The 288,358-nt window shown below is 32.0% G+C and overlaps 10 protein-coding genes and 1 long non-coding RNA gene across 13 annotated transcripts; 5 read left to right on the forward strand and 6 right to left on the reverse strand.

Moving 5' to 3' along the window:
• The first annotated feature begins 4,687 nt into the window (after window positions 1-4,687).
• Window positions 4,688-24,499, forward strand: LOC131843960 (transcription factor Atoh8). The gene is made up of 2 exons (XM_059192745.1): window positions 4,688-4,963; window positions 23,583-24,499. Exons 1-2 carry the CDS (start codon window positions 4,918-4,920, stop codon window positions 24,311-24,313), a joined length of 777 nt encoding a protein of 258 aa, XP_059048728.1. The 5' UTR covers window positions 4,688-4,917; the 3' UTR covers window positions 24,314-24,499.
• Window positions 24,500-29,699: 5,200 nt separating this feature from the next.
• On the reverse strand, window positions 29,700-30,553 carry LOC131843897 (zinc finger HIT domain-containing protein 1). The gene is made up of 2 exons (XM_059192678.1): window positions 30,228-30,553; window positions 29,700-29,869 (listed from the first exon to the last, which is right to left on the reverse strand). Exons 1-2 carry the CDS (start codon window positions 30,551-30,553, stop codon window positions 29,734-29,736), a joined length of 462 nt encoding a protein of 153 aa, XP_059048661.1. The 3' UTR covers window positions 29,700-29,733.
• Window positions 30,554-30,611: 58 nt separating this feature from the next.
• LOC131843898 (general transcription factor IIH subunit 5) lies at window positions 30,612-34,327 on the reverse strand. The gene is made up of 2 exons (XM_059192679.1): window positions 33,978-34,327; window positions 30,612-30,798 (listed from the first exon to the last, which is right to left on the reverse strand). Exons 1-2 carry the CDS (start codon window positions 34,010-34,012, stop codon window positions 30,612-30,614), a joined length of 222 nt encoding a protein of 73 aa, XP_059048662.1. The 5' UTR covers window positions 34,013-34,327.
• On the forward strand, window positions 30,805-33,971 carry LOC131843896 (meiotic nuclear division protein 1 homolog). Its single transcript, XM_059192677.1, has 5 exons — window positions 30,805-30,908; window positions 31,229-31,365; window positions 31,609-31,714; window positions 32,652-32,798; window positions 33,588-33,971. Exons 1-5 carry the CDS (start codon window positions 30,819-30,821, stop codon window positions 33,720-33,722), a joined length of 615 nt encoding a protein of 204 aa, XP_059048660.1. The 5' UTR covers window positions 30,805-30,818; the 3' UTR covers window positions 33,723-33,971.
• A 1,309-nt stretch (window positions 34,328-35,636) lies between the features above and the next one.
• On the reverse strand, window positions 35,637-39,364 carry LOC131843899 (uncharacterized). Of its 2 annotated transcripts, none has more exons than XR_009357565.1 (5): window positions 38,839-39,139; window positions 38,263-38,334; window positions 37,244-37,439; window positions 36,764-36,835; window positions 35,637-36,382 (listed from the first exon to the last, which is right to left on the reverse strand). It is a non-coding gene; the product is annotated as an uncharacterized LOC131843899 (long non-coding RNA). The 2 variants fall into 2 exon arrangements; XR_009357564.1 differs by lacking the exon at window positions 38,839-39,139 and adding an exon at window positions 39,147-39,364 and having other exon boundaries at window positions 35,638-36,382.
• Window positions 39,365-39,466: 102 nt separating this feature from the next.
• On the reverse strand, window positions 39,467-42,858 carry LOC131843895 (uncharacterized). The gene is made up of 3 exons (XM_059192676.1): window positions 42,413-42,858; window positions 39,708-41,773; window positions 39,467-39,567 (listed from the first exon to the last, which is right to left on the reverse strand). Exon 2 carries the CDS (start codon window positions 41,608-41,610, stop codon window positions 40,048-40,050), a length of 1,563 nt encoding a protein of 520 aa, XP_059048659.1. The 5' UTR covers window positions 41,611-41,773; window positions 42,413-42,858; the 3' UTR covers window positions 39,467-39,567; window positions 39,708-40,047.
• A 4,385-nt stretch (window positions 42,859-47,243) lies between these two features.
• LOC131843910 (neuropeptide CCHamide-1 receptor-like) lies at window positions 47,244-191,299 on the reverse strand. Its single transcript, XM_059192694.1, has 9 exons — window positions 191,099-191,299; window positions 81,212-81,405; window positions 74,815-75,041; window positions 53,851-53,981; window positions 52,659-52,847; window positions 50,970-51,073; window positions 49,327-49,464; window positions 48,140-48,253; window positions 47,244-47,601 (listed from the first exon to the last, which is right to left on the reverse strand). Exons 2-9 carry the CDS (start codon window positions 81,394-81,396, stop codon window positions 47,544-47,546), a joined length of 1,146 nt encoding a protein of 381 aa, XP_059048677.1. The 5' UTR covers window positions 81,397-81,405; window positions 191,099-191,299; the 3' UTR covers window positions 47,244-47,543.
• LOC131843909 (uncharacterized) lies at window positions 114,011-115,580 on the forward strand. Its single transcript, XM_059192693.1, has 2 exons — window positions 114,011-114,774; window positions 115,158-115,580. The coding sequence occupies exons 1-2, from the start codon at window positions 114,223-114,225 to the stop codon at window positions 115,161-115,163; spliced, it is 558 nt and encodes a 185-aa protein (XP_059048676.1). The 5' UTR covers window positions 114,011-114,222; the 3' UTR covers window positions 115,164-115,580.
• LOC131843933 (uncharacterized protein K02A2.6-like) lies at window positions 115,879-117,963 on the forward strand. The gene has a single exon (XM_059192719.1). The coding sequence runs from the start codon at window positions 115,879-115,881 to the stop codon at window positions 117,961-117,963; it is 2,085 nt and encodes a 694-aa protein (XP_059048702.1).
• Window positions 191,300-239,549: 48,250 nt separating the features above from the next.
• LOC131843934 (uncharacterized) lies at window positions 239,550-240,923 on the reverse strand. The gene has a single exon (XM_059192720.1). It carries the CDS (start codon window positions 240,921-240,923, stop codon window positions 239,550-239,552), a length of 1,374 nt encoding a protein of 457 aa, XP_059048703.1.
• Window positions 240,924-273,205: 32,282 nt separating this feature from the next.
• On the forward strand, window positions 273,206-286,180 carry LOC131843969 (uncharacterized). 2 transcript variants are annotated; one of them, XM_059192756.1, is made up of 4 exons: window positions 273,206-273,247; window positions 284,213-284,311; window positions 285,350-285,492; window positions 285,886-286,180. In XM_059192756.1, exons 1-4 carry the CDS (start codon window positions 273,217-273,219, stop codon window positions 286,090-286,092), a joined length of 480 nt encoding a protein of 159 aa, XP_059048739.1. In that variant the 5' UTR covers window positions 273,206-273,216; the 3' UTR covers window positions 286,093-286,180. The 2 variants fall into 2 exon arrangements, with proteins under 2 accessions (XP_059048739.1, XP_059048740.1); XM_059192757.1 differs by having other exon boundaries at window positions 285,356-285,492.
• The last annotated feature ends 2,178 nt before the right edge of the window (window positions 286,181-288,358 follow it).

Here is a 288,358-nt window from a genome sequence, read left to right on the forward strand (position 1 = left end):
CTTTAATCCGTATAATAGATGTTAAATGTGCCTATTTGTCACTTGTTTAAACACGTGAATGCGATTTGGTTAAAGAGAACGCGTTTATATTTGGAAGCACTCACACTCCGGCCAGGTGGTCAGCTCATGCTTGAAATTTTATGAGCCAGTAAATCTAAATAGTCTGCGACATAAGTATCCTCGCTTCTAAGTGCGTCGCAAAAAACTGCTACATTCACACATTCTTTAGTAGTATCGGTAATATAAAAAAAATTTACAATTAAATTATTATTTGAGTATCTCCTAACATTAATTATTATTAATGTTAGGAGATACTCAAATAATAACATTATTAATGTTATTACATTGTAATAGTTGTTTATACTTAAAATATATGTTACCTATAAATAACATCATACTATTGCAACTGTTAGTGTTACTTATTAAAGTACATAGAATATTATCTGTGTTGCAAATTTTATTGAAATTCATCAAACGTTCTCAAATAACATTTTTGTAAAGATGAACCATATAAAAGTTAGTATTGAAACATGTTCAGGTTTTTATATCATAGTTTGCGTTCAGTAACACATAAAGCAAATTAAAATAATAACCAATATTTAAAAAAAGTGGCTTGTCAAAACATAATGTAAAGCTACATAAAAAGTTGGCTTCAGCAACAAAACTTAATTTTAATAAGATTATATGTAATAGTGAGCGTAATTATTACAAAGACACGTCTCTCGATATTATTCATGGAACAAATAAATACAATATTTTTACATTTCATTCAGTATCATTCTCTGTAAACACGAGTTGGTCGAAAGCCTCGTCAAATAGTCAAAAAAACTATGGACGTTAAACAAAAAGCGGCGATATTCACGCTATTTCTTCGCGGTCATGGTTAGGTGTCAAAAGCTTTACCTGACCGCTTGACACCTACACATGGCAAGGTTATCCATCCATTTATTTACAATCTTACAGTCATTTTGTTTATTCAGGAATTATCCTTTCACACCTCAATCCTGAGGCCGCTACTCAAATTATTGTTCAAATACCCAATTCCACGTTTTGGAACTCACAGGTTAACGTCGTCTCTTGGAAAAACCTGATGCAATTTTATAGATGTTATTAATAATAATTAAAAAACGTAATGAAAATTAATTTGAACCTCACAAATTTGACCGTCGAGGATGCCACTAAACCGTTTATATGATTATCAATTCAGTTATGACTTGAATTAATGCAGTAACCGCAGTTTGCGAGCATAAAAATCATGACAAAACCAGTATAAATGGCTGGAGGCAAAAATTGGTTGTTTTGCGACTGGTTCCCCGAAACTGAGGAAATGTCCGCACAAAAAGTCGACTGAACAGGATTTTGTATCGGCATTGCCAAATCTGGACGCGTTAAGAAATGATAAAGAGGATGCCGCGCCATCGACACCAGAGAACTCAGAATAAAAACAGAAATGTAGAAAAATTTAAACACACTTCCTAAAACAGCATTCAATAATAAATATGGAATTCCTATTCCTTCAAACTTATCTACTATAACATACTAATTGGTTTGCAACATAGAAAAAGTAAATAATACTTTGTCTATAATTTGCTAGAATTATTGCTGATTGATTGTATAAAATTGTTAATGTGATATTATTATATTAATTATAACTTGATATATCAACGTTATCAAGTCAACTTAAAAAGTAAATAAAATGTTCAACGAATTTACGTTTTTTGTTCAATGTCCTGAGAATTTAATAATTTCAAATATTATTTAGTTGGAAATTGGTCTAAATACGTATCATATCAGATAATTACTTTATATACATGTTAAGAATATTTAATAGCGCTTTTATTGCTTATAGATTTTTATCATGCAGACGTTGTAATTCAGCTATTATCAATCAAAGTAATCTAATTATCAACCAATTAAAAATAATTTAGATATCTTGAAGTACGGAATCGACTATGATAGTAGTTTATTATATTACAGATTTGATACTGAGAAATTAGAGATTACAGAATGCTTCCTAGCATAACTATTGTATGTCAATGGGCGGAAATATAACTTCAAGTACTAAATACTTATAATCTGTCTGTACATCATCATCACCATTAAAACAATTTTTAAGGCTGAATTTAATACAAAATTGATATTTTTTTACATTTTGTTGTTATTAACACTGCAATTGTTTATTTTTTGCACGCTGTTAGACGCAGTGCATTTTTTAACTATTTATAAAAAATAAATTTCGATCTCTATTCTTTCCATAGATAGTTTGTAAGCAGTTTCTACATCTCTAATCTCTCCATACAAGTGCTATAAACACAACATTCTTATTCTTGTAATACCACAAGTCTTTTCCATCAAATCACATTGAGAACATTTTACTCAAATTTAATACTTTGTCGCTAGTTTTGACTCTACATTGTAAGCTTAGGAAGTTCTTTTTCTCCAAAATACATTAAATTACTGAAATTATGCTGAAAAAACCTCTCTTTTATGAAGAGATGCATTGGTGTGGTTTGCAGCATTGTTCTATACATCTATTATAGTAAGGAGTATGATTCAAAATTTTACTTGAAATATTACAAAGTAACATAAATATTGAGTATTTGTATACCAACCATTGTGGAAGGAAATAACATCTGTAACACGCCGTTTCTCGAGCACAGATGTAACGGCCTATAAAGTCATGTAATTGTACGAAAACAAATATTCTTATTATTATAATATATGTATTTTATACGTATCGTGTTCTAAAGCCGTGTAAAAGTATATATTCGATTTTTTTTCTATTTGGGATGCAATAGGCGACTATTAAATAGCATATAAGAGAGTGCATTTATATCAATTATTCAACTCTAATTTAGACGTCTCTATAAATGCAGTTGTGTTGCTCGATGCGAATAAAGTGTTCGTAAATTAACGTATAATGCGTATGCGTGCGTGAGTCACGGATGCGCACATGTGCATTTGGAAATAGCCTGTAAGTTGGAACAAATGTCGAGATACAGTGGCGTATAGTGCGCCGTTGTGACCATCCTCACGACAAGTCGCCGCCGACGGCCAGAGAATGCGACCGGCTGGCGCGCTAGTGCTGCGACGTATCGATAATCGATTGTTTTTTAAGTATTTTAAATAGTATTAGAGATTTCAAGCTATGATGATGATGGAATGATGTACCCGCTTGCGCTAATGGTTTACGCTGATAGAGCACCAGTGAAAAATAATTATATGAGTATAAAGTCAGGTCAGTTAGCCCAAGTTCATTCCAGGGCGAACCGCGTGTAGGTCAAACTGACGTGATACATTACAAGCAAACGGTATTAGTCCACATTACTAACAATCCCCATCCTGGAGGATGTATCAGATCATATTAAACTAGGTAATACATAGCTACTTTATATATTACGAATAAAGAACTCCCTTACAATAATGGCGGGATATATGGCAGTAAAATTATAGGTTAAGAGGCAGGACATCTTAGGTCTCAGGAATGACAATACATGTGTAGTATAGAGTCATGATAACGTTATTTTGTTTGTCATTTCAATTACGAAAAAGCATAATTACCTAGTCGAGTCTGCGACTTTGTGCCCATAGAACATTTTAGGTTTGTAAACCAATTGGAATAACACACAATATTTTAGGTGAAGTTTACCACAAAACAGTAGAGAATACCGCACTCAAATCAATTAAGCCGTTCTCACGTATAGACCATATATACATTAAAAGTTTTAGGATCTACGAGTATAGAAATAATATATATATATATGAATTAATGATATAGCCCCGTACCTAATATCAGTATTTCTCATATATCTTTCAGATATAGACAGCATTTACGTTTTTGTTTAACATGTACAGATGGGATATGATAAAATTTGATAACGCAAAATATATACATGCACAACATTAATGATGTCACAGTTTATATTACCTATATCGTCTATTGTCTAGCATATTTTATTGCCTGAGGATAGCATCTCTCTTATCACTAGCAGGTACGCTTGCAACTAACAAAAAAATAAAATCACAACTGAATGCACAAAATGTCTCGAAATGTCTTAGACTTCTATATTACTTTTTTCACGTGAATTATAAGATTGTTAAACATAGTAATTGGAATTTATTACATTTAGATAATAGTTAGAATTTTTAGAACTGGCACTGACTTTGTTAGATCTCTATTCTGTGATATATTCACCATTTAAAGTATATTAAAATTGTATTTATACATTATAATAAAATACAAATATAATAATATATATGTATATATTATATATAAATATATTTGTATAATAATATTTTAAATAGTAATATGCGAGAATATATAGGTATAGGCACAAATTTCATTCTCTAAATACTTTTAAACAGTACACCAAATGTCAGTACACGATTTGATCAAAAAAATCCCAAACATAACATATCCTAGGACGAATGTACTATTTAAAAACTTCTGTAAATACCAATAGAATGGTATAAATATAATATTTATAGACATCGGTCACTACTTAGGTAAATATTGCAAAGATATGTTTCATGAGACAAAAAATGAAAACAATATCCACGATAAAATTCCAATCATATCACATGAGTCGCATCTCTAAGGGCGAGACTGGGCTGGCGCCGTGCTTTTTTACCCTGGCTGAACTACAAGCCAAACCTAACCTCATAATACTGCTCGTCGTCAGTTGAACGGAACGTTCCGTAGTGAAATCATGTGCGTGTGGATGCGCGCGCGATGCAGTCGATACTCCGATCGTAACTCTATACAATGACAATTGAGTTTTTAATAAAAATTATACAAGTTTCATAACAAAAACTGTGTCTTATATCGTGCTAATAATCGCCTCTAGTGTTCATAAATTGGTTCCCATAACATTATTGTTCGAATTTTGGATTTTGAAGTGACGAAGGATTGCGAAGATGTCATCTTTCATTTCCGCTTCCGATACTCAACCTGAAGTTAAAGGTAGGTAATTGTTTTAAATTAATTTTTTTCTACCTATTTAATTCCAAAATGTGTCTAATTCATGGAACTTTATTTTAAATATTTATAAATAAATCCGTTTATACATTTTTTTATGTATCTAAAAACAAGCTTCGCTTTCTGGGGTTACAATCTCATTAAATGAAAATGTACTTTCATATTCATCGATAATGGAATCGAATATTCTAAAATTGAAAATCTGTAAACCTTTTATTGCAGTCAAATGCACTGTCGTTTTAGCAATAATTTCATTTGAGTATTGTGAATAAATAAGGTAGGTAAATAATAACGTCATTTATTAAAATATGTATATATCATTGTGATTTACGTATTTTCATTACAATATCAGATTATTACATTTACAGATTACTATCTGACCCTACGGCTTCATCTACGCGAAATTTATATCCTGTCTTATACTGATGTATAAGCTATATTATTATAAAGTTGCATTAAAATCCGTTCAGTAGTTTTTGCGTGAAATAGTAACAAACATCCATCCATCCACACTCACAAACTTCCGCGTTTATAATATTATTAAGAGAGATTAGTTAAATGATTATCGATAATCAATAATCGATTTACATCCATACCTACGCATGTACATCAACAATATCATTTGTCTCGTCCTTAGAGATGCGACTCATGTGATATGATTGGAAATTTATCCACGATATTGTTTTCTTTTTTTGTCTCTTGAGACATATTTTTGCGATATTTACGTAAGTAGTTGCCGATTTTTATAAATATTATATTTATTCCATTCTATTAGCATTTACAAAACATTTTAAATAATAAATTAGTCCAAAGACATGTTATATTGTACATATACATAAAAAACGCCTATCATATTTTTCACTTGTAAATTAATGTCTTGTATTACGTTATTGTTATCTAAGTCCTGTTAAAGTCCTAAGTTCGTCTAACTATAGCCCAAACAACCCAATAAAAAAAAATCTAAGTCCACTAATAATATGAGTACCTTTATTCGTAAATTAAACACGCTGACAAACTAACTACTGCGAATTGAGAATCGCGCAGAACTTAGACAGGAAGCGAGTAAATACGTAACAAATGTATTTAAATGTATTGTGCCGTTCTATAAGCGTCAGTAGTTTTAATTTTTGCGGACTTAGTTATCTGTTATATAACCGTTTCAATAACCATAGATAAAGGAGGAAGGGGTTTTTTAAATAGATGATTAAGGTATGGTGCACCCGCCTAGGCTAACAGTGTACGCTGTCAAAGTACCAGTGGAATATGATAAGATGAGAAAATTCACCAGGAATACCGGCATATACGGCAAAAATCTGCACATTTCCATTATCATTCAAATATAACTAGAATATATCAAATCATTTTACTCCTTCTATTACTATGAAAGTTATTCTGCACTAACTTGTATTTTAATAAGTACATATCTACTTACATTTCAAAACAAGGGGAATACCTAGCTAACTATATTAGTTCAGACATCAACATGCTATTTAGATTCTTATGTTTGTGCGGAAACTCTAATATCCTACATACTTACTTATGAAATTGAAAGATACAGTAAACCATTCGGTTAAATTTATAATCTTATTGTTTATAGTATGTTAACCTCTAATTACATTCCAAATAAATTAGACAGTATAGTGTGATTCCTTCGCATGCAAAAATTTTAAGAAGATTTTGATTCTAGATTTGAATTTTGAATTTCTCAAAAATAGAAGATTTTTATTCTAGATTCTAGTGTTTTTAAAATAATTTTGAATTTCAAAAAAATATATCAATCAACTAGTATTATATAGCATTTGAATATGCATATGACTTTAAAAATTAAATAAAAATTAAATAAAATGTAACTTAACTATTAATAAAATTTATACTTTAATTATAGATTATATCGTAATAATAAATTAATCGTCTAAATAAAATTGGCAGATTATTTAATAGTTAAAATAACAAATATTTTAATGAACTAAATTATGATTCCCAAAATAACGGAATTCCATCTATATCTAATAATTACAATAGTCGTCCACCAAAACAAAAGGGGTCACAAAAAAACAACTGTAACCCCGCACATGTTGCAAGGGGAGACCCTTGCGAACAAGTGAATAACTTAACAATATCAATACTACTATTTGACAATTCAAAAATGACTTTTATCTGCTAAGAATTAAAGTTTAGTATGTGTTGTATTATTTTAGGAGATTTGTTTGTTTGTTCACATGTCACAGTATGGGTCGCCAGATTTGAATGGGCTGGGTGGTGTATGTGAACTTTTTGTTGCAATGCGTGACTGGTATTAATCTCCGTATCTCATTTTGTTATTGAACCCAATTAGTTAAACGGTTTCAGATTATTTATTGGCGGTTTAGGTGAATCCTAATTATTATAAATGCGAAAGTTTGTTTGTTTTTTTTCTTTTTAACGCTTTAACTGCACAATCAATTGTGTTGGATTAGCAATTGCATTTATTGATATATATCATTAAAAATAATAATTATATATATAACCAATACTAGCAAACGTTGTGTTGCCATATAAATTGATATTGTCATTAGAAAATAGGGGTTGCTGGTATAAGTGTAATAATGTACGGTTATATTATTACAGAATCATAAAAATAAAAAAAACTGTTTAAACAATAAAAGAAATGAAGAACGCAACATTTGACGTGTTGTATAGGTATTGTACGTTAGGTATTATAATTAATAATAGGTTTGTTATTGGTACTTTCATCATTAGAAAATTTATAAAAAATTTAAATTTAGAATAATAAAGAAAACGCACAAAAAAAAGGATATTCTTTTTGGGAGGGCCACCACTATTATTTAGGGGTATAAAAAATAGATAACAACTTATTTTCATAACCGACTCTACTTACAAAATTTCACCAAAATCGCTTCAGTAGTTTAGGATTTCACCGTGTACGAACAGAGTGACACGAATTTTTTATATATTAAGATTACAATGAGCACTAAACTCACTGAATGAAAAAACAAACAATCGCCAAAAGAGCTATCCGCTGCAGCCACATGCAAAATAGCTTCAGTAGTAAAACTCTAAAGGATTTCATCGCTTACGAATGAATTTTTTATATATTAAGATTACAATGAGCACTAAACTCACTGAATGAAAAAACAAACAATCGCCAAAAGAGCTATCCGCTGCAGCCACATGTCAAGCCCGTGACGTCACACCCCCGTTTGGATACCAGATGGTGGCCACCAGATGTGTGTATCTGTACGTCGAATGTTTGACATCTGTATTGAGATAATAATACAAATGACTGACTTCTGTACTCATCTGGTGAGCCCTCAATACTTTTTTTTTAACTTTTTTACAGAGTCAAAAAGTTTTAGTTTTGTCTATATTTTTACGTGTTCTATGTATTTGTTAATTATATCAAATCAAATCTACAATCAAAATATCTTTAGTCGTGTAGGTGTATTACAGATTATTATGTCTATATATATATATATGTCAAATCTACTGTCCATTCGTATTGCTTTTGGCTGAGAAGAACTGAGAATAACGATATAACATATATAAGTCATTAAAATATGTAGTCATTTTCGTTATGATTTTGGCGAAGTTCTTTACTGGAAAGTAACATTCTGAATTGCGTCAGAAACGGATGTAACACCAGGTTGCAGTCCATTATCAGTTAGTTAAATCTGGATTAAGATAATACATAGTATTGAAACTCTCGTGATTGAAACGTGATTTTTAAGTACTAACGCGTCTGGCCATAAAAACAAATTTCCACTAAAATATGGCATGTTTATCATAGGTAGATAATGAAAGTAAATGCGTTATATATATAACATGTATATACACTAATGTTACAGGGATTTAACAGTTTGTTTGTTCCATTTGAAAAATTGCTTTAACATTAAAATCTTACATTATCCATGATGCTGATAAGGAATAAGGGAAATAAGGGGTTCGTATGAGAACTTCGATATCGTTACCCAAGTTGTTGAAAAATTCCTTAGCTTAGTCCTTAAGCTATATATAATATGAACTAATATTTTATATAAATAATATTAAGTGACCTGACGCAATAAATTCAAAAAAATTCTTATATCATCGCGCAGATTTCTAACAATAGACTAAAGTGATGTACTACAGTTTTACAGAGAACATCAATATTGAAGGCTGTATATGTATTAAAATATACTATTTTTTTTATATACCCCTATGATGCCGGGGCGTGCCGCTAGTTAATACTATGATAATTATCCAGTTTTATATACAACACTGCAGACGGTCGTATTTATTGTATCTCTAAATATATAAATCATTTAGATACGATGTAATCTTCAATAAACTCATTCAAAGTCTAAGACCGTAGACTAGACAATTTTTTTTATCTACAAGGTACTGAGATTATTAAACAAGTTTGATAGTGATAATTGTCGTATATAGATACAATTAGTATATTAGACTGCGCTAAATATACTGTGTCACCCGGGAGGATTAATTGAGGTATTTATGGTTTTGATATGGAAATTACAGTAATTACAGACGCTGGTACTGAGTAAGCAAACCACGGACTGTGTAGATGATGTGACTTTGCTGTCATTTATTTAGGACTCTAACCAAATATTATTTAGGAATATGTACAACGACAATCTATCTGAGTCGAAGTTAGAACCCCTAGCAGTGTCCTAAGACTAAAGTTACGTAAGAAAGAACTCCTTACGGTTACCTTCAGCCCCTCCATAAGTCCTTCCGCGGATTTCTGCCTTCTGCAATTACTCTCATTTTCGTCCAGTTAAGCCGCAAAGGCTAGCTACGTTTAATAGCATTAGAATAATAAAAAAAAAACACTTCCTACAGGATTATGAAGTTGTAAAGTTTTTAGTAGCCTATGTGTGTTTCTTAAAACATAACAGAACATTTATTTTCATTATCTCCATTAGTCAAATATATAATATTGTTAAATATTAAATAACTGAGGAGTAATTAAGACGAGTAGAGTAACAAGTAACTGAGTGATAATAACGAGCAACGTAAACGAGCGTTTATTATAGTATTTGCTAAATCAAATTTAGTTAGAAAGGATGTTTTGGGCACGATCATTTAATGTTTAATAATAAAATGAATATTTATACTAATAATTAGCTAAATATAATTAACGCTCTTCAAATTATTAAACTAGTATATTTTTCGGTCAAGAATTCAGGATATAAACGGAACAGTCGCTACCTTGATAAAAAATGGCGTCTTCTTTAAGTACGACATATAAAATTAATGGCGGGGTTTTCCAACGAGTTGTCAACGTTCTATGAATAGACAAAAAGTCCATACGACTTGTCTATTCAATAGCTATTATAGAAAAATGGATGTGTGGATTCTGTGGATCTTTTTAGTTATTGTCACAGATTAATAAATATTATAGACGTGGCAGTTTAATAACTGGATACAGAAAAATAGCATCTTAAACTAAGATTTCAAACAAAATATATTCTGTATAAGAAACTGTAATATTGCTTTTTTAAAAGGGTGTATTCGCAAGCAATTGTTTTAGTATACATTTTGAAAGTTCTGCATCTGCAACACAGTTATATAACAGTTTTTACGTGAAACTATGTATGTTCTTCTTTTAAGAACTATTCCATTAATTCAAATTTAGTTAGGTTCTCACTAGGGCTGTACCAATTAAACAATGTTAATTGCTCTGTACATTAATTTATGAAGTATCCTACATTTGTCAAAAAAAAAAATTGCTGTTATTTTTGTATGCAAAATATTTAGTATACTTTACATATGATAGAGTCAACTGTCGCGTAAAGTGGGATAATGTTTTAAAAACAAATCCTGACATTTTTGCCACAATAATACCAAAAATTGAACGGTAAACCATTTGGAATAATACGTTCAAGTATTTCTTATCGTGACTAGTGAAATAAAGGCAAATAGGAGCAAACGTTGTGAACACGTGTTACATTGCACGTGAATAGTACAAAATAATAATATTGCCACATTTACCACTCGTAAAATGACTGGCAAGCAGACCAAATGGTGTTGTAGAAAAGCTATTATATATTGTACTATCTACCCGCCCCGGCTTTACACGGGTATACATGTATTATATATATAAACCTTCCTCTTGAATCACATTATCTATTGCTAAAACTGCATTAAAATCCGTTGTGTAGTTTAAAAGATCTATGCGGAAGCGACTCATATAGATAGATAAAACTTTTATGTGCGTTACGACCTACAGTAGATATGGTGGACAATTATTGCCATTATTTTTAGATTAAAAATATCAATAAAAATAACGACATTTGTAAATAAATATATCTTAATTAATATATGTGAATACAGAACCATGGATTCGTGAATAACTAAAAAATATACCTATATTGTTACATAAATAATAAAGATCTGTTTTTAAGTAAGGTAATTAATAACTAGCTCTGATAATAGTCACCAGCACCGCAGCCTATATGTTTTTTTATTGTAATGCTTTTTTTATTGTAAAGTTTCACTAAAATCCCTTCAGTAGTTTCTGAGTGAAAAGTAACAAACATCCATCAATCCATACTCATAAACTTTCGCGTTTATAATATTATATAGTGAGAAGACATATATTTTGACTATGGACATCTAAGCGGACATCTAAATAAATTAGTAAATCTATGTAACAGTATACGAAAAGAACTCTACGGTCATAAAAAAAGAAATAAAAAAGTGTCAAATATGTGTGATGCAATATAACACCGAAAACATATTATCATGTATTAAATTGTGTATTTTAGTCAACGGCGTTTTTTATATTAGTCATTAGCTATATCTACATAGAGGCGAGTTAAAAAGTTCTTTATTAAAAAAAAATAGAAAAATAATTATTTCTATTCATTCCTAAATAATTATTATTATTAAAGCAGAGAGATAATGCCACTAATAATAATAATATCTCAAGATTATTCACACAGCGCCATCTAGTCCCAAGCTAAGCAGAGTTATGAGTACTAGACAACTGATATGAATACATAGATACATATTTTCGTAAATACATACATTATATACATAGAAAACATCCAGACCGATACAAATAATCATACTCATGAATATAAAGGTCTGACCGTGCGAGGAATCGATCCCGCAACCATACGAAGTACGCGGTGTACTAAACCATTAGACTACTTAAGTTAAATGAAAGTTTAGTGTTAATGTGTGAATAACGTTCGTAACATTAAAATCGATTAGTAGTATCATTACTAACAGATGTGGACCCTTTGTGAGCATTGTAACGAGGCTGAAACATTTGACTGGGTATGACATACGGTTGACAGATGGGGTATATGTGTAGCCAGCAATAGTATTGAATATTTTATCATTGTAACATGTAATTATGTCCAGCTTGATGCAGAAATGTTGACTGCAGTAATGACAGAGTAAATGATGGACTACGTGTATCTCGTGACGTTCCTCGTTGTGATAATACATAGCTTATGTTATTCACTGATAATGTATCTTTCCATAAACAAAAATAAAATAAACTCGGTCAGATATTTTTATGACTATCCATGCAATGTTTTAGTTTGTAATTAGTCTTTCCGTTAACGGAGAGTCAGTTATAAATATAAATTGGCACAAAATTTTTCAGACTCGAACTCATGACCTTTGTAGAAAGAGAACCACTAAGCCACTACGTTCTCACGATTAACAGTTTTTAAAAAGCTAATTTCTACTTTTTTGTCTCGTATTTTGCATAAGGGAAAAGGTAGAGGTAGGGAAGCCAATTTCTTTGAAAAAGACAAAGGGAGGAAGCGTTTGGGTGGTCAGACAAAAAAGGCTCGTTGCTTCCCTTTGGTTGCGGATACAGAAAAAAATGTATATACTAACACTGTCTCCTTAATGATGACATATAAGTGGAGACATGCTTAATAAAGTCTGTATAAAATTAAATCACTATTATAAGTACGTACAATAATACTAGCTGACCACGCAAACTTTGTTTTGCCATAAATTAAGATCGCTTTTAAAAGTAGGGGTTGGTGATGAGAAGGGTGACCATTTAGAGTTGTATGTATTTTAATGCCACATTAAATAAAAAATAGTGCCACATTAAAAAATAAAAAAATATTAAAAAATAAGTGTTGATGGTAATTAGGATGAAAAATTGGGGTTGTATGTATGTATTTCAAAAGCTACATTATAAAGAATTATAAAGAAATAAAAAAAATGTTCAATCAATAAATGTTAGAGGTGGATAACCCTTATCATTTAGGGGTACGAAAAAAATTGTAGCCGATTCTAATACCTACTGTCTAATACGTATATAAAATTTTTTAAAAATAGGTCAAGACGTTTCGAAGGAGTAATGGTAACTAACATTGTGATGCGAGTAATTTATATAAGAGATAATTTTTTATATACGTAGTATAAAACAAGGTCGTCGTTGCCATCTTCGTTTATATCTTTTAAACTATGCAACGGATTTTAATGTAATTTTCAGCAATAAATAGGATGAGGAAAGTTTATATGTATATTACATGTATGGGGCTGGGTAGCTTGTACAATATATAGTATATATTTACTCAAATTCCTGTTAGTTCAACATCAACTACAATGAAATTAGTCCTTACTACTCCTTACCTAACTCTCGCTGCACTCGTAAAACGAACGTAAACTATGCGTCAGCAGCTAAAGTACCCACCACGTGCTAAAAAACCACTTAGTATTTCAATAATTACGAATCACAGTTTCCGCAGGAAACTGCTTTTTTATCGTAGGCAGCGATAAGCTTATTTACTCTAATACTTACATAGCGTCTAAGACTTCTTTTGTTTTGATCTCTCTGTAATTACATATAATTTAAGTATATATTGGTATTCTTTATTACATTCCTATTTTAATAGATTATAATATATTATAGTAATTATAATATATTGATTCCATCCTTGTTATTAACATTTTGTTCGAAAGCTTTAGAATTCGTATTGCAATTTATATAAATTAAGTAAGATTTACAAGACATTTTTATTCGATTCAGCTACCAAGTAGTGTTGTTGCAACTTCAAAATATGAGTGATATGTTTAATATTTTGTAAATTAACCAGCATTACCTAAAATGAAATATAACACTACGTCACGACTATTTTATTTATTTCTACGAATCAATAATTAACAAGGTACTATGCAATGTCGTTGTTGTATTCACTAGAAACTGTTTATAATAACGTGGTCAATGTTTTTGTTTATGATATATGTTTACTCGACAACCACACGTCACTACATTCCGTGCGCGCCACAAAACACATTTGCATTAATTTGCTAACGAGAAGCGACTGAATTCAAGTTTACTTCGAGCTGACTTGTCATAATAACGAACAGCGATTAGTAATCAGTTGTATGGGAAAAAACATCCGGGAAAAGTAGAGGAGGATATCTAGAAGGGATATGGGAATGCAATCAAAATATTTCTTTGCAGTCATTTTAATTTTGATTTCATGCATTAAATTTTTTTATCAAAATTTCAGAATTATAAGCAAATTATAGATATGTAGAGATTGTTTATGTCAAATATTGAATATTCTGATATTTTTTAGAACATTTAGGTTCTTAATCAAATACAGTATATTTGTTATGTAGGAGATATGTAACTGAAACATGAATTGTAATGCCATATGGCCATTCAAGTTTTCCCATCTGGGAGTTTTTTGACTTGGCTGCATGCGAAATTAACTATTTATGTGTGATTTATAACATCGACAACGGGGCGCCGGTGCGAGGTCACTTCGTGCGCCCGATGGCGCCAACTGACTATTTGGATGCTGTTCATGTTGTTTGCCATTTTTAAGGCTTGAATCGTATATTTTTACTAAAAATAGTGATTTTAAATCCGCGTCCGTAGGATGTACTGCTACATGTCACGATATTGTTTTATTTTAACCATCAATTTGTCTGTAATTATAAAGTCTATTTTATGAATGGCAAACAAGATGTCGTCCCACCTGATGGTAAATCGTAACCGTCGCCTATTTATATGGTTATCACGTTATCATGTGACGACTGTGATACCACAGTCATCCGTTGTCAGAGGACTAAGATATCATGCTCTTTGTATTATCATTTTCGATTCTCACCCTTAAATCTAAAATGCGATATCATGGTTTTTGTCCTATAATTTGACAGCCTATTCTCACCTTTCAACCGAAATGCTGCTTATAAAGCAAGTTGCTTGGTCGCTCAAATAGTTTTTCTATTTTAAATACATATTTTGTAATATATAGACAGAAGGACTAATGGAAACTAGCACATTTATTAAGGCAAATATTCGTATGTATTTATTGTAAGGGTATCGAACCCGCGACCATATAATGTGAGACAGTGAGTTAAAACACTGCTTATATATAAGTATTTCGGTTGAATTAATAGAAAGAATAGTAGCTCACGAGGGAATTTTAAATTGGTGATAATGGAATGTGCTAACGGTATACGCTGGCTCTAATGGAGGATGATGGGATGAACATGAGATAAGTTAGGCCATCGTGATAAATTTCTGGTGAATTTGTCACGATGGACTAATGAGTTGCCTGGGTCACCAGGGGGAATCACGTGGCGGTCAACCTAACATGGTACATTGCTGGGAATCAGTCCACATTACTAACAATCCCCTTTCCTCATATCATGACGTAATATCCTTGTTTCTGTTCATGTATACATATATATAAATATATACAAGCAACGGTTGCCACCTACCATCAGGTGGCCAATTTACCATTCCTGTTACATAAAAAAAATGTGCCTACATAATTATATTCTATCTTATAGTGTATAATTTGGATGGTTTCAGACAAAAATCTATTCTGTGTCTAGGTTTTATTTAAATTTAGGCCATCGGTGATGTGTAACTAATAGCATGCGACAAGGTGTCAGTCCAGTCCAATATATCAGTCTAGCCAGGTGGTTACATACATTATACATTGTATTCGAGATTTGTCAGTAAAAAAATATGTTGATTATTTGAAATACATATGTTTGAAATTCTCATTGAAGCTACGCATACCAACAATACCAACCTGCAGTGAAAAAATTATTCTATTTTAGAAAAATATTATTGACTATTATAAATGTATAAATAAATACCTTCTTTGTTATATTATAAGAAATTCATTTGAGTTTCTTGCCAGTTCTTCGCAATTGAACTGTAGACTGAACTAGACGGTAGGGAAAAATTGTAATATATAAAAATTTGACGTTCATAAACGGGTAAAAAGTACTATAAATATTTTATGAATTTTGAATTTTAAAAAAAAACCTTTTTTGTTATTTTATGTAATGTAAAATGTAAAAAGTGTAAGTATAAATGTTTAATGCAGTTTTCAGTAATAGATAGAGTGATTCAAGAGGAAGGTTTATATGTAATACACGTACACCGGTGCGAAGCCAGTGCGGGTAGCTAGTATTGAATAAATACCACTTTTTTGGTGTTTTATCTACTAAATTACCCTTAATTACCCTTTCTTTTTTCTTAAGTTTCGCCAAGTTTCTTCTTCTGGTAAGGTGTATTGCTTATATTAATTGATCTGATTATTTTTAAGTTGCTTCAAGGGTCTTTAAATTAAATTCTTCTCTTTTTTATTATTCTACCTGTTAATAACTATGCGTTAGTATATCACCATTAGCACGTGGCTCTGGGCCTAGGTGGATTTGTTGAGTCTAAGTTCGAGACAATAGCCTGTTTTGACTCCCGGAGACATTCAACTGTATTTGAACAGTTGGTTATAATGCTTTGTACAAGTCGGCTAAATTGTTACACTATACTGTAGAATTATACTTACATCAACTTTTAAACCATGCAGTACCAGTATTGACTTTAATCCATTCCATTTATATTGAATAAAAGTTGTATGTCTCTAATTATATTTGACGGCCTTGGTGGTCTAGCTGTTTAGCAAGCTTTACTTCTGATGGTCGCGGGTTCGATTCCTCGCACGGTACAAACATTTGTATTCGTGTGTATGATTATTTGTATCGGTCCGGGTGTTTTCTATTTTGTATATTACGCATGTATTTACAAAAAAATGTATTGAAGTATAATATACTCTAATCAGACAACTGATATTGTCTGGTAACTATAACACAATGTCTGCTTAGATTGGGACTAGATGGCGCTGTGTTTATTGTCCAAGGATATTAACATTATTTGTTTGAATGAAAAATGAACCAGAAATTCTATAGAATGTGGTTCAATTTCCATTGAAATAAATATAACAATCCACACAACGACATCCAATGTTTACCACTCAAAATACCTAACTAGGAAAAATTTTATTTAAAAGAGATTTTTCAAATGTGAGCTAGCTACTGGATTACATAATTAAGCCCCTTTACATAATCATAGTAACACCATTGTAATAGGTACATTATATATTATTTCCGATGTAATTACATACTGTAAACAACATTATTTACATTGTACTGTGCCAGTAGGTGCGATTCGATCGTTGGACAGTTCCTGGAAAGACAAGCTCAGTCAGAATATGCCATGAATAATATAGCGGGCTTACGTATAATCTACATATTATATTGACTGCACTATATCCACTTACATTTCTTAGGAAACGTGGAAGAAATCAAATATTCATATATCTTAAGAATATTATAAGCGCGAAAGTTTGTAAGGAACTGATCTGAACTGAACGGATTATGATGAAACTTTACAGTAATATATGGCTTATACATCTGAATAACACGTAGGCTATAAATTTCACGCGACTGAAACCGCGGCCACAACTAGTAAAGATATAATAGCAAAATATAATAAAAATCTACAAGTACATTTTGACTATCAAAGTATTTTGTAACTTTATTACACACTAGCGACTCGTCCTGGCTTCCCATGGATGAATTACAAATCTTTGAATTTCTCGGTTTGTTCTATACACGCAGGTATTATACATATAAATCATCCTCTTGAATCAATCTATCTGTTGCTGAAAACTGTATTACAATTCATTGCGTAATTTAAAAGATATACCTAAGCGAAAAGATAGGGGCGGCGACTTTGTTTTAAAATGTTTAACTGAAATACAGTTGTAAAGTTCTGAGTTCATAAAAAAAAAATGTTTTTGTTTAATTCAACGATAGACCACCACATTATATATATATTTAAATAACTGTTATTTCTAAATTTAAAATATTAACGGCAAATTTGAATTTGGAATTTCCAATGCTATTTCAAGTTCCTATTTGGAAAATATCAATTCACACGGGTCAAGTTTCTAAGCATGAATATGAGACGGAAGCTTTTAACGCCGCGACAGTGTCAAGTAAGTTAAATTAATGTGATTGAAATAAATCGTTATTAATTAAAACTAGTATGCTTATAAAACTGTTCGCTTAGAAACTTGTAGGTGGAACTGGAGGCGACAGCACGGCGCCAGCTCGCGCCGCCGCGGTGGCGGGCGGCCTGCGTGACCGATCGAACGATCGCGGGATCCCGCCGATCCTGGGATTTATTACAATCGGGATTGAATTTTATCGGACTTTTTGTAATCAATTTAGTAACATATTGTTAACACCTTTTTCTTGGAGTTTTGTAGTGTTAAAGTTTGTAAGTAAAACTCACTTGTATTTGATGCGTAATTAAATGGATTTAAGTGCATCAATATTACATGATAATTACACCAATATCGAAGAAAATGTGTACTGAAATATTTTTTTCTAACCTCAGGTATGAAATAATAAATAGGTTAAATAAATTTTACGGTAGAGACAATTAAGGTAAAGTTTATTCATATAAAAAGTGATCTATCTTGGAAATTAATTAATATAATCATAAAATGAACCACCGACAGGGTTTATCTACTCCAACTAAAGAAGGTACAAGAAACAGATAAATTGAAAAGTATAGCGTAGTCGTAACTCTCACAACATTCATAATTATATATTGTAAATGCCGGATATTTACTAATAAAACACGATGGCAAAGAAATGCAATAGATTACAGGCGATGTGGCGAAGCAATAGTGTACCCACCGCGCCGGCGCCATCGGTAATGTTTGTTCGGTGAAAGTCGTAACAAAATCACGACTTCTCATACATTAAGCTTAAGCGACCGTGCGAATGTGTAACCGCGGACACGACATTACTAGTCTGATTATTTTTTTCTGGCACATAACTGACCGCTCATCATTTTCTCATTTCGTTCTTTACCATCACGTAAGCTAATTTCCCGTAATTATTCGCCCTCGTAATCAAGGTACATCACTAGTAACGTACAACTTCCATGATACACGAAAAATACGTTCAAATTATAAAAACAAAACCGATTCCATTTTCAAAATTCAAATATTATTTTTAAATCAAAACGAATTCGATTAAGCCAACGCACTTTGTTTCTCTATGGACGCGTTCGGTTTCTGTGAAATTTGGCGCCAGATCTTTATCTAGAGATCCGGAGAGCTTTATCTGGTGGTGAGATCGACACCCATTCAACGATGGGAGCCCACGGAGCGGGCCCTTTGAGTTTCAACTCTTTGTTTTAACACGTCGCTGTGAAACGGCGCCGTAATGAGCAACCTCGACTGCTCTACAGATGAATCCTTATTTTATTGTAACTGTGATATATTGCTTTCGTCTTCGACAGTATAGGCGAGTTATTAATCATTTTTTTATTGGACGCGTTCAAATTAATATAAAATTTATACACACGAGTATCACAACTTTTTTTAATTGTAAAAGAATGTTTCGCTGGTCAAAGCAATTAAAACCTCAATCAAACGTAGGCGGAGTCATCTAAACTGCACTCAATCGTTTTGTTCATATAAAAACACCTGTAGTGTGAGAAGCTTGCTTCATAAACGCGTACCTTTCTGAGTTCGTTTATGTTAAAACCGCTTTAGAATACTGTCAGTTTATTTCTTTTAGAACTGTACCGGAACTGAATAGAGTTCAAAATGGCTTGAGAGTACTGTCTTCGGCCAGAAAATAGATGGTGTTAAATAGGAACGCCTTCGCGGCGCCGCGGCCACTCGATTATGAGCCATAAACTAATTCCGGTAGCTAACCCATTAAGAATATACTATTATCTGTATTAGATGATTATTTGGCATCACTTGCGTTTCGAAAGTGTTTACAGAAATATTTGTTTACGGATGTTGTTATAATTATATTGTTAGCGAGATTCTTTTACGTATATATACTCGCTTTGACCCAGTTGGTATATCTTTGCGTTTCTCTCTCCCTCTCATCTGGACTCTGTTGTCTTTTATGGTTAAAACTAGCTGTTCCCCCGGCTTCGTCCGCTCGATATTTTGAGCATGTGCTATTCTGATGTATAAGCTAACGGATTTTGCTGAAACTTTACAGTAATATAATGTAAAGTTTCTGCAAAATCCGTTCAATCCTTTTGGCGCAAAAGAGTAACAAACATCCATCCATACTAACAAACTTTTGCATTTATAATATTAATAAAATAACTAAACATGATGGTAGACTTACAAATAAGTTAGATTAAGAACTACTTAGTCAACATATTTTCTCTATTCGGTGATGAATCCACTGATTTCGCTCCATTATCTAATATGTCATCATTTAAAATATTTAGAAAACCGTTATGTTATAAAGAAGTAAAATATTATAGTTAGCACTCACTAAAAGTTTTATGACCAAATTCCGGTTGCGAGCGTGAGCACTTGCTTAGGTACTCTTATTATTGTTTCCGTTTTTCAACAATTCCCAGTAAAAATAGATAAATGATAATAATATTAAATAGTAATTTCTATAATTAACTTTAATTATGTAATTATATACATACCTGCTCTGTTGAATTAAAAAAATATTTAGAAAATTTAATGGTTTTTTATTATATTTATATGTATGTATTTATTTATGTGCGTGACAATGTTGATGATAGTGTTAAAATAATATTGACACAGGACAATTCACGTAGCGCCATCTAGTCCCAAACTAAGAACAGCTTGTATTATGAGTATTTGACAACTGATATACATACTTAAATACAGTTTTTTGTAAATACATACAGAATATATAGGAAACACCCAGACCAATACAAACAATCATACTCATGATTACAAATATTTGTACCATTCGAGGAATCGAACCCGCGACCATTGGAAGTAAGATGTGCTAAACCGCTAGACCACCAAGGAAATATGCTATATTTTTCATCACGAATACCCTCTGATTAGCAATGTGAATACTTTAAAATTAATTATATATAAGTTATTTATTAAATAGATAGTAAATATTCAATAGTTTTGTATTTAATATTTTTGTTCATTTAAATATAAGTGTTTTCCTGTTTCATACCATTTAGTGCGTAGATTTTCAGTAATAAGGTACTTTATTGTAAGTTATTAGTTACTAGCTGACGCACGCAAATTCGTTTGCATCACACTCAATTTACACTATATCTTTTGAAATTATATTCTAAGTGTTATTTTGATGTATGTATAGCTTATACACTGTAAAGTTTCATCAAAATCCGTTCAGTAGTTTTTGCGCGAAAGAGTAACAAACTTCCATCCATACTCACAAACTTTCGCATTTATAATAATAAAATAAAATAATTATTAAGATATATTATAATCAAAGCATAATACAAGAATGTGGGCTGCCAGTTCAGTAAAATAATAAAAATAATGACAATCGCTCCTCACCATATGGGCAGAAACCTGTTTGGTATCATACATACCAACAACATGTAGGCACGGCGCACACGATGTTATGTTTATATTGACGCTTATATCTTGAGAAACGATAAACAATAACAATTGACATCTAAAAAGTGCGTTGACGTTGATGAGAATTGCAAATGTAAATGTGTATCTTTTTGATATTAAAATTTAAAGAAAAAAAGAGGTGAATATTTACCTACACTCCGTAATAAATGTACAGATTGTTATGATTAATGTAAAAATACCTATAATCTGTTTGTTAATAGTTTTGATGCTACAAAGCTACAAAAATTATGTTCCATTTATTTGTAGTACATATGTAACAATAATTTTGTATGTGCCCAAGCATATTTATTGGCGATAAGTGTAAAATAATTTGACTGTAGTGGGTTTTGTATTTGAATATCATACATGTACATTATCATAAATGTATTATAATTGAAGTTTGAAAATAGAATTTAATAATACATAGCTATTCTACTCTGTTAAATTAAAAAAATGTCACATATTTATATATTTTAAACACGATAAAAGAAGTATTAGTTACCTAATTGGTCTTGTCATAAAAAAAAACAAAACAGCTACAAAAATTTTAAAATTCCACAATTATTACATAAAAGTATTATTTAAACTTTAAAGATTTATAACATCTCATAATACAAAACAAGTTATATTAAATATCGCCGGATTGTTATTATTCCAAACGATCTATTCACCGGTCATCTCGTGTATATCGCTCTGATGTCATACACACAGGCGCCGGCGCCAAGACCCGTGTAACTTGCTCTAAGCCTGTCCTACTCTTACGATATAAATAAAAAAAAAACTTCTAATTAAACCTCTATTATCAAACATGCTGAATTCACGTTTTTTTTTAAAAGAGATTTCTTATTTATAATATATAGGTACCTACCTATGTGTTCTGCTTGATGGAGGAATGTTAATGGTGACGCCGTGGAATGTTCTAGAAGTGAAAAAATGTATAAAAAGAAAACAAAACAATATCAAATGTTCCATGCGTGACGTTCCAAATTTAAATTTTATAATATTATTTTTAAATGCATTATTTGGCTATTTGCGATCGCAAATATGTGTTATTTATTAAATGCTTTGTTGAGCGTAGAATCACTTTTATTATACCTAAGCATAGCATTGCTGGCAGTAAATTACTGTATAAGGCTTAGGGTCAAATTGCATTAAATTTGCTCCAGCTTTCATTAATTCATGGATTAATATTATTTCTTTAAATTTCCAGGTTCCGGGGTAGACAAATTAAGCTAAATTATATTTTTTTTATAAATATATTTGTCTGGATAATTTATCGATTACGGTACTAGTTATCGATTACACATGTACGGGACAGATCCGTAGAAGTCAGTTCTGTGCTATATAGGTTTTTACTGCACTTGCTCTGTTCAATACGTATTCATGTGTTGGTCTATAACGATGTCGGCATCGTTTGTAGGTCTGTCTGTTGACTTTTTGTTGAGTTTCAGCTTCCGACATGTTCTTTCTCATTACACACATACCTGAATGTAGTTGTAGAAATAACACGTTGTTTGTCTAAAGAATCTCTAAAGTCAAAATTGATTACTGAAACTTGCCCATTTAACTAAGTTTGTATTCAGTATCAATGTATCATATATAATTAATCAGTAATATCGCATATGTATCATACTTGTGCAATTGCTAGGCTACATAGTGAATGTGTGATATTCTTAAATCTTTCTTTTATTTCATAATTAGGAGTTGAATTATTTATGCACGAATTAGAATAAAAAATTGCAGGTTCTTGTGTTATTTCTGTAAATTATTTGGCATATTTGGAAGTTTAATTATTTTGTACTAATTCAGAACAAAAATGGAATTACATTTTATTATGTATTGTACTTACAACTGTCTCTTACAATGAAGATTAACGTATTTTTTATTTATTGTTGCAGATCGAATCTTAGAACGCGATGCTGGATTTGTATCCGGTGGTGAAGACGACGACTCGTGTTCCGGTCCTGCACACTCTGACGACTCAGGAGTCAGACTCGTCGAGAGCGACACTCGGGTCAAAAGAGAAAGAACCCCCACCCGCATTCAACCCCCTAAGAAACGGATTCGTCTGAGTTCGCGGGAAGATCTGCAAAGTCCTGAAAGCGACTCACCAGTCAGCCCTTTCAGGCCGTGGTCATTTATCGAAGAACCCCAACAAGAACCTTTGTCGTTAGTGAAGAAGACAAGCGAGACCAGTTTGTTGAGACAAAGGAGGAGGCCTGTAGAACCTGCGGTAGTCCCACCACCTCCTGTACCCGAGACTAGGCCAGGACCACCGCGAGTACCCCCACACCCTGGGGTAGTAGAATCTTACCCTGAAAAACCTAAACCTAGAGAACAAAGGAATTACAAGAACATGACAAGAGAAAGGCGGATAGAAGCTAATGCCAGAGAAAGGACCAGGGTTCACACAATAAGTGCAGCGTTCGACACATTGAGAAGATCCGTTCCAGCTTACAGCCATAACCAGAAACTATCGAAGTTGTCTGTTCTTCGGATAGCATGCGCGTACATCGCAGCATTATCAGCAGCGATAGATCCCGAAGCGGATTTATCGACAGCAGTGGAAAGCGTTACACAAACAATACACACAGAAGGGAAATTAAGAAAAAAGAAAGACGATCCGTGAATAGGGTCGAAATTGGACGTTGTGATGTTCCATAATTATTTGCTCGGTGCATTTGACTTCGTTTCGATCTGACAGCAGAAGGAGAGAAGTTCATTAGACACGTGTTATTCTCACCATGAAAGGCAATACCGTATATTTACGTACGTATTAAGATATTGGTATCATACCAATATCTTAATGGACAGATATCTTCAGGTATCCAAGTAGGCATATCTATTATTCTATGTGGGGAATTTTTTTCTATAGTCGATACTCCCACTGCTTAAAAAGCCTACAGATTATTTCATTCTCTTTGGTACTAGGTACCGTGGGAATTTAGTATTTTACCGCAGCCACGGCGATGCGGGTTCACCAGAAAATCATTTTATAAGCAGTCATAGTGCCATTTCATACAACTTTGGATCATGAGAACTATCAGTTTTTAGGTTATCTATGCTTATATCCTGTCTAATTGCAATATAATTTTCAAAGCAATGCCCAGTCTATGATTCAGATAAAAACCTCAAATGATATTGCGAAACTGAATATATGATACTGTTAATTAGGTATTATATCGCTAGCGTTGAGCTCAATGTTTAATAATGTCCATTGTATAAATATATAGATTCTAAATTTGCCTGTCATGGTAGGTACCATGTTGTTGATATTATACCGTCCCATGACGTCATTGACTGTGTTAGTACAAAAATGACAATAACTATTGGAATAATCTCGAAATTTTTACTATTTACAAAGGTTTAAGATATCCTACTGTAATTTACTAATTGTAACCTACATATAAAGTGATCTCGTTATTTTGTCTGTGTAGCAACCTTTATTCATACGTTATTTTGTATGGTCAATACAGAATACATCTATAGCGATATAGAGCAGGAGAACATGACATAGCGGTATCATTGGTTCACAGATTGGAAGCCAGTTCCTTTATGTTTCTCTGACTGATAATAACAGCACAAAATAGTGTTCCTTGGATCATGAGTTGCGATCACTAAAAGACAAATAGTAGATATTTAATAATATTAGTAATATACATATTTTATATGTGTATTAGACAATATCGATATAGTAACTTGAATACACTTTCTGATATGTTGTAGACTCTAATATCTAAATTTGTCCCTGAACATGTACATTCAACACAAGTTTTTATAGTATTGCAATTGATTCTGGGTTTTTTATTCATTGGCCGATTCCCATCAGACAAATACGTGAAGATGATACTTTTTGAACCCGAAAGAAAGAAAATCTACGTAAAGTCTATACTAAAAGTAATGAAACTACCTTTGAGTCCAAAACTACCTAATCTAGTGAACGGTTGTTTTTATATAATATGCTTTTGCTAGTTAGTTGCTAACAATTATAATTTGAAATAGATAAAAAATAAACTTGCCGTTTATGCATTCATAATGTAGCCAATAAAATTTGTAATTACGACTCTACTCCTTTTTCTTCTTTACCAATATGGCTTCCAAAGTAAATGACGGTGATTTTTTGCCAATTTGAAGAAATAAAGCTCCAACTGTCACATCTCGTTATCTCTCAGGTGTTAGGTATTGAAATTAGAAATCGAACGAAATTGTCAAACTTTACTGAGCAAATTTAAATAACCACAGTTACAAAATTCCACTGTGTCTTTCAAACCATGACGTTGGCAAAAATCACCGATCAAAATCGGTGGCATCCATTTATAATAATCAAGAAGAAAAGTATACGCATATTTTTACAATGCCTATATATTTTAATATCGTAAACATTGTAATAATGATTAAATTTGTATTATTATCATATAGCAATTTTAATCTGTTTCAAATGAGCATTGTTAGCAAGTATCTTATATAATTGAGCCCTTGGTTACTTTAGAAACAAACTCGCAACGTTTACTTTTGACTAAAACATCCACAATATTATCTAAAATTCAATTCAATCAAACCGATTCAAAGATGCAGAAATACGAAATTGTGTAGCGTTCAATTTATAGGTCAGCCGGAAATTGATTTGCATTTCAAACTTGGTTGTTGTTGTATGAGAAAATTTTACAAATTATCATGTATTTTTGTTTGACAACACAATATTTTAAATATATATCTAGCCGTTTAAAATAAAGCTGCTCTTTCATCTGTTTCTCCGCTGTATTCTTAACTTTTTAATATGATTTTAATTATAATTTAGAGAATTCCATCGGAAAAAACTTATATATATAAAAACTGCATATAGTTGTACAACCTCAAATACCCTTTCAGATTAGAATGATAGCCGTGAGTTTCGACTTTAAAAAAATCGAAAATTCGCGTAATCCGTTTTATACACGAAATATATGTATATGACATCATAGTGAACTCCCAAAAGGGTCATAAAGAAATCGTTCTAGCGATTAGATACCGCAGTAATATCGCATACATACGAGATGGCTTCAACAACAAAACGAGAATATAATTAATCTAAATGAACAAAAGACTCAGTTCTTAAGAAATCGTTTTAGTGATTATGTGCAGCAGTAGTCCCGAGTATATGCGAGATGGTTTCAACAACAAAACGAGAATATATATAATCTAAATGGACAACAATAAAAGACCCACTGTACACCAGTGAGATGCCGAGTTCGGTCGCTAGTTACTATATAAATAATAGCATAGTATCTATTCAATGTTAACCATTCCTCAGTCCAGTATTAATAGGAGAAGAAAAATCGGAAATAACAAATCTAAAATGTATTTTGGCTTTAATGTTAATATTTATTACAATCGAGTCAGTAATTTTAAGTGAGAATTGTATATAATTATGTGCCCACACTAGGGGAGGCATTTTTGTAAATATGTAATTAGTGCCCTGTATATAAGATTGTTTTATTCCGAAAAATGTTCATTTGTTTATAATGTTGAACATAATATTTCTGATTACACAATAAACATGTAAAATGTTCACTTAATAATAATAAAATGATATTTTTTATGCAGAAAAAATACATCTAATTATGTTCAATAAATATCTGCATATTTTATTCGCCCAAATTCATGTAAAATAAATGGTCAAGACTTATTGTTAAGTTTGCCTTAAACATGCATTGTGATAATTATTGTAAATATATACAGTGTAATTAGCATTTAAACACATGATAAAAGAGTGATTATGTATTATAAATTGTTGGAAAAGTACCTATATTAGGGCCCGCGCAGACGGAGGACTTTCTGTCCGCGGAGGACAACATTCCTGCCTCGCTCACATGTGCGTTGTAACAATTTTGTAATGTAATACCCAAACTATTACAGATAAAAACTTGAGACAATGCCTTTGTCTGCGTAGACCTTTAAAAAGCAACCATTGTTAGACTGTTTTGTTCAATTTCTTTCGTAATTTTACGTACACACAGTGAAATAATTTATTTTTAATTACATTATTAAATAACATGTGTATCGATATATAGATATCGAAAATATATCCGGCAATTTTATCTAATTAGATTAATATAAATGAATATTAAATATGAAAGAACAGTATGTCATTTCCAAGTGAATATACAATGAAAAGAAGACTATAAAAGAGAAAATAAACGATGAGATATTAAACAATTACGTTTCTTTGTTTTATTTCATATTTAAACAGAAAACAAGTATGACAATTTGCCTTTTGTTACCAACTCAATCTCAGCCCGTAAAAATATGTTTAATACCTTGTATATTCTTAATGATGGTATGGGCGGTCCCGAGATAGTACATATACATTTACTAAATAAAATTGCAAAGAAAATGCTATATCTAACCTGGTTTAAATGAACACAACGAGGAATAAATATAGAATGTTGCACTCAGTTGAAGCAGTATGAAGTCAGATCAGTTAGCCCAGTAATTAAAATGGCAAATAAGCTGACTGCCGACTTAGTAGTAAATGGTAACCGTATATGTAAGCATGAACTGCATCACGACATCACGTTATCATGTGACGCTCGTCATACCACTCACGTGTTGCCATTTCGGAGAATTAACATATTATGCCCCTTATGCTGTAATTTCACTGCTTTATGTTCTAATACAAGTATACCACGCTTTTCCAAAGGCTAACACAATGGAAGATCATACTGAAATACTTAGGGAAGGAGATTATTAGTAATGTGAACCAATGAACTCATTGCTAGCATGTAGACTTCCACGCGGTTCCCCCTGAAAACCATGGTGATAATTCCTGGTGAAATTGTCACAATGGGCTTACTGACCTGACTTCATATTCATTCTATCATTCTCCAGTGGTGCCCCGCCTGCAAACACCGCTAGTGCAGGCGGGTGCAGCATTCCATTATGATAATGGAAGAAAAAATTAAATACTTAGTAAATTACTAGCAATTAATCTAATTAGCTTGAAAATAAGATTAAATTTCGTATGCAAGTACAGTATACCCTTAACATATGGGTAATTTTCTCCTAATTTATACGGACAGCACCGGGGAATAAAGTTAGTAATATTGACATCATTATAAAATTAAACATCAAATAACAGACGTGTCTGTACAATTCGGCGGAAACCCCACCGGATCAACGTAAGTACACGCCCCAATAGGAAGTGTTCCGAATTCGCCAGTTGTAGGTACAATAGCTGTTATCACCAGCTGCTGGTCTGATAACGCGACACGTGCCCGTGTGTTTACATCCCACTGTTGTTCCGTGTCCCCTATTGTATCAACACCCGGTGATTTCGAAATGGGGAGCTCATTGGGTTTCAACAAAGAATCTCTATCAACGTCTTCAAGGTGCGAAGATAATGTAAGCCTTAATATCTATGCAATTAACGTAACTTTGTGAGCAGATTGCGTATATTATTATTGCCGCCGTTTTAAATGTTTTGTAGTGGTGTAACGGTTTACATACTGCCACGTCATAGTCGCGAGCTTGATACCCGCATAATAGAAATGTGCAAATTATGGCCAGATTCATCTTTGGTTAAACCGTAAAGATAAAAGATAATAAACACTAACAAACAAAATTATTTTTACATTCATAATACTACTATTATTATATTAAGTAAAATTATAATATAATTTTGTGAATGTTAAAAAAAATCAACCCATTAATGAATGAATAGAAATAAAATTGCATAATTACTTAGACAACAGTGCCATCTTGTAGCATTTACCAAGATTAATATTAAAAACTTGCTAGTATAGCTATTCGATAATAGATGGCGCTGATATTACATATTGAACATATAATCTGTGGTGTTATAGATGGCTATCTATTATGGTGTTAAGTCTATTTTTAGCGGGAATGTTAAATTAAGCAGAGTTTGAATAAATCCTATAAATTAAAGTTAGTTGTTACGGTGATAGTCATTAATTAAAAAGAGAAGAAATTAAAAACTTAGTGATATATAATACAAAACATTATATTGGTAAGTAATAAGTATCTTTGTTTAATTATCCTTATTGTAATTATTTACGCTGTCCATTTCATACACCGGGTATCTAGATGGGTGCCTAGGCACCGAACGCTGCAGTATCTTGCTCCGCATGGTATGCACGTGTAATTTGAAGGAAATCCACAGACCGCACAGAAATGTCGATCAGGAAAACTGGAACAATATATTTATTTACAATTAAAATCTGAGACATTGTAAAGCTTATAGTTTTTAGCAGGCTTTTTCTCCATATAACTAGAGTAGTAATAATATATATTATTGTAAATTAAGTGTAACACTTGGGAATAAATGCAGTTATTAGAAAGTAAAAGTATATAATATTTAAAAAATGGGACCTTATTTAAACTTGACAAATAACACTGTTTCTTTTAATGTATTTTTAATAAATGTGTTAAGTCTTTATTTGTTTCAAATATGTCATAATTAGATTACTTTATAATGTAATAATGTTTCTTATACTGAGTAATAAGGAATTTATTTACTTCAAATTAATGCATGGATGGATAATTACTTTGAGGGAGGTACTTGTGCTGACAAATAGTTAGGTGGGTCTGGTCTGAAACTAGCATCTTCCTCCACAAGCTGAGCAAATGTCTTTCTGAATCTCATTTTATAATATTCTGCACTTTTTGTTTTCTTCTTTCTAATTGGTTTCTCATTGGAATCTGCAAACTTGGGTATCTTTTTCGACATAACTAGGTCTGCATGAGGGTCATCATGAAAATTGTCTTGTTCTAGAGCTTCTACAGCTTTTCGAGCTCGGCGTTTTCTCGCTGCATCATCTAATGTTCTTCTCTTTTCAGCTTCCTTTACTCTTCCTGATTCTCGTGCCGCCATGTTTACTTATTTTGCTATTTTAGTTTTAGATATTGATTTTTTTAGTAATATATTTTAATTATAGTCCCTTGTCATGAACAGGAATGCTAAGTTGATCCATCAAATCATCAACACGAGCTTGCAATGTCTCTACAATATCAGCAGATATAAATAAATGTGTCTCATCCAGGTCCTGCAGTATAAACTTTCTGCCGAGGGCAAGTGTTTCATCCAAGTGGAGCAGGAATTGTTTCATTGCCGGGTCACTGCAATTGAAGTGAGAGAAATGTCAAAAAAACGTGGTCTTAGCGCCGATGAGAAAAAAACAAGGATGCTTGAAATATTTCATCAGAGCAAGGACTTCTTTCAGTTGAAGGTATATTATACTTTGTAACAATGTAATTTATTTTTTCATCGATTTTGTACAAAGTCATCTGCATATGTAGGAAGCAGTCTTACCTATTTTAGCAACCAAGAAGTTTGCTTTGTAAACTGTTTCGGTTGTTGGATGAGTTTCATATTCCAATCTATAATTTTTCTTATATAATATACATAGTATAACACCCAGACCAACACAAACAGATATACTCATGACTATATTTGTTTGTATTGTGTGGGGATTGAATCCCTTACCATTGGATAGCAGTGTGCAGTGACAAGTCTATACAATTATGATATACAAATATATTGTCTTAGGAGTTAGAGAAGATAGCACCAAAAGAGAAGGGCATTACAATGCAGTCAGTAAAAGAAGTAGTACAAAGCCTGGTTGATGATCATCTCGTTGATTCTGAGAAGATTGGAACATCTGTGTATTTTTGGTCTTTTCCAAGGTATGTGCAGGTTTTCTATATATAAAAATAATAGACACATTATATCTCATATTAATTTAACATTAATTCACTAGCCTCTATTTTATGAACATGCTGAGTATAAATATTTCATTAATAATTGTACAAATTACCGATACTACAGATATAAATTACACTGATTAATATAAATAATCTTAATATTAGCATAGTGCAAAGAATAGTAAGTTTTTAGAAATATATTGATATTTAACTTTATTGGTTTAGTAAAGCAAGAACTGCCAAGAAACGGAAATTGAATGAGTTACAAGGTCAATTTGATGAAAGTGTTAAAAAACTGAAGAGGACTGAAGACGCCATTGTTGTTGAATCAGTAAGATCTTTAAATCAAAGTAGAAAGAAACTCAATAATTATTTATTAAATAATACACTTCCCTCTACTTATGCACCTCATACATTTTTATCAGTATCCCTATTGTCTGATACACAAATAAAATAAAAATGACTGTTTCATAGATCATAATATTAAGCTCCACATCACAATTTACAACTCTCTTGGTAGGGCTGATATGTAGGGTCGATCTGAAGAACACAACTAGCATCACTAATAAATTTTAGATTAATAGTTAGAATTAAACAGATTAGACAGTTGTAGAAACTATTTATTTACTACATACAGATGTATGTAGTAAATAAATAGTTTTTTTGTTCAATTCAATTTTGTTTAAAAGTTGCCAAAATTGAAACCTCTAATTCAGATTGATTTTATATTTTTAACTAATTTAAGAGATAGAGATTTAATTCAACTGTACTTATTTGCTTAACTATATATCTTAGTAAAATACTTTATTTGGGTAAGCATATTGACTAAACTATAAATATAAAGTGAAATAAATATAGTTGTTTTGCTTCTAACAGATAATTTTCATTTATACATAGTTATATAAAAAAGTTGTAGGTTTCTAAATTTGTATATTTAGGCTGATAGTTAGTTAGCTAACTTCTTAGAATAATATAAAAAAATAGAGATGAATAAGAAAATTAGAGCCATACAAAGTTGGGGTTTACTCTACTTATAATTATATGATATACTAGCAGACCTGGCCATGCATTGCTGTGGCTAAGATTCTTGAATAAAATAATATTGCAACTATAAATTGAGATGTAAGCTATCCTATCTTTCAAATTGGATCAAATTGCACATAATGTGCAAATCAAATTGCAATTGGTTCAGTAGTTTAGGGAGTCCATTGCAGACAAAAAATGTGACACATAATTTTTATATATAAAGATTTGTGTTTGGTTGCAAGGTTGGACGTGAGTGTACAGATCAGAGAAAGGAAACACTGGAACATTTGGAAAATATGAAAAAAGAAGAGGAGAAACTTAAGAAAGAGCTGCAGAAGTATAGAGATTCAGATCCGGATTATATAGCTCAGTTGAAAACCGATAGTGAGGTATGGCTATTTAACTTTATTCTTATCAGTCTGGCCAGGGGTGAGTTGATTGTTAGTAAAGGTATTTTTTTCTATGTAATTAGAATCGCAAATAAGGTGGTCAACCTGGTAAGTGGTAAATAATATGAACATCACTATAGTCGTCACATTATTAGGTGATACCAAGGTTACCACTTAATGTCTTTCTATTAGAGGGTCAGGTGATTGTTATTAATGTGGACTGACAACTGCATTGGTAGAAATGTATTTATCAGACCACATTGCTAGTAATGGGGTCATCAGTCAGTCAGGTTGACCTACATTTATATATCAACTATGATTAAATTTAAATTTATTATTATTATTAAAAAAGAATTTGCTAAATGTCTTACTAATCAAATTTTTTTCTAATGGTTGCCAATGGAATGATGACCTGTGCTAACATGGTCATGGTAAATTCACTATAAATTTATCATGGTGGTTTTTACAGGGAACCACATGGAGGTCAACCTGATATGGAACATTGCTAGCAATGGGGTTGTTAGTCCACATTACTAAAAATCCCCTTCCCTGTAACTGATCTGATTACATACAACAGTAGAGGATAACAATCCTCCATTGGTACTGGCTCTGACAGTATATACCGTTAGTGCATTTGAGTGCAGTACTCCATATTTATCTATTAAAAAAATATGATTCAGATCTTTATGGTCGGTTGCTGATGGGTAATAATGTAGATGTTTAATAGAAATAACAGTATTATATGTTTGTAATATTATTATTACTAACAGATTTTAAAATTTATTTCAGAATCTTAAAACGGCAATCAATAGATGGACAGAAAATATATACATACTAAAATCATACATAAAGAACACTTTTCATATGGAAAGTGAAGTGATTGACCAGAGTTTTGGAATACCACCTGATTTTGATTATATATAATTGAAATACAATAAAACTACTTATAGAGATTTAGAGATAAATAAAAAAAGAAGAGAACAAATGATAGATGCTTTTCGTTTGTTTACTTATGTTGTTAAAGTACTGACATAACCTAGTCATGCATTTATTTCTGTACTCAAAATAATTAATTTCTACACGTTACTTATTACTTAATTATTAGATACTTCATTTAGTTAATAAAGGAATAAGAAAATTACTGTAATTTGTTTGTATGAATAACATATATGTACATACCATTCGACCAGGACACCTTTCATAACATTCACCATGTTTCATTATTAGATTGTTTTTATGTGCAATAAAATATGTATATTACTTGTTTAAAAATATTTAGTCACAATATTTTCAACATAGAGATATTTTTTAATTTGTTTAAGAGGAAATATGAAAACAAACAATAATGTTAGTTTTTTTTTAATCTAGTGTTGCCAGATGTCTTCTTGCTTACTTCCCAATAATTTCCTAAGTCCTCATAATTATTTAATGTATGATATATAAAAGTTTACATTATTACATCTAACTCAAATACCCTATCGCCACAAAATCTAACAAGTATGGGTAGAATTTCCCAATCTGGCATCATTATCTGCTTGTGAATTTTTAAGGATTGGCGGGCTTTTCGAAGAAATAGGCGCGAATTGAATAGTTCTCAAAAAATATTTATATTTATTGCTAGTTTCACTGCAAATAGTTTATTTTTCCTTATATAGATAATAATTACGTCGTATATAGTTGTTAAATACCTATCTTAGAATCATGCCTGAGGGGGACGGCGACGTCCCGCCTCCGGGCCGAAAAACTGCAAGGAGACAAGATACCTCCTCAGATGATTACTATAAACCTTACATAAAACCTGGTTATAAGAGAATCTTTCCAGAAAACACAATGGTGAGTGGCGAATACACCGTATTTATCACAAGCTCCATTGGAGAAAAAATTGGAAACCAAAATCCACTGGTGATGGCCAATCTATTTAAGAATGATGTCAAGGGCGTGCTTAATATTAAGCGCATTAATGCAACTAAAGTCGGTGTAACATTTAAACAAGTAAATAATGCGAATAATTTTTTGAACAATGAGGACTTTCTCAATAAGCACAACTATCATGCACACATTCCAGCAGCAGCTGTGGAAACAATTGGAGTGCTCAGGTTTGTACCCACAAGTATAAGCAATGAAGAGCTGTTTAAAAAGCTTACCTGTCCGTATGAGATCATAAGTGTAAATAGGTTTACAAAAAAAGTAGACGGAGAAGTTAAACCGTTTGGTTCAGTTAGATTGACTTTTTTGTCTGGAAGTCTTCCAGTCTATGTGTATTTAGATATCTTTAGATATAGAGTATATGAATATATGGCTCCTCTTTTACAATGCTATAAATGTTTCAAATTTAACCATGGCGCAAAGTTTTGTAAATCTGCTCAAAAGTGTTCAATATGTGCAGGTGATCATCACTATTCTGAATGTAAAGCAGAAACGATTAAACAATGTATTAACTGTGGAGCACACCTTGCTATCTCTCGAGATTGTCCTGTTAAAAAGTATAAAATGGAGGAAAAAAACAATAAAATTAAATATGCTCAAGCTGTGAATTTTAAAAATGTTGACCCAAACAATATTACAAAAAACTATGACACTAACTTCCCCACATTACGTTCTAGTTCTAGAAACAATAATAATACTCAAGTCAAAATAAATAATAAATCGTCTACGGAAAAATCCCCATTACCAAGTACACAAGATGAAAATAAAGAACTAATTGAAAAAATTCTTAAAAGTGATCATGTACTAAACGGTCTTATTGGAGCATTAGTCTCCTTAGGAAATGATAGCAGGGCACTGACATCCTCAGTTATTAAGGACATATTAATAAAAAGTCTTAAAAGTGATTAAGTCATTTATTAGAATATCTCAATTCAATATACAAAGTATGTATAATAAAAAACCTTTACTTATTAATTATATTCATGAGAATTATATAGATATTTGCTTACTAAATGAAACATGGTTAAGAGAGAATTGCCACTTTAACATGCCTGGTTATAACTATGTAAGTCAAAATGGTATAGGTGGATATGGAGGTGTAGGTATATTAATAAAAAACGATTTTAAATATACAATTGTTCCCACACCTTTTTATGACTTTATGCAATCTGTAGCTATAATATTAAAAACACAATTAGGTAACCTATCTATATTATGTACATATTGTCCCCCACCAAAAAGTGGTAGAGGCCGTTTTATAGTTAATAAACTTAAACAAATACTACAAAGGCTTCCTAAACCAGTAATGCTGGCAGGTGATCTAAATGCTCATCATGTAGCCTTTGGCTGTAACAATACTAACAGTAGAGGCACTGAAATTTATAATATGTGTGATGAATTTGATCTATGCATATTAAACACAGGTTCTCCAACTACAGTTGGTACTTCTACTCATCAACCGTCTGCAATAGATATTTCTGTTATTAGTCCATCTGTAGCACCATTATGTGTATGGAGAGTCCATGACGATCCAATGGGCAGTTACCATTATCCTACTATTATTGATATCCAAACATCTATAGAAAAATATGATACAGGACTTCCCACAGAACAGTATATTTATTCTAAAGCAGATTGGTCCAAGTTTCATTCTGAATCTGAAAAGGCATTTAATAGTATTAATTTAGATCAAGATAATCCATTAGCCAGTTACAACCTATTTATTGACACTATAGAAAAAATTAAATACAACTGTATTCCGAAAATAAAGAAAACATCTCATTATATATATAAAAAACCAGTACCATGGTGGGATGATGAGTGTAAAGACATGGTCAAAAATAGTAAACAAGCATTAAATTATTATAGAACTAACCCCACAATAGAAAATTACATTAATTATAAAAAAGTAGATGCTTTAAAGAAAAAAATGTTAAGTATAAAAAAGAAAGAAAGTTGGAAAAAACTGTGTGAGTCTTTTAATAGATATACGCCTGTTAGTATTATTTGGAATTATATTAAAAAATTTAAATACATACCTGTACATAAATCCCCAAAAAATGATGAATGGATACCATCATTTATTGAAAAATATGCTCCATTGTCCCCTCCTGAAAAGCAGATTGACAATATATCACTTAACAGTATATTTAAAAAAATTGGAAATGTAAACTGTCAGTTTCTTTCTCAACCATTTTCATTCCTTGAATTTGAAACAGCACTACAGTCCCGAAAGGACACTGCACCTGGATTGGATGATTTACCATATAAAGTGGTTAGATATTTACATATAAATGCAAAAAAATTACTCCTTGATATTTTCAATTTGCTATGGCATTGTCAACATATACCACAAACATGGAAAACACAATGTGTAATACCAATACTAAAACAGGACAAGCCACCAGACGATTACAATTCCTATAGACCTATTTCCTTATCATCATGTATTGGCAAACTATTCGAGCACATGCTCAAAACAAGATTAGATTTTTATGTAGAAAAGAATAACATTTTACCTTCTCAACAATTTGGTTTCCGGAAAGGCAGGAGCGCTGCTGAAAGTTTTACTGCTTTAATTGCAGATATAAAAAATTCTTTCCATAGCCATTCCTTTACAGTATGTGCTTTCTTAGATATCCAGGGTGCATTTGATAATGTTGACCCTTCAATCATGATTCACATTCTTGATGATATTGGCATACCAGGCAAAGTCTGTAAATGGGTATTTAATTTTCTTTATGAGAGAACTATGTATGTAAAATACAACAACATAATTCATGGACCTAGATATGTTTATAAGGGCACTATGCAAGGTGCTACTATTTCTCCTTTGTTGTATAACTTGTACACTTGTCAAATCAATAATTATTTGACACAAAATAATAATAATATAAATTTTTTACAGTTTGCTGATGATTTGTATATAGTGTTAATAATAATGTAACTATTGCTGTAAATAATTTAAATATTGCATTAAAACAAATTTGTGATTACTATCATAATAAATTAAAATTAATTATAAGTCCCAGTAAAAGTGGAGCATTAATATTTTCAAAAAAGAGTCACAATTGTTCACAACCTATTTTATATAATAACATTTTGCTGCCATGGATTCAGGAATTCAGGATTCTTGGAATACATTTAGATCAAAAATTATCTTTCAACAATCACATAAATAATATTATAAAATCTGTAATATGTAAAGGTCTTAATATACTGAAAGCCCTGGCTGGAGTTCACTGGGGTTCTGATCCTCGCACATTGTCTATGTTATATAAGAGTATAGTTAGAAGCCATTTTGACTACAGCTCCCTAGCATATATGAATACAAACCCAACTTTACTACGAAAACTTGACATTATACAAAATAAAGCATTAAGAATAATTACAGGAGCGATGTGTTCAACACCCATACATATTATGGAGTGTGAAGCGAATATCCCCCCTTTAATATTAAGACGCTTACAAATAGCAGAGAAATTTTGTTTAAAGCTTATTTCTTCTAATAATAATAATGTCTTGGATAGAATCATACCTCCCAAAGTTGTTGAATCAGTTACACCAGGCCCTTATGTAGACTTTAACCAACTTTTATCTGGTTATTTACCTGAAATATTAAGAATTGTTTTGCATATTCATTCTCAAACTGTAAATATATATAAAAGTAAAATTTGGCCTTTGTATCATATAAATTATGATGCACTTATAAATAATAACATATCAATATATATAGATAATATTATCTGTATTGCTGATATATATAAGATAAATGAAAATATGGCTTCTTATAGAATATACATAGATGGTTCAAAAACTTCTGATAATGTTAAATCAGCATATTATGACCCACAACTTAAATTAACAAAATGTTTTAAAATAGATAACAATTGTAGTATATTTACTGCTGAATGTTATGCTATATATGCAGCATTACAGCATATAAATAATATAAATGATGTAAATTTTATGATAATAACGGATTCGCAAAGTGCTTTAAAAGCTCTACAAAATATATCTCTTAGATATAATTTAAACTATTTATTGTATAATATCAGACAAAATATTTATGATCTGAAAAACAACGGTAAGCAGGTAACATTCTTGTGGGTACCTGGTCATAAAGGAATTGCTGGAAATGAAATAGCGGATCAAGCTGCTCGGAATGTTCATAATGAAGACCACTCGAATATGTTTAAAGTTTCATTCACCGACTATTATAGCTCACTTAAAAATGCTCTAAAATTATTATGGAATAACTATTACATAAATATTGCTAACGATAAGGGAAAATGGTATGCCAAGATCCAAGGAAGCCTGCCCGCCAAACCTTGGTACCACAACAATAAAGACGTCGACAGCAGACAATTTATCACGACTATTAATCGTATGAGATTTGGTCATAATCAAACTCGCACTCACCTATACAGAATGAAAATGGTTCACAACCCAAAATGTCCTCACTGCAATGAAGATGAAGATTTGAATCATATTATATTCAAATGTAGAAAATACGGACTCGACAGATTATTACTCATTCACGAGATTCAAGAGCATGTTAATGAAGTACCGAAGTCTTTAGAAGAGATCTTATCAAGGCCTGCACTATTCAAGATTTTATATAAATTTATTTCTAACACTGGGAAGAAATTATAATTTTTTTTTAGGTTTTGTATTTTATGTTGGGCTAAAAAGAACTTGTATCCAGAGCCGTAAAATATTAAATAAAAAAAAAAGTGAATTTTTAATTTATAATGCTTTGCATACATGGGATAATATTTCCTGTATTTTTACATATATAAAGTTTTGCCAAGTCGTAGTCACTCGTTCAGTTCAAGTTAGGCTGAAATACAAAAGAGTCAGATTAGTATAAAAAGGTGATTTTAGGTTTTAAACGTTAAATCAAATCAAAATTATTGTTGTCGATTTCTGTACTATCAGAAACAAACAGTTCAGAATAACAGAGTAATAAAAAACAGTCACCTCATACCAGACGGTTAGTATCTGTCATTTCACTTTTTGTAAATTATTTATCTTGTAATTAAGCAAACTTGATTATAAATGTCAGTATTTTTTTTTATTTTAGTGTTAGTAGGTACAATGTTGGTCAGTGTGCGTCATATCGTATCATTCTCAGTAATCGATATTTATTGTTGAAATCTTTCAGATAGCACTTCTTGTGTAACGCCTACTACTTAATTTTTACATAGTTAGTAATATTCATACTGCACTAGGTTTATACTTATAAATTATATTATCTATACAAGTCTAGAGATGTTAAATCCATACATTTAATAAGTGCATCAAAATAGTTTTATCACTCTTAATTAGTTATATTGATTGCCACCGTATATTGGCATACTGTTGATTTATCTGATACGTTTTCGTATATAGCACAGTCTTTTGTTAAATAATTCGAATCTTTGGGTTCCATCCACCATTTTTGTATATAGTTATGAAGATTTAAATAAATAGCATAAGGATTACGTTTGACAGTCATTTCTAATTTTGTTATTTTCTCTACTTCATTTTCTTTAGCTTGATCTGTGTAGAATAGGAGATTATTTAAAAAGTCCCTGGCTAATATTTTATCATTCTTGTTCATCAATAATAATGCAGGAAAGTCCGTAACGTTAATTTCAAATCTAAATTTATGTAAGTTATTTAGTCCTTCTTTTTGTAATGCCAAAATTAACTTATTATATATTCGTTTAGAATTTTCTTTTAATAAGTCAGGAGTATCCGTGAATTTAAACATTTCTGTATCTTTATCTATAATTAGTAAATTACCAATCAATCCCCCGATTCCTTCATTATCTTTCAGATCTCCATCTGTCAAAATAGGATTACTACCTGTAAGCATGTTATCGTTAATATGTACAATATTATGCACCGTTATATTTTTATTTTTTAATAGTTGGATAATTTTTGCACTCAGGTAATTTAATCGTTGTTTCGTATTTTGTTCATTTGCTCTTATACATATATCGAGGTTGCCAAAGTTTTTCGGCACTTTAAATCTCAATTCTCGAAGTTTATTTATGATTGATTCTTTGGTATGACCTTTTATATTTTTTGTGTATAGATTTAATATGCTAAGTTTTAATTCCGTGATTACATTTTTATTATTATCATTTAAAAAAGTTAGTCGAAATCTAACTAAATAATGATCGTCAAATTCGTTTTCTAGAAATTCGAAAACGTTTTGAGCTAAAAATACATGATATTTTCTAATGCTTGCGTTTGACATCATGTTCTTATAATTTTTATTGTTATTTAAGAAAAATTGTACCAAAGTCTCAGATAATCGTCTAATAAGCGACACTATTGTAGATTTCGTGAGAAAATTTATGTCTTCTTCATTGTAGTCATATTTGAATGTCTTTCCTTTGTCACTGGTGTAAATTATATCATTTCTGTCAGTAAATTCTGATGATCCAATTACCAATTTTTTTAAAAAGTATTCTTTGGCGGGAGTATATATAACAAATTTATAATTTGCATCAATAAAATTACATCCTAATAACTCGTCAAATATGTTACATTTTTCTCTAATTGTTAAGTAGCTTTCAAAGTATTTAGTCAAACTAAATGCATCTTTTTCTGATTTCAGTAAATCCTCACTGAATCTTTCTTTGTTTGGATTTTCTTTGTGTTTTGCTTGAATAAACCATATTTCTGGTACTCTCTGTTCTTTACGATGACAAATAAACATTATATCATCAAATGCTCCTATCCCGTTGATGTTGGACGCCAGGTAGAACGATTCTATTTCCGACAAAATTTTAGCTCTGACGAAAATTAAAGTTAACAATTTCGTCTCATATAGTTGTCCAGAAATACCAGAAGTGCCTGGCTTTTTTTCAAATCTAGGAACTAAAGCCATTGTAGTACATATAGAACTTCTATATATATATATCTAGTAACGGATAGTGCGGTTACAGGTAGGTATAAGTTATAGATAATATTTATGTAGGTTTTATATTCGTATGTATTTTTTTTGTGGATGGCGGTGTACGTAATATGCTATCGTAGTATCACTTTTAATTCTGAAATTAAAAAAATATGAACGTTAGCCAAATATTAAATTATGCGTATACAAATCAGGTTTACTTACTAACTAGCTACTCGCCCCGGCTTCGCAGGGTTACGTGTTACATGTATTATATATATAAACCTCCTCTTGAATCACACTATCTATTAAAAAAAACTGCTTCAAAATCCGTTGCGTAGTTTTAAACATTTCAGCATACATAGGGACGGACCGACGGACAACAACAGCGACTTTGTTTTATACTATGTAATGATATTGATTATGCACAGGAGGGTGTGTATCATTCCATTATCATCCATAAAATATTTGGTAGTAATATTTTACTATTATTACGAGAAGTTTTTTCGGTAGATGTATATGCATATAGTTATAGGACTTCGGTTACATATCTTGTATGTAATAATCTATGTAAAGCTTCTTAAAAATATTATCTACTCTTTGCACTGTTTAGAAGTAAGTAAGCTGATAAACAAGCAGCGACATTGTTTTCCTTTTCCTCTACAAATTCGATTGTTTATTTTAATATTAATAACTATTGTTAAAGCGGGTCCTGAGGCATTTAAATGATGTTTTCCTTCGACTAGACTGTCATCACAGATCACGATTCGGGCAAAATAAGGTGTTACGAGCGTACCTGGATTTTGCTATGGCGGCTGCTGCAGGAACCGATGAATTGAACACCACACAACACACGGGGCGTAATTAGTGCATATACCCCTTGATAGTTTGGTAGTTTTATATTAAAATCTTTGATGATTGATATGATTCAACGCAATTATGTGCAAGCGGCGTTTCTCAGACACGAGATGAACAGAAATCGCCATCTTTCTTCGCAGCAGCGGCGCGGGTGTACTCGGCTCCTTTCGGCCCTAGATCGTGAAGTGTCCTTGTCTATTACACGAGATGTGGATTTATACTAATTGTGGCGCAAACAATTATTTTATTATCAATGACATACTATAAATAGTATTACTTACTGAAATAGAATGAAATATATATTTATCCTGTATAATATAGTACACAGTTAAAATAAAACAATTGATTATAAGAATACAATGCCATTCACTATTATGTACTCACTGCCACGATCTTAAATTATGTTTTTACCTATTAGAAACTATATGAACTCATCGTACCTTATCTTTGTAATCCTTAGTCTACATACGTATTCCTTTATCTAATTTTTTTTTATTAATATGTTTTACGGACCTGGATACGAACAATTTATTGCCATTTCGAAATGCCAACAGTATATTAGGGCGCTTTTTTTCCTTGCTTTATTTTAATTCGGTGGAGAGATTGCAGTAGAGTCGGCGTCTATCACGTTGCATTCAACTATACCTACCCGGCGAAATCTGGACATATCAAGGGTTGTGTTCACCTTGAAGAACAGATAATAGTTGACAATCTTTATACCAAAGGATATGTTGGAATTACCCTTAAATAAATTCAAAACATCTGTTAAATCATATTTACTGAGCAAAGCCTATTACTCACTAAACAATTACTTGAATGACGAGTGCGCATGGCAATAGTTGTTCATGCACTGAATTTTAATTAAATGTTAGACATAGACACCTATATAAATATACATTGTAAATAAACTGGCTTTAAAAAAAAAGTAATTCAATTGAGTTTCTTGCCGGTTCTTCTCAATTGGATCTATCTACCGAACTGGTCGGTAGGGAAAAAAAATAAAATTTGAATGTAAAAATTTGACGTTACTAAGCGGCTAAAAAGTAGTACATGAATAAATGATTTTTGAATTTTGACTTTTATCTATTACTGGCACTATTTTTTTTATTTAGGATCACCAACAAAGGTTACAATCATACAATTTATTTGTGGGAACTAATATTACTATTTGATAATAAATTGGTAGGTGTATATAAAGTTGAATATAATGTATAGTTTTTTTATATTTATTCTGAGAAAAGCTATTTCATTACTTTTTCATCTTCCCTCGTGTCAATGGTAAACCTAAATATATTTAGACTAGGGCTTAGAAAGTTCAATAGCACTATCGGCCGCATAGTTCAGATCTTCCTTCGTTCAAGAAACTGAACATACAGGAGATGGGTCATGATTTGGGACGAGGACCTCGCAAAGTCGCAAGCCTCCTGGGTACCAATACCCCTTTTGTACCCAAATGGAGTTTATTTTTTAAAAACAAATATAATTATAGACTATTAACATTTGAATTATTTAACTTGAATCGATTTTTAAAAATCAAACTAATTAAAGCAATGTGAAATAGTTTAATGTCAAATAAAAATTGTAACAAATATTTGGTTTAGTTCACTATAAATTATAACACAATGACTTAGGTATGCACTTTTATTTAAATTATCCATTTAATCCGGTCAAGAAGCATTTATAATGTTTCTATGAATTTCTAAAGTAGTGCATTTTTATACAAACTTAGTTCTTTTTGTTACATAGTAGGTGAATTTCGATATATATAGAAAAATAGGTATATTATCAACGATTGCTATAATTTAGTTTTTTTTTAATAAGATATATTTACAATGAAGCGAGGGCGGGTACTCAGTAATATATATAATATAGGACGGTTATTGGATCTGATTTCAGGCGGGACTTGGCCTTCAGTCCCTCCATAAGTCCATCCTTTGGTTTGGAATGCCATCTGCATTCGCCCCCTATTGTCCGTTGAAGCAGTAAAAGCCAGCTGCGGCCGACAGCATTAGAGAAGACCGAAAAAAAAATTGCATATGAGACTAGATGCTCACGATGTTGACATTGATCTATAGATAAGGCGATAGGAGGGGAGTAAAATGTTCAGAATATACAACACTACCGATAGTATTTAATATCCTCTCCGATCGATCCTCCGTCTAATTCAAACGGGGATCGAAATTATGACTAAACCTAAACTGAGGTTCGAACATCCAGCGGTGCCCTCAGAGAGTTGAGCTGTAGCAGCTCCCTAAGTCCTATCGCGGGTTTGGAGTGTCATTTGCTCTCTGCTGCTGCTGTCTCGCTACCTATCATACGGTGAAGCCGTAAAGGTCAAGTGCGGCCTAACAGCATTAGAGTATGTAGTCCAAAAAAAAGGTATTAGGTTGGCATCCAAATGAATAGATTTTGTGACAACAAGTCAATGTAGTTTAATCATAACTTTTTTGAGTTAATTGCGTCGTAGTAGAATTTATCTATGTTATTTCTATAGGACGTCATTATAAATTTATAGCCTATGTGTTATTCTGATATATAAATAATATTACTGTAAAATTTCATCAAAGTATGTTCAATTGTTTTTGCGCGAAAGAGTAATAAATATATGTTTTCCATCTATCCATCCCTACTCACAAACTTTTGCGTTTATAATATTAGTAAGATATGGCGCTTATTTACTTAATCTTGATCAATATAAATTGCAGTTAAAACCGTCTTGTTAAAATCAGATTTCCAACAAAAATTCCGAATCCTAATCGGTACAACAGTTTAGGAGCTATAATGTCAGAGGCACAGACTCCTTGTCTACTAACTACCCCTATTTTTACGTCGTGTATTAAAAACATGAAGCAATTGAAAGTCTAATAGTACGGAAATAATTATATATACTTCGATAGCATCTTAGATCATAATTAGTATAAATTTAAGTAATCCCGAATAAAAAAATGAATAAATGAAATAAAAAAAAATGTAATCTGTCCATTAATAGGAGATATAATGCCTCAGATAGACAAAAATTTGTTAAACTTATAAGAAACCTCTTTTTGCGTCTCGGCCTCTAAAATGTTTATTTGAAAATTAATATCAGTATCGTTATTTCCTTTCCATAACGATAATTTCTTCTATGCACAAGACAGCAAGATAGTACGATTAAAAGTATATATGTATAGGTATATGTAGTATGTATAGGCGAACATTTTGTTGGTACACTTAGGCACTTCATTTCATAATTCTATAATAACGCCCTTCTATTTATTTCATATCAGTAATAACAAAATAATAATAAATATATTTACTAAAATAAATATATTTTCAGATTCAAAATAGAACACTAGGCATATTTACATTAATTTCAATTATTAACTTCATTAATAACTACTATTATTATTATTTATATCTACATTTTTTTTCACAGTAATTAGAAAGTTAATTAACTATAAATTTACAATAAGTTAATAACTAATATTTACATTTTAGAAATCTACTATTAACTCCATATTATTAAATTAAATATTTAAAAAACAATCTTATTTTCACTGTGCTTTCCAATTGTACACACATAATAAACGAGATATTAGAAATATAAATAATCTTTATTGAAATATGCTACACATAAGTATTTTTGAATAGTCGCATTTTTTTATTCTACCACTCATTCGGAACGCAGACTCATCACAAAAAGAATGAGCAAGAAACATTCGTGTTTTAAATAAATACACATTAGCAAGGAGGTGGTATTCACCATCAAAATATTATTTAAGATCTCCTTGTGTTATTATAAAGGTCCTTATCACGACCCGTGACTCTCTTAAATACAGTGGACTCTCTCTTAAATGGAGCTCTTAAATAACATTATACTTTATAAATATGACATTTATATAAAGTATTCAAAGGAACAATGTGTGTACACTAAAAATATGCAACAAACAGCATCCGAATGAACGAATAATAATGAAATATTCGTATGTATATCCACAGATTATATTAAAATTAATATTTACTGTTTTAAAGTACAGTATTCCACGAGTTTGTTTCCGTAGGCTACGTAACTCATATAACAGTAGGTGTACTTTGTGATACAAAATATTTGTAATGAGTAAACAAATATATAATTTAATAGATACAATTTCAACGATACTAACAACGTTGTGGAAATGGGTAGATTTCTATATACATATATACTATAACTAACAATGCTATAAGTATATTACAAATGCTGAACTAACAATGTATCGTCTATAAAGATCTAAATAAACTCTTACAGTTTTTAGGACATTAGAAAAACTGTAGTCATTGGGACGTTTTCGTTAATAAACAAGATATACTTTTTATGTCATAAAAGGACAGGCAGATAGTGCCCCCCAGACAATATATTTTTTTGTTAATTTGAGTTCTTTTTTGAAATTATAAATAATATAAATATAGGAATTACACGTGTCAACTTACTAAAACACATTGCGACCATACGTACAGTTCTGCAATGGTGATACCATTGACATATTTATGTACACAGAGGAGACATCCCTGCATACGTATATAAATGTATATAATAACACGAATTGTGAAGAAAAAAAATGTTTCTACATTTGATATCCTTCTTATATTTTTTATTTGTGTAGTGGCTTAATATATGTATAATAACGTGATACTTTATGTACATTACTTTACTTCTACTTATGTACAATAGCGAACATAGCAAGTGGTCAAGAAAATTGTGGCGATTGTGCCGCAATTGATTAAAATAAGAACAACGAGTGTATTGTCTCCTCTCATATATTAGGATAAAATATCACATTACACACGTAAAGGTGTACTCACATACGGTTATACATTATCTGTGGTAAAATTTATTAGGAGTGAAAAGAACTGTCGAGTTGTAAGAAGAAGCTTTCAGTGCTGCTAGCGTCTTTAGCATCCACATTTGTTTCCATATGTTTGACGCCGTTCTCGTGTTCACAGCATTTGGGGAAGGGTGCCATATTATCTGTTTTGTATATGAAACATTTGCTGTAGTTCTCTTGGGAGCGTTCTTGGTTGTTGTTGGCCGGTGTCCGGCCGTTGCTCCTTCCTCAGAGTTTCGATCCGTTGTTAAGGAGACGGATGCTGCTGTCTCGGCCCACACTTGTTCTGAAAATGTATTATGTACCATAGTAATAATGATCTTGATTATAACTCATTAATTTTTTGCCGTAGGTACATAGAAGTAAGTAGTAGTAGAAAAAGTTATAAAATAAAAAAGTATTTTTGAAAACCTATTTACCTATGATAGGTAAAATTATAGATTTGTTCTTTCCCACCACTGCCCGTCAACCGTTTTCTGTTCTTACCCAATGGTTAGCAGGTAGAGAATGCACTATACTATATTTATATGCACGGTATTAAACTCGCCAAATTGTACAATTTATAAATGCAATAAAATAATAAACATTAATTTATAAGTTATTGTTATAAAGTTATAATAATTTATAAATGAAAATTGTAAACTAGAACTAGTAAGAAGTACGACAAGTAACTGAAAATTAACATCGAATAACAACTGTTAAATGGGGAAACCACCACGCCAATAAAAAAAAGATATGAAAAATTCATAGAATCGGTTTCATTTATTATAAGAGCAGAGTCGCTGGATATATGTAGTTAGTGAAATAAAATAACTTCCACTTACGTCCTCGGCACCATGCTGATGTTGGTCTTCCTACTGGAAGTCAGTCTCCGCGAGGTAGACAATGACATAGAACCCCTGGGTCCATGTGTGGTGCCGCCCCGACATAGTAGGTACCTAATCAAATAACAAATTATTTATTTATGTACGACAATTTCGCCGCTTATGAACACAAAATTTTATGTACTACCTACTCACCCCGGCTGTGCCCGGGTGTACATGTATTATACATATGAACCTTCTCCTTGAAGCACTCTATCTAATAAAAAAAGCGCTTCAAAATCCGTTGTGTAGTTTTAAAGATTTAAGCATACATAGGGACGGATAGACAGCGAGCACGACATTGTTTTATACTATGTAATGATTTTTCACTAACGCCTAGTTCAATATACACATTGAATTGAAAAAAACTGGCAAAAACTCAACTGAATTTCTTTTGTAGGTGTCTATGTCTAACATTAAATGAAAATTACGTGCATAAACAACTATCACCATGCACGCTCGTCATTCAAGTAATCGTTTAGTGAGTAATCAGTGTGTATACACTATATATCAATTTAAATAAGGATAACTATCATAGAGTATGCCGGAGAAAATGGGATTGTTAGTAGTTCGTGCAGAATAACCCCATTACTAGCAATGTACCATGTCAGCTTGATCTCGCGGTTCCCTCTGGAAATAATTGTGGTAAATTGGCATTTACCAAGATGGGCTAACTGAGCTGACTTCATTTATGCTTATTTTATCATACTTCACCGTTAGCGCAGGCGGATGCATCATTACAATAGAGTATAGCAATAATTGCGGTTAATTTTTAAATATATAATGTTACCATTGCACGGGCCATTGGCAGAGCGAGAGCCTACCGTCGTCTTTCGGATTAATTTTTTCGTTTGATACCGGTATTTATTTTACCGAAGATTCAGTCAGATATATAAACATGCAAAGTTTCTTTTTTATCTTGGCCAGATTTGAACTCACGACCTGGGTAGGCGTAAATAGTATGTAAACAATAATAATAATATCCTGGACAATTCACACAGCGCCATCTAGTTCAAAGCTAAGTAGAGTGGCTATAATGTAGCTAACAATAGAAAATAATTTTTCACTTGCTGCAACAGAGTTGTTAATCGTTTGTCTTACTTCTCTGTTTTGTATACACAAAATAAAATGAATGTGATGATATGTACCTGTTGAAATGCTTTCTAAATATACCGCTGGTGCAATATAGGGCGATGGGATTGACACAGCTGTTCAAGAAAGAGAGACAGAAGCCCACGATACGAAGGCCGTGCCACCAACCGTTGTAGTCCAGCTCGGCAGTGGGACTGAGAATAAAAATTAATAAATTATTTAAAAATATACTAAATTTAAATTTGGATGAAGTACCCACTTTATTTTTAATTAAATATATATATATTTTTCATTTATAAACTTCATCTTTGTTGATTTTTCAATAAATTATTGGTTATCTAGTTATTTATTCCAATGAACTAAAATACATATATAATAATATAAATATGGCTGTACGAGCAGAGTGCTTTTGCCTTTTCCTGAGAAGGGACAACTGAAATAAAAAAAAAAGTGATAATTTATTTTCATAGAGTTTCAAATAAATGAATCAATTAATTTGAAATTAGAATAGGTTTAGATTCCGGTGGCCATTTCCGCGTAATTTGTAAAATATATATTTAGTGCCACATTTCGGAATTACTATTTTAATTTTGAATCTTCGTCATTATAAATGCAATAATAACGAAACTTTTAAAATTATTAATGACATTGTATTCACATAAAATTTTTAAAATGTAATTCTGAACAACATTTATTAAAAAGAGCAACACTCTTGCTCAATCTTCTTGTAATGAGTCTGAATAAGTGGTAGAATAAAAAAAAGACTATTCAAAAGTACTTATACTATTTTTTTTAATAAATATATATATTCCATTTTTGACATTATTTTAATAACATTGAACAAAATGGTAAAATATTTAATTAAATAATCATATAATATTATAACTTTTGCGAACTTGACTTGTGACTCATCGGTTCTTTATTAAATATGCTAAAAAGAAATTGTAATTTATTACTCTAATAAAGCAATCAATAATCTCAGAGTATTTTAACTTTATGTTTGCAAGCTTAATATTTGAGGAGCATTATTAAATTTGTTACATTATATTTTAATTAATAAGTCCAGACAGATTTGGCACGATGTACATTATATTGAGAGTTTATAGAATGATTAATGACAGAAATGTGGAATCAATTTATTTTATGTTAATTTTATAAAATCTTGCGTATAAAGTTAGCCAATATACCTACTCTCGTTAAGAATTTAGGTTAGTTTAATGAAGTATTCTATCAAAATATATTACTTAATTTGTATATCATCGGTATTCACTGAACGAGTGACCATGTTGAAATATTCTACAAAGGAAAGTTTGCACAGTTCCAAACAAATACATTTGTTTTAATTGAAGCTGGTTTATTCATGCAACAAATTGCTGAGCAATATGCCGTGTTGGAAATAAAATTATTTAACATATTCAAACAAAAATGACTTTGTTTGTTTCTTGTGACGCAAGCAATAAACGCATCATAGAAAAAAAAAATACTAATTTTATTATTCTTTAAAAAGATTTCTATTTAAAGAATTTTATTTGAAGAAAAGTGCAAAGGTATGTAGTACCTACATGAAATCATAAATCTCAACGAGTAAATAATCACTATGTTAACACACTTGCTACTGAAAATAATACCATACGATAAAATTTGGTTATTTGAGTTTCGAATTTAACATTAATAGAAAATAAATATGCTAGGTACTTACCAGTAATAGAACCACATCATGAAGACGTGTGAAGGTAGGAAGCAAGCTGCGAAGACTAACACGAATGCAAGAACAGTCTGGGCAACCTTCCTTCTTGCTCTCATCTGGAATTTTAACAAATAACAATGATGAGGATCAGATTAGGCAGTAAAATCACATTATAAGAGGTATCACATATTACGTGATATATCACATCATATCACATATGGTATCACGGGTGTCATATGGTAACGTGATCGCCGTAAAGCAGTTCAGGTATATAGAGGCAATGGTTACCGCTGTTACCGCTTACCATCAGATGGGCAGTCAGGTTGTTCGTCATTTCATTCATTCATCATTCATAAACTTAAGAGCAACGCTCTTGTCGGTGGAGCTCATGCCACTTTCTATGATCTTCTATCATACTCTTTAAGCCTTGATACGACACGTCTCCAATTCTGTCTTTAATTTGTTTTAAGTAACTATGCCTTGGTCTTTCTCTCCTCCTCCTCCTTCCCTCTATCTTTCCCTCAATAATTAGTTTCAAAAATTCATCGTGCAGTATCAAGTGCCTCAACATTTTTCCTCTTCTACTTTCTATAACAATAAATACCTGCCTTTTCTTTCACCCTGTGCAATACTTCACCATTTATTACTTTATCTTTCCAGTTAATTCTTTCCATCCTTCTCCAGCACTACATTTCAAAAGCTTCCAGTTTTGTCATATCCATTAATAAAAAAATACTATCATCACGCCAGGGCCTTTACTAGGTCAGCAGAGAGAACTAACAACCTTCTATTTGTAGGTACGCATAACTATACTGTAATTCACTGTTATAACTTATACATACCATATAAATATCTTCCTAACTCCATCTAAATAACTTATCGTCTGTTTTATAATTGACTATGTCAGTTTATGTAAATAGGTACCTTGAGAATTTATCGCTGTAGGAAGTTTTGTTAACAAATTATGTTTAGGATTTAAATCACACTATATTCCTCTCAGAGGAGTCCTCCTGTATTTCGTTTATATATCCGATCTTATTTATAAATCTAAATATACTTATACATAAATAAAGAAATATTTTATGTATCATTATTTTCTGATTTATGATAATACTAGCTATGCCCGTGATTTCATCCGCGGAAATTTATAGCCTGTGTTATTCTGATGTATAAGCTGTATTATTGTAAAATTTCATTAAAATTCATTCAGTAGTTTTTGCGTGAAAAAGTAACAAACAAACATCCATCCATCCACCCATCCATCCACACTCACAAATTTCCACGTTTACAATATAAATATACTTGAAATTGAACTTGAACCGAAAAAAACTGTCAAGAAATACGATTTGTAATGCCGAGGTAAAAAAAATTGTTAGTGTGGTGGTTTGTACCGTGCGAGGAAACCTACGACAGTTATCTAGTACCCATAATATAAGCTCTGTTTAACTTCAGACTAGATGGCGGTATGTGAATTGTCCTGGGTTTTTAAATTATTATTAACTAGTTGTGCCCGCGGTTTCACCTGCATTTATAGCCTATATGTTATTCTGATGCATAAGCCATATTATTGTAAAGTTTCATCAAAACGGGAGAGTAGTTTTTGCGTGAAAGGGTAACAAACGTTCATACCCACAAACTTTCGCGTTTATAAAATATATTATAATATTAAGATAAGATTAAGTTTGAATGTTAATCTCTTACCTGTCTCTGTGTCCCTTGCATCTCTCCCGGCATATTCTGAGTGCTGAGCACCAGATGTCTTGCCATTAGCACATAAAATAGTGCAATGACAGCCAGCGGCAGCGAGTAGTATACCAGAAACTTTATCAGAACCATTGTTCGAGGATAATTTTCACCCCATTCGTTTGGATAAGGGTAGCAGACAAGAAACTGGAAAGAAAAATATATCATTGTCAAAGTATCTATGCCACAGGCATGGGAAACAATCTGACAGCCCTCCGGATTGTAGGTGGCCGTTTGATACCCCGTCCAATTAAAATGGGGATCGAAATTACGACGGCCTGAGCCGCGGTTGTTTATTATTTAAAGACCATATAAAGCTTATGACTAAGTAGCATAGGTCATGCTTTACTTGTGTACGCATTGGACGATTTTTTAAACAACAAAAAATCAAGTACATTATCACGACATGCTAAATTTATATGTAGCTTTTCAATTGAACTACAATACACAAGGTATTATAAAAAATACTAGATGTATTGTTGCCATCATGTTTGTGAGGAGAAATAAATAAATCATATTATTATACAAGTGTACATACATACATGCGTAATCTCAAAAATATTAAGTCTATTATATACATTAACGTAATATTTTATATACATATACCTAATATATAATTAATATTTATAATATAACATACGGGTACATGTCCTATAGTGAAACTTTTGGTAAAACTTCCGCTGTAGCAAATCGCGGTAGGAGATTAAAAATTTATATATTCAAATATATGCGTTAATATATATACACATATAGAAAAATAATGAATGTGTTTTAGTTTTATTTTATATGTATATAGGTAAATATTATTATTTAGTATTTTTTTTTATACAATGATTTCATCTTTAATTTAATGCATTGTTTCTATTTACATTTATTTTATATAATAATTTACATGCTGCTGTCAGCGTTGTTGGTTTGTGATGTGTCATGTAATAAATGTTATTCTATTCTAAAACGAAAACTATAGAAAAATACTTGGAATACGGAGATATATATTAGAACACTATTGACATAACAGAATGTAGTAAAAAACAAGAATGTACAATAAAAAGAACTATAAATTTAGAATAATAAAATACTTTTCTAATTAGCCAGATACGGTAGAAATAAAACAAATATTGCTGAAGAAATAAAAAAAAATTGAACTAACCTGTGTAGTAGGATTGACGACGAATGTCCTAACATAGGAGCCAACATACGCCGGCGTGGCTAGCAGAGCCGCAAGGATCCAAATTCCAATTGCAGTGGCTACAGTCAAACGGGTGGCTCGTTTACTACCACCTAGAACAGAATAATTTGCTTTGTATGTGCGTATTTATTTAATTAATAGATACCAAACAGGAGCTTGTACTCAACGTAATTAAGTTTAATAGAACAGAGAAACAAATGTGGCTAGGTAAGGCAGCAAAGCACTAGTCTTCTATGGAAAAAACATCATTAAAAGACCAGAGAAATAAGGATGAGTGTGGCCGGCTCAGGCAGTAAAGTATAATATCATTGTCTATTGTATAATTATGGAGAGCAGACCTTTTATTTATAATTTAAAAAATTTTGATTTTTTTAGGTATAATCTGTGGTAAACCAGTCAGTTTTTATGTGTTAGAATAATTAGGTAAAATCTTTTTGGTAACATTTTAGGTTAGGAACATCAGTTTAGTATACTAAGCTATTATATAAGCCTATTGCTAGCAATATGTAATGCCAAGTCAACCTTTATGCGGCACACCTGGAAATCACATTGGTTAAAATGCAAAAGTTGAATCCATTTAATTATATTGATTAATTATATTTAATTAATTGGTCGTGGGTAATTCTTGGTCAATTCGCCATGATGGTTCCCCTATCCTGAGTTTATTATCTTCTTATCCTATATCCTATAATCTTCCACCGGTGACCTGCCAGTGTATATCGTTAGCGCAGGCGAACGCATCATTCCAATATTTAGGGTCGGCAAAGCGCACTGACACCCCTGATATTTCAGGCGTCCATAGGTTACGACAACCATTTACCATCAGATAGGCTGTATGTTTGATTGCGATTGTAGTTGTATAAGAAAGAAATCTATATATTTTTTTGTTCTGATACATCCATAAAGTCAGAGTTTAAGGACAGTGATCAATCAGATACACTTTGGTTATGTATATAGATTAGTCCCATTATTGGTATAAATAGAAACGCTGATTCGTCATTGCAAGCAATCAAAGATATAGCGAACTATATATACTGTCAATCAATTGAAAGGAGAGATTTATGTATGTCAGTCACGTTTCGTTTGTCGTCGATGTTCGTAGAATGTTTATAGTTGAAACACGTTTCAGGCTTTTTTGTCTACATATTGCGTTCACGTCTTACTGCAATAGTAACTGCGACGTGATAGAAAAATGGGTTGATTGTAGCAATAAGCATTTTTTCTTATTCTTCGTAAATATGACAGGTTGACAGGCCCCCTGATGTAAATTGGTAACTGTCGCTTAAAGAAGGAAACACATCATGTATGTCATAATCTAATAAAATATAAGCGTAGTCCAATTGTCTTACTACTCTGACTCAAGAAAAAAATGCGTGTCAATTTATATTTCTAACGTTATGTTTCCATCAACGGCGAGTCGACGATAGTAATAATAATAATTAACTAAATTAATCCTACAAATAGCAGAAGGGTTGATAATGCTACGTTGGTCTCAAAGTATATCATACACAGCGAAATGTGAACAAATCAAGTGTTTATTCTCCACAACTTCGACAGTTAACTATCTCATATATATCGGATATTTTATACATATTCTTATATCATTTTATAAATAGGTACTTAATTCACACGCATGTACTCACTACTTATGTAACAAAATTTATAGTATAAATGTACATGTAGGCTTGAGAAATACGATTATTTCGATCCAATTATGAATTATAATGGTTTTATATAATGAATAAAATAATAATAATGTTAAATATAAATAAATAAATAAAAGTAAAAAAAGTCTTTTTATTACTTGCTTATGCAAAGTTATAGTATTAGTATTTTTTTAGCTCTACTTGTTAGTTTATAATTATTAAAGTCTAAAGTAATGAAAGCTTCGTAACAAAAACGAACTTTTCGTACTAATTCTGAATTACATATTATGACGCTACAGTTTCAGATACCTACTATTTAAAATAACTGAATCCTGACAATAAAATTATATAATACTATAATAACCCAGTATACATATATAATCGTAACGCACGATGAATGCCAATTCGTTGAAAGCTCCACTATAATTTTAGGAATCTCACCGCTATAAATCAAATATCAAATTGTTTATCTTTGTATAAACATAATAAATTTTGTTTATACACTAGTGAATATTCCCATTTTGATCTATTTATATACAGCACAAACTTCTTTATTATACACTATAATGTGTTTAATATTGGTATTTTAGCGCCACAGTTGCATATATACATACACACATATAATAATTTTATTTAACTTTTATGACAGCATTCTCTCCCAAACCTTCTAAAAATGGAGATACAGGAATCCAGTAAAAACTTCGTAAAGCAGCTGACTTTACGATTTAAGATTTAACGTTATAAGTGACATTTGTTATTTAAGTTGGTAAAGTTTGAAGTTAAAAATTTTTCAATTATATTGTTTATTTTGTACACCAAATTACGCTGAGTATGCGTATATAAAAAGAACACTTTTGAGCATAGTTCTCAATCTAAAGTAATTGTGAAGAATAGGTAAAAGATGGCGAAATAAAGTACATTTTAATAGAAAATAATTTATTTTTTGTTACGAAGAATTATCTGGTACATTTGAAAATATAAAAAAAGTAAAGTTTTTTATATAACTCTGAAGAGTTCCGTAACAGTTATAATTAGGTAGGAAAAAAATGCTAAATAATGCAATCTAGTTGATACCTCAACTACATTGCATTAAAACATTTAAAATTTTAATTAGAAAATGTGTCTTCAAATCAAATCTGACATTTCAAACATTGAATTTTTAATCATGGATATATGCACTATCTATATATCATACATATATAGATAGTGCAAAATTACATCGGTATACATCCGTAACAGTCATACTGACTGCTTCCTTGCAATTGTTACGTAATACAATTAATTGAGGTAGGTATATTTGGTAATTCAATATTTTTAATTAGAAAACGTTTCTTCAAATCAAATCTAAGATTTCAAACCTTCAAACATGACCTTTTATTCATTATAAAAGGGATGTTCTCAGTTTCATTTTTGCACTCATACCTATGTCACGTGATATCTTTGATAACGGAGAATTGCTTTTATTCTTTTATAATTGAAAAGTTGTCATGGGAATCAGTAGTGTTGATAAATATATATATATATATATATGTAGCCCTGTGTTTAGGATGTATAAGACAATGTTGTTACTATGTACTTATAAAAAACAATATTTTTATTCTTGACAAAAATATGGTGGGAACTACATGAAAATTATATTATATATATATATATATATATTAGCTGTATGATTTATTATTAATACTATAGTTTATTAATTCATATATAATAACAATAACCCAGGACAAACTTATCATCATTATATAGTATAAAACAAAAACGCTGTCACTGTCTGTCCCTATGTAAATCTTTAAAACTACGCAATGGATTTTGAAGCGGTTTTTTATTAGATAGAGCGATTCAAGAGGAAGGTCTATATATACAATACATGTATACCCGTGCGAAGCTGGGGTAACTACTCGAGTTAGTTAAAATTATAAACGCAAAAGTTTGTGAGTATGGACGGATGTTTGTTACTTCACGTAAAAACTACTGAACGGATTTTGATGAAACTTTACAGTAATATAGCTTATACATCAGAATAATATATAGCCTATAAATTTTATTCGGATGAAACCGCGGGCACGTCTATTTGTGTATAAATTAATTCATTCTATTGTATATTACTAAAATGTTGCATGCCAAAACTATGCATATTTTATTAATAATGTCACACTTTTAATGTTTATAACATATTTCATGGACTTAAATCAATTTCATTTCATTTCACACAGCATCATCTAGTTCCAAGGGAAGCCAATCATTATAATCAAGTCACATCACAAGTGATATCAATAGTTATGTACATTTTTTTTTAAATAAATGCATAATATATATAGCAAAACACTGAGACCAATAGAAACAATCATGACTACAAAATGTTTGTACTGTGCGAGGAATTAAACCGGCGGTGAAAATGGCGGTGTGCTAAACCTTAAGTACCTCCGAGATAAAATAGACTGTAGTCTCTTTCATCCATTAGAAAGTCTGTCTGTATCATGTTATTTCAGGACTAAACGCAAGAAGGGATTTTAATCAAAATCAATGTAAAGATAGCTTACATCATGAGGATGGATATAAACATTTTTTTTAAAGTCATACATAATTGCGGATTACAGCTTAATTTAATATTTAATAATAATAATATCAGGACAATTCACACAGCGCCATCTAGACCCAAGTTAAGCTAGCTAAAGCTTGTGTTATGGGTACTAGACAACTGACACAAATACACATATACATATATTTTTATCTTAAATACATCCTATGCATACAACACCCAGACTAATATAAAATATCGTACTCATGAATACAAATGCTTGTGCCGTGCGAGGAATCGAACCCGCGACCATCGAAAGTAAAGCGGTGTGCTAAACCACTAGACCATTGAGGCCGTCAAATTAATTAAATAAGCTAAATTCAACGATGACTGGTTAAGGCACGAAAGCATAACAAACTAGCAAACAGTTTGGCATTTATAATATTAGTTACAATTTGCAAATGTTGAATGTCTAAGAGAGTAATTGTGTTTCCGAAACCCTAATGCAGCCATTAATTTAAAGGAACTAAAGGCGGCGTGTCAGATTACGGGGTTGTAACCCATCATTTCAGCCTACACGAAGAAAAAGGAGTCTGGTTGTAAATAAACCATTTATTTCACTAAAAACATTGTATTATGAAAAATTATGCCATTTTAGCTATAAACCGTGAGATTTCATGTAATACCAGGATTAAATTTATCGCTGCAAATGCCTATAATGATGTTTTTCTGTCAACAGTTCAGACAATCTTGTCTTTGAACATGAATATTACCACAAATATTACAAAATAATAATAATATTAAATATAATAATCTGACATTAAGGGTCATGCAGCCAACTGAATGAAACTCCAAAGTTTCAAGGCATTTGTGGCCCCGGTCCTCAACATGCTGCCCACCTTTATGAAGGAGGACAACTGGCCGGAGGGGGTGGTAAATCGGCGCTACCGTGGCAGATTGCCGTCTGCAGTGCCGTGATCACAGAGACAATTTAAAATGTTACTTTAAGCTAAGCCAGTGCTTGTGTTATAGGTACTAGATAACTGACATAGATAAATCGATTTTTTTGTAAATATATACATAAAATATATAAAAAACACTGAGACCGATACAAACATCATAATCGTGAATACAAATGTTTGTACCGTGCTTGGAATCGAATCCGCGACCGTCGAAATTAAGGTGGTGTGTTAAACCGCTAGACCACTGAGGCATAATACAAAATCTATACAATAGTGCAACTCACGTGGTACAACTAATACAGTGTCATTTCTGAGGAATGAGGTTTCACATCCCTGTAATATGTAACTTCTGAGTCATATTGTAGATATAATAAATCGTACCCATAGATCGCATTCACGTATCTACGTGCGAATAAATCGCTACAAAAAATATACTAGGACGATATCATAGTACTCTCTCCACGACATATCCTATTGAAATATGCAAATTCTGCGTCTCTCCTACCTACTCGACGTTCGATATTTCCCCGGAGCAATTCTAGAAAAACTTTCCTGGTTTTGTACGAAGTTTTACTGGAATTACTTTTATAAGCATAGGTCACATATGGGACCTATGTTCAAAATCTTGAGTTTCAGACAAAACAATCTTTTGTTTGCTCTGACAATAGATCTGAAAGAATATAACCCATATTCTTTTAGATATTAGCTATTGTTTTATGATGGTTGTTTATTTCTCAGAAATACGGGAAATAAATTAATGCTGTGCAATAAACAATTCTGCACCTTGCTTTTTGCAATGTAGGGATAACGCTCATATTATATATGAATATGGATGGCTGAAAAATAGACTGTATGAGGATGATGTAGCAAGAAAGGGACTGATTAACGAGATGACTGCGAACAGAGATGAATGGAAGAGAAAATAATATCAATTCAACCCAAATGATCATAAGGAAGAAGCAGATGACGATGGGGTTTCCTTCATGTATATTTTGCCATGATTAAGGTAACTTTCTAGTTACGATATAAAAATATAACTCGTTGTTATATTATCCATTTCGGACTAATACAATATTCGTATTAGATACACTTAAAACTAATTTAGAACAAAAAACATGTACTGGGTTTTACATTAAGCCGAAAGTCTGCGAGAGCACTTATGGAACTGAAAAGCTCTCCTAAAGAAGCAAAGTGGAAAATTATTTTTAAAACCTTCAAACAGTCCTGTCACAATATTCATTTTTAGATTTTCACTTAATTTCTTTTTAAGAATGGTTCTGTTTTATGTGCACTGTATCCTATCTGAGTTTAAATATTGCCCTTCAAGATATTCTTTAATTTTAATCTTATCTAGATACATATACAGGTTATTTTCCTTTATAAAAATGTAAGGAATTAAAAAAAACAACAGGCGGACGACAAGTATACTGTATTTACGTAACTGCGAGTATTCATAGAATTCTATAACTGCTAATATCCGGAAAAAGATTTATGTACGACCTTACTAAAAGTTTTTTACTCGATAACGGGGCAAAGGGCGTGCTGAGAAGAGTTATAGCGTTGGAACTGAACTATCAGCATATTAGTTTTGTTACAACTTTTTTGCATATACCCTGTAAAATACTACTTAGGTACTCGTATATAAAAATGTCTTTTTAAATTGTTAAATTTCAAACTTACGGCGACGGAAGGACCAAAATGTAATGGATCGGTGCACAGATAACATAATATTACAATCGGTGGATTGTATGGGTGTCTAAATGATGAAAACACGTAGATTTACAGCCGCTTCACAGCTACATTTTACTATCATATAGTAAAATGTAGCTGTGAAGCGGTAAAGACAATACTAGTATAAAAATAAGTGAAATGTATCAAACAACATGACATGTAAAAAGGACTGTTCTAAAAATATAAATTTAAAAATATTAAAAGATTTTGCTGCGGTAGGACGCCAACAAAAGGCTTAAAAACGTAAACTCCTTTGTAATATTAGTTGGGCTTATATCTTATCTTATTAATATTATGAAGGTTTGTGAGTATGGATGTATGTTTGAAAGAGTATTTCACGCAAAAACTACTAAACGGATTTTCATGAAACTATACAGTAATATGCATCAAAATAATGTATATCGCCTATAAATTTCACGCGCTGTGCCTGTGTAATTAATATTATAAACACGAAAGTTTGAGAGCGTAGATGGAGGTTTATTACTTTTTCACGCAAAAACTAAACGGAAAAAAAACTACTAAACGGATTTTTAAGAAACTTTACAGTAACATAGCGTATAGATCAGAATAACATATAGGAGGCTATAAATTACATGCAGGTGAAACCGCGGGCGCAGCTAGTAAGTTATATATCGGATCCTTTTATAGATCTTTAAATAATTGAAATGGAATTATTTTAGCCATATACTATAAATATCAAAAATATTATTTCCAATCTGTTTATAAATAGAATCATGTGGCCGAGGGCAGCGCTGTATGTGCTGATCAAACAATGATACACGTTGATCAGATGCCAATAAAAACAGACACATTGACGGTGTTATGTATAACTAATGTGACTATTAATTGAGTTTCCAGTAGGACGTCTAAACAATATGAATACGTGAAAAATATTTTATAATACCGTGTTTAAGTGATGGAAATACAAGGCTTTTTAATCGTATTATGAAGGATAATACAAAAACTGGTTATACATGTTCATAATGCCCAATTTATGCATTTATTTCATATAGAGATCAATTTTATGCTGTAATGAAGAAAAATATTATCTTTATTTTTTTAATAAAATAATAGCACTTTGCAAAGATGGCTTGATTAAAGCCAACAATTTTTAAGTGTGTGTTATTTAAAATAAGTCTTCAATTATGTCAATTGTTTATGTTTTTGATGATGCACACTACCTGCTATTCAGTAACCCCATGTATAACAATACAAAAACTATAAATAAAAATAAAAAAATCATAATATCTTTATTCATGTAAGTCTATTACATACTTTTATGATATGTCAAATCTATCGTTAGTTCGGAGTGCTTTCAAACCAAGATGAAATGACACCAAACTTAGCTCTTATTCTTTTCAAAAGAGCTTTTAGAATTAGAATTTTAAATTCAATTAATGTATCAATGTACTGATCACCACAATATTTTATTGCATTTTTGTCAAAAGGAAATTAATGTACCAGTCGACGTAACCCAAACAGACTACTTCCCACAATTAGCACTCTTATCAGATTATACGACCACTAAGAGACTGACTAACTTAATAATAAAATACTTATCAAAATTGGTTCACACAGAAACGAGATCTAATACATATAATAATAATAATAGTACAGGTGAATTGAGAAACTCTTTATTTTAATTGATCGAAAAGTTATGTACTCTTATTCCCATATTGTGATTTGTACGCTATGTCACCATGTATAGGTAACATGTATGTGTAGTACGAATAATAATTAATGATGTCTGTTTATAAATGACAATTGCAGACCGTCTGAAAGTGGGACTGTCCCGCATAAAGCGGGACAGATGGTCACTGTGCATATAACAGGTTTGTTCTTATTTCTTCCGATCAAAAAGAACATACTTATTGAGACAGTTGTGTTTACAGCAGGCGTACATCTGGTTTCGCAGCTGAACGTGGCTTATATTTTGAGATTTTATTACTTTTACAATAACAACACTGTGATTACTACAGTCTAGTACGTTTACCGGAATATTTTGATGTGCGTTAATGTGGAACGCCCAGTATATTCGTTTATTAAAGTGTTTTCAACTGATTTCAGAAAGGAGGTTTCCGATTCGACCGCATTTTGTGTTGTATTATGCTACTGAGTTCGGCGTTATTTAAACCAATTTTTTTGTTATTCTTGATGATTCTTTGCAATTGTATTAATCGCGTACTCATTTTCTTCCCATTGGAATTGTTTTTAGTGGAATAAAAAATTATGTAGCGTTTTTTGTGTTAGTTATGAATTTTGATATTTTAGCATTGGCAGCAAAAACCTTAGTTTAATTATGTCAGAATTGTTTAAAATATTATCTTCAGTTTATAATTTCACTTAGTTGACCAATAAAAAGTATAATACTATTATATTTTTAGTTAAATGTTGCGACTGGTTTACATACTAATATTATAATAAAAAAGATTTGTTATTTTATATGTTTATTTGTAATCTTCTCAAAAATATTTATGTGATTGTATATTTTTTCAACTAGTAATATACTAGCATGTGATCAATACGAATAGTACCCTAAGATACAGTTAGTACTAAACAAAGTGCCTCAGTTCTAAAGTCGCTTAAAATCCACATTGTTTATTAAAAACGACATCGTATTGAAAGTAACGCGTTGCTCCAACAATACGAAGGCACTGTTTTAATTACAATTAAAAAGTTTTTTTTACATTATTAACGCGTATGCAGATTCTCATACACATTATTAATACCTAAAATATTAGCGAGTTTAATATTTTACATAATAATAAGATAATCTTGTTAATCTATTCTGACGTGTTTATTAAATAAAGCGCTGGGCGGCTTTGGGCGGGCGGGTAGCGTTCTTATGATGCGGTATTGTCGGTTGAGTTTTTCAGTTTTTTTTTATTGAGAAACGTGTTGTGAATACGTCAAGCAAAAACTTTGTACCCCTTTTTGCGACAATTGTGCAGACGGAAGAGTATGAAATTTTGCACTCTTATATATAAATCTTTATTATCTATTCTTTCTTATATACAATCATATAGAGAATTCATGCAGAACGCAAATATCTTTTAAAAATGGATAATTTTTAATTGTATCTATTATCAGTGTTCTAATCACCGGAAAGTAAGATGGAATATAATAAAAATATGTTAGAATATACGGTACCTACATGTGTGTGGTAATATAATAATGTAATGAAGGGATGGTTGTTGAGGAACTTTGTCAAACTCTTAACGCTAATAATTTACTTTTCTGTAGAGTTACAAAGTTCTATAATTAATCCTTTTGTAAGTGTTTATACTCTTTTGTATACTAAAACTTTGTACAAAATCATGTATGTCTGCACCATTATATTATATATTCAACAAATACTAAATCACTATATTATATATACAAAACCAAAGATGGAACCTAACCACTGATTGCAAACAATCTAAAGTGGCAATTCCAAAAACGAGCCATCGGTTAACAACACGTCTACTTAATCTAGATAGACAAAACCTCAAAATAATGATAGGGACAATAACGGGCCATTGTTCCTTAAACAAACACTTATACAAAATTGATGCTACAGACAGCCCCCTCTGTCGGGGCTGCTTTGAAGCTGAAGAAACGGCGGCTCACGTAATCCTGGAGTGCACGGCAGTGGCCGAACAACGAAAACAAATCCTCGGAACGGTGGGGTCGCTCCGTGGGGCCTGCGAAGACACCAGGAGTCTTCTGCGCTTTTGGGAGGAGCTTGGCTGGCTACGTTAGTAGTCTGGCTCTACACGCACAACGGCCCGAATGTGAGGCTAATTGCGGAGAATGGAGTCTAACATACCATACCATACCATTATATTATATATTCAACCGCCGATCCGCTTGCTTCGTAAGATGTGTTTCGATTAAAGGATGAGAATTAAGACAGTGGAATTTCTGAGTACGAAGGCATGACATCTTAGTCCTACACAGTGACAAAGCATAAGTGGTACCTCAGCCGTTACATAATAAAGTTATATCTGTTGTGCTGTTCATGTATACAGGGTACGGTTACCACTTACCAACAGGTGGGTCGTTAGTGAGAATAAAACAATGGTAGCAAGAATGATAGATGTCTGTTAGGAACTATCATACATTATAGCATTATGTTTGTGTGAAAACCCATCATAACAATATCAGATTTATTATTTACTAACTTACATTACTATGACAAGTTTCAACTACTACATTTGGAAATAGATGGCGTTAGTTGTCATTAAAAAGGATTTGATACTAAGTTTTCCGTATTCCGAACCTCCTTAGTCTAAGCAGGTTGTATCACCGGCTTGCTTACTGGAGCAAAGGGCGCTCGGTAATACTGGCCACATATAAAAACATGTGGCCACTTAAATTTCGAAAAAAGAATAATAAAACAATTGAAAATCAAAATAAGAACTGGAATAAAAAGGACGCTCCGTATTTTTAACTATATAAAACAAGATAATTAATAATTTATTTAACATAATATAATTGTTTTTGATGAAAATATACACTAGAGTGCGTAATATACACTAGGCCACTAAACGGTACTACGTCACGTCAGTTAACGCATCGTGACAAATTCACCAAGAATTTATCAGGATGGTTTATAGAGGGAACCGCGGGGCGGTCAACCAGATATGGCACATTGCTGGCAATAAGATCATCAGTCCACATTACTAACAGTTTCCTTTTTCCCCGAACTCATGGGGTTGCATACTAATGCAACCCCATGAGTTCGAGGAATACTAATTCTACACTACCACGCTCAGAATCGTGGCTTTGGCCAGCCCTGTAAATGTTCTAGAACCTTCTTTCTTCAGTTATTGTAACCGTTTTATTCCTACATACTCGAGGAAATATTAAAGTGTTTAGATATATATGAAACAAAGATTTTCCTTTAATAGAGCAATAATTTGTCAGTGTCAGCACACATTTCCTGTTAGCACCTAATTCTTTTGTAATGCCCTAAAAATATCTATCATATATTACGATTAATGGTATATAAAGGTTGTTGAAAGTCCTGATATAAAAAGAAAGCCCATCATTTTTCATATAACCCATTTTGAATTTGGAAACCATGTATTAAGTTATTGAAAATTAAACCTTTATCTCTTATTAATAAAGATTATATTAGTTGTACAAGGTATACCAGATACCATTATCCGAAACCTGATACGTGGACGTATCTAAATTGTTGAAGATGACTAAGCAGTTTGTATTAAAGACAATCGCGATTTTATGCATGTGAATTAGTTGTTTAGTGGCCATGTTACAAATTCTGTATAATTTAGAACTAGATGATACTGTGTGCTATGGGTTATTAAAAATTCAATAGGAGCAAATTGTGTGATTCTGGAAATAGCTGGATATGTCGACTTAAGAATTTTACATAGAATTTTCCAGAAATAATCTGGTAAGGTGTGAAAATTTCAAATCTAGAAAATAGGATTCAAAAATACCTTTATGTCGACTATGTCCTGATATCTTTTGCGAAAGTTATACAGTTTCATGAATAAATAACATCGGGTTTTCGTTTAGTGTCTTTTATCTAAGAAAACATATTTAGATTTTCAACGTACTCTATATTTAGATTTTCAACGTATTCCAAAGAGGTAGTTTTCACGTAAAATGGTACCTGTATTTTTGTTTTTTTACAACAATCATGGTAACAAACAAACGGCCGGCCTTATGGTAAGCTGTTACCGTTGTCTGTAATTGTCTTCTGCTTCCGGAAAGTCATCTGCTTGTTGCCAACCTGACGAAATATTGTTTAATTTTGTAAATATTATTTAATTAGTAATATTTATTTATATCGAAGATTGAATGCTAAAGAAACAAGACTGTCAAAGCATCAATACCAAAAAATATAGACATAATATGTCAGTATTAATTAATACAAAAAAAATTAGGTAATATCCCAAGACAATTTACACAGCGCCATATAGTCTTAAGCGGTTTGCTTGTGAGTACTAGAAAACTGATATAAATACATAGGTACAGTTTTTTAATACATACATAAGTATGTATTCAATTTAATTATAGAAAGCATTCAGACTGATAAAAAAATAATACTCATGACTACCGTGCGAGCAATTGAACTCGCGACCATTGGAAGTGAGGCGGTATGCTAAACCGCTAGACCACCTAGGCAGTCAAGGCCGAGATCATCTTTTTGAACCTTAACAAAGAAGAGAGAGAATAAGATTTCTAACTCTCTGCTCTTAAATTAACGAGCATTATTCCATTATTGAAGTTACAGTACTTTTGTCCCGAAAGAAATCGTCTTTTTTTATTGACAAAAACCTGTTTACTTCCATAAATAAATAAGCACGCAGCGCCATCTTGTCTCACGATAAGCAGAGCTTGTGTTATGGGCACTAGACAACTGATATAAATACTTAGATATTTTTTGTATATGCGTACATTATATACATAGGAAACACTCAAATCGATACGAACAATCATAGTCATGCATACAAAAGATTGTACCGTATTGAGGAATCGAACCCGCGACCATCGGGAGTAAAGCGGCTAAACCGATAAACCACCGAGGCCATCATATAATCCGATGATCTTTAGTGTAAACGTTACTATACTCCTCATATGTTCCATAATGATTGATGACACTTATTATCTAACTTGCTGTTCCAATGGCTTCGCTTGCGTGAATTTGATTAATGTGTTGCCTACATAAGCAAAAGACATTTTGTTATCGTCCTTTTTTATTAAGGTATCATTTTATGGCACGTATTGAGGTGTGAAACATTGATATCCGTAGTATTTTGTGAATTGAAAATTTGCCTCTTAAGGGGTAATCTTGTAATATTATAAATGCGAAATGTCTGTTTATTACCATTTCACGACTAAATTATTAATTAATCTATACATATAAATAAAAATGGAGTGTCTGTTTGTAATATTGAAATAACCGTTTTTTACTATATGGATATAAATACGGTGCATACACTAAAATAATATTTTTTATAATTTTTGTCTGTCTATCTGTCTGTTTGTTCCGGCTAATCTCTTCAGAAATATTATTTTATTTTAGAAAAATAAAATAATATTTCTATAATATATACTTTTTATTACATAAGCTACCTGCCAAAATATGGTCTGTCAAAATCGGTCCAGCCATTTCAGAGGTTAGCCGGAACAAGCATACAGACACAAAAATTGTAAAAAATATTATTTTAGTGCATGCACCGTATTTATATTCATATGCATGTAGTAAAAAACGGTTATTTAAATATTATATACAGACACTCCAATTTTATTTATATATATAGATTAATTAATAATTTAGTCGTGAAATGGTAATAAATAGACATTTCGCATTTATAATGTTACAAGATTACCACTTAAGAGGCAAATTTTATACAAAAAAAATGTAGGTATATATATATATATATACTATCAAAGTTATCACACTACAATTTTACGATACTTATAGAGAGCGAATATTAAATAAAAGAACAAAGACCGTCTTTGATATATATATAAATTCTAAATAAAATAAATGTTTTTAGTGGGTTGTTTACACAACATATATCAATTGCGGACCTGTAGCACTGCTTATATAACATTGATCTAATTGTGATCGACCTTTTCAAAGAAAATTATATAATTTACCTAGACCTGTCTTAGATGACAAGAATTGAAGGATATTCTTAGGAGCGATGGTTTTTATCTCCTCAGGAAAGGGTGTAAAAGCAGATATTCTCGTTTATGAGTGACAATAGTGACTGAGTGACAACCACATGGAATGTGTTGTGGCGTTTCCTTTTTCAGTTTGGCAAAACCTGCAGATTTTTGTTAACATAGGCCTTTCTAAATTTCTAACTTCCTAATATACCTATAATCTTTATTCTGTTCGCCACATTTTGTTTTTTAAGTCACTGAAAACCTATTGGTTTTCTCTAGAAACGTATTGTAGATTTAATGTATTGGATTTTAAGCTGTTGGTTTTCTAATAAATAAATAAATAAATGATATCCATAGTGCTGTTCATCATGGTCACAGTTATCACTTGCCATAAGGTGGGTTGCCGTCAGCTTTGTTTGTCATTACAGAGAAAAAGAATATATCTTCCTTTAATATTGCCGAGCGATTATGGGATTTGTGCTTATATAACACAAGAATGAAATCAAAACTATTATATCAACTACTTGCCTTCATCCCAGTGTACACTTGTAAAGCCCATCTGATGATGATAATTAAACGATAAAAATAAACACAGCATTTACACAACGTCAAATTAAGAAAATCATGGGATCTTATCCATTATTAGGTACTGCCTGAAATATCTGTAACTTATTAATATAGTTAAACAGGTTTTTCCACGAATATTTTTTTGGCAAATAAATGTAATGGTAACTATATTAATAATGTGTATTATACCCGTAATTTAAAAAAAAAATAGAGGAAATAATAATATTTTACTGGATCTATAGTCGAAAATATGTAATATTTGGCTGTCATATAACTCAGGTATATACATTTTGTACAACATACAATACAGTATTACAGTGGTATATCACACGAAATTACATTTCAGAAATATTTCATTATGCAATATATGAGTATTGAAGGAAAGATCTAAAAATATGAAGGATATAAATATATAATATCGATACATTTTCTGTCGGCGCACCGAATCTTAAAATCATAGAGTAGGACACGACTCAGATAAAACTGCGGGTCAGAGAATAGAGATGATAAAATATTTTACGAGATCACTACTCTATTTTTATTGGGGTCTTTGATAAAATACCACGAAATCTATGTATTATAAGGAAATGAGAATGGATACATGTTTTACAAAGCTCCTTGTTATATAATAGAGAAAGATTTTAAAACATTTATTTCACATTTTTTACATATTTTATATGAATATTTCAATTTGCATACATAATAAAATAATTAGTTATCGATAACTATTGTTGATTTTTAATTTATATCAAGATATCGGATATCTTGATATATATATATATTTACGGATATACATTTTTTAAATAAAAAAAATTTAGGAAAATATACCTTAAAATAAAAATCACTAAGTTGATTTCCGAAAAATTGCAAATTTGGAATTTATGCAATTTAGTATTATGTGTGTCACATTACATACACATATAAGTTTTAACGTAAATCATATTGGAAACATCACGTAAAAAAAGAAAAAAGCTAGCAAAGCGAGTTTTTACCTAAAAATTACAGACAATTAAGCTTAAAGTTACAGAAAAAATGAAACGGAGGTACTGGTACTGTGTGTACAGAATATGAATCATGAACATAGAATTATCGTTCATTCTACCAAAAACGCAGGTGGAATAATCGAAAATTCCGTCTTCATGATTCACAGTTTTCATATATTCAATTTAATTTATTTAAATCGGTTATTTTCCTAACACCCTTTTCCTTCTCAAACACATGTTATTATTAATAAAAGCAATCTATTACCAACGAGTGTCTGTATGTAAATATACATAAGAAACATCAAATAAAACGCCGCTGAATCTGTCTTTAATTTGTTTCGAAGTGTAAGAGAATTAAAATCATGTTTCTAGGTGAGTGATCTGAATTATTAGTAAAAAAGTATTTATATCCAGAACTGAGTCGACTTATCGAACTTTTTACATATATAATAGTATAAAATGAAGTTGCTTATGCTGTCTGTTCGCTTGGATCTTTTGAACTACGCAACGGATTTTAATATAGGTTTTCGCAATAGATAAATAGATTCAAGATGATAGTTATATCTACATATAAATTTTCACCTATGCGAAGTCGGGGCGGATGTATAGTAATACATGAATTCAGAAGTATATTATAGTATAGTAATAGAAGAAAGAATTCAGTTGAATTTTATCATTATTTGATAAGTGCTCTTAATAGGCTGGATATATTTGAATATAAAACTTCATCAATCAACATTGGTATACGACGACATTTGTATGGGTCGGGGTGTTTTCTATTTATGTATTTACAAAAAAAACATATGTATTTACTAAAAAAACGTATATAACATCAGTTGTCTAGCTTAGGACTAGATGGCGCTTTGTCCTATTGTCCTAGATGATTATTACGTACTGCATATATTTAGACACAAATAAATTTGTACATTTTATAAAGCATATAATAAATATCTTTGTCGGTCACGTGGACTGTCGGGAATCTGATAATATGGAGATATGTATGTTGGCGGGTCACGTGGACGGAAGAAGGGGAATATTTAAGGCACTGATGTGATATTATTATAGTATTCCAGTTACAAGTACAGTAAGCAATGCAGAAAATAGAGATGCCTAGAGCGTATTATTTGGAATGTGTACTGCTGATTAAGACCGTGATATCAATTAAGAAGAAGAATATATATATATATATGAATACTATTTAATTAGATTAATTGTTTTATAAAACATGAGCCAGTATACTATTTTTTTACATTTCACGTAAATTCTGATCCAAATATTTTTGTATTTTACTACTTATAATACTGGTTTATTGGTAATTAGATTACATGCTTCTTTCTTCCCAAACTCCGTTCCTTTCGTCTTTTTATCATTAAAACATCACATAGCTCTAAATAGATTTTCTTACTTTATTCGACGCAACATTTCTTTACAACCAATAACGCTAATTTCATTTCCCCATCGTATAATATAAAGGAAAGTAGGTACCGCAACCAATAATTGGGTTTTGTATAAATAGACCATTGATTATTTTGGGATTATGGTACAAAGATCTCCAACTGTTACACAGTTCATTATATCAGTTTTAGACCTTGTTCAATTGATGGAAATTGACAACCATCTCATAAGAACAACACGCTTGATGTTGCCATTTCTAAGAACTAAGTTATCTTGGCTAGTAGTTCATGAAGGTGGGTAGCATGTTGGTAGGGACCCCGACCACAAACGTCATTAAACTCGCGTTGTGACTCGACCCTAGCTGCGCCATCCTCAATGTCAGATTATTTCTCGTCTATATGTAGTCAACGATATCCTGCTCCTTGGTGAAGTAGTTTAGGCCGGGCAAGTATATTGCCGTGGTCGGTGTTGAAGCATACAACAGGAATTTGGGACCAGTGGGTGCAGTGCCACAATGGTACCGATTGGTCCTCTTCTTCTGGCGAAGCAAACAAAATAACGCATACGTCGTACAAAGTCAACCTCGGTTAAAATATTCAATTTAAAAGGGATAATGAAATCTCATTCATTCTACTACTGTACACGTACTCGTGTTGTTAAATCTTAAACACGTGAGGGCCTAAGTTAGTGTTGGTTTGTTTATCCAACTTAATTTCGAACTTAATATAAGGGGTAATAGTAAAGAGCGAAGTTACCGCAACATCTCGCACAAGTGGGATTCAAGTTAATTCTCTAGACCTCGTTCGATTGTAGTGATGTACTACCGTTCCATCACTTAACAGACATTGGTTCAAGTTATAAGCGTTGAATATTAGGTAGTCATTTAGTAGTTAGTTTTTGAACAAATGAAATATAACGAGTAAATAATAATAGAATTAGAATGTAGGTAAGTCAAGTTACTCAGCTTAGTGTATCGAATTCACTTGGAATTAATAGGGATGGTTACCATCGTGACCACATGGCAACCTGATTTTATATTATATCCTGTTTAAATTTGGGCCAATGAATAATAATCTCTTTAATTATTAATAAGTAAATATTAAAGTAAGTATCCTATATAATAACAAAATATGTAGTCTAATTTAGTTAGAGCTGATATACCTGCAATCAGCGAACGAATTTCAAAATAAGTGGAGTTTAATAGTTTCGTAGTATACTTTTCTTATAAGAAAATCAGTTCTTTCTCTATATAACATCTACGCGGTTCATTGTTTATTAGTTTAAGAACTGAACAGAGAATATACAGAGGACTTTATATTTTTTATTTTATTCTGGCTACTAAAGGCCTACTAATACTGGTAGTATACTGTTCTTAAAAAAAATCAGTTCTTTCTCGTTATAACATGTATTGACTATACATTGCATAACATCTATGTAGTTCACTGTTTCTCACTTTATATCGCTACTCGCTTATGACTTGTGGCTACGATTAGAACTTTGGGTAGTGAAGTCACAGACATCAGAATTCCTTTCACGGTCGCGTTGAATCCAATACAGGGATCAGTTTGTCAGTTGTCATGAAAGCGAAGTACACCACATGTAACAATGCTAGATTGTTTTTGTTATTTATTAGGTAATATTTTTTTAATCAGATGTAAAAGGTTAAAGTTTCAAGTTAGCAAAAATAGCAGACTCTGAGACGGAATAAAAATGAATTTTGGTTAAAATATTGACCATTTTTACTTAAATAAATTTTTATTTATTTCAGGTACGTTTTTTTTTTTAATTGAGTGAATAAATAGATAAAGGTGTAACTGTTTTCGTTTTCGGACTACTCCAATGCCGCAGCTATCCTTTACAAAATTCAAAACATCTTTATTCATGTAGGTCTATTACAGACTCTTATACAGCTTCACCGGACGATAGGAGCGTGTGCAGATGGCACTCTAAACCCGCGGAAGAACTTATGGAGCGGCTGAAGGCTAATTCCCGCCTGACGGGTACGACTTTAGACTGAGGGCACCGCTAGGGGTTCGAAGTTCGCCTAAGCTCAGGCGAGGTTAGAGATTCGTAATTTCGGTCCTCGTTTGAATTGAACGGGGGATCGATCGGAAGGAGTGTAACTAGATGAAAAAAAAATTATTTGTCGTATTTACTGTTTACTACTAACTGAGTATTGTAAGATTTGTTATTTATAATAGACTTGCGGATAAACACGGATTTGCAAGCATTACTAATATTTGAATTTCTCGGTTTTATATTTCTTTTTTTCGAGCCGCAAGGCGGACCGCAGAAAATAATTATATGACGAATTAAGAAAACTAATTCGAGGTTTTGTTTATGAAGCGCAGTATTAGTTTTGTGAAGTACACTTGAAGCTTCATTTATGTGTAGTCCATAATTTATAGGTATTTATACTGTGTCATAATTTATTATACCACTTTAAATAAATTTTAGCATGCTCGTAATAAAAACCACACGAGTATCTCAAACGCAGTTACCACATCAAACGTGACTATTAAAACACAAATTTTCTCATATACTGTTTTTAATGTATTTATAGGTAATTAAAATTATGATTGGTTGAATTAAAACTATTATTAAACTTTTAATTCAAAGTTTACTATGTTCCGAGTAATAATAATAACCCTGAACAATTTGTACACCGCCATCTAGTCCCAACTATGGGACAACTGATAGTAATGCTCGAAAACATTATTTTATTAAAATACATACACACAAAGGAAACCCAAACCAATGAGTGAAAACTTCTATTAAAAACTTCCTTAGTATCAAATCTCAGCAGGAGCCTAAGAATTTATAAATCCCAATAGATATGTATAAAAAAAATTAACTGTGAAACAAATAAAGGAAAAAAAAAATACCAAGCCTAACAGGGGGGAAAGGGATTATTAGTAATGTGGAAAGTGGTTACTAGCAATGTATGAACTACATTGCCGTAATATCATCCCTTGCATTAAAAAAAAAATGCTACACAATCAAACTTAAGAAGCAAAATGATTGCATCGTGCGAGGAATTGAACTCGCGACTATAAGGAGCATGGCGGCGAGTTTTAGAACATAAAGATCTTATTGCGTATAAAAAATTCAGCTACATATCAGAAAGGATACTATTTGAAATTGTTAATAATTATTAAATATTTTTATTGAAAATATTTGTATTCATGAGTGCGTAGATTTGTATTAGTAATTCTAATAGTTATTATGGATCCATACTACAAGTATTACTTAGTATGAGGCTAGAGAATGTAGTCCTAGTACATAATAATAAACCTTCACGATTGTTATCATAGATAGGATTATCAGAGGTATTATGAACTGTTGACATCAATTGAGTGTGGAAAGTAACACTGTCAGTTTTTCATTTGGTTTGTAAACGGTGTTTCTATCATCGAAGAGCTAATCAGAAATATAAATTGTCATATCTTTACATTAATGTAAAAAAATATATTGCAATATAACTTACTAACCTGTCCCGTGCAACTTCCTCAATGGATCAACGATGGCGAAGTATCGATCAGCTGATAGGGCTGTCAGCGTGAAAACTGAAACTCCAATGCTGACGTCCTTTGCTGCTTCCGACACCCGACATACTGTGTCGCCCCACGGCCATGACTCCACTGTGTACACAATCGATGTGAAGGGGACGCAGGTAATGATGACTAATAAATCAGCTAGAGCCAGTGACAGGATGTATCTGAAAAAAAAAAACAAAAAATTAATGTTGAATAGTTTAATTGACTTCTGTGGTGTAGCGGTACAGTATGTATCTGAAAAAAAAATGTTTAGTAAAATACTAATCAACAGTTTATTTGACGACCTCTGAGATCCAGCTATTTAGCCGCTGTGCTAATACACATATATGTATGCATGCGTGTATATTTAATTAATATTGAAAGTTAACGGCAGTGAAACCGCGGGCACAGCTAGTAATAAATAAATAACTGGAAAATTATAGTAACTATATCTAAAATTAGTTATCTCTGTTTTGTATCTTTTTCTTGCTTTAACTGTTGTGTGGGACTATGTATAAGGCGCTGGGGTCGGTGCAGTTAACGATGGTGGTAATTAAAGGCGCAATATGAATTTATAACAGTATGCTATAAAAATATAGGACGTAACAAAATTAGGGATGGTAGCAGAAGGTAAGAGGAATATTAAGAAAACCATAGCAACAGAATGACAATATTCCTATAAAAGTTTAAAAATACGAATTGTCGGCCCGAATGCAAGGAGTCCTGTACAACTGTACTACCTAATGTGTGCGTCATTTACGAAAATAAAAGATCTAGTTGCCTATGGTCGGGGATTACTCGCTGCGATTCATTCATTTGTATTCATGAGTATTTGGTATAAGTGCTTTCTATGTGTGTTATTATTATTATAATAGCTTTGATGGTCTAACGGTTTAGCACACTGCTTTACACTGCTTTACTTGCTATGATCGCGGGTTAGATTCGTTGCACCTATTTTTGCAATTGTTAGAATTTATTCCATTATTCGATTCATACTAATTTTGTCAGAACAGCGGCAAGGATCCATCACTAAGAATAATTTTGGCCCTTATCAGTGTTAGAAACACTGATAAGGGCCAAAATTCAGCATTATAGAGTTAGAATTATGAAGTGCCACACAAAGATTTTTATCATCTAGATATGAATTCACGACCTTTGTTGTCGAAGTCGGATAGGAAACTCTGGGCTATAACGCGCTTTATTTTACATGTATACAAAATTACAGCTTAATAAACAAGCCAGTAAGTGCTTGAGAAATGGATTACAAATCAAGCGAAAAGGCAGACAGACTCAGAATGCCGTTAAAACGAAGTGAATTCGTAAACCAATGGAAACATAAAAGTTATACCATAAATTCCATTAGGTATATAAAACATTTTGCCAGCTGGAAAAGTAACTTTTGCTCGCAATATGCATATTTTATTCTGATTTACAATCAATCGAGTGTGATGGAATGGAATATGAAATACTGGCTACAACGTAACTAAAACACTAACACACACTAACAAATAGACAATCGATATGCCTCCATAGCGATTACATGACAATAGAAATTCAGATTGTTTGAGTTTGAAATAAAACAAATGTCCACCACGCATTTTGAACGAAGCGCGAACCGGGGAGAGATTTTAGAGATCATAATTGCACTCATTGTAACGATACTCCTCAGAAACAGCTTAACCAAACTTTTCATCAAAGGTCGACTATTGGGTCTCCATCATTTACCACTAAAAAAAAAAATTCCGACCAGTCAAGTCCTTGAATGGTCGATGATAAAGGTTGCCATAGACTTAGCATGGCGGATAATATTTACGCGCTAGGTTGCCATAGATTTAGAAAAAAAATCACGCGCTTCTGAAAATAATTTAATCTTAAAGGCCGAGTTTTTAAGAACAAACGAGCTCCGCTCAACATATGACCTGGTGTGTAAACAACACGCCGGTAACAAACCTAGTTATAATGAGTTTCATGAGAATCTGTCTAATTACTAGACGAGATTGTAATGAATTTGATGCATTTTAATATCTTGCATGAAACACAGAGATTAAAGTCTGGCCAGATCTTGTATCTCTGTGAATTGTCTAGCGCACATATCATGGAGAGTGTTCTGTGGAATTGTTTAGACTAATACCAGCTACTGATTTTCACTATCACACACCCCGGAATGTAAATAATATTATGTTGCCTGACTTAAAATAAATAAAAAAGGAAATACCGAGCCTGTAGATAAAAACCTATAAAGTTTATATATTAAAACACCTTAAAGGCGTTGGATTTATTTTATTGTTTTTTTTATTGAGGGTTTTGGGCTTTCGCTATCTATACCCGTGAGGGACAAGAATTGAAGGATATTCAATTCTTGTTCTCGTAGGAGCGATGGTTTTTATCTCCTCAGGATAGAGTGTAAACTTTCCAAAGGAGATATTTCGTTTATGCATCAGTGAGCTACAATCACATTGGATTGTTGTTGTGTAGTGGCGTTTCCTCATCTGACTGGCAAAATCTGCGGATTGTTAATTGAAGCGTTGAAATAGTATCGTTCATATATTATTTTTGCCTATCTGTGAATTAAACCTAAACCTGACATAGATCGTGCCGTCACATATCCAATTTAGGAAGTCAAACTATAAATTGTTCATCTGTAAAAGATTACCAACCTCTAACTTTACGATCTCGATGGAATTAATGCCTTATTTTCCGGACGTCTAACTACAGAACCCATTTCACGAAACTCATGAATCTTTTTCTTAATGAGAATTGCGTTTAAATGTGAAGGTAGAGAAGGGTCCTGGAGAAGAGGATTTCTTATACAAAAATAGTGACGTAAGGTAAAGATAAGAATTATACCGGATGACTTGTTTAGACGTGCGGGGGTAGTTAGGGCATATAACTTATAGGCTAACTTCCTCCGCATTATATGTCTAAAGTAGATTTCTAAACTTTAGCATTTAGTATACATTAGAGGGTCTTAAATATATTTTATTGTGGGGTAGGAAGCGAAAGGCTATTTTATTTACCATAAAATTATTCGTGTAAAGATCTTAATCTCAGATTAACTATATTAATAATACTCCTAATTCAGTATTTATTTATTTAATATTGTTTCATTTGGATATATTTTTAAATAGTACATTCACGCGGACATAGTTGTAAATCTGTGTTTTGCTCATTGAGTGATTCTCCACACTAAGCTATGTGTAATAATGTATTGTCATCAAATGAAATGGGAAATTTCACATACATTATACATATTCATACATTTCTATCTGTAGTTCTGAAATCAGAATCTCGTATCTATTTCTAGTCCGTATTTTACTTCTGGAAATATTTCAATTTAAAAAAATATATATAAATTATTTGTTTCCTTTTCATGTTCCTTGAATACGCGGTAAACATTTAAATAGATCTTAGATATAAAGATATATTGTTGATACCTACAGGGTAATCTACTTACCAATATTATATGTTTTTTGTATTTACAAATTATAAAGCCTTAACATTAAGAAAGCACCAAGCTTATATTTTTAACTATGAAATATTATTATCCTAACTATTAACGCATAACTTAGTAATCAGTCTCTAAGTCTAGAACAGCTAAATTCATATAAGATGAATCTTCTTTTTTTAACGTCAACTTATCTGCACCACTCGTGCAAAACTGGGGGCACCGCCTTGTTATAATGCTAAAAAGGTTGTAATAAGATCTTTTATACTAAAATTCTAAAATCAAAAGTGGTATCTCTTTATGACTGGAAGATATTAAGAAAACTTGGCGTGATCACAAAGAAGGACATAGGCTATATTTTATCACAATAAAAGCAGAAAAAGTAGCGGCAAACAGTTAGTAGACAAGTAAACCAAATAGAGCTGATTTCTTGTAAGTAACCGAAAAATAGAACGACGAAAAACAAATTATTAGAAGCGAAATGCGATTTAGTATCAATGAATGTGTGGATTATGCTAAGTTCTGCGTTCCTTTGTGTTGATTTCCTTTGAATTCAGTTTCAACCATATATAACAATAGAGGTTTCGTTCGGTTTTATGGTTTGAGTGAATCATTTGTGTAGGTAAACAGAACTATAGTCGTGTAGACTTTTAAACATAGCATAGAGACAGACGACCCTAGTATTTATTTAATTTTATATAAAACTATTAGGTAGGTAGTACTTCATTACTAAGTACTTACTCTGATATTGTTATTAGAGATTTTTCCCTTCTTTATTACAGTTTGCAATGCATTTTTCGTTTCATCGGTTTAACAAGCTGCATTTTTCTTATGGTCGCCGTTTCGATTATTACTACAGACATTAAATATATAACCACAGATAATATAATATTACATACTACTAACTAATAACATTGATCACAAACAACACACATACAACCTCATAACAAATATAGATAATACATATTATTTCTTAAGTATGATTGTTTGGTCAGTGTGTTTTCGTTGCACATATACTTATGTACAAATTATTTTACTTAAACTTAAAATATTTTGTTGATATTTAGATATTTTTATCAGTTGTATGTTCTGCTTAGTTTGAGACTACATGGTGTTTTGGGAATTATTCAATTATTAAGGCAGGATTATTAGTCTATAAATTTACAGTTTAATTCATCTAGAAACGTTTTCAGAGACACATGACATTGTTTTCAAAATATACCAACATATACAAAATATGTAACAGGCATTCAAAATTTAATATGTAAATTAAACAATACTTAATTTAATCAAACATTAACATATGTAGAAACAGGGAATTGAAATTTAGTGTGTAAATATCAGCAGTACTTAATTAAATCAGAAATTAATTGGCAAAGCAAATACTGTCGCGACATCAATTTAGACGCCTATTAAAGAAGCTGATACGAGCCGATTTATTTTTAATACAGTGCTGAGAGATTATTCGACGAAGCACTTTAATGCTGCCTGGATTCCAAGCATTCTTTGAATTTTTAATTTAATTTAATATTTAGAACAGTGTTTCCCATCATGGGTCTACGCTCCACAGGGGGGCAATTTGATTGTTAAGGAGGGAGATTCTAAAATGGATTCAACACGAGCTAACCCTTTCACTCCGGTCCATTTAAATGAAATGCTAGATTTAGGTACCAAATCCAATGAAAAAAAGCAAATTCTTAAATAATTAATTTATCATTTAAAGGGGCTGTTCAAGTATTACGTAAGCACTATAAGGGGCGGGGGGGACTTTGCTTTGCTTATTTTGGATGACATGGGTGGTACGGTAGTCTAGGTGATGATTACGTCATCAGTAGTGATCTACTTTTTTAAACGAAAGGTCCATCTCACATTATCTTTGCTAAAAAATAAGACACTAATTAATGTTTACGTAAGCATGGGGGAGGGGGTAAGAGCTTTGCTTACTTTTGCTGACAAGCGGGATGGTGGGGGGGGGGGGGGAGGGGTAAATAAGTGTAATAAATCTGTTTACGTAATACTTGAACGGCCCCTAAATTGAAATAATAAATTAATATAGAAAATTCTTTAAAAACACTTTTGTAAGGGGAATATCGGTTTTAATTATATGTTATGAAATTTTAAATACTCTGTTTCGTTAACAATATCATGGTGACTTCTTTCTGTAACCTATCATAAGTTTCTTAAGTAAGCAATTATTTTTTTTAATATTAAAAGTTACGTAGGTTACATAAGGGGGTGGGGGGCATAAAAATATAAGAAAGACTACGATGAGACATGGCACAAAAAAGATTGGGAAACACCGATCTGGATAAAAAGAAGGCCATGATCACTAGTTTACAACGAGTCGAAATTAATGGAAATAATTTATGCTTTTGTTATGAGAAATGAAAGAATTTGTTACTACATCGTGATATCTAGTACCAAGCTGAGCAGAGCTTGTGTAATGGGTACTAGACACCTGATATAAATACATATATACATTTTTTTGGCAAATACATAAATGATATACATAGAAAACACACAAACTGATACAAACAATCTTACTCATGAATAGGAATTTTTGTACGAGGTGTAGAACCAGCAACCATCGGATATAAAGCGATGTGCTAAACCGTATAGTCTATGTATAGTAGTATAGTCTAGACTACCGAGGGCCTCATCTCTGTACTATGTTTAAGAAAATAAACAATATATTAATTATAATCGCGAAAGTTTGTGAGTATGGATGTTTGTTACTTATTCACGCAAAAACTACTGAATGGATTTTGATGAAACTTTACAGTAATATAGCTTATGCATCAGAATAAAACATAGGCTATAATTATAATTGAATATTATACATTGAAATTTAACGCGATGAACCGCAGGCACAGCTAGTTATTATTATTATTGAAATAAAATACATACGTGTTGGGCACGTTTCTCATTGCTTTATGCCTCACAAATACAGCTACCAGGGTTCCATTCCCCACCACACCGATTACGAAGATCAGAGCGAAAATAAGTGGAACAATATATGTCTCAGGTCTTTGGTAGTAGGGCTGGTAGGTTTCTGAACTATTTAACAGCAGGGTGTCGTTGTATTCCTCCATGTTTCATATCTGTAACAAAAAAATATCATTACGACTGTTATCCCAGATGAGGTAGTTAGAAGCAACGTTAGAAGAAGACGGCGCGGCGCGGCGGCGGAGCGTTTAGGTGAATACAAAACTTTAAGTGTAGGTACTTATGTCGCAGATATATTTGAATTCAAAGATCGAGTCTACGGAAGGAAACAGACAAAAAATATCTTATTGGTGTTTCCATTCTCAGAGAGTCAAATATAAGTATAAATTTTCGCACAATTTTATTTTTTGTATAGAGCACATTTTAGCGTAATTTGAGGTACTAAATATTTGACTAAACTCTAACTAACTTTAGGAATACAGTTGTGATTTAAATTAATTTCTATAATTATACTAATAGCGATTAACTTATTCCATATATCTTTATAAATTAGCAATTAAAGCATTTTTTTTCGTCTTTAAATTTAACGTATACAAAATTGCATTAAAATATTTCACAACAAATTAACAATGAAATGAAAAAGACAGTATTACTAAATAATGTTCTGAAATGACTGCACGTAGTTCAACAAACTTAGGTAGTTAAATACGTAATTGCAAATTTAAGTGAATACTCCAATAAAAATTCTTCAACTTGTTGTAAAACCTTTTTTTCGCGACGAAATGAAAATTCCTGTAATGATGCTCTTAAAAACTATTTAGGTTTTAGCTTGTCAGTCAAAAATAGACATTATCTAAATGTAATAGGTACATTTATCAAATATCATTTTATGCTAACGCACCTAGCGTTCACACACAATGATAAATCACGTCCTTCCCAGCAAAGAAGGGAGCTGTTAAACCCCCATCAAAGTTCAAGAATTTGCACATAAAATGTTGCGATACGACGTAGGTACGTAAGCAGACGATTTCTTATAAAAATAGAACCTTAGTTTACTCATATATCACGTTTATAAAGCTTATATAACACCTTGAAGACCGCATTGAAAATATTATTTCTCACATAGGGGGCGGCAGTTTTTTATTGGTAATTACGTATATTATTTTTTAAATATGTTTTTATAATGTATGTGTACCCACGGATGATCTACCGGTATCAACGTGTAAATTTACTTTAATTGAATGACCCACCCATATCTCCATATATGTATCTATAAATCTGTTTATCTAATAGATTAAACGAGATATATACAGGTAGAATTGTATACAGATAAAAAGTCGCCTGTGTGTATACCTCTGATTCCCCTGTTCAGCCGCCAAGCAGTTTACATTTTAAGATGTGGTAAGGCTGAAGGCCGAGATAAGGTATTGAAATTACAAGGCAGAAGTTATGTAACACGTGTGGTTTCAGGGCCGTCACTAGATAACGTAAGAGCCGTGGTTCTGTTCATATATATAAGATTAAAGCCTGTATATTTTGTGTACCTTTTGTATACGAGAAAAGGTACTTTTTAAAATGGTACCAAAATATGGTTTTTAATATCCATAAGTGATGAAGATATATGGATTGTGTAAAAGATGATATGAATAAAAGGAGAGTATGCTCAGATGTGACCAGTGTAAGAGGATGACATACTGCGTCGACCACAAATAATGGGATAAAGGCAAGGCAATGATGATGGTGATCATCTGTAAGCAAATTACATATAAGTTAGTAACTGTTACCCACAAATTCATCCGCATAAACATATCTTCATATTAAATTCCATTAAGATCGGTTCAGTCTAGTATACATTCGTACTCAGTAATTTCACGACTAAAATGTTACAGTAGTAGAAATAAGAAAGTATTTTATTTTTCCTCCGGGAGGTTGTTTGGATCACATGCAGTAATTGAAAGAATGTCAATATTTACTTATTGCTAGATACATTGTTCTTTGGAAATCTCTTAGGTACTATATAAATTTTACGGCGCAGTAGTACTCTAGTTATTAAATTGTACGAATAACTATTAGGTATTTCAGAATCTTTGTAGCATGCAAGTTGTCACCATAAAATATAGCATGCATCGTTATGTTATTTATCTTAAGTAAAATTTTCTTAATATTTCATTTACACGTGAAACGGTAAAACCGACAAACCGACGTAATACCCCTAGGACTATTCACACAGCGCCATCTAGTTCTAAGCAAATCAGAGCTTGTATTATGCGTACTATACAAATGATATAAATACTTAATACATTTTTTTGTAATTACATTACCTAATCAACATAAAATAAACATCTAGATCAATACAAATAATTATATATATGAATACAATAGGATGTACTATGTATTTTTTTCAAATGAGCGCCAAGCCGCGATAAATTCTAGGAATTTACTGGAAAATACGTGAATTTTGTTTGGGTTCTTTAACCCAAAGAAAATTATTACAATTTTGTTGATCAATGTTACTTCTTTATTGGAAGTCAATTCAAAATCTGGATACGAAACGTTTGGAATATACAATTGTATAAATCATAGTTTAAAATTGTGGAGATAAATGAAACACCTTGATGGAATTTTTACATCTATTCTAATATTTATTATTCTTAAAACAAATGAATGCGGTCAAATTGACGATCTGATGAGCTAATGGTTTAGCACATCGATTTACTTCCGATGGTCGCGAGTTACTTCCCGAACAATACAAACACAAGCTCTGCTAGTTTCTTACCGTGTGTGTGTCCTAGACTTTATTTTATAAAAAAAACTATCAGTATAATAAATACCCAATCAAATTAGGTAGCTACTTTGATTGGGTGGCATAAAAATAATAATGTGATTTGCTTATTTCTGAATTTCTGACAATTCAACAATCAAATTGATTATTGACTATATGTTGATTGTTGAATTGTCAGTCGAAATTGACTTAGTAATTACATTCATGACAGCATTGAAGATAATTGCATTGAAGATAATCTAGTTAGAGATCTTAACAGTCACTGTTGTAGTGACCCATATACTTGATCTACCCATATTTTACAAAGAAGGTTTGAATTCATAATATTTACGGATTGGTTTGGTTTGATATGAATATCAGAATTATTGGAATTTTAGAATCAGAAATTTACACAAATATTAGATACAAATTTGATGTTGACCGGATTTTTTTTCTTATCTAAATTTATTTTAGGGTTTTTGTTTCCAAACATGTCAACCCCATTATATCAAGCCTAATAATAACAAATCTTAAAAATACTAAACAAAAATTTATAGTATTTTTAATTTTCAATGACCGGATTTAAACTAATACTACTTTAAACTAATACTTTTAAATTAATATTAATAAGTCAGGTAAAATCACAGGACATCTCTTACCCCGTTTTATTTATTTTTATAAATAATAATCGCGTCAAATTTAAAACTGAATAAGTCAGGGAAATACTGTGCCACAAAGCTCTCATATACTTGCAAAAATATATATATGTAAATTTGTTACCCAAGGATCGACAAAATCGAATTCTACTCCATTGTCAAGCACATAAACGCATAGTATGCTCCACTTTGCCAACATGAAAGGAGGTATATAACCTACTTTCACGTAGGCAACAGAAAAGGGAATGACTCCGCTAAGCAAAACTGTTTGACAAATATAAGGAAAATAGCCAAATCACAAGCGTGACGTAGCAAATATATTCTTAGGCTGATCTTGAATTCAAATGATACAGGCTTAATAAATGTCTTAAAGAGCCTAAGGGTTTAGGGTTGTGATATTTTTTTTATGTAACTGGAATAGAAATGTACAATTCTATATAAAAAGTAAATGTAACTGGCAGCCTACAAATATGTGTGATGCCATGTCAGCAAAATATAAAAAAAAAACGAAAGTTGAAAAAAAGAATAAAATTCAAATCAACAGGGTCATTAACGCAACATTGTATTTTTATTTCATAAATATAATTTAAATCTAACAACCATCCCTCAAATCCTCGACCAGGTTTAAACAAGCAAAGATGGAAACATGGTGGAAAGTAGCAACATGAGTAGCGCCATAGATATCGTAATGCGAAGCCTACTAATCTTTCAAACTTTCGTTAGACAATCTATGGACGGTAGAAGAAAAAACTGCTGGTATACATAGTGAGGAACAGCGATGTCAATGTAGGTACATACCTATGTACATTGACATCGCTGTTACTCCAGACAGCTCGTGACTACGGCCAGTGCAAACTAGTCAAAACGTCGTGAAAGGTGATTACCTTTATTGGCCATAAGATTATTCTTGTTAAGACTCGGTTTGTAATATAAATAGTAATCCTCATACGGTGTCTTATGAGGATTACCTTATTTATTTAAGACTAGCTACTCGCCCCGGCTTCGCACGGGTGTACATGTATTATATATATAAAACTTCCTCTAGAATCACTCTATTAATTAAAAAGCCGCTTCAAAATCCGTTGCATAGTTTTAAAGATTTAAGCATACATAGTGACAGACAGCGACAGCAACTTTATTTTATACTATGTAATGATGAAATACAAATACTTTAAAAAATATATTTATTTATATATAAAGAAACACCATATAAAGAAACACCATAGAAAGAAAGGAAAATATTTTATTCAGAGCTTTTCAACAATGTTACAATATATACCATTACATACCATTGGCTGCGCTATGGATGCTGCGCAAATCTAACTTAGAATTATTATACACTAGCTGTCCCAGCAAACGTTGTTTTGCCATATAAATTAAAAACGCTACAAAAAAAATAGGGGTTGGTGACAGAAGGGTGAAAATTTGGGGTTGCATGTATTTTTTAATGGCACATAATAAAACGATATAAATATAAAATTTTTCCCCAAAAAAAAAATGTTAGGGGTGGACAACCCGTATCACTTAGGGGTATGAAAAAAATAAAATTTCATAAAAATCGATCAAGCCCTTTGGGAGGAGTATGGTAACTAACATTGTGACACGAGAATTTTATATATATCTAAGTAGATATTTAAAAGGTAGGTGTGTTGCATAGTCACGTCAATGTGACTGACGGTGAAACTTATAATAGTTACAATAATAATTTTATTATAAAGGTAAGGCTACACGGAACATACTGAATTAATCTAATTATTTTATTATAAAGGCTGTGTTACTTTATTGTTTACATAACATGCTCCCCCTGGAAACTAATGTGATTAATTTTCATCCTATCATGTATCTTAGTGAATAACTATTTGGCACCGTTGTTCTGCCTGTGTACAGCTATGACGCAGGCAACAGGAGCTTTCCATTGTCATTATTAAAAAAACTAGTGACATATCCTAATAATATTATAAACGCGAAAGTTTGTAAGTATGGATGTTTTACTCTTTCACGCAAAAGCTACTGAACAATATAATTGTAAACGGAAATCTAACCTATTTTGACTTATTGTAATAGAAGGATACGAACATTTTTTTTGTGTAGTTGTAATGACCTCCGTAGTCAATATATTTACATGAAAAGCACTATGTACGAGTATGCGTATAACGTTTTCATGTTACGTGCGTGTTACTGCTTATGCTTTTCAATTTCAGATGTCTAAGATGACATCTCTCTTATCCTGTAAATATATTCTAACTAGCTACTTGCTCCGGCTTCGGACGGGCGTACATGTATTATATATATATATATATATATATAAACCTTCCTCTTGAATCACTCTACCTATTTAAAAAACCGCTTCAAAATCCGTTGCGTAGTTTTAAAGATTTAAGCATACATAGGAACAGACAGCGACTTTTTTTATACTATGTAATAATGAGCTATTAACAGTTTGAGTTACAATTAATTTTAGGAGAAATTATATAGAGCGATGTGGTTTATTAGTCTGGTTAATAACACACAAAGATTGAAACTAACTGACACAAAATAAACTTTCTCTGTAAATTTAAATTTCTAACTTGATCTCCGGTGATGAAAACAATGATAACAAAATGTAATTAATCAGAGAGACAGCAGCAGATTCACCCCTTGATATGTAACCTGCAAATATACCTAGGGAAATCGGGCCATGTCAAATTTTGCGTTTATCAAGTTACAATGTCGACATTGGACAAATTCTGTCTACCCCAGTTAGAATTATAGTCGAGATCATAAATTATATTTATGGATCCCAAAGTGTTGTTGTATAATAAAATAGCACACTATACTAGAATTGAAAAGTGTAACAAATTAAAGAACTATAAAAACATACCTATATAATATACTAGCTGTGCCCACGGCTTCACCCGCGTTAAAATTCAATACAAAATATAGCCTATATGTTATTCTGATGCATAAGCTATATTATCGTAATGTTTCATCAAAATTTATTCAGTAGTTTTTGCGTGAAAGTAACAAACATCCATACTTATAAACTTTCGCATTTATAATATTATTATATAAGAAAATATTTATGAGACAGAAATATGTGTACAAAATTACTGAAGACGGATATACCTATATAATATATATTACATAATATGCATTATATATGTGAAAGTAACAGGATGTAGGTACTAGGGGGACCAAGTTTCACAGAAAACTTTCATGTTTGCACACGTTCTACATCTTAGATTGTAGATTCCTAGAACTCAACATCCTTGAATTTGTCGTAAATTGAAATAAGATGTTCTTTTACTTCCTATTCAATTCATCAATCTTAGTTCTGTTTATATTTAAGTGTTAGATACTTTGTTCTCTGTTTGTTTTCAGTCTAATGTACATTAGGCCGAAAACTGATGGAAAATTTTCAAGCACTCACTCGTAAACCTGAAAGTTTGTTTTAAGAAGATATAAAAATGTTTAGATAAAATGTATACAATGTGTATTGAAGTAGGTAATTCATTAAATCATAATAATTAGATTGTCAGTATGAGATTGTTTATAGTGATAAGAGTGCCTTTTGTGAAATATTGTGCTATTGTATTTGTTTCTCTCTGTGTTACTCTGAAATAATATAGATTTCAAACTGTGATAGATATAATTGCTCAAATTACAGCAGTAATAATATTTATAATATCTTAGGCCAATTTACACAGCGCCACCTAGTTCCAAGCTAAGCAAAGCTTGTATTTGGGTACTAGACAACTGATATTATGCACTTTTTTGTAAATTCATACATTCGTACATATTCTTTATGTACCAATAGAAACAATTATGATCGTGAATACAAATGTTTGTACAGTGCGTGGAATCGAACTCTCGACCATCGGATGTCACGCGGTGTGGTAAACAGCTAGACCACCAAGGCCGTCTAGATAATAAACAGTATATTTTTTGATGAGATTTCAAATAACCTACAAACAGTTACACGGTGTTTCAAAATCATAGCTAATTCAAGTGTTTGTTAACGTATAAATAGATTGTCTGATGAATGGAATTTCTATGTTAGTAATCAATCCATCTAGGTGATTGACAATCGTTTGTTCTTGTGACGTCACCATCAATCGCAAATCCAAAGGTCCTGAACAAACAATGTGTAATCCGATTCATCACGAAGACGCTTCGTATACTGCGGAATTTGATAGTAATTTATTACTCCCAATGCCCATTTGGAATTTGAGCTAAGATTGCGATCTCAAGTGGTTTGGAATCAAGTAATAATTTTTCATTTCTGATTTCAACGACACATCGAATTTTTAGCTACTTCGTGGATCGAAATTGTAACCTAGTAACTGAAACTATCTTTCCAGTAGAAACTATTGTGGTTATTCTAAGTGAATTCTCCGGTATGCACTGATTTGATTTCATCCTCCCTTGTACTATGCCAGCGTTTACTCATTCCGAAGCGCAGTCAAATTCATCATTCACATTGATGACCTCGGTGGCCTAGTGGTCTGGCACACCTCTTTACGTCCGATGGTCGCGGGTTCGATTCCTCGCACGGCACAAACATTCATGAGTATGGTTGTTTGTATCGGTCTGGGTGTTTTCTATATATAATGTGTATGTATTTACGAAAAAAAATCTATGTATTTGTATCAGTTGTCTAGTACCCATAACACAAGCTTTAGCTAGTTTAACTTGGGTCTAGATGGCGCAGTGTGAATTGTCCAGAGATTATTATTTTTAAAAAGTTGTTATCTTAAAAAGTTTGGAACAACACATTGTAATAAATTTCTATAAACCTAAAATAAACTTTATACTTTACATACGGGTTTGGAGATTAATTTGTGAACTGGAAATTTCATTCAAAGAAGTAATTCTACTTTAAATCTGATTAAAATTGTTAGAGAGGCAGCTTGATTAAATTATAAGACGTCATGGCAAATCCCGAATGGCGGATAATTTGTTGATGCTGAAAGTCTATTTTCCGATTTTTTATCCCATCGGGTATGTCAATTATGGGGTTATTAAATTATCATTTATTAAAACTTAATTTGTATATTTTTTATAAAAACCCAATACCGTTCCACTACTGGGCACGAGTCTCTTAAGAAAAGAAATGACAATTATTGATGAGTTTCTTTTCATGTAATTGGGAATGGCAAACAAGCTGATGGCCTACCTGATGTTAAGCGGTAACCGAAACTCAGTTTACAAGTTGCTTGTAGCTGCAATCGGTAAGACTGAAGTACGCAGACGACTTTTTACAGTAGTCGATCGCAGAAATCCAGTTATTGACTGATATGACTTTACTCTAAGGACACCGCTAGGGGTTCAAACTGGCCGTCGTAATATCGATTCCCGTTTGAATTGGACGGGGGATCAATCGGAAGATTTACAATTTTTATACGTTATCTAGTTGGTACTAGATAACGTATACGTACATCTACATAACGTGTAAGTACACAACATCGACACCAGTCTGTCGTTGTTTTCTAAGATACACCTTGGCGAATATGCACAGGACATGTATAATTTAATCTTGCCTTCTCCTTTTTATCACCAAACTACGCGACGAAATAGGTGAGGTCTGAAGGTTGAAAACCTTGTGGTCTTCATTCTTACATCATTATAACAAATTACACATATTAGTACTGAACTGTTTGCGTCGACATTTTAAGAGTGCGACGCACTTCCAGACTTTCAGATTTCGACTTGCAGAATCTGGGATTGTATTCCTGGTGAAATACAATTCCGGATTCTTCAAGTCTATGGTGATGGTTCGTTTAGATAAGCACACTACATCCTAGGCCTCGTCGTTATTACCCAACAGACGAGATAAGACCAAGCGCAAACCCATTCATAATAATAAAAAACATAATACACATAGAAAACACACAGACATAAACAATTATACGTATGAATACTAATATTTGTATCATGCGAAAATAGAACCCGGGCTCACCCGACGTAAGACGACATGTCTTACGTCACCTCAAATTTGGTTTTTTAATTACGCGGCTAAAGTTGAGGGGCGTAGCTAGTTATGAATATTAAAACTTCTATGTGAAAATAATGTAGAATACACAATCATAACTCAATTTTTGAGTTACTAAATTACTTTGTTGTTTGCAGTAACTTTGTGTGCGGTGATACTTGGTTGTACTAATTCCTCAGGAAGGAAGTTGCTGGAAGTTATCCACAGATTACAGAAACTTTTCGGAGTAGATCAACGATCAATGAGAGGTTGCGCTTATAAATAATAAGTAGCTAATCTTTTAAAATGTGATACGGCCTCTTTTTTGCTTAGAGATTTGATATTTAAAGTAAGTTAAAAAAATGTAAATTGGATATATTTTATTTATTTATTTCGAATGGTGTATAAACCTAACTTAATTTGAAGTCGCAGTCATTTATATATCAGGCTAGATTATGATACTGTAGTATTTTCTAGGATATCAATATTATCATTGAGTGCGTAGCTGTTTTTATTTTGACTGTCGCATGCATAATTCTTGTTAACATATATTTAATTAGACAAACATTCATTTAAAAGAGCAACACGCAACTTGCGGTTTTCTCTTTCTTCTTGTGATGAGTCTGTGAATTCCGATTATGTGGTAGAATAAAAAAATGTGAATATTCACGTGTACTCATAATAAGTTTATTTGAATAAAGATTGTTTCTATTTCTATCATGCCTCTATTCACTATTATTTCACTACCTTATTTCTCCCTTCAAAGCTAAACAGCTTAAAAACAATGTGATTCAATCCACACAAGGTATGCGCACATATTTTTTTTCAGTCTAAAAAAATCAGTAAAATCGGTTATGATAAGTATGATTATAATTGCCTAATTAGTTTCAGTCATGATTTTATGGACGGCGCGGCGGCACGACGCCAATGCTGAATTGGCTGAAATTAAACCCTGTCCGGATTTCTCGTACAAATATATTAATTATAAGGAATATCCTATTTCAAGTGTAGGGGCGGCAGTTTTCTCTAAAGGGCGAACAGTGCTAAAATCTTGGCTCCATGCCATGCTATCTATAGCATCAGTGCTTAGTAAATTATGGAATAAATTTTGCCCAGTATTATAGGTCAAGGTTAAGTTTATTGTTCAAATACGAAAGGACTCGTATATGAATGAACTTGTTTGTTACTTTCTCTATGAACAAGATTGGAATTAGGTGTTGTTATCGAAAATCCTTTACGATGTTGTAATCTCTCAAAATATAGTGACGACATGATATAAATAGTTAAAGTTTGTGAGTTGGAATATTCAGGTAACTAGAATAGAATAGAATAGAAAATCATTTATTCAAATAAACTTACATTGAAGCACTACATATAGTCATTACATTTTTTAATCTACCGCTCGTTCGGAAAGCTGTCTCATCACAAGAAGAACGAGCAAGAAACTTGCGTGTTGCTCTTTTAAATAATTTTATTATTACTTTACATTTTTAAGTTTAAGTGTGTGAATACAAACCACCAATTAGCACTAGTTCTATTAAATACTCAAATAGAAAAAATATTGAATATATAACCAACTGGTTAAACAATTAATAAGAGGAAATCAGTCATAGTGATTAGAGCAGACCAGTCCCTACAAGCAGCACCCGTTCACGAGTATGACGGATGAGCCAGCCATCACTGCGCTCGACCATATTTTAGGGAGCCCAATGACCCGGCCCACCACGCCGCCACAAGTCTGGACATTTTAGTGAGCATGACTACTCAAAACACTAGACTACGTCAAAGCTACTTACAATTGCTATCTGATAGTTATAGTATTCACATTTTACATAAGAATGCATGCGGCAATCAATACAAAAACCGCTACGCTTTCATATTTCTAAAATCAATCAATTAAATCAAGAAAGCAATAAGAAAATTAAATTATAACGTTGTATGCTAATAAACTAGTTATTTACTTGATATGTTGTCGTCTATGAATTTGTCTATCCTGTAATAGGCTTTCTTACACAAAAATTGTTTAATATAAGATTTGAATTGCCTCTCTGTCAGATTTAGTGCAGATTCTGGCAGTTTATTATAAAATCTTACGCAATTACCGTAGAATGAATTACTGACTTTGTGCAGGCGGCATTTAGGTAAAATTAGCTTATTTTTATTGTGTAAGTTTCTATTTATACAGTCTTTAAGTTTTCTAAAACTCTCTAAATTCTTCCGTGTATACATGATATTCTCATAAATGTATTGTGAAGTAACGGTGAGGATATTTGAATCTTTAAAACACTGACGTAATGACTCTCTTGAACCCATACCACAAATAGAACGTATGGCTCTCTTTTGTAAAATAAATATAGTATTTATATCGGCTGCTTTACCCCACAGTAGTATACCATATGACATAATGCTATGGAAATAACTAAAGTATACAAGTTTAGCCGTCGCCACGTCTGTTAATTGCCTAATTCTTCTAATTGCATATGCAGCTGAACTGAGTCTATTGGCCAGTTTTGAAATATGGGGCCCCCATTGTAATTTCGAGTCCACTGTTATACCTAAAAAAACTGTATCATTAACAAAATTTACTATTTCATCATTAAGCAATAACTGTGTATTTATTGGTCTTACATTAGGAAGTGTAAATTTTATACACTTTGTTTTGCTGGAATTTAATAATAGGTTATTACATGTAAACCAATTTAATATAGCAGACATAGCACAATTTACATCGTCTAATTGATTAGTTTGACGTCCAATTTTAAACACTAACGAAGTATCATCCGCAAACAGCACTATATCTGCAATTTTCTCTACCATAAAGGGAAGGTCATTTATGTAAATTAAAAGAGAAAGGGGCCTAAGATTGACCCTTGTGGAACGCCCATCCCAATATTAGCTCCCTTAGATTTTATACCGTCAATATCTACAGTTTGGACCCTATCCTCTAAATAAGTTCTCATTAATTTTAGATCATTATCTTTTATACCATAATGTTCGAGCTTGTACAAAAGTGTTTTATGATCCACGCAATCAAATGCCTTTGATAGGTCACAAAAAACTCCGAGTGCATCCTGTGACTTCTCCCATGATTGGAAAATATGTGTTATCAGCGCTACACCTGCGTCAGTGGTAGACTTGCCGGCGGTGAAACCATATTGTTGACTGTGAAGCAGTCGGTTATCCCTGAAGTGTTGTAACATTTGATTTAACATTATCTTTTCAAACACCTTACTTAGAACTGGCAAAATAGATATAGGTCTATAGTTCCCTGGCTCAAATTTATCACCTGATTTAAATAGTGGGATTAATTTGCTAAATTTCATTAATTGTGGAAAAGTGCCATTATCAATACATTTATTAAAAATAGTAGCTAGATAGGGAGCAACAATATCTATGAAAGAACTAACTACTTTTACAGACATGCCCCAAAGGTCTTCTGTATTTTTTAGATTTAGATGTTTGAATATTTTTATGATATGAACGGGGCTAACATGTGAAAATTTAAATCTTAAAGCACAACAACCGATATTAGATTCTAGTAATATTTTTGCTCGAGATGGAGATGAGTCCAGAGAAGATGTAATGTTAATCGGAATGTTAGCAAAAAAATCTTCAAAAACATTAACTACATCTTTTGTTGCTGTTATTAATTTATTATCATAATTTAATGCAAATTGATTATAGGCTAATAATTTAGATCTTCCGGTTTCTTTATTTATAATGCCCCAGATGGTTTTAATTTTGTCAGAAGACTGGTTAATTTGTTTATTAATATTATTAGATTTAGCCGTAATACAAACTTTTTTAAAAATTTTTGAATAATTTTTCACATAAGTGGTGAATTTGTCATCAAATCGATATTTTTTTTGATCGTATAAATCAAACAAAATATTTCTACTTTTAAGTATACCTACTGTTGCCCATTCCGTGAATTTAGATTTAACATAAACTTCTTTTTTCTTGAAAAATTGTTCATATTCTCCTGATAGAATAGTAATTAGCTTGGTGTAAAGATAATCAGGATTATTACTAGGTTGTAACAGCAAATCCAATTTATTTTTAATCGTGATTTTGTATTTATTAATTAACGTCTCCGATACTATTTAGCAGATTTCGAAAAAAATCATAGTACTCGTATTTATAAAGAATGATTTATAGGCTATATAAGATACTGCTGTAATTAGTCGCTACAAGAAGAGCGGTAATGAAAAATGTTGCAGAAACGTGGAAAAGGTCTTTGTAACTTTTTGATTTAAATTAAATAATAACAATAAGTAAATCACAGAGGGAGTTATACTAAAATTATCTTCTCTATATATATCACTCTATCTCTATATGCCGGAAAACTGTGTGCCACTTTCATGGATGAAATACGACAGTGACAGTACAGGTTATGGAGGCGTTGTACTTTAGTCCTCAAGAACTACTACAAGCATACTGTAAAAAAAATACTTATAGGCAGAATGAGAAAGCCTCCGACAAAGTGAACCGATGATCTGGTCAAGATCGCTGGAACGTGTTGGATGCGATCATTGTGGAGTATTTTGGGGGAGGCCTTTGTTATTTAAGTAGTAGATGGCTTCCGGGCTAAAATGATGATGACTCATGGGCATATTATGATACGCGTTAAATACCTATGTATTGTGTACCTATGTATTAAATACATAAAATTGAAATCATATGAATGAATGATTTAAAATTCGAATGTATGTTAAAAAGTATTTTATTTGTCAGATTAGAATACTTAAATTACAGATTTAAAATTTAAGCGTTTTCATGATGAAGTACTAACCGCTGCGAATCAACTGCAGCCTAAATCGGATATCTGAAATATAATCCAAAATGGCAACCATTAATTAAAATTAACAGGCTTACTATTCCATTACTGGATTATTATATATTTATTCGTCTTTATTTTAACCACAAACTATTAACTAGGTACTGATACTAGGATGTAATATTTTTTAAAATTATTATTATAAAAGGCCTCTTAATAAAAAGAAACAAGAAAGGGAACGTGTTCATATTGAATTAAACTAATTGGGTATGTGATAAGTCGATATAAAGAGAGTTAAGAAATGAAAGAAAAAGGAAACTTTATTGTTTTTTCGAAACTTATTAAATAAAGATTCTTCTTGAAAATTATTTATATAAAAAAAAACAAATTTTCGAAACAATACTATTGCTAGCGATAATATAGGAAGTCTCTAATATGTAAATACAATTGAAAAGACGTTTACACTCTTGAGTAGATATCGCTCTGGGCATTTAATAATACATGAAAATCAGTGGTATGCTGCTCGATAAAATAATACACTGAGGTGCTGCCTTTTAGGTGAAGCACGCATACTACGTTGCTCAGTTATTTTTTGTACTTATTTTGTTAATTTTCTATTTACTTTTTTCTATATAACTGTGCCTTTTGTGAGTGCTCTTTAACGCAAATAAAAGTTTTATCTGTCCATATATAAATTTTACCAATGATTTCTCCATAGCACTCGAAGAGCTTTGATATATAATATTTCTGTTGGTAACCTTATCGCACCTTATTAGATAGACATCTACTATCATCAAGTCTGTTCCACTACAATGCATTACGCCATTTCGAATATTCAGCACAAGTTCGATAAAAATGACACTTCATTACAATCTGTGATAAAAGATACATTAAAATAGCCTCAAACAGCCAGACAGACGTATTTTCGTATATTAACATTCTAGAATAAAAATACACCTATAAATATAAAATATGCAGATTTCAAATAAGTACACAAGATACAAGAAAGTGTTTCACATTAATGAAGGTTGGTAAATGTCCGATAAGACTGTATTTTTCGTAACGTATCAATTTCAATTAACATAAATAGGAAATCTTTATTCAGTTATTCGAAGCGAGGTGTTACTAGTAGCTACCGACCAACGTTCGGTGAATTTCTAACGATTTTGGTATCGGATTAAGATGGGATAATGCAATAAATTACAATGAAGCTGTATTCATGTTGTTCGTATAATTTGATATTAATCCAGCATTAAATTATCTTGTACTGGCTGTAACTCGTGATTTAAACGCGAATAATTTCTAGTTATTTTTAGGCTTACACTGAATCCTTTTAAATGATATACATTGACTGCAATATGCTGCGACGCCTTTGTGGTTCATTATCCCAATTTAGATACACAGATTGCAAGTTTGTATCTGGTCCAAGGCAAAGACAAAATAATTTAATCATGTAGGATCTTTCGGTCAGATATGCACATCACAATTTTTTATCACTATCAGCTAGCATCAGTTGAGAAGAATTGGCAAGAAAATAAACTTGGATATCAATACTAAGAATAGTGGATATAAAAAACTTTTTGTCAATTTATTTATGACTGATTCTTGAGTGAAGGTGAAAGTGTACACCGATATCAAGATATGAATGTGAGAAATGGCAATAGATCTGCCCCCTGCCAAAGGCGGATATAAATATACCGAGCAAAATATGGGCATGTCAATTATTGGGTTACACGATACAAAGTACCTACTTTAATTACAACAAGATTTTAATTAATCCTATTTAACTGATTCTTCGTGATAGATACACATACAACAAGAAATTAATCCAAAAGACGGTAGTAGACCTGCTTGCTGCCAACGTGGGATATAAATACACCGAGCAATATATGGGCACGGAAATTATTGGGTTCACCACGACGATGTAATGTTGACATTGACAATGCATCTGATTACCCTATCTAGGATATTAGTGGGATAATAGCAAGACATGTCATGACATGTCCAGTGTTAACAGGGTATAACTAATAGTTAAATAGAAATATAGAACATTCTTTATTTGTAACAGACAGTAAAGAAATCACTATATCTATTAAAAAAAGACAGCCTAATTGTTGAAAGTAATGTGGTATACATTTAGAGTTAGATTTCATATTACATACAAATTAACTTATTTAATAAATTATAAATTTATTATACTAGTAAATCAATTAATCAATTGCTGATAACTCAACAAAAGTACCTAAAGTAGTTCGAAGGTTAATGTATAGACGGACAGAGAGCTGGTGAGGGACGGGGATTGATTGATGTATAATAAATTACGGTATAAGTATATAATTTAATTATTCAATACGTACTTACATTAGACTAATAATGAAAATGGACGGCAAAACTAGTATAACTTTAATGTTTTTTATTCTTACTGTACATTAATTAAGTATATTAGTATCTTATTTAAATATTATAAACGCGAAAGTTTGTGAGGTTGAAGGTTTTTTACTCTTTCACACAAAAACTACTAAACTGATTTTGATGAAACTTTACAGTAATATAACTTATACATCAGATGAACATATAGGCTATAAATTTCATGCGGGTGAAACCACGGGCACGGGTAGTATAATGTAATAGCCAACTCAAGTCAGGAAAAATATTGTAATTATAATTTTATACATTTTTAATTGATATTATAACTTGATAATTTTATACTAACATATTTTAATTTATGTTGTAGTTTTATTTTATTTGTGTATGGGTAAAACGAAAAGACTAGGTATACGGAGATATATATATTCGGAAAGTATTGACAACAGTATCAAGTATATAAAAATCTTACTATAAAGTAACTATAAATTTAAATACAAATATAGAATTAAAAATACATTATTGATTAGTCAGATACCAACAATTTATAGACCTATTGAAATAGTATAAATTTGATAATGCTATGAATGCTAAGTGCTAAGGACTTCAATATCCGTCTACAGCAGTTTGTATCGAACTCGGATTCAAAATTAAATTTACTAGTCGATACAAATGACATTAAGTGTAGCTCTTTGTGCTTTCGAGGGGCTTAGAACTGTACAGAATTAAAGATATCAAAATATTGTAAACACCGTGTAAAAAAATAGGACAAAGAAGCACATTTTATAGAATTAAGTAAAAACAATTCCATACGAGCAGAACTTTTATGTTACATTTATATGTGTATTGAGTAGTTTATAGCACAACAAAAAACGATCTAAGTATTTATATCAGTTGTCTAGTACCCATAACACAGTCTATGCTTACCGTGGAACTAGATGGCGTTGTGTTAATTGTCCAGGTTTATTTATTATTATTATTTTTATAAAAATATGGAGTAGGTATTAAAACAATTGGTACATTAAATAAAAAAAAAAATATTATTTAAATACAACAATAATAATAATCTAGGACAATTCACAAAATGTTTATTTATGAGCATTAACTTGAATTGAATTGTCTATATATTCCAAATGTTATTTCATAAATGTTTGTTGTTGTCTTAAATATCATAACTTTATATGTCTATTCAACTGTGAACCAGATACATCCGCACGTCTGTAATGTTTTTCTTTTCAATTGGTTTGTTTGAAAACTGCTTGAAAACCAGTGCTGTATAGGTACCTCTTGAGGTTGTACTTATGTCAGCAACAGTTGAGACAGCTCTAATTGCCAAATTTGTATGGATTTTTCTTATTTTGTGTATTCTTGGTAATCTTTTAATATTGGCAAAAAGGTTTTATCTATCTATCTATCAAAATATCATAAATCTATACTATGTGTGCTAAAGAACCGTCTAATTCTGAGTTCGTTTGTATTTGGTAAAGCGATACTTGCGGCAGAACCGCATTTCTCCGCATTCTGTCATATACTTATGTTTGCCATAGGCTATTGTAATGTATTAAATTGCACGTGGTCATACAAGGCTCTACATGCCATGTCGGTGTTTCGATCATTGGGTCTTTGAGTTGCGATACAAGTCACTATTCGTGTTCGATAGTTTTGTTACAGAGATGCTTAAAAAATCTTTTTTCGTAAATACATACGTAAATATATTTAAGCAATACCTATCAGTCTATTAGAAATAGTACAAGCTGTCCTTATTATGAGGGCACTTTAAGATATATCTAGAGTGATTGAATTTATTACATTAAAAAGTCCTCCTATAAAAGCAAGGTAAAAACATTCCTGAAGTATTTTAAAAATAATTTTACCTTTATCGACGGTAAATATTCTATTAATTTTTCGGATAAGACATTATAAAAGATTTCGACGCAAATTCCTGCACAGCTATTTGGGTTGTTGTCTTTCAAAATATGTGTAGCTGTTATCCGTGTCTTTGTTTATCTAAAATTTTAACTAAATTTTCACCCGCGTTCAGCTATTTTTTATTTACAAAATAGCCTATATCTTTCCTCTTATTTTATATCTGTTCATGTTAAATTTCAGTAAGATCCGTCCAACAGTTTAGTCGTGAAAAGATAACAAGCAGACAGACTTTCGAATATTTAATATTAGTATGGATTATTTCTTTAAAACAGTACACGATTAGGTATTTAAAAAACATTTTATATTAATTATTGCGTTATTATAATTTACATTTATTATATTAAAATTAAACAAACAAGACTAGACAACAAATAAACAACATTTTAATTTCGCGTGGGTTGGGCAATATGAATAATATTTACTTATCACTTAAGTACTTGAGCTTATATAAGTTATTGAGTTTAATAAGTCTATAAGTAAAATATTGAGAAATTAATCTTTTTCTCAATAGAGAACACAAATATATAAGATCTTTAAAATATCCATAATTTCTCAAATATTTTTTTTATTGTTCCTTCAGAATTAGAGTGACCATGATAATTTAAAGAAGTGATAATAGACAAAACTTAAATACTGAGCAATAATAAGTACTCTTTAGTATTATAAGTATTAAGGAGGTCACTTTATATAAAGTCAGTGTGGGTACCCATGATGCAATTATTTTGCGCCATCTATCCTCTAACCCATTTCAACGGGGATGAAAATTACGACGGTCTGAGCTGTCCTGAGGGCACTGTAGAGATTCGAAGGACAGCTCTGACCGTAAAGTCGCATCTGTCAGGCAAGGGTTTGCCTTCAGCCCCTTCATAAGTGCTTCCGCTAGTTTGTAGTGCCTTATGCACTCTCATCTATTTCCCCTGTCCAATAAAGGCCAGCTGCGGCGAACAGAATAGGTGAGATGTAGTACGGATGGATAACAACTTTGTCCTCTGGAAAGGTAATATTCCTGTATGGTTTATTCTATAAATCCAATGGTGCAGCTCGTAAGCGAGGGTTTCAACTTTCCATTAAGAGGGTTGAAAACGTGTTATCTATTTCACTCTTTTTTTAAACCAAAATATACTATTTAAATGGCTATGCTTACGTTACTGGAATCCTATAACTAATCGGGACTGAACACAGAAAAGAGTTGAGTGAAACTGTATTTCACAGCGGCTCATAACCTACAATTATACAAGGCAAAGATCCGGCCGCATATGAAATACTGTTCTCATCTCTCGGCTGGAGCACCACAATACCAGTTACTTGCATTTGACCGCATTTAGAATTGAGCACCCTGAATCATTGGTAATTCAACATCTGACAGACAACTCTTTGGGCGCTTTGGGCGAGATAGTGTGCATCTTTGCATATTTTCTACCGCATATATCACGTTGAGCGGTCTGAGGAATGGTACGGATTAATACCAGCTGCTGAATTTCACCATCGCACTACCCGCCTGAAAAGAAAATTTTCATAGCGAAAGATTTCTATTTATACGGAACTATTAGAGACAGGAGTGAACTTTATTAAAATGAACTTAATATGATCACTTTTGAATAGTCATATATTTTTTTGTAAAGCGTTGAGAAAGCAGACTGATCACAATTTAAGATCTTCTGGGAATATACACTGCCATATAGTAAGATTTATTTATTATTTATTTACTCTAGATATTATTAGTAACAAATAACAAGGAAAAGCATTTTAATGGGACGAAGTTTCTTACATATTTGTGGCTTAGTCGCAAAAGAAACTATTCTTTACATTCTCTTTTGGGGGCTTAACGGAGCTATTTCTTTGAAGTAGATAATGATGTTTTGTATTTACGGAATATATTGTTAGTTTTCATCCCCCAAATACATTGTACCCTAGTGGTGTACTACACCGTTATATACCTAATAGTCGTGAGTTCAAATATAGCGATATAGATGATATGGCGCTAGGTTTGCTGTTTACAATTCAAATATAGATAGTAGTTTTTTATGCGTGATAAAATGGTATTAATGCATTTGCCTGCATTAACAGTATATGCTAACAGGCCACCAGTGGAGGACGATAAGATGAACATAAGGCAGGTCAGTTAGTCCATCGTTATAATTCATCAGGAATTACAAGGACGCGACGGTTTCCAGGGGACGGAACTGTGTGGTCAACTTGACATTGCTAGCAATAGGACCATTGGTCCACATTACTAACAATCCCCCTGGCCTCCACAGGCAGTAGTAGTAGTTTTTGAACATTTATTATTGTCATGAACACCCGTCTACGCTGATGGCATGAAGCTTGCCCATCGTGATAAATTCACCCATAATTTACCTCGATGGTTTCCAGCGGAAATCGCGTGGTCAACTTTGGTACATTGCTAGTCATGGGGTCATTAGTCTATATTACTCACAGTCCCTTTCTCCTCACAGTTAGTAGATTTGGTAGGTGACATACTCCGCACACCCTCTCCTCACCCTCTGACGTGGAGAGCCTTTAGAAGATTTTTAAATATGATTAAAAAAAGGTAGGTTTGGACATGTTAAGTGTACCCTAATACGTCGACTTCACAATACATTTATGAGAATATCATGTATACACGGAAGAATTTAGAGAGTTTTAGAAAACTTAAAGACTGTACAAATAGAAACTTACGCGTTTTACCTAAATGCCGCCTGCACAAAGTCAGTAATTCATTCTATGGTAATTGCGTAAGATTTTATAATAAACTGCCAGAATCTGCACTAAATCTGACAGAGAGGCAATTCAAATCGTATATTAAAAAATTTTTGTGTAAGAAATCCTATTACAGGATAGACGAATTCATAGACGACAACATATCAAGTAAATAACTAGTTTATTAGCATACAACGTTATAATTTAATTTTCTCATTGCTTTCTTGATTTAATTGATTGATTTTAGAAATATGAAAGCGTAGCGGTTTTTGTATTGATTGCCGCATGCATTCTTATGTAAAATGTGAATACTATAACTATCAGATAGCAATTGTAAGTAGCTTTGACGTAGTCTAGTGTTTTGAGTAGTCATGCTCACTAAAATGTCCAGACTTGTGGCGGCGTGGTGGGCCGGGTCATTGGGCTCCCTAAAATATGGTCGAGCGCAGTGATGGCTGGCTCATCCGTCATACTCGTGAACGGGTGCTGCTTGTAGGGACTGGTCTGCTCTAATCACTATGACTGATTTCCTCTTATTAATTGTTTAACCAGTTGGTTATATATTCAATATTTTTTCTATTTGAGTATTTAATAGAATTAGTGCTAATTGGTGGTTTGTATTCACACACTTAAACTTAAAAATGTAAAGTAATAATAAAATTATTTAAAAGAGCAACACGCAAGTTTCTTGCTCGTTCTTCTTGTGATGAGACAGCTTTCCGAATGAGCGGTAGTTTAAAAATATTAATGACTATTTAAAAGTGCTATAAATGATTTTCTATTCTATTCTATTCTATTCGATAGTTATAATGTCTAGGACTTCCTCATCTGGGCCTACGGTTACGAAGATATTTAATTATGATTTGCATACATATACTTCAAAATTATCTTTTATATTTCTGAGTGGCAGTCAATGACTGGCACTTCATAGGAAGTAGAAATAATCCTTTGAAACGAACTTCATCCTGAACTAGATACAAACCTGTATGTAAGCAACGTTGGTTGCCAATATCAGGTAAGCTGTCAGTTTCGGAAATAAGAAAATATACGGTTATAAAAGTTTGAGTGCAGTAGATGAAACTAACCACAGATATACGAGCATAGACTACAAAATGATTCTTCCGCTATAAACAGGTTGTTATCATTTTTTTATGCGTAAACAGAAATTCACTAAATGAGATTTTTTCCTCATTCAGCTTTATGTTTCGCGCGTAAACTTGTAATGTTGGATTTAAGAGGATTCAAAGAGCCATTTTGTAAATAGCGCGCGCTAAATTAAGTATCATTTTAAGAATAATCCCGGTCGCCACATAGCTTTTATAGTACGATTAATGGTCATTAGTTTAATATTTACTTCGTGGTGTACTAAATATGAATATAGTATAGTACATGTGATTATTTGAATTATTTTTTAGGAGTTCTAAATTCAAATAGTGCAACTATTTTAATGTATAATTTTTCTTATTAAGGCTCCGCTCCGCTATTTGAGTTGTCAGTAACTTATAAATATTTTAATCACTGTCTAATTCTGAATTTGAACCTTATAACTATTTGTAATTGGCCTATAATATTGTATTTGATGATGATAATGATAATGATTTCAAGATATGGAAATAAAGAAAATAATGTTTTCCATAATTTATATAATTATATTTTTAATGCCCTCATTGTTTTATTATCAGATATTGGTATTATGCATTGGTTTTTGGACACACAACCAAAAATAAAAGTTTTTCATTAGGTCCATACATGTTAGGTCATTTTATTTGTTTTACTTTTTTCTTATTGTTAATATTAGAGAAATAGTTTCAATAGAGCATATAACAGATGTATAATTATATGTGTGATAGATTTTCTACTTTCTATGAACTAAATCCTATCGTGTATTAACAGTATCATCTGTCTGGCTTCATCACATCACTTAACGTACTAATAGGATATGAAAAAAAGACATTTGTAATAATATGTCACCCCGTACCTAATTGCTGGAAACTCCCTCCCTAATGGTTTCCGGGTAAACGTTTTACGTTTTGACTACTCGCTAATCGTCTCCACTTGAAACGGTTGGGTAAAGTCAATTTGTTGTTTGTTGACAAAATTTTTATTAGAGTGTTTACAAAAAGAAAATAGATTTCTGACTGATATTCCGGTCAAGGAAATACCACAAACAAAAATTACTATGAAAATCAACGGTGTAGGTATGTCAAGTGCTGAGCATGACGTCGGTAATGGACAATTCCTTTGACTAACACATATACGTATCATTAGTAAAAATCACTGAATCTCACCACGTTTTATTTTTATTGAATCCCGATATTTCGGTAGTGTTTCAACCGACATGATCACGGGTAAACTGAAGAGCAGCGGGTAGATAGTAAATAAAATCTTTTTTTATGGGCAGACATATGCGTCTATCTTCACACGTCTTCGTTTGTTGCTACTACTGTAAAATCATTAATAGTCCTGAAAATGTAACAGGCATACTGACAAACACACTTTGGCGTTTATAGTATTAGTGTAGAAGTATGAATGGATGGATGGGTTTATATGTATGTACTTGAAACAATACATTATCTGGAAGTACACTCAGCGTCCACTACAGATAATACAGTATCGTGAAATTAAAAGCACTTCTCAATTATGTTAAAAGCCTAATGGAATATGGAGCAGTGGTATTAACGTGTTTGAGAGGTTAAGTTTTTAGCGTTGATCAATAAAACAATTGTAGTTCAATATAATAATATCACATTACAAATACGTTTAATCTTATTGCAATATAGACAAAAAATATTTCCAATGGTGGGTTCGATTCCTCGCACGGTGCAAACATCTGTAGTCATGAGTATGTTTGTTTGTATCAGTCTGGGTGTTTTCTAGATATTATATATGTATTTATAAATAAAAATATATTTTTAAGTATTTATATCAGTTGTCTAGTACCCATAATACGAGCTCTGCTTACCATGGGACTGTGACAATGTGTGGCAATGTGATAAATTGTCCAGAATTATTTATTTATTTTCTAAAATCGTGTTGTTTTTATGTTGTAATAGCCTTAAAGGCGATTCCCTAAATTTTGCAATTAAAATTAATACAGTTTGTTATTTATCGTGCGAAATGTTAACCAAAAACAATGATGGCATAAACAAAGACAGATTAATATATATTTAGATGTCTAGAAAAGAAATAGCACACTTTACAAACAAATACTATGTACTTAAATAAATTACTAACCTGTACCTCAATGTCTTCCAATGAGTCTAATCAGAAACATTTAAATTTTATTATCATAAATAAATAAATAGACTCATTAATAATTAAAAGAAACTCAGCTCAATAAAACAAACTCAATAGCTCTCATATAAAGAGTAATGTATGGAATATTAAAATGAAACTGTTTTTAATTACGAATCTGAGAATGAGTTGGTTTCCAATTAACAATTATTAAAATGGGTAACCAAAATGAGACAGTTCCCGATGTAGCTGTATTTTAAATGAATACCAATATGAAACTATTTTGAACTCAACAGTTGAAAATTGTTTATTGAAAATTTACTGGAATTCCACTAAAATTTTACTGGATACCAAAATCGAGCTGTTGCTCATTTCAACAGGAAATTTAATTAGGTGCCTCTTGATATAATCATATTTTGACATAATAAAATAAAATACTGTAATTCTCAATTTAACAGGATACCAAAATTATGCAGTTTTCAAATAAACGAGATACCTATTTTATATGACTCTTAATTTAACGATATTTTAATTGGTTAACAAAAAGCGATAGTTTTAATTTCAAAATGATTTTACTGGGACATTAAAATGAGATGGTTGATGTAATGATTTTTAAATTAAATTATAGAATAGAATAGAATAGAATAGAAAATCATTTATTCAAATAAACATAATTTAAGCACTTTTGAATAGTCATAACAATTTGTTTTTTATCTACCACTCTTTCGGAAAGCTGTCGCATCACAAGAAGAACGAGCTCTTGTGTGTTGCTCTTTTAAATAATCCTTGTAAGTTTACGTTTACAAGTCGAAACGTGTGAATACAAACTACCAACCAGCACTAATTTTTTGGGTCAAATATAAATATACAATAAGATTAAATCAGTCGTAGTGATAAGATTATATATATATACAATATTCATTTGCGTTTATTATGTCACATTCATCTGACAAAAATTGTGTTTAATTATTATCTGAGACTAGACTGGTCTGTACAAGATGGATAAGATCCGCAGATCGAGCAAAGTGGAAAATTATGCTAGAAGCATACGTCCAGTAGTGGATTAATAGCTGCTGAAAGAGAGGGAAGAGAGCCTGGTTTATTCAAGTTATGTATTCTGATTGAATTATCTCTATTTAAAAAATATTATTATTAGCATGCTCACTATGCTTACCCAAAAAATAAACTTAGTAAAATAATTATGATAATTGATTGACACCAAATTAAAAAAACAGTAGTTTCTCACAAACTATTTCACATTTCAGAGAATTTACCACTAGTATATAAACTAGGCCGACACTATATTATAGATATTTTCTTCCGACGACAAATAAGAAAAAAAAAGTGTATTCATATAATGATGCATTTGAAAAGAGTGAGGGCAGAGTTTCTTGTCAGGCTTGAATGCTTTCAGAACTGACGAAAGATTTGACTTATTATAAGTGTCTGCAATTAGTTCTTCATGATTAAAAATATATTTTGATTTGCACATTGTAATCGATTTACAAATTGGTCCAGTAGTTTTGGAGCCTATTAATGCAAACAGACAAACCATAAAATCTTTCCTGATTGCAACACTACAAGACTAAAATATCATTAAATAACACACACAAGCTTCTGTTAAATCCTCAGAGAATTCAGTAGTACACGAACAAAAGTTTCCTGTTCAAGTAGAAAATTGTAATACCTACCTTTAGTAAAGGTAACAAATTCACGTATTTGTTCGCCTGTTAGACCAGATGTTAAAATTGTTTGTATGAAATTTCATGTAAACTTCTTTAGCGATCCGAGCCCAATCTGGTGGATACGTGTAAAGGTTCACAAGGTCGATAATTCCCTGATGGAATTTGATGACGTAATCAGATTCTGTCCACATTAAAGGATGGGTCTCGCCGACCAACTTCCGTTCGCATATATATAATATACCAATACCAATACCACAAAATGTATATGGCAGATAGAAAGGTACATGTAAATTATTTCTGTTATGCATAATAATAATATAATAATACCCTTTGACAATTCATACAACGTTACCTAATCCTAAGGTAAGCAAAAACAGAGTTTGTGTTATGAGGATGAGGACAACTAATATTATAGAAATACGTTTTTTTTCTAAATGAATACATAATATACATAGAAAAAGCGATACAAACAATCATGAATAAAAATGATTATGCGAGGAAAAAATGATTATGATTATGCGAGGAATCGAAGCCGCGACTATCAGCAGTAAAGCAGTGTGCCAAACCGCTAGATCACCAAGGCTGTCAGTCATATAGGATACATATACCAACATCTATTGTCTACCTGCATGGACGTTTTTAAGAACCCATTGATATTTCATGCATTAGTTCTGAAACTGTAACTATACTAGTTACAGTTTTAGAACTACTGCAGGAAATGTCGATGCGATATTGTATCCTGGTGACACAATATCGCAGATTATTAAGTTTATCTAAACATACACACGTGTAGGTAATAAAGTTACACAAATATACTCGTGCTCGTACAAACAGTTTTATTGTCACTTCCATAATAAAATCTTAGACTACAGATAAAAATAAAAATAGTATTAGAAATGGTGATAATAATATTGTGTAATAAGAATAATAATAATCATTTATTCTGCATCACAGTACAGAATAAATATATAGAAAACTTAAAAAACTAATATTTTGCTATGAGCTGCAAGGGGCTCCACTCGGCTGGCGCCGCAGCGTGTCACTACAGCGTTGATATTAAGTTGAGCCACTTGAAAAAAAGAAATAGCATTCTTGATGACTTTTAAATATATAAAATGAAGAGCGAGTTAAATACATGAATTACTAGTATGTGTAATCAAAGACTTAATTGTGTAATATAATATTGTTTTAATATAAAATAAGTAACATATTTATTCAATACATATGTGTATATGACTACTGCATTTATCTGCCACGTTTAAGATTGTTGTACTTGAAGTAAATATTTTTTAAAATGATGTTTAAAAGACGAAACTGATGTGCAGTACATATGCATTTAAGTTAAAAAGTTCTGTATCGTGTATATGAATCTAATAAAATATTGCATGTACGCGTTACACTCATATTATTTTTTCTTTCTTTCTTTAAATGTAACAATCTATAAACAGATACTAAATTATATTTAAAATACACTAGGTGATCTGCGCGACTGTATCTGCATCACTTACTTGACATTTACCATTATATTTCGCTTACATAATTAGATAAATATCTTTTTAAATTATAGCCTATGTATTATTCTGATGTATAAGCTATATTACTGCAAAGTTTCATCACAATCCGTTAGTAGTTGTTGCGTGTAAGAGTAATACATATCCATCCATCCATTCGTATAAACGAACTGTCGCGTTTATAATATTAATAAGATTATAAATTACATACAGTAACACTATATTATATCTACATCTATTTTTATAGGAGCAGAATACATAAAAAAGAATACAAATATACATACAGAATTCATAATAGGTACTTAGAAAAGAAACTTCTTTTTCGACAAACTTTCGTCGTATTGTAAGTGTAAGTATTGTAACATGTCTGCTTATAAAATTATTAGAACCTACGTTATAAGGAGTTAATATTAACTCTCTATAAATTTCAAATTACGTAATAACATGCTTAAACAGACTTTACGCGATTTTGGAGCACATGTGGGTAGGTAATAATTTAAAGGTAGGTACATAATAAACAGTGATGTTTATTTAGGTACTACTGCAGTGTAATACTTGTAGCGTAGAAAGACTCGCTGTATTACTAGTAAATATCGTTGTAATAATCATGGGAGATAAATACTGAATAAAGATTCAATATCTGTTCAGCAGTAAGTGACAAGGATACTTTACAATCAATGGGATTATAAAGTATCAAGTTTCCTTGTCACTGCATATATTAATAGATCCCGCATACATTGTTTTACCATATAAATTAAAGTCTATATTAAAAAATAGGAGTTGATGGTAAGAAGGGTTAAAAATTAGAGTTGGATGTATGTATTTCAAAAGCCACATTATAAAAAAAATTAGGGGTGGACCACCCTTATCACTAAGGGATATGGAAAACAGATAGTAGCCGATTCTCAGACCTATTGAATATGCATATAAAATTTCATAAAAATGGATCAAGCCGTTACGAAGGAGTATGATAACTAAAATAGTGACACGAAAATTTTATGTATAAGACGAGAATTTTATTTTCGTTGGTATCACTAATACGTCAATATAGGGAGGAAATAGGATTATTAGTAATGTGGATGACTAGTGAACACATTGCTATTAATGTACCATGTCAGGTTGAAGTTCACTCGGTTCCTCCTGGAAAGCATCATGATAAATTCCATTCCTGGTGAATTTGTCTTGATGGACTATTTATTTTTATTGGGTTGTTTGGGCTATTGTCAGATGTGTAGCACCTGTAGCACTGCGACCTACATAGATCTATTGTGCTCGCCCTTTTCAGAGTTCGCTACCTAGACCCGTCAGGGACAAGAATTGAAGGATATTCTTAGGAGCGATCGTTTTTATCTCCTCGGGAAAGAGTGTAAACTTTCCAAAGGAGATATTTCGTTTATGCATGAGTGGGCTACAACCACATAGGATGTGAAGCGGCGTTTCCTCTTCAGTTTGGCAGAATCTGCAGATACTTGACGTGCATAGGCTTAGCTTAGCCATATGCTTGTTCAATTTGCAGTGTCCTGTGAGGGCCCTAGTCATCATGCATATGTTGCTTTTACTCAATAGCAGTAATCTATTGGAGTATTTGGTCGAGAAGCCCGATATTAGGTCTTTTGAATGTATTAATCCTGGCATTTCTTGCCAGTGATTCAGTGCTTCTCGTTTGGTTATTAATTTGAGATGTCCCAGTTTTAGGCAACGAGGCACACCACAGAAGGGTTCGGGGCCCAGTTGGACGGTTTTTGCCCCTAACTTTGCCAGATGGTCGGCATTCTCATTGCCTTCAATATTTGAATGCCCGGGGACCCATCTCAGTATAATATTATTTCTGCTTCCTACTTCATTTAGTAGCAGGATACAGTTTCTAATAAGTTTAGAACGGATTTCGTACGAGTTAAGTGCTAGTAGAGCAGCTTGACTGTCCGAATAAATGTATATGTTCTGATTGATGTAGTTGAGGCTTAGGATTACTTCCAGACATCTAATTAAGGCGTAAGTCTCTGCCTGAAAGATTGAGGCGTATTTTCCTAAGCCTATATAGTTGCAGATTTTGGGTTTTACACCACATATTCCACATCCTACATCATCTCCTATTTTGGACCCGTCTGTAAACCAGACTAGGTCATGCTCTGAGTGAGACGGTGTATGGTTATTTTGCCATTCGTCTCTTCCAGATATTTCGATTTTGTAATATTGTACAAAGTTACACTCTGGTGCCATGTTGTCTTCAGGCATTCCCAGAATAGGATCACTCATAATCGAGTCTTGTATAGTTTTTATGGCCAGGGAATGCCAAGATATCCTCCTTTGGGAACTTATTCTGAGCATATTGGCTTTCGCCTTTTCCTGTATAAATAAAGGAAGGGGCGTCAAGTTCAATAATGCGTCTAGAGCTGCTCCCGGCGTGGTGCTCATGGCTCCTGTAATAATCAGACAAGCAATTCTCTGTAGGCTGTTTAGCTTGGTGGCAGCTGTGGATTGGAGGGTTTTCCTCCACCAGATTGCGCAGGCATAGGTGGTAAGCGGTCTCACCACTGCTGTGTAAAGCCATAGGGCAATTTTGGGGTTGATTCCCCATCTGGGCCCCGCTACCCGTCGGCTTATACCTAGGGATGTTTTCGCCTTTTGAGTTATGTTGTCTATGTGTGTGTTCCATGTCAGTTTTTGGTCGAAGGTTACGCCCAGGTACTTGACTTCTTTGGAGCACTCTAATATTCTTCCATTTACTTTAGGCATGACAAGTTTGTCAAGTTTCTTCCTTTTTGTAAACGGAACAATTACTGTTTTATCAGGATTTACTGATAATTCATTTTCCTTACACCATTTAACTATGATGTTTAGTGCTCTTTGGATGCGGTCTGATATTGTTGTTGCACAGAACCCTCTGACCATGACTACTAACTCGTCTGCGTAGCCTTGTACCTCAAATTGGTTTTTGGTCATAACATCTAAGAGCTGGTCTACCGTTAGTAGCCACAGCAGTGGCGATAAAACGCCTCCTTGAGGGCATCCTTTGGTAGGTCGGATTTCTAACGTACTGTTGTGAAGAGTAGTTTTAATGGTTCGATTTGAGAGCATTGCTTTGATCCATTGAGTGATGGACTAACTGACCTGCCCTCATGTTCATCCTATCAACTTCCACTGGTGCCTCGCCAGCGTAAACTATTAGCGCAGGTGGGTGTACCAGTTCATTAACAATAAGAAAATAAATGCGTCGATTTCTCTATCTATCTCTCATATCTCATATAACAGTCACATATATAGTTTAACATAATAGAATTTAATGTATTGATGACATGCCCTAACTAAGCGATTATCGCCGTCCATGACCAAACGCAACTCTAGGGGAATAACAGTTGCTTTGCCGGCCATTTAAAAAGGAATAAACTCTTTTCTTGAACGTTTCAATATCATATTCGTTTGAAAATATCATTGCTGAAGGTAATTCCACAATGTGGTTGTACGTGGCAAAAAGTTTTTAGAAAAACGCATGGTCGCATACCAAAGATGGGGAAGGAAATTCTTAATAATGTGGCCTGATGACACTATTGTTAATAAAGTACCATGTTAGATTCCAGTCCAAGGGTTGTTGGGGGTGTAGTTGACCTACACGTGGTTTCCCCTGGAAACCATCGTGATAAATTCCTGATGAATTTACTATGAGGCTACCAACTTGATGTCATGCTCATACTATTATCTATCCTATTATTCTACACTGGTGCCCCGCCAGCATAAACCGTAAGCGGAGACAGGGGAACCATACCATTATCATCCATTACAAAAAATACAATTTTCGTAATAATTTTTACGCTCGCATCTTTTATGCGAGCGTAAAAATTATTACGAAAATTGGTACATACAAAATAAAATTAACTGAATTGAAAACCTACACTTCTTATCCCCAATGTTGTTGAAAACCACGGATATATGTAGAAATTGTCTATTATTACATTGTCGATAAATTCAGCTTTTATAAGATCGTAAGTATTTATGTCTTGCCCGAGGGATGACGAAGGTATTTACTGTAATTGTCGAATATCTCGGATAGTGCCTTGACAATCACAAATAGCCTCCGGGGATGACAAGTCGAGTTTCTCGTTTAATATATACTAAAATAGCAAACAATCCAATTTGTTGTGTTATTTAAAATGACTTTTCAGTCGACCGCCAACTGAAGGAAGGCTTTTACTTGTTTCGTAGTAAATGAGTAAAAATAGTTAAAAAGCTTGTAATTTACAAGTATTAGCTGTGCCGGCGGTTTCACCCGCATGCAATTTATTGTCTATATGTTATTCTGATGTATAAGGTATATTACTGTGAAGTTCCGTCAAAATTCGATTCTGATCCGTTTTTTTGCGTGGAAGAGTAACATCCATCCATCCATTTATCCGTATTATAATATTAATACAATATTGATACATCTATTTATAATTATATTTCAAAAAAGAATGGTACTTAATATGTTTATTTATGATAGTCAACTATCGACATCGTGGTGAATTTACCACTTTTCGCTCGGCATATAAAATATAAAATCATCCTGTATGGGTATCTCAATACCAGCTTGTCTTTCTCCTATATATATATATAACATTACTGTATCTCTGTTTTGGAATCGAGTTCAAATATTTTTCATTGGTCTCACTCGAGTTCCAATTTCGAAAAACCTGACCATTATTGCTGTTTACCGATATACGAACTGTATCAAGACACATACGTGTACACTGCTACAAGTTTATTTATGAACTGTATTTGTGTTTTCGTTGGCCGTTATTCTGTTTTCATACGACACTGAGTCGAGTCTATGGATACTCAAAATAAATACGAAGGCATGTTATTGAAATGTAGGTATATGAATTATTGATAAATGACGGTTGTCACCTTTGTATTTTAATACTTAGTTTAGTTTGCAATAAATCGGCTATCGGATAACTGCGTTTTATTCAAAGAATATTACATTGGCGACGAGATAAAAATAAAAACAGATATATCTGTTACGGTGTGTAATATTAAAATATTGATATAATTAGAAGTACGAATTCGCCATGGCAATGGGTAAAATAAGTGAATTCGATATACATTCTGGAAATTGGACTTTGTACACGGAACGTTTGGAGATGTATTTCAAGGTGAACGGAATACAACGCGACTTGTGGTTGCCAACATTGATAGCAGTCATGGGCGATGCGGCGTACGAACTATTAAGTAACTTGATCAGCCCACGTAAGCCATCGGAAGGAACATACGAAGCAGTGGTAAATTTATTAAGAAATCATTTGCAACCAAAACGTTCGGTAGTGGCGGAAAGATATTATTTCAGACTACGAAGACAGTTAAAAAGTGAAAGTGTACTACAATATATATCAGAATTAAAAAAACTAACTAAATATTGTGAGTTCGGTGCCATGCTCGAAGAGAGTTTGAGAGATCAGCTCGTTTGTGGACTGACGAGTGATGTAATCCGGCAACGACTTTTTGCGGAGGACGGGCTGGATTACGCGAAGGCAGTTAGAATAGCCTGTGCGTTGGAGGCAGCAGAACGGGATGCGGCCGCGGTGGAGCTGATGGACAGCAGGGTAGGCGCGCCAGCGGGAACCAGTGCCGTAATGGCGATCAAACAAGCTGTGGGGGGTGACCGGAACGGCGGCAGTCAGCGGCAGAATAATTACATACCGGTTCAGAGTGGAAATAATGCTCGGCAATGCTATGCTTGTGGGGGCACAGATCACTGGAAGAGCACATGTCGGTTCAGGAATTACACCTGTGGCCGATGTAAGCAAATAGGCCATCTTAGAAGAATGTGTTCTAAGGGAGCGAAGAGCAAGGGAGGCCAGAATAACCGGGATAGAATTTTCCACGTCCAGGAAGCGCAGACTACCTCGGAGGCGAAGTCGGATAGCAGCAATACGGACTTGGAGGAAGAGATACATCAGTTATGTTTAAATAGTTATAAACCGGTAAGAGTATCTTTGTTAATAGACAATGTTAATATAGAGATGGAGATAGATACCGGTTCGGCTATATCGTGTATCAGTAAACTAACATATGAAAGATATTTCAAAAATCGACCGCTAGAAAAAATAGATTTGTATTTAAAATTCTATGATGGTAGCCGAATAAAACCGGTTGGAGTCATTAGACCGATGGTCCGATATGGGGGAAAAAGTAAAAATTTAGAGTTATTGGTTATCGAAGGGGGTACTACGTCGTTATTAGGTAGACAATGGCTGAGTGACTTAAAAATTAAAATACCATGTTTTATGAAGTCATGCAACAATGTGTCAATATTATCACAAAATAGTAATAGTAATAATAGTAATTTACTATCTGTACTCGACAGATATAAGGAATTATTCGATGGCAAGCTGGGTCGGTTCACGGGTGGCAAGGCGACGCTGCGGCTGCGGGAGGGGGCGGCGCCGGTGTACTACCGCGCGCGACCGCTGCCTTACGCGCTGCGCCCCGCTGTCGACGCGGAGCTAGACTCCATGCTGCGCGAAGGAATCATCAGACCGGTCGACAGCTCGGACTGGGCTACTCCCTTGGTACCCGTGCGTAAGGCGGACGGTGGGCTACGCCTCTGTGCGGATTACAAGGTGACTTTGAATCCAGTACTATTAGTAGACAGATTTCCATTGCCGCGGATAGATGATCTCTTAGTGGGGTTAAACGGGGCTAAGGTATATTCGAAAATTGACTTATCACAGGCCTATAATCAGTTTGAGCTAGACGATTCCAAGTAAATTACGGTAATTAACACGCATAGGGGTTTATATGTATATAACAGATTAGTATATGGTCTATCGTCAAGTCCGGGCATTTTCCAGCGTATTATGATGAATCTTTTTAATGATATTCCGAATGTGGAAATATTCTTAGACGATATAATAATAGGTACCCCTGATGAAAAATCACATTTATTCACTTTAAATAAGGTTTTAAATAAGTTACACTCCCACGGACTGAAATTAAAAAAGAGTAAATGCCAATTCATGATGGAGGAAGTAAAATATCTAGGATATGTTATTTCAAAAGAGGGGATTAAGGTAGATCCCGAGAAAATGGAGGCAATTAGAAAACTTCCCCACCCGTCTGATATATCCGAATTACGTTCATTTTTAGGGTTTGTCAATTTTTATTCAAAATTTATTAAAAACATAAGTTCTATTTTAGTTCCCTTATATTGGTTACTAAAAAAAGGGGTCACGTGGGAGTGGACGAAGGAGTGTGAAGCGGCCTTCACAGAAATTAAATCTATTCTTATGAGCGGCAGAGTATTAGCACATTACGATCCCGATAAGCCCTTATATTTAACGTGTGACGCGAGTGCGCGCGGTATAGGCGGAGTGCTCACACAGAGGGACGGCGCGAGCGGGACGGAACGACCGGTAGTGTTTGTATCGCGGGCGCTGTCCGACGCGGAGAAACATTATGCACAAATTGATCGGGAGGCTTTAGCGATCGTATTTTGTTTGCAAAAACTTCATCAGTACGTGTACGGGCGGCGTTTTATACTACGCACCGATCACAAGCCACTCGTTAGTATTTTCGGCCCAAAACATGGTATTCCGGCGATGGCTGCTAGTAGACTGCAACGTTGGGCTATAAAAATCGCGGCGTATTCTTATGAAATTGAGTATGTAAATACCAAAGATAACGCAGCCGATGGATTGTCGAGATTACCCATTCAATCCAAATTCCCTTCAAGCCTCCCGGAGCAAACATATCTACATTTTGCACATAATGCCTTACTAATGGATCATAGTGAGATAAAATTGCAAACTCAACGGGATTCAATCTTGAGTAGAATATTATGTTATATACGTGATGGCTGGCCATCGGTTAATGAAGTTAGAACAATCCAACCATTTTTCAATCGAAAAACTGAGCTCTATGAGGAGTTAGGCTGTATTATGTGGGGCCATCGAGTGGTGGTGCCCGAATGTTGTAGAAGTGTCGTGTTAGCGGAATTACACGAGCCGCACATGGGTATAGTAAAGACCAAGGCCTTGGCACGAAGTTACGTGTGGTGGCCCGGCATAGATGAAGCGATTGAACAACAATGTCGTATGTGTAATACGTGCGCGGCTGAGGCGGACGCACCACCTCGGCACGCGCCCACTCCGTGGCCGTGGCCAACTCGACCGTGGTCCAGAATACATATGGATTTTTTGGGTCCCATTAATAATAAAATTTACTTAGTAATTGTGGATGCACATACAAAGTGGTTAGAAGTATTTCAAGTCCCCAGTACTGCGGCAGTACATTGTATAGCCAAGTTAAGCGAGTTATTTGCGAGATGGGGTATTCCGAAACAAATAGTCTCTGATAACGGACCTCCGTTTTCAAGTTACGATTTTGAAGCATTCACTAAAAGTTTAGGTATTATTCATTTGCATACGGCTCCGTACCATCCAGCTTCTAATGGAGCCGCAGAAAATGCCGTTCGTACGATTAAAAGAGTGATAAAAAAGGCCTTACGAGACGGGACGGATATAAATTTAAGTATAAATTTTTTTTTACTACACTATAGAAATATCGCACATTGTACTACGGGAGAATGCCCGGCGTCGTTAATGTTAGGTCGTAGATTGCGGACTAAGCTGGATGTCTTGAGACCTAATTTAGAAAACAAGTTATCTCAGGCTCGTCAACGCAAACAGCAGCGAGAAGGGGTTGCGTTGGAAATAGAACGTAAATTAAAACCGGGAGATGAGATATGGTTACGACAATATAGTGGAGCACATAAGTGGCTACCAGGAACAGTGACAGAACGTTTAGGTACAACTGATTATAAGGTTTGTGATACGTCGGGTAGGGAATCACATAGACATATCGATCAATTAAAAAGGAGATCAAGGTCGTCTGTAATTGGTACATCGTCTTTACCATCCGACGAGGGAGCAGCTGGCGACTGGCCTGAGGGTAGTAATGAGAACCCGGGTAGATATTCGGTTGACAAAGAAGATAGGGAGCTTAAAGATACGAATACGATGGATAGAATCGGTGAGCTTGAGAAAGAAGGAAGGGTCCCCTCCCCAGTAGCAGTCGACGAAGAACCCAAAGCTGAAAAATCCTCTAGTCCACCGACCCAGTCTCGCCGTCCTATAAGGCAGTGTCGATTGAATAAACGCCTAATTAATTAAGGCTATTGTAAGGCTACAATACCGTATTCATTGTCATAAATGTAAATAGGTAAGATATAATAATTTGTTATAAATGTATACATATACATAGGTGTAATCACTTTGGATTAGAATTAAGTAATTACTGTGCAACTAATTTTGGGTACTTTGTTTTTGTTAATTAGAATAGATATACCTCATACATAATTGTAAGCTTTTAGTTCTAGATTTTTCATCTTCCGTCTTTTGTATTTATGAGTTAAGGGATTAATTGGAAATTAGAAGGAGGATTGAAATGTAGGTATATGAATTATTGATAAATGACGGTTGTCACCTTTGTGTCTTAATACTTGGTTTAGTTTGCAATAAATCGGCTATCGGATAACTGCGTTTTATTCAAAGAACATTACAGTTATTTTATCTTTTACCGTTGCCCTGCTATGATTTTTTTAAATTTTTTTTTTGTTTTAGAGAGATAGAGAGAAAAAATCGGGGCAAGTGCGAATTGAGTGAACTCTGTCACGTTTTCACGAAGAAACATTCTATGACGAGGTACATTTATTACATAGAAATAATGACAATAAGATGAAGTAACAACTAATAAAATATAAGAAATAAAGCGAAAATAAAAGCAAACATACTCAGTGGAAAATTCATGCTTATATACTAATATTATAAATATGAACTATCTTTCTATTTATCTGTTTGTTTGTTACTCTTTCACTACTAAACTGCTTAAGGATATTTAACGTGAAAATAGATTTTACAGGTCACTGTTATTGTTGTAAGATGCAAAAAAACAATTTATCTTATACAGTAAGGCGATTAACCTCATATCTCCTTCTGTTTGAAGTCGCTTGGGAAGTATAAATTTAAGAATTTCCTTTTACATTTACCTTAATATTCTTGCTTTGCGTCTAAATTTCAAGATTAGAAAATATCCGGAAGCTCCCCACAGATTTTGATTACGTGCTAATTACAGTGGAAACGTGTATTTGAGGGATACATTTTTTATATTAAATTTAATTAAAAACGTCCTATTTTTTTAATGACCTTTGTAGATACTCTACAGGTTTTAGTACATCGTCTTATTTTTTGTTATTGCAAAAATTAACTACTTAATAATTCCCGAAAGTATTTTTCATAGAGGTTTATTAAAAAAATAATAATCGCACATATAGTTAGTCAAAACATAATAAAACATTTTTTTCTTATGGATGATAATGGAATGGTGCACCTGCCTGCGCTAACGGTTTACACTGACGGGCCACTAGTGGAAGATAACAAGATGAACGTGAGGTCAGCTCAGTTAGCCATGATGGTGGTATGAATTTATCATGTGTTGTTTTCCTGGGAGGACCACGTTGAGGTCAACCTGATGGTACATTCCTAGCAATGGGGTTATTAGTTGGGATTATGTCCCCCCCCCCCTCTCCATATGGAGACAGTATATTTGACAATCACAACTCTGTTTATCGTAAAATAAATTTTATTTGATTTGGTATGTTTTGGTTTGTTACGTATATTTCGGATTACGGGTGGAGATATGACTGTAAATTACGTAAAGACGAAGACGCGAAGAACACCTAGTGTATGTAATTGTTTCCACTTCACGTATAAATTAATCGCACTCTACTTAGTAATATAGGTATATTTGAATATGCTCGGCGAAGAGGCAAAAGTTAATTATTGAACAGTGAAGATGGGGAATTAACTAGACTAACTAAAATAACTACTAAAATTCTTCATGAATTTTTATTTTCAAATGTCGATGATTATTTTTAAATGCTGGCCATTTTAGTGCTATATATATGCAACAATTTTTATTAATATATAAATATTATATTCTAAATTTTATTCGATTGTTTTTGTCTCCATTGTTAGCACTGAATAAATATTTTTTCTTGCTTCTTTTATTACCTGCTGGTGCAGCTTTCATGGTATACAATATTGATACTGGTTGTTAGCTGTAATTGGACTACTATTCTTTTAAACAACGACGGTGGCAAACAAGAATACGGTCCATCTGATGGTACCTGAAACAACATGCGCGTTGTTGACCCTTAAGAAACTTTAATTCTTAAAAGACCCAGTACCGTAGTCCCTCAAGAAAATCTCGGCCGGTGGTACATTCCACAACCTAATTATACGCGGGAGGACTCCTCAGTAACAAAAATAATAGAACCACTATAGTAAAAAAAATAACAGGTCTGACGTGAGGCACGTAATATATTGTATAATAAACGATTTCGGCAGGGTTTTTAATAAAAAAAAACTTAAAGAAGTAAATAAGCAGGCCCATTGCCTTTGCAAATAAAAACAAAAAAATATTTAAAAAAATCTGTTATTTGACGTGACTTGTAACATGAACACTAAACTGATGTTGGCGTATTATTTCGAGCATGTCATAAACAGGACAAGCATTATTAAAAACTAGTACCTACTTACATTGCGCTATAAGTATTTAAGCTTATGTAAGACTGACAGCTCTTAGTTTTTCTTTCACGTTAAGAATAATAATAATCACGTACAATTTACAAGGCGCCGTCTAGTCTCAAACTAAACACAGTTTGTGTTATGTTTACTAGACAACTAATAGAAATAAGTATTGTACTACATATTTTTGTGAATATATACGTAATATAAACATAGAAAGCATCCAATACAAAGAATAAACAAACATATGCGAGAAATTGAACCCGCAACCATTGGAGGTAAACCAATGCGCTAAACCACTAGACCACACCAAAGCCGTCATTATATTGACACAACAAAAAAAAAAAAATTAACAAAAGTAGATAGCGTTTTTAAAATTAATAAGAAAACTGTTAATTTATACCTTTAGGCCGTATTTTTCTAAGAATAGAATAGAATAGAAAATTCTTTTTTCAAATAAACTTAAATTTAAGCACTTCTCAATAGTCATATTTATTTTATTAATTTACTGCTGATTCGGAAAGCGTAGTGTTTAAATTGTAGTGTTCCGTATTCCGAATACCTCCTTAGTATAAGCAGGTTGTATCACTGGCTTGTTTACAAGGCCGCTTGATAATATTGGTCACAAAGCTATGGCCACTTAAAATTCGAATTTAGGAGAAAAAAACAATTGAAAATAAGAACTGGAAGAAAAAGGAAACTTCGTAATTTTAACTATTTTAAAACAAAAAAAGTATTAATTTAATTAATGTAATTTAACTGTTTTTATTAAAATATACAGTCTAAAGTGCGTGGCCACTAAACTGTATTACACACACCGGAAAGTTCCCGAGTAAGTTTGGTGTTACTTTGTTTACTTTGGATTATTCAGCGGAAGACGTTCTATCTGGGCGAAATCGTATTTCTCCATCCTTTTCCATTAATTAATTTCTTTACAAAAATACAGTCCACTCTCTATTTTTATTTATTCTTTATACGTATTCGTCTTCCAATAGTTACATTTTTAAAGTCTGTGAATACAAACTGCTAACTAAGCACAAACACTAGCACTAATTCACAGACTCTATCTATCCACTATCAATCTAGTATTATAATATACTAGAGTTGCAATGTTACGTGCATAATTAGTTGCTTAGTAACTAATAAGATTGAATCAGTCGTATTGATTACAGTCCCAATACGGAGCACTCGTTCACGAGTATGAGCCAGTAATTTTCGTCATTCTGGGCTCGATTATGTTTTAGAGAGCCCAATGACCCGCCCACATCTGGGCATTTTAGTGACCATGATATAATAAAAATATTAAGTACTTTAATAATATCATTGTTATGATATGTTAAACTTTGAATATGTTTAAATGTTTAGCGTACCTGTCTGTTGCATATCATGAAATAAATTACTTTGGATTTGAATCTGTAGGATTGCTATACATTATAAAATCCTTATTCAAATAATTTATTTTATTTAATATTTCATTTTATACTTAATGCCTTAATGTTGAAAGCTTAGTTATAATCGGATTTGGTTGTTGGGAACTATTTTATACATTATATTTTATTTATGTTCATATAGTAATTGTTTTGTTTTAGATGACAGGTAACCAGGAAAGTGTATGTACGAGGAAGTTTGAAAGTTGCACCAGTTATAGACAAGTTGCGAGATAATAAATTGAGCTGGTATGGACATGTTATGCGGAGGAACAAGGATCATATCTTAAGGCAAGTGAATATATATATAATAATATGAAAGTGGATGAATGGAAAGGTAGAGAACGCCCTAAAAAACGATGGATGGATTATGTGAAAGATGACATGAATAAAATGAGAGTATGCTCATATATGACTGCAGATAGAGATCAGTGGAAGAGAATGACAGACTGCCTCAAACTCAAATAATAGTAGAAAGGCAAGGAAATGATGATTTTAAAAAAATGTGGAATATAATTGCGACTATTTTGTTCTCGTCTCGTCACATTCCCCTTTGATTTGATAGAGTAATGATTTACCACGAGAAATGTGACCGAATGAGACCTATGTTCCTATAGGCCTGTAGGATGACACTGTCTACCCGAGCAAGGGTGGTTCGTGCGAGTAGCTGAGGTGGCCACAAAAGGGAGTACGCTGCGGTGACCCGTGCGGGAGCTGGCCTTTGCCGTGCACGCACAGGTGCATAACTTTGTACTAAAATGCTATACGGCTGGGATAATTGGAAACTATTTTATATACATTATATGAAGCTTGTATGTGTTTATTATAGTAATGGTTTTGTTTTTTGATACATACCCGCCTCTTGAATCACTCTGTCTATTGCTAAAAACTGCAGTAAAAATTTGTTGCGTAGTTTAAAAGCGAACAGACACCGGACGCGACTTTAGTTTATACTATATAAAAAAGTTTGATAAACCGATTAGATTTTGGATATAAATGCTTTTTTACTAATAATTCAGATCACTCATCCAGAAAAGTGATTTTAATTCTCTTACACGTGGAAACAAATTAAAGAAAGATCAGAAGCGGTTTATTTGATGTTTCTTATGTATATTTACCTACAGACACTCGTTGGTAATAGATTGCTTTTATTAATAATAACATGTGTTCGAGAAGGAAAAAGGGTGTTAGGAAAATAACCGGTTCAAATAAGTTCAATTGAATATATGAAATCTGTGAATCATGAAGACGGAATATATGTTCATTCTACCTGCGTTTTTGGTAGAATGAAAGATAATTCTATGTTCATGATGTTATGGCCATGTGGTGTGCCTATTTTTTAGCTCACGTCTCTTTACATTGGTCATTGACCTTCCTTTACACTGGTGAATTTATATATTTTTGTGATTGTGTGGTGTTGATATTCATAGAGATAGATAGTGTGGTGAAGGGAACACTGATCAATCGGTATTTAACACAAAAGACGCTGCGCCGGTAGACTTATTTCTGCCGTTTTGCATTCTAATAATAATAATTCTTCTCATATAAACGAAGTAAAATGTAAGTTATGTGTTGTGATGATATCGACAATTAATGTCTTTAAGCTCGGCATAAAAGTCAATGAGTTACATTTTATATTATTATTTGTACTTTATTACTTTGGGTTAACGTTGCAAATAGGCGTTAGAAGTTACGAGTCGTTTTCATTATATGATGGAGTCGATATAAAAATAATAATTACCTACGTCATAAAGCATATATTCTGTGGTGCTTTGATTCATATTTCTAGATAGAAGAATACAATAGCTCGATAAATTGGGAATATGTTGAGTACCTATTATACAAAATGGCTCTTTACTGAAAGCAATTTTCGTAATCTTTTGTACCGTCGTCAGTTCCAGGGTTCAGTGAATATCAAGTAAGGTTAGGGCAATCAGACTCTGTTCTTCAGGTATATTGCGTTCGTCGCTATAGAAAAGTATTACATTAACCTTTTCAGTATGTGAATATCTATCTACATGACAATAATAATAAAAATATCTCAGAACATCACACACAGCGCCATCTAGACCCAAGTTAAGCAGAGCTTGTGTTATTAGTACTAGACAACTGATATTAATACTTAGATATATTTTATTGTTGTAAATACATACATAATATACATAGAAAACACACATCATGAATACAAATGTTTGCACCGAGCGAGGAATCGAACCCGCGACCATTAGAAGTAAAGCGGTGTGCTAAGTCACTAGATCATGTCATCATCATCTGACCGATGCCGTCAAAAACTAAAAAAATAATGTTGCACTATAAGCTGAAAGGACTTCCACTCAGGTGCTGCAGTATCACCGCAGCACTGATTTTCATGTCAGTTTTTGATGTCAGGTACGTTTCTAATCGTACAACTTTATAACGCAATTTTTGGACCTCTAAAGACTCGTTTATGACAAGTCATTATATTGTTAAATTGTATGTCTAATTAGTTGTTTTTTTTAAACTCAACACATGTAACCAAATCAATAGAGAATTTATCGACATAATTATAAATTGATAAGATATAAACTGTTATTTGATTTACAAACATGAAATAACAGTTTCTCTTTACACAATCTATGTTGAGAACAAACTTCGAATGCAGTGCGGTGTGTTATTAGTTGCAGCTGAATACTTAGTACCTATTACCAATCGAATTAACGTCAGCAAATAATATAACTAATTCATTGGAAATTGTAAACGCAGTGGTATTACAAACTGAGCTGTTTCACACAGACTGTTCACTGTCTGAAATACCTTATTTCCAGATTCTAGAATAAACATTATTATCTTGAGCAAAACATATAAGTTTGTCTAAAATTTGTCATAATATACTATAATTTCTTTATATTATAAAGACATTTCGCCCGAATAAAATTTATGGCCTATTATTCTGATGTATAAGCTGTATTGCTGTAAACTTTTATCAAAAGCCATTCAGTAGTTTTTGCTTGAAAGAGTAACAAACATCTATCCAGCCATACTCACGCTTTAGCGTTTATAATATTAATATGTATTTACCAAAATGTATTAATATCAGTTGTCTAGTACCCATAATATATATTCAGCTTAGTTTGGGACTAGATGGCGCTGTATGATTTGCCTGGATTATAATTTATGTATATAGAGAAAAAATAGCGTTTATAATATTAGTCAGATTTTGGCGTATCAATGATTTCGATGATTTTTACTAAAAAGTATACCATAATCCGCAAAACTGTTTACATGATACATATAAAAAAAATATCATGACAAAGCACAAAATTCGTCATACTGTCTGTATAAACTCTACCGTTTATTTTTTTATGTAATGAGTCGTTTTAAATTCAATTTCTTTTGTATATTTCTATCAAAGGTAAAATCTGGAATAAAATTAAAATTATTGCTTACATTTTTGATATAAAAATTATTATAGCTGGCCCAACAAATATATAGAGCGAAATGTCAAGTGTTGCATTCACAACATCGATCCTGTGACTCTTGAGCATTCCTGTGACTATCCCATCTGGGATAACAGTAGTGAAGATATGTTGTTCCTTATTAAATAATTTATCTTTTCTAATAAAATAAATGCATCTAACGCGTAACACGAACGGTTCAGATCTAATATTAGCAGCTCTTTAGAACGACAACATAAAGAAACTACTGGATTGAATTAAAATCCGAGTATTAACAACACTAAAAATAGACAAGGTGCTAGAGTTAGAATGTATGGAAAATAAATTTCAATATTTCCATTTGAGTAGGTAATTGGACACAAATGATTGAAGGAAGGATTTTTTTTAAAATGATTGGATTAGCAAACAAGTATACGGCTTACCTGGTGGTAGGTGGTAACTATCATCTATATATATATATATATATATATATATTCTATAGGTGAAAAAATGTTCTAGATTGTATATTTTTATTACATCTTTTCAAAGTACTCTCCACCAGCCTCTATACAAAGTTTCATGCGTCTGAACGAGTTTTCGAAACACTTTTTCTATTCTGCTGCAGACACCTCGTTTACAGCCCGCTCGAATGCTGAGAGCGTATCATCCGGTGACGAAAATTATATCATTTTTATTTTTGGGAATAAGAAGAAGTCACACGGTTCTATGTTAGGGCTGACGCAGGAATTTGACCAGTCGCCTGTCTAGGAAGTCCATCGTTTTGATTGCGGTGTGGGCGGGCGCATTATCGTGGTCGAGCCCGTGATCCCAGCATCCATGAATGCCATTTAAAGTCGTATGATTCGTTCGGTTGAAATTTGATGACAGCTTGCCAACTTATATTTATTAAACTCCGGAATTTCAGGAAATATTTACGTTTCATAAGTTACGTTAAATTCAAAGACACATATATAACGGAATATGAGCAGAGGATCGGGATTGTTAGTAATCTGGACTGTTGACTTTGCTAGCAAAGTACCATGTCAGATTGACGTCCACGCGGTTCCCCCTGGAAACCCTAAAAACGAATGAAATAAAAAATCTGTAACATTGTTCATGTAGGACATTTTAGCCGCTTATGAACATATTTTTTTTATGTATTTAATTATTTTATATTAATCGTCGTTTATTTTATAATTATTTATTATAAAATAAACGACGTTCTGTTTATTAATAATATTAATTTAACGCAATATGGGCGGAGTATCGGGATTGATAGTAATGTGAACTACTGGCTTTGTTAGCAATGTTACTACATCAGGTTGACCTCCACGCTGTTCACTCTGGAAACCATAAAAATGAATAAAATAAAAAATAATTTCTTTATGTAGGACATTTTATCCGCTTATGCACGTAATTTTTTTTGTATGTGTTTAATTATTTTTCGTAATTTATGATATATTAATAATATTAATATATACGTACGTTAGTCTATAACGTATTTATAATATAGCATGAAATAATAAGTAAAAAACAAAACTCAAAGTAAAGTGTTGTCTTAAACGTCGATTTTAAATAAGGTAAGCTAATACTTATTTCCTGAGAATATTAACTACAAACCCTTATAGTAAATCTTTATGTGGTACTAAAACTAATGAAGCGGTTCATAAGCGCGTTACACGGTAAGGAACATGATATCACTAGTATAAAACAAAGCGTTACAAGCGATCCTGGGAGAATATCCGATACGGTACGGGATTGCTCCATTTTATAAGTAACTTAAGAAAATCATGGGATCTTCCTGTTTTTCTTAATTTATTAACTAGCTACCCACCCCGACTTCGTATAGATGTACATGAATAGAATGGAATAACATTTATTTCGGAAAATTTAACTTAAGTAACATATTATCTATGACTCCACACTAGGCTATGGCTGCATCGTGGAAGTCAAAGTATTGTATATGTATTATAAACATATATTACACATATAAACCTTCCCTTGTATCACTTTATCTATTGCTAAAAACTGCATTAAAATCCGTTGCGTTATCATAAATTATCACCCATTTAACACCAACCATTATTTTTTTATAGCTGTATTAGTATTCATTTTATATATCAAAACAATGTTGTATGTTGGCTAATACTTATATAGATCTAGATGAAGATAACTGAATGTAGGTCTAACTTTAAATTAGAAGTAATTTCAAAATCAGAAACTGACACCACACTTCACCTAGCATGTCGGCAAACGAACCTATTACAAAGTTTATTTTCTCATTTACCTGACACTGGATCTAGGTCAGTCTAGTCTATCACTGTAATTAAAATGACTTGTTCTAACTGATTGACAGATTTCTCAACGTACATACTAAGTATGGGTGAATACTTAATATAGAGATCCTTTATAAAGTATGCTTATAAATTATGTATACTTGCTACTAGTTAATAACTTCTATTGATTATATATAATTTATTTATTTATTTATCCTTTATTGCACTATTTAAAATAATGTACAACTGGCGAGCTTAATACCATATGGCATTCTGTACCAGCTAACCATTGGGTAGAAACAGAAAGCGGTTGAAGGGCAGTATTGGGAAAAGGCATATTATTTGTATTTACCTAACTTAGGTATATGTATAGTAATAAGCTTACATACCTATGAATATACATATATACGTACTTAAATACTTGCTATAACAGGTACTATATATATATATATATATATATACAAAAACACAAAAATACATAGATATGTATAAATAGATAAATAATAATAATAATTACAGCCTTACATTGTGTTTCACGCAGGTCCACAGGCATTCTGTTCCAAAGACCCATAGCGGTGACAGTAAAGGAATTCGATAAAAAATCTGAGTAATGTGAAGGAGTTGTGAGAAGAAGGGATTGGGACGAACGAAGATTAAGGGAATGGGTGTCGGAGATGAACTGGAACCTGTTTTTAAGATACGAGGGAGAGGATGGGTCATTAATGATAGTGAAAAGAGTACATAAGATACGCCAGTTTCTGCGGCTACGAATATTTAACCAGTTTAATTGTGAGCGAAGTTTGGACACGTGGTCATACTTACGCAATCCAAAGATGAACCGGGTGCAGTTATTGAGTAAGCGATCTAACTTATTCAACTGTTCCTGGGTAAGATTGGTGAGACACACGTCAGCATAGTCGATATGCGGAAGTATTAGAGACCGTACAAGAAGTAATTTAGTGGAAGAAGGGAGAAAGAATTTAAATCGATAAAGAGCACGCAGAATGCCTGTAACCCTGCGACAAACCTCAGCCATATGGAAATGCCAATTAAGTGTTGAATCAATTGACAGGCCCAAATCCTTAACGCTAGAGCTAAATGGGATGATGCTATTCTCACATTGCAGATGTAGATTAGGTGTGTTTAATTTAACAAGCAGTCTTGAGCTGCCTATAATATGTACAATAAGGTGATATATAAATTAAATAAAGTTATTTATAAGAACTATCAAAGTAAACCGTTACAATTACTTTAGTCGCGATTATTACAAAAAATATTATGTACTTGTACAAGAAACTGAAAGATTCTATGTGAATAAATGATTTTGAGTTTGAGCCTACTTAGTGCTTAGTACTGAAACTGAGACCCAACAATTATACAGTAATAAATGCTTATTATCTTTATCCATCATACTCGTGAACGGGTACTGCTTGTAGGGATTGGTCTGCTTTCATCACTATGACTGATTTCCTCTTATTAATTGTGTATTGAATTTCTTTTATTTGATTATTTAATTGAATTACTGCTAATCTGTAGTTTGTATTCACATACTTAAACTTTAAATTGTAAAGTAAAAATAAAATTATTTAAAAGAGCAACACACAAGTTTCTTGCTCGTTCTTCTTGTGATGAGAAGCTTTCCGAATGAATAAAAAAAATGTGGTGACTATTCAAAAATGCTTCAATGTAAGTTTATTTGAATAAATGATTTTCTATTCTATTCTTCTATTAAATGAATATTATCTTTATTTGAATATTAGATTTATATATTTATATTTATAAATTCATATTAAACTACCTAGACCCTAATGTACAACTTTGTCTCTTAATTAATGATTAATGCGATCCTGATTACGATAAAAATACAAAGAATATAAACATACAAAAGATTTTGTACAAAGTCCACCTCTATAGTTATGTCTATACCGACAATTAGAAACATATATACATAGTATATTCAGGTAGCTCCAAGTACGCACGTATTGTACATATATATATAATTGTTTAGTGAAATTTAAAGCGTTTGTTAAGCAGATATACGTGGCTTTAGTCATGAAAGCAATTACAAGTTGTATACACATTATCAACCTAAGGTAAGGGTGACAAAAGGTCTTGTGGCATTCACTTTAGTACTTAAATAAAATGGAAGGCACTAAGTTTAGACAAGGTCCTTTTGTACCTATATATATATTTAGATAAACAATTTAAACATATTAAATAGTATGTACGAGTATATATATAGTAAAAGAGGCCGTCCACCTCCCGTAAAACATGTAGCCACTTTAATTTCAAATTTAGAAGAAAAAAGCAATTGAAAATAAGAACTGGAAGAAAAAGGACGCTCCGTATTTTAACTATTTCAAAACAAAAAAACTATTCATTTAATTAATATAAATAATTGTTTTTATTAAATTATGTACTATAGAATGCGTGGCCACTAATGAGTACTACACATCGGGACGTTTCTGCATGGTGAGTAAGTTTTGTGTTACTTTGATTATTTTGGGGTGTTCGGAGTGTGGAAGTTCTTCCTGGACGCAATCGTATTTCTTCTTCCTTTTCCAATAATCTTTTTATATAAAAAAATACAGTCTACTCTCTATTGTTATTTATTCATTATACGGATTCGTAATCGATCATATAGAAAACACCCAGATCAATATAAACAATCATATATATGTGTGCACAGTGCATGGAATCGAACCTACGGCCATCGGAATGTAAGGCGGTGTGCGAAACAGCTAGACCACTAGGATCATTTCTGGATGAGGTGCAATGGAACTTTTGCCTTTTTTATCATTATGCCTCGCACATCTCACAACTCCGGTTTAAAAGAGATAGGGATATATTAGATTGATATAAAGTTGAAACTAATAAGTTGGTGAATCAAGTTTTACGCAGTTACCTGTATGTAATGAAATATCTGAAGTTTGAAGGCTTTCAGACACTTACGTAACTAAGTTCTAGATACTAGGAACTTGTACAATCTTGCTGCAAATAAATTTCTGCTTCTAATCTTCCAATATAGTGCCTATTGTGTGGTTACAAATTTGTATAATAATAATATACCTTCACCGATGATATCCCCCATGGGGTAGTTAGAAGCGACAATTGTCAGCGTTACAGCGAACACAAGACTCGACATGCCGACATTTTACATGATATATATATATATATATATATATATATATATATATATATATATATAATGAAAACAACTGAAGTTTTTCGTAATTGGCGAGTTAGTCAGGAGTGTATAAATTGGAAAAATGCCAATTTTTTGTATCTGATAGATGTTCACATTCAGAATTGAATTCAAGTAGAAAACCAGGAGGCGACATCGCTTGTTAAAATTAATTGTTTTTTAATAATTAGCTTTTCGCACAATATGTTAAATAAATAGTAATAAAAACAATGCGTGCGAAGTATATTCTTATGAAGAGTTATTAATTATTTTAATATACATATCTGCAACGACACTGTTTCTTTTAATATTCATCATTAATTGGTCTATTCTTTACAAGAAGCATTCCATTAAGCTCTTCCATTAGTTTCATAAAAGTACCAATGTAACGGTGCTTATTTACCTAAAATGTCGCTGTAGTTATGATTTCGTATATATTGTTTCTCCTATCTTTGATTTAGTATTTGTAATTTTTTCTTCATTCATGTTAATGTTGAATTTAACAAATGTATCTCTTCTTGCTCTTAGAATATGTTAAATACATAAAATATTTACCATATTGTAAATTCAATAATAATTGTTGGCAACACTTTTGTATTGCTGGTAACACTGTATAAAGTTATTTCCTTCCTATTTTTGTGACTAAAAAGTTCTTCTTATAAAATACACGCCGTGCAATTAATAAATCATTTTACTAAAAAATCCCTTGCCAAATACCAAGACCTATCCAAATACAGTCCGCTCTCTCTCATCTCATACACAATTTATCACAATTTCTGAAAGTACTCCTGAAGTTGTTATAAGTTGCAGATGAGTGATCAACTGATACTAAATTTACAGTAGTCAAATTAAAAAAATATTTATGAATGTACCTAGATGGCACTAATGCAAGTTTATTTATAATATTTTTTCCTTTCCGGGTATAATTTAAAGTATTATTTATATTATTAACTTTATATTATTAAACTGTTACGAGTCTGCTCGTGACCACGACTAGTGCAACCTAGTCGAAACGTCGAGAGAGATAAATACCTTTATTTAACATAAAATTATTCGTGTTAAGCCCCGTTTAAAAATACAAATAATTAAATATAAGACTTTAAAAATAACTATTACTTAAAGTGTCATAACATACGAAGGGCCTTAGAGTACTGTTCTAGTAAATTGTTTCATTTTTATGATAATAATTATTTTATCTACACGAAATGTTAATGATTCAGTTAGATGTTGGATATTTTTATCCACCATATAATTTTCACTAAAAGGCTGGAACCCCCACGCGTGTAATTAAACTTTATGACCAATATACGAACAGAAATGGCTCCAACGGGGAAATGGGCTTTTCTTTATCCATAAACGTTTACAAGAAGGCATCTACAGGCTATGTGATGTCCATATTGTTATGTTTATTATAAACTAGAGGTGTGCCCCGGTTTCGCATGGTTTTATTAATGAACAAAATGACACCGCATTTTCCTTTATGCAGTTGGCCAAAAAAAACTGAATGATTGAACAACTTAATCTGCAGATTAATATGTCTATTTTTTTATGCGTGTAGTTTTTATACCTAAATTTTACCAAGGAAATATGACATTTATTTAATATATTTAATCAACTTAGGAGTTAGTTAGTTTAGTGAGTTAGGGCGGAAATTCATATTATTATTTGATGTTAATTATGTAATTTCATTAATACAAATCTTGTCCTGAAAATTACACTAATAACTTCATAGTTATGCACTTATATACGTTGGGCAACTCAATTTTTTTAATTATATGCTCAGATCAGTACAAAAATGTATACCAGTATGTGAATAAAGTCATGTGTACTCTCCGGGGATCGAATCCCATGTCATTGTACGATAAGACAGCGTTTTAATTCACTACGACAATATTAAAACTAGTTATAACTATGATAAAACTTATTAAAATGATAATTTGTAACGAAAAACAATATAAAGGCTAAAATTTCTGATGGATCCCAATCGAATTGTTGAAAACTTTTCAAATAGAGAACTGAATATTGAAATTTTAATGACTTTTCTAGTTGTGTTGGAGATTACAATTTCAATTAGTTGTATTCAAATATTCAGTGTCAGGTATATTATACAGTGTTATATATTTATATTGATTTGTTTATACATGTATATAATGCACTTAATACATAGATATAAATAAATATGAATTTTATACTAGGTCTACCATAGACTATGGAAAGAGTACCTTCTCATCGATCTACAATCCAATGCAAACGGGGCTCGAAATTACGACAGACTGAGCTGGAGTTCGAATCCCTTGCGGTGCCGTCAGACAAAAGTCGTATCCATCAGGCGGGAGCTGATCAGCCGCTCCATAAGTCCTTTCGCGATTGGAGTGCTATCTGAACCCCTTTATCCTCTGAAGATGTAAAGGCCAGCTAATGCCAACAATATTAAAGTAATCCGAAAAACAAGGCTATGAAGAAAAAAAATTGTAAACAGTGTATATATAATGAGGGTAACAAACGAAATGTCTTATCTTTATTTTCTCATAGACAATTTTTATTTTTTATCTCGGTCAATCATGGCCAAGCGGACGAAGTTGAAGTATATATTCTATATATGTATATATACGTAAAGTATTATTATCTAACCATACAATAGATTTCCAGCTACCGCAAATTCAGGGATTTGTGAAGTTTTATCGTAAATTTATTGCATACTAAAGCAGACTTCCTTATCGTTCAATACTTCAAATAAGCTCTGACGAACAATAACATTCCGTATGTAATATCTGATTGTGGAACATGGATTTTACTAATTCAACTGTTTCAGTTTAATAACAATATGTAGAGTACAGTAGTTGGTATTTTGTTTGTGGATATATTACTCTGAACCCTGAATTTCATTCTCTATCTGAGCATACATTGTTCTTACATTCTCAATTGTTATTTTAGATAGGGTAGACAGAGCAACGTTGACTGCCAAAGTCGTGGAGAAGAGAAAAGATTCTTTGACGTCAACTTGGCAGAGAGAGAGCATACCGTCGTCTCTATGATTATTTTGATTATTTGTTGTCAGTGTTTCTACTACTAGATAGTCAGTCCACAAATATAAATTGACACAAAGTTTTTAATGTCGGATTTGAACTCACGATCTCTCAGGATGAGCTAGGGCAGTAAACAACTAAGCCGCGTCGCTCTCAGCTGTTTCTATAATTATTCTAATTATAATTGAGGAAATTTCTGGGCTTGTACTTGTGCGAGTTGAAGTAACAATCGAGTTTTTATTACCTCGAAAATTTTCTGTTTTGTTTCTTGTTTAAAGTTTTACGAATCCTACTGTAGACTTATAAAAATATTAAGAATTCATAAATACCTACATCTATTTGATATATATAAATTTGTAAGCTCTCGACTGTCATTCCAGATGTGATAAACAAAGGTATTGTCAAGTGGCAATGAGGCAGACTCCGCCCCTACGTCCGCCATATGCATTGGGCTTTCTCGGTGTTTGTTATAACAAAATCGAGAGATTGTTGATGAGTTCCCTCACAGAGCATTAATCGGAAATTTCAATTGATACACAATAATTTTTGATGACCAATAATCTCTCGATTTTTGTGACCTATCTTATATGATCAAATTTGTGTAAAAACTATTTCGTTTTAATAATGAGATTTTATTAAAATTTCATTTGTAGACGTTAGAATTTTAGTAAATATTCCTATTTGTAATTTGACAATTAATAATAATAATACTTTATTTGTACAACAACAAGATTACAATATTAAAAACTTCTAATGATGACTAATCATCACATAAATGTACATCATAGAAACTGCAAATAAAATTGGGGTGGTCACCCCGATGTCTTTATCGTTATATAGCATCCTTGTGTTATTAGTATTATAACCTCTGAGAGTCATATATGTTAATTAATGAAAAATGTAAAAGCGACGTGGCTCGGCAGTTTACTACCCCAAATAACATGTAGGTAATGAGTTCAAATCTAGTCACCAAAAAGTACAAAAATAAATTGCAAAAATGACTTCATAGCATTCCAATTTTAGGTCATTTGAAATGGCATCCATGCTGATGTCTACCAGATGATATATTAATATATAAATAACACCACATACTTCACATCATCATGTGACGCCCGATATCATATCACAAGATCACTTACACTGTAATGTCACTGCCTTACAGAACACAGCTTATAAAGAAGGCTGCTCGACGTCTGTAATAATCGAGACAGAGTTACGCACACTAACAACTTCTACTATACTATATAACTTGTACAAATATGTTTTATTAAATCCATTCAGTGACATTGCACAAAATCTATTTCCATGTCAAACTCAGTGTGCGACTAAGAGTGAAAATCCGAGTAGATCCCGAGACTTGTGTCACGAGACTCGGGATCTCGGCTGGTACAAAAGGCATAAAATATTTTTCTGGCACAAAAAAATATCACAACAAAAGTAGAGCCGTGGTATCAAACATTACGAAGGTATGCTAATATGAATTTATGAGGGACGTATGCAGCATATAAATATCGAGCGAGCCGACATTATTTTCTCCTTTTTCATCCCGAATATTTGGAATATGAGATTGAATATTGACGATGAATTTCAATTCCACATATTAAATATTATCAATAAACATGCTTTGTATTGATAGCTGTATTTATTTTATACTAGCCGAGCATGCGACTTCACACGGTAAGTCTTGATGTATTCAGACTAATTATGAATCCGGAATGATTTTAACTTTTTATAATGGCCGATAGAGATCAGTGGAAGAGCACGCCGACCCCAAATAATGGGATAAAGGCAAGGCAATGACGATGATGTGAAACTTATCATGTGATTCTTCGTAATTTAGCGCCTACAAATTTTCAAATTCGAAAATCATATATTCATGTAGGAAACTTTAGCCGTTCATAAGCATGAACGTCGAAGATTCACAGAAACACTAAAATTCTAACAAGATTTCTTCATAAATCCTACTTTACATTTCAACTTAACATATCACAAGTTTTATGTTTTATTTCAGCGATAACAAGCCGCATATGTTTGAAATTCCAATCTGGCCGAATTTCATAACTCATCTTTAGATTTGTTACGCTATAGCTGCTCAGGATTTATCCTGAGCAGCTATAGCGTGCAAACTTAACTAATCAGGCTTCATAATGCGTATATTATTTATATGACTACTTTCCTATTTTAAGTATACCTAAATATATAAACTAAACATTTATTTGTATTTTATGTATCTTTAATGGATGAATATTATAATAACCCAAATTTAAAAAGTTCTAAGCAATTCATTACGTTCGACAAAAGTCATTAACTTGTTCTGTTGCTGCGTTCAAGTTAGCAATGTGAAATAATAAAAAATACTCATATCGTTGACAATAATAACTTTGAGTGGTTCACAGTTATTTTTAATTATAACTTTCATAAACTACTTCAACTAAATAATTGAAAACAACTTACCTAGTTCGACAAGTTCAACTGGGAATATCTGAAAATAAAAATGTACAATCAAAAAACAAACCAGTGATATTTTTTGTAATATGCACATAGACATCTACGTGCATATTACAAAATGGAACATAAATAGCCATCTATATACATTTTACATATACATGAATAGAATAGAAATAATAGAATAGAAATAATCTTTATTCAAATAAACTCATTACAAGCACTTTTGAATAGTCATATTTTGAACATAAATAGATTCATCACATCTTTTTATATATATAAATAATTACATATAACAAGTGGATAATCAACATAGAGTCGCTACTCATTATTAATGTAATCAGATAATATTGTCAGTGCTATAGATTTAAAGTTTTTCTATAAAAACATTATTATCGTTAACGAATTCTTCAATTTTATAGTAAGCTTTTCACTTTCATGGAAAAGTATTTTTAATGATTGATAATACAGTAGTGCATCCGCCTGTGCTGACGGTTTACGCTGGCGGGACTACAGTGGAGGAAGATATAAGTCAGGTCAGTCAGGTGGCGAGTTCAACAACAATTACTGGTGAATTCGCCATCTGACTGTCTTGATCCAAAATTGTTTCGGGGACGGGGACAGCGTGCGGATTAATCTGATGAGATTGCTAACAGTTGCCGGCAGCTTGTCTACCTTCTTGAAAAATATGTACATGAAAATTACTCTTATATTTTTTCATAATTGTATAGTGATCCCGCTCTAGTTATGCTAGTAAAGGGGCCACTAGTTCCCCTTGCTAGCAATACATTCCCTCAAATAACTGTCAACAGTACCAGTATGAGTTGTGATATATATATACTTAAATACTTTTTTTATTTTTTTAATTTTGTACACAAATGTGACGATGCCAATCCCATCGTAGCTATACAATGTAATATTATCTTATCTGTGCCTATACCAAATAAAAAAATAAAAAAATCTAGCTAAAAACTCAAAATAATTTTACTCGGCTGAATCGCAAGCTGTCTCTGCCATCATAAGTTTCATTTAAAATATAAATAGAAATAATCTTTATTCAAATAAACTTAATAATAAGCACTTTTGAATAGTCAAGTTTTTTTATTCTACCGATTAAATCCAATTAGGCAAATAGTTCAAGCAAATAGTGGTTGTAATATACAAATCACTCAATTTCAACGAAACAAACAAATTTACATTGCTATATAAATAAGAGGTGCACTGTATGATGCACTCTGCTTTACTTATATCTCGTGAAGCTATAACATTTTCGCAACGCTCATAAAATAAACATTACACATGTATTTTGGTGGAGCCAATTTCAATATTTCATATACAAGTAAAATTGTTTATCTATCCGGTAAATTATCAGCCATTGACGTCATGACTGCACTTTAAAGAAATGGGTGCATTACTTTATGAAATACTAGTTACCTGCCCTTGGTAGGTACGCTTAGAGTATCATAAGATCTAGCTGTTACTTGCGACTTCGTCTGTACAAACATTCCCCTATTTGACATCTTTCAGTTTAATTTTTGAGATTAAACATACTCTATGTGCATTCTACTGAATAGTCTATTTTCATATTAAATTTCACCAAGAGCCGTTCAGCCGTTAAGTCGTTAACTTTAACAGATTTGATTTAAATATTGTAATAGATAGACACACTTTCATATCTTAATAATAAATATCTGCCATATATATATATTTTATTATCTGTAACTGATAGGTACACGCGAATGTATCTATATGTAAAGTAATGTATGCATGTGGGTTTTTTGAGATCAAAAATAGGTTAGGCCCGTATTCGGTAAAAAATGTTTATATACAATTTTAATAAGATTCTTCCAGTCTTACAATCATGAAGAGGAAATAATCAGATAGACAGACTTGCATTTATAACATTAGTATTAATAGAGCGGATGTACAGCCACTTGCACTTTTATTATAATTATGTATAATAAAATGGCAAGAGGCATATGTATTTCTAGAAAACAATAGATTATTTATGGAAATAAATTGAAATTAGGTTATCCACAGAAGATTCTCGATTGTTTATTGGTTCAAATAGTTGAAGTGGCAATGATTCAAATTGTTTTGTTTTGTAGGATTCAAGCTAAGTATGTGAATAGTCTCTAAGAAGAAATATGTAAGTGATTAAAATTATTCTATTTATTGAATAAATAAATAATTGTAAATCACCCTGGACAATTAACACAGCGGCGTCTAGTCCCTCTGTAAGCATGTGTAGCATGGGTTCTAGACAACTCATATAAATACTTAAAATTGTTAACAAAAGACAATTTTAAGTATTTATACATATTTTCACATTTCTATGTGTATTGTATAAAGAAAATACACAGACTGATACAAACAATCATACACATGAATACAAATGTTTGCACCGTGCGAGGATTCGAACCCGCGACCATCGAAAGTAGAGCGGTATGCTAAACCGCTAGACTACCGAGGCCATTCAGATAAAAAATATTGTACATTACAAGATATCGATTGTTTCATTCATTTTGTAATGGAAATGTGTATGAAAATATTACTTGTATTTCATATATGTACATAAATATTATGCATATATAAAAGTATGTTGGTGTTTGCTACCCTTTACCTCTCGGGAAAGGTCAAGTGTAGAGTACACTCGATCCTGATGGATGTACACAATTTGAGATATTTGAATGCGAACGACCCGGCTGCCTAGCAGTAAGGGTGACCGTTTTGTATAAATGTATAGCTAGTTCAATTTCCTTAAAATTACATATTCAAGGAAGTATATCCTCGGTGGTATAGCGGTTTCATACTGCTTTACTTCCGATGGTCGCGAATTCAGTGCAAAGATTGATTGACGACTTGGGTGTTTTCTGTGTATATTCTTTATAATAATAATACCCTTGGACACTTTATACAACATTAGCTAGTCCCGAGGTAAGTGCAGAGTTTGTTTTATGGATACTAGACAGCTGATATAAATACTTACATATTTTTTACGTACGAGGAATCGAACCGGCGAACATCGAAAATAAAGCGGTGTGATAGCAATAGACCACCATGGCTGTATGATCGTATTCACAAAAAATCTAATTACTAAGTATTTCTATCACTTGTCTAGTACCCATACCACAAGCTGTGCTCTTACCTTGGGACAAGATGGCGCTGTGAAAATTGTTCTGGTTATTATGATTATTACTACTTGCCATCAAGTGGGACGGCACAATTATGTGTATAAAGACCCTAGGCTGCCATTTATTTGATATTCACAAAAGTATATAGGAAACAGTCAGTTTAGTCTCTCAGATGTGTATATTCATCTAAGAGATAAAATAGAATATTAAATGTCGGATGGTGTCCTTCATAATCCATACTAATATTAAAATATGAATTTCTTTCTGTCCATCTGCTTATTTAAAAATAAGCATTTAATATGCACATAGACATCAATGTGCATATTACAAAATATAACATAAATAGCCATCTATGTACATGTGTACATATACATGGTAAAAGTATTTTTAATGATTGATAATGGAGTAGTGCATCCGCCTGCCCTGACGTTTTACGAGGATGATATAAGTCAGGTCAGTCAGGTGGCTAATTCACTAACAATTACTGGTGAATTCGCCATCTGACTGTCTACTTACTATAACGAACTAGTATGACAGCCGCTCTCTACTGGACCTGAACCCATAATACTGTCATAGTGCAGTTTTACGTAGATATGTGAATTTTTGAAAACAGTTTCCTATTTTTTGACTTAATACATTATAAACAAACCTAGAAAAACAATATTTCTTCTTTATACTATTATTATTATTATTATAAGAAGCTCGCTTATATAGGTGCTTGCTTAAATACATGAACAGCACTATGGACATCACGTTATCCTGTGGATGCCATTCGGATTAAGATGTTCATACCTCTTATCCTGTAATTTCACTATCTTGTCTCATTCTGCAACAGCATCCTCATTCTCATCCTTACCTGCATCTTCTTCTATTTTTTTCTTATGTCATATTTTTGCTCTTTTCATCCTTGATTCGCTCACGTCTTTAAATAAGAAAATGATAAACAAACAGACAAACTTACTCATACAATATTAGAAGAGATAATAGACAAATACCTACACCTACTCACCTTTCTATACGATATTTATATCTTATTTGAAATGTTCAATACAAGTAAAAGTTATTTGGTCACATCTATTTCTGTAGACTTCAGTATTTCGATATAACCCGAAACGAATAACAAAATTTAATAAGTTTTAAATGGAATAGTTTTGGTGGAAGTTTGTTTGATATGTTTGACTTTAGATTAAATTTATAAATGTAGAACTTTATCTCTGAACCGACTTATCAACCTACATACATACCTACTATACTTATATGTTGAGTACAGCGTTGTCTACTTGAGACTGTAAGATACGGGTATCGACTCAAAAGGAAAGATGACAAGCTAGAAGCTTTGAAATGGAGCGGTGGAGTTGATCCAGATGCGTCACCCTCAATATCTGGTTACTCCTGGTTTGTATGTAGTCGACAATGTCCTACTCCTTAATTTACACTTCAACACATAAATTTATAGTTTATAATATTTTATAACAGTTTGTACTGTTCTGGGTGGTTTTATATAAAATTTATGTAATATGTAATTAGGAATATCTTTAATTTGTCTAGTATCTGTAATATAGGATCCGTTTTGTTTTGGAAATGAAATGAAATATGTAATTTGTCTGCACTTATTATTTTATATTATTTATGTGCCATCAGAAATTTAATTATTCAAATAAACTAGAACTAAATAATGTTTACCGAGTAAAAAACAGTTGCGAGATTAAATGATCTCTGTAATCGTAACCTCAAGGGATATTTTAGAGCATAATAAAAGTAGGTCCATTTCCAAATAAAGAAATGTCTGCTAACTTAAAAAAGACCTTTGTAGGCGTTATATGAAAATTGCTGACGAAGGCAATGTTTTATTGCAATAACATTTTCACTCAAGTTTCTGAACCACTAAGAGAAATGGACAGATATATGTTCAGTTCAAAATTCGGCTTTTCATCTTTTCTTTTTATTTTTTGTATATTTGAAAGTTCATATGTGTACGCATGATGTATAACTCCAGGACTGTAATTACAAAAGTATTGAGAATTCTAGATACGTTTTCAAAAATATTCTATTGGCTTTGTACAGGAACAGAAGGACAGGAATAATATTGTTGGCCTTCCTGTCTTAATGTCAGTAGTTTCGAAGCCCATTACGAAACAAACAAACAATCAAATATTACCATTTTATAATGTTAGCGTAGATACGTCGAGTTTCAAGTAAATTCGAAATAAACGTTCAGTTTCGTATCGGAATGCAAATTAAACGTACAAATATTAAATATTCAAATTGTATAATATCACACAGATGCGGAATAATAACATTCCGGTGTTGTGATAAGGCCGGGTGTCATTTTGTACTACTTCTGCTAGTATATATGTACATTTATATATATACAAGAGAGTAACTAGACCCTTCAAATTACGTGGTATCCTCTCATATTATGGAGAATATTACGTATTATATGGCGCCTGTAATAGACCTATATGGATAAAGATACTTTGATTTTTTATTTCATTGCGGTCACATTTAGCACTTGCACTTGATTTGATCGACACTTTATGCTTCTCTGTTTTTCTTTCTCATGTTTGTATAATATCTGATATGTATACATTCAACATGTAACTGATCACTGCCTGTACATTTATTCCAATCGGTGTACGAACAAAAAAGTTATATGAAATCGCAAGCTGAGCTGGTTTTGATTGAAATTGTTATGACATTTTAAAAAGCATCACAATTTACCCACGGGACAGCATAAGAATATAACTGATAGCTGCCTGTAAATAGAAACATTAATTATTTAATGCTTTTTCTTCTTAACAACACCCAAAATAATTAATATTACATTTTTTTATATGTACATTTGCGTCCGCGAATTAAAGAAACAGCTCAACGGATTTGTTTGTGCTTTCTACTAATTGAGGTGTTGAGGTGTCGAGGTAAGGTACACTTAACATTTAACGTTTGCTTTATTCCAATCGGTATACAAACAAAGAAAGTTATACAAAATCGCTAGCTGAGCTCGTTTTGATTACAATTCTTGTGTCACTTCAAAAAGTACAGCTTACCTCTGAGGCAGCATAAGCTATGTGTCAACACGTCAATGTGATTGCCGCTATAGCCCGGGGCTTATTGAACTCAAAGAGTCTTATCAAACTTGAGATTGTACTGAATACTTTTCAGTTTATACGAATACGGGTAAACAAGAGTGTTATCTATTTGTTGAGAGTCAAACTCAACTCAAATTATTTATTCGACGATGGTTAAGCACCGCTATACTTCCAATGGTTGCGGGTTTGATTCCTCGCAAGGTTGTATTCAAGAGGGTTATTAATTGGTCTGGGTGTTTTCATTGTATATCATTTATATATTTACAAAAAAGTATTTGTATAAGTTGTCTAGTATCCATAATACAAGTTACCTTGCTTGCTTACCGTGGTACTAGTGTTAATTGTTCAGGGTTATTTATTTATTGCACTAAATCACTGTAGTCACATTCAAGATGGGGGACATAAAAACAAAATGATTTTTAAGTTATTTAATTTATCAATAAAGTACTACATTTTTAGTAATTAACTAATTACAACTGAAGTAGAAGTGACACTGTTCTATGCTATATCAAATGTAATATAAAACAAGATACAAGATAGTCAAGTTTCATATAAAATTAACTGAAATTAAAACTGTCCAACTGCTTTTAAAATGGCATATTGCGGCCTCGTTCTTCAGCGCTTTTCAATAGGGCTGTGCACTGCATATATACAACAGTCACTTGTAATAAAAACAAACATCGTTATGAATATAATCCTGAATGGAGCAATTAGAGTAATTGTTAACTATTAACTTCTATAGAATTCAACACTTAATATGCCCCACTCAGTTTTTACAGAATACAGAATGGCTACGCTAACGATATACGAGTTTTTATGTTGATGAGACACAATAATTTGAGCTAGATAAGCTTTCGTGGCAAATTCAGCACGCATTCCCATTGTAAATCATGTTGATTTCCAGAAGACTTGAATGAACCTCGTGGAGGTCAACCTGACATGGAAAGTTGAGTTGTTAGCTATGGGGTAATTTCCTAACAACTTAATTACTAACAATCCCCACTCCGCTCTGATTGTCAACTATCGAAATTATGGTGAATATTTGTGTACACTGTTCTGTGTCTGATTTTTTTTTGTGGAGTCTATAACGCTATCTAGCGGTACACCAGTGGAGATGACAAGATAAGCATGGAGTCAAGTAAAGAAGTCCAAATTCACAAGGTCGGTGGTAAATTCACAAGGAGTTTATTACTATGCTTTCCAGGTCAAGATGGGTTTATCTGTTCATATAAGATACTAATAATCTCTTACCTCCCTAACTATATATATTATATAATTGTATTTTCAAAAATGTAGTCAAATATTTTAGAGGATGCTGTAGGAAGTGTACTTTTGTAGGTATGTCTATGACTTATTCGATACTAAGCAATTTCTAGGAGTGCTGAGACTGACAAAGCCGTTTTTGAGATTTGCAAGCACATGCGTTTGTGATGCATAAACAGTCAAAAATAATAATAGTAATAAGTAAAACGCTTATATAAGTTAGTATACAACTCGCTTACGATTTTATTATATTTATAATTTAATATATTGGTTTGATTTTAAAATAAAGAAACTAAATTAATTAAAAACTAAATAAAATTAATGATATTAATGTGTTAATGTAAATTTTTAAATGAGTATCACTTACAATTCGTGGAGTTGGAAATTCTATGTATGTAAATATAGGTAATTTCAGCATATATACTCTGAATCAGATACCTAATTTGTCATACCTCAAAAGTAAACATATCGAATTCCAATATTTGCAGTTACTCAAGTCAACTTCGTCGGTAATGCTACATATCCAAATCATTCGGTAATATACCTGAATATACATATTAGAATAAATAAAGGTTTTCATATATACTTTACTATGCTATTTTCCATTTCTCTATATCCTATTTCTCTATTTCTTTTGCCTATTCTAATATTATAAAAAGGTAAATTTTGTGAGTTTGTATGTTCGGAGTAATCTACATACTACATACTACTGATCCGATTTTGAAACTTCTATTAGTGGTCCATTTGACGAGGAAGGCTATAGAATATATAACATCGCGCTATGACTAAGAGAAACGGTGCTGAAATGTATAATTAGATAAAAACGTAGTAAATGTGACGCAGACGAAGTAAAGTGGTTCAGCAACTACATATATAAATTGCTGTAATTAATATATGCTTTAGGTACAGGATTATTTTTGAAGGGTTAACCAGAAATTCTTAAAAAATAACCACTTTCACAAAAAAAACTACAATCTGAAATCTAAAATCATATATTAATCTTTTCATATTACATTGATTATTCATCACTGATTTCATCATTTGATTGTAATGAACATAAGAATGATAATAATAATTGACGATCACACAGCGAACACTATCTAGGTCCAAGTTAAGCAATGCTTGTGTTATAGATACTAGACAACTGGTATAAAGACATAGTGTTTGCTGGAGAAATATTGCTATATTTAATTTGTTTATAATGTTGAAATAAAATTTGATTAGAATTTATTGTATACTGAATTTAACTTTGACGCCACGGAATGTTCGAGAAGTAGTGGAAAAATGTAAGTAAAGATAAGAAACAAAATGTTGATGTTCCATGCGTGATGTTCTAAACTTGAATTTTATCATTTTATTTTTAAATGTATTATATGGCTGCAAATATCCATATAATAGCTTTAAAAATACATAGATAGGTACTTTTTCTTTTGTAAATACATACTTAATATACGAGTACATACAAAACACCCACACAAACAATCATACTCATTAGTATAAATGTTTGTATCCTGCGAGGAATCGAAACGGCGATCATCGGTTTGTTGAACCGCTAGACCACCGAAACTGTCTTAAATAACCTTTAACTATTTGAACGCTTATAATAATATCAATATAGTACAACAATTTGGATAGATTTTCAATTTTTAGCAACATTGTTAAAATTCTATTTAATGATTTTATTACTGGTTTACGATTTTCAGTTTGTTCGAAACTTTTGTGCGCTGAAACGACTCGTAATTTATCGTTTTTCGTTTGTTTTAAATTTAAACTACGTATTACTTATATATGTACTATTATCTTATATGTGGTCCCACCATGAATGCTTATGTTCTATGCTCAAACTTCCTATTAAAACATCTTTACTAACACTACTCTCCCTGCATCCTACCTTAAAGTCTCGAAGTTTCTATATTAGTTTAGAACTATCATAGGGGCGAAAGTGGATGCTAATTGATTCTATTCATATGTAAGCTTATGTATCAGAAGTTGTAATAATGTATAGAAACTTCCGAAAAGTGAAATTATTATTCGTATATTTCATTTAGAATACCTTTATTTAAAGTTATTGGTTTGGCCGTTAAGATATTAATTTATCTTCCTTAAAGTAATAGTTTTCTTAACTGATAAACTTCAGATACCTATGTGACCTATAATCTTTTGGACGCCTTTTGGCTGAATACTCCAGTTCTAAAATATATAACTTGCCGAGAATAAAGCGAATATTATTTTAAATTAAAAAAAAAGAACGCTCGCCATAAAAAAAAACAATACAACAACGCTCGCCATTTTAAAAAATTAATGAAAAGAATAAATTCTTTTAATAAAAATGTTATAAAAATTAGATTGTGCTTTGTTTTTTCTACATAAAATAATTATTTATAACTAGAACTGTGATGTAACGCTATTAGAGTTATAGCGCATTTGACGAATATCTATGTTTTAACTGAATAAGGAAAGTGAATATAGTATGGAGTGCGTACTTGTACAACCTTAATTACCTATTATTTTAATTCTATATATATATTACTAATAGAATAAATCTTAAAGGGACTTTATAGTTTGATGCTTTAAAAAAGTACCAATAGTTTGTAAATAATTTACTAAACTTAGAGTATTATGTTCCTTGACTAAACTGTTTAGACAGTAAATTACATATCTGCAGAGCTATTCTGTAAGCATCACTTACGAATTCGAGAGTGGACTTTGCGGTGAGATAATATTTTGGTATTCTGTAAAACTCCATAGCGACTGCAGTGCCACACGCTCGATATCGTGATGGAGGGAAAACAGGCATTTTTTTTTAGAAATATAGGCACTCGATAGCGGGATGGAGGTAAAAAAGGAACAAGATATTTTTTTAAATGTAGGTAAACTCGATAGTTCTCTTGGAATTTTATACTTGACAAATCGATACGAGTGCCTTGAGTGAAGCGATTGGTGAAATGAGATGATAAAACGCTTACGGAATACTAATACTGATATAGTTGAGATAGAGGTACACTCGCAGACTTTGTTCAAAGTCTACTTCGGTAATCGAAATCTCCTCTCAAAAACTTAATGATACCTTAATGAGTTATACAAACTCGTTTATATATGCAGTAATTAGTCATTGTGATTATGTTACTACTAAAATAGATGTTTTAATTGGTACTCAGATTAAATATCTCCAAATTCTATAAATATCTAGAGTCTTGTAAGAGACAATATATAAATAGTTCGGATTCTTCTGAATATTTTTTAAAAATATACATGATTTTTATTTTAAATATTTAAAATGTAATATAAGTTACTCTTATTAATTAGAAGTATTAATCAATGGAAGTTATAAAATTTCGTAAATGTGTTAAATAAACAATATTTTATCGCTACATATTTTCTTCATCTAATTATACATACTTCTAAGTAAAGTAAAAGATATAAAGAAAGCTATTTATTTTTATTGAATAGTGAGCTCCACTAAACTAAATCAGCGAGAGGAGCTGAGAGGAGCTGCAAGGACCGCTCATAGCGCGATATTAGCTTTTAAATTCTTCTATATTTTTCACTCTGTATTATACTATGCTGAATAAAAGATTATTCAGCATAGTATAATACACACAGATATTAACGAGAGTATTATGTAGTTCTGATATAGCGTCATCTAATAACGTTGCGTGTATATGTTTTTTGTGCCATATTACTATTTAATACTATTTAATATGATGAATTTGCATTTCGAATAAGCGGTAGAATAAAAAAACTTGACTATTCAAAAGTGCTTATATTAAGTTTATTTGAATAAAGATTATTTCTATTTCTATTTCTAACATTTGGTGGGTCTAATAATTAGTATATTTTCTATTCGACTTCTTGTAACTTCTATCTCAGTATTTAGAATGCAGATAGTATTAAAATATTGAACCAAAGTTGCTACAAACTGTCACAGACTCACAAAACTTAGCAGTTCAGCTTTTGACTTTTATATTCATTTATTCATACTTACATTTTCATTAATATTTACAAGTCTATCAAAAATTTAAGCAATAGTATTGTTAACTTCATGTGATATATAAAATTTTTGTGTGACAGTGTTGCTAACAAACTCCTCCGAAACGGCTTGACCCATTCTTATGAAATTTTGTGTATATATTCAGTAGATCTGAGAGTAGGGCGTAAACTATTTTTCATACTTATAAGTAATTAAAGGGTGTTAAAAAGGGTAAGTGATTAAAGGCACTAATACGCTAAAAAAATGTTTAATTACTTTAAGAAGATATTTTTAGCTTTTCTGTACGGTTACGGTTTTTAGCTGTTACGGTTAGTTTCATATAAATTTATGTGTTCAGAAACAATAAAATACCGAATTCAATCTTAGTAATATTGTCTTATGTGTAGTAATACCAGTCTGAATAAAATAATAAATGATAACTTACGCAGCAGCATTTATCTACAGCAATCGCAAAGTAAGCAAAACTTCTTGAAGCAAAAACTTAGCATGCCTTTTTACGAAAATTGCGCGGATGGTTGAGTATGATATTTTGCACACTATAGAGTAGGTGAAGAGTGCTTTATAGGAGTATTTTTTTTTATTATACATAGAAAATACATGTAATGAATAAAAAAACATTATACCATGTATTTTACCCCATTGTTAATTGTCATTGCTGATTTAACTGCCTGCATTCTGCCTGAAAACCACCGATGTATACGTGCACATCATTAAGGTTGTACTTATATCAGCAACAGCTGAGGCAGCTTCTATTTTATTTCCTATTTTGTGTATTGTTTGTAAATTGTATTATTTGTGTTATGTTAGCAAATATCAAATAGATTTTTAAAGATAGATAAGATCTTATCTATTTATCTTTAAAAACATATATTATATTTTAATTATGATCGAACTTCGACTACTGGGCAACCAGTAGTAGATATTAATAATATGTATAATAGGAGGAGCCCATAAAATATACGCAACTTATTTAATTCTGACTAAAGGTCAATAGTCGCAACCCTAAGACAAATGTATAGAAAACAATGCGAACTATTCAACAAAGTTACTTACTATTTAACAGTAATATTCGAATAGGGGTGCAGGCGTATAATTCCATTGGTAAAAGGTTGGTGTCGGAAGCCCTAAATGGTCGGATAGTTTGCCATCCATCATTCTCGATTGAAGTAACACCGCATTCAAGTGAAATGCGTGCTTCTTTTGTTATGTAACTATAATACTATCTTAGCCTGCTGCTTCTCATCCGTAGTATAGTATGGTCGGAAATACAATAATATATCTTTTAAGATTCTAAACCTTTTGAACAAGAAAAACACCTATTATTATTCAATAAATTATTAGTAAATTAGTGCGCACAATTAATGATAAAAAATGGTTTTGAGTACAGGTATATTGATAAACTTTTACAACGATCTCGTATATATCTAACGTAGAGACTGCGATCAATTACATTTATATCACTCATATTCTGTAAAAACATATATTGCCAGTTTATTCACCAATTACATTTATACAGTACTGTATCTATATATATATAGATACAGGTTTCTAGAGTTGTTTAGATAAGGTCTATCTATTTCGATCTGTAAATATTTGTACGTTACGTGAATTTGATACAAAATTTTCTTATACGAACTAAATTTATTTGGACATAGATTTTCTTTTAGCTACATATATTTTAACTTGTAATAAGTTAAGAATATATGCATGTCATTTATTAGTAACATAGGACTGTATTATAGTTATAGACATCGCTTTTATTGCACCAACATCCTGATTGATCATTATATCGTTTTCATCATTAGTAACCAAATATTCATCTACATGAATAATAAATAACTAGAACTATTCATACAGCGCCATCTAGTTCCATATTGGTATTAAACAACTGATACACATAATTAATTCAAGAGTATGGATTATGTATGGTTTGTACGAGATTCAAACTAGCGATCTTTGGAAAACGAGGTAATGTGACTTACTCGATCACCGTAATCATCAAGTATAATAATATAATGAATATTTCGAATACCACCTAAACTCCCTAGACCTGGTAAATAAATGGTAAATATATATTTATAGAAAATCTCGCACGAAGTAATTTGGGCTTCTACTCACCTTTAAACAGGCTAATGAGAACCTATAACACTTATTCAAAGAAACATTCATCAGTTGACATGTTTAGTAATAGTTATTGCAAATTTCGCAGATGTCTCAATAGTATTATAAGTTCTAGTTGAATCAGTACAGGTTTTATATAGGTAGTATTTAAGTGGTTTTTTATGTTTTGTTAATTGTTAATTGTAAGCACAAATTTGTCACATAAATGTCGTAGTTGCCTATAATTAAGGTTGCGCTTAGTATAAAATAGTTTGTAATGTAATATATATAATGTAACAGTGTTGGTGTAAACCTTGTTGGTGACCTAATAAAAAAAAAAAATATATACAACTGACTTTACATACGAAGAAAAACATCCACAGTAAATTCAATTCTGAAAACGGCTTAGGTAGAAACTTAATGAATGGGCGCACTGAAATAAATCAAGCAGTGTAATTAGACGCAAATGTAATTTGCGAGCTATTACGTTTAGACTTTACAGTTACAGTAACAGTTTACAGTTTTTAAAGCTTTCCATACAATCTAAAAGTCTCCTTTGTCTATCTATTTATTTATTTACTAGCTTCACCATAGTTTCACCCGCGTGAAATTTATAAGCTATGTGTAGTTTTATTAAAATCCATTCTGTACTTTTGCGTGAATGAATACCAAACATCCATGCATCCACACTCACAAACTTTCGCGTTTTTAATTTTACTGAGATTTATTCTTTTGCTCTCAAAATTGTATGCATGGCGGACTTAATGTCTGATGGCATTTGTTGGAAACTCCAACAAAAATAGCTATTAAAACCTTCTTAATTATTTATTTCATAATATTTAAATATAAAACGCTGTGTTCTAATAATTATGATTATCATTTATTTTTCTGTGCTTCAATATTTTTCGCCGCTAATATCGTCATTTTTTAATAAATATATATAATTACGACTTAATTTACAATTTGGTGTTTTATAATTATTGCCAATGAATACATCCACGCAACTCGTTGAGATTCACACAGCATTCTCTAGCAGTCAACCATCGCGTTGATCAGAGAAAATATGACGGTGCAATATAATACTAATAGATATTAAGATATGAAAACAGATGAATAAGATATGAAAACAGAAGAAAATTATATATGCATATATACATAATATTATACCCATATAAAATATATTCTTCTCTTTCTTTTATTAATAATAGTAAATTGAATTCAATATTGTATTATACAATATAAATTCTAATACCATTATGTTTTAAAACAGTGTTACTTACTAGAAGGAATTATTCCATCATTATTCCAACTCAATAGTACACTGAATTATTAAACGTTGACTCTGAAACACATATAATTTCAACATTTGCATAATTTCAATTTATTTTAATTTAAAGTTAGTTACAAATATTCGCAGTAAAAAGGGAAATGTAAATGCAAAATATATGCAAATGAAACCTTCGTAGCTGTAGTGAAGGTTGGAAGTAGATGTTGATAAGCCTATTACAATAGATCATCTAAAAATAGAATTATAAATTGCTTCATTTTATATATTAATCACTGGCTGACCCTGCAAACATTGTTTTGCCTTATAAATTAAAATTGTTAGGGGTTGGTGATAGATGGGTGGAAATTTAAGGCTGTATGTATTTTTAATGCCCATGTGGCATTAAAAAATTAAAACTAAAATAAAAATTTTGGGATCTGAACACTTAGGGATATAAAAAAATGTTATAAACCTATTCTCAACCTACTGTACATGTATTATTATTATTATTTCATTTATTTCGGATATTTATCCATCCATATTATAATAGTAAACAACATAACTATGAAATACATATAAAATTTCATCATTGATCAAGCCATTTCGGAGAAGTATAAACACGAAAACTTTATTCATATACTAGGTACTTGCCCCGGCTTCGCACGGATGTATTATACATGTATTATATATATAAACCTTCCTCTAGAATCACTCTATCTATTAAAAAAACCGCTTCAATATCCGTTGCGTAGTTTTAAATATTTAAGCATACATAGGGACAGACAGCGACAGCGACTTTGTTTTATACTATGTAATGATTAGACTAGCTATTCGTCTCGGCATCGCACGGATGCATTACAAATCTTTGAATTTCTCGACATATTCTGTACTTTAACACACGTATATTATACATGTAAACTTTCCTCTTGCATCACTCTATCTATTGCTGAAAACTGCATTAACAACCGTTCTATAATTTTAAAGATATAAGTGAACAGACAGCGACGGCGACTTTGTCTACTTTTTACGAGTGTATTATGGAAAGATAACTGGACCTACCTACCTAACACACATCACCATCTAGTACCAAGGTTAGCAGAGCTTGTGTTATGTGTACCAGACAACTGGTATGAATACTTAAATACATGTTTTGTAAATACATATGTAATGTATATAGAAAACATAGACCAATACAATAATATACTCATTAATACAAATGTTTGCATGGTGCAAGGAATCAAACCCGCAACCATCGGAGTTAAAGCGGTGAGCTAAACAGCTAGACCGAGCTACACCGAGCTACACCGAGGTCGGGTTTTCTGAAACAATGTTCTGTATAATGTTGTTATTAAGGGAATCTTTGTAGGAAGTTGGGTGAATTCCGTAATATATTAGAAAATAGTTTTCAATTTCAATAATTAGAATTCAAGGATAAAACTCCATAAATTTGTTCAATCTCTGGATATTTTTAGTAAGTGGGTGGTCGTTTTATAAATAATCGATGGAGATATATATGAAACTATTGACAAGAATGGAAGTATATAAAAGAATATAATATAAAAGAATTATAAATATAGAATAAAAAATACATTTCTCATTAGCCAGATACAACATGTATTGTTATATACATCTTAACTACGTAACGGAACTTAAGATTTATTGCAAAGATTATTATAGTACTATAAATATAGAATAAAAATACATTTCTCATTTCAATAATCAATAAATGCGGAAAAGGAAGTCAATTTTACATTTACATTTGTATCATCTATATTTTTAGTATCCTTATTAGTGCGTACAACAATCTCTATCGATATTTTAACGATCGACAATCGATAATATCGATTATATCTCAATTAGATGAGTACGCACGTAATCGTGCGTCAATGCATTCAATCGTATAGACATGGGTCTTGTGACGTCACTTCCAGTTATTTTCTACACTATCAACTATCAGGTAAATATAGTATGTTTAAAATTAAAAGGTTTATTTTCGTTTCACATTCTTCTATATTTGCGAAGTAACGCGTAAGAATGATTGTATGTCTTATTATATTTTATATGCTTAGTATCAAATATGCCAAAACCGCAGTTAGATAAATAAATAAATTTCAAGGAGAGCATAGTGTTGCTAGACTGTCTTGGTCAAAAATTCCCAAAAATATTATATTAATTAAACAATGTTCTTTCTTCTTCATGTTTTATTAATTATACAAAAACTATTCTAATTTAGACATCTAAAATGTCATCTTTTGCTGCATAACATCTTCATAATATTCTCAATATTATGAAGATGTTATGCAGCAAGCCTTTTGTCATTAAAATTTATTAAAAAATTCCTAATTCTCCCAACTTCAATTTTCTTCTTTAAAATACCATCAATCATTTTATTTCCCCATTACCTTAGAATTCCCTTCAATTTGGCAGACTCTCCTTTAATCTAGCATAAATGATCATACGATAACAAATTACTCTATATCGGTCTACTTAATTAAAGTTCAATCACGTTCAGCAGTTGCTTCTATTACATGAGTTAAAGCTATTCTATTTCATGAATACTGACTCTTAATTATAATTAGACTATAAATATAATTAGAAATATAAATAATATTTCTTTAAATAAACTTTATGTTATGTTTATTTTTGGATAGTAATATTTTTTTAGAATGTGGTAGAATACCACTCATTCGTAACAAAAACAAGAAGAATGAATAAGATACTAGTGTTGCTATTTTAAGTAAATATTGTTCAGAATTAATATTTTAAGAATTTTGTCAACAAAAGAAATCAGTTATAGTTATCAGAGCTGATGTTCATTCTTTTGTAATATAGGGGATAAACGAGCTTGCGGCTCACCTGGTGGTGATTTTTTGAAAGTTTAAATATCTTGACGGATAAAATTATAAATAAACATACATTTTTTTTATGTTAATCTAATATATCCTGCTTCGTTCTAAATAGAGTAATACTGAAGCAAATACAAAACCAATCTTATGTAGTAATTCAAACTTGTCAAATTAAATTGCACGTGATTTCACGTGTAACTATTTACCTTGAATGAGACCTTGAAAGTTTTAATTAACGAAGACAAACTGAGCCAAATGTTCGAAGTTTGACAAACAATTACAATTTGAAAGTACATTTGTGCCAAATGGTTTGCTTTTTAAATCTTTTCGTTCAGATCAGTGATTGTATAGTAGTTCAAACTCGGTTTGACTTTGGTTGAATGCACATGTACGAATATAAATGTAAGTAGGTATACACATATATACATCGATACGCATAGATAGCTAGTCTTAGAGATCCACTTTGTATGTCTGTTTGTTAAGGCATTGAACGGATTTTCATTTAAACAGAGGTAGACGTATACAAAACTTATCTGCATGGATACCTGTCTGACCTGTTAGAATTTTATAAAATACATATTCATTCCTTCAAGGACACACACTTGCAAGGACAATGCAAGATCTTAATTTAGACACGAAATTATTAACATAAAGGCACCTTACCTCAATATAATATTGCTCGAGAGTTTGCTAAATTATTCCCGGTATGCCGTTTAGACATAACCTGTTATGTTGTTCATAGTAAAGTTTACCCATCCTTTGAAATAAAGTTAGTAACCAATAATTATTTAAAAGTATATATAAGTGCTGAAAAAATATATTGTTATGATTTTTATTGAATATAGCTAAAATATAAGCGTGTACCAGACGTAAAATGTACTCATAAGAAAATACTTATGCTTTACCTTTTTTTATAGAAGTATTTTTACGTCCCTGGAAAATTACTTTCAGCCAAACAATTACACTGTATAAAATCAGTTATTTATTACTAGGTACTACTAGAGCGTCCTTATAGTAGAAAACATCTTTTTTATATTAAGTATTTTTACGAACCTGGATACCTCTTTACACACAGTGCAAAAATAAACTAAACTACTGAACTCCCTTAAATTTAGGGGAATTTGGCATCAAAACCTAAATTTTTAGGGAAACTTAGGCGTAATTTGGGAGAATCCAAGACAGTCGATTGGCAACACAGTCCACATATAAACTTTGTGTCGAACTGCCCACTGACCTATTACTCACTTGATTCCTCTTAACTAAACAGAATTCTCTAGAAGAATATATACGGCCAATCAAATCCAATATCATAAAATGAACAGGAACAAGCAATTCTGCCGGAGACAAAGGCAAATAGAGTAGGAACTACTAAATGAAGAACAATACATCCGTATAGAGGTCAATAAAGGTTGGTTATTGACAACGCTGTGTGTATTTCTTTGTTCATTGAGCAATAACAAATGTCTTGGCTTCAATTGTTGCTTCAATGGAGAGCCTAAGAGTATGCTCTTTTATTTTGTAATTTCATGAGAATTTATATTCAATAAGTAAGTTCGAAATCGTATCTGGACGAAATAAAATAAACGTTTTAGTTTATATTTCTAACTGACACTCTGATGATTGAAGTACCGATAACAAACGTAATTAAACCGTAATTATGGCAGTAGTGAAAGGATTTCAGGCAATAATTATATAGCCTACAGTTCTATCTCCGATATCCCCATTCCGGATAACAGTTGTAAAGGTATCTTACTAATATTATAAACGCGAAAGTATGTGAGTATGGAAGGATGGATGGATGTTTGTTACTCTTTATCTCAAAAAGTACTGAACTTTACTATAATACAGCTTATACGTTGGCATAATACTTATGCAATAATTTAAATAGATAATAGATATTATGTAAATTGGGCGAAATATAACAAATGTCAAGTAAGTGTAGTATGACGAAGTTTTTTCTAATTTTATTAGTAACTATTCTTATTACTAACAATCATTCTCATCAAATACCTAAATTAAACAACGTTAACAAGTTTTTTTATACTACGACGTTAGCAAACAAGCATACGGCCCATCTGATGGTAAACGTTTACCGTAGCCTATGGACGCCTGAAACACCAGGTGTGTCACGTGCGCGTTGCCGTTAGTTAAAATAAATGCATAGATGAATAATAGAGTACTAAACTGTATAAAATCCTTTATGACGTCATAACTGGAGGACTGTAAAGGCACTTACACATCTCAGGAAGATGTTAGACGTAAAACGTGACCAAAGGACTGTAAAGGGCATGCCACGACTACAGAGAATTTTCAAACCACAGTATCTTTTTGAGAAAAAGTGTACCCACTTATATATATATATATATATATAGCTAAATATAGGTGCTCAATCTAATATTATTAGCCGTACACGCGACTTCATCAAGGTAGCCTAAGTTACTCCTTATTACATCAGCTACCTACCAATAAAAGTCCCGTCAAAATCGGTCCAGCCGTTTCAGAGATAAGTCGGAACAAACAGACAGACAGACAGACAGACAAAAATTGTAAAAAAAAATATTTTGGTGCATGTACCGTATTTATATTCATATGCATGTAGTAAAAACCGTTATTTCAATATTAAAAACAAACACTCAAATTGTATTTATATGTATAGATTATTATTGCAGCAAGTACAAGTAAACTACATTCTAATGCAAAAAAAATCAATATTCTAGAGTATATCCCATATAGTAAAGTCATCTGTCTCACTCACCAAATTTCTGTTTTCTGATATAGCAGCCAATTCCTGAAAATAGAGGCTGCATATACCTGCAGAAATAAAATTGCTTTTGAGGTACTTTGACTATTTTGACAATTGTGTAAGATTATCGGTATTATTACCACTGTTGACAGCTACCGTGGAAAGCAAATGATATATATTTGCTTTGTATGTATTTATGTTACATATATACATTCATGTATAATATGTATGTATGTGTAATTAATGTATTTATTGTCCTAAAAGATTAGATTAATTGTATTAATGTATGTACGTATGTATGTATTTTGTTATTCTTTATTATTTTAACCGCAATCAAACATCTCTGTATACACCAAAGGTTGACTGGGAGAGAATTCTATAGCAAGTCAACCTTTTGAACTAATTTAAGAGGTCAATTAATTAAATAAATAAATAAAAAAAAAACAAATGCTTACTTCAATTTTTAATTACACAGAAAATTTAATAGGAACAAAGGTTTTTATATTTCTCAAAGATTTGAACTACTGCCATTTTTTATTCTGTTGTCATATAACAATAACTATCAATGGTAGGTAAGGTTTTATTTGGCAATTGTAGTATATATACGTTGCCAAACTATGGGATAACAAAAAGTCTGTGTTTAGTATCTCATAAAGGGATTCAACGATTGTAACCTTGGCCTTTTAGATTTCGTCCTCCAAATAAAATTCAATTTCACTGTCTTACATTGGTAGTAAGTGGGCAGAATTTATTTACTACGCATAACATTATTACTTATTTTTTTTATATGAAGTCGTATTCTATGTGGTATTAGTAATAGATTAGGGATAGCATTAAAAACTGAAGAACTTTCGCCAATAATTACAGTGGAAAATACATATCTGACAGACTCAGTTGTCTACCTTTGTTCGTTTAGCGTTACGGTCGTAAGGTCGTTCCTATGGTTCCAGGTTCGATTACTCGCACGGTACAAACATTTGCATTCATTATGATTGCTTGTTTTTTGTAAAACTAGCTATTATAATAGGATCTTGAATTGAGAAATGTTGCAAAAACTGTGATGGTAGACGAAGATGCGAGGGTCAGTTGTACATTTATAAAATTATATTATATCTAAAAATAAAACACACCGCTTTACTTTCGAGGGTGACAGATTCGGTTCTTCAAATGGTGCAAACCTTTGTCATGAATATAATAAATAAATAGCACGAACTATTTGTAACCATAATACAATCTGTTTAGCTTGCTCCAGGATTATTATTACGTTATTTCGTGAGTTTTTTCTGGAAGTGTTGTTGAATGTATAAAACATGCATATAATTATATAAAGTCCTTAATAAACGCTATACACCCGTCTGAAGCCGTGGCGGTTCTTAGTAATTAATATAGTAACTAACTAACTAAATATAATAACTAATGAATATATTGAAAGTTGGTGTCTACATTGATTATAGTTTAAACGTTGTTTACTATATATGTCTTTAATATGTCATTGTAAAGACTATATAATTGAGATTATGTATACGGTTCCATCTACTTAAGGCATCCTATTATAATGTTACTTATATGTATTACTAGTTACTCGGCCCGGCGTCGCCCGAGTGTACATGTTTTATATATACACACCTTCCTCTTAAATCACTCTATCTATTTAAAAATACCGCTTCAAAATCCGTTGCGTAGCTTTAAAGATTTAAGGATACATTGGTATGGACAGACAGCGACAGCGACTTTGTTTTATAATACGAGTATGTAGTGATAAACGAGGAAGTTTGTGAGTGTGAATGGATGGATGGATGGATGTTCGTTACTCTTTCACGCACAAACTTCTAAATGAGTTTTAATGAAACTTTACAATAATATTGTAGATGAGCATATGTTATTCTAATATTATAAATGCGATAGTAACTCTGTCTGTCTGTCTCTGAACGGATTTAACCGAAATTTGAAATACATGCATATCATATGAAACTCACCACAAACGATATCCACACCACATTCAATTTTCACTAGTGCAACGCTTCGTAATGACGTTAGTACTAAAATAATGTCGGTCCGTGGTGTGAACATGAACATTGCATCAACAACCATCCATTTATACAGTATTATATTTTTTTATATTAAAACTATCAAAAAATTGCACTAATTTCCTGACTGGATGTTTATTTATAAATTTATTACTCTTTATTTAATACCTTCAAAAATAGGAATGAAAATTGTATACATAGGTACAAAAGGCGGCCTTATCGCTTAAGCGCTTACTTTCCATATAACCTTTGGTTAGAGGAGAAAAGACGAAACAGGTGGTAGTACTTATTTCTTCGTTAATATTTATGTGTTTAACATAAACTTCGAGTATGAATACATTAAGCTCATCTGTTGTATAGTTTTATATTATAATAATACGAATCCATCTTGGATGGTATTACTTTCTACTTATTTATGTAATTATCTGCAATGCATATTACCAAGGTAAAAGTACATGTGACGAACTTTTGCCACTGAGAGTGGCTGACTTTAGTACGGCACTGTATGCAACATTCACGTAAAATTTAATTAAGAGAATTTCAGCATTTCATTTATTAATTAAAAGTTAATTCGACAGATATACACACGTCGCAGTTGATAATTCTATACTGGTGTTATTTGGAATCTATAATCCATACCAATAATTTTTTGCAAACCAATGGAAATAAAAATAAACACAACATTCTAATCGGCGCTTACGTTAGTGAAAACCGCGGCAAAATCACTTCAGACATTTTTTTAGATTTGCAACAATTGTTTTAGATTTTATCAGATCTTTAAGCCAACCTAACAATTTTTTTTTATATATCTTCAAGGTTGATAAAGTCAAACAATAATAATTTTTCTCATATCTCCTCCATGTACAGACGACGTCCAGATATATTTTTATACGTATAGATTAATAAGGATACAGTTGTGAACATATTTCAAATACATACGTAATCTGGCACGTTTTCACCCACGCCCTAGATGTGTAAATAAACAGATCTCCTACGCAGTTCATGATGGCAATTTTGTACGATCCAAGATTGATTTATTGAATAAAAGATTTATTAGTGACAAGAAAATCATTATCATATTAAGAAAATCAATGAGAGCGTTGTGGTTTAGTAGGGAAGTATAGTATATATTATTTTAGTGGATGATAATGTAATAATGCACACGCCTGCGCTAACGGTTTAAGCTGGCAGGGCACCAGTGGAGGATGATATGATGAACATGAAGTCAGGTCAGTTAGCCCATCGTGATAAATTCACCGGGAATTTATCACGATGGTTTCCAGGGGGAACCTCGTGGAGGTCAACTTGACATGGTACATTGTTAGCATGTACCATGTCAGGGGATCATCACTCCACATTACTAACAATCCCCTTCCCCCCAGTATAGTGTATTACTTACCCACTATGACCTCGGCTTAGTCCTAAAAGGTGATTAGGTCAATTTACTCTAATACATATATATATTATTTATTTTATGTATGAACTCTTTATTGCACCAAAGACATAATATATATTTATTTACCGTCTATCCGCTGCTCTTCAGTTTACCCGTGATCATGATGGTTGAAACACTGCCGAAATATCGGGAACTCAATAAAAATAAAACGTGGTAAGATCCCATAATTTACTAATTATAAGTACTAATAGAAGTATTACATATACTAGAGAATTTGATTTACAATTATTTACGATATATCTATAAGAAACTAAATAATCCGAGAAGTCAGTATAGGCTCGTCCACAATCAAATTAGATTTAAATATACCTACTCAATATGATAATACAATAAAATGATGATGGTGAATAAACGAGTACCAGTTTCATAATTGATAAAGAAAAATTATACGCTTGATAAAATCTACTCACAGATTTTCGATAACATAATATATGTAATGTATTCAAAAAATCTTTTACAAATAATATTATTATTATAATTAAGAAATATAGGCGGACGGGGATGTTATGCGTTTACTCAATAATGACTACTTAGCCCAACTTGGATAACGATCGTAAGGTATATAAGACGGCCTCAGTGAGTTATTGGTTTAGTACATCGCCTTACTTCCGATGGTCGCGGGTTCGATTACTCGTACGGTACAAACATTTGTACTCATCAGTATGATTGTTTGTATTGATCTTGGTGTTTTATATGTATAATATGTATGTATTTACGAAAACAAACTATTTATTTGTATCAGTTATCTAATACCCATAATACAAGCTTCAGTTAGCTTAACTTGGGTCTAGATGGCACTGTGTGAATTGTCCTGAGATTATTATATTACATTATCTATTATTATTATATATTAACTTTTACTCACAACATCGTCTGCTTTTTTTAGATAAATATCTATGTCCATTCCTGAGCTACAATATATCTTCACATGAAATTTAACTAAAATGCATCAGCTGTTTAATCGTAAAAAATATAGCAAATAACATATAGATACACACATTTTTGTATTTATAATACAAGCTCATACTCATTTTTCTTATTTGACTGCTTTTTTAGATAAAACTTAGCTTAGCCTAGCCTATATACATACGTCCTTGTGCAAAAATTTGTACACTTGTCAAACAAAAGATCCGTTCTGCTGTTCAGCATTCAAAAGTTATACTTAAAGATACATTTTTGCATTTACAATATTTGTACACAAAATTAATAAGTAATACAGATACGCAGTTTCTCAAATGTATATATGTACTCGTATTTATGAAAAGCTCGTCTGATTAAATAATACGAGCTTTCAGAAACTGTGGCTGCAAATGACCGATTAAGGACTATTTCGATTAGCTTAAGCCTATTTAAACGAACCGAAATCATGTCTTGGTATTATGAACATTAAGTATTGAACTTTGGCTAAAACCAAGGCTTATGGATCTAATTGGGTGACCTTTGGTGCTATCTTAAATACCGCACATACCTAATATGTATTTCCTTTATTTATATTAATATTAATGAATCACTAAATGTGTTGGAGTTGTTCAAAGAATCCTAAGTTTCTTATAATGAAATAACTTTATTTTTCTTTTCCCTGTACCTACAACCTTTTTCTAATTGTTAATTATTAATAATCAGTGACGGTTGTCTAGTGGATTAGGACACCGTTTTACATGCGTAGGTCGCGGGTTCGATTCCCCGCACGCTACAAACATAATGAGTATTATTGTTTTTAGACAACTAATCGAATTTCTGATAGAACAGGCATGATACCTATGATACAAAAATATGAAAACATATGTTTGTACTGGCGTGGCTAAACCACTAGTATTCTAGTGGTTTAGCATACCGTTTTACATCTGATAGTCACGGATTTGATTCCTCGCACAGTACAAATATATGTTTTCATAATTATTATTGTATATAGATAACTAATCCATTTCTGATAGAACAGGCATGGTACCTAATACTAGTGACTGCTATTGACGCTTCAACGCTCTTAAACAATACATCTATTCAACCGAATAGAACTCGGTGTGTAATGCATTATGTAAAAGTGATATCTAAAGGGATTGTCGCCCCAGTTTGTCTAATACAATACCCACAATGCGAATTAAGGCAGCTTACTTAGCTAATAAAATTTAACTCTAAATAATCATTATATAAATATTGTATCATTTTTTTGACGAAATGACGAAAATTGCACGGACGAAGAGTATGAAGTTTTGTTTACTAATTATTACATACTCATTATAAAATAAAGTCGCTGTTACGCCACCCTTCGTCCGGAGACTGATTTTGTAAAGATTTTTCTACGTGTTTAAAAAGGTGTTACATCTATAGTAGATATTATAGTTTGTAAGTAAAATCTTTGACTTTGAATAGAACTTTAATCATGGTCAAATAAATTACAGGGTGACCACTAGTAATACTATATGACCTAATAATATATGACCACTAGTAGTAATAGACCACAGTCCCCGGCCCGTGTGAGATTCTTACTCATTGAAAAAACACATGCCATCTACATGTCGCCAATGCCGAAGTCACGGGGTCGCATTTCATTCTACTGTGATTCGGGCAGTCTGGGGCCGCCCTGTAGAGAGAAGGGCAGGTACTGCTATATTAGGGTGACCTATTTCGTCCTACTCAGTGGAGGAAGCATGTCAATACATGCGTACTTTTTAATGTTCATTTACAGATGCTACTATCACTGCCCACTGTTTCATCCGCATGAAATTTATAGCTTATGTGTTATGTTGATGTATAAGCTAAGCTACATATATTGCTGTAAAGTTACATCAAAATCCGTTCGGTAGTATTTATGTAAAAGAGTAACAAACATCCATTCATTCATATGTACTAATAAATGTTCGCGACCTGAATAAATGCACAAATGATGGACTAGCAAACAAGCAGATCTCACATAATGATCTGTGTTAAACGTCGGCCAAATACAACAATATGGAAACACAATATATTTATTTATTAATTCATTTACATTCCATATTGTATGTTACATTATTATTATTTCTTTACCTCTGAACATTGTATAATTATAGTTTATTTAGTGTAGAATAAACATCGTAATTTATTTAATTTATATGATACGTACATTCAGTTGGGGGCGTGGTGATCTGTATTTATAGGTTATACCTACATATTTCAGAGACCTCCTTATTACAGCATTTTGATTGTAATAGTAAATGTATGCATTGTATCATCAAACATACTATATGTATTTGTTACCATCCATGTTTGTGAGGAGAAATAAAAAAAAGATTTGACAACATAGTATTTTATATATTTAATATATATATTATTAAGAGCACTATGGACACTGATGGGCGCAGCAAGTTACGATGAATATCAGTGATTTTAAGAGACTTTAATTATATTGCATAATATTTTTTTTCTCATTACTATCTTAATCTTTATAATATTTAGGTTACATAATATTTAGTCTACATTATTAATACGAAAGTTAATGAGTATGGATGTCTGTTTCTCTTTGACGCAATGAGTACTGAACGGATTTTGATGAAATTTTTCTAATAACTAACTAATGTAGCTTATGCATTAGAATAACACATAGGCTATAATTTATATTGAAATTTAACGCGGGTAAAACCGTGGGGCACCGCTAGTTAGTATATATATATATATATATTGTATATTTTTATACTACCGTAGTCTCATACCAATGTTTTATTTCTGAAAACAAAGTTGTATACCTATGTATTTATAATTTCACTGCTATATTTAAACCTTAAACCGGAACACAGCTTGCAGGGCAAGCCGCTTGCAGCAGAATTAGACGAGACATTGGTATACGTTTTATACTTAGTTGGTCTTTTGCCCAAATTTTATCTTTTTTTTCTGAAAATAAGATTTAATATCTCGCAATTATTTAGTTTCAGAAAAAAAAAAAAAATTACGACATCACTAAAAATATCTTTTAAGTAATATCTTTTTAGTCCCTTTCGTGTCGTTTTATAAATTAGGCACTCATTTAAAAATATGACTGTGCACCTGCACCTGCACCTTCGCTGGGGGGAAGGTGATTGGTAGCAATATGGATTCATGACCCCATAACTAGCAATGTACAATGTCAGTTCTTCCTGGAGACCATCGTAATAAATTCCTGGTGAATTTGTTACGATGGGCTAACTGACCTGACCTCATGTTCACCTATCATCCTCCACTGGTGCCCCGCCAGCGTAAACCGTTAGCGCAGACGGGTGCACAATTCCATTGTCATCCACAAAAAAAAAAAACTCACCTGCGCTCACACACACAGTAAAGGATGATAAGATGAGAATGAGATCAGATCAATTTCCCCATCGTGACAAATTCACCAAGAATTTATCACGATGGTTTCCAGGGAGAACTCTCCCATATATGACTGTAGTTACATTTTACGGCGCTGACCACGTCTATCTCTAAATGAGGAGGCCAGCCTATGTTTCTCGCCAAAACTTATGTTATTTTATAGGACTAAATATTTCAAATTGGTAAATTTCAACCAAATTTTCAAATTTCATAGTAGTGGGTGCATATTGACCTCCACATGGAATAGCACTATGAATATCACATTTTCACATGGTACTCAAGGACTACCGCATGATAACATAATAATTGTAGATGCTATTTCGAATTACTAAAGTGTTAGGTTCCATTATCTTTACTGCACTACTACATATATGCAAACCATCAACCAATCAACAGAAACATAGGTTAAAAAAAAGCACACTACATGCAGCAATATATTTGAGACAGCGATAACGACGCAAACGAATTGTACAAAACATAATTCTGTTCCTCTTTATAATACTAGTACGTATACATAGAATATACATTTAAATATAACACAACACTTAAAAATTACAGTTCACATTTATTTTGAAATCGTTACACGCAACATTAACGTGAAATATCTTTTCGCCATTTTTGTATTCGACTTTTTTATGTATCGTGCCTATTTATAATGACTTATTACGTAATGAAACATTACAATGACATTTTATGGCTTTTTTAGGGAAAATGGACGCCCCGGAACGGCAATATTTATGTATTATTTTCATCATAAAATTCAGCAAGTGTGTGTTAGATTGTAGAAAACGATAAATTTTCTAAAATCTCCAATAGGATTTTAGAAACTTTATCGTTTTCTAGCACTATAATTTGTTGTTTAAAAATTATATTAATATCACAATATACTATTATTATAAAAATTTTATTTAATACAGGATCTGAATCAATTTTTTTATAAAAAAAAATTATAATTATTTTTTCAAAATTATGTTTTTCAAGTTCTTTTCTAATTTTAATACCATTATTTTATCATAATTATCATTATACTTTGCTATACTAAATTGTTATATTATCCTACCAATGTTAGAAGTCTGAAAGTTTGTCTGCAAATTTCTTGTTCCTTCTCAGTAAACTTGATATATACATAGAAAACTTCCTATATTAACACACACACACATACATAAGTTGTTACTCATTACTGCGACACACACATAGTTGTTAATTACTTAATTTAAAAACTTTTGAATAGTGATAACATTTTTTTTAATGGCATGTATCTCCATTCATATATATATAAACTATATACCTGTATATGTAGTAAATATCTCTGTGACATGTTTTAGAGACTAGACATCTATAAACCGATAGACATCGGACAGCAGTGTCACAATAAATAAGGTTTCTCAGGGAGCCCGTCGGGTGTGAATCCCTAAAAAATAGATTGGGGTGTAATATTTTTATTACGACCGCTGACTTTCGCAGGGGACGTTCGCTTAAATGAGAATTTAAGGACATTGGACCTCGGGACTATAATTTAATCATACTCGGTGTTAAAGTAGTACACATTACGTTTTTTACGTAGATTCAATTCTTATTCAAAGCATGCTAATAAAAAAATTATATATTAATTATATAATATGATGAATTGTAACATAGTGATAAGGGGGTAAGGGTGGGAAAACTCACATACTTGATGACCTTATTAATATAGTTAAACGGGTTTTAATACGAACAATTTTAGTTAATGAAGGTACAATTTTAGTAGAGGAAGGACCTCTTTCGATGGTGAAAGAATATTAATGATAAGTACTAAAGAATTACTTAGACTTTCATAAATGTATTTTTTAGTTCTACAAAATGTTTATTAATAAAAATACGTTTACTAATTGAAGAATATTAATTTTAATTATATTTCTTAACTTAATTGTGTGTATCTTGTTTTTTTCAATCATTCCACATATCCTTCAACTTGGACTCTTCTCGTTACGCGGGGTCGACTTTCCTAACCTTGAGGCGCCATACATTTCGCTGGTGAACATCGTCATCTGACAGGCCCAACTTCTTCATCTCCCTATGAACTTTAGTCAATCAGGTGGCCTGCCTCGTCCCTTTTTTATTGCAGCCATTGAAAAGCACTTTTTCATAACGTAGTTTTCGGGTTTACGCAGAATATGTTCATAACCACATAAACACTCTCTGCATCATTCCACATGAACCATTTTTTTTGCTTTACCTTTATAGCAATTGGGCTCATGAAGGCGAGACCACAGATGTGAGTGATTGTGAAATGCACTCAGACGAAGTGTGCGCAAAATTTTGTTACATTTCATTTATTTTAATAGGGTAACGGCGCACAGCGAGGTAATTGAACGAATCACGCCATGTGGTAACACACAGCATAAAATCAAAACTAATTTTATAGAGAGGGAATTTTATTAAATTGATATTTTATTTTATTTTAATCACTAAACTTAAAATATTTAAGTATTTTTAAACGATTATATAATGCATTCAGCTATAGGGACCTAAATTACCAGCGAGTAACATGTGCTGTATTTTATTTTAAATTACTATAGCTATATCCTTGCAGTTATTTAATCCGTGCGAAGTCAGAACCATTTCCCAGTGAGTTCAAATCAGGCCGACATTAAAAAAATTTGTCTCTAATTTTCATTTATATGTCTAACTGACTCTTGTCCAGTGTGGGAAATTCAGATATCATATCAAAAATTAATTCGTGAGCTGGCAGTAGATTAGCTCCTTGCACCGTTGGATTCAAATATACCCAATATATACCCCAATTCGACTTGTCATGTTTTATATGTCTTATTTACCCCAACAAAGATAACAGTCGTGAAGTTATCATAATAATAATATAGATAATACAGAGAAAGTACCAGGAGAACATGACTCGCAAGTCGGTTAGTTTACAATACAATACAATGCCTGTGATTACCTCATCAAAGATAACAGTCGTGTCGGTAACTGTTACCTTTACGACCTTCATTTGCTATTTTACTTTATTATTTACTACACTTGACATATCTAATTTTCGTTGCCTCTTATTTATATCATTAATAATTATATATATGTATATATTAGTATAAGTTGGTTTGAAATTGCTATTTTTATCAGCGGAGTTATGTACAAATTAATAAAGTCCTTTTGGTGTCAGTCAGATTTTAACTTTCAGAAATTTTAGAATGTGAGGTACAAATAAATATAGCTTAATGAAGTGGAGCATGTAATTAATTTTGAATGACACCTGCGGTGCTTAGAAATTTTCTCTTTGTATGTAATTGCATGAAGAAATATGATGTTTCCCACTGATTAAATGGAAGTAATTATATATCTAATGTAACCTGGAGGTCTAATAAGGCCGCATTACAGGAAACATAATAGGATTTCCTTTATATAGTCGACCGAGTTTAATAGGCCTCTCACGATGAGGACGTAATATAAGTAAACTGGGACATTCTCAATGGAAGGTTATACTCAGCAAATCCTTTTATAATATTTATAAAGTATCATTTTTAGATACTCTCAAGTAAATTTCTTATAATCAGCGACAAGATGTGAATAAAAAAAAGTTCTCAATTAGACTTACAGAGATAAACTGCAATTTAAAATGAATTACATTAAAATAGATTGCAGAATAAATGAAAATATTTATTCTGCAATCTATTTCCGTTCAGTAATTTTTGCGTTTATAATTATAATAATGTTTATATTAAACGTTTATTAAATTATTAAGATTGTTGTATGACAAAATATATCAATAAAATATAAATTCAGTATAGGATAAAAGCAATTAAGATATTTTATGATAATGGATCGGTATACTAGCCCGTTTTATACCTATAAATATATCTATACCAATTTATTAATTTATTTAATTGCAAATTTTATCAGGAATTAACTACAATGATTTCCAGAGGAACCGCGTAGTGATCATCCAGACGTGATGCATAATTTCATGCTCATCCTGCCATCCTCCGCTAGTGCAGGTTGGTGCACCCACACCACACTTTCATATATACTAAAAAAACAAAAAGGCCCATCGGTTTGTTTATACAGTTACTTTAGAGTTTCCACTTAGTATCGGCTAGTACGGGCAATTTACTGCCCGATATCGAAAGAACCTATACATTCATGAGTTGTAATTACCTAAGTTCGGCAGTTTGATCGATAAATCGAGACATATTATTCCCATATGAAAACTTTTTATATACATACACTTGAACAAAACTAGTAATTTATTGAATACTAGCCGTTTACCGTGACTTCATCTAGTTTTTATTATTAATATAGTTAAATGGGTATTAACACGAATAATTTTATGATAAATGAAGTTCCCCTCTTGATGTATCGACTAGATCACACTAGTCATGATCACTAGATGACTGTCTACTTATTTTGTGAGAAAAGATGTGCATCCTCATGATGCTATCTATCTTCATATTGAATTACATTAAGATGTGTTCAGACATTTATCCGTGAAAAGGTAAGTAGTATAAGTGTAGGTATATTACAAAATTTTGCATTTCCTTTTGCATTTCAAATAAGGTTTGTATTATTTCTCTCACTAGAAACTTAACTAGTAAATGGCTGGTACGTATTATTATATTCCTAGATTACATTAAGCGCAAAACCACAATGTTTCACACGAGGTTAATTCAAAAGAGAATGTCACCAACAGTACTGCTAGAGTGGGCAAATTGACTTTTGGGAACAAAATATAGGTCGAGGGTTTTCAGTTTTTACGCTGAACAAGCTCTTCTGCGTTCATTTCCGTACAATTCAAAAGCCAGTAGGCAGTAGGCACAATTATTTGCAACTTTACGAGTATCTTACCATTAATATTGGTTGGTACAAGAAAAAATGTTTCCTTTTCTATTGCATATAAAATTTTTTGCTGTAATATTCGTTTAAATATTAATATAAAAATATATAAAGCTTAGTTACAATGATCTCCATTAGCTGCAATACATTTTTTCCATGCGAAAATTCTTCTCTGCAGATCTTATGAATTGCTTCGCGATCTCATATTATCAAGGTGTTTATAGTAAGCCATACTTTCTAAAACTGATCATTATTTTATTAAGATTGGGATATAGATTAAGATCGTGACTAGATGGCGGTCATTTTCACGAAGTCCGAAACGTTCGTTTTCAACCTAACTTGGGTGGATAGAGTTATATGACTTGGCGCTGAGTCTTGCTGAAAGGACCATTCTTGATTATGTAATATGGTGTTGTTAAGGGGCTTAACTACCTACTCAAGAAAGATATCTTTATACACTTGTGCCGATGATTTGATACCAATTTCAGAAAAAAAGGCTCAGTCACTCCTTCGTAGCTAATAACTAGTATTTATGGGCGGACTATATATGTGTATTATAGAAGTGTTTAGAATTATTTAGTATAAGTATATTTGGTAATATAGCATTTGATAATAAAGTATTATATGGAATTGTGAATAATATACATTATTTGTTTCCGATCATCATATCTGTAGATTAAATATACAAAAATAAAAATACAAAAAACACATATAAAACACTACCCTATAAAAACAAACATAAGAAAATCGAGCCCTCTTCAACAATAAATGACAATAAAATTACGACTAATAATAGAAATTTATAGCTACTCGTATATTTAGCAGCACGATCCAGTTCAACTGGATACTTCAATTGAAAATAACGAGAAAGAAACTTTAATTGTATGGTATTATGATATATTCATGTCACAAAATTGACGTAGTATGCATACAAGAGTGGTAAAATTTGTGATTAATCCTTCATTTTAATGTTGGAAATCCCAGAGCATCCATGGTAAAATACAAATGCAAACAGAATTAGCATAATTCACGTTTGAATAGGATTAATTAAGTGGAGATTTAGATGTATACATACTACATGAAATGTTAGACGTAAGACAATATCCATATAACTAATATTACATTTTATTCTAAAATCAATATGTTTTCTGGGAAAAAAAACATTGTATCTAGGTTATGAATAAAAAAACTACGTTTTAAGAGATTCTTATAGATATGAATGTAACAGATGGGGTAACGGTATTACGCTAGTGGTGCACCAGTCGAGGATGATAGGATTAGCCTGAGCTCAGTTAACCCATCGTGAAAAATCATCAGAAATTGGTTGATCATGTTTAAGTCGACCTGAGAGGATATACTGCTAGTAATAGCTAGACATAGTCTGGAGTTATGAGGACGAAACCTTCAAAACAAACTAACAAAATAATCAGAGTTTAATAAAACTGTATAAAAAAATGCAGACTTTAATGAAACTGTATAAAAAAAATGCAGTTTGATGCTCGGGATATCATTGTCATTCCTGAGGACCAAGTAAGCATATCACTGACATGCTTACTTAGTATTGTCTGTGTAATATTCGGACTAAGTCACAGCTTATTGCTTGCGACAAAAAGATAAGTGACTTTGTTCTCTAAAAACACTTTCTTCAAAGCCAACCTGGATAAAACGATGCTACTTTTTTAAATGTATGGGATATGTCCTATTATTGCGTACAAGAGTCACGTAAATTTACTACAATACGCAGAATGTCATGTTCCAAATTATATGAACAGCCCAGGGAAATGTAAGGCTAATTAAAAAAAACATCACTGTACCGCTGTATGTTATGAAACCAAACGAATAGTTGAAACATAAATAAATATGAATCAACACTACTATACATTATTTAAATTATTAACCGGGTCTTAAAACGAATAATTTTATGGCAAATAAAGATATTTAAAGCTAAAAAAACCGAAAGTGAAAAACCAGCGTTCATGACTTAAGAGGAATAACGGACAAAATTGCAACAACACTAAATAAATACTCCATTAAGATTGTATATTATCCGCCCTCAAAAGTAACAAACAATTTACGTTCACCAAAGGATAAGCTACCTTACGAAGCTCCAGGTGTCTACAAAATTGACTGTAGTTGTGGTAGCTCTTATATTGGCCAAACAAAACGATCAATAGCCGAGAGGGTCAAAGAGCACAGGTTAAAAATCGACAACCACACAAATCAGCGATTGCCGATCATCTACTGAACGCTGGAACAAATCACTGAATTGAACTACATGCGGCTAAGGTCTTCTCTACTGATCGCCACTATTACCCACGAATGGTCCGGGAGGCGATAGAAATTAAAAAACATCCTAATTTCAACAGAGAAACATCTGCATGGAATCCAATCATAAATAAATTCAAGCAAAGTTCAGTAGCATCAATAGTCAATAAGTGTACGGATACCGTGAGTGCTGTGTGTCGCGAACTTTCGTTAAACAATTTAGTGACGGTAGATGAAGAAAAAAACTACTGTCACCTATCTACATTGACATCGTTGTTACTTCAGTCGAGTCGTGACCACGGCTAGTGCAACCTAGTCGAAACGTCGAGAGAGGTAAATACCTTTATTTGTCATAAAATTATTTGTGTTAAAACCCGGTTAACAATTTAAATAATGTATGTATATTAAACACGAATTTTTTAAAAGTAACCAACACTACTATAACTGAAAATAAATGATCAATAGGGCGAGTAATTTGGATTAATTTAGTTATTTCTGTACGGATTCTTAAGGGAATTTTCTAGAAGTTACATTATATTTATAGAATATGATAAAGTTATTACAAAAGTTATCTCTCCAATTACGATATTGATTGCATTAATATATATAGGTACTAATAAACCAAATGTGAGTATCAGACGACTCCAAAAGATTGCAGGAATTTTATAGGCATATTAGACACTGTAGGCAATTAGTGTAATGGGAATGATGAATGGTAAGTAATCAGTTACTTGTAATCAGGGAATATTGTTCGTCCTAGTTATACCAAATTCTATGAAAGTCTAGCAATTTATTTAGGAAGCTTAAATTTATCTTATCATGAAGTATGTAGACAAATATCGACAGAAGCACTAATATTTTTAATGAGGTAATGTTCCACATTGTATTCTTCACGTTAAACCTGAAACCTTGATTACTTTTAATATTCGGATTGTTTTTCCCTGAACAATTTCCACAGCGTCATTTAGTCTCAAGCTAAGCAGAGCTTATGTGGTACTAGACAACTGCTTTATTTTTATTATTAATATAATAAATCACTATAATTTATAAGATACTAATGGTATATACGTATACACGTAAGTCAAATATTTATTAAACATATATTTATTCACACAGAGCCATCTAGTAACAAATTAGCAGAGCTTGTGTTGTGAGTCCTAGAAAACCAATATAATAAACAGAAACATTTTATAAATACATACTTAATATATATAGAAAACACCCAGACTAATGTAAACAATTATACTCATGAATATAAATGTTTGTACCGTGCGAGGAATTGAATCCGGGACCATCGGAAGTAATTATAATATCTGTGTTCTAAACCGCTAAACCACCGAGGACGATAATAATCAATTGCATAATCTGTTAGTATTGTGAGAAATTCACGTTTGTTGTATCAGCTCAGCAGTTGCTTGTTGAAATCGGATTTACATGTCACGTCAAGTAGTGTTTACTTGTTATCTTTTAAAGCAAGAGTGAAAGGGATTATCAGAATCGCAGTTAAATCCACTGTTGTTCGTTGGGTTTACGGCAAACTGCTACAATAATAGTTACTGAATATTATTAGACGGTTAAAATGTACAACGTATAATAGGATTAACGATATTTTTAATTAAAGAAATACAATTATTTGTTTGTACGAGTAACATATTATTGTACAGTAAATACATTTAAAATATCAGGATACATGGATCTTAAGAAATAAGTTGCCCAATTGCGGACTTATTCCAAATGAGGGATTTCTTATCAACTTAGTCAACCTTTTAATGATTGAAATAAACTGTGGAGTGTCAGAAATACTAATACTATATATATGACAATAACAACATAGGAAAAAGGCAAACGCATTATATATAACTATTATATATATAAATATTAAATAAGTATTTAACTATAATATATAAACATACATACATATAAGTAAAATAATAATAATAATTTATTAAAAAATAGATAAATAAGAACAATTGTTGTTCTATTTATTACATGAGAACTATTGAAATCAACATAATAATAGTAAAGATTCGACAAAGTGTAATAAGGGCTGGTTATTGACTGTTAGGCGACTAAACCGCGACACTATATACGTTTCCAAGCTATATCTAAACTTTATTCAAAGCCTGATGATGCCTCGTTCAGAAACGAAACATGTATCGCAATATGGGTGTAGATTCAATAACAGTCGGAATTTTATCAGTATTAGAGAAGATCGTAATGGTAGCCAAGTTTCCGCACTCAATATTTTTGATCCGACACATACTAATTGTTTTGGAATTAAACGAAATAATATAAATCCATTAAGTAGTGAAATGAACTTCTGCAAAGTAACACCAAATTTAATAATATAAATATAACTTGACTCTCTATGTATCCTGTATATCTCTATGTGTACTATATATTTGATATCTATATTTGCCATCATTAGACAGTTAGAAAATTATATTAATACACAAAGTTTTGGTGACGATTAATTGAAACCTCCTATGTACGTTCTATGTATGTACACTGAAATATAACTCACAAACGGGAACGTATATGTACAAAACAATTAGAACATTAAACTATTGTAAGTATATTAATTTTAATCCTTTATAGATATTGTTTCAAGCGAAAACTAACAATAGCCAGGTACCTACACAAAGGAAGTAAGAGGCTATATTATTGTGGGAATTTAATATTAATTTTGAATCTAGATACGCTAAGTTGCAACTTCTAAGAATAGTTTGTATCAAGATTATTCAACAATGTTTGCTTTATTCGAAACTGTAGTTATGTACTTGTATTTAATTCTATTATTTGCTAAGATACTATTTAGGTCACGACTAATATGACATACAAGTTGACGGCTCGCCTAGTGGTAAGTGGCAACCTTAGCCTATATGTGTACATAAGTAGCATCAATGACCCCACTGCAAGTGGTATACCATGGCAAATGGACGTCGATGCAGTTGTTATACCATTATACCATTGTGGTAAATTACCATTTACGAAGATGGCCAAATTGATCTGAGTTTATACTCATTTTATCATCCTCCACTGGTGCCCCACCAGCGTAAACTGTAAGCGTAAGCGGATGTAGCATTCCACTATCATCCATAAAAAAATGCCCTACTTTTTTTATGGATTATTAAGTAATGCTGCTCCCGCCTGCGATAAGAGTTTACGATGGCGGGCTATGCTGCAGAATTCCTCCTTCTAGAAGAGTTTCATACCCTAACACGTTACATTGTGATAATATAACATTTAACATGCCCATATTTCGCTGAGTATAAACTATATGACCACGCCTGAACACCTTCTAAATAGAACTGTATTTTAGAGTGACAATTTAAATATAATTCAAACAAGTAAAATAAGAAAGGAATGCTCTCTCAATGAATGAATCTCGATGTTGAGGATGACTTCATCTGTATCTTCGCTTTCTGATTAACGCTCGTCGACTCCTGAGAGACGTCATACAATTTTCGAAGAGGATTTCCAAGTTACTTTATACCGGAGCTGTTTGAAACAGCGGGAATTCGACTGATTAATTTGTTTTTGATCCCATCTGACCCAAAACGCTATTAAAAAAAGAACATGTTTAAGGTGTGTGTGGATTTTTTATCCGAACCGTTCCGAAACAAATATTGTGGGGAAAGGAAAAATGAATGGACGTATAAGTTGTATGGGGTGGTTGCATTGTTTTTTTATAGATGGCGTAATAGTATAAGCAGCGAAATGTAAGCATATCAAATGTTATATGATCATAATGTCAACACTCATGGCGGCTTCGCTGGTCTAGTGGTTGAGCCGTTTTATTTCCGATGGTCGCGGGTTCGATTCGTCGCATTCTGCAATTATTGGTATTCATGAGTATGATGGTTTTGTAGTTTTGGTTGTTTTCTATATATTACGTAAGTATTTACAAAAGAAATCTAAGTTTTTATATCAGTTATCTAGTACACATAACACAAGCTCTACTTACCGTGTGACTAGATGGCGCTGTGTTAATTGTGCAGGGGTTATAAACACTCACTGTAACTCAGACCACCCCATTTGTGACTGCAACCGTGAATATATTTATGTTATTCTATCACTTTGATCTTTACAAGGTGAATACTATGTATATTATCGTTTATAATTATCGCCTACAACGGCCGTCTTCATCCGTAGGGACTATCAGTCTATGTCAGAACAGTTAAAATAATACAAACACATAAATTTGCTTTTACGATCTAATTGGAACTAATTATAATGATCTTATTATAAAGGAGCGAGCTCGAAAGGTCAAGTATTTAATATATGTAAGTCTATATAAGTCTGTTCTACTACATATGCACATTTTTACTTTTTTCTATTATACCTCAGCTCTTAAAGAATGCAGCGTGATATTAAAAAGCCTGTAAACTTTCGCTAATATTTAAAAATATTTTGTCATACCAGACCAGTATGTTTAATCTGGAAGTGATCGCGTTTTAGCGATAAATCCGCTCTCTTTGTCTTGCTCGTTGTTATATGTTTTCAATGCAAAAGTTTTTTTTTTATAAAAAAACATTCACCCGTATTTTCTGTGGGAGGAACAATGAAGAGTTTTCAACTCATTTAATATGTTTCATAGATTAGATATTTCGAACAAAAACTCGTAAGCTGTATGTTTCCCGAGACTTGGTCTGCACAAAATTTTACCAATTTGGTTCCTGACCGAATATCTATTTGTCTTACTAATATTACAAACGCGAAAGTTAGTGGATGGATCGTTTGTTACTCTTTCATGCAAAAACTACTGAATGGATTTTGATGAAACTTTACATTAATATAACTTATGCAGAATAATACATAGGCTATAAATATCATGGGAGTGGAACCGTGAGCGCATGTCGTCTAAATATATGAGTATTACAGTCATCGAGATAGAATATTTTTCAATTTCGTTAAGATCTGTTCAGCCAGTTCGCCGTGAAAAAGACAAAAGATCAAGAACAGAAAGACAGACCGATATTTTAGAATTTACTATATTAGTATTGATAAGAATCTATCTATTTATATGTTACTTAAACTAACTTATTAAAGAAATGATTGTGAACATAATTTTCATTTGGATTTTAGGCTCTTATAGACTTAATATTGATGAGTTAGTAAAGTTTGGCATATGATAGACACCTTGTGTCCGAAATTGCAAAAGTTTTCGACCGAATTTTGAACACAAAGATAAGAAGAAGATGAAGTGGGTATGAAAATATTCCTATGAAAATATTCTCATTTTGTGTACAAAATTTTTAGTATTTCAAGATTTTTAGGGTTCCATAAATATTTATAGTAACTCTAGTTGATAAATCCTTCTTTTTTTAATGTCATTTCAAATCTATAGCCGCTATACATAAATATATATAGCGGCTATAGATTGAGCGGATATAAATTTTCAGAGAGACAGGTGTTTTCTATAATCCAACACTGTGCCACAGATAAAAACAAGCCTCTCTATCGTCTATGTACCTGAATACCTATCTACCGTATCTATCTACGTACTATACTGAATACGAACCTATCTTTGCTATAAGCTCTCTAATAATAGTGATAAAACGTGTGAAATAATTCGGACATATGGACAAGCAAAAGGTGCTCTCATAAACTGGACACGATACTACGATTTCAGAGGATTACCTGTCTTCTTTGGATACCACAGCATGGGGTTTTTCCAATAATGCTTTGTTAATGTTCCACAAAGTTCACGTGACACTCTTGGTGTTACAGACGTCCATGGCTACGCTAACCATGTATCATATAATAAACCGTAAGCTTGAATTCCACCATTAAAGTTAAAATATTTTCAGAAAGAGATTTTGCACAAAGTTGTCTGCTTGTATAACTCTGTTGAAGAAATCTTGTTTTGTTCTGCTTTGTAGGTAAAATTATAATGTATAACATCTAGTGTTTAATCCACAGTGCCAAAAAATGAAAGATATCACGGGGGTAACCAATTCTTTTTGTAATTTTCTTGCTGTGTCGACGAATACGATTTTCCAGCAGACAGACAGTTTGTTGTTTATTACATATACATTATGTACTGTTGTACTGCATGTATTATAAATTCAGTAGTGTTTCTTCCTATCTATTTCTGTCTCAATCTGTCTCTCTTCTATCTCCTGCGCCCACCTCGCCGCCGTTATAGTCTTATCGGTCCCATTGAATACCGGTAAAGTTTCAACTGGATGCCACGCCGCCTCGCGAAATGCACGTTCCATCTTATTTTCGTCTTTAGACATTCTTTTTGTAATTTAATATAATCTTTAAATACGACGTGTCCACCCGACATTCGTATTCTTCGTCCGCGTCACCGTCTGTACCGCGCCGCAATTCGGGTACTTCCGTCTTCCATATCCGTTAACATCCAAGTAATCTTTGTCCATCTATTTATAACGTTTCAACTGCCGTTACCTTTACACTTGGCTGTCTATCGTGATATTCATGATTTTTTTATAAATAAAATATTTATACAAAAATTGATTGTGTCATAATAACTGATTTAGGATAACTTTTGACCGCAAGTAATATGTATTCATAAATTCAATTCTGTTCCAAGAGTCTTTATTCACTCATGTTTCACAAAAATCCTAGCTAATTATTGACTAGAAATATAGATTTATAAGAGACAAAAATAAGACGGTAATATTTTTTTATGTTCAGTGGATGTAAATTTACGTCTTATGAAGTACACTTATCATAAGTAAATAACATTTTTTGCAATCAGGGCTCTCCTCGAAGTTGTCTGCAAACTAATTTCACCTCGATTACAGTCGGCTTTTTGTAAAATAAAATCTTAGCTGTCCTACTTTACTACATCTCCTATACAAGTTCACGTTATAAAGTACCATTGCCGTAATAAAACTTTCTCTTCCTTCACGTAATGTGTACTTAGGTTCAAACCGCGCTCTTTGACGGGAATTGTAGATTCAAGTTACCACTTGCAGACTATTTAAGTTTTAGTAGATATTGTCTATAGTTTCAGGCACAATGAGGCTTTTGGGCGCAGTTTAACGACTAAACCTTTACGTGGCCACATTTTAAATACAGCTAAAGAAAGCAATCTTTGTTGAATTAATAAATGATTGAATACTGTTGCATAGCTTTTTTTCTATATATAAAATCCTGCTTTTCAATATAGAGGAAAATTTTAAATCTATATGAAATTATAATACTTTTGACAGCCTCGGTGGTCTAGAGGTATCGCACACTGCTTTACTTCCCGTGGTCGCGGGTAGGATTCCTCGTACGGCACAAATTTTGTATTCATGAGTATGATTGTTTAAATCGGTCTGGGTGTTTTCTATGTATATTATTAATGTATTTACAAAAAACATTATTTAAGTACTTCTATGAATTGTCTAATAAGCTAACACTGGCTCTGTTTAACTTGGGACTAGAAAGCAATTTGTAAATTGTTCAGGAATATTATTAATATTATTTTTAAGTGTGCAATATTTTGCTTGAATAAATTAACTTTTTATGGGTATCACATTGGATAGGGTCAATGTATACAAATAAACAAAGAAATCACTTTAAATTCATTGCACGAAGTTTGCATAACAACCAAAACGTTTGGGATTTCAATAAAAAGTTTAGCAAACTCATATTAAAGGGACGGGCCCTTTGATGAAAGAAACGTATTAATTAATTGTTCAACCGGAACAATTTATTAATATGTTTTTTTATGAAAGCGTATTATTTAGCCTATTTTTCAACCAATTTAATAAATGTGTTTTTATGTTGTTACTGATTTGTTTATTACGCTGAAGGAGTTAAATATGAATGTGGATGGTTATAAGGGCAAACGAAGGCCGAAAAAGAGATGGATGGACTGCATGAAAGATGATATGGTAAGAAAGAGAGTGAATAACGAGATGACTGTATACAGGGATGAGAAAAACATTGACTTGAAGAGAAAAACAGGACTTGACTGACAGGCGTCCATAGTCTATGGTAATCGTTTGCCATTATTGGTCTACTATGCTTGACTACCACCATCTTTGTCTAAAATACAGATACATACATTTGAGTTATACTCAAATTTCTTCTTCAGCCTTCAATCATAGTGTTGTATGAAGTAAAAATAGTGTGGGAAATCTTTGATATAGGCAGGATGACACATCAAATAGAGAGAGAGAGCAACATATTCTACTAATGTGAGTACGTGTCATCTTTCATACTATTAATGTTTTCGTGTAATGTTCACTATTCATCAACAGTAATATAGGAAATGTGAAAGCCTCTCATTTTGTCACATACCTAAACGGAAATAATTAATTAAAGATATGATGATGTAATCAGTATATTTTTTATCTCTTAAAAAAGGAAATGAAGTCGCGAGTAATGGCTAGTATTATCATTATATTATTGTTGTATTATCTACTACTACTTTAATTTTGAAGGAATCGATTATTGTTTTAATCAAATTAGATATAAGAAATTTAATATTATATTGTATTCATGTAGGGTATTGGTGTTTAAATAGTGACAATTAATGGAGTACAACGAGCTGTCATTTTGGACAAGATCGACTCGTTGTTAAATCAAAATCACCTTAAATATACGTATTGATTTCAACTCCATCCGCCAATCTCTATAAATCCTTATATATTAGAAAAGAACGTGTCAACCGTTAACTTCATCTTGCACAGACCTACCTATTATTGCTTAGCGAATGCGGAACTCCGGTCAGCGTTTAATTATTGGAATTTGCATTGCGATCGCTTCTTCTTACGTATTTCAAATTGAGAGGCATAGGAGCTACTGCGTGATAAAATCTAGCAGAAGAATTAGATTACCGATATAAGTCAAATTGGTAAGCAGAAGTGGCATTGGTTCATATAACTCGAAAAACCGATAATTTCATTGACGACGTTTTCTCTGGTGACCCAATTATGCGTGGAAAAAATGAATACGAAAGTAGGAGTAATATAAATTTCGTTATCATTTTTTATTATGTGGTAATACTAGTAGACCATCCTGATTTTGCCGCCATGTACTGAAGTTTGTAAGTTTTATATTATTAATAATATAGACCTGTCAATCTGACGTTAGAAGAATTTATCAAATAAATATACATATAACCTTTGTTGAAATGAACTTAACAAAAGCACTGTTGAATCTTCATAAATATTTTTTTAGCTACCGCTCATTCGGAAACCAGACTGTTGTGAAACTCTTTTAATATTAAAATTAATTTGTTTGTATTCCGCAATCAAAACTATAAAACAATATTCTATATATATCACCTACTTCTATTGCTCCATTAAAATATTAATTCTATGACAAATTATTTTATAATACAGACTCGTAACAAGAAGAATGAGAAGAACGAGCAAGGAAAAAAATCGAAAATAATCAAAGAAAATCCAGACTATACGATATTTCTGTTCCGAAATTTATTTTCTTCAAAAAAATCTTTATGGTATTTATACACATTACACATAAATATACACTCTACTTTAAATACACAAAATTAACACTGTATTTATTTATTTTAAAATATTGAAATTATCACACAGTTTTTTTCCGAATGTTATTTAGTATTTACAAGTAGTTTATACATAGTTTGTTATTTACTTAATCATGAAAAGTCTAACGTTCCTGTAGTATACGTTATTTACTTTCTGACTAATATATAAAAAGCTAAAGTGTGTTTGTTTATAAAATCATCATGAACTTTTGGCATGTACGTTCGTAGCATTTTGGATGAAGAGATACATGCTTTTCTGGGTTATTTTTGTCAAGGTACACTTTGTGGGAATAAATTATGGAGCAGCGTGGTACCTTAGGTTTCGGGAAAAGAATCACATAGGGTATTTCATCGATAGCATACGAAGATATGCTATTCATGTACATTTCGCGGCCTCGGTGGTTTAGAGGTTTAGCACACCGCTTCACTTTCGATGGTCTCGGGTTCGATTTTTCGCGCAGTACTAAGATTTCTATTCATGAGAGTGATATACATTGTTTGTCTGATAGTTTTCTACGTATATTATGTATGTCTTTAAGATATGTATATAAGTATTTATATCAGTTGTTTAGTACCAATAACACAAGCTCTGCTTTCACAAGGACAATATGGCGCTATGTGAAATGTCTAGGGTTATTAATATTAATATATATACATAGATAACGGTTGCCACTTACTAAAATAAAAACAAATGCCAGTTTGTCATTCCCATTAAATAATAAAACCGTAATGAGCAGTAAATAAACGTTATTATTAATTAATCAGAGGCAAGTGGGTGAAGTCACGAACCATAATACATTAACATTGCGTGAATCCCACTTGAATAATAATATTCAACATAAAATTTTCATAATAAACCACAAGTAATCACTCTTGTTGAACCGAGAGTCTTCTTTGATGTACAAAAAATATTCAAGTATTCCTGCCTCTTTATAAATAGTTAAAAAGGAAGTTTGGGAATGGACCACGAAATGTTGACAACTGACATAGAATATCATAGGAATTAAAAAGTAATTTACTCAGCAAAAGATCTTCAAGAGATAATCTTGAAATTGTCAGTTCAGACTGTAAATAGAACTTGATTGATGTTTGTGAAAAAACAATAAATTTATAACACAAAATGTGGCAAAAAAGGATACAGCCCATCTAATAGTAAATGGTGACCGTAGCCTATGGACGCCTGAAACACGAGGGGTGTTACGTGCGCATTGCCGACTCTTAAGATTCCTTAATATACCCTCTCTTGAAAATCCTCTTGAAAATCCCCATGCTGTAGTCTCGTGAGGAAACACCATTGAAATTAATAATCAGTAAAGTGATAAATAATCATAATATTGGTAGAGAAATATTTATAGACAGATATGCAGTCCATACGTGTAACATACCGCCTAACTTCTGATGGTCGCGGGTTCGATTCTTGTATTATTTTATCTTATAATTGTTTGTATTGATTTAGGTGTTCCCTAAATATATATTATACCTATGTATTTTTAAAAAATCTGTCTAAGTACTGTTGTATAGTACCAATAACACAATTCCTGCTTAAGTTGGGACTAGATGGCGCTATGTGAATTGTCCAGCGTTTTTAAGAGGAAGGAGATAAATAATGACAGGAGCAAAAAAAAAAACACAGGTGTAGTCACAAATATTTTACTGACTAATGTCATTGTAGTCATTTATATACAAAAAAGATATATAAAACAATTTGCAACAGTTATTATTATTACTATTAATGTTGTAATAATAGTGTTAATAGGCAGACATACATACACACTTATATTATTAATGCATGTATTAGAAATGGCAAATTGTATCATAATAATGTGTATGATGATTGAGATCAAATATAACAAACTAACCTACCGAGGTCCTTAATGCAGTATATTGGTACTCTGGAAACTAATTCCGATACAATTATATTGGATTGCGTCATTTCGCACACTTTAAATCTATAAGTTATATACTAGCAACGTTTAGAAGCCATACTTCGTGTTTAATGAAAGAACTAACTGACATTGTTAAGGATTTATTTGATTTTTATTTAATAAAATAGGCATCAATTTATGCCGCTATACATTTAAGAATATACAAGTATACATATATGTAATAAAATACTAAATACATTTGTATTTATATATTATGTATATATAGTATGTATGTAACATATATATTACAAATAAAGTAAACATATAAATAACGTAATGAACTTTTTGCAATTTTATGAGAGATGACATGAAACTTTATCTTTTAAATCATCTATATCTTTAATTTTCTTACAATACATACAACTGCAGCCCTATTATTAACAAATTGTGTTACAGAATTCCAACTTGAATACGAGTACATAATGGTTACATAAGTCATCTATTTGCCACAATCAACACACATCTGTTGTCGCACAGACGCTGGTCAATGCGAACCTATATACAGACTTGTACACACATATTTCAATGAAATTGACATAAATGTAGCTTGCCATAGTAATGAAAAATAAAACAAATAATTTGGAAGCTAGCATTATAATTAATATTTCAACGTAAAAAAGAAAAAATGTATTAGTGTAATCTGTGATGAACGGTTTTGTTGGTGACAATTTCATAAATAAAACATATATTTTTACATTCCAATATTGAGTAAAGTGTATAATTTTGACATTAATTCTTTCTAAATAAATAAAAAAGATTTATTTGGTTTACTTTTTATTGTGCTTAAAAAGAGCTGTACAAAAATTGATTCCTAAGAAATCGATATTGAGATCAAAGTCTAGAGGCCAAAATTTTCTCTAATTATAACAAGGGCAAGTCTCGTCCTTGTTAATATAAGAGAAGATTTTGGTCTATTATTACCACATTAGCTAGGCATCATTATTTAATTTCTAGTAAATACGGTGGTATTTACTCGAACATGTTGAAAAAATATATTTCTTTTTCATTAAATAATCAAAGGCAATGCTTTATCGAATAGAAAACGACACATCAAATACTAATATACTCAAAATATATTAACATATAATATATCTCTAAATATAAAATTCAAATACTGATCAGATCTGAAATTAGTGTGAAAAAGAATAGATGTAATGAATAGATTTTCATCAAACACAGCCAAATGCCATCTGTTTCATAAACCAACTTTTTTGTAGAATTAAAAATAAAACCTAATCGATTCACCCGTCTGGGACCTACATGGGTATAAAGACAAATCCTTTAAAACACGCCTCTTATGTTAATAAAAGAGTGCAAATATTCAAGAAAAATAACCTTAAATATTTTGTATTTGCTTTAAATTTAGTTGAACATCTTATTATTTTTAATATTATAAATGCGAAAGTTTTTATTATGGATGGATATTTGTTACTCATTCACGCAAAAACTAATGAACAGACTTTTATAAAACTTTACAGTAATATAGATTATACATCAGAACAACATATAGGCTATGATTTAATAGTATATAGTGCAAATTGGCTGAAATATAATGATAAATGTTGCTGACGAAGTTCGCGAGTTCAGTTAGTTACTCTATAATTTAAACATAATCGTACAGCTAGAAATTGTACAATTTTTTAATTAAGGTATCGTGCTTGCTTGTCTATGATAATTTTATTATATGTATATATATAATAAAATAAACATATGTATAATGATAATCAACGCCTTTCTGACAGATCGATCCATTGCCTGTGTTAAAGTTGATATCGATACGAAATAAAAATACAGCGGTTTGTAGAAAGGTGTGTAATGGAATAATATGATGGATGCAATTACAGAGATCGCAATATGCACATAACATAAAAACTAGACGACGCGCGCCCCGCTCCCCGCCTCACTGCATCTGGAACCAGTTATTATTCATATTGTATTACGGTGAGGCGTTAACAGCCTGTGCGGCGGGACATTGCATCTCTGCATTTTCTACAGCATATATCACGTAGAGTATTCTAAATCGGTCGTATTAATACCAGCTGCTTAATTTTACTATCATTTTTGAGAAACTAAACCATCCTAATCGTCTAGGTAAATTGCGGACTTCCACCGTGGAAGGAGTCATCTTCCAGCCATGGTATTTCCTACGATATTGAAAATATCAAGAAAAGAGCTTATTCCTTTTTAAAATGCCGTCATGTAATTCACCTGGTGTTGCTGTTGCTCATGGGCGGTGATAATTACTTAAATCCAGAGCCAAAACTTATTTTGTATGATATTTAATACGGATATATAATCAAATTGCGAAATTTATTCATCATCTGAAACACAGTTCACATAACAACTGCCTAGCTCAAATAGGTCACACAGAAGTGAATTTGTAACAAGCAAACTCGTTAAAACTGTTTACGGAATGCATCAATTATGATTTAATTTGATTGATTAAATTTGTAATATCGGTATTTAATGTCACCAAACAGTTCGGATCAATTTGTTATCATTAGACGTTTGAATTAATTCCAACTTCTGGAAACAGAAAAGCGCCATAAACTTTTCAATTAGAAGAGATTGGTGTGAAATAGACGAATTTGTATTTATAAAGACAAAATATACCGCTTATTTAATTGTACGTAAATTTCATTTGCGAGGAATGTTGTAGATTTGAAGACAGAAACCCTTTTTGATGGGAAATTCATGTTTTTCTGCAGCAGTGTTTTGGGTATTCTTAATTTGCGAATACCATGTTGTTGGTATTACGAATTTCAGAGTATCATCTGTGGTTACAATATAATTAGGTAATTATGAGTAATGACTTCAATGACAGTAATGTTATCTTTGGTATATTATGACATATAAATAGGTACAAAAAGAGAAAGTATAGATATGAAATTCTATTATAGTTAAAAAAATATATGGAAATGCATAATCTGTTCCGTTATATGATACATGTATACAGAACAGTTTATGCATTCGTTAGACATATTTTTACTAGTTATTTTTATAGAAAACTGCTACTGTTACTCGCTACTTCGTCTGTGTGGTATTTTTATATATTAAAAAAAACAAAAATTCTTAATTAACGTATTCATAAACGGTCCATCCCTTTCAGAGATTAACAAGAAAAAAAGAGATAGAATTTTGTATAAATAAAGTTTGATGTACCTACATACTGTATATCGTTTGCATTCAATAAAAAAATGTTCATTAGAAATTACTAAACAACACTTCAATTTTATTTATTTGTATAGATAGAGATTTTGAACAAACATAAAAAAAATATTATCTAACCGAGTATTTCCTTTTCGATTAAAACTAAAGTATACAATGTTTAAAAGAACCGATTACAGTCTTCAAAACACCTTGTGTGTACGAAATTATATAAAATTAGTTGTTTCGACTGCCATCACTACGAGTACCTATCCTATTATATTAGAAACTAGGATATTAGAAATGATGCCGGCCTGCCGATTTTTTCAATTTAAATGGAGATTTCAAGGTTCTATACCTTCTTGTGATTGGTTCTTTAAAAACGTCATATTGAAATGTTCCGGTCTATTCAAAAAATACCATGTTGTAGATCCACTACTAAAACCAAAACAAATCCTTTTAATAGCATAAATAATAATAAAATTATTATCCCTTGATAACACACAGCGCCATCTAATCCTAAGCTAAGTAGAGCTTATGTTGTCAGTTGTATACTACCCACAACAGATAAAAATGCTTAGATAGATTTTTTATACAAATATATATAATATACACATAGATATTACCAATACAAACAATCATACTCATGAATACAAATGTATTTACTGTGGGAGAAATTGAATCTGCGACCATTGGAAACAAAGTCATAAGAAGGCCGACATAAGTAAATAAAAATGACTCTATATAATAATACAATAATTAAGATTTTATGAATGTAGTGTCAGAAGTGAAATATATAAAAATAAATATAGTGAACAGAGATCTTAAAATTCCCTGGGTAAATAAAACAAACCAATTTTTATGAATTAATACGCATTTTAAATAATTCGCAATAGAGTCACAGTTTACTTACTAGACAGAGAACAATATAGTACAGAGTACAGTATTGACAACGTAGTTTGTATTTTACTTTTCTACAAGTACCCGTCGACATTGCACTATTAGGTGTTACCCGTATATTAGTCTGATACTCAAATAAAACATAGCCTATATATTTCCTCGTCAAATTACCATCCATTCTGCGATTAATTCTGCCATATCTTTATGAAAAGGTAACACACGGTTTCACATGATAATACGCAACATAATTCACGGTTCAATCATTGAAAAGTTTTACTCAAATCAAATCAAAGATGTAGTAATTTTGGAGCTAATTTTCCTAATAATAAAAACTTTAATTTAACTTACATTTAGATAACTTATACATTCTTACAAATATGCAACCATGCAAAGACCAGACAGACCAGAGACAAGCCCCGTCTCTGGTTATTTCTAAAATATATCTAAGAAAGCATTAAATATTGAAATGTATAAAACATTTTTTCACTCTTTTCTCTCAAGTAGACACCGCAAATAGTAAAAATAGGTTTATTGGATAGGGTTTACATTTTTATGAAATAATAAATACATTTTATCTATAACTCGTAAACATCTAAGGAGCTATACTTTACGATCCTTATTTATTAAAATACCGATAGACATTTTTATAGCAGTGTAATAATATAATGGCCAATAACATAGCTTACGTTAGTTATTACTATGAAAATCGAGTTATTTTCTATTAAACTTAGAAGAAAGGATAGGAAAGATTTTTTTTTACCGAAGAAGCAGTGAAATTTTAGAAAAAAGAGAAATGAGTTTGTAAACCTTTGGCCGGCAACGCACTTGCAATTCCCCTCGTACTGTAAGTACGTATGGTCGGCGGTCACTTACCATCAGTTGAACCGCAAGCTCATTTGCCTCATGTGCTATAAAAAACCTTCGTAATAGTACAGATTGTAATAGCAAAGCATGAATGGTGCTACGGATGTCAAATGATGACGTGATATCTGTAGTGTGATAGTTAAAGGTGACGTGTTAGTTCTTTATATATATAGCGACTATTATTACCTAACATACGGTGGGCCATATGTTTGGTTATAATACCAATTACTTTAAAGAATCTAAGTGTTCTATGAACTGTTCAATATTGGTTATATATTTGCTGTAAGTTATATAACCTCTGTATATACTATCCAGCATTAGGAGTGCGGCGCAAAGAGTTGCTATCGATAGATTAGACCTTATGAATGAGAATATATAAATCACACGAAGTGAATGAACCAATTCAATAAGTCTCCTAGTCTACCTTTGAATTTTGTAAGTAAGCTCCGCAAGCGTTGAGTTGTAATTGATGGTGGTGAACCAAATCAAAATGTTATTTACACTTATAAGTGTAAATGTCGTAGGTTAAGTTTATTGCCCCGAAATACACTGAAAAGAAATAGGAGAAAAAAAATTACAATCATTTATATTTCTAAATAAGAGAAATATAATAATAATAATAATTACTTTACTGCATTAAACATGAGATGTTTTGTTAAAACCAATATAGTTCTAAATACATATGGCCCATAGAGTAAACAATCAACACATTCACTAACAACTAGTAATTATATGAAATAGTTCGCTGCTAATTCTTGTACGTTGATAATTGATAATATATCTGACTACCCTATCTAAGATAATAGTGCATGTGTTTAAATAAGTATAAATGTCATTGCAGCGAAGTATGCAACAGTATTAGATTACGTACGTATTGTACAGGTTAAAAGTCTTAAGCACAACTTTATATAATATAAAATATGAATTTCCTACTAGAATAATTTTATCAACTAAAACTAACAAGTATTAAATAACTTTGTTAAGTAGCTCTCGCAATGTCGCGGGCACGTCGTTTAGCATTATGAACTTTATTTTTCTATGTGTCTGTTTGCTTTTGCTTTGTGAAATGGGAAACAAGCTGACAGCTCATCTGATGGTAAACAGCAACCATCATTAATATACAATGAACAAAACTGAGGATATCATTTCATGCGCGTGATACGCTTCATGTGTTATATTCCGTAAGACCAATATGCATTTTTTTTATTAGGGGATTTGGGGTATTGTCAGTTGCTAAACCTGTAACACTGCGACCTGTATAGATCTATTGTGCTCGCCCTTATTCAAAGTCGCTACCTAGACCTGTGAGGAACAAGAATTGAAGGATATCCTTAGGAGTTATGGTTTTTATTGCCTCAGGATTGTGTAAACTTTCATAGGGGATACTTCGTTTATGCATGAGTGAGCTACAACTACATAGGATGTGTATCGTATCGTATCGTATGTTGGACCCTATTCTCCGCAATTAGCCTCACATTCGGGCCGTTGTGCGTGTAGAGCCAGACTACTAAAGTAGCCAGCCAAGCTCCTCCCAAAAGCGCAGAAGACTCCTGGTGTCTTCGCAGGCTTCACGGAGCGACCTCACCGTTCCGAGGATTTGTTTTCGTTGTTGGGCCACTGCCGTGCACTCCAGGATTACGTGAGCCGCCGTTTCTTCAGCTTCAAAGCAGCCCCGACAAAGGGGGCTGTCTGTAGCATCAATTTTGTATAAGTGTTTGTTTAAGGAACAATGGCCCGTTATTGTCCCTATCATTATTTTGAGGTTTTGTCTATCTAGATTAAGTAGACGTGTTGTTAACCGATGGTTCGTTTTTGGAATTGCCACTTTAGATTGTTTGCAATCAGTGGTTAGGTTCCATCTTTGGTTTTGTATTTCGGTGGATCTCTGGCGAATCCAGGTGCGAAACGAGAATGGTATTGGCATAAGCGGGAGGGGGCCTGCAACCACCATACCGGATCCTACTCTCGCTAGTTCGTCCGCGGCGTCATTGACATATGATCCGCTGTGCCCCTTTATCCACTGGATAATTACTCCGTTGTGCGTTGCAATTTTTTCCAGGGCGATGTGGCACTCGATTATTAGTTTGTTGTTGGATTTTCTGTTCTGTAGTGCTTTAAGCACGGCTGCACTGTCCGATATGAATTTAATGTTGAAATTGTTGACCCCTAACCTGTACACGGCTTTTGCTGCCTCGGTCAGGGCAACACATTCGCACTGAAAGATCGAACTGTGTTTGCCGATATAGATATGTTCATGTTGAGGTCAAGGGAATGTGCCCCAGCTCCTGAACGTTCTGTGTTTTGGAGCCATCTGTGTAAATGCGTAGTTCATTTACTGCAGATTGGTCCCTTTCCTCCTCCTTCATAGGATGTGTAGTGGCGTTTCCTCTTCTGTTGGCAACATCTACAGATTGATGTCAACCAACATATAATATCGCTGTCATATCTGGCCCTTAGGCCGAAACACACGCTTATAAAGCACACTGCTTGGTGGCCTTATAGGTGATTATACAAAGACCTTATACAATGACGCACTCATGCTCACGGCTTTGTACAAAGTGTAACTCAATTCCCAAACCCAGTCTAATTTAGGAAAATCTATTAACAAAATTTCTGTCTTTTATTGTAATTATTTCACAACAGTTTATATGGTAAAACGAAGATAAAATGAGAAAGTATGTAATTAAACCTATTACTGCTATTTTACGATGCCATTTTTATTTATGCAAAGTATAAAACGTAATAAAATTGATTTTTCTTATGTGAAGCTAAAGGCAAGTTAAAAGTACTGTATGAGATGGACGTAAATCTCCGTATCACAGTCTATTGTTTTTAATAAGTGTTTTTAATTTAATATTAGGCCCAGAATTGTGGAAATACGTACTTTACTCTGACTTCTTTCAGATTGAACAACCTACGAAATATTAAAATTTTAGTTCAACCTATATGAAAAATGTAAATAAGTTAATTGAAAATCAGACTGATGCTGAAAACGACTTTTTAGACCTACCTACTATTTATAAATGAATCTTTTATTATTTTATTAATTTCTTTAATATTTTAAATTAATCACAGAAATAACATACTTATAAAATTTTAACTTAAATATAATATATCTATATCATCCAATATCACATATATACCTTAATGATATATAGAAATATTTAAGTTTAAATAACGTAAAAAATATTATAATTATACTAGACACACATTGTAAAAAAACTTTTGTTCATATTAGGAATCTAGTGAACATAATATTATATTATAAAAGCTATATTATAGCATAAATAAAAATATAAATCGAAAAACTCACCAACGCGGATACTGCGTATATTAAAAATCAAACACCAATCACAGCACTAAACTTTTTTTAAATTAATTACCATTTACAATAGCACATTTTTACACACTATTATTGACACACAATTTAACACACCATAAATTACTTTCGATGTTTATTAACATAATATTCGATAATGTTTGTTGAACGTGAAGGAAAAGCGCGAAACTTCGCGAGATGTGAGTGCCTCGGCCGTCTCTCACGGATGCAATCATTCGACTGTACTCGTAGAAGCGAGTCGTTCGTAGAGCCGTAGCTATAGACTGTAGGCTGGCGCTATAGGACTAGCTATAACACCGTGTAGGTACTACGTAGCCCTAACACATTCTCATATTATCCACTGCATTTATTACAGTCCGGAACATGACATTTTCCGGATTGCACAGAATGCAATGGGTTGGCATCACATAAATAGTTGGTTGCAGCTGTATTTTGTGTGAGAATTGTTGTCGGTTTTAAAGTGGATAATTACATGTAACACCTAATAATGATCTTCTCTTACGACTGATTCAATCTTATGGTGTATTTAAGCTAGTTGGTTGTTTGTATTTCGATTTTACACACGTTTCGATTTTAAAATGTAAATTAAAACTATTATTTTAAAGAGCAACACGCAAGTTCTTTCTCATTCTTCTTGTGATGAGATAACTTTCCGTTAGTGTAAAAGAATGATAACTGTGACTATTTCGACGACCTCGTTGGTCTAGCGGTCTAGCACACCGCTTTACGTCCGATGGTTGCAGGTTCGATTCCTCGCACGGCACAAACATTTGTATTCATGAGTATGATTGTTTGTATCGGTCTGGGTGTTTTCTATGTATAATAGTATGTATTTACGAAAAAAAAATCTTTGAACTTGTATCAGTTATCTAATACCCGTAACACAAGCTTTAGCTTGCTTACCTTGGGACTAAATGGCACTGTGTGAATTGTCCTAACATTATTATTATAATTATTATTATTCAAAAGTGCTTAAGTGAGTTTATTTGAATAAAGGATTTTCTATTCTATTGACATTAAAATCCTAGTTATTTTCTGGGCTGTATATAATGTAGTAAGATGTCATCATCATATATAATAACAATAGATTTCGCAACTGCGTGTTAATTTTAGACATCAAATTGACTAATTACGTGTCACTGGCTTTACGTTTCACTGGATAATTCTATATCCCGATAAATTTTAAATAGAATAGAATATATTTTACTGAAATAAATTTAAAATTAAGCAATTCTGAATAGTTATAGTTATTTTTTTTAATCTACCGCTCATTCGGAACCTGTCTCATTCCAAGAAGAACGAGTAAGAAATTTGCGTGTTGTTTGCTGTTAAATAATTGTTGTAAGTTTACATTTTTAGTTTAAATATGTGAATCCAAACCATCACCTATCATTTATTAAATATAAATAAAATCAATAAAATTATACATATATATGTATAATATATTTGCACATTAAAAAATATAGTAATTATTTTGTTATTTCATTGCTCTTAACTATACCACAGTAACTGTACTGTGTCTTCGCCCATTGATTTGTTATAGGTTATTTAATATTACGTTATAATATTTAAGAACCGAGCTATGAGAAGAAAGTCAGAAAAAATGTTAACGAAAACAAAGTAAGATGAAATAGATGTTCCGCCAACGAGGACAGACATTTATTTTAATTAGACTGTAGCTCAAGCCACAGAACATAACTAGTAATTATGATAAAACACTTAACACTTCTTAGAACTAATGAAACAAACGGCATTCGTTACAACTCAAGATGAAAATTAATAGGATTAGGAATATCGAATTATTATATACAACTTCTCAGAAAATAATTTGATATTTGGATGATTTTTATTTTGTTACTGGAATGGTAAATAAGCTGTCGTACCACCTGATTGTAAACTGGTAACAATTGTCTATTTATATCCAAATGGTTCGTGTAAAACTACACACGGTGCTGCTCGCCAGTTCTCTTACTTGAACTTGGCTTTGACAAATGTATCTAAATGTATAACACTGTAAAAATGACATCATCATATGACAGTCCTGGATCGCTTCATGCGGTGTCATTTCGGAAGTCACAGTTATCACTCCATACCTCTGTTCTTTCACTGTCACTTCTCATCCACGGCTAACAAACCAGCTGCTTGACAGATGAGATTCGTGATAAAGAGGCAATACTCTTGACGGCCTCGGTGGTCCAGCGGTGATCATAGTACATACGTACACTCACCTCCTTACTCCTGACGGTCGCGGGTACGATCCCGCGCACATTACAAATGTTATGTGTTTTTGAACTGGTCTGTTTTCTATATATATTATTAAGCATGTATTCACAAAAATATGCATTTAGATCAATCGTCTAGTATCCATAAAATAAGTTCTAATTAGCACGGAACTAGATGCCGCTATGTGGCTGGTCCTGAGATATTATTGTTATGTTATATATAGACTAATATTTTTTTTAGTTAGATTTGTTAGAAATCAAATAAAGTACTTTTAATTTATTTCCATTTGCTATGAAACAGAATTTAGAAAATCTAGATTATTGTAGAAACTTTTACAACTTCACTTAAAAGTAATCTGAGTTATAAGTTAAAGATAGAAAGTAGGCAGTACATAAAGATGGGCTTCCACTGAAATTTAGGGTCGGCAACGCGCACGTGGCACCCCTGGTGCTTCAGGCGTCCATAGGGCCATCAGATGGGCCGTATGCTTGTTTGCCACCATAGTAGTATAAAAAAAAATTGCCACCTGAAAAAATAAGTAATATACTTTTCTGTCCTATTTAAAAATAATATACTATTTTATATTGAATATACAGTTGTGGCATTCAATAAGGATAGGCACCATAACTGTCGGAGTCACAAATGTTAAGTATGGATAATTAAGTATGTATGGATGGGTATCACACAAAAACTATTGAACGGATCAAATTAACACATATGCTATAATTTAAAAGGATAATTATGTAAATTGGTTGGAATAATGTTCAGTTATTCTTGTAATAAATGTAGAAAAAAATGCACACAGCTATAAAAATAAAATCTTAATATTTTGTTTGCCAATAGTTTATTATAAGAATCAACTTTTTATCTCTGTCAACTAAGGTTAATAGAACAATCAGAAAACACTAAAACCTTCTTCAGAGTATTCAATTTAAAATGAAATTACAGCTATTTTTAGGTTTCTTTCAAAAATATTTTATTTTAGTGGTAATAGTTTCTATAAAGTAAAGCCTATACACTAAATTTCATGAAATATTTTCTGAGAGCACTAATACTTAACAGCAAACAAAATTACTTTCATATTTTACGACTTATTTACTATATATCAGTAACGATAATTCTCACTAAAATGTACGAACACTTGTTTTCGTATATTAATTTAGAAATATTATTAAATTTATAGCCAATGTGTTATTCTGATATATAAGCTATATTACTGTATGTTTCATCATAATATGTTCAGTACTTTTTGCGTGAAAGAGTAATAAACATCCATGTCTATTCACAAACTTACACGTTTATAACATTAATAAGATTATACCAGTGCTATTGCTACAAAAGCGAAGGTGGGTTTGGAGAAGATTTAGACCACTTTACTGGTAAGACACGACTTGAGCAAGATAATCTGATGATAGAGGGGGAAGGGAATTGTTAGTAATATGGATTGATAACCCCATTGCTAACAATGTACCATGTCAGGTCAACCTACACGCGGTTCCCCCTGGAAACCATCGTGTTAAATTTGTCACAATGGGCTAACTGACCTGACCTCATGCTCATCTTGTCATCCTCCACTGGTGCCCCGCCAGCATAAACTGTTAGCGCAGGCGGGTGAACCATTCCATTATCATTCACAAAAAAAAAAAACTGATGAGAGAGACGTTTCGAGCTATTAAAGCCTATGACCAGCAATGTGATAACAAAAATACTAGAAATAAAAAATAATTGGGGTAGATACTAAATAGTAAGGTGTAGGTTAACCTTATCATTTAGGTGTATGAAAAGAGTTTACGTCTTATTCTCAAACAAATATACACACAAAATTTTATAAGGATTGTCAAGACGTTTCGAAGGAGTTTTGTTACACTGTGACACGTGATTTTATGTATTAGATACAGGTGTATATGTTCATATCTATATGATATGTAATACTAATGATATATACAGTTATATATCTACCGTAGATATTAAGGTAGTGTATATGAGATCCTTACACGGTTGTACATACATAACATACATAGTAACTGTGGAAACCCTTGTAAATGATAAGAGGCACAGTTGTAACGGTCACACGTCTATACAAATGCAAGAATAGCTATGGGATGTGTTTAGTTCCTTAAATTTAGTAAATTGACACCTTTTTGAAGTGATAGAAACACTTAATTAGTAATTATATTGAAAGGATTTTTAGTTGAGAAGATGACATAGACAATCTGAAATGTAGAATCCAGTATATTTTTAATATTGTGTTCAGGACACGAAAAACTGAAATCGTAATATTAATAACAACTTAAATACTACAGAGTTTGATGAAATTTCTACAGGTAGGTAGGTAGGTATAATAGGTCCATATAAGAGACACTTTTAAATAACAATGAAATATTAAAATTACTTCATGTAAAAAAACAGTTTTCAGTTAAACAACGATAAAAACTTTTAAATGTTCAATGTTAAAAATTTAGAATGTTCTTTGTTTTTTTAAGTCGATTGAAAAACATTAACTCGCTTTTGATAGTTGGTAAACTTTAAACAATGTGGGCAATCATTTGTACGTTACAGTAGGTACATTTTTTTGTTGTACTACGAAATAATATAGATATGGTAGATCTTCTAAAATAAATACTGCTTATTACAATATTGTAGCATTATGTTTGTTCATTAAAGGTTGAGAACCTTGTAAGGTTGACATAAACAATGAAGTATAACATTTTTGTAATATAAAACTTAGAAAGATATTAAATTAGTATTTGTTGTTGATACGTGCTATTTAGAAACTAATAAACTAATGGTATATGGTAGGGCATCAATGGTAGATGACAGGATGAGAATATAATTAAGTTAGGTCATCAAGAACTGACCACGACTGTTCCCAGATGAACTCGTCGAGGCTGACAGGTATATTACAATCTATGGAGTTGCTTATCCCAATTACTAATATCCCATCTTAAACATTATTTACCAGTATATATGTATAATGTATGATATATATGTATATGTTATAGTAGGTTAATAACCTGCTACTGTATACATATTTTGTCTCGACATTTTTGTATAAGTCCCAACTGTTACTTATAATTTCTTCTTCTTCAATATCTGATTTCTTTAATAATAGATAATTTGATTATATGATTATTCTCTTTATTGCACCAAATACAGAACAAATAAAAATATATACATATATGTCTATAACTATGCATATCAATATTTATAAATGTCTGTATTTGTCATTCAAAACACAGACTATATAGATATACAGATATAGATAATCTATACCGTTATTCGTTATTTGTCAGACATACACACTTTTGTATATAATTTGAATATTAGGAAGGATGTTTCAAATATGTACAAGTGAACGTTGGTCCTAATCCAATCTTAGCGGACATTTGAAGACCGAATGGAAAAAGTTTTGTGGACTGCCAAAGGGCACAAGATGACAGCGTGAAAACACTTGTGGACATGTTTTTTTCGATGTTCAATTACACTAAAAGTGAACCGTCTGGTAGTCTTGTCTATCAAGTTAGTCATAAAAGATTTACACAACATTCTAGAGTTACATAAATTAGTTCAAATGTATGTGCGATATTAAGTATATAAGCATGTCTACGTTGTTTTATTATTCATATACAATAATATGTATATACATTTTTGTTTTTACGTCACCTAGTTTTTCCGTTTTACTTTCTCTATCCACCCAAAGGTAATCTGGAAGAAATTGCTTAATAATAAGAAGCTTCTGTAACTGTTAATGAATCTATATTATATTATATTGTAGTATGCTTGTTTTTGGCACCTACGTAGTATAAATAAAAGAAATCTAATTATTGAAATTGTAACCATAGTAATATAGTACTTATCCATAATTAATTTTAAAATTACATTTCAATTTGTCTAAATCTAAGCGATTCATCGAATCAACTCCAATGAAATAGCTAGAACACTTTCTTAATTATTTTCCAACTTGTATCTCTACAGAATTATTTTTTGTCCGATATCCCTTTTAAAAAGTTTACTCTGTAGCGAAAATTTATTGTGGGAATATTTTGTCCTTAATTCAAGTTAGTGGGCCGAAATTTATCTGTTTCAGTTTATTATTGTTCAATCTGATATTTTTACATCGGATTACACTTTTAAAGCATTAAATGTAAAACTTGAGATATAATTAAATTTAGAAAAATGATTATTGCTGATAAGTGTATTTATTAAATTTAAATGTACTATACATCAGATAAAATTGGGTTTCTTAATTTCTATTAAATAATAATAACAACAATAATCTTTATTTGTATCAACTGCTATTCTACTATAGTCTTTAACGGTAAATTATTACAATAAAAATTCCATGTATGTAAAAAGACGTATCGATTTAGGCACGATTTTCGTTTATAATACAGGCCCGTCACAATAAGAAACTCAGCATTCAAATAAAGTTTCTATATTGTGTGTCGTATTAGTACATTTAGTACTTAGTAACTAGTATTTCATAGCAACCAACATTTAGAATGTATTGTGGCTGTGTTTTAGTATTAGAATTGCAAATAACTATCTATTGATGAGTGTAAGTTGATCGGGCTCATAGTATTGATCGAAAAATAAAAATTAGTATGGTTTTATAATACAGTTTTTATAGAGCAAAAGGAACACAAGCATTTCACTTGATGCTGTGTAATTACTACTATGCATGAGTATCTTTAGTATCTGCAGCACCAAAGAAATTGAAGGACATTTAGGAACGTACAATTATGTATATTATGTAGTTAAATTGATTAATATCAAATCAAAATCAAACAAAATATCATTATTCATTTCTTCTATTACCGACTCTTATGATATGTCAAAGCCTACTATCAGTTCGAAGTATACTACATTCGAGGTAGGAAAATTGACAAGAAACTCAGCTCATATTCGTTCCAAATGAGCTTGTATATGTTTATACTATAGGAATTAAAAAATTATACTACCACTATTAATTGAAATATGTTCCAGTTATAGATTCCACAGTACCGTTGTGAGGGGTGACAGCTTCTATAATATCATAATTCATCCATTTGAATGAATGGTGGACTTCCATCCAACTTCCATCGAAAGATGAAAATGTAATCCGATTTATGTTGCATATTTCTTGATCTATAAGCGACTACGGCCATTTTCTACAGAAGTCAGTCATTTCAAGTGTACTTCAAATATCCACCAACTTTAGTAGTACCACTAGATGAAAACACAAGGAAATTCAACTTCGAACTTCAATTATTTCGTACAGAAACAAACAAAGGCTTGTAGCAGCGGGCATTACATTAATCTAGACTCAAAGTAAACATGGATCAATTATCGGGCAGGCAATAATGATTGCTGTTTACTTCACCCGACTGGTTATTCATTCTATCGTTATAAATCAACTTCATAAAGTCAACCTTATTTATATTTGCTCATTAGTGGATTTTGCCTGATTTATGTGTTTCGTTTAGAAGCTCTGTTGTATTCGTCTGTTTGCGACAGCAGTTTTAACGATCGCATTGTTTTGTTTCCAATTAGATTTGGATAAGGGTCTTTTATTGTTTATTAAATAAAATAAATCTACAGTAGCATTTTCTTTTATGTATTTGATTTTCATTAATTAAAAAATATTAATCAGAGAATCAATCAATTTGCTACGACCTACGAAATATAAGTTTTTAATTTCAATTTTGTGAAGTATGTGGTACAATAGAGGATGAATATCATTTGCTGATGGAATATGTCAGGAATGAGAGTCTACGACATATAATGACGTCGCACCATAAATAAATATATTAGATGTGGATGCCAGTAAAATTTTTTTAGCCGATCTTTTAGATGGTGCTGCAAAGGAAATTTGATCAATGGTGAAATGATATATTTATTAGTTTTAGGGTACAATGGGACTGGCCGTATTTCCTATAAAAGTCCCTAAATTTCGAAGAAAAAATAATAATTTATTTATCCTTATATATAACAATATTCTCATATCCGTGTTACAATGCAAGCTAAAATAAGGGAAGCAGGCCGAGGTATTGTACACAGGTCTACCTTGATGAAACCTAATATTTTTCTTGTAGATTTGTATAAGTCGTAAGATAGTCACAGACAAATATATCTTTATATTAGGGCATGCCCTTTCGTACAATCCCTTGTGCTCTATCAGACACTATACATTTTACTTTACGAAGTAAAATATAGATATATTCTTCACTTCGCTCATAACAGATATAGCATATTATATAGAACAATTTTTATGTCATTTAAATGGCAAATAAGTTGATAGTAAGTAGTAATCGTCTCCTATATATTATACCGAAATAGCACTAAGATTCCGTTATCATGTGTCTATAGTGAAACCACTCATGAATTTCTATTCCCGAGGACTAAGATGTCTTACCTGTTATCCCGCAATTGCACTGTATCTAATCTTCATCTAATCACACCCTACAATTGAAACACAGCATTCAAAGGAAGCTGCTTGGCAATTGAAATAGATGAGCTACTTATGCAGATGAACGATTAGGTAAACGGTAGGTAAACGGTATATAAGTGTTTATTATAATATAGGTATTGTTATCTATTTTTATTAAAAATCAAGCTGCAACTTGTAATTTATTTTATACTAGCTGACACATATCGGTCGTAATAATGCATATAGTCTTAGTCGATAAATGGTTTACACCAACACAGAAATAATCTTTCAATTAGAGACCACTGTACAAATATTATTTTCAGTATAAAACTATAGCCATTGGATATTATGAAACCAAAAACTATGAATAATACTAATGAAACTGGATCGCTAAAATTTCACTAAAAAATGGAATATAAATTTGGAAATTTGAAAATAGAATTTCTAATTTTGATACTAAATTCATAAAGATCACATAACACATGAATTTAAAAAAAGCTACTATCGGATTGAGTAGTCTTCATTGTGTAGGTAATCGATTGATAAGAATACAGTCAGAGTAAGAGAAAGAGAGAATAAATCGTTTTTTAATCGATTAAAAATCGATCAGAATGCTAAACTAGCTATTATAAATATTAACGGAAACCACTTTGAGGATTATCGAATGCCCATTGAAAGATCTATTAGCAAATCGACTTGGTATTTTAGATGTTAATTGTTATCGAATTGTAAGCGTTTTTACATTTTCATTGTATTAGTTCGACGTGTTATTACGATTCTTGTAAGATTCAATTTAAAATATAATTTTTGACTTTGGCAGTGTGTGCAATAGAAGGCTAGGCTATATATTAATCAATGGTAATAGTATAGTATATCAATAATATAGGCGTGATATTAATCAAACAATGGATAGAAAAAGGTAAATACTTGTAATGAAGATGGAAACAGAGACAAGGCAGAAGTGACAATAAAAATATGATAAATCAGAAACCGTAATGAATACATTCAAAATTGGTCCTAAAATAAATATATAAAAATATGCAAAGAGTTTGCAACAGGCAGATATAATAACCGAATCCTAAATTACATCATTTTGTTGGTAGTAATTGTAACGTATGGTAATTAATCTTTATTAATAGAATTATTGTAGTTGCGTAATAGAACCGACCGACCCACTTTATTAAAAAGGAAGTTATTATTTGTTTGTATGTTTTGTGTGTTAACTCAGAATATTGTTATTTATGTATGTATATATGTATTATATATATTGTATATAATATGTAGTACATAAACAAAAAGGTTGATATATTAATGGTACGGCAAAAAAAACAGCTTAAATAAATATCATCATAATAATATATTTGTTACAGTTGAAAGAATAATTGTTACAGTTAAAAATATTGCTGGACTAAAATTCATAGCAAATAAGCCCTAGTTGGCTTTTTATACTTTTAACTCTTATATGTTTGAGTTACCAATACAAAAATACTAACATGACATTAAAAAAATTATGCCATCATCATTAAATTAGGCAATCGCAGTAATGAAATAATGGATTTCTATTGTACGCAGACAAATATGAGGCTTGGCGATAAATGGTTAAGTTCATACAAAACACAAACACGCTAATAATTATGACTGTCTAATGGCTAGATGTGTCAAGTTATCATTGCTTATTTCTAGGAACAACAATAGCGTATCGTGAATTTATCATGGGGTTCTGTATTGATTTATTTATTTGATAATACCACCAGGGCAGACAAAGGTTGAAAATGAGATGGATGAACTGTGTGGAATATGGATATGACAAAAAGGAAAGTAAATAACGAGATGACTGCGAACAGGCGAATGTAAGAGAAAAACCTATTCGCCGACGCTAAATAAATAGATTAAAGAGGAAGCAGATAATGATTGATGAAGATGATTTGCTAATAACTAACCAACAACACTAAATTGAGACGGCCAGAGCCGAGGTTCGAAACCCTAGCGATGCTCTCAGACTAGAGTCGTAACCGTTAGGCCGAAATTAGCCTTCAGCCATCTACAACCAACCGCGGGTTTGGAGTGGCATCTGCACTCGTCCCCTATTGATCGGATTGATCGACATAGGTATATATATATATATATATATATATATAATGCATGTGAAAGATATAATAGAATTACATTAAAAAAAATTGGATCTTCTATATAAATGCAGTACATGCCTTTTAATTTAGTATTTATATAGAAGCCAATATCTTTCAAAATTCAATACTTTTTAAAACCATCACAAAACTGGAATAAAAAAAAAATACTAGAAAACAATATGGCTATAAATTCTCTAAAATTGTTGAATTCAATTTTAGCCAAAAGACGCTATCTAAGTTTTTGTTCTTTCGAAGCTTGTTCTGTTAGTTGGCCGAAAAGATAGACCAAAACTTTTTTCAAATCGTATCCTAAATAAAATGGTTGTTTTCGAATACTGACTGTGTTTCTGTCCAACGAATAGCAAATGTAATTATAAAGTTGTCAGCTATGACGTTGATATTTACTTTGACGAGTATAAAATCTTTTTAGAAATATTTTTTGTCACTCTTGTTCCAGTGGAAACTGTATTAAGGAAATCTTGTATTAATATAATTTGATTGTTTCATTCTATTTGGATTAACAAATAGGATTTATTTAAGATTCTTGATGGGGATTAGGAAAAGTAGGTGGTTTGGCAAACGTAGTATTGGGACGCACTCAAGTATACTCCAGTGCTTTCGCTGACTTGAACCATTTTTTAATTTATATTTTTTTCTATATTACAATGGTGGCATAAAGCCCATCTGATTGTAAACGATTTCCGTAGCATATAGACGCCTGAAACACTAGGGGTGTCACGTCTGCTTTATCGACCCTTAAAAAACCTTACTATACTCTTCTTGAAAAACCGCATGCTGTAGTCTCTCGACCACAGACTTCATCTAAAACTTCGGCAGGGACATGCATGTAACGTTATCTTATCTGTGATGCATGCGATGACGGTGGTGTTATCTCATATTTGGTAATGTTACGAACATGTTGCAAAGAACACTAATGTTATAAAGAAGACAAAATTAATTTTTGGTATATTGTTTTTTTCTTGTTTTTATGGATGGTAGGTGGTGATGCGGCTCGAATGAATGGTACTAGATGATGGCTTCAGCAGATTACGGGTTGTAGAAATGATAGAATTTGCTTATATTTTTCAATTTAATGGGTAAATACTATTATAAATTACAATTTTGGTGGAGTGAACAAAAGTACGTTAGATTGATCGAATGATTTTTAAAGTCTGTACGTTACGTTGAGTATTTAAATTGGATGGGTGTGCGCTCCAATCAGAACGCTCCTTTTGTTTACGTTTTGTTGCTGCTTGTTGTACGCGACAATAGATAAACTTACAAAATTGATTGACCGATTTTTAATTTCTTATCAATGAAGAATGTGGTCATTTGAAAGGTAGGTACAGCGCTGAAGGAAACGTCAGTCACAATTAGGGATGTTACTTATATGATATGCATCACAAAACATCGTAAGAATCTCACTTTCTGTAAGGTTGGAGTTGTCAGTTTAAACAATAAAAAAGTTGATGTAATTTCAAAGGGATACTTTTTCATCTGCTTTTAATAAGATATGTTATATCTCTATAATACCTCTTACAAAAAGTAGATCTAAGAGACTATTACTAAGAGAGATCTCATCTACCTCAATCTAGATGGCCTCGGTGGTCTTGCTGTTTAACATACCTCTTTACAGATGGTAGTGAGTTCGATTCCTCGCACGGTGCAAATATTTGTATTCATGAGTATGATTGTTTAATTATTCTCGACCAAGATCGATTAATTAGTCTCGATGTTTTCTATGCATATTATGTATAGATTTACTAAAAAAATGTACCTAAGTATTTTTACCACTTGTCTAGTACCCACACAAACTCTGTTTAGCTTGAGAGTAATAGATATATATACATATAACTTTGCAATTTCAGTTGTATAAAATAGCTGTAAATAACTGTAAATATATATTGTTAATAACTATAGATAGCGAAGGTAAACATGTAATGTTATGTTTGTTTATACAATCATATAAATAATATGAAATGAATGGCTCCAAATATACCTACCTATTGATGGTTAATTTTACTACATCCTATAAACTCCAAGATAAACTAAACCCATTTTATAGTTCGCCAGTTACAATAAATTGTGACATTAGCTACTTCCTATTATTTCTCGTACAATTTTAAGCCTTATTTCCATAGAATTAGAATCTATGTAAATGACAAAAATAATACGATATTCTTGGACGGTTGGTCTATAAATCAAGTTCTGAGTAATAAATAGTGGGCGAGAAGTAACTCCACACTATAAGCATAACTATGAAGCAATAACAAAAGTACAGTCTGAAACCGATTGTTATGAATTATTTCCTGGTTCGTCTGTATGTATTAGGCAGTGCAAATAAACGTAGAAAAAAACCTATCCCCTTCGAAATATAACTCGTAGTATTTGAGTTAATACTTGTTGAATAAAATTCGAGATTGTAATCTTAATTTTTATTTTTTTGGTCGTTGCCATTACATTCGACTAATACGACAGATATTAGCTGAGAACAAAAACATTGTTTTGCCTTATAAATTAAAATCGCTATTAAAAAATAGGGGTTGATGACAGAAGGGTAAATATTTAGGTTGTATGTATTTTTTAACGATACATTATAAAATAAAAAAATTGTCCGTAAAATAAATAATAATAGGAGTGGACAACCCTTATCAATTTAAAGTACGAAAAATAGATAGTAGCCGATTTTCAAACGTACTGAAAGTAGGTAAACTACTCGGTCTAGCCGTTTCGAAGGAGTATAGTAACATTATGACACGAGAATTTTATACGTATATAAGATTACAAAATAATATAAAAAGAAGATAAGATAAATATATGATTACAAAATAATTTAAAAATAATGTAAAAATCCATCAAGGAGTTTACACTAGTTTATAACATAAGTGTATTATATTTAGATTATAACTGGAATGGCAAAGAAGCAGTCTCTCATATGTGGTAAGTGGCAACATTCCCACATATATAAACGTGAAGAGGGTCACGGGCATCACATCATTACATACCCACATCATCCTTCATGCGTTCCCATTCCAAAGATGTGAAATGTCATGATTCGTATCCTGTAATTTCATACATCTTGACTCTTCAATCGCAAAACAATTTATAAAGCTGTTCTTAGCTAGTCGCTAGTCGCACATAGGTGAAAAAGACCAGGCAGGTGACTTTGTTCAAAGTCTACCTCTAATAATCTATCCTTGAACTGAGATCACTTCTTCATTCTTTTTTTTGTATATACAGACAATAAAACTCATGAAAACATTTATTTGTACTGTACGAGGAATTAAATCTGGTGGTGTGTTAAATTGCTAACTCACTGAGACCGTCATAATATTAATGAAAACACGAATTAAAACCCTACACCGAGCCGTTTAGCCACCATGGTAACAGTAGGCCATATCCCCCCCCCCCACATCCCTTAAAAGGATGAATCCGTGTCAGCCTGCGAACTTTAATGGGACTTTGTTATGGTTATGTTTATCGTACCACACTTCTAAGATTCGTTAGTTGGTTCTCAAAATTCGCAACTAAATTGTTAAAATATTTTTTTACATTTAATGATGTTGTGAAAATTATCTGTATGTGTGTTAAGTTTCATATAAAACGACTATAGGAATTACGATGACATTTTCACTGAATATCTTTTTAAATGTGAGTCAACATATAGCTGAATGAAATCTTAGAAAATAGAGGTAAATTAATATTTTCTTATTTATTTTACATACGTCATCTATAATACTATTGTTAATTAATTTAATAAAGAAATAATGATGATGATTTATTTACTTTTGTACTTTGATTGACGTACTCGGTAGTCTAGTGGTATCGCTCGCCACTTTACTTCCGATGGTCGCGAGTTCGGTTCGTCGCACGGCACAAACATTTGTATTTATGAGTATGATTGTTTGTATCCATCTAAGAGTTTCCTATGTTTTTATAATAAAATATGTCGAAGTATTCTATCAATAGTCTTGTACTGATAACACACTGCTGAGCTTGAGACGAGATGGCGTTGTGGATATTATTATTATTTATAATAACTATTATTTATTTATTTATTTCTTTATTTATTACGCGTTTCATTAGGTATAAAATGTTGATACACGTGGGCAAAGTCGCGGAAATCTCTTGTTTTCTGATAGTAGATTATAATGTGGAGACTACTAATTAGCGAGATGGCTAGAAAATGTGCTAATTATATGATTTTGTGATCAAGCAAGCTATTTTTAAATTATACGTCATATAATAAAACTGTAGGAAGGTCGCGTATAAAGTAAATATAAACTGTCTGGTTTTAATTACTATTAACTGGACGAACAACGTACGTGTATGAACTTTCTAGTCTTTGTTTATTTTATTTTATTTACTCTGTTGCACACAAATTTGAATACATAACTTAAAGCGAACTTAAAGCCTAATGGCATTTTTTAACAGTCAACCGTCGCGTTGATCACAGATAAAGTGGGGGTGCAATTTAATAATTAATCTATACATATAAATAAAATAGAAGTGTCTGTTTGTAATTTTTTTTTATTCTTACATTTATTTTATCATAATATGATACAGCCAGTCGTCTGTTTGTAATTTGTGAGTATGGATATTTGTTTACTCTTTCAAAAAACTACTGACCGGATTTTAAAGAAAGTTTACAATAATATGTGTTGTGTGTGTGTGTGTTTTTTTTTAATGAATAATGTATGTATGAACAAAAAAAATGTATATATTTAAGTATTTGTATCAGTTGTCTAGTACCCACACATAGGTTCTGCTTAGCTTAGGACTTGACAATGACGGATAATTTGTCTAGGGTTATTGTTATTATTATTAAACTAAATTTCATTACAATTGGTTGACCCTTTAATACACTAAGATTACTAACTAAGACTAAAACAAATAAACCAACTTAGAAGTTAATAGTATTTTGAGGATTATACTTAGGTACTTAAAATAAATAATTTAGATAGCGTTAATATGTCTAAAGTTTAAACATTAAAATTCAAAAGCTGCTATTGTCTGTCCGTAAAATTAATTATATATTCATTTAGACGTAAAGAATAGGAGATTCGTGAGACATTTTAATTCATATTAATATTACTAATTTCAAGACACATTTGTTTGTTTATACTTCTTTATTGTACAGATTATATAAAGGACACATGTAACTTAGAAAATAAATGTGTGGCGGCGGCGGACTACCCAAAAAGAGGGATTTTCAGTCAATCTTTAGTGACAGAGAGGAATTGTGGAGTGGTGGATACACCATGCTTCCAGGTATGTATTTTTGTTTGTTTGTTATCTTTTTACGACATAACTGAAATATATTTCAAATATGCTATGACGATAGAAATCTAGTCCTTTTTTAATACGTCCAAATTAGATAAATAAGCATGTGATGCCAGCTCAATAGTAACAGTAAACACACACACAGTAGGGTTGAAACTTGTGTATTTTGATTCTTATAATAATAACTAGCTGAACCAGGAAACGTTGTTTTACCTTATAAATTAAAATAATTTTCAAAAAAAGAAAATTTCGGGTTATATGTATTTTTCAGTGCTAAATAATAATAAAAAAAAATTGACGTAAACATGAAAAAAAAAATATTTCGATGAACCACACTTAGGGGTATAGGAATTAGTTATAAACCTATTCTTAGACCTACTGAATATACATATAAATTTTCTTCAGAATCGGTCAAGCTTTTCGGAAGAGTATATCACGAGAATTTTATGTATTAAATAATAATAATCTTTATTTGTCTCAAATAATAAACTATTACAATTGCTGCTTATAATAAAATTAACAGGTATTAATCGAGACAAGACGGTATATAAATCAGAGGGGCAGTGAGTGCACCCTCTCTATTCTTTGTTGTAGCCTTTATTAGTAAATTAATACAATAAAAAATCAAACATAAAAATGTTACAATAATATAACAAAATTATAAATTTATATAAATACTAGCTGTTCCCGCGAATTAAACTTTATTTTGATAAAATAAAAGAATTTTTCAAAGTAAATGTAGCCTAAGTTACTCCTTATTACATCAACTACCTGCCAAAAAAGTCCCGTTAAAATCGGTCCAGCTCTTTCAGAGATTAGCCGGAACAAGCAGACCGACAGACAGACAAAAATTGTAAAAAGTGTTTTTTTGGTGTATGTACCGTATTTATATTTATATGATATGTATGTAGTAAAAAACGGTTATTAGACACTCCAATTTGATTTATATGCATAGATATATAGATGTTATTCTAACTTATAGTAGTTATTGTGACTATATATACGAAACGCTATTTGAATTACGTGACGTTAGATAAAGTAACTTAACTCATTGCATTATTGTATGTTCTAGTAGTACATCACAAACATAACTATACAGTTTCGTAAACCAAATTAATAGAATAGGTTTTCGTCAATAAAACCGTTTCAATTTTCAAGTAAACATCTACCAGTAAATTGTTACTGTGTGGAATACTGTGTTATCGCCCATAAAACAAGTGAGCTTCAGTCTGATAGGTGGCCGGCGCAAATAATTGAAACAATGCGATTTTCATGGGTATCACGATTGTAATAGTCTTTTTATTGCCTATATTGTTCCAACCGAAAACCTAATGAACGTTATTTTATCACGGTCACTGTACATTTATTTATCTTATTTACATATAATTTATTTATTTATTAAATTAATACAATATAAACTACAGCTAATTGCTAACACGTTTTTATCTTAAAACTATTGTTCTTAACTATATAAAGTCAGTATATTTAAATTTTATTTATTACTGGACGGTAGGGAAAAAAATAAAATCTAATGTAAAAAATTTGACGCTCATAAGCGGCTTAAAAGGTTAAGATGCTGATGGTGCTGATGTGACCAAGCCTTGCCTTCAAATTCAAAAATCATATATTAATGTAGTAGTATTATGTTCATCTTGGACCTTACCCAAAAATAAGTTTAAAAGTTGCAATGCTCGAACAGTGGGACAATTATTAAAGTAACTTTTATTATTATTTCATTTATTTCGTATATGTATCCATATTATGGTAGTAAACAACTTATAAACTATGTTAGTAAATTACGATATTACATTTAATTCATATATTTATGTCTACGTCCAGAAGCCCTGGGTCCGCAGCAATGCAGCGATATCCAGTGCTCCTGGAGTGGACAATCCGACATATTGGATATGGTGTTTTTTATGTAAATAATGAAATCGTAACGAAACGAAAAACGTTTGTTTATTTTTTTTATGTCTTATGATTCCACGTAATATTGGCTGGAGGATGTTGAATGAAATTTTCGAAAAATATATTGTGACATCAGTCAATGTAAGGAATAGCGGACAAAAATACTATTAATAATATATAGCGTCTTCAGATTTAATATTTTTCTGTATTAATCTATTCAAAATAAGTAATATTGGAATCAACCATTAAATTCGCTTCAAGTCAATTTGAAAACGAGAAAAACTTTACGTTCTTGTGAAACCAATATCAATGAAAGGAGCATCGTAAAAACCCATAGATCAAATATTTTTTGTTTCATCCACTTTTCTAACTCGACTCAAGTTTACCCGCCGGTTCCGGGAGCCAGTCTGTTATTTTTATGATAATTTTTTTCTAACGGATAAGTGTAGTTCCATAAATTCCAAGATATTACGTTCTCAATATTGGTAGAGATTCATTTCTCTATGAGTGTAAGACTATTTGCTACCATTTTTCTTTATTATCTACACGACTGCTGTGGCCGGAGGCTAGCATTCCAATCATGGGTTACTATGAAATAATCTCATTACTTAAAGAAGATTTGTGGTAACAAAATGAAGTTTGGATATATATTATATTACGTACATAATAAAATATGTGTCCAGCCGACTGAGATTAAAGTTACTGTCTATCTATAGATTTGTTTTTGTGTTCGTCAGTTTCGAACTTGGAACTATGTGATGCAATTCGGTGTGGTATACAACTGGGCCACGATGCACTATATAAAAGTGCTGGTCCAAAAATCTCACTTTGGTGTTTATAGTAATGTATTTCTATGTATCCTATAAGGTACTTTTTGGATTACGAATCCTTATTAAGTAATGAATAAAATAGAGAGTGGACTGTATTTATTAAAAAGAAAATAATTAATGGAAAAGTAAGCAGAAATACGATTTCGACCTGGAAGAACGTCTTCCACACTCCGAACACCCCAAAGTAAGCAATGTACCAATGTACCACCAAGCTTACTCACCTTGGTCAGGAACTGTTTAGTGGTCACGCACTCTAGAGAACTCTCTATGAAAATATATACACATTTTTATAAAAACAATAATATTATATTAAATAAATCATTAATTATTTTGTTTTATATAGTTAAAAATACGGAGCGTCCTTTTTATTCCAGTTCTTATTTTCAATTCTTTTTGTATTCTAAATTCGAAATTTAAGTGGCCACCAGTATTTATTTGTGGCCAGTACTACCAAGCACCCTTTGCTTCAGTAAGCAAGCCGGTGATACAACCTGTTTAGACTAAGGAGATTCCGAATACGGTACTAGTTACTAGTATTGTGGTAGTAGTACTAGTTTAGTAGATAACTGATTTTACTCGAAAGCAAGCATATACATAATGACCAAATATTAACGAATAAAAATCGAATCGTTTAGTATTTTAAACTGATATATATCACAATATTTAATTTGAATTTTTGTAGCACTGTAACGAATCTGTGGACTGTATGGATGTCTAAATTATGAAAATACATAGATCATGATAGTAAAATGTATTAATATGCAGCTGCAAACTATGGTAAAGATAATATAACAATAATAAGTCAAATGTATCAAATAACATATAAAAAAAGAACTGTTCTAAAAATACGAAAACTGTATTGCGGCGGTCGGTCGTCAACAAACACCATTTAAATAAAATATGAAATATATGAAATATTTTATAGTATAAACTTTAATTCGAGTAAAAACTCTAATACGCTGGAAAATAAACATTCTTGTGAAACACGAGGTTCATGTTTGCGATCCTATAAATTTGATTAGAATTTTTGGTGCCTGTACAAATTTAATTTGATTTGACCCATAATTAATTTTCACGATAGAAGCTTTTACGTAAATTATAATTGCTCATAACTTTTATTCAGGCGTTATGCCTCATGGAGATTCGTTGAGAAATTTTTTGCTAGCCAGTTAATTCTAATCTTTGTATATATATATGAACAGCATTACGGACATCACGTTATCGTGTGGCTAATAATATGATCTCTCATTCTGTAATTTTACTGTTTAGTCACACCTAACAACCGAAACTGCTTAGCTTAGCTTAATAGATTGCTATGTTGCTGAAATAGATGAGACTGAGGTACCCACGTAGACGACTTTTTTACAGTTTCTATAATGATTATTGAATATAATTAATGAATATATAATTAATGCTAGTTGTTACCCTAGGCTATGTGATTGTTGCCGCTAAGTTGAAATTTTCAAAATCCTTTTCTTTGTTCTAACATAAACCTATGTTCCAAAATTTAGCGGTATAACTTATTGTTTTTATATATACGTTGGTAGTTAATTAGGATAAACATTGTTATAACTATAGATTGTTATATTAAATTTACATCATACTGTATTTAACATCAATTCCTGAGATCTTATGAGTACTAAGTATTTATGCCTGAGTTCGATTCGATGATTCAAATCAAATTAAAATATCTTTATTAATTTAGGTCTATACGGCACAGATAATATAATATTACATAATTACGGGTACGGTCAGTCCGGAAAGTAATCTTAGTTGAAATTAATTGGCAAGAAAGTACGGTTACATAAATACAGATCATGTTTAAATAAAATTTTTGAGAACATAGTGACCGTCATGTACATGTAATTAACTTTACTTTTATGTAAAAAAGGAACAATTTAATTAGCAACCATAACTCGAACAGACCAGGCATTTTTTTTAATAAGAATTTGAGGTTTACTTCCAAAAAGTCGTCTGCAGAGAGAGAGAGATAGAATACACATTCTGTCTCTATTTCAGTCGCTAAGCAGATTAATATGCAAGCATAATATGCGATTGAAGATATGAACAATTATAGGCATATAAAAGCATGACATCTTAGTGCGAGGAAAAGTGGATTGTTAGTAATGTTGACTAATAACCTCGTTTCTTGCAACGTACCATACTACCACCATTGACCTTCACGTGGATCCGCCTAGAAACCATCGTGATAAATTCATGGCTAATTTACCACAATGGCCTAACTGATCTGACCTCATGCTCATCTTATTATCCACCACTGGTGCCCCGCCAGCGTAAACCATTAGCGCAGGCGAGTGAACCATACGATTATCATCCATAAGACATCCTAGTCCATACAATTGGCAACGCATGAGTGGCATCTCGGGCGTGACATGATACCGTGATATCCGTGTTCATGTATATATAGGCGTGTTTACCACTACCATTACGTGAACTGACAGCGTGTTCGCCATTACATTTGCATAAAAGAAATCAAAAAGAAACACATACAAATGTTTAGTGTTAAATGTTTATTCGGCTATTTATGCGTACATATGCCTTCTAAACTGATCGTTTACACATGAAACAGTGATTTTTGTTTACAAACATGATATTTCCTTATTCTCTGAACTTAGAGAGCTGTTGGATTTAACGATCCAGATGTTAAGTATATTGCTGTCTATTTTTTGTACACACTTCATCTTTACGACGTATCAAATCATTGTTATAGCTCTTAAAGTAAGTATTCAGAGATTGAGTGATTTCTTAGTCGTGATATTTTATGTTTATGACTCATAGTACTTTTGTTACTGTTTCTTTTGTGTATCTATTATTTATATTCTTTGAGTATTATTTTGTTACTGAAGTAACTGTTGTAGTTTTATTTTATATATTTATATAGGTAAATAGAAAACTATAGAAAAAGACTTATAATACGGAGATATATATGACATGACAGAATTCAAGTATATACTAGTAATAAACTATAAAGGAACTGTAAATTTACAAATTTTTAAATAAAATACAAATTTAGATAAAAAATACATTTCTGATTAGCCAGATACAACAGTATGTCAACTTTGCTATTTGGCAGTTTTATGTTCAACACAGAATTTTTAATAACTTCTGAATAACATTTATTTAAAAGAGCAACACGCAAGTTTCTTGCTCATTCTTCTTGTGATGAGTCTGCATTTCGAATATGTGGTAAAATAAAATAATAGATATAGTAACATGTAAAGTTATTATTATATTCTCACCACTTCGTCTATAGGTTTCTAATAAAATAGATTGATAAAAAGTATAGGGTCTCCATTATCAGAAATACTCTAATGGCAAATATCACGATACGAATAAAAGATAACAAACATGCAAATTGTCATATTAAAGTTAAACGCATTCGATAATCAAGGCGCTAAAAAATATTTTCTTTCATGTTTTATTTGAGCAATAAATACATATGAGCAATACAAACTTTACAAGCTAAGCTAAATCAAAAAGTCAGACGAAAGCAAAGTAATACCGCGAGCGAGCGGTGCAATTGAACCAGCCAATATCGAGAATAGTTGAACTGTGCTTAATCCGCTTTCTTTTAATTAAACGGCACGTAGAACTGCAAGACATAACTAGTAAAGTTATATATAAGCTTTTAACATATGATATGGGGGTGAAGCGGGATTAGTAATATGGACTAGTGACTCTGTCTATGTACTATGATGGGTTGCCCTCCACGTGGTTTTTTTTGTAACCATTATAATAAAGCTGAATAATATACTATCAGGAACCACTGTATTATACTCGTAGTCCTAGTGAATTACGATTGTCATAATGGATTAATTGATCTCGTACTCATATTATTGTCAAGCAACGTAAACCGTTAAGTACAAGTTGATGTATTATGCCCTCATCACGCTTCAGAAAAAATATTGTATATATATCTACCAAGGAACTGGACATTGTCGACTATGTCTGGACCAAAAGTAACCTGACATTGAGGGTCACGCAGCTGGAATCGAGTCACAACGCGAGCTTCAAAGCATTTATAGCCCGGGTCCCTACCAATATGCTACCCACCTTCATGGAGGAGGACTACTGGCCGAAGGGGGTGGTCTATCGGCGCTACCGTGGCAGATTGCCTTCGTCAGTGACGTGACCATAGAGACAACTTTATATAATTTTTATTATTATTTCTTCTGTATGTTAGACTGTAAGGTATGTATAATAGGGGCCATGTAGTCAGAATTAAATGAATCTAATTGTCACGTCTTTTAAGTTCATATTTCTTTACAGCGTTTGACACAAAATGAAACGAGTAGTACAAACAAGCTCTCATTAAGATTCTACCATGGTTCACGTTTGCCAACATTAAAGTAGGGATTAAATTGCAAACATTTGGCACAGATGTGACTCCACTTAAATAGGGATATACACTACAAAAACAAAACAAGATCGTGTTTTTTGAATAAGTAAGCCAGTACAAGTAACATGACACACTTTGTCAACATGAACTTAGGTTCCTTAGGTACAGTAAAAAAATATAGTTACATTTAAACATTTATCAGTACACCTACATAAATACAATAAGGCCTTGAAAAAAATCCTTATAGCAAGGTCTATTACTAAAAGGATTTTTTCAAGGCAACCTTAGGGATAACATATGGCACAAAATTAAAGCAATACTTACAATGAAAAAAAAATAGAGAGAAATACAAATAAATAAATTAATAGATACGGATTGTCTGTGTTTCTAACTGTGATACATTTCAAACGTATTTAAAACTAATAACATTATTAATAAATGACAGACTTTGTTGATAGAAAACAAAAAAGTTTTTATTTATTTTTAATTACAATAAATATATGGCTTTTATAGAAAAAGTGATTTCATGTGCTAACACGTGTATTTATACGTATATACGTTCTTCTACCAGAAACACTGTGTGTTTCAATGTTTCAGCGTATCGTTGTATCATAAAATAACTTAAAACTACCTAAGAATTTAACTAGCTATCGAAAATATTATTAACAAATAAGTAAGCAAACATTCAATCTGTGAGTGAATAATTCAGTGATTGAGAGAGTGAATGAATGAGTGATGCAGTTAGTGCATACTATCTTATCTAGTGCTTTAAAATAAATAAATAAGTGTTGAATAAATGGGTACATGATTCAGTCAGATACGGTTAGTGAACGAGTGAGCAACTTAAGTCGATTAACAGACTCAAGTTAATGAACTTCATCTTAAAATAAGCCTTTATAAAATAAAACAAATTCACTTAAATTTTATGAACAGCCCTACTACAAGTAAACTGAGGCGGAAAATGCTAATAACATGGCTTTTGCTTTATCTCGGTGTTCCCGGAACACACGTATTTTTTATACTTAAACATGATAACTTATTTTACATTTTGAGATTAAGAAAATGTAAGTATATACAAAGTTCACTGAAATGCAACTTCTTAGTCGTAAAAAGCGTACTTTTTATCTCCTACGAAAAAGAGGAGTCTTATAAGTTTGACATATGTGTGTAATTGTCTGTCTTTATCTGGGTATTGTAACTTCTAAACCAGTGAACTGATTTTAATGCGGTTTTAAAACTGACGTGTTCGAGGTGGTTCTTGGCTATAAATTAATACAGTTTACATTCTCTTTATTAATTAGCTGGTTGCTTTGAAATAATTGGTTTCAATAATAAGTTTTACCATTAGCGTAATAAGCAGTGTTCTGACATCCTTTTCCAATCCCCATATCATTGTATTAATCAACGATCAATAAGAAGATATTTCATTCGTTCAATTAATTCCAAATTTAAATATTCCCGCCAACCGGTGCTAACTGCGTGAGCGTGTGAACCCCGAAAAAAAAGAAAATTTGCAATTCATTATGGTGGCCGTTAATACCTGAGTTGACATTACTCATATTATAATTGAGATTTAACAAGAAAATCTGTGTGAATTCACGTGTCCAGTGCATTATAAGTTTGAAATAAACTGCTGGTGGTGTGTGGAATCGGAGTCAACGACGAAGGGTGCACCCAAGGTCATCAATTTACAATCAAATTAGCCCGGTCGGTGAGTCCCGCTTTCTCCTTCCTATTTCTGTCATTACACAGTCTTCTGCTGGTTTCTGGGGATATTCAAACCTTTCTCAGGCAGGTGAATAAAATACCACAGATTTCTTCTTTAATTCAAAGTCATAATCTACCATCTAAGTATAGCATAGTGTAGCTGCTCCCCACCTCTCATCTGAAAATTGTATGGTTTACAATACATATATATATATGTATATATATATATATATATATATATATATGGGTGATTCTACTTGCAAGGGAATTTTCCGCGGCTCACCCTATTTTGTACAGTTTTTGTAGGCAAATTATATTGAATTACGATCGAATATGTACAACTAAATGATTTCTATTATGACACTAAAAATTAGCTCACTCCTACATATATATCTATCAAAAATTATAATTTAATGTTCCGAATTCTCAGTATCCTGACATGAAAAATCCTGACCTGTCTCTCGCCTGTAATGAAAGTTTATAAGCTGCACAGTAACTTTATTTTGAGTGTGTACGTAATATCTGCACTAAAATAGGAATGTATAATATATATAGTTTCAATGTGTTTCTCTAATTTTATCTTAAATACGAAACTTATTTTTTTTAAATGCATTATATTTTGTCTCTCGGTTTTTATCTCAGTATCCTGCTACATCAAAACACGTTAAAATCAGTTCGAATTACCGCGTCTAGCGCATTGCTGTTCGGTCAGAGAAAATGATCTAATTAAAGTGATCTTTCAATCACTCGCGCGCTTCTCGGCTCGCAATTGTTTGGTCGCTACGGTGAGTTGTGTGTGTGAGGTTTTGCTGCGGCCAGTCAGCTTAACAGTATCCTGGTACGTATTTATTTAAAATCCATTACTATCTATATACTTTTTTTGCATTCATATATCGTAAATAAGTTACATTTGAGTACAGAATTGCATAATTTCAATATTAAATGTTGCATTGCGTAATTATTGGCTGAAAACTTAACATAACCTCAGTAACCTGTCCTCAGTCTCCTGGCAACATAAAAGGCAGGAGACTGAGTATGAATCAGGAGACTGAGAGTTTCGAGAATCCGCATGATTAAATCCAGTTAACATGATTGATATATTAATTATTGGTACATTTTTGTAGTATAGTTACATATTATTTGTAGAAAAAATGTATAAGCTCGGATTTTCCCGAAGCAAAAACTCTGATTTCTAACATTTAAACTTATTTATAATTTTTATTGTTTGATATAATTTTTACATTTTTTAGTTTAAATTATAACGTTTTAGATATCAATATGTGTAGATAGGTAATATTTAAATACTTAAAAAACCGAATGAAATGTTAATTATATTCTTTTACAGAAAAATGGCCAAACAAAAAAATATATCTAAGGAAGAAAGATTAGAGAAAAAAAGATTAGCTGTAAGGCTTGGATATGAAAAAAATGAAAATGATCCTGTGAAATCAGCGGCTCAAAAAGAAAAAAGTCGGCAAATATATTTAATTAGAAGAAAGAAAGAACAAAAAATCGAAGTTGTTTAAAAAGCTTTATTTGGTGACACTTTAGAAAAGCAAATATCAGATAACATTACCAACTTAAGCACAAAGAGTGAGAAACTAGTTGCAAACAGATTGATTATGGGAAGTGTAGTTAAAAGAAATAAAATTTGATAATTAAAAAACAAACTTATCACGTAAAAAAGGTGTGGCACTCACAAAAACAAAAGGAGAGATCAAAAACAAACTTACGAAATGAGGTATAAAAATTTCTAGAGGATAACAGTAGATTGTGTGCCGGCAAAAAAGATTTCATCACTAAAAATAAAGTGAGCAAACAGAAACGCTATCTACTTGATACTCTTAAAAACTTGCATAAAGAGTTTTTAAAATCTGGCAACGTTCTCATCAACTGATGAGACACTAGCACACATCGAGTAACTACTCGATGTGTGCTAGGCTAAAACCTTTTTGGATAGTGGCCCCAAAAGTAATTGATAGGGATACTTGCAAGTGTACTACACACAGCAACATACAATTAGTTGTTTGTGCTTTAAATACTGCAAAAATACTGAAAGACACAAGCTACCAAAGATTATTAACTTCTTTATGCTGCGACAGATGTAACGAAAAGTGCTTAGGGAGAATTTGTGAATTATGCTCTGATAAAGCTATTTTATTTAGCGAAGACTTTGACGACACAGAACTGGTTATCTAGAAACAGTGGGTTTCTTCAAGAGAAATTATTGTAGACCCTAAGACGAAAAGAGAATGACAGGTTATAAAATAAAAGAAAGAAAATATTGAACCATTTGTTCGAGATCTTAAAGTTAAACTGCAGAATTTCCAATAATTAATTTGAAACCTTGTGTAAGGTTTGTTGTATAAAGAATACTAAAAACCTTATTTGATTTGATTATTTTTTTCAAATATCCTAATTATGTAATAAGTACTAATAAGGGACATTTTCTAGTTATTTGTAAGTCAAGGTCTAACAATAGAAGTGTTCCATGGAAGACACTATTTTTAGTAATAAAACATACATATTTATTTAAATAATTACAACGGTTTTTAATTTCTTTCGTATAATACTCAGTATCCTGTTCATAGTCTCAGTCTCCTGCGGCCATATTTTTTTTAAATGTTCATAAATTTGGTATATTTTATTTTTTTGACTGGCCCGTTCGAGATCAGTAAAATAATGACCTAAGCTAAACGACAAGCTACTTTTCAGACCTTATACGCTAAAAAAATGTTGTTCCAAAAATTCATTTATTTTCGTCCCTCCTGAGTAGAACCACCCATATATGTATATTCACAATACATGAACTTACATACATATTTATGTATGTAACGTCACGTGCGTTACGAGTTAATTATTACATCATATGTTAACTACTAAAAATAACCAATTTCAGTCTTAAAAGATCTGGCTGTTCATGTATATAAGTGACGGTTAGTGTTTATCATCAGGCGAGCGATACAATTCCATTTACATAAATATTATGTTTTTAATACATAAAAATCTACTTAGAATCTACACGGAGGTTATGGATACCATGTAACACTAGGGATTTATTATATCTGTAGTTATTTAATGAAATTCGAGAGAACCTCTTTAAATTAAGTCAGGCCGGGAATAGGATGCTGTAAATATATACATATATCTACTTACTTTCAGACTTCTGTAAGTCATTATCAACAACAGAAGCCCATTTTCATTAATTCCCCGAATGGTGACGTTTTTGCGTCAATTATGTTACACGTCTATTCCCTTTGGGTATTTTCTCTTACAGCAAAAACATAATTTAGTTAGGACACACGAAGAAGGGCAGTTAGAAAAATAGGGACGTGACAACCCTTTGTGAAATTGAACATCCTGCCGAAATAATGGATAGGCTGTTTTATCTACCTGGTAACTCCGTCTGAGCGTTTAATTTAGTTTCTGGAGAGCGGTAGTGACATACCCTCTTTAGACTATTTACCTTTGATATACGTCGAGAAAACACTTAAAAGATTTTTATTATAAAAACTAATATAAACATACCATTACGACTGCCATTCCAGATAGGATAGTCAGTTACATTTTCTATTGTCGCTGTTGTAGTTAATGTAACTCTTAACTTGAGAGACAGTCAGAATTACACATTGTTTTTGGTGTCGGTCAGAATTGATCTCGCGACCAGTACTGTTATTCAGGGTAGTAAACCGTTAAATGTCGACACTTTTAATCACTTTTTTTTTTATTAGTAGTTTTACTTTATTTTCTGGTCTCTACAACAGTAGCATTGCAACCTTCGGAGATCTAAGTATAGTTTTCGCCCTGTTTTAGAGTTCGTTACTCATGGAAGTCAAGGATAAGAATTAAAAGAAATATTTTTATCTCTTGAAGATTGAAAGTAAAGTTTCCAAAGGAGATCTTTAGTTTATGACATGCATGAGTGAACGTATATAATCACGTAAGATATGTAGTGGCGGAAAATATTTCATTATTATAGTCATTTTAAGTACAGTTATGAGACATATGAAAACGAATATAAGAAAGAAAGTGAAAATCTGAAAATATATTTTTAAATATTACAGACTAAATTAATCGTAGGACAACGCAATTTGTGTAAAGAGATGGAAATGAATATCATGATGAAGCCATCCGTCATGTCGTGACTATTTTGGAATATTGGGTATTATTACTGTGCCATATTCTGGGAACAATGACATAGTTCGTTAAACTCAAACTTCATGTATGTGTTTAGCAAATATGAAACTGAAGCGAGACAAATCAGAGAGAGCACAAGGAAGAGCAATTTTGTGAGTCAGCTGTCACCTACCCTAGAGGTGGTGAAGTTCACCAGTTACCATTCCATACAGTTGTATAATAAATGTCCTATTTATACTTTTTAAATTAATAGGACATTTATTATACAAGGACAAATTTAAACACAAATTATTAAGGATTTTTTTATTAAAGAAGTGTTATTATACAGTAAATAATTTATAAAATGAGTGTAATGGAATATTGAAATTATTATTATCAAATTGACATTTTCCTTTAAATCATATATATATTTATTTTAGGTATTTAACTAGTTAATTATAAATTATGTAATACAATTTAATGTAATAATTCAACACAATGTAAATTATTCGAATAAATAAAATAAAATAAAAAAAGATGGATAAGCTATGGTTTATCTTAAAAATTTATTTGGAAGCGGATCTAATATGGGGTAAAAATTTGTGTAGACAATATCCAATCTAATTAATAATAATTATAACATTTAATATTGCTCTAATAGATTTTAAATAAATACACGTATATATTAAAAGAGTTTGTTTTCGACATCCACTGATAAAAAGCAATATCAAAGTAAATCCGTTTCGGCGAATTGTGTTACACAGAAGTTTGCAATATTTGGCACATAGGCGGCAAATATCGAAATTGGAAATTTCTATTTCATTACATCGGACATAAAAGGGTTAATTTATGGAATTAAGGCCTTTGTTTAACTATCTATTTAACGTGTTGACATATATAATAGAACTGAATCTGTAGGTGAGTGTTTTTATTATAATAAAATATAATAATTTGACAGTTTTATTTCTTGTTCGATCAGTTTGTTCTTGTTAGATTCGAACCAAAACAAATCATAATATCTTTATTCATGTACGTATCTTGTATGCCCTTCCTATTTATACCCCGTCCACCCCTCCGACGATCCTCCGTCCAATTCAAACTGGGATCGAAATCGCGACGGCCTTAGCCGAGGTTTGAACCCCTGGCGGTACCCTCAAGCTAAAGTCGTATCCGCATTAGAGTAGTACGAAAAAAAAGGTATCTTGTGATATGTCAAATCTACCGTCAGTATAGAAATACTAGTATTAATAGTAAGTTTAATAATAGCGAAACCTATCCGAAATTAATGATCACGAAATTCGGAAATTATTGCTATAGTCTGGCAAGGAAGGAAGCAATGCTATACCGTGACGCTGAGAAACGACGTCCCGCAGGCTTTATAATTAATTTCTAGATTGGAACTCCTAATTAGTATTATGACTATCAGCTAACAATATCTCATGCGATAACGTACAAAATAAATTGCTGTTGTATATAATGGTAGAAACGGAATAATTCGTTAATTAATTGACAGCTTCGGTGATCTAGCGGTTTAGTACACCACTTCATTTTCGATGGTCGCGGGTTCGATTTTAAACGTTTGTAATCATGAGTATGATTGTTTGTCTGGGTGGTTTCTATATATAATAATGTATGTGTTTACAAAAAAAAGTATCTAAGTATTTTTATCAGTTGTATATTACCCGTAACACAAGTTCTTCTTATCGTGTGACGTGTGTGTAGATGGCGCTGTTATTTAATTATTTAATTCAGTTAACTTTATTTTTCTAAAATAGAAGTAGCCTAAGTTACTCCCTATCACATCGGCTACCAGCCAAAAAAGTTCCGTCAAAATCGGTCTAGCCATTTCAGAGATTAGCCGGAACAAACAGACAGACAGTCAGACGAAAATTGTAAAAAAAATATTTTGGTATATGTACCGTACTTATATTCATATGCATGTAGTAAAAAACGGTTATTTCAATATTACAAACAGACACTACAATTTTATTTATACGTATTCATAAAAATTCGTGTTACGATGTTTGTTTGCGCTGTTTTCCTAAACTACTGAACCAATTTTGATGAAATTTTTGGTGGGGATGTGAAAATAATATTTATTTATTTGTTATATCCTAATTGATAAGGGTGGCTATTTAGTATTTTCTTTTTTTTCATTTTTATGATTCGGCATTAAAAAATACATTTCCTATTTCTTAATATCGATATTAATTTATATAGCAAAAGAACGTTTGCTGAAACTGATATATGTATGACATGTGTAGATATATAAAATGACAATATAATTAAACAATATAAAAATTAAATATAATTCGCGACAGTATTCTATATGGTATAACCCAATATATAAATATTGTAACTTTAAGAGATGTACCGCTCGTGACTAAATAATATATTAAGCTATGTATGTATACACGTATGACTATCTTATCCATGATTTCGCCGTCAAAAAGATTATATGGCAGTAAATTACTAGGTATCGTGACTCAATATCTTCATGTTACAAAGGTTACAAGGGTTGGCCACACGCGAATGCATGAGGTTGGTGTTGACCTTATTTCTAGTGTGCAGTGATGGTTTACTATTAGGCAGACCGTACACTTATATACACTCGTTTTAGGGCTATATTTTTTATTGCTTTTGTATACAATACAATTCCACGATCGATTGTAGTATCAAAAAGAAATTACGTAATTTATTCCTCTAAGATTTTTTAGCCGCTTGTTGACCTTATTTCTAGTGTGCAGTGATGGTTTACTATTAGGTAGACCGTACACTTATATACACTTGTTTTATAGCTATATTCTTTACTTATTTTATGTATACAATACAATTCCACGAACGATTGTAGCATCAAATAGAAATTAGATAATTTAATCCTATAAGATATTTTAGCGGCTTATAAACGTCAAGCTTTTTGTATATAATATTTTTCCCTATCACTTCAGTAGTCTATACAAGATTCAATTGAGAAGAACTGGCAAGAAACTCAACTGAATTTCTTTTGTTTTAAGCCAGTTTATTAACATTGAAATAGACCACTATCCGCGATAATTCGCGAAGGGCGCCAAGAAGAGTAGACATCCTTCGAACTTCCTTAGTATTAAAATCAACTTCTGTACCAGGATCGACCAATATATAGCCAGCCAGTTATATTAATTTAGTCAATTAAATTTATTATAAGCATTTTTGGTTTTTTCTTCAATCCTCCGATTGTCACACACGTAATTCTTGCGCCATATAAAAATAGCAATAATTATAAAGAGCCCTTCCGCACAACACAAATATATAGCACATTTGTGTTGAGCTGAAGTGGATTGTTCGTAATGTTAACTGTTGATCCCATTGCAATGTACCATGTCAGGTTGACCTCCACGCGATTTCCCCTGGAAATCATCTTGACAAATTCTTGGAGATTTTGTCAAAATGGCCTTACTGACTCATTTTATCATCCTCCACTGGTGTCTCGATAATGTAAACCGGTATCGCAGACGAAAAATCTATCCATTATAATCCACTACAAACGTTATGTTGTGTGAAAGTAAGTTGTCTCTAGGTAGTCAGTAAGAGATTGCTTTAAGACATAAGGGCGCATTTTGCTGAGCACATATAGTCGTCTTTTGTTCTTATACATACCATGCGCAATAAGGACTTTCATAACTATTAACATACGTCTAGACGGGTTTGAAGTTAATTAACTAAAATTACTAACTTTATAAACAAATTTGATTAAGTCTTCGTATACAGGATATGATAGATAAGATCTTATGTTTAAAATTTCATCCCTAGAGGTTGAAAATATGTAAGAAGTTTGTTTGAATATAGAAACTTTGTACTCGTGTTTTGATTATAAAACTAGGATATGCATACATGCTAAAGTATGTAATATCTCTTTATATGTATATATAATAAAAGTACAAAATCGTGACGAAACAAAACGGCCTGTTTATATGTTTACTTTTCTCGAAAAACGGGAATGGAAAATAGGATGAAATTTTCAAATAATATGTTGTGACCGATTATATGTATAAAGTCGCGGGCCCTACTATTTCAAAATAAGGGGTTAAAACTTGGGATGAAAAATGAAATTAATACTTCATTATTAAATTACAACTTTCAAATTTGTTTTTACAATGCTACTACAGTGTAATTCCACGTGTACGCTACAGAACAGTTACAAGGCCTCCCGTAGTTTTGTTAGACGTTTTAATTTCCGTGAAAATGAGCACATGTGACCCACATTGCTTCTCCCATTCCGGACACTAGTGGCAGCTGTATAGGAATGGGGTTAAAATATGATAAAGGCATATTTCGAATGATATATTTAGTTTTTTTTTAAGTTTATTCCTGGACAATCCCCAAAACGCCATCTAGTCCCAAACTAAGCACATTAGAATATACATGTATCATGGGTACTGTACACTTAAATACATTATATATGTAAATACATAGAAAATACCTAGATGAACAAACAATATAATTTATAAAGACATCTCGCAATTTAAAAATACTTTTAAATTATAATTATTTTTATTAACAATAAAGTGTTGAAAACCACGTAGGTTTATGTTACCAATTACATTGAGACACAAACTAACATTTAAAATTTTACAAAAATAATGTTTTTATAACGTTAATATTATTTATATTAACGTTTAATATTTTTTCCATCGTACATTGGTGGGTAGTTCTTAATCAGTCGAGGTATTAGATAATGATTACTCGCCGTGGTACTTGTTCACGGGAGTGTTACGGGTAAGTATAAAGTCGGTTTTGCTAGATAGCCTGCGTATATACAAGATGTTTCTTTCAGTCCTATATTTATTGTTAAAGAAGTTGTCTCTTAGTAGATAAAACGTGGTAAATTGAAACGTATATTTTAATAATTACGCAATGCGTGTTGGTTTCTCTTGATATATAATGTTATCATTATTACATTTGCATGTGTTATTACATTATTTCGTTACTAATATATTTCATGACATTTTCTATATATAGATGCAGGTGTGTATTATGTTTTGTTTTTAATAAACATAAGCAATTCCCTTCCTTCATTCCCAATGAGATCTCATTCCGGTCGTTTTATTTTACGCTGCTGATAAAATTTTAGAATAGAATAGAATAGAAAATCATTTATTCAAATAAACTTAATTTAAGCACTTTTGAATAGTCATAACAATTTGTTTTTTATCTACCACTCGTTCGGAAAGCTGTCTCATCACAAGAAGAACGAGCAAGAAACTTGTGTGTTGCTCTTTTAAATAATCCTTGTAAGTTTACATTTACAAGTCGAAACGTGTGAATACAAACTACCAACAAGCACTAATTTTTTGGGTCAAATATAATCATGCAATAAGATTTAATCAGTCGTAGTGATAAGAGCAGACCAGTCCCTACAAGCAGCACTCGTTCACGAGTATGACGGATGAGCCAGCCATCACTGCGCTCGACCATATTTTAGGGAGCCCATTGACCCGGCCCACCACGCCGCCACATGTCTGGACATTTTAGTGAGCATGACTACTCATTCCACACGACCACGTCACAGCTACAAAAATTACTATATGGTAGTTACAGTATTCGCACTTTACATAAGGATGCATGCGGCAATCAATACAAAAGCCGCTACGCTATCATATATCAAGAAAGCAGTATGAAAATTTAAATTATAACGTTGTCCGCAAATAAACTTATTCTTGCTATATATTGCTATCATCTATAAATTCATCTATCTTATAATAGGCTTTTTTACATAACATTTGTTTAATATAAGATTTGAATTGCCTCTCTGTAAGATTTAGCGTAGACTCTGGCAGTTTATTATAGAATCTTACGCAATTACCATAAAATGAATTACTAACTTTGTGTAGACGGCATTTAGGTAAAATTAGCTTATTTTTATTGCGTAAGTTTCTACTTGTACAGTCTTTAAGTTTCTTGAAACTATCTAAGTTTTTTCTTGTATACATAATATTTTCATAAATGTACTGTGAGGCAACGGTGAGGATATTTGATTGTTTAAAGCATTGACGTAATGACTCTCTAGAACCCATACCATAAATAGAACGTATGGCTCTCTTTTGTAAAATAAATATAGTATTTATATCGGCAGCTTTACCCCATAGCAGTATGCCATATGACATAATGCTATGGAAATAACTAAAATATACAAGTTTTGCCGTCGCCACGTCTGTTAATTGCCTTATCCTTCTAATTGCATAAGCAGCAGAACTAAGTCTACTGGCTAATTTTGAAATATGGGGCCCCCATTGTAACTTCGAGTCCACTGTTATTCCTAAAAAAACTGTATCATTAACAAAATTTACTATTTCATCATTAAGCAATAGCTGCGTATTTACTTGTTTTACATTAGGCAGCGTGAATTTAATGCACTTAGTTTTGTTGGAGTTCAATAATAGATTATTACATGTGAACCAATTTAGTATAGCAGAGATAGCATAATTTACATCGTCTAATTGATTACATTGGCGACCAATTTTAAACACTAACGAAGTATCATCCGCAAATAACACTATATCTGCAACTTTCTCTACCATGTAGGGAAGGTCATTTATATAAATTAAAAAGAGAAGTGGGCCTAATATTGAACCTTGAGGAACGCCCATTTTTATATTAGTTCCCTTAGACTTTACACCATCAATATCTACAGTTTGCACCCTATCCTCTAGATAAGTTTTCATTAGACTTAGGTCATTATCTCTAATACCATAATATTTGAGCTTGTACAAAAGTGTTTCATGATCTACGCAATCAAACGCCTTCGACAAGTCACAAAAAACGCCGAGAGCATCCTGTGAGTTTTCCCATGATTCGAATATATGTGTAATAAGCGCTACACCTGCATCAGTAGTAGACTTGCCGGCAGTAAAACCATATTGCTGACTGTGAAGCAGTCCGTTATCCCTGAAGTATTTTAACATTTGGTTAAACATAATCTTTTCAAATACTTTACTTAGAACTGGCAAAATAGAAATTGGTCTATAGTTGCCTAGCTCAAATCTATCTCCAGATTTAAAGAGTGGAATTAATTTGCTAAATTTCATTAATTGAGGAAACACGCCATTATCAACACATTTATTGAAAATAGTAGCTAGATAAGGAGCAACAATATCTATGAATGAACTAAATACTTTAACTGAAATGTCCCAGAGATCTTCCGTATTTTTTAAATTTAACTGTTTGAATATTTTTATGACATGAAAAGGGCTGACATGTGAAAATTTAAATGTTAAAGAGCAAGGGCTGACATTAGCCTCCAGTAATGTTTTTGCTCGAATTGGAGATGAGTCTAGAGAAGATGTAATATCAATCGGAATATTAGCAAAAAAATCTTGAAAAATATGAACTATATCTTTTGTTGCTGTTATTAACTTATTGTCATAATTTAATGAGAATTGATTGCAGGCTTTTTCAGACCGTCCAGTTTCTTTGTTTATAATTCCCCAGATGGTCTTAATTTTGTCAGAGGACTGATTAATTTGTTTATTTATAAAATTAGATTTAGCTGCAATACAAACTTGTTTGAAAATTTTAGAGTAATTTCTAACATAAGTCGTAAATTTGTCATCAAATCTATATTTTTTTTGATCATATAAATCAAATAAAATGTTTCTACTTTTAAGTATTCCTACTGTTGCCCATTCTGTAAATTTAGATTTAACACAATATTCTCTTTTCTTGAAAATATTCTGGTATTCTTTTGACAAAAGACTAATTAACTTGGTGTAAAGAATATCAGGATTATTAAGACTGACAGATTGTAACTCTAAGTCTAATTTATATTTTACCGTGCTTTTGTATTTATTAATATTGTAAGCATTTATTTGTCTTTTTGATCTTTTATTATTGGTATTTTTTTTAGTCTGATTACTAAACTTAACAACTTGACCACAGTGATCCGAAGGAAGTTTATTTATTATTAATTTTTCAATATACTCACAGTTACAAAAAACATTGTCAAGACAAGTAGCAGTCGTAGCGGTTACACGAGTGGGTTCCTGAAAGACATTACTCAAATTAAAAGACTGAAATAAACTAATAATTTTTGTACATGTGGGTGTATCACAAAGAATATCAACGTTAAAATCACCACACACAATGATTTTTTTACTGCTATTAAATACTTTTTTTAATATATCCTCCATCATCAAATACATTATAATCACTATTAGGAGGCCTATAAACACATATAAGTATATAGTTATCTAGTTCTATACATGAGATTTCTGTACAACACTCAATAGAAAGTCTAACAATGTCAGCACGTTCCTTTACTTTAATATTATTTCTTGCAATTATCATAGACCCACCTCTGTTAACTGACTTTCTATTGAAGCAGCTGACAACATTATAATTATTTAAACTGAACATCATATTGCTTTCTTTAAGCCAATGTTCAGTGAAACAGATAATGTCAATATTGTATTTTTCCAAAAATAATTGTATAATTAATTCACTGCCGGGAAAACTTTGTATGTTCTGATGAACAATTACCAATTCTAATTGCTTTCCCTTTGTCTTTGTTAGCAGTTTAAATCTGCAGTCAAATTACTTATATCACTATTTAAACAAAAATTAATAGAATCATTTGTTATGTCACAATTTTTATATTGAAGTTTACCATGTAAACTGTTCATGAAGTCAATATTATAAGCCACTAAAGTGGCTATTTTATTCTTAGAAGATTTAGAAAGATACATTGTATCTTTTGTCAAATAAAAATCACTAATAAAACTATTAGTGTCAAAAAATGTAAAAACGTCACTATGACGACATGTCAATGTATGTAATAAATTATTAAGGTAATGTACCTTATTGTTAATTTTTTTATGATAATGGCTACTTGTATAAGGAAGAGCACACAATACAATCTTATATACATTCAATTGTAACAAATATTGAATACCTTTAATTATATCCTGTCTACTTAATTTAATACTATTACCAAAAAATAACACAACTGTGGTCATTTTATTCATTTTAGTAGATTTAATTTTGTTAATAATTTGTGCAAATGATGCCCCTGGCATACAGTAATTTAATACATCACCCTTAAGATGATACTTCAATATAGACCCAAAATTACAGCCTATTCTGTCAGAAAACACCATTGTGCTACTTTTAGGATTATAGTCACTGACACAAATCCCCTGAACTTCATTTATCTGCACAGTTGAAACTGAATTATTATTTGGCAAAGTTGAATGATCACATGTACAATGTTTAGTTAACGACTCAAAACGGTCAGCATTGTATTTACTGACATCAATCAAATCATCCATTGCTAAAATATGCTCCTGGATTTGTTTTTGTGAGATAGTATACTTGTTATTTAAATCGTGAAGCGATGATTCTAAACTTTATTTTTGAAGTTAGGTAACTTGTATCCATGTCATATAACTTTTGGCTTTCCACTAGTTTATTATTATACTTATTAATATAATCATGCAATTTTAAATTGTTTAAACTAGTTTTTTTCAGCAACTGACCATTTTTGGAACGTTTATATAATATACTCCGAGTCTTAGTTATAAACTTTTTTAATTTTAAATATTTTTTTAATTTATTATGACTCAACATACATATGTTATTATTATAGTTGCCCTGTGATGTGTCACTAGTAAGGTCAATCACAACTGGATGGCTGCATGGAACTGAAGTAGAAGTTTATTAGCTGCAACATCTGTTTCGAATCTAGTCTATGATATAAGGAGTAGCTTCAATTTACATTAGATATAATATCTCTATACTGGGATTTTTATTGGTGTCCCTAGTCAAAGATATAAGGAAAAGAATACAAATTTACACAGCTTTTGCTGTAAAAATAGCTTACATTTTTATTACACTTGAATTAAAAATAAAAAAGTGTTTTATGTTTAAATAGCAGTAGAAATATATTTTTCGAATATTAAATACGATTTTAAATATTAATATTTCTCTTTATAAATAATAATAATCTGGTGTGTTTTAGAACACAAAATTAAGAGAAGTTGTTGAACAAAATGTTGACCATCTGTTACCTTGCTTATTTGCCATCGTAGTATAAAAAAACTCTTTCTGGAGATGAAAATTTAGTTTATTTAAAACTTATTATGTTACTTCTACTTTATGTTACTTGTACTCTTTGAATTATTTAAATTTTGACGGCCTCGGTGGTCTAGCGATTTAGCACACGGCCTTACTTCCGATGGTCGCGGGTTCGATTCCTCGCACGGTACCAATATTTATATTCATGAGGAAGAACGTGTATTTACGAAAATAAAAATATATCTATGTATTTGTATCAGTTATTTATATATTATCCATAACACAAGCTTTAGTTAGCCTAACTTGGGTCTAGATGTGATACGCTGTGTGAATTGGCCTGAGTTTATTATTATTAACATAAATAGATAACCCTGGACAATTAACACCAATATATTTAAATACTTAAATTCGGAAGTTTAAGTATGCTATAGTGAGGATGTTGGGAAAACTACATTGTCTAGAAATATTTTTATGAAAGAATAAGTTACTTTCCTAGTTGTTAACATTTCGTATTATCTATGTAGTTATTAAGGCCCACAGATAATGTCTATCACTCACAATAAACGGTAATGACTAAAGTTAACAGACTGAAGGTATTCATTGTTCTGCTTTATTTGTTGTTAACACGCAAACCTGCCGGCCGATTTTCGCAAATGGACTCTTATGGAAATCTTTACATGCAGTACCTATTTTACCTTAATAAACATATCGCATGTTTAATACCCTACAAATAACCTTAAAAATGCGAAATCAACTTTAAGGGTTTGAGTTTAAAGCCGATTTTCAATTTTTTATGAGTTAATGCACTTTATTCTTATTATATATGCGAATTATAAACTAGTGACCTTATTTTAATGACTAAATCGCTTTTTAATTTGATTGCAGTAATTTTCAATTTCATTTCAAAACAAGATAAGACATCCGAATCTGAATAAGGTAAGAGGTCAATATTGAGAGGTTTGGAGGCGGGGGGGAAAGGCCTTTGTTTAGCAGTAGGATAAATTATGCTAGTAGACTGAAAAAATCGTAAGAAAATCCGGGGCGTAGTATCTAGAAGAATTCCATACTAATATAATAAATGTGAGTGTATCTGTTTGTCTGTTTCTTACAATTTCACGATTAAAACTGCCTGAACCAATTAAAATAAATTTTGAGTGAAGATAGATTGTATCAGGAGGCAGATTGTATTAAAAAAGCAGATGAAATTTCGGATAGCTATCTAGTTATTAAGTAAGCCTTATTTTTCTTATGGATAGGTTCATTATTCAGCGATGTTATCAAATTATCATATTCTCAGGAAGAATAAAAACATCGTACGAGATGATAAATGCGTGACTTCGTGTGAGACAGCAAAATGTGACGCGACAGGAAAAGCAACCATGTTGAAATGGATTCATCCGTTATGTACGTCGCTTCGCAACGAATAACAGCGGAAAATACAGTCTGCCTCCAGAATATGTACATCAAGGTGGAACTGTCTTCTTTATTTAACTAGAATGGCAAGCTGATGGTAAATGGTTACCGTCGCCTATATTAACGTCGTCGTATATTAACAGCACGATAGAAATCAACATGCGAGGCTCATAGGATCACTCATGTATTGTTATTGCAGTGAACTATAATGTGACGTCTTCGTACTCTGCATTTTCACTGGTTTACCCCAAGTTTCAACCGATATGCCTACATCTTACACAGGAAGCTATTTGGCAGCTGAAATAGGCGAGATAGAGGTATCAATCGAGATGCCTTTGTACAATGCGTAGCCTATAGTCTCTATATGTCAATAATATTATAGATAAATGGGTGCTTGTTTCAGATAGAACTAAAAGAGATATCAGAGCAATTAGAAGAAAATAAATTAAGCGAAAAGAATTTTCAATGGTAGGTTTTTGTGATTTAATTTGTATATATTAGTGTACCTATTTCTGTCCTAAAAACACACCTATATTGTATGAAAAACTATTCTCTAATAAGTATTTTTTTATCATTTCCATTGTTTGTATGAGTGTCTATAGAACTCGACTATAGAAGATATTTCTGGTATATTTTTATACAGCATAAAATTAACTCGCTTCAGCTGTTTATTCGATTAGATCTTTTAAGTTACGCAATGGATTTTAAATCAGTTTTCAGCCATAGATAGAGTGATTCAAGAGGAAGCTTTATACGTATAATAAATATACACTCATGCAAAGCCGGGGCGTGTAACTAGTTCATTATAAAAAGCCTTTTTATGTTACTTTAACGGTTACCTTATATTCGATATGCTCAGTTTTAAATATTGGAGTGGAGAACAGTAGGTAAATTAAAGATAATTTCTGCACCTGACCGCTCTTTCGTAATTCATTTATTTTGTCGTGTGTCTATTTTGGAGACGCTACATCTCTGATATAGAGTGATGAATGGATCAATCATATAATAATTGATGTTGGATGGGAAGCACTATTTCTAAGTTCTTTCACCCTGCGATATCTATACTTAAAATAAGCTGAGCTTAAACTGTATACACTAATTGTATACCTAGTGTATATATAAATTTGTATTTTTATTCAACTAAAATTATATTTTACTTATTCCGTATTATTTCAACTTTATATATTCATTTGAAAAGAGAGTTTTTTATCAGTTCATGTCAAAGTGTAATACAAACCGATAGTAATAGATTTTTTTATAATAAATATCTATGATTAAAAATATATATATATTGATTTAAAATTTAAAATACATAATCATTCGTCGTTACATATATATATAAATAACTCAATTACATATTTATATCCTACTATATATAAAAAGTCATAATACCTACATAGGTTACATACTGTAATAGATAGAACTATTAAATTTATTTGAAAACTAAATGGGTAAAAGTACTAGATATAAAAAGTACATATTCAAGCTTATATTTCATGTACATATCTGAGTTTATGAAGGCTGTTGCAGATTGACATTCCTATTATTGTCTCTTGACGTTTTTGTAAATAAACGGAATATTATTTCTATGCGTGATTTACGTTTGTGTACAAAAGATTTTCCCGTGATATTTTCTCTTCAGAAAATTAATATGCAAGATGCGGAAATATGTGACTACAGTGCACAGGCGTCAAATTTCTGTTTCAAACAGTGGGAAATTGTGAAGAGAAGAGGTATAACCACTTTTGTTCATTTGTCCTGTTTTCATTAATTAAAATCTCTTTGAAATTATAGACTGGCTATTGTTGTCTAAGTTTTTCGTCTGTACTCAGAGAAGGAGGAATTTCTCAGTGCTGGGTGTTTTTTAATTCTTTTTACAAGTTTTTACTGAACTTACTACGTTCTTTTCCGTACTTTTGTCCGTCTCTCTTTGCACTTTATTTGTAAGCTTTTTTGTGCACTTACTAGTATTCGATTGCGATGACATCTTGCAACGTTCCTTTGTAACTTCGTTAATATAAGTTTATTACTTATGTAATAAGTTATATTACGATCAATGTCTGATGATGGGCGTTGATATTCTGTGAAATCAATTTTATGCAAACAATGTAGACATTAAGAATTCGTAGTCATTTGGAATATAGGTACTCATTAATGCCTCGTCAAATGTCATAGATTTCCCTACGCTAAATTTAATTATACAACTAATATTTAGTCATGAATATTGGTTTGATTTTAATATATTGGGTATGAAGTACATAATTACATATAAAATGTAATATCATTTACATTGTCTGAGCGTCGAAAGTCGTTTTTGCAAAACTTCATTGTAGTTAAATCATTATATTATTATTTGTGTTCAATCTTTTCTTTGTTATTTGTTAGTCAATTAAAATAAAACAATAATTTTAAATGAAGCTGAATGTATTACTGAAAACATAATATCTGTTAAGCCGCATCTGAGATTATAGCTCACAAACGCATTATTTAGTTTTTAGTATTACTATGCCTTTTTTTTCTCTAGACCATTCTTGTGCCATCTACCACCTTCTATCTTCTCCCAATAAGTATAATATCTTCGGTCTTATCGCAATAAGCAATCTCTTCCAGGCAACCATTGAGTAGAGCCCAAAGGTTGTCTGGAAGAGATTGCTTGCTTTTTGTGCCTTATTACTTACTATCTATTTAAGTTCTTTGTAATATATTATTTATTTAGTCCTTATTGCACCTTCTGGTGCAATAAAGAGTAAATAAGTAATAAATAAATAAATAAACGCAAAAGAACAAATAGACAAAACTTCGAACAATTATTCTTTTGGATTCTATTCCGCTAGTAAAGTCTTCCTATATTTTTTACCTTATGTCTCATCCAGGTATAGACATATATAATTTATATTTTTATATGCATAGTCTGCTCAACAGTAACTTAAAATAAAGGTTTCAGAAAGGATTATGCAACATGTACTCGTTTGAACTCGTCCCTCTGAATCAATTTTGTTCGGGTCGCTTTATTGGATTATCTATTGAAACATAGTATACGGATATGAATAGGAACTTGGTAAACAGAGAAATGGTAACTACTAGTAAGAAGGGATTAAAAAAAAACATATATTTCCTGAACAAATAATAGTATCTAGGATAATACGTACAGCTCCATCTAGTTCAATCTAAGCTTGTGTTATGGGTACTAGATAATCTAAATATATAGAAATCAGCGGTGACTGACTGACTGACTGACATAGTCATCTATCAACGCAAAACCCAAACCACTGGACAGATCGGGCTGAAATTTGATATGGAGGTAGTTGTTATGACGTAGGCATTCGTTAAGAACGGACTTTGATAAATTCCACCTCTAAGGGGGTAAAATAGGGGATGATGTAGGATGTAAATGTATTAGTTTGAACCTATCAATACCTAATGGAACAAATCTTAATTTATTTGTTCCATTAGGTATTGATAGGTCAGACAAAATCATTTTTAGTTCTTTAGGCTACTTTTATTTCAGAAAGGTAAAAATAAATTCTACGCAGATGAAGTCGCGGGAACAGCTAGTGGATAAATAAATTTAGATACATTGTGTTTGTAAATACATATATATTATATTAGAAAACACCCAGGTCAATACAAACAATCACACTCATGAATACAAATGTTTGTACAGTGACCATCGGAACTGTGTTAAACCACTACACCAGAGAGATCATCAAAATGAAACAAAACTTTATTAGCATACTACGTTACTGTACATTTTTAACTATGTACGAGAAGACCATTGTTAGCTTACTATGTTTTCGTCTTTCGCGACAATTGTTTTGACTTCATCCGGAAGTTTTCTTCAGGGCACCATAGTGGTGTGTGTAGTGGAAAACATAGTGGATTTTTTAAATTTCCTTCAATAGTAATGAATTTTGTTGTAAAATTAAAATAATTTTTAAGTATAATTGGCATGCCAGTTTATTATCGCGAGGCTGCGTGTAGCCTATATCACTCACTGATTATATCTATAAGTAAAGGTTGCAAAAACAGCAAGTATTCGTTGTAATAAATACACAAAAAAATATCTTTCTTATTACTATAAGATATTACATAATCAACTTACATTAACTGTTTTGTACGAGTAACCTAATCAAAAAATATTACCGACTATTTTCTGTGCCATAAAGAGCTATAATCTATACAACAGCCATAAATAACAAAGAGTAAACATTGGCGGAACATAAAAAAGTTCTTTACGAGAATAAATGACCAAAGCCCGTTGTTGTTCAAAGAGGCATTCAATCAGGAAACTTGTTAGGTCAAATCAACGATTCCTTTTTCTCCATACAGTTTAACAGAAATCGAGTGTTTCTTAAGTGGCTACTTCTATTACCTACTGAATGTGGCGTAATATTGATTGAATGATTGAATAGTGAACGTGGGAGAGTAATTACAAGGTATTATTTATTATTAATATGTTTTATTAAATAGATGATAAAACTAATAATAGTCTTTATTTTGCATAAAAAATTATGTACAAAAAAAAGAACTTAATATAAAAATATGCTAACTAAAGGCGTCCTTATCACTCAAACTAATCTCTTACAGACCACCTAGTGATAATAGATAATACGGAATAGATAGTGACGGTTTACGCAGGCGGGGCACCAGTGGAGGATAATAAAATGGACATGAGATCAGGTCAGTTAACGTGATAAATTCATCAGGAATATATCTTGATTATTTTCAGCGGAACCGCGTGGAGGTCCATAAATGGTACATTCCAGTAACGAACGGTACGTTCTTAGAATGTACCATGTCAGGACTTTTACGCGATTCTTTTGTTTGTGATTAAAGACAAATATTAATGAATGGTGCACGTCTACGCTAACGGTTTACGCAGGCGGGGCACCAGTGGAGGATAATAAGATTGACATGATATGAGGTCAGTTAGCCCATCAGTGTTTTAAAGATTCAAATATCCTGACCGTTACTTCACAATACATTTATGAGAATATACACGGAAGAATTTAGAGAGTTTTAAAAAACTTAAAGACTGTACAAATAGAAACTTACGCAATAAAAATAAGCTAATTTTACCTAAATGCCGTCTGCACAAAGTCAGTAATTCATTCTATGGTAATTGCGTAAGATTTTATAATAAACTGCCAGAATCTGCACTAAATCTGACAGAGAGGCAATTCAAATCTTATATTAAACAATTTTTGTGTAAGAAAGCCTATTACAGGATAGATGAATTCATAGACGACAACATATCAAGTAAATAATTAGTTTATTGGCATACAACGTTATAATTTGTTTATCTCATTCTTGATTCAATTATTTTAGAAATATGAAAGCGCAGCGGTATTTGTATTGATTTGATTTGATTTTGATTGCATGCATGTGAAATGTGAATACTATAACCATCAGATGGCAATTGTGAGTAGCTATGACGTGGTCTGGTGTTTTGAGTAGTCATGCTCACTAAAATGTCCAGACTTGTGGCGGCGTGGTGGGCCGGGTCATTGGGCTCCCTAAAATATGGTCGAGCGCAGTGGTGGCTGGCTCATCCGTCATACTCGTGAACGGGTGCTGCTTGTGTGGACTGGTCTGCTCTAATCACTATGACTTATTAATTGTTTAACCAGTTGTAGTATATTAAATGTTTTTTCTATTTTATTATTTCATTGAATTAGTGCTAATCGGTGGTTTGTATTCACACACTTAAACTTAAATTGTAAGTAAGAATAAATTATTTAAAAGAGCAACACACAAGTTTCTTGCTTGTTCTTCTTGTGATGAGACAGCATTCCGAATGAGCGGTAGATTAAAAAAAAAAATGTTATGATTATTCAAAAGTGCTTCAATGTAAGTTTATTTGAATAAATGATTTTCTATTCTATTCCATCGTGACAAATTAATCAAGAATTTATCATGATAATTTTCGGAGGAACCGGTGTAGCTAAGTAGTAGTAAGTAAGTAAGTAGTAGCTAAGTATGGTACGTTGGTAGAATGTACCATGTCAGGTTGACCTCCTTCAATTTACGTGTAAATCATAATGATTGTTGTCATCGATTCACTTTACTAAAAATAGGAGATTTTATCCTTCACCATATATATATATATAAATTTAATAATTGGGACTAATTAAAAGAAAACATAATAACGTATCAGTCGTGATTCTTACCAGTTCTTCTCTTATCTTCTAGTTCGGGATACCTGTTACCTTCACATTATGTATCTTAAAGCTATGCGTGATACAAAATTACTTGTGTCTTATTTTTTTGATCTATAAATCTAAACAAATTTTTATGATTATGATTGTTTGTGTTTGTTCGAATGTTTTCTATATGTAATATGTACGGCATGTTTTTAAATAAAAACGTATATAAGTAGTATTTCTATCAGTTGTTTAGTACCTATGGTATAGGAATTTAAAAAACGCCGTAATAACACCCCAGACGACTCAGGACAGACCGTCCTTGCGAAGACTGACCATAGGGACCGACCCCAAATAAATGAAACCAAGGCCAGGTGTTGTTGTCTGTCACAATGTTTATTTTATATTGTTCTGTATAAAAAAATATATAATAAAATTCTTTAGAAAAATACAATATATGAAGTATAAAAGTATATGGCCAGTACGTCAGCAACATGGCGCCCCGCGGTGTGAGCACCGGTTTAGTTTGAGCTGACATGCTGGCGGTCTAGTAGAGGAACCAACTTTCGGGCTGGGCGCTTGAGGATACCTCCTTTGGTGGCGACCTCTGCCACACGGATCGTTTTGTCGGGACCGAGGAATGTTTTTAAGATACGGCCCCGTGGCCATGAACCGCGCGGAAGGTTGCCGTCGGCAATGAGAACCGGGTCTCCGACTTTAAATTCTGGTTTTTCTCCTGGTTGTCTCGGAATCAGTGTGGGGAGGTATTCCGTCAACCATCTAGCCCAAAAGTGGTCAGCAAGACGAAGGCCCTTTTTCCAATTTACTCGACGGATAAGGTCGCGTTCATCCATCTCTCCGAATGATTGGTGGGGAGAGGAGCAACCAATTAGAAAGTGAAATGGCGTTATACTTTCTTCGTCATTAGGGTCTACGGAGACGTGGGTGAGTGGCCTTGAATTTATTAAGGCTTCGGCTTCTAGGAGGAGTGTGTGTAGAACCTCTTCTCGTGGGGATTTTTCTTTTAGTGTTGTGGAGAGAGCTGTCTTTACGCTTCGGACCAGCCTCTCCCAACATCCGCCCATAAAGGGTGCCCCAGGTGGAATGAAGTGCCACTGGATCCTTTTATTGGCAGCATCATTGACTACGTCGTCATGGTAGAGTTGCTTCAGTATATTATTTGCTCCGACGAAGGCTGTCCCGTTGTCTGAGTAAATTTTAATTGGGCATCCACGCCTTGATATAAAGCGACGTAGAGCCATGATTGCCGCATACGAGGATAAGCTGCCAACAATTTCTAGGTGGATAGCGCTAGTACTGTCAGGCAAGTGAAGAGTGCCACATAGCGTTTTTTCGGTTCGTCGGCCAATGGATACAATAACTGGCCCGAAATAATCCAGACCAACAAAGGAGAATGAGCGTACGCTATGAGCCATCCGTTCTGCAAGTAGATCACCGAAAGATGGGGTCGGTGGGTTCTTTTACGAAGGTGACACATCATGCATTCGTTAGCGACTTTCTTTACGGCTGGACGTATACCGAAGACGAAATAGTTCTGCCGTAATTCGTTGACAATTAATTCTGTGTTCGCATGTGCTGCTCTGTTGTGATGGTATTTTATTAGAAGTTTCACGATGGGATGCTTGCCGCGAGCAGAATGGGGTTGCTTGTGGTGATTGAGCCCGCACAGGCTATTGTCCTCCCTGCTAATTTTAATATTTGGGAATCGTCCAAGGTGACAGCTAGCCGTCTCAAACGACTTCTATAGGGCAAGGGCTTTTCGGCTTTAATAAGGCGACGTTCTTCTCCAAAGGAGTCTAGTTGGGAATGCAAGAGTAAGCAGAGTTCTGATGCGACTAGATCTGAGGCTTGTAGCCGTCGAGAAGGGCTTCGTCAACCCTATTCCCTATCTTACGAAACAATAAATGTATAAAAAACCTAGCAGCGAGAGCAACAGTAGCTGTAGCGCGAACTAGACGTAACCAATTACTGAAACGACAGTGATTAGCTACTACTGGCGATAGTTCCGGAGAACTATCTGTTGTTAGTGCAACTAGCTCGCGATCACATTTCATTTCTTCGGGGCCTAGTCGCACATTTGTGGAAGGTTCCTCAGGCCATTCATTTTGACCGAGTAATAGAAAGGGTGGCCCGGAGAACCATCGTGAAATTTCGAATTTTGATTGTGGCCTCGTAGCGTCGTCAGCAACATTCAGATGAGTTGGAACATATTTCCAACAAGAAATGTCTGTGAGTTCTAAAATTTCTCCAACCCGATGTGAAACGAATACTTTAAAATTGCGAGCATCGCTACGAAGCCATTTGAGAACTGTCAAAGAATCTGACCAAAGGAAAATTTTGACAGGCTTATGTTTATGAGCCTCTATTAAATATTTACAAAAACGAGCAGCGATCAGAGCCGCCAGGAGCTCTAATCTAGGTATGGAGGCTGGCTTTAGAGGAGCTAACCTCGCTTTTCCACCAATAAGGCTTATTTTGCAATCGTTGGGCGTTATGAAACGCCAATACGCTACACAGGAGTATGCGTATTCGCTAGCATCAGCAAAGACATGGAGTTGTTTTTCCGTCCACTCACATGTTGTGTAGCAGCGTGGAATAGAAGTTTGGCGGAGATTTGATAGGTGCTCAAACCAATGTTTCCATTTTAATAGAATTTCGGATGGTAAGTGATCGTCCCAGTTGATACCGAGCCTCCAGGTTTGTTGAAAAAGAATTCGACCTCTTATGACAATAGGAGCCAACAAGCCTAGAGGGTCATATACTTGCATTAGTAATGATAGGACATGGCGCTTAGTCCACTTAGAAGACTCATGGATAGGGGGTAAACTTCGCAAAAGGCCTAGAGAGTCATCAACGATGTTCCAAGACACTCCGAGAATTTTATGGTTTGGAGCATTGTTTGCGAGATTTACCTCTAAGATGTTTGTGGCACATAGATCTCGAGGAATCAAGGTAAGAGCTTCTTTAGAATTAGAGGCCCAATTTCTCATCTCGAAACCTGCGCGAGAGTGGACTTCTACAATATCAGCTACGAGACGAGCTGCTTCATCTGCAGAGTCGACGCTACCCAGGTAATCGTCCATGTAGTGGTTGTTAACTACAGCATCTACGACCATCGGAAATTCTTTTTTATGATCTAATGCGTTTTTATTTTTCAGGTAGAGAGCTGTGCACGGACTGGAGACCGCACCGAAAATCATCGACGACATCCTGTATTCCAAAATCGGTTGGGATGGTTCATTACGCCACAGAACGTTGAACGTTGAGCGTCTCTGTCCTCCTTCCGGATTTTAATTTGGGGAAACATTTCCCGAATATCGCCGTTGAGAGCGATGTGGCCTTCACGAAAACGCATCAGGATTGCTAACAGAGGTTACAGTAAATCGGGACCTGCTAAAAGCATAGAATTGAGGCTAACACCTTCAAAAGTGGCTGCTGCGTCGTGTACAACCCTAAGTTTCTTTTTTTGTGGGTGTACGACGCCGAAATGTGGCAGATACCAAGTGATTTTGGAGGGGTCTGCAGGTTCTGTGCATATTTCTGCGTAACCCTTGACAATGTTGGCATTTATCTGTTGCCTATATGATTCTGCAAGCGACTTATCACCTATGAGTTTTCGTTCTAGGCTTTTAAAGCGGGACAAGGCAAGTTTATAATTATTGGGGACATCTTTTAAGTTGTCTCGCCATAGGAGACCTGTTTCAAATCGCCCTGAAGGAAGACGAGTAGTGGTGGACTCTAGTAAATCTAACGCTCTTTGCTCAGTAGGGGTGCGATAATCTTTAGCTACAATGCCTATAGAATCTAGTTTGTAATCTTCTTTTACGAGATTTTCTAACGATTCATAGCTGTTTGACGGATTTACAGTTATGGAAATGGTATGGTTTACGAACTCGATTGGTTTGGTTTTACTCGAGCTGAAACCGAAAAGGACCCAACCAAGAGGGGTGAGACCGGCTACAGGCTGAGACTTAGAGCTCTGGCGGATCTCTGTGGGCAGGGTGAGGTTCCAGTTGTCGATACCAATTAAAAGCATCGGTTTAGCATGTTCATAACATATAAAATCGACCAAATCAGATAAATAATGTAAACCTTTAACAAACTCGCGATCAATATGTTGTGGACCAAGGTTCAGGTTAGGAATAGAACGAACATTTTCTAAAGAATGCCACTCCGTACTATAACGTCCCTTGATTGTGATGTCGACTAGGGATATATCGGACTCAGTTGACATACCTCCTATACCATCGATCTTAATATGGCTTCTTCGTCCCTTTGCACCTATGGCGGACGCTACTGACGAGTCTAATAGGGTGGCTGTAGAGCCATCATCTAGCAAGGCAAAAGTATCGAAAGTACTTTTAGGGCTACTGTGCTCGGCGCTGTATCGTCACTCGATGGACTTGTGTCGTTTTGAGTCTTTGTTGGTGAGGTGGTTCTGTGGAGTAGGGAGTTATGGCTTAATCTACTCTTACACCCTTTCACCTGACAATGCTTAAGCGTACAGCGGCGAAAGAAATGGGGATTGCTTTGGAGGCATTTGTAACAGACTTTGTTAGCAATGACCCACTTCCATCGATCTTCTACTGTAGCTAAACTAAACTCTTTGCACGTTTCAATGTCGTGAGACTTTGAGCAATAAGGACAAATAGCAACTTTGTCTATGGTACTATGACATAACGTCAGTGGATGACATTGACGTTTGGGCGGTTCGGGCTTTACTTGTTCAGAATAGGTTCCATACCGAACACGTAATTCCGCCTCGAGCATAAGAAATTCGGACAGTAGTTCGAGTCGAAACTTGCCCAGAGTCTCTTTGCTTGCTGCATAGTCTGCCCAACGGATCCTAAGTAATGGCGTAAATTTTGTTAAAATCTCGTTGGCCAAATCGGGTGACGCCAAATACTCTGGTCGGTTGAGCAGTCGCACGACTTCCGTGCATCTGCGTACTTTGCAAGCAAAAAGATTGAGTTCCTTCATGCTCTCATTATTACTTATTTTTGGGAGAGCTCGCATTGCCGAGATCTCTGAAAGTATTATGAATTCGGGTCTAGCAAAGAATACCTCAAGAGCATGAATGACCTCATGAGGGTCGCGCGTGGCCGCTAGCAGTATAGCTACGTGATCGCGCGCGGCCCCACGGAGACTAGCATTGAGCCTCGCCAAGTTCTCCGTTGGTTAGCGCCGGGCTGGACTCATCATATGACTTTTTAAATATAAGCCAATCCGTCGCGCGACCATCGAAGAGTGGGAGCGGTGCACTTACCTTGGATGATTGGGCCGCTTTTATAGCGACGTCAGCGACTGCTCGAGCAAGGTGTAGAGTGTGGTGGTTTTCTATGCTTTTATTTGTGATACAATTATGCGTATGTGTGCCTATGGTGTTGTTTTGTGGTATGTACGTGTCCGTCACAATGGGGTGCGCCGAGAAGTGCCCACTATGGGCCGCCTGCTCCTGTGGCACGGCCTTGAAGGCAGCGCCGTGAGGGCCCTCCATGGGCATCGGCACTGCAGGCCCTGCAGGTACTGCATCGCATGCAGCAGGAATGGCAGGTGGACTGGATGGCTTCTGAGTCTCCGGCGCGCAGTTTGTTGCTATGTCTTCTCTCGGGGCTGATGCGCAGTTCTTGGATGTCGTAGCGAAGTTAGCGTCCAGCCAGTTCTCTATTGAGTTCCTGGAGCTACGGCGGCTAGAACGACTATTTAGTGCTGCTATCTGGGCACGCATTTCTGCTTCAGAAGCAGCGCGTTCTGACACCAGATGTTGTTGTCTGTCACAATGTTTATTTTATATTGTTCTGTATACAAAAAATATATAATAAAATTCTTTAGAAAAATACAATATATGAAGTATAAAAGTATATGGCCAGTACGTCAGCAACACCAGGTAAAAGAAGAAGTTTAGTACCTATAGTACTAGCTCTGCTTAGTTTAGGAATAAATACTGCTGTGTGAATCACACTGGGTTTTTACATTTATTTATTTGTATGTACAGTTAGTCATAAAGCCAAAACAATTTCATAAAACACTGATATACTACAAGGCATTATTTAGGTTAGTATATATGTTATTATAAAGACAATACTGTTTTTTTATTTATTAATTTAATTTAATTTTACTCAAAAGAAGCTTAATGCACTTTAATATTATTTGTTATTTTAGCCTATATATTATTCTGATGCATGAGCTATATTACTATAAAGTTTCATTAAAATTCGGTCAGTAGTTATTGTGTGAAAGAATAACAAACATACTTTCAAACTTTCGCGTTTATAACATTAATATGATACAGGTTGCTACATGTATTATTAGAGATTTACAATTAAGATTTTTTGCAAATACAGTGAATTAGAAAGCTAATAAATTATAGGAAACTACAAGGCTGTTATTCAGGTCAGTATTGTTATGAAAACGTAACATTGTATTTTTTTATATTGTATGAACTCAAAAGAAACTTAATCCACTTTAATATTATTTCTTCTACAGGCCATTTTAATATTACATCTTGCACAGGACAGCTACATGAATTATATTATTATCTATTCATAAAGGCTGTATTTTATTTGAAAAAAAAGTAGGGATCTCAGTAATTGCACTAGTGCAGTATGTCTGCGCCGCGCCGTATAAATCAATTATACTTTTATTGAAGCAGTATCGGCACATCGTAGCTTCAAAGCGTGGGACATTTTTTTAAATTGTGTGTGATAAACGTAAAGGCAATTTTTTATACCTTAGGTTACAGTATTAAAATTGTTGTTTTTGAGTCATACATGTACATGGCTTATGTTACTCAGAGATAATGAAGCATTCTAATGGTGAAATAATATTAGAAATCAGTCGATTTATCGTGATTATTCGTTACAAACAGACAAATATAATGAGAAGTAGGATCGGATTAACTATTAAGCGGAGTAGCCAACTGTTTAAGAATTAACGAAGAGAGGCCCCGTGTTTCCTCATAAAAGAAATTGAAATATTTAATATATTAAAATAAAAAATATTAGATTTTTGTTCTTCAATGACAATAGGTAACAAAAGGTAAATATTTTTTAACTCAAATGTATAGAGGTAAAATAGCAATGAGTGGTCTTTTTATTTTTTTAAACGGATAGATTCTTGACAGGGTTGAAATAACTATGTTGGGAACATATCTAATCTGTCCCTGGGAAGAAGATATAGAGCAGCATTATATCACCTATTCTGGATAGTCCCTGGGTCCTGTAAGTTGGCCGTTTTGACAGATAGATACAAGTAATGGAACCCATTTGTCACAGTAGATTTAATTTAAAGATATTTGAGCACTTCTATTTGTGTTTACATTTCTACTATACACAAAGTTTCACCAATATCATTCATTCAAAGAAGGTTTAATATTTTGTGATATTCGTGAGTATGTGTGCGTGTGTCTAATTTTGTTATAATGAAAGTATATATTTTTAGGGTAAAATATAAAATCTAAACTACACCTAAACTATATTTGCGTGGCTTACATTTTACACTGAAAGTTATAAGTATAAAATAAAGGGATTTTTTGCGCGTTTAACAAACAGAATAGTAAAATTAATTTTACTATTCTGTTTGTTAAGCACACAAGTAGGTACACTGATTTCCCAAAAAGGATAACGAAAAAAAAAACAGATAACTATAAATAACACTAATATAAATAGTTCGTTTGTAATACTTTATTTTACAATATAATTTAAAATAAATGGACACAATTGACTTAAAGAATAATTACGTACAATAGTTGTGCTGCAGATCCAAACTTACTAAAATCTAATCAGAATATTGAGGAAGGAAGCATCTATATGTAAGTATATGATAGAGCCTTGTAAACGACCCTGTTCGGGAGGCGGTTCCAATAAGGGACTGTGTAGGGCATGACGAATGATACCCTGGAGATGATAAGAATGGATTTCGAGGATGGTTTGTTTTTATCACACTAAAACCATTTTGAATCTACTAATATAACTGCTACCCTTTAATTTGTCGGCCTTGGTGGTCTAGGGGTAGCACGCTGCCTTACTTCCGATGGTGGCGGGTTCGATTCCTCACATGGTACAAACATTTGTATTCATGAATATGATAGATTGTATCGGCTGGGTATTTTCGACGTATTGTACAATACAATACAGATAAAATACAATATTTTGATTATGTTGACTGATTAATGTAATTGTGTATCTACTTTTAATTTTTTTTGTTAATATTACTGTGCCTTGCCTATGTGTGTGCCCTTATCTATACATATAAATAAAATTGGAGTGTCTGTTTGTAATATTGAAATAATTGTCTTTTACTACATGCATATCAATATAAATACGGTACATACACCAAAATAATATTTTTAACAATTTTTGTCTGTCTGTTTCTCTGTTTGTTCCGGCTAATCTTTGAATGACTGGATCGATTTTGACGGGACATTTTTTGGCAGGTAGCTGATATAATAAGGAGTAACTTAGGCTACTTTAATTTTAGAAAAATAAAGTTAAATTTCACGAGGACGTAGTCTCGTATACAGCTAGTAAATAAAAAAAATATCTATCGATCTATCTCATTCACCACGGGCATAAAATGTGACGACTCATGTGTTATTCATATATATATATATATATATAGGCGACCGCACTTAACATCAGCTAAGTATATGTAGGTCAGAATCATCGTCATTGCGTTGCCTATATTCCATTATTTGGGGTCGGAAGTATTACTTCCACTGATCTCTATCGTTCATGACACATCTTGTGTCTGGTACCCTAGGATACGCCCTAGCCATTACTTGTGTTGTATTCTACTTCTCATACTACGAAATGTATGTATGTAAGGTAAGTAAATGTAATAAAATATGTTATTTTTAGTTAGCTAGTCCATAATTTAGGCCAAAAAAGAGATGGATGGATTGTGTGAAAGATGATATGGTAAGAAAGGAAGTAAATAACGCGATGACTGCGAACAGGGATGAATGGAAGCGAAAAACATATTACGCCGACCCCAAATAAATGGGATAAGGAAGAAGCAGATGATGATGATTTCCCTGTGTTGATAATTGAACCCGCAATAAACCACATATTCAATTTGGAATTAGTATCATATATATTTAAATTTCAATAAATATAAATTATCGTCGCCTGTTTATTATACATTATATATATAAATATTCTATTTTGTATGTTTAAAGGTAAATCGACACTTCTATTTCTCAGAAGGTATATTTTGCTATTCTTCTTGTAGTGAGACTGTTTTCCAAATAAGTCTGGAATCAAAACAGAATTATTTAAAAGCGCTTAATGTTAAGTTTATTTGAATATACATTTCTGTTAGTATATCCTACAAATATGTGAAATTAAATTAATTAGTAGCCTATACCTCTTAAATAAAGTTCATTTGGATTTTTCATTTTATTAGGGAACCTACGTACGTGTACTATGTACAAGTTTGCCATAGTATATATAATAAGACATAAAAAAAACAAAAAATAACCCATATTATTGAACACTTACCTCATTTCATTGTATTTCACCTAGATTTAACCACATATTCTGTGAACAATTAATCCTAAATCTAAGAGACAAAGATACAGTTTATGTCTCGTTACTGTTTTAAGACATGTGAAAGTGCATGGGAATCTTTAGTAATGTGGACTGATGATCCCATTGCTAGCAATGCACCATGTCAGGTTTCTCTTTGACACCATGATAAATTCCTAATAAATTTGTCAAGATGGTTTAACTGATCTCATACTCATCTTGTCATCCTCCACTGGTACCCCGCCAGCGTATACCATTAGTGCACACGGGTACACCATTCCGTTATCATCCATGTATTACTCCTTTTTAAGTATTGTAATTCAATGATATATACCAATACAAAGAATATTATTATCCATGAAAAAAATATATATGATGATTTTTTTTTCTTAAATAATACCCTTAGAAAGAATTATGTGTTACATGTCATATCAGTCGTCATGCTATTTTTCATGGGATCAACATCCCGCTATGGGCTTGATCCCATTATTTAGGGTAGAGCAATATGTTTTCTTTTTTCATGGGATGAGTATAGTTATAACAAGCCAATTTATCTTTAAGTTGAGGAAAAGGCATTCATTTGTTATGTGGTATTATTATGGTGCTCATTATTATGATAAAAATAGTCTGTAAGGAATATAGGTATAATAATAATTTATAAATTTACGAACACGTTACGACTGTTATCTTCGACGGGGTAGTCAGACACATTCTCAATTCTCGTAGTCTGAATGCAACATTTGTCCTGCCTACTCTATATATGTATCTTTACATAGTATAAAATAAAGTCGCAACCGCTGTCTATTCGCTTAGATCTTTTAAACTACGCAACGGATTTTAATAGAGTTTTTAGCAATAGACTTCATTGGACATACAAAATTTTATTTTGGAATCGGTTAAACTCACTATTTTTAGATGTAAGTCAGTGTAGTAGGTACTAGGCACACAAAATATAGTATACAAAGATTCAATGCAAATAAATATATATCAATATATGTATAATACACAAGCAGACTGATTTAAAATGAGTTAAGTTACTTTTTACTTGTCAGTTGAAGTGGAGTTAAAGTAATAATAGATGATTTATAAAAAAACTAACATGTAGCTTTAAAGATGTGTCGATGGACTAACTGATCTGATCTCATTATCCTCTACTGGTGTACCGCCTACGTAAGTTAGTACAGGCGGGGCCCTACCATACCAAAAGATTATTATCCATTAAAAATAACACTTCCATTCACGCAAGAAATAACGAAAAAAGAAAAAAAAAACCATAACAATTCCATCTAGTCCCAAACTGTTTGTTCCCAATTGTTTAGTACCCATTGTACAAACTCTTCCTGAGTTTTCCTACAATGGATACTAGACAATTGATAGAACTCCTAAAAATATATTTTTAAGTTCTACTTATAAAAATATAGAAAATAAGCAATAAAGCAACCATAGTCATAAATTCAAATATTTGCATTATGCAAGAAATCGAAGCCTCGACCATCGACAGTAATGTGGTGTGCTAAACTTCTAGACCACTAAGGCCGTTGAATAAGCTATGGCGTAAATATTAATAATACATAAAGTCCTCAACATAATAAAACACTAATTGAATACGTTTATGATGTCAGAGACCTATCAAACATGAATAACACTTATCTACCGCAATTATATCCGTATAATCTACTTCACCAACTAAACGGAGTCACGTAATCGTTGGAGATTCTTGATATTAGTGATATAACAAAGTTTAGTTCCGAATATAATTCAGATCATATGATTTGATTACCTTATTTGAAGGTAAAATATGGTAATGTAACTTGATTTATGTATATCTCTACTAAAGCAGGATAGTCTCTGTAGATTTGAAATTAACGTAGAGAATTTCGGATTACTACGGCTATGAAGATTATTAAGAATCGTTCTTTTAAGGAACGATAAATATTATAAATGTTGCTCAGGGAGATCTATGCAAATTTGATTAAATATCGTCTTACAAATAACTAGTAAAATTCACAAGTAGGTATTATGCTTTTGATTTTTAAGATCCCGGTAAAACGGGATGCGAAATCTCAGCTAAGAATCAAGATCCCGGGTACATTTTGTATACCTACTTTTTTAATAATAATAATAATCTCAAGACAATTCACACAGCGCCATCTAGACCCAAGTTAAGCTAGCTAAAGCTTGTGTTACGGGTACTAGACAACTGATAGAAGTACATAGATAGAGCCGTGCGAGGAATCGAACCCGCGACCATCGGACGTAAAGCGGTGTGCTAGACCGCTAGACCACCGAGGTCGTCAATTATATTGTGCTGTATTTAATACTAATAAATACTATATGGTGTATCAACTTTTGCTAACAGTTCACGCTGTTGGAACACCAATGGAGCATGATAGGATGAGCATGAAATCAGGTTGAAGGAATTAACAACAATGATTTCGCAAAAGCGTTGAGGTCGAGCTAACAGGTCTAAAATCCCTCAATAAAAAAAATGACTCGATAATCATTGCATTACATAACTTTTACAGTCACAGATATTCATGATTTGTACATATATCAATATGGTTTATATTGATATATTTTGTACAATTCATGAAGTTAGGGCACACAAACATTATAATAGTATAATTTAATATTATTCATTTATTTATTACAGTTAGTAATATGGACATTAGTAACACTTCATTATTAACAAACCCTTCCCCACAATTACAGTGCAATATGTTGTTATGGCAATAAACACAAAGAGTTTTTGTCCAGTGCATATAAATATCGTAATGACAAATGAAACTAGGTCATGTGATTAATTTTCAGCAATTTATCGCAGTGTCTGCCAATTGTCAATATTGCTATATTATTGTTTCTCATTTAATAATTGAATAACATGCGTGAACTACAATATTTTGCAGTAATCTTAAAAGATTTTTGACGTAATGTCGTGCTGTAGTACTCGTAAGTTACAGCAACTTACGAGTTTTCGATTATTTTTCGTGTATTTATTAATAGCAACTAAGACATCACATCAATACCTATTTGAATTTACTTGGTCTTTTAGTCTAGCATTTTATTCATTTCATTTTTATATAGATATATATATATATATTATGTGTTACACATAATATATACAGATAGATAGATTATTATTTCATTAACATACATATGTAAATATAAGTACATACTTATATGTATTATATATACAGGTGTAAATGAATATTTTATTATAATTAACATTATTTTAATTCTTATTTCAATCATTATTTTTACTTATTCCTTTTGCATGTCACCCTTCTTCTTCTTTATGTATTTTCCACAGAATGTTGCGAAGATTTTTGCTCATTCTGTCGCGTTTTTTAAATCTTCCTAACAGATGCCTTGAAAAAATATACCTTTAGCAATAAGGCCGCCTTGTTGTTTATACACATACGTTTAGTTTACTCATTAATTGTACTTATTTTCTATCGTTATATAATGCAATAAAGCATATTCTATCTATCTATCTATTAAAATTGACGCAGTGTTGACTAATCTGTAACAAGTTACAACTTATTTGCGTCATAGATACGTTTATACTACTACGCAACAGCGGTGATTCACTAACAAATATTGCATTATAATTCCACTTTTTTATTATATTTTTTAAGTTTCAATGAAATAATTAAAATTCAATTATGTCTACATTGAGTCTTATTAGTAAAACCAGGATAATGATTTTAATATTACTGAACTAAATGTATATAAGGAGCAATTGATGCTTTAGCATTCTCTATATAGTATGTTTTGGGATTTTTTTCATACATTGCATCCAAATACCCTTTTTTTATCAAGTGAAAAAATCTTCTAAGGAGACAACTGAAAGTAGAAGGGGAAAAGATTTTTATTTTATTTATTTTTATTTATACTCTTTATTGCACCAATTACAGAACAAAAACAAAAAAAAAACAATTAAAATGGAAAATATACACTGATACAAAAGGCGGTCTTATCGCTAAGCAATCTCTTCCAGACTACCTTTAGGTGGATAGAGAAACAAAAAAGATGTATATTCTTACCCACTATAAATCCACACGGTGACCGGGCGCTATTGTCAAAGTCGCGAGGTCGTGTTAGGGCACATCCGCGACTTCATATCCAAACACCCATCATCTTTGGTTAAATCTGTGATAGATTGTTATCAATCTAATCATTTATCTAATAGCAAAATCGGGGCGTGCTTTTCAAGTGTCAATTTACCGAGGCAATCTCTCGATATAATTTTGGTCAACCCAACACAAACTTATATCAAAACATGATCCGTCTAATAATCGAGAGGTATGAAAAATGGGAAATCTTTTCCCAGCAGTGGGACACAAGTTAACTTAAATGTTAAATTTTGAAGAAAAATCATCTAAAAAGTAGGTACATACTAAATGTATTTATAGTACAATATCACATACGAAGATCGCGTTATTATGAAGCTTATGAAATTCAAATGAGTGAACTTGGGATCCGAATCCCTTGCGGCGAACCGATGATAATCAGTTGGCAACTGGAAACGTTATCAAATAAATAGTTAATTACTTAGACAAATTATTTTAATTTATTAGTTAAATCTATTCATCCGCACTTTATAGAATTAATATTTATGTACGCTGTATTTTATGATTCTCTCAAACGATTCGTTCATTCATTTATCTCTCGAATTGCGAATACATATTCTGCATAGTATGCAGAATCTATAGATTATAGCGTAATACGGAAATTTATAAGCGGATATACTACTATAGTGTTTCTTTATGGGTGATTATGATGTAATACTGGCTGGGTAACACTGGATGAAGTTATTATGAGAATGAAGTTTGGTTAGATATTACGATATAGCGATTTCACCAGAGATAGACTGTAAAATGAAGTTTGCGCGGGTACCTGTATCACCTATTGTAACCCCCAAGTACCTTGCTTCGTAAGCAATTCGGTTGTAGAGTGCAGATTACGTAGTGAAAATTAAGGACAAGAGGTTTGACATCTTAGTGCTATAGGATAGCCATGGATTAATGGTGTCAAAATTCAAAAACAATAATCGTTTATGCATGTAGGACATATTAACCGCTTATGAGCGTAAAATTTTTATATTATATTTTTTTTCCCCGCGGTCGCGGGTAGCAGTTGATTAACGAGATGTACGTAGTTCATGTACAGAGGCGACCATTGTTGCATCAGATTGTCTATCGGCTTGTATAGCATTGAAAGTGCTTGTATAGCTATAGTTACATTGATAATAAGAAACTCATGACAAGACTATCTATTAATTTCTAATATTACAGTAAAAAATTATTATCACAATATACAAAAAGTAATTTATTATCCAACCTAAGTGTAATAATTTATATTTTTTTACTTCTCTTTCTATTTTCACATGATATTACTTATATAAGTCGCTCCAACTACTCTTCTTATATAAATTATCTGTGATGTACCACCATTAACTTCGTCTGTCACGAAAAGAGGTCACCGTAACTTATGTCCAGTATAATGTTTCGTCCATTGGAAATAAGAACCAGTTGGAAATGTTATGCACAAGTTGACGGGTATTAAAGAAAACACGGGCAGTGATTTTCCAGATATAGTTATTTACCTGATTGACCTATTGATAATGATATTGGAGAAAATATTTTTTCCACAAAATATACATCATAATCAATTCACGCCGGAAAACGTCGACTGCTGAACAAAGGCCCCTCCTAGAAAGTTTCCACGACGATCGGTCCTGCGCTCGCTTACAACCCTTGTCAGAGACCTCGACAAGAGTATTGGTCCACCGTCTTCCGATCTGTAGTTGCCACTCAAGGACTTTACTGCTCCAAAGGCCATCCGTCCTACGAGCTATGTACCCATTGCCACTCTGGTTCTTCTACGGATCTCTTCATATCACGCAAAGACACTCCTAGCATAGCCCTCTCCATTGACCTCTGAGTGACTCTGAGCTTATTTGTGAGGCCCATAGTTAACGACCAAGTCTCTGTGTCGCAAGTCATCACTGGTAACATACGTTGGTGGTAAACCTATGTCTTGAGACACTGCAATAATTTTTACGAGAGGATATATCGCCGACAAAATATACATTTATTATTAACTAAGTTTTATTATTTTAATCATGTTTATTATTTTAAAAAATATAAACATTCAAATATCATAAAAAATTTTGATTTCAACCAGTCATCTTCGAAACAAAATTGACAAGCAAAAAGGAAATCATAGGGCCATATGGCAAACGTATTCCTGGTTTATAGTTTGGTTTAGGTTTGTATATAGAAATATTTTTTATTACACAACCAAGAGTGGATTTTAAACAAAACTATATTTTTCAGTTATTCCATTGTAAATATGGAGAGAGTAGAAGCGTGTATTTAATCAGAAAAATGAACAATTTCATGATCGATCGGATATCGGTTATTGGAGCACAAAATGCACCTATACGACCTCGGTGGTATAGCGGTTTAGCACACCGCTTTACTTCCGACGATGGCGTTTTCTATTCCTTGCACAGTACATACACTTTTTATTTACATACATTCATAACTATGATTGTTTGTATAAAGCTGGCTTTTTTTTATGTATGTTATGACCAAAAAAATATGTAATTGCAACTGTCTAGTATGGAATCAGGAATGGCTGAGTGGGTTTCTATGTGTCGCCTATTTTAGTCGCTAACTAGTTTGGTTTTGTAACATGTGTTTCGGCCGAGCCAGTGAAATTACAGGGTACAAAGGCAGGACATCTAGGTTGGACATACAAATGGGTGGTGCCATTGGCATCGTATGATGATGTGACATGTTGCTATCATCAGGGGGGCTATGAGCTTATTTGCCATTACAATTAATTAAAAAAAACTGGAGAGCGCGGTGGCCTGATGATGTACTGCCCTCCCTTTGATAAAAATTTTGTATGTTAATTTTTATTTCTGACTACCTCTCTGTTGATGCAAACACCGTGTCAATTCAAATTAATCACAGAGACGGCAGTAGAGTGACTGTCATGTTCAATCCAACAAACCGAGAGAAATACGTAGATATCAACTTACGTTCACCACCAACTAATAATACCTCTGACTACCTCATATGAGTAAGGAGTCGTGAAAGTATATTATTTATTTATTATTATCAAACTATAATGGATTAAGTAAGCTGCCTGCTCTTAGTTTTAATTAATCTTGCTTCTCTTTCTCTCTTACGAGATTTCTTAACATTCAGAAACACGTGTCTTAATTTGGAACTTAATTAGTTTATCTGGAATCACTGGTAGATCCTCTTCTCTTTTTTAAGGATAAAAGTAACGGGTTGTTTCCAAGGCTTTACGTATTGAAGAAAATAATTTATTACATTTTAATCTTGATTAAAAATCAAAAGTTTCTACCATTTCATTATCTTACTTTCCTTCATTCTAAAAGCAATTAACAAAATTATTCTGTAGGTATTTTCCTTAGACTCAATTATAACAATATTTTATCTAGTTATGATTTAATGGTATTTTTTTTGTTGCTAAGAGTATAAGTTATAATAGACAAGCTAATAAAGTGGTTAGTGGCTTGGTTGTTTTTTACTCCTACCTAGACGAAATGGTCGTCTATTCAAATCTAGCACGAAATTAGTCATTTGAGTCTTTGAGTTTGTCGCATTGACTATCTATGTTCCTAATATATATGTTGACTATCTATGTTCCCACCTTATATGTTGCCTATCTATATTCCCACCATAGGTATATGTTGAATATCTATGTTCCCACCATATACTTGTATGTTGACTAACTATTTTATAACAGTGATTAAAAAGTAATCTACGTAGGTAGGATAGTAGGATAGGAGTAGGAACCTCTGTGAAGTGATATCTCGATATCTAATGTACCTGATGATACTCATCAATAGAGATATCGAGGATTTTATGAGGAAAAATACGGAGATAACTGAAAATACGACTAATACGACAGCGATATAGATTAGTCGTATACATCATTATAAAAAAGAAATATGACTATAAAAATCCATCAAAGAATTCACTACCTGATGAGTCATGCCGTTCAGATATAGAGGCGACATTTACTATTTACCATCAAGTGGGCCATTGCCATTCCAATAAATATAATAAGTAATAAATCCATAGTAAATATAAAAATCTATTTTTATGAATACCAAGTATTGTCATTTGAGTCTATCTTGATGTCCAATCTGACTATCCTAACTATTAACAGTTATGATATTATTATTTTTTTTATGGAAATAAAATGTAATATATAAATAACTAACGTACAGCGACTTCGTCTGCATGTTACAGTGACCATGACCAAATAAATAAAACTATTCAGTAATATAACCCAAATAAAAAAGTTTCATCGTTCTAGCTTGAAAAATGACGATTTTTCAGTTCCTCTTTTTTGCATTAAAAAGTAGCCTATGTCCTTTCCCTGGGTCTAGACTATCTGTGTACGAAATTTAATTTAAATCTGACAACATTTATCAACAATCTAATAGTTTTGACGTGAATGTAAGACAGACAGACAAGAGTTACTGTCGCATTGTGTTATAATATTATTTATAGCATTTCCAGTACCTATATGGATCCTATACCTGTCGGTTACTTATAACAATATTATTATAGACATCCGACCCAAAGAGCTTTTTAAATTTTTCATAACTTTTCTGCCGTGACACCTACTCGTGTATATTGCCTCGTGTACATATACCTTAAACGGATATAGTTAACTTAATTTTAACTTTATAAGAACCATGAACTTGTTAACAGTGTTTTCAAATTAACGCTTCCTGAAAATGTTGCTATTTTTGTATCACATTAACCCCCTTGATTTATATAACTATTAACCCCAAATGTAGTCACAAATTACGATCTAAATAATGAAATCGATGACCTCAGTTGTCTAGCCGTTTCGCACACAGCCTTATTTTGAATATTCGCGTGTTCAATTCTGTCACACAATAAATATTTTTTATTCATTAGTATATTTTTTTATGTACCTGGTTATTTTCTATGCATGTATTAATAATAGTATTAATTGTGTATTAACAAAAAATGTGTTTAAGTATTTCTGTCACTATTCTTCTATTCTTTATTCTATCACTTCTTTTATACCTATAGTACAAATTCCATTCAGATTGGGACTAGATGATGTAGTATGAATTTTCCTCGGTTATTACTATGATAAAGCATAACGTATTTCCTTACCTATAACACTATAACGTCGAAATAGTCTCTAGTATCTCAAAGACACAAATAAATAATGTTAAGTCTATACTTATTTACAAAAGAGTAAAGAATAAGAACAGATTTCGTTACAAGGATAGTAAACGAAGGCACCACTGCACCGACTTTAGATATTCTTTTATAGTTTAAAATGTGCATTATTTCAGAGTAACATAATATATAAAATAAAACTTACATATTTGTAAGCATCCGCAGGGCTGGCGTCTAATATTTTTTAACCAGACCTTTCCGTAAGTGAGTAATTTTCCCGGCGGAAAAGAAAAATTTTAATTGTCATTGTTTAACCTTATTTATATTAATATGAATATGTAATGTTATCTTATTCCGTTAATGTTATATTAGCAATAGTTTTAAGAAAAAGTAGAGATAAAATATATATATATTTTCAATATTACCAACAATAAAGCCTCTTCTACCATAAAAGTGATATACTAGTCTCATACAGTCTACGTCTTTACGCATGTCCAATAATGTTGGTTTTGTTTAATTAAGGAAGTCAAGAAATATTACACCTAGTACCTAATAGTTTTTAATATCGCGCCCGTAACTGACCGCCCGCTGTAGAGTTAAATTAAAAAGTATACCAGTTTCAGGGTTGCCAACCCTAAAACTTTATGTCGCGTACAAAATAATCCGTTTGATTTGATAAATGAAACTCGTATATTGGCTTAACATATTTTGATAACTTAGGTAAATTACAAACACAGTAAAATTTACTACGCCAATATCAGTGCTTCAGATTTTTCTGTGGCTTTATGCTGAGTTGGTTGCCTATTCACCTTTACCTTTTAAGCCACCTCCAATCTTCATACACCTGTACCTCAGGTATGCTATTTGTTTGTAAATGGTGAATAAAGACTATATCTATCTATTAATTATGTGTTTTATTTAATTAAGAAAGTCAAGAAATATACAACCAGTACCTTATAATATTATTTGTTTACAATAATATTTATTTATTAGTTGTAAAAATTGTATTGAACTAAACTTCACTTATTTACTTAAATACTAGTACATAATAAATAACAAAATAGTGGTAAATTTACGCATGAAATCAGTCAATATTTAAAAAAATGTTGTACATTTATGAAGAATGATAATGTATTCATGCCTCGTCCCGAAAAGAGTAATTGTACAATCATATACTGAAAAAAAGTAAATTGAACAAAATTAGTACAGTTATTTTAGAAATTGCCAAACTAAACAACAATATTTTAGATATATTTATTTACATATCCAACTATATACATAAATTTAATTAGTACAACTTATTTTGCTGTAACATTTTTTCAGTGAATATTAATCAATGTTTTGGTATACCAATAAAATCCGATTCTCTTTTTTAAATTTTATTGTAGCGTACGAGCTTCCTTGTCCTGCTGACAACCCTGACCAATTTATTCCCATCGGTTTAAATAAAGTTTTTCCGTGCAATTTTATTTTAATAGCACAAATACCTTTATGTGGTAAACATAGACGTTGATTTTATGTGGAATAGCATTTTTGCACCTATTAGCAACTCCGCCAAAAGCCCTCTAATTTTATACATTTCCGGTAAGTATTTCTTTGCATTAACCTGGCTACTCAAGGAAACCTTATACAGGACATTTATATTGTTTGTTTATTGGGATATTAACCACTAACATTATATTTAAAACCGATTGCTGCAGTGATGAGAACGAATAGATTATAATTTGTAACAAGCTCTATCTGATATACCTAATTTACCATAAAAATTACGGTAATCTAGAATGTGATCTATCTGTTTACCAAATTACATTAAAAATCTGTAAAATAACTGAGAACTATTGAAAATGATGACAAATGAAAATCGCCGGTATTGTCCCTGAAATAGTAGATGTAGAGGAATTCAACAATATGTAGGTCGAAATCATTGAAATAATAATATATGCAAACACACTAGAGCTCTTGCGTACTTCAGTGCGGTGTTATTACCGCACATTATTCATAAATTCGTTTTTCGGTAGTTTCACTACCGAAAAATTGTACTTATGGTCGACCTTAAAAAAGAAGAATTTATTATTTCGATTTCTTGTGATATCTTTTTAACAATAATTATGTATGTAATAAAGTCTTGCTAATTTTATAAAGGTAAAATATTTTTAAATACTATTACTACTGTATAAATACTACTACTAATACTAATAAAAAATTAATGAATTATTCAACAATAAGAAAGTTTTTCTGATTGAAGATTTTTTTCAAATCAGATTAGGTTTTTAATGAGTTTTGTATACCAATCTATCTACTTTATTTTTCTCTTCTATTCTTTTTACTTTACGATATTTCCCTCTAATCGCGCATTATGTTCAATTATAGTTTTTCGTGTTCTCTATTAGAAATGTTGTATAATACTTCAAAGTAGGATTGAGAAATGGTTATCTCACATTTCCAGTCCGTGCACGTACCATCCGTACCTTATCAGAGACCTTTTATTCAGCATAATGAGATAATGCGGGAAGGTATCGCAAATGCATAAAGCCGTAGACCATTTGTGGAGTCACAATAGTTTTTATAGCCCGATACTACGATTTCAGTTCTGACTTACCTTCTAATCTTAATATTAAATATATTTCATTACTTATCTTTGATTATATTCAAAGATCGAAGACTAAAAGTTAACATTTTTACAGGCAACCTACATACATTCTCAATTGTTTCATTGTATTTTAATTAATAGGATGTCGTTAACGACAACTTAACACGCCCATTGTGGCAATTAAAATGCTATAAGTGTATTGTACTATAGTCAATATTATCACAGATAACATATTATTAATAAAAATAATAAATATGTCGATAACCAGTAAGTCCACCTATTACTTTTTATTTTTACTGGTGAGAATGTATTAAAATATCAAAACTTTAAATATTCTCTTAATATAGGCAATTTATAATCCCAAATTACCAACGGAGATATATTTTATATAATTGAGCGTGTTAATTTAAAGGTACAAGATATAGTACAAGCACAGATAACATAAGTACAAGTAACTACTGTACAGAATTACTTCCATAAGATGGTTTGGAAGGAGGTAAAAATAATTAACAATAAAACAATATATTATAAAATGAATATTAGATTAATCAAAAATATGAGTAGATTAAAATCACTCCATTTTCAGATTTCGTTTTAACCCGAACGTAATTTTTCCTTATTTCTTGAGTATCCGAAAATCTTTTGATATAAATGAGACGTAGCTTATTACGAAGATATTAATTTGATTAATATCAGCTACATTACGAAAATTTATCGTACAGTTTTATTGCAAAGAATATTTGAATAATTTGATTAAATTATTGAAATATTTGTTTACACTCTTTTGAAATTTGTCCAATTCATTATTCGAATAAGAAACCAAATATATTGTTTTCTAAAAATGATAATAAACAGAAATATATTTATCTCAAATTACTATTATGTTTTTAAATAGAAAATTTCTGATGTCTATTTAAATATAGCAATGCAATGCATTTTGTCTACATTACAGTCATTATTCGAATAACAAACGAAATATATTATTTTCTAAATATGATAATAACCATAAATACATTTATCTCAAATTACTATTTCGGTTTTAAATACAAATTTTACAATGTCTATTTAAATACAGCAATGCAATATTTGATTCTAAATACAATTTAATAACTCTGCAGTATTTCAACGGATTGTTTAAAAAGAACGCGAGTGAAATAAAATTTGTAGATTGAAACTTCCACAAAGATAAATTGTATACGAAATACGTTTCTGCAAAATATTTTACTTCGAAACTGATTGTTTACATTTGCATACCGACCGCTTAATGGATTGCTGTTAAAAAAAATATTTTTATTGATACGTGTTTGATATTGTACATGTCACTGCAAAATACTGCTATATATTTTTTTTATTTACAATTCTTAAAGCGCCATCTAAACCCATGTTAAGCTACCTAAAAGATTGTGTTATGTACTAGACAACTTATACAAATATATAGTTATTTTTTGTTTTCGTAAATACATACATATTATTCACAGAAAACACCCAGACCGACACAAACAATTATACTTATAACTACAAATGTTTCTGCCATTGCGAGGTATCGAACCCGCGACCACCGGAAGTAAGGCGGTGTCTTAAACCGCTAGACCACCGAGGTCGTCAACACGCATACTATTATCACAGTATTATAAAGATAACCCTATCCTAGGAGGCAAATGTAATTTATTGAAACTCTTCTGTCGTTATTAATAACACAATTTGAATAGGTATAGTTCACTTTTTAAGTTCTAAACACGAAAAATAATATGTGCTCTTCAATGTCGCTAAATATCTGTGTTTTTCCATAGTAACACGCAATTAGTTGAGTTTTCAGTTAACTGCATAATTACTAGTTACGGAACTTAAGGTTCCTTCGCTATGATTTGTAGCCAACTTAAAAAAAAGTAGAGCTTTTAATTCATTCGTATATTTTTCTTAATTTGTTACCTCGGAACGTTGTTATTTAGATCGATCTAGAAAATTGTTTTTTAGTATCTGATACAGAAATTATAACAGAGAAGCCGTAATAAGTAGACGTAACAGAAAGAAATAATATGTTTGTGTCTGTTTGTGGCATGGTAGCTCCTAAAGGAATGAACCGATTAACCGAGAAATTACGATGTGATTTTCTTGTTTGAAAGCTGACGTCATAAATATGCTTAATACAATATATTAGAGTACTAGAAGAAAACCCGGCTTCGCTCGGGTGAAATGTGGGTAGATATTTCTGTAGTCAACGGTTCTCATGGAATATTAAAAATAAGCAAGGCATAGATTTGTAAAGCTTTGTTTATTGTGTCTAATTGTAACAACTTCTTTACTCATACTATGCACTTTATTAAAAATTAAATTAATATTATTAAATTAATAAATGCGAAAGCAAACCCGGGTTGCACGGTATGTTTATTAAATGCAAGCCGATCTCGCGATGCAACGGAGACCGGTGCGAGGGGGGACATCGAAGCCGTCCAGCACCTACGTGTTAGGTCGAGATTCATTCGTCCCTGGCTAACCTACACGGTGGACACGTACTTGCTTCTGCTACCGATTCTATTCTTAGGAATTCTACGCTCGCAATATATACTAGTATATACTTGCAAGACCATTTTTAAAGGAATTATAAACCCCGAATTGGGGTTCAAATCTCCGGCCCGGAACACCGCACGACCTGAGTGCTAAACGGCCTACACCGCTAGTACCTACCCGTGTCGACTGCCGTCATGTGACGCAGGATACTCCAGGGCAGTAGTATTCGGTGCTACTAGATGCTAAATTGTGCGATTTTGTGTATGGACAAAGAACCTCCTTATGAACTACAGTGCTAACTATATATATTAGATAACTTATGTCACATAATTATATTCTTTCACACAATCCGGATTTTATTTAACTTATTTTAACACCAAACTACTAAAAGTGTGACATAATAAATATAGTAAATAAAAAGTGCAAGAGTTTTTATACAAATAATTTTTATTTTTTTGTAAAACTTTATGTTGGGCTAAAAAGAACTTGCATCCAGAGTCCTAAAACAAATTAATAAAAAAAATTGTGAAATTTGTCTCGCAATCGGCCAATTTCAGGTTTAAAGAAAAAACACATACTGTTTTATCATAAAAAAGTGTCAAAATCAATATTTTCGCGAAACGTCACCGACCGAAGAAAATGCTAGTGAAATGAAAAGATGGCAACTGCGGTTTGTTTTTCAGTATCATTAGAATGTAACGAAATACTCCATAATCCGAATTTTCCGGATATGTGTTGTCGACTCGAAATCAATATTTTTTTATGTTTTATTATTCACATAAGGTTTCGTTCGAGTCTACCGTACCCCTTGACGGAATTATTAATATAGATGTATTTTGACTCATGAGCGTATTTTGATTCATTTTATTCCTTGTGGCGATATTTAAATACAATCTCATAAGAATTAAATCAAAATCCTAAAATTAATTTGATTTCCAAATTAAAATATTTCCTAGTAAAATATTTGAGAAACATTATTCCATATAATGAATGCTTCCATATAATGAATTGCTTAAAGACTTAAGTTAGTTTTTTGTGTTTCTACCCTGTTGAAATCAATCGTGTATCCCTTATCCGATGTAACAAAATTTTACCTTCAATGGAAAAAATGATTTAATATATATTCTTCGAGTGGAGAGTTTCATTTAATGAACAATAGCGTCTCATTAAAATGAAGGGGCGGACGGACCTTTTTGAGTAGTTTTACAAGTCGATGCCAATTTTTTGAACAACAAATATTAAATTGCTATATTAAACTATATATAGGTATTCATCCCAGATGAGATAGTCAGAGCCATCGTTAAAAGCCACTTGACATTCTATTTTGCTTAGTACGTTTATCCCGGACATAGCAAAACACCATATTTTGAATTAATTATTGGTTTGTCAATGGTGTGTCAACCTTCAATCCGGAGACTAATTAGAAATATTAAAGCTAAAAAGCTATTCGGTTAAAACATAATAAACTTCCCGCGCTAATCTTGGGAAGTATCAACTCATGCGGATTTAATAAATATTTTAGTTTTAAAAAATATCGTAACGTGGCATTATGTAGCATAGTCGTCTTTGATATCTATATATAGATGGACTATCCATATATATCACGTTAAGATATTTTTTTTTTATACTACATAGGTGGCGAACAAGTATAGGGCTCATTTGATTGTAAACGGTTACCGTAGCTTATGAATGCCTGAAACAATATTATAAAAAGCCAAACTTAAACAAAAAAATTAAAACGAAAATAATAGTGGAGTATTAATGAAAAATGTTACACAAATCTACACAAAGTTTTCTCTCTATTGTGTGAAGCAGACGAAGTTGCGCAGGTCAGCTAGTCATCCAAAAAAAAATGTGAAGTTTGTAAACAATTCGCACTCTATCGTGAAGGTATTTTCAGGTTCACTAGCATCCGATCGAGATTGAAAATAAGGCTTCGTCTATTTCACGGGTCGTTACTTGTCTATCGGTTAGTTCAATACCCTCCTTGGCAAAGCTTTACGCTTTAACTATTTATTTTTTTCCCGGCATTTTGTTATGATCCCTCTTTACCTATTCTATTTATGTAGCTATAAATTTTGTGTTCTAGGAAATATAAACACAAGGTATCTACTTATAGTTGATTTGCAGACTGTGTTCCGCTTTCAAGTATGAGATATGGTACTGATATTACAGGAGAGACAGAGAGAGAGAGCTCTCTCCTGTAATATCAGAGAAAAACGCCACAGCGTATGTAATAATAATATCAACTTATGAGAATTCACACAGGGACTAGATAGTCAATCCTAACCTAAACATAGCTTGTATTGTGGGTACTATACATCTGATATAAATACTCAAATAAGTAATAATTAATTACATGTTAATATATTGAATCTTTGGATAGGTAAATGAAGAGTGCTGTGATTTATCCAAAGCATTTGACTGTTGGTGAGATAATATATTAATTGAAAAATTTTACCTTTATGTATATTAAAAATAATAAAATCCACTTAAGTAATATAACTTTAGTAGTTTCGGTGAGTAATATTGTTTCAGAGAAAACACAAATTAACAAAGGACTACCTACCCCAAGGTTCTATTCTTAGCCCACTTTTATTTCTAGTCTAGATTAATGATTTACTGGTTAATCTGTCACCGAATAGTCATGTCCACCAACGTTATTGTTAACAAAATTACACGTGGGCGATCATCGATAAAAAATTAAGACAAAAATCTCATATCGGAAAACTGTGTAATAAACATCAGGCAATTTTGCCTTATCTAAATTAATATCAATGCAGTGACAATTTGGTGCAATAGGCAATGTAAACAAAATAATCAGGTGGCAAAAGCAAGCTATAAGGATAATTTGTGGTCTCCACCAACGCATATCAGCCAGGCCACAAATAAAAGAAAAAAAATATGATGTAATTTCATTGTATTTCCTACCACAGTTTATTGTATATCTACGATAAGAAAAATGACCAAAATAAGTTTTCGCAAAATCATAATTACCACACGCGAAGTAAAGATAAAATACAGTTGCCAAAAACAAGACTTGGTAAAACTTTTATACAAGGCATTAGTTTAAAAATAAAATATTTAGCATAAATGTATAATAAGCTACCTATTCAAATCAGACAATTACGCCAAAAGAATTTATATTTAAAATAAAATCTTATTATGAAAACCTCTTTTTTATAGTATTCAGAAATACATAGTAAACAAAAATGTAATTATAATTATGATTATAACTTAATTTTGTTTTTTAAATACGAGTATATTATATTGTATTGTATAAGTATTTAATTAATGAAATTTTATTTATTTACTAGCTGTACTAGCGACTTCGTCCGCGTGAAATTAAACAAAAAAAGTTATAGAATGTTTCTAAAATAAAATTAGCCTAAGTTACCTTATTGCATCAACAAAATCGATCTAGCCATTTCAGAGATTAGGCGGAACAAACAGACAGGCCCAAAATTACAAAAATTTTTGTTATATTATATATGCATGTAGAAAAAAACGGTTATTTCAATATTACAAACAGACACTCCATTTTTATATATACATAGATATACTTGTAATTTTTAAATTTAAATTGTATAAATATAAATACTGTATATTAGGGTTATTACTAGTCAGAGGGCATTGCTAGGGCTTCGGACTTCATTATCAATTCCCGTAAATGTCATAAGAAAACGATTTTATAGACGAGATGATGTGGATTTCATTATTAGTTTCCTTTAGATAAACTGTCAGCTTCACATTATATAAACAAATCCTAATATATTTTATGACCTTACTCAGTATTTCCTAACCCAACAGGTTTTATTCCTTACTCATATATATATGTACATATATATCAGTACGTATTATGTTTTTTTCTTAGAATTGTGTCAATATTTCTAAGTAAGCTTTTTAAAATTCATTAGAATTGAGATATATTTCATGTCTTGCGATGTAAGTACCCTCAGTTAGAGTATTTCTTTTATCTTCAACCTGAAATACTGACAGCATTAAGAGCAAAAAAATGAAATGTTTTCGTAGCCGAATTTTCGTATCACATAATTGGCTGCAAATTGAGATGACATGTTCAGATTAAATTTGCATGTGGGAGAAGTCCTGTCGTATATTAAAAAATACGAGTATGTATCATTTCTTTATATCCGTAGTCAATCTAAAAGTGTATATACATTTGATGAATATTTAAACGACCCCGGTGGTCTAGGCGTTTAGCACACCACCATTATTTAATTTTTTAGGCCTAAATGTATTCTATGTATATTAAGTGTATACGAACAATATATATATATATGTATTTAAGTATTTATAACAGTAACTGTTATGGGTACTTAGATAGCTGTAATCTTAGTACCCATAACACAAGAGGTGCTTAAGGATATTATATATCTTTTAAAACGATATTATGGTGTAATATTGTATCTATTTCAAAAAATTTCCTATTATGAAAAATTAGTTCAGAAGTATTTGTCATGTGTTTGTTGATACAATTGTTTTTTTTTTTAATTTAACTTGGATTTTGTCATTAACTACTTTTGGTTTTAAATAGTTTGTTGTAACTATCGGTAGGGTTTTCTATCGCGTGCATCTCATTTGTTACAATTACTCTTTTTTGTGATATATAATATATTAAATCAAACTTTTGATGATAATAGTTATATTATGTTTTACAAATAAAACATACTCCGTAGCTTAGTTGTTTACTACTCTAAAGGTCGCGACTTCAAATATGGCGGACGCCAGAACAACTATGTGACTACCACTATGTAGAAGGAAACACCATTTACTGTACATTATTATTATAATTAGTTTATGGTAAATTAAAGTATTCATCTCTCTCGACCTTTCGACTACGTTGCACTACTCGAGGTCATGAGCTGACTTATCTATTTACTTTAAAATTATTCGTGTGAAAATAGTAGTAGTAGTAACTAGTTAGAAACCTATTTAATCCGAGAGTCTATAGTCAATTCACGCTATGCCACATTCAAATATTCCGAGCGAAATGTGGGCATGTCAAGTGTAGCGTCCACCCCGACGCCGACAGATGACAATACCTCTAGCTATTCCGTCTGGATTTACAATCGTAAAGATATAGATAGTATTATACTAGCCCAGAGTAAATGAGCTAAACTCCTGTTGAGTTCATTTTTGAATTGCCCACTTTAACAATCAAATTGCCTCCCTGTGGGGCGTGGACTCCACGTTGTGAAACACTGCGTTAGAGCCTTACAAAACAACAATATCTTCGTTGATTTTCCATACATAATAGTGTCAATGTAATTTCAATTGTCTTCGTACATAATTACCATACATAGGAAGTGTTTATTATCCAACTTTAGAAATTTATTTGAAACATGACTGTTTAAAGGGTTTTACTTAAGTGAACGTGATAATATATATAATATATATATTTCGATTGTCTCGGCTTCGCTATAAGTTTCGATTGTCTCGGCTACAAATCGCGCACGATACAAATATTTGTGTAATGTGTAGATACATGGAATTAAATAACAACTCTGTGTTTAATGTATATATTATTTGTCTCTTCACATTATTATGTCGAGTAGCAGCAAGTGTTTTCTATTATATTTCGGGTGTACATATATTATACGTATAAATCTTCCGCTTGAATTTAGAATAGTCCAAAAAACATGTGATTTGAAATCAGGATATCTTCATTAGTACGAGTTAGTCGGCAACCCTAGTTACGACTAACAACGATATTATCCTATGGATGGAATCGATCAATTGTATTGTTATTTATACTCATATCTGTGGCCTAGTAATTTCCAAATGAGCAGCAAATATATCCATATATGAATCCAATAAGGAAACAATAATAATATCAACCAACTTTAAAAAGAGGAAGTTTCCTCCTTCGGTTGTGTTTGGCTGTGGATAGTTCATTAGAATAGAATAAAACTCATTTATTCAAAGAAACTGAATTTGAGCACATTTGAATTAGATTTCTGGTAGATTAAAAGTCGGATAACTATGACTAATAGTTTTCATTCTTTTAATCTACCGCTCATTCGGAAAGCTGTCTCATCATATGAAGAACGAACAAGAAACTTGCGTGTTGCTTTTTTAATAATCATCGTAACTTGACATTTCCAATTCGAAACGTCCGGATACAAAACCACCAACTAGCACTAATTTATTAGGGTCAGATAATAAATACACAATAAGATGAAATCAGTCCTAGTTGTTAGAGCAGCTCAGTCCCTTCAAGCAGCACTCGTTCACGAGTATGATGTATTGATATTTATGTGGGCCAGAAAGCTCTTTATTTAGGATGAAATTGCTATAATATGTATTCATCCTTACGCTTTAAAAATAATCACAACATTTAAATTCCCCTCCGATCGATCCCCGATTCGTTCGATTCAAACAGGCATCGAAATTACGACGGCCTGAGCCGAGGTTCAAACTCCAATCGGAGCCCTCAGAGTAAAGTCGTATCCGTCAGGCGGGAGTTGGCCTTTAGTCGCTCAATTAGTCCTTCCGCCTTCCATTTGGAGTGTCATCTGCACGTATCCCCTATCATCCTGTGAAGCTGTAAAGGGCAGCCGCGGCCAACAGTATTGGAGTAGTCCGAAAAAACAAATAAAAGACATTTATATGCTGTTGGCAATATCGTATAAGAGACTAAAACTCCATATAACTTTAGAAGTTTATTAATTTGACTGTTTGTTCGATCGGTACGATAAAATATAATTTATTTTTTTATTTATTGAATTGGAAAGGCAAAGGAGCCGACCAGCCACCATCTGACGAAGTAGTGACCGTCGAATATATATGAACAGAACTATGGCTATCACGTCATCACGTGACGACTATGGACGTTATGCTGGAGGACTATAAGTTGTTACGCCTATGCACTACGAGTAATTTCACTACCTTTTACACTTTAACCGAAATACAGCTTACAAAACCAGCTGCTTGATAGCTGAAAGAGGCCGTACTACAAATTGATACTACTATGAACAATGTTTACATAAAAAAAAAACATAATAGGGATATTTTCAAGAGGATTCGGTTTAAATAACAGGAGTGTTGATAGACCATAAAAAAGTTTTTTCTGGTGGTGGTCTGGTCGGTTATATACATGAACAGTACTAAGGACATAAGTTGCCTTTCAAGCGGACTAAGATGTCATGCCTCCATATCCTGTTATTTCACTGTTTTTCTACCCTCACATATTCTTTTAAAGCTGTTTGGCGGCTGAAATAGTTGAGATAAGAATAAATCGCATTCTTTACTTTGTTCTATCACTGTAGTAACATGAATAATTTAATTAAATTCATTAGTCACCATCATCATCAGCTTCTTCCTTATCCCATTTATTGGTTGGTGTAATATTTCCTTTCTTACCATATCACAGTCCATGCATCTCTTTTTCGATCTTACTCTGCCCTTATAACCATCCACATTCATGTAACATCTTCCTTAAGATATAATCTTCACTCCTACGCATTACATGCTCATACCATGACAGACGATTACTCTTTAACCTCTCCGTCATCAGCGCCACTTTCATACTTCTTCTAATGTATTCATTCTTTATCTTATCCATTCTTGTCACACCACGTATCCATCGCAACATTCACGTTTTAGTTGCATACAATCGTTTTTTATCCACCACCTTTACGAGCCAGCATAGTGATCCATACAAGATAGCAGGCCGGAACATGGACTTGTAAATTTTACCCTTAAGTTTAAGTGGAACACGTGAGTCACACGTCCATCCAGTTCTATGTAAGTATCTAGTTAATTCTGTGCTCTATGGTTCAGTCTAATTCGCCATTGCTTTGGAGGAGTGAACCTAGATACCGGAAATTGGAGCAGACCGGTATTGGAGCTCCATTTAGTGATATGGCTGCAGAGTCAGAAAGACCGCCAAGATCGCAAATAATGTATTCCGTTTTGGAATAATTAATTAAAGTCATTAGTATTTTGAAAAAATATACTCGATGTAATATTATACGAGTAGGGTTTATCTTACCAATTTTCTATTGAGTAGGACAATATTTTTTCATTCACTAAAACTCATTACTAAGTAGTAACTTTTACAATATGTTTTTTAAGTTGAAAATACAAGTTTTACCTCCATTTTCAAATGAGCCAAATGTATATGTTCAGTAAATAATAGGTAAAATTATCCTGTCCATTATATCATAAACCATACAATTCGTCATTCAACTTGTATGACTGAATACGGTCGGGCAAGTTAAAATCCGTAAATATAAGTGTATATTTTATGTATTATTTAATGTGACAATGTGGGACAGATTTGAAATGTTGTTAATTATCAAAACTATTAATCTAATAATACTGTTCCTTCCATATATAATTGGAACTGAATGTGGTAGGGGTAAGTGATAAAATTGAATATATTTCTTAATTTAGGTCATACGCATCTGAATTGAATAAATTGAAATATTCGATTCAATAGAACAGAAAATTATTCATTCAAATAAACTTACATGAAATCACTTTTGAATAGTCATAGATTTTTTTTATTCTACCGCTTATTCGTATCAATTAAATTTAAAAGTATAAATACTATCAAATAATTATTCGTATTAGATATGACATTTGTATTCTTTTATAATTATATAACACTGTTTGAAATCTTGACAGATGCATAGTTGTTATATGTTAACGGTTCTCTCTCTTATGTTTTAAAATGGTTTACGGCAAATAACATGCTACTAAATTTAAATAAAACTAAATGGATGAACGGATAAAGTAGCATTATAAAGACTTAGTTCTGCCCTCGACAATTTTTATCCTATGGTATTTTGTTATGGGGCAAAGCAGCTGATATAACACTGTTTCTAAAACTACTCATACTTGATAACATAAAGCATTTTTTATTCTCAGATATACATATTGCTACTAATCAGTCACTGGAGTATATGTATTTGCGATAATAATGTTTTTATAGTGATTTAAACCAACATACTTATCATACAACGTTACATGTAAGTAATTTTTATATAAAAAAACATCTTGCAACACACAAGTTTCTTAGTTACCCAACTGTTTGAAATCTTGACAGATGCATAGTTGTTATATGTTAACGGGATGAACGGATAAAGTAGCATCATAAAGGCCTCGTTTTATCCACTGTTTCTAAAACTACTCATACTTGATAACATAAAGCATTTTTTATTCTCAGATATACATATTGAAGAAAATAACAATTTAAAGGGAAATTGTTATTTTCTTCTTTAGAATTATATGAATGAATTATGTGAATATTTTTCAATATTATTTTTATTGATTATTACGACTGTTTATTTTTAGTACTCTGCTGTTGGCCGCAAATGTTAGGGGGCGAGTGCAAATGGCACTCCAATCCGCGAAAGGACTTATAGAGCGGCTGAAGGCCAACTCCGCCCTGATAGATACGACTTTAGTCTGAGGGCAGGGCTACGGGTTTGAACCTCGGCTCAGGCCGTCGCAATTTCGATTTCCGTTTGAATAGGACGGGGGTTCGATCGGAGGGGTTACAACTGTGTTATGATAAAATATAGTAAATAGAGACTAGTTCGAGGTAGACTTTATACGAAGTCGTCTATCTATCTATACACCAATCTCTTTAATATATAAGACCCACATATTTTAATACTTAAATATAATCTAAGATCATGCATGTTGTGTTTACCATAAAATAATAACTGTATATAGTTAATTTAAAATAGTTACAAGTTGTCTAATTGTAAACCTGTTTATGATCCTATATACATAAACACTTGCTTCGCTTGAAGGTAGAAGAGATAAGATAATAAAATTATAGATACAGGAGCACAACATAGTAGTAATCGCAATAAATAAGAGGTACTACTGATAATTATTGATATGATGTCCCTGGTGCTATTTATGTATATAGGAGACCTCTTTTAGTGGCTACGCTACGCTAACGGTTTACGCTGGCGGAGCACTAGTGAAAGATAACCATCAGGGCAGGAGGGCTAGCTAAGCGTAACAAATTTACCAGGAACTTATCATGATGGTTTCCAGGAAGAGCCGCGTGGAGGTCAACCTGACATGGTATACTGCTAGCAATAGGCTAAATAAATATATGTATATGAAATAAATAATACTTGAAGAAAATTATTTTCAGATAAAAATGACACAGGTGTATATGAACGATGTGATGTAACTGACGTTATATTTACGAATACATCAGACAATATAAATATAACTCTTTCAGTAAAAAATATAAAATGGAATAATGCCTCTTACTATCTAATTTTAAAGAAAAACGACCAAGAGTGTGACAAAAAAATTATTTTTCAATTAAGTCATATTAAGACGTACAAATCTATCAGCAAGTATCCTATTTATATATCTATATTATGAGTATAAGAAGTAAAGAATATATTATTTATGTATTTTCAATGGTTTATCCATTATAAAAAACCAAATCGAGGTCAAGAAAACACAATCCATTAAAAAATCACTCCCATAGATACTTACATTATCAGCAATTAACATTATATACTAACTGACGCCACAAATGCTGTTTTGACATATAAATTAAAATCAGTATTAAAAAATAGGGGTTGATAATGTATAAGGGTAAAAATTTTAAGGTTGTATTTTTTGATACTCAATAAAAATAAAAATAACGTTCAAAAAATAAACTAATGTTAAGGGTGGACATTATCACTTATGGATATAAAAAATAGATAGTAACCGATTCTAAGACCTACTATATGCGTCTAAAATTGCATAAAAATCGGTCAAGCCGTTTCGGTAACTTACATTGTGACACGAGAATTTTATCTATAAGATATTCGACGTTGGTAGTACCGCGGATTACAACTAGTGTATACTAATATCCATCTATCAATACTTAGTATTATAGATGCCAAAGTTTGTCTGTCTGTGTGTTTGTTACCTTTTTACAAAAAAATGGCTGAACGAAACACTATATGATAAAATCTTAAAATGGATCGAGATAAAAAATGTATTCACAATAGTTTAAATACAATCTGTGTCAAGTACTGGAACTGTATGATTGTGTCAATTTACATGAAACTAAATTTCTTAAATGTGTATGATCACTTTTATAATACATAAGTCGAAGTTCGACCACAGAGCAAACAATCGGTAATGAATATCCCTAATTACTTATAATAACTACTTTATAAATATTTGTTTGTTTATGTAATTAATGGTATTTATTAAATAAAGTGCGTGATTATCCTAGCGATAGGCCCATTTCCCTCGACGGCCTCGGCAGTCTATTATATGTTTAGCACATCGCCTTACTTCCGAACGTTGCAGGTTCAATACCTCGCACGGTGCAAACCCTTTGTTTTTATGATATATAATTATTTCTAACGCTCTGGATATTTTCTATGAATGCAAAAAAAATAAGCATAGTATTCATAACACAAGCTCTGCTTGGCTTGAGATGGCGCTGTGTGAATTGTCCTTAATGCACAATGCGAAACATATCTTAGGCTACAGGTATAGATTTGTAATGTAAAGTAAAAAAAGTAATATCACGTAAATAATTGTTCCATCAGTGTATAAAAGCTATATCATAAATTAGAAAAAATATTTATTTACAAGACTCTATCATAAGTTTATAAATCAATATTTATTTACAGAGAACCTTAATAAGTCTTGCGTGATGAACTTCAACGAATCCGAAAAATGTTTGGGTAAGTAGATATCCTCACTGTTATCAAAATGCAAAAGTTGTGTGTCTACATGTATACAACTAAAACGGCTAAACAAACTTTGTGATAGAGTATGGACATACGCCATCTTTTATCTCAAAAACTCATACAAAATCGCGAGTAACAATTATAATATATACAAATATTATATTACTTGTTATTGTTCAATTAATACGAAGGGGGTGGTTAATCACTTGCGCTGACTCTATTAACTGGCGGGGCACCACTGGAGGGTCATAGAATGAAGTCAAGATTATTATCATGGGTGTATATCCCAGGAATTAACCACTATGGATTTTAGAGGCAATCCACGTGGAGATCGAACTGACCGACATAGTCGGCCATATCATATATACGGACATATGTATCATATCATCTGCTTCTTCCTTATCCCATTTATTTGGGGTCGGCCTAAATAAAAGTATGTTTTTCTCTTCCATTTATCTCTTTTCGCAGTCATCTCGTTATTTACGCCCTTTCTTACCATATCATCTTTCACACAGTCCATCCATTTCTTTTCGGTCTTCCTCTGCCCTTATTACCATCCACATTCATATGTAACACCTTTCTTAAGATTAGTGGATTGCTATCAATGGGGTTAGTATTCTAATATTATCATCTGGATGAATGTCTGTTCTCCGCCTTGCGTTTTTCAAAAAACTTTTTGTTACGCACAACTAAACTATGGAATCATTTTCCAGCAATGGTATTTCCAAACCGACGCGACATTTAAACCTTCACGAAAAGAGCTTAGTCCTTCGTAAAAGTCCAGCAACACTCAAGGAATTCCCCTGGTGTTCCGGATGCTCATTAGTGACGGTAATCACTTACCATCAGGTGCGCGGCAAGCTATAAAAAAACTAATATTTATATATTAAATATAATATTTATTATACTACAATATTTTCTGATAATGTTTCTCTACTATTTTGAAACCACTGTGGTAGCAATCAAGAATGCGGCCCATCTGATGGTACGTTACTACTACTGATAAACGTTTTCCTCGAAGTTTTTCTTTTAATTTTTGGAATAAATAAAAATCGCAAGGTGTGAGGTCGGAGCTATAAGGCGGATGACCCAGTAGTTCTACGTTTGAGGTCGCCAAATAATCAATCGTTTGCCTGGAGGTATGCGACGAAGTATTGTCGTGGTGAAGGAGGATCCTATTGTGAGGTCGTTTCTCACGCATTTTTTTTAAAACACGTGGCAAACAATTGTTACTGTACTACTCTGTAGTAACTGTTTTACGATCTTCTAAAACAATTGTCGCGTAATGACCTGTCCTTCCAAAGAACGAGGCCACCATCTTTTTTCCCACGCTTCGACCTCTCTTCACTTTAGTTGGCAACTCCTCGGAAGGAAACACTCACTGAGCTGACTTTAGTTTCGGGATCATAACAGTAAACCCAGTTTTCGTCTCCCGTAACTATGTCAAACACAGAATTTGAGTCATCTCCGTTAAATCTTTTATGCATTACACGGCACCAAATATTCATGGAGGATTTTGTGCACTTGACTCATACCAATCATTAAGCTTGCCCGGATCTGCTGATAGGTCACTCTTTTGTCAGTCTCTATCATACGCCGCACAACACTGATGTTATCTTCGGTTGTCGCCGTAGAAGGCCGTCCCTCACGCAAATCATCGGTGAGATTAATGCGACCACGTTTAAACTAAGACAGTTGTAAACAGTGGCACGAGACGGGGCTTCATCGTGGAAGGCCAATCGTAGTCTATCATAACTTTCTTGTTGACTTAGATGACATCGAAAGTCATAAAAAATCATCACACGAAAATTTTCCCGTGTTAAGTTCATAATAACGTTACACAGACTATTTACAATTTGTCGCCAAACCGTAAAACACATGACAAACGAATAAATTGTATACTCAGTATTATTCGTAGAGTTCCATTTTCAAAATATTAACAATTTTATTTATTATATTGCTTTCAAGTAGCCAGTTCTAAAAACTTTCAGTACAGCCCTCGTAATGCTCTTGAGACATATAGAAAACAGTTAACATTTACCATCAGGTGGGCCCATAGATTGTTTTCGATTCCAGTTCCATAAAAAAAACATAAATTTTACCGTTTACATAATGTATACAATGGTACTAGTATTATACAGATATTTATACCTATATCATATTCGAGAGTATGTCATAAACTTAATGCGTCATTTACGGGAAAAAGATGATATAAATTAAATAAACAATGCAATAGGTATAGGCACGGAATAAAATACAGTAAAAGTCGTTTGTTGCAAATGTCATGCTACGGGTGTATTTTGTCAGTAGTCGGGTTTTACCCATACGGTACGATTTTGTTTATTTCTTTTATTTTGGGTTTTTAATTTGTATTTTTGTAGGTTTGGAAAGAAAATATGTTTAGTTCACATCTGAAATAAGATTTAAGAAATTATTCTGTCTCATGTATATATATATACATATATATAAACACCTCTTTGGGCACTTTGTTGATCACGCCACAACCTACACACTTGCTGATTCCACCTTTTGCACTGAATAACTTGACTCCTATCGCGTATATCTCAGGCGGTATGGCAACGTCGCATTCTATTTTGCGATGTGGCCATATATATTCGTCGATAGTACGATATACTCGACACTTTTTTTACTAATAATTCGTGACTGACTGGCTCCGAACGGCTAAATTTTTGGTATACACAAAGACTTTTTGGCTCTGAATATATTTCAAAAATCAATTAATTATGTTGATCACTTTATATACTCGTCCTTACTGCGATACTTACTTTCATCCGAATATATACAGATACCGTAACGGTCTATCAATTATGAATTTATTAATTTACTAATGTAGATATTTTATATTCGCAATGCTCCATACATGCAAGCTCCAGCAACGGTGGAGGCAGGGTCCCCCCTGCACCGTACACCGCACCCCGCGCACACAAACAAATTAGATATTTTTTGAATACACAAAGACTTTTTGGCTCTGTATATATTTCAAAAATCAATTAATTGTGTTGATCACTTTATATACTCGTCCTTACTGCGATACTTATTTTCATCCGAATATATATAGATACCGTAACGGTCTGTCAATAATGAATTTATTCATTTGCTAATCTAGATATTTTATATTCGCAATGTTCCATACATGCAAGCTCCAGCAACGGTGGAGGCAGGGGGGAGTACCGTACACCGCACCCCGCGCACACAAACAAATTAGAATAAATTAAATTCATAAGATTATTTATATATCTCGACTGCCTCGGTGGTCACACCGCTTTACATCCGATGGTCGCGGGTTCGATTTCTCGCACGGTGCAAACATTTGTACTCATCGGTCATCGATTGTTTTCATCGGTCTGGGTGTTTTATATGTATTTACAAAATAAAAATATCTATTTATATCAGTTCAGTATCAGTCTGTGTTAATTGTCCAGGGCTATTTATTATATTTTTATAAACGGTTATCTTTTTCCATCGCACCGCTCGCTATCGACAGTGAATTCATAGAAATGTCACTCTAAAAACAAAAATAGTTTTGTGTTTTGTATTTCAAATACAAAATGCAAAATAGGTATTTTCAAAATACTTTTTCAAAATAAAGTACCTTTTGAATTTTTGTCCAAACCTCAGATATTTTATTTATTTTAGGTATATCAATCATTACATAGTGTAGTATAAAACAAAGTCGATGTCGCATCTAACAGTACATAAATAAAGAAAGAAGACTTTTTGGCTCTGATACCGTAACGGCCTATCAATTATGAATTTATTATACCTAATCTAGATATTTTATATTCGCAATGCTACATACATTCTAATATCCGCCTCCATTCATTGTAACGGTGGAGGGACTAAATAGTTGAATAAAACTGAATAAGCACTTGCTCCACTCTATAGGTACTGCGTCGTCGTCGTATGCTGTTCATTTTTTCACTCGTTTTGGCGCCAAGAGAGGGTCACATAGTCGTGGTAAAGTTAAGAACTTATAATTTAATTTTGATAACAATAGATACAAGTAAAAAGTAGGTATTATATTAATGTACGTAAGTACTGTACTTAAAAATATTTATTCTTTATTGTACATTTGAAAAACTTAACACTTAAGGACTTGTACATATACACGTACATACTGCCATTTTCTCTTAAAGACATCCAGAGAAGCACTACATATTTATCAAATACGCGGGGTGCACCGACCTTTGACCTTATAACAGCTGATTCGCGCGTAACGAATTACCACTTTTTGGTATTTTATAGTGGATATGTCACTATAAAATATTATTATTTCTTTAGATTATGACATAATAACATAGTTTACATGATTTTGAAACATACGATAAAAAAAATTCCCGTAAAATGTAAAAGATAAAAAATGGTTATTGTTGGTTATCCTTAAGAGATAGACATATACCATCATGGACTTTTTTGTTGACCTTATTTTGATACATCTCTAAGCACTAGACAATACGCATTTTCATTAAACAGTATTGTATTTTTTTTATTTCTTTAACTTTAATGCACAAACAAATTTGTACATGTGGCGGACTTAATATTTTAACGTTATTTACTAGGCAACCATGAGTGGTGCAGCGAAAGATTATTGGCGGTGCACTAATATAAATAAGAAATGTCAAAAAAAGATATATAAATACAAAGCAAAATATACATTTCTATAAAAAAATAACAATATACATACATAAATATATAACCCATAAATGTATAAATAAATACATAATGATCCGATAATCAAATTATAAGTACAGTCTCAAATTGAAAGTAAGAAAAACAGAAAATATAGAGAGAACTATAGGGATATAACAGAAAGATGTTGTTACAAATTTAAATAATGTTGCCGTAATTTCTGTTTAAATGAATTTATTACATTATATATATATTTACGGCCTTATGATACTTTTTTTTTTTTAATCTATACATGTAAATAAAATTGGAGTGTCTGTTTGTAATATTGAAATAACCGTTTTTTACTACTTGCATATGCATATACACCAAAATAACATATTTTACAGTCTGTCTGTCTGTCTGTTTGTTCCGGCTAATCTCTGAAATAGCTGGACCGATTTTGACGGGACTTTTTTTGGCAAGTAGCTGATGTAATAAGGAGTAACTTACGCTACTGTTATTTTAGAAAAATAAAATAAAATTTCACGCGGACGAAATCGCTGGGGCCAGCTAGTCTATAGATATACCGACATTTAATATTTAAGTTGCTATTATGTTGGTGACAAAATTTTACTGTAATGTTACTATTACGTTATCCTACACAATTTGTATTATTTTGGATGAATAAATAAATAAATAATAATCTATACATCTATACATTTAATAAAAATTGGAGTGTCTGTTTGTAATATTGAAATAACCGTTTTTTACTACATGCATATGAATATATATAAGGTACATATACCAAAATAACAATTTTTATAATTTTTGTCTGTCTGTCTGTCGGTCTGTTTGTTCCGGCTAATCTCTGAAATGGCTGGACCGATTTTGACGGTACTTTTTTGGCAGGTAGCTGATTTATAAGGAGTAACTTAGGTTACTTTTATTTTAGAAAAATAAAGTTAAATTCCACGCGGACGAAGTCGCTGTTCCCAGCTTGTTTTTAATAAAAACGGTTTATTTGATAGAAAAAACATCTTTTTTGTGGTACTTGAGAATGTTGAAGCCTGTTGTTTGTAATATTGAAATAACCGTTTTTTACTACTTGCATATGAATATAAATACGGTACATATACTAAAATTTATTTTTATACAATTTTTGTCTGTCTGTCTGTTTGTTCCGGCTAATCTCTGAAATAGCTGGACCGATTTTAATGGGATCTTTTTTGACAGGTAGCTGATGTAATAAGGAGTAACTTAGGCTACTTTTATTTTAGAAAAATAAAGTTAACAACCACGCGGACGAAGTCGCGGGAATAGCTAGTGTATAATATATTAGAGATACCTACGTGTTTTTTTTTTATTGATGACTAGCTGTACACGGGATTTCGCCGTGTGTAATTTAACTTTATTTTACTAAAATATAAGAAGTTACATTCCACGCGAACGAAGTCGCGTGTACAGCTAGTTGTCGGTAGTCTAGCGATTTAGCTAGTACACCGCTTTGATTCCTGCTTGGTGGTCGAGGGTTCGATTCCTCGCACGCTGCAAACATTTGTATTCATGAGTATGATTGTTTGTAACGGTCTGGGTGTTTTCTATGTATAGATAATATATATTAATTTACGAAAAAAATCTTTGTATTTTGTATCAGTTATCTGGTACCCATAACACAATGTTCAGCTAGCTTAACTTGGGTCTAGATGAAGCTGTGTGAATTGTCCTGAGATTACTATTATTACTATAATAAATCTTTTCAAATCAGCCGATGTTTATTTTTGCCATAATACGTGCTGTTACCATGTGATAATATTACGTAGTTACTGTTTGATAATATTATAATATTAACTATTTATTACTGTTTTAAATGTGATGTGTTCATTATTTATATTTCCTTTGAATTAAAGACAAGTGTATATATATATATATATATATTTATATGTACACTTTGTTGATCCAGCCACGACCCTTAGATACATTTGCTGGTTCCACTGTCTCTCTCTTTCTACCAATATAACGGTTTCGTGGCGGAACGGCAACATGTTGCCGTTCCGCGAGACCATGCGTTGTTGCCTAGATAAAGTATTCGTCGATAGTACCTGTACTCGATATATATTTTTTCAACAATTTCCTGCAATAGTGAATCCGTATCGGCAATTTTTTTTAAATGCACAAAAATTTTTTGGCTCTGAATATATTTAAAAATCATTTACTTGTGTGTTGATGAATTTATATACTAGTACATGAAGTACCTAATACTTGTTTTGATTTGAATAGGTAGCGATATTATGAATTTATTGTACGTAATCTAAAGATTTTGACGAAATAAGAGTAATTAGTTATCTATCTATCTGTTAATCTTGACTTCATGCTGGCACCAGTATTATCAGATGATGAACATACTCTTCGAAAACTTACAGCAGAAATATCGTGTTTGGACTCATTAGATTGGTCTCGATGAATAGAGTTTAAAAAACTTAAAATAAATGGTAAATTAGAAATAACGTATAAAAACACTCTACGCAAAATTCAACCACTTTAAAACTTAATAATAATAATTAGGAAAAGATCAAAGCTATAAGTGCACTGAAAGTAATTGATGGCTTCCACACAATATTTTCAGTACTAAACAACTCTGTTTGTTCAGTAAAAGTGTAAATACACTGGTAACCTTTAATCATATTTTATATGCAAACATTACATATACAAACCCTAAAGTTTTATTTCAAGTAAATAACTAGTTTATTAGCATACAACGTTATAATTTAATTTTCTCATTGCTTATATATATTTAATTGATTTTTTAGAAACATGAAAGCGTAGCGGTTTTTGTATTGATTGCCTGTGCATGCATTCTTATGTAAAATGTGAATACTATAACTATCAGATGGCAATTGTAAGTAGCTTTGAAGAGTCTAGTGTTTTGAGTAGTCATGCTACTAAAATGTCAAAGACTTTGGCGGCGTGGTACATATATATTATCTATACATAGAAAATATGGTCGAGCGCAGTAATGGCTGGCTCATCCGTCATACTCGTGAACGGGTGCTGCTTGTAGGGACTGGTCTGCTCTAATCACTATGAGTGATTTCCTCTTATCAATTGTTTAACCAGTTGGTTATATATTCAATATTTTTTCTATTTGAGTATTTAATTGAATTAGTGCTAATTGTTGGTTTGTATTCACACACATATATATTAAAAATGTAAAGTAATAATAAAATTATTTAAAAACAATCATAGTTTCTTGCTACGTTCTTCTTGTGATGAGACAGCTTTCGAACGAGCGGTAGATTAAAAAATGTAATGACTATTCAAAAGTGCTTCAATGTAAGTTTATTTGAATAAATGATTTTCTATTTCTATTTCAGAATGGCCAGTAGTTTTCAAGAAATAACGTAGGTATCTTGAATATATTATAACTTATATATATACTAGTTTTTTCACCACAGCAAACAACACCAATATGGCCTAGTTAGTAGTGTACCTGTTTACCAATTTACCACATAGATACCCCGAGTTCGAATCCTACACTATTTTTCATTATTTATTTTTTTGTGTTTTTTTTATTTTATATTTTAATAATTAATTTATGATTATATACGATTATGAATTTATAATAAAAACGTAGTTAAGTATTAAATTAATTTTACTAGTTAGGTGTGTACCTGTGTACCAACTTACCACACAGACACCCCGGGAACATTATTTACCATTGACTATTGTTATTTACTTCTCCTTTTTTTCTTTTTTTTTAATCTTAATATTTTAATAATTAAATTAATTTATTTGAGAAAAACGTAAAGTTTAAGTATTAAATTAATTTTATCATTATGTATGTACTTATATATAATATTTACCACACATGGGTTACATCCCGGGTTCGATATATATTTGACTATTGTATATTTACTTTTTTTATTGTTTTTTTTAATTTATTATTTGAATAATTAAATTAATTTATACGATTTATATTAAGTATTAAATTAATTTTACTAGTTCATGGTTGCCTGGTAAATAACGCACACAAATATTAAGTCGGGTTCGATTCCCACATGTACTTTTTTTTTTGTTTTTTAAAGTTAAAGAAATAAAAAAATACAATACTGTTTAATGATAAAAACGTTGTTTAATATCAAAATAAATCAACAAAAAAGTCCGACATTATAACTATTATAGCATGCACAAAAAATATTTTGTAATAATAAAGAAAATTTTGAAATGTTGTTGTGTTCATTAAAATCATGTAAACTATGTTATTATGTCATAATCTAAAGAAATAATAATATTTTATAGTGACATATCCACTATAAAATACCAAAAAGTAGCAATGTAATTCGTTACGCGCGAATCAGGTGTTATAAGGTCAAAGGTGCACCCCGCGTATTTGATAAATAGTGCTTCTCTGGATGTCTTTAAGAGAAAATTGCAGTATGTTAATATGTACAAATAGTTAAGTTTTTAAAATGTACATAAAGTCAAAAAAAAAATTTTTATGTACGGGAATCGAACCTTGAGCGTCCGTTAATATAATTGATTTTTACTTGTATCTATTTTATCAAAATTAAATGGTCATTTTGTAATAATACCCTCTCTTCGCATAAACTTATCGAAAAAATACTAATACACGACGACGCAGTACAATAAAATATCTATTCAGTATTTATTCATAATTAATAGACCGTTACGGTTCAATGTATATATTCGGATAAAACAAGTACTAGCATTAAGAATATAAAATATATAAATTGATTAATATAATAAAGTAATTGATTTTTGAAATATATTCAGAGCCAAAAAGTCTTCTTTCTTTGTTTATGTACTTGTTAGATGCGACAGCGACTTTTTTTTTATATATACTATGTAATGATTGATATACCTAAAATAAATAAAATATCTGAGGTTTGGACAAAAATTCAAAGGTACTTAATTTTTTTAAAAAGTATTTTGAAAATACCTATTTTGCATTTAGTGTTATAATACAAAACACAAAACTATTTTTGTGTTTTAAGTAACATTTAATTATGAATTCACTGTCGATAGCAACATTCCGATCGGAAAAAGATAACCGTTTCATTATTTTATAATAAATTAGTGGACAATTAACACAGTCCTTTTTTTTTGATACTGAAAAATCTTGATATAAATAGATATTTTTATTTTGTAAATACATATATAATATACATATAAAACACACCAGACCGATGAAAACAATCGATGACCGATGAGTACAAATGTTTGCATCGTGCGAGAAATCGAACCCGCAACCATTGGAAGTAAAATGGGGTGCTAAACTGCTAGACCACCGAAGCTGTCAAGAATATATAAATAATCTTATGAATTTAATTTATTCTAATTTGTTTATGTGCGCGGGGTGCGGTGTACGGGTACACGCGCTCCACCGTTGCTGGAGCTTGCATGTATGGAGCATTGCGAATATAAAATATCTAGATTAGTAAATTCATAATTGATAGAAAAAAACGGTATCTATATATATTCGGATTAAAATAAGTCATCGCAATAAGGACCAGTATATTCTCTGTATCAACACAATTAATTGATTTTTGAAATATATATACAGAGCCAAAAAGTCTTTGTGTATTCAAAAAATATCTAATTTGTTTGTGTGCGCATGACTCCCATGTACCTCCATGAGGGGGGACCCTGGATCCGCCGTTGCGTCTTCTTTATCGCTCGGAACGTTGTTACGAATATAAAATATCTACATTAGTAAATTAATAAAGTCATAATTGATAGACCGTTACGTTATCTATATATATTCGGATGAAATAAGTATCGCAGTAAGGACGAGTATATAAAGTGATCAACATAATTAATTGATTTTTGGAATATATTTAGAGCCCAAAAGTCTTTGAGTAAGCCCTTGAAAAATTTAGCCGTTCGGAGCCATTCAGTCATCGAATTATTAGTAAAAAAAGTGTCGAGTATATCGTATATCGACGAATATATATGTCTTGACATCGCAAAATAGAATCAACGTTTATATATGGTCATCTGAGATTACGATCAACAAAAGGAGTCAAGATTATTCAGTGCAAAAGGATGGAACAAAAAACTGTTTAGGTTGTGGCGTGATCAACAAAGTGCCCAAGGGGATATTTATATATATATATATATATATATAATTGTAAAGAGACGATAACTGTTATATATATCAATCAGAATAATGATAGTAATAAACAAAAAGAACTATCACCCAAAGGTCAAATCGATAATATATATGTATGTGAGTAGTAATATCACAATAGTAGGTATTTTGATAATAATGGATTCTAAAAAACAATGTGTTTTTGTTGCATTTAATTTCAGTTCCATCAGAGAAAAAATCCGTAGTAACAAAAAAAACAGAAGAAAATTCTTGCGACAAGGATCCTGAGCAATCGCGTCAATTACCGAATGCTAGTCAAGGTACAGACAACAATAAGTTGTTACGTTTTTATGTTATATTTCTTTTGCTAAAACTCAATTTACAATACATAATTATTATCAGCAGCGTCATGCCTGCAACGAAAAAATATCAATCTTAAATTACATAAAGAGATAAATATTATCTAGTATTAGTAATATTCAATTTTTTTTACCACATTGGTGTCGAACTAGCGTTAGGTCCATCTGATGATAAGCGCCTGAAACAGCAGGGGAGTAGTTTGCGCGTTGCTGCACCTTAAGAAATCTTAATATACCCTTCTTGAAAAACCCTATACTGTTAATTTCAATTAATGACTAACTAACTAACAAACATTTTATGTGTAAATGTGCATGTTTCCAGGCCCGTTTCAGCTATGTGTTATATAATAGGCCAGTTTCTTTTTAATTATATTGAAAAAATAATATTCTAAGACATGAATTGTATACAAGCAATTTCGTTACAGTATTCTATGAATTTGATAACATAATTACAATATATTATACCATAGCTAACTCTCGTAAAACAAGTACTGCATATAGCCGACGACGAATAAGTATAGAACACCCCCAAAGATTGCCACAAAGAATGTTCCCCATCAGTCGCTGCCATCCATCGAATTCGTCCCACCATATTTGAAATCTCTTAAAAAATTTTCAAATTCTATTATTTCAAAGTTTATTAACATATTACATTTTCGTTACTTTGTATATACATTAGTACATATGTAGGTATATTTATACTGCTTAGTTATGGATAGTTATTTTTATATATAATATATAATTCTACTACTATATAATTATTTTAGTACTTAAAATATACATTTATAATAATTTGTTTTGCATAGATGTCTTGACAATATTCCTCTAAACTCGTACTTTGTCTATTTATATCGCCTGTCCAACACTCGTGCACTACCATTGCCCGCTAAGGTTGGAAGAGATCTATTTCAGAGATAAGCCAAGATAAAATAGTATATGACTATTAAGTTACAAGTGCAATAAAGAGAATACATATATTTTAATCTAATTATTTCCCAGTTTCAGGTAATAAGAAAAGTATGAATATTATTATTACAGCTGTGACAATTGTAATAGTGGTATTAGTGGTATTAATAATTCTATTAAGATTATTTATTCGAAGACGTAAAGGCCTTGTGGAGAAGTCTTGCCATGAAGAAAATGTAAGTTTCTTTTCGTAATTATGATAAATATTCAATGCGAGCGAAGCCACGGGTAAAAGCTAGTACCTATATAACACAATAAAAAGTTCTTGATGCACTGTCAATATAAGGGTTAAAAAATGCGTAGTATTATTTTAAGCGTGGCTCTTAACCGAGATTCAGCAAGTTTGAGTAATTGTTAAAAACATTTATGAAGTAACTTTTATCTTTACAAACCAAATTAAAGTTAACATGGAATAAAATAATGATATCAAAATTTATTAACATAATATGTATTTGCTTGAAACTGTAATTGAGACTCTCTCCAATTAAAACACAATTATGTCGCAGATAATATTATGTTACATTATATAACGTTTTTTAAAACATAATTGTTGAATATCTATTTTTCAGGAGAATCCACAAAACCTGTATGTGGAAATACATGAAACCAATAAAAAAATTAAATATGGCGCGAACGCAGGAAAATCAGAAGTGCAATATGCAGAATTGATGCTGCGCGATTCACAAAACAAGGAACCTGAGCTTGTACAAGATAAAATAATTTACTCGAAAATTGCGGGCGTTATATTGCCTCGAGATAGAAAATCAGAAAAATAAAAAGGAGAATGCGGAGTGAATCCTGACAGCGTTTAAAACCATATCTATAGTTTATTTATATTATTAACACGAACTAATTTTATGCCAAATGAAGGTAGGGGAACGGGGGGCACGTTGTTACGGGGGTAGGAAGTTACACGCGTTTTTACCGGGATTTTAAACTCTTTGATGGATACAATTTGACTCATTTGTGTTCTTATAACGTCGTGCACTAGATAAAAACAATCAATGACCTGCCAAGCGCCAAGGAACTAGGTTGTGTGCATGTGTCTCGATTTCAACCAAGTAAGTAAAAAAATCTTTTACGAAATTTTTGATTCCTGATGTCTATATCTTTTATTTCCTCAAAATTTTTGACCTTGAACGTTCATTACATATCTACCTTGAATTTGCAATATTATTTTATTTTGATATTGATATACATTAATGATGACTTTAATTTATATTAAAAAACGTATCATGGGGCAAGTAGGTACAATTGTTTGGGGTAAGTTGTTTGTTACATGTAACAACTACGCTTAAGCTTACTATAAAATTGAAGAATTCGTTAACGATAATAATGTTTTTATATAAAAACTTCAAATCCATAGCACTGACAATATTATCTAATTACACTAATAATGAGTGCGTGTTATACTGTAATTATTTATATAAAAAAACATCTATTAAAAAGAGCAACACACAAGTTTGTTGCTCATTCTTCTTGTGACGAATGAGTGGTAGAATCAAAATATGACTATTCAAAAGTGCTTGTAATGAGTTTATTTGAATAAAGATTATTTCTATAAAACTCGATTTAAAAAATATTCCCCCCAGTTGGTATAAAAATAATATGGCTGGGCAGGACTGGTTTCCTGGTTTTAAATGTTACTGACTGTTTAAAATGATGTCTATTGTTTATAATATTTTAAAATAATAATAAAAAAAATATGATAATTAATGATTGTGTTTATTTATCTACCGTAACATCGTGCCCCGATGATGTAACAACTAGCCCCAATTGGGGGGTAATATGTTACAATCGACTTGTTTAGTTAAATTTCCCATCGTGAAAGAATTACATACATTTTAATAATTTTTCAGTCATATTTTAATAGCTAAATAGACATACTAACTTTGCAAGTAATCCAATGTATAATTTGTTTCAGAACTTTTGTCATATTAACATTTATCTAAAAATGTGCCCCCCGCTCCCCTATTACCTCTCTCGATGTTTCGACTTGGTAGATGTAAAAACAGCTATCGCCTATCTACATTGACATCGCTGTTACTCCAGTCAGCTCGTGACCACGGCTAGTGAAACCTTGTCGAAACGTCGAGAGAGGTTTACTTTAATAAAATACCTTTTCTTGCTATAAAATTAGTTCGTGTTAAGAACCGGTTAATAATATAAATAATGTATATTAAACACGGAGACATGATCTTGGAAGGGCACACTGAATGATGATGATGACTATTACGATTTTGTAAATAATTTAAATTAAACGACTTCATCCGCGTATTACAGTGTCCTTGACCAAATAAAGAAAAAATATTCAATAATCTAGACCAAAAAAGCCAAAACCGTCGTTCGTCATTTTTAAAGAACGACGGCTTTGGCTTTTTTGGTAGAACTTTCATCCCCATATTATATTTAAGGGTAACATTTTCACAATTTTTAAATGTTATATTTCTTTATATAAAAATAAGTTTCACACTTGTCGCTTTAAAAATGACGACACTTCCATACAACCAAAATTCATTTCCGCCTTACAACCCTATTTTACCTTAATAAGTATAGCCTATGTTCTTTCTTTTTTAAGGGGCTAGACTAACTGTGTACTACATTTCATTTAAATCGGTTCAGTAGTTTTGGAGTGATAGATAGATGTAGATAGATAGACAGAATTGCTTTCGCATTTATAATATTAGTAAGGATTTGTATAACGTACTCTAATTTATTTTTGACAGTATACTATAATAATATGTTTGTTTTTTATTATGAATATATACGAATTGAAGCGTATATGAGTAAATAACACTTATTCTTTCTAAGAGGTATATGTATCTAACGATATCGGTGGTAAAATTAATTATGAATTATTGTGTTCTTAAAACTGTCAGTTCCTATAATTAAATGTAATTAGAAGTAATATATAGTAATAATAATGGCTACAGCCATAGTTATAACAAATTTATATACAAACTATTATGACATGTAGTAAATATAAACCAAAATAACTAATTAACTGTATTTTTTCTTAATTATCTTGTATGCCATTCAATA

This window comes from Achroia grisella, unplaced genomic scaffold (genome assembly GCF_030625045.1).
Source record: "Achroia grisella isolate CSIRO2021 unplaced genomic scaffold, CSIRO_AGI_Agris_v1 utg359, whole genome shotgun sequence".
Taxonomy (NCBI): Eukaryota; Metazoa; Arthropoda; class Insecta; order Lepidoptera; family Pyralidae; genus Achroia; species Achroia grisella.

Excerpts from the sequence above, each read along its gene's own strand:
- LOC131843909 (XM_059192693.1), top strand. The coding sequence starts at position 114,223 with ATGCTCGAAGAGAGTTTGAGAGATCAGCTCGTTTGTGGACTGACGAGT.
- LOC131843897 (XM_059192678.1), bottom strand. The coding sequence starts at position 30,553 with ATGGCGGCACGAGAATCAGGAAGAGTAAAGGAAGCTGAAAAGAGAAGA. Across the intron at positions 29,870-30,227 it reads GCACAAGTACCTCCCTCAAA|TTTTCCTGATCGACATTTCT; the intron begins GTAATTATCCAT and ends ATATTGTTCCAG.
- LOC131843934 (XM_059192720.1), bottom strand. The coding sequence starts at position 240,923 with ATGTCGTCGATGATTTTCGGTGCGGTCTCCAGTCCGTGCACAGCTCTC.
- LOC131843910 (XM_059192694.1), bottom strand. The coding sequence starts at position 81,396 with ATGGAGGAATACAACGACACCCTGCTGTTAAATAGTTCAGAAACCTAC. Across the intron at positions 48,254-49,326 it reads TTTAGAAAGCATTTCAACAG|GTACCTACTATGTCGGGGCG; the intron begins GTACATATCATC and ends TTATTTGATTAG. Across the intron at positions 47,602-48,139 it reads ATCAGCATGGTGCCGAGGAC|AACAAGTGTGGGCCGAGACA; the intron begins GTAAGTGGAAGT and ends ATACATTTTCAG.
- LOC131843898 (XM_059192679.1), bottom strand. The coding sequence starts at position 34,012 with ATGGTGAATGTTATGAAAGGTGTCCTGGTCGAATG. Across the intron at positions 30,799-33,977 it reads AAAGGTGTCCTGGTCGAATG|TGACCCGGCAATGAAACAAT; the intron begins GTATGTACATAT and ends CTTCAATTGCAG.
- LOC131843969 (XM_059192756.1), top strand. The coding sequence starts at position 273,217 with ATGAACTTCAACGAATCCGAAAAATGTTTGG. Across the intron at positions 284,312-285,349 it reads ATTACCGAATGCTAGTCAAG|TTTCAGGTAATAAGAAAAGT; the intron begins GTACAGACAACA and ends ATTATTTCCCAG. Across the intron at positions 285,493-285,885 it reads AGTCTTGCCATGAAGAAAAT|GAGAATCCACAAAACCTGTA; the intron begins GTAAGTTTCTTT and ends TCTATTTTTCAG.
- LOC131843896 (XM_059192677.1), top strand. The coding sequence starts at position 30,819 with ATGTCAAAAAAACGTGGTCTTAGCGCCGATGAGAAAAAAACAAGGATG. Across the intron at positions 30,909-31,228 it reads AGGACTTCTTTCAGTTGAAG|GAGTTAGAGAAGATAGCACC; the intron begins GTATATTATACT and ends ATATTGTCTTAG. Across the intron at positions 32,799-33,587 it reads AGTTGAAAACCGATAGTGAG|AATCTTAAAACGGCAATCAA; the intron begins GTATGGCTATTT and ends AATTTATTTCAG.
- LOC131843960 (XM_059192745.1), top strand. The coding sequence starts at position 4,918 with ATGTCATCTTTCATTTCCGCTTCCGATACTCAACCTGAAGTTAAAG. Across the intron at positions 4,964-23,582 it reads TACTCAACCTGAAGTTAAAG|ATCGAATCTTAGAACGCGAT; the intron begins GTAGGTAATTGT and ends TTATTGTTGCAG.
- LOC131843895 (XM_059192676.1), bottom strand. The coding sequence starts at position 41,610 with ATGGCTTTAGTTCCTAGATTTGAAAAAAAGCCAGGCACTTCTGGTATT.
- LOC131843933 (XM_059192719.1), top strand. The coding sequence starts at position 115,879 with ATGGAGGCAATTAGAAAACTTCCCCACCCGTCTGATATATCCGAATTA.